The sequence below is a fragment of the Scyliorhinus canicula genome, chromosome 19, assembly GCF_902713615.1.
Source record: "Scyliorhinus canicula chromosome 19, sScyCan1.1, whole genome shotgun sequence".
NCBI lineage: Eukaryota > Metazoa > Chordata > Chondrichthyes > Carcharhiniformes > Scyliorhinidae > Scyliorhinus > Scyliorhinus canicula.
This window is the reverse complement of record NC_052164.1, coordinates 33,045,726-33,334,083: the sequence shown is the minus strand read 5'-3', so window position 1 is coordinate 33,334,083 and position 288,358 is coordinate 33,045,726. Positions and strand designations below refer to the sequence as shown.

The window sequence follows — 288,358 nt, the reverse complement described above, 5'->3', positions numbered from 1 at the left end:
TCCCATGCAGACTCGGGGAGAACATACAGACTCCGCACAGGCAAAGACCAAGCCAGGAATTGAAGCTGGGTCCCTGGCGCTGTGAAGCAACAGTTTGATTTGATTTGATATATTGTCACATGTACCAAAATACAGTAAAAAGTATTTTTCTGCGGCCGAGGGAACGTACACAGTACATACATAATAGACAAAAGAATAATCAACAGAGAACATTGAGAAATGGGACATCGACAAACAGTGATTGGTTACAGTGCGGAACATGGGGCTAAACAAGGCAAATACATGAGCAAGAGCAGCATAGGGCATCATGAATAGTGCTAACCCCTGTGCTACTGTGCCACCCAGGTCCATAAGACATAGCAGCAAAATTAGGCCACTCGGCCCATCGTGTCTGCATCACCATTCAATCATGGCTGATATTTTCTCATCCCCATTCTCCTGCCTTCTCCCCATAACCCCTGATCCCCTGATTAATCGAGAACCTATCTATCTCTGTCTTAAAGAGACTCAGTGAATTAGCCTCCACAGCCTTCTGCGGCAAAGGGTTCCACAGATTCACCACCCTCTGGCTGAAGAAATTCCTCCTCATTCCTGTTTTAAAGGATTGTCCCTTTAGTCTGAGATGGCGATCTCTAGTTCTAGCTTGTCCTACAAGTGGAAACATCCTCTCCACGTTCAATCTAGCCAGGCAAAATTCATAGTTTATTCATAGATAATAGTTTATTCAACCACTCCTCATAGCTAATACCAGGCAGCATCCTGGTAAATCTCTTCTGCACCCTCTCTAAAGCCTCCACATCCTTCTGGTAGTGTGGCGACCAGAACTGAACACTATACTCCAAGTGTGGCCTAACTAAGGTTCTATACAGCTGCAACATGACTTGCTGATTCTTAAACTCAATGCCCCGGTCAATGAAGGCAAGCATGCCCGTATGCCTTCTTGACTACCTTCTCCACCTGTGTTGCCTCTGTGTTGCCTCGCAGTATCTTGCAAGTTTCAATAAGATCCCCTCTCATCCTTCTAAATTCCAAAGAGTACAGACCCAGAGTCCTCAACCGTTCCTCAGACGAAAAGTTCTTCATTCCAGGGATCATTCTTGTGAACATCCTCTGGACCCTTTCCAAGGCCAGCACATCCTTCCTTAGATATGGGGCCCAAAACTCCTCACAATACTCCAAACTGGGTCTGACCAGAGCCTTATAGAGCATCAGAAGCACATCCCTGGTCTTGTCTTCTAACCCCCTTGACATGAATGCTACCATTGTATTTGCCTTCCTAACTGCCAACTGAACCTGCACATTAACCTTAAGAGAATCGTGAACAAGGACTCCCAAGTCCCTCTGTGCTTCTGCTTTCCAAAGCATTTCCCTATTTAGAAAATAGTCTATGCCTAAATTCCTCCTTCCAAAGTGCATAACCTCACACTTTTCCAAATTGTATTTCATTTGCCACTTCATTGCCCACTCTCCTGGGGTGAAATTCTCTGACGCCCAGCAGGGTCGGAGAATCGCCTGGGGGCGCCTAAAATCCCGCCCCTGCCGTGGCAGAGATTCTCCGCCACCCGGGAAGTGGCGGGGGCAAGAATCTCGCCACTCTAATCGGAGAGGCCCCTGCGGCGATTCTCCGGCCCGGATGGGCTGAAGTCCCGCCGCTGGGAGGCCTCTCCCGCCGCCGAGGTTTAAATGACCTCTGGAACGGCGGGCTCAGTGGCGCGAGCAGGCCCCCGGGGTCCTGGGGGGGCGGGGGGCGATCGAACCCTGGGGGGCGCCCCCACGGTGGCCTGGCCCGCGATCGGGGCCCCCCGCTCAGACTCCGGGCCAGTGCCCTGGCTGCTCTATTTTCTTCCGCGTCCGCCACGGCCTCCGCCATGCCGCCGACCGGAGAAAGCCTTTCGGCCAGCCCCGCTGCCGGGGGCGCCGGTTTTTTGCGCCGGTCTTCTGGTGGCAATCGCTCCGGCGCGGGGCTGGCCCCCAAAGGTGGGGAGAATTCCCCACCTTTGGGGAGACGCGACCCCTGAGTGGTTGGCGCCACTCCCCTACGCCGGGACCCTCCGTCATGCCAGGTAGGGGAGAATGCCACCCCTGGTTTGTCAAAATCCTTCTGCAGCCCCCTTGCTTCCTCAATAATACCTGACCCTCTACAGATCTTTGTAACATCTGCAAACTTAGCAACAGTGCCTAAAGTACCTTCTTCCAGATCATTAATGTATATTGTAAAAAGTTGTGGTCACAGCACAGACTCCTGAGGCACACCACTAGTCACCGGCTGCCATCCTGAAAAATACTTCTTTATCCCCACTCTCTGCCTTCTGCCAGTCAGCCAATCCTCTATCAATGCCAGGATCTTAGCCTGAACACAATGAACTCTTAACTTATTGAACAATTTCCTATGCGGCACCTTGTCAAAGGCTTTCTGGAAATCTAAATAAATCACGTCTACTGGTTCTCTTTTATCTAACCTCCTTCTTACCTCCTCAAAGAACCCTAACAGATTTTTCAGACTTGACCTCCCTTTGGCAAAACCATGCTGACTCAGCCCTACTTTACCATGCACTTCCAAGTGTTTTGAGATCACGGATGGGATTCTCCGACCCCCCCCCCCCCCCCCCCCCCCGCCGGACCAGAGAATCGCCGGGGGAGTGGCGTGAATCCCGCATCTACCGTCCGCCAAATTCTCCGGCACTGGAGATCCAGCGGGAATGGTAATCGGGCCATGCCTGTTGGAGGCCGCTCACAGCGCCCCCCCCCCCCCCTGCCGATTCTCCGGCCCGTGATGGGCCGAAGTCCCGCTGGTTCTTTGCCACTCCCGCCGGCGTAGATCAGACTAGGCCCCTTACCGGCGAGACCTGGCGGTGTGGTAGAGCTCCGGGGTCCTGTGGGGGTGCGGACGATCTGGCCCCGGGGAGGTGCCCCCACGGTGGTCTGGCCCGTGATAGGGGCCCACCGATCCACAGGCCTGCCTGTGCCGTGGGGGAACTCTTTTCCTACGCATCGGCCGTGTCAGCCTCCGCGATGGCTGACGCGTAGGTGAACCCCCCCCCCCGCGCATGCCCGGGGATAAAGTCAGCAGCCGCTGATGCTCCCGCGCATGCGCGGATTCTCGCCAGCCAGCGGAGTCCTTTCGGCCCTGGCTGGCGTGGCGCCAAAGGCCTTCCACGCCAGACAGCGGTGCACAAACCACTCCAGCGCTGGCCTAGCCCCTGAAGGTGCGGAATCCTCCACACCTTTGGGGCGGGCCGACGCCGGTGTGGTTCACACCACTCCGTCCCTCCAGGACCCCCCGCCCAGCCGGGTACGGGAGAATCCCGCCCTATATCTTTAATAATAGACTCTAAAATCTTACCAATGACCTAAGTCAGGCTAACTGGCCTATAATTTCCCATCTTCTGCCTCCGTCCCTTCTTAAACAGTGGTGTTACATTAGCCACTTTCCAGTCCTCTGGGACTTTCCTGCCTCCAGTGATTCCTGAAGAATCATCACTAATGCCTCCACAATTTCCTCAGCTATCTCTTTTAGGATCCTGGGGTGTAGTCCATCCGGTCCAGGTGACTTATCCACCTTCACACCGTTTAGTTCCCCCAGAACCTTCTCCTTAGTGATGCCCACTACACTCACCTCTGCCCCCTGGTTCTCCTGGAGCTCTGGCATCCCACTGGTGCCTTAAACCGTAATGACTGATGCAAAGTAACTATTCAGTTCATCTGCCATTTCTTTGTTTCCTATTATTACTTCTCCAGCCACATTTTCCAGTGGTCCAATGTCTATTTTTGCCTCTTTCTTACATTTTATATATTGAAAAAAATCTTTATCTTCCTTTATATTACTAGCTAGCTTGCACTCATACTTCATCTTCTCCCCCCTTATTGGTTTCTTAGTTGTCCTCTCGCTTTTAAAGGCTTCGCAATCCTCTGGTTTCCCACTAAACCTCACCACTTTGTATGCTTTTTCCTTAGCCCTTATGCTGTCCTTAACATCCCTTGTCAGCCATGGATGCCTTGACTTCCCCTTAGCATATATCCTCCTCCTTGCGATGAATTTCTGTTGTGCCTCCCTAATAACCCCCAAAAACACCTGACATTTCTGTTCCACTGTCTTCCCTGCTTAGCTCTTTTCCAATCAACTCTGGCCAGCTCCTCCCTCATGTCATTGTAGTTACCCTTATTTAATTGTAATACAGTTACATCTGATTGCAGCTTCTCCCTCTCAAATTGCAAGGTAAATTCTATCATATTGTGGTCACTGATCCCAAAGGGTTCTTTCACCTAAAGTTCCCTAATCAAGTCTCCCTCATTACACATCACCAAATACAGAATTGCCTGTTCCCTAATAGGCTCTGTAACAAGCTGCTTCAAAAAACCATCTCTTAGACATTCCACAAATTCCCTTTCTTGGGATCTACTACCAACCTGATTTTCCCAGTCCACCTGCATATTGAAGTCTCCCATGGTTATTGTAAAATTGTCTTTTTTACATGCCTCTTCTATCTCCTGATTTATTTTCTGCCCCACATCCTGACTACTGCTAGGGAACCTGTACACAACTCCCATCAGGGTCTTTTTACCTTTGCGATTGCTCAACTCTACCCACAGAGATTCTATGCCTTCTGATCCTATATCGCTGCTTACTATCAATTTAGCTTCATTCCTTACTAACAATGCAACTCCCCCCCCCCCCCCCCCCCTTGCCCGTCTGTCTGTCCTTTTGATCGGACATATATCCTTGGATATTTAGATCCCAGCCCTGATTCCCTTGCAGCCACGTCTCTGTGATGCCCACAGTATCGTACCAGCCAATTTCAATGTGCGCAACAAGGTCATTTACCTTGTTCCATATACTATGCGCATTTAGGTACAACACCCTCAATCCTGCATTGGCCACCTCCCTTTTCACATTCTCCTCAGTCACTGTACCCTGTACTGTGGCCCTTTTTGATTTTTAACTATGACTTCTCTGCCTTACACTTTCCCCCTTACTGCTTTTTGTTTCTGGCCCCATTTTACTTCCCTCCGACTTCCTGCGTCGGTTCCCACCCCCCTGACACATTAGTTTAAACCCTCCCCACCAGCACTAGCAAACACTAGGACATTGGTTCCAGTCCTGCCCAGGTGCAGAACGTCCAGTTCGTACTGGTCCCACCTCCCCCAGAACCAGTTCCAATGCCCCAAGAATTTGAATCCCTCCCTCTTGTACCATCTCTCAAGCCACGCATTCATCCTATCTATCCTGACATTCCTACTCTTACCAGCTCGTGGCACTGGTAGCAACCCTGCGATTACTAACTTTGAGGTCCTACTTTTTAGTTTAACTCCTAACTCAAGGTTTAAGGTCAATGGATAAATAATGGATAGAACAGCAGGTCAATGGATAAAACTACAGAGCTGTCGAGGAGTTTATTTTTTTTGTCTGGCTCCGCGGTCCGAGCCCGCCATGGTGCACGGCGCAGCCGCTGGCGGTCACCACCGTGCACATGCGTGGCCTCTGACCCAGATGTGCGAGGGTCTATATCTGCAGCAAAAGCTGCGAGATTCACTTCGGGTCCCTGCTACGTTTTTACGCCGGCATAGGGACATTGTCTCATTTTGGGAGAATCCAGCCCCTTATCTTTCTGATATCTGAAGATATCAAACCAAACAAAATTGTCTTGGATAGTCTTAAGGCAGTTCTTTAATAATTGCAAGCCTTCCGCATTATCCAGTTTATCACTGTTAATAGCCTGCAATCTATTTTTGAGAAAAACACTGAGGGAAATGGAAATTATATTCCGATGTAATATGGAGTGTTCTCCTGAACCTATAATTAAGATACACTCTTGAGTTGGTGTAGGTGGAGTTTTATTTGCTAACTAACCTGTGATCTGAACCAGGAATGCTATTTTTTCATTCTGTGGCTCTGATATCATCGACATGATAAATATTCAACTCACCACGAAGCAAACAAAGTGTTTCAGTTCATAGCCTAAAATGTAGAAAGGAATAATCTGCATTATACAGGAGCCTCAGAACATCACAAAACAGAATCTATGCAAATATTTTTGAAGTATTCGGCAAACATCCTCCACCTGAACAGGTTTAATTTCTGACGTGAATGGCAAAAAGCTTATGACAAGACTAACTGAGCCAAACCAAAGTGCTTCCACATGTCAGGTTTAGCACCATTGGTGGTCACACACATGCTTTAATCATCGATAAAAATAACATTAACATTTTTGATTTCATGCCAATGATAAGAAATAGGTATTCTATAAAGGCTGCACTGAATAGTCACAACAGCTTTTTAATCATGATCAGTTTGCTACAAAAGAAATGGTTTAATCAAAATTGTTTCAAGAGTTTTCTAAAAATATACACTTACTCATTGCTCTGGATTTTAACAACTTCAAAAGGACAACACGGCCATTTAAAAATGGTGATACCTAATGCAAATAAACATTGAGCCATTGACAAAGAGATCACAGAAATAACAGCTTCTTATACCACCATAAAGCTGTCAATTAATCAAAGTTTTCACTTCTCTGTAACTGTGTCAACAAAGTCAATCCTTTTATGGGCACCTTGGCTCTCATCCAAGCCTCAATATGCATGTTCAGCTGACAGCTCAAACTCTTATAGGATTATGTGGATGAGTCTGTTTACACAGATGCACAGAAATAGTGAGTATTCTTGATTGACATCTCTATGAGTAAAGGATGTTATTCTTTCAGTGATCTGTTTTGTCAATGGTTCACTGTTTATCTACACAAGATTAAGGTGTTAAGTTCATCAAGCTTCTGTTATTGATGTTTTAATGGACTGGTTGATTGGAACTTTAATAGGGTTCTATGACCGTCTTTTTTTTTTCAAATTAGTTATGAATGGGTGTTTTTTTTTAAAGAGTTTCACACATTTCTAGAGAGAAGATTTCTGAGGAGAAAAGAGCTAACGTTTCGAGTCCGATGACTCTTTGTCATTGCTTTGCCAAAGAGTCATCGGACTCAAAACGTTAGCTCTTTTCTCTCCCTACAAATGCTGCCAGACCTGCTGAGATTTTCCAGCATTTTCTCTTTGGTTTCAGATTCCAGCATCCGCAGTAATTTGCTTTTATCACACATTTCTATGTGGGTTAGAATTTATTTTGCTGGATCTTTCCGCCTCTTTCGTTGGCAAAATCTTCCAGTCGTGGTGAAGGTGACCCCCCCCCCCCCCCCCCCCACCCCACGGTGGGTGCCCAGCAACAGGATGAGCGGGCCATGAAAAATGCTGTAGACTTCAGCGGGACTGGAAGATCCTTCCAACGGCCAATGGCACGCCACCTATGTGGTGGTAAAATGAGCATGGGGGGGGGGGCAGTCATGGAAGGATCATGTGTTGTATGGAGGATGCAATGAGTGGCCATTGTGGTGGGTGGGGGCAAGAATTGACATTGAGTTGGCATGGGAGCATGGAGGGGGCATGGAAACTGGGTAGGGGGTGATGGGGTGTGAGGGAAGGGGGTCTAAAATGTAAGAAAACAAAGAACTGAAACGGGCCTTATAACCAGCCTGCCTCGTCACTCAGATACCCATGTGGCCAGTATCTATTCAGGGTCAGCACACCCAACCAGGCCCCCACGCTCCCCAGGGTAAAGGTGAGGTCGGATAGGATGCTTTCTACCAATCTGCATCTGCCGACGCAGGAAATCTAATCATCTGATCTGCGAAAATCTAGCCGAATATCTCCTTATCAGCGTGTATATATTACTTTGCAATGGTATTTGTGAAAGGACTGTCATTTTATTCCAGTAGTTAGCTTCTAAAGGAATCCTCCTCGGTTGCTGAGCCGGGAAGACATTCAATTTGACACTTTGCTATTTTTCACAACACATCAGCTTATGTTACAGAAAACCTGGGAAGAAATAACACCGGCAGCTTACATTTATATATAACTTTAAAATAGAGTTGGTCTTTAATCTATCCACTATCTACTTTGGATGACTTCTGACAGCTTGAAACAGCTCAATATCCCAAGCTACTTTCACAAGCAATGTGAGCAAAATTATGTCCCTCTTGAGCAATTGCACCCGATGGAGCAGGAAGACAAGCTGGTATGAACAAGTTGATCAATAGAGACAACTTTGCAATGTTAGAGGCTGACCAAATTTCTTACAATTTATATCATGGAGGAAGTAGCTTTATTGTGTCTTTGCTTTGTGACAATTGGCTGCTGTTTCCCACCTAACCTACGGTCGTGACTATACTTTAAAAGTGCTTCTTTGAATAAATTGCTTTGGGCCTCCATGAGGCTGTGAATGACAACACATCGAAGCCAGCTCTTTTCTTACTTCTTGCATATCAGAGAAGTCACATAAAGATGAAGACATAAACATTATGATGAACTGATCCCAGCTGGGTGGGGAACAGAGACATCGACAGCATAAATAGCCTGTCTTCCCCAAATAAAGACTTTTACTTCCAGAAACTGAGCTGTACATCATGACATTTAATTTGAATTTTAGGGGACTTTTTATAGAATGGGGGGGGGGGGGGATTTCCCATAGAATTGGGGGGGGGGGGGGGGATTTCCCACCCCATATTCAGCCGGCGTGGGGATGGAGAATAGAGGGGGCAGTCCCAAAACGGCTTTCACGCCAGTGGGATTTCCACGCTCGATTGTCCCTGTCCCCCGCCAGTGGCATAACGGGGTTATCGACACGGAATGATGGTAACCCCATTTCAACTCACTTAAATATAATTAGCGGGCCTCCTCACTGGAAAATGTCCCCTTGTATGAAAATCAGGCCACCGGGACTCCCGACCGCTAGACATAAATAGGGAAAGGGTGAAGACAACCCACTAGGGCGCACAGGTAAGTACAGCCCCGGGGAGGGAGGTCATGTCTGGACAGTGCGCTAGCAGTGCCAGGGGACACTGTTCGAGGGGTCTTCCGTTGGAGAGTTTCGGGATGGGGGTTCCCAGGAGAATGGGAATTCCACGTCTGTGGGTGCGGCAAGATTGTCCCCTGTGTTGTGATCATAGATTTGACTAGATGCAATACAACTGAGCAAACACTAGAGGGAGCACGGGAGAGCTATAAATACACCGGGACAGGAAGTGAGGACACACTTCACGGAAGGCAGAACTCGTAGCAGCACACAGACACAAGCAGGCAGCATTTGAGGTAGCCGTAAGTTAAGCTCTGAAGAGAGAACAAATTCACAATAAAGCATCTTCTCCACATTTGAGACTACGAAACAAGCAAGCACACCAGCATTCAAGGCGGATGAGATAATAAATCGATACCACAAGCACAGAAAAAAAGTCCATGTCAGTCAACATCAGTGGTTCGACCATGCAAACAGCTCGGGATGACGCATTGGTTACTCAAAATAACAAGGAACACCAACAACATTCACAACGGAGTTGCAATATCAATATCACCACGTCAACAACAACAAAAGAAAAAAAAAACTCTGAACAAATTCATCAAGTTTGGACTCATAAATGTTTTTATTAAGATTGGACTAATAAATATAAATTGGCTTTGTAAAATATGCAATAGCACCATCACTTGTATAGATACACATATCATAAGTAACTGTTTTGTACAATTTTCTTTAACGATGTACAGAAAATATGTAAAGAGAAAAGGGGGATGTGGTGATCGTAGATTTGACCAGATGCAATACAACTGAGCAAACACTAGAGGGAGCACGGGAGAGCTATAAATACACCGGGACAGGAAGTGAGGACACACTTCACGGAAGGCAGAACTCGTAGCAGCACACAGACACAAGCAGGCAGCATTTGAGGTAGCCGTAAGTTAAGCTCTGAAGAGAGAACGAATTCACAATAAAGCATCTTCTCCACATTTGAGACTACGAGCTTTATTAAGACACGAGGAACAACACACCCTGAAGGGGAGGGAGTTCCGTGTACGTGGAGGCGGGGGGGGGGGGATCTTTCTTTTCCTTTTCAAAAAAGGGCACCCCAATCTGTTAGGAGCCAAGGTTGCTGATGCCTTGGGTTCATTTAGAATCCGCCCGCCTGCGTGATATCATGGGACCTGCGCCCAGCATTTGTTTTGACTGAGTGTCAAAAGATATGGGGCGGGATTCTCCCCTACCCAACGTGACGGAGGGTCCCGGCGTAGGGGAGTGACGCCAACCACTCAGGGGTCGGGCCTCCACAAAGGTGGGGAATTCTCCCCACCTTTGGGAGCCAGCCCCGCGCCGAAGCGGTTGGCACCAGAAGACTGGCGCAAAAAACCGGTGCCCCCAGCAGCGGGGCTGGCCGAAAGGCTTTCGCCGGTCGGCGCATGCGCGATGTGGGTTTCTCTTCTGCCCGTGGCGGCCGTGGAAGAGAAATAGTGCACCCAAGGCACTGGCCCGGAGTCTGAGCGTGGGGGCACCCCCCGGGGTCCGATTGCCCCCCGCCCCCCCCAGGACCCCGGGGGCCCGCTCGCGCCGCTGATCCCGCCATTACAGAGGTGGTTGAAACCTCGGCGGCGGGAGAGGCCTCCCAGCGGCGGGTCTTTGGCCCATCGCGGGCCGGAGAATCGCCGCAGGGGCCTCGCTGATCGGAGTGGCGAGATTCCCGCCACCACCACTTCCCGGGTGGCGGAGAATCTCTGCCACGGCGGGGGCCGGATTTCCGGCGGCCCCAGGCGATTCTCCGACCCTTCTGGGGGTCGGAGAATTTCGCCCATGGTGGGAAAAGCCAGCAGTGGAGCTGGTGGGCCACACACCGCCTTTCTCACCTGAGTTGACACAAAGTCAAAAGATGAGAAAATTCATCCAGAGTCAATACAAAATAACTAGTTTCCAACATTTCGAATGTGATTACTCAGAATTCTATTGTTCAGGCCCTTTGAGAACTTTATGTGCAGATAGTGCTTTGAAGTATTGAAGTCTCCAAACAATTAGAAGTTTTATATTTTCAGGACCAATTATTATCTCAACTGCTCTTTTTAGAAAACCGTACGAAGTATTGCACTTCCAGTTAATACTGTCCAAAGCCCCGCAATCTAATTGGATTTTCTTGGTTGATGGCCATGGGCCAGATGTCCACGGAGTGCCAATCCGAGTCGGATTTCCATTCCACTCCTACTTTCTTACCTGGATATCTTCTTGATCCTGTCTCGCCCAAGTTTCTAATTTAGGCCGGGCCAGAGTTGTGCAGGGCAAGCACACTGCTGAGGTCCTTTGCTGATCCATGCAGAATGGGATAGGAAGAGTCCATGCCCCCTCTTTTACCGCTCTGCCTGCTGCAAATCTGGTTGTTTTAAAGTGGTTAGAATTTGGTGGGGGGGGGGGGGGGTGTGCAGGTGGGGGTTCAACAGTCGCGTGGGGTGCGGTGGGTCGGACAGTGTTGGGGGGGTCAGACCGTCAGACCGTCAGACCGTGTTGGGAGGATCAGACATTGTTGAGGGGGTTGGACAGTCGGGGGGGGGGGGAGCTGGACAGTTGGGGGCGTAGGACATTGAGGGATGGTCAAACAATGTTGGCAGGGTCAGACAGTACCAGAGGGGGTTGGACAGTCAGGGTGTGTGTCGGACAATCAGGGTAGGGGTCAAACAGTCAGTGGGGAAGGGGCTTGGACAGTTGGGTTATTTGGACAGTTGGGGAGGCTGAGCTGTTGGGGTGGAAGGGGTTGGGGGTGAGTCTCTTTGGGGATTAAGGGTTCTGTGGGGGTCCTGTGGGGAGGGAAGATACACTGAAGGTGGGTTGAGTCTCCTGTGTTTTCAAGGATGTTGATGGGGGATGAGGTCCCATGTTTGGTGGGGTGTCCTATGGATGGGGGTTTAGTCAGGGGTTGGGCAGCCCCTGAGGTTCTGGTGGGGGAGGAGCCCCATGTGGGAGTTTGTGTGGTTCTGTGCAATAGTTAGGAGTGGTTTTAATTCTTTTAATTTTTTCCTCAGTAATATTGATGTAACACAGTTGGTGCCATATGAAGTTTTGCAATTTTTATCGCATTTTTGGATGGTTTCCAGTGCAAGACAGAAGTTTGAACATCCCAGACAATTGCTTTGCAGTCCTTATATGGGAACCTTTGGGGGAAGGTGCGAGGTACCGAGAATAATTTTGGGATAACCCCTCTGCCCCCCCCCCCCCGCCATTAAACAGCCCCATAATCACAGTTCTGTTACAATCATCATTAGGTAAAATTCATACCTTCAGGCAGGGAAATATTCAAAGATGCAGTGCATTAAACCAAAATGAAATTTGTAAAGTACGCTTGGCAATATCCACGTGTAGGGAGCCATTTTTTGCAGTGTTAAATTGGAATTGCAGTTTGAATATAATTGACATAATCAACATACTATTTTCTAGCACAAAGATGCCAATATCACTCCTGGTGTCACATCTAATAGAACTTCCAGAAAAGTTTCACCGGAACTGTAGCTTAAAAAAAAATTGTTGCACCAGTTTCTTCAGGAGGAAGTGGCTGACACCATTTCTGTTCTGCAATATTGCTACGTGCAAAAATCTTTGGTAATTTATGTTGCTTATGAGAAAAAACTGCCGGAAACCTCTATTCATTTGCATCACTATACCCCCACACAAAAGACCAGCTCACAAAGGTTTGCTGTATTTGGGTGAATAATATGCTGGTGTAGACATGCACCTGAAAAAAGGGAGACACAGTATCGCCTGAAGTCAACATTTATGAGATGTAATGGAAGATAAACAATAGCACTTGAAGAATTTACATTTGGATTACATTTTTTAAAATAATTGTAATTGTAAAACTTGCCACCCCCAGATTGATTCTGTATACACCTCTCGCTGCCTCAGGAAGAAGATAAGAACTTAAGAACTAGGTGCAGGAGTAGGCCATCTGGCCCCTCGAGCCTGCTCCGCCATTCAATGAGATCATGGCTGATCTTTTGTGGACTCAGCTCCACTTTCTGGCCCGAACACCATAACCCTTAATCCCTTTATTCTTCAAAAAACTATCTATCTTTACCTTAAAAACATGTAATGAAGGAGCCTCAACTACTTCACTGGGCAAGGAATTCCATAGATTCACAACCCTTTGGGTGAAGAAGTTCCTCCTAAACTCAGTCCTAAATCTACTTCCCCTTATTTTGAGGCTATGCCCCCTAGTTCTGCTTTCACCCGCCAGTGGAAACAACCTGCCCGCATCTATCCTATCTATTCCCTTAATAATTTTAAATGTTTCTATAAGATCCCCCCTCATCCTTCTAAATTCCAATGAGTACAGTCCCAGTCTACTCAACCTCTCCTCATAATCCAACCCCTTCAGCTCTGGGATTAACCTAGTGAATCTCCTCTGCACACCCTCCAGTGCCAGTACGTCCTTTCTCAAGTAAGGAGACCAAAACTGAACACAATACTCCAGGTGTGGCCTCACTAACACCTTATACAATTGCAACATAACCTCCCTAGTCTTAAACTCCATCCCTCTAGCAATGAAGGTGAAAATTCCATTTGCCTTCTTAATCACCTGTTGCACCTGTAAACCAACCTTCTGTGACTCATGCACTAGCACACCCAAGTCTCTCTGAACAGCGGCATGCTTTAATATTTTATCGTTTAAATAATAATCCCGTTTGCTGTTATTCCTACCAAAATGGATAACCTCACATTTGTCAACATTGTATTCCATCTGCCAGACCCTAGCCCATTCACTTAACCTATCCAAATCCCTCTGCAGACTTCCAGTATCCTCTGCACTTTTCGCTTTACCACTCATCTTAGTGTCATCTGCAAACTTGGACACATTGCCCTTGGTCCCCAACTCCAAATCATCAATGTAAATTGTGAACAATTGTGGGCCCAACACGGATCCCTGAGGGACACCACTAGCTACTGATTGCCAACCAGAGAAACACCCATTAATCCCCACTCTTTGCTTTCTATTAATTAACCAATCCTCTATCCATGCTACTATTTTACCCTTAATGCCATGCATCTTTATCTTATGCAGCAACCTTTTGTGTGACACCTTGTCAAAGGCTTTCTGGAAATCCAGATATACCACATCCATCGGCTCCCCATTATCTACTGCACTGGTAATGTCCTCAAAAAATTCCACTAAATTAGTTAGGCATGACCTGCCCTTTATGAACCCATGCTGCGTCTGCCCAATGGGACAATTTCTATCCAGATACCTCGCTATTTCTTCCTTGATGAAAGATTCCAGCATCTTCCCTACTACCAAAGTTAAGCTCACTGGCCTATAATTTCCTGCTTTCTGCCTACCTCCTTTTTTAAACAGTGGTGTCACGTTTGCTAATTTCCAATCCACCGGGACCACCCCAGAGTCTAGTGAATTTCGGTAAATTATCACTAGTGCATCTGCAATTTCCCTAGCCATCTCTTTTAGCACTCTGGGATGCATTTCATCAGGGCCAGGAAACTTGTCTACCTTTAGCCCCATTAGCTTGCCCATCACTACCTCCTTAGTGATAACAATCCTCTCAAGGTCCTCACCTGTCATAGCCTCATTTCTATCAGTCGCTGGCATGTTATTTGTGTCTTCCACTGTGAAGACCGACCCAAAAAACCTGTTCAATTCCTCAGCCATTTCCTCATTTCCCATTATTAAAACTCCCTTCTCATCCTCTAAAAGACCAATATTTACCTTAGCCACTCTTTTTTGTTTTATATATTTGTAAAAACTTTTACTGTCTGTTTTTATATTCTGAGCAAGTTTACTCTCATACTCTATCTTACTCTTCTTTATAGCTTTTTTAGTAGCTTTCTGTTGCCCCCTAAAGATTTCCCAGTCCTCTAATCTCCCAGCAATCTTTGCCACTTTATATGCCTTTTCCTTCAATTTGATACTCTCCCTTATTTCCTTAGATATCCACGGTCGATTTTCCCTCTTTCTACCGTTCTTCCTTTTTGTTGGTATAAACCTTTGCTGAGCACTGTGAAAAATCGCTTGGAAGGTTCTCCACTGTTCCACCATAAAGTCTTAGCTCCCAGTCTACCTTAGCTAGTTCTTCTCTCATCCCCTTGTAATCTCCTTTGTTTAAACACAAAACACTAGTATTTGATTTTACTTTCTCACCCTCCATCTGTATTTTAAATTCCACCATATTGTGATCGCTCCTTCCGAGAGGATCCCTAACTATGAGACCATGAATCAATCCTGCCTCATTACACAGGACAAGATCTAGGACCGCTTGTTCCCTCGTAGGTTCCATTACATACTGTTCTAGGAAACTATCGCGGATACATTCTATAAACTCCTCCTCAAGGTTGCCTTGACCGACCTGGTTAAACCAATCGACATGTAGATTAAAATCCTCCATGATAACTGCTGTACCATTTCTACATGCATCAGTTATTTCTTTGTTTATTGCCTGCCCCACCATAACGTTACTATTTGGTGGCCGATAGACTACTCCTATCAGTGACTTTTCCGCCTTACTATTCCTGATTTCCACCCAAATGGATTCAACCTTATCCTCCATAGCACCGATGTCATCCCTTACTATTGCCCGGATGTCATCCTTAAATAACAGAGCAACACCACCTCCCTTACCATCCACTCTGTCCTTCCGAATAGTTTGATACCCTCGGATATTTAACTCCCAGTCGTGACCATCCTTTAACCATGTTTCAGTAATGGCCACTAAATCATAGTCATTTACGATGATTTGTGCCATCAACTCATTTACTTTATTCCGAATACTACGAGCATTCAGGTAAAGTACACTTATGTTGGTTTTTTTACCTCTGTTTTGAATCTTAACATCTCCAGTTTTATTCCTTTTGTTATTACTGGGCCTATTCACTGAGCTCCCCTCAGTCACTGTACCTTGTACTGTCGCCCTTTTAGATTTTTGACTATGTCTTCTCTGCCTTGCACTTTTCCCCTTACTTCCTTTTGCTTCTGTCCCTGTTTTACTACCTTCCAACTTCCTGCATCGGTTCCCATCACCCTGCCACATTAGTTTAAACCCTCCCCAACAGCTCTATAAAACACCCTCCCAGGACATCGGTTCCAGTCCTGCCCAGGTGCAGACCGTCCGGTTTGTACTGGTCCCACCTCCCCCAGAACCGGTCCCAATGCCCCAGGAATTTGAATCCCTCCCTCTTGCACCATCTCTCGAGCCACGCACTCATCCTATCTATCCTGACATTCCTACTCTGACTAGCTCGTGGCACTGGTAGCAATCCTGAGATTACTACCTTTGAGGTCCTACTTTTTAGTTTAACTCCTAACTCCCTGAATTCCGCTTGTAGGACCTCATCCCGTTTTTTTACCTATATCATTGGTGCCTATGTGCACCACGACAGCTGGCTGTTCACCCTCCCCCCCCCCCCCCCCCCCCCCAGAATGTCCTGCAGCCGCTCCGAGACATCCTTGACCCTTGCACCAGGGAGGCAACATACCATCCTGGAGTCTCGATTGCGTCCACAGAACCGCCTATCTATTCCCCTTACGATCGAGTCCCCTATCACTATAGCCCTGCCATTTTTCTTCCTGCCCTGCTGTGCAGCAGAGCCAGCCACGGTGCCATGAACCTGGCCTCTGCTGCCTTCCCCTGGTGAGCCATCTCCCTCAACAGTATCCAAAGCGGTATATCTGTTTTGCAGGGAGATGACCGCAGGGGACACCTGCACTGCCTTCCTACTCTTGCTCTTTCTTTTGGTCACCCATTTTCTATCTCCCTCATTAACTTTCACCTACGGTGTGACGAACTCGCTAAACGTGCTATCCATGACCTCCTCAGCATCGCGAATGCTCCAAAGTGAGTCCATCCGCAGCTCTAGAGCCGTCAAGCGGTCTCACAGGAGCTGCGACTGAACACACTTCTTGCACGTGAAAGAGCCAGGGACAGTGAACGTGTCCCTGAGCTCCCACATCGCACACAAGGAGCGTGACACGGGTCTGGGATCTCCTGCCATGTCTTAAACCTTAGGTAAACTTACACAACAACAATTTTTGAAGGTAGACAGCATTGTCAGAGACCCCTCTCACCCAGGCATTGCCTTCTTCCAGACCCTTCCATCAGGCAGAAGGTATAGAAGTCTGAAGACTCACACATTCAGACATAGGTTCAGCTTCTTCCCCACAGCTACAAGACTCCACAACGACTCCGCACTGTAACCAATCACTGTTTTGTCAATGTACAATTTGTCAATGTTCCCTGTTGATTATGCTTGTGTCTACTATGTACGTATTGTGTACGTTCATCCTCAGCCGCCTACAGAAAAATACTTTTCACTGTACTTCGGTACATGTGACAATAAATCAAATCAAATCAAATAATTCTCAATCATTGTTCTCTTTAACATATAGTGGTCGGGTGCGACCATTTTCCTTCATGTGGTGTTGGTATTTGTCACTGAACAAACCTGCGCCGTACTATGCAGACTATGCTGTTATGCGATTGAGTATCCATGCACCTTAGCAGGAACATTGTTCGCAATTAATATTTATTCCTTTATGGAATAAAACAAAACACAAAATAATGATCTAACTGTGGCTAACAAGAAAAGTTAAGGATAGCATTAAACTAAAGTGTCAGGGCTCATCCTGTTGATTCCCTTATTTCTTATTTATTTTACTTTGTCCTTATCATTTTTGGGTCCATAGGTCTTTAATGGAGACATACCTTTAAGTCGAGCAAGGGAAATGAGGAACTCGAAAGTTGCAAAATAGTACACTGTGCTATGAAGGTTTAGATTTTGAACAGAAGAACTCGGACTTTATGGCACCTGAGAGATGAGAGAGATTTGGTTCGATTGGTTGGCTGGTGGCCAATAGATTGGACAGGGACCATATTCTTCCCGGCAACAGACAGTGATTGGGTCCTGCCAGGTGAGGATTTTTCCAGAGGATCCAGCAGAAAGCACCTGGATGCCGAGAGGAGAGGCTGTGTGTTTCTCTGTCCTTCCCCCAAATGTTAACTGCCTGTCATTTCTGAGTCTGAAGCCAAGTCTGGAGACCCTGATGAGTCTGCAGAGAAATACATCACAGCCTGAAAGCGGCACGGTGGCACCGTGGTGAGCACGGCTGCCTCACAGTGCCAGGGACCCGGGTTCAATTCCGGCCTTGGGTGACTGTCTGTGTGGTGTTTGCATTTTCTCCCCGTGTCTGCGTGGGTTTCCTGGGGGCGTTCCAGTTTCGTCCCACAGTCCAAAGATGTGCGGGTTAAGTGGATTGGCCATGATAAATTGCCCTTAGTGTCCAAAATTGCCCTTAGTGTTGGGTGGGGTTACTGAGTTATGGGGATAGGGTGGAGGTGTTGACCTTGGGTAGGGGGTAGGGTGCTCTTTCCAAGAGTGGGTGCAGACTCAATGGGCCGAATGGCCTCCTTCTGCACTGTAAATTCTGTAAATCTGTAAATCTATCCCCGTAAGCCCAATCACCCCTCCTAACCTTTTTGGACACTAAGGGCAATTTATCACAGCCAAACCACCTAACCTGCACATCTTTGGACTGTGGGAGGAAACCGGAGCACCCGGAGGAAACCCACGCAGACACGGGGGGAATGTGCAGACTCCAAACAGACAGTGACCCAAGCCGGGAATCGAACCTGGGACCCTGGAACTGTGAAGCTACAGTGCAAACCACTGTACTACCATGCCACCCAGATGATAATATGTGTCAGGAAGTGGGTCATGCAACTGAAAGAATCTAACTGGAAGATGTCCATCTGAAAAAGAGACTTTTATCCTTTTACTTCTGGTATTATTTTTACACCCCTCTTTCCCCTCTGTGTTTGTTTGTCGTGCGTGTGTAGCAGGTGGGGGTGAGTTAAAGGGGGATTAGAAATTAGATAATAGTTAACCAATTGTATTTTCTGCCCATTTAATTATCGTTATTGTTATTAATAAAAGTTAATTGTGTTTAAATTATGGGCATCACGGTAGCACACTATTGCTTCACAACGCCAGGGTCCTGGATTTGTTTCCCACTTGGGTCACTGTGCAGAGTCTGCATGTTCTCCCTATTTCTGCGTGGGTTTCCTCCGGGTGCTCCGGTTTCCTCCCACGAGTCCTGAAAGACGTGCTTATTAGGTGAATTGGACATTCTGAATTCTCCCGTTGTGTACCAGAACAGGCGCATGAGTGTGGTGATTTGGGGATTTTCACAGTAATTCCATTGCAGTGTCAATGTAAGCCTACTTGTGACAATAATACAGACTATTATTATTAAATTTACAAACCTGGTGACTATTGTTTTTGAACAGCCAAAGACTTTGGGTATTTTTAAAATTAAGAGTTAATTTCAACTGTGTTGTGACTCTGGGTCATATGGGGCTGGAATTGACCGTACCCTAATCCACGGTGTGGTAACAAAAGGAGAAGCTTATAATGTTCTCAAAAAGAGTGGCGAGGCTGAGGACTGGGAAGATTTTAGAATTCAGCAAAGGATGACCAATAAATTGATAAAGAAATAGAAAATAGAAAATGTGAATAAACTAGCAAGCGGCATAAAACAGGTTGTAAAGTCTTTCAAAGATAGATAAAAGGGAAGAACTGAGCAAAAGTAAACATGTCTCCTCTCTGAGACACAAGAAATAATGGGCAATATGGAACTGGCAGTGACATTAAATAAATAATATCTATCTGTCTAGATAGAAGACACAAAATAAATCCATAAATAATGGGGAATCGAGGTCTGGTGAAAATGACAGACAAGAAATAATCCTGGAGAAGTTAACAGATGGATCTTAAAGACAACAAATCCCACAAAACTGATGAATCACATCTTGGTTTTTGAAAAGAGGTGACAACAGAGGAGAAAGTGTGTGTATGGGTTTTAATCTTCCAAACGTCCCTGGCTTCCAGAACAATTCCTGTGGATTGGAAGGTAACAAATTGCTATTCAAGAACGGAGGGAGAAGGAAATTGTAGGCAGTAACAGAAGCTTGCTTTCCCAGATGCAGCTTGGGCACAATGAGCTGGAGAAACACCGCTTGAGGTCTGTGTTCAGCTCAATGACAGGGAAATGTTTCTTGATTCTTTGTGACGTCTTATAATTAGCACTGGCCGATGTGAATAGAAAGTATGTCTCAACATCTCAAGAATGTGGTTGCACAAATTATACTAATTCTTACTATTAATTTATTGGCATCACTTCTATTTTGACCACACTCTGCATTATCTGGTCAAACATTGATTTTTAAGTGTTATTATAAGATTGCAGAAATGTTTTTCCCATGATGGAAACGTGCTTTAATTACAGCTTCCCCAGCATCTCTGGTTCCACTCCCCCTGCCCCAACCCCCCACCTCTTTACTCCTGGCTCCTCTCAACTCCAGCTCCTCAGTTCTTCATCAAGTGCTGTTTCCAACATTGGCGAGACTGAGGAGGCAGACTGGAGAGGATCTGAGGGTGCGGGAGGGGAGCTGGGCATATGTGCGGTGGAGAGGGATTGGGATTGAGCCAAGAAATGGAACGGAAGGGTGGGGCATCTGAGGACTACAGGTATGTTATCATGGAATTTGCAGTGCAGAAGGAGGCCACCCGACCCATCGAGTCTGCACCGGCTCCCGGACATGGCAAAGCATTTCACATTAAATGAGGTACCTTTGAAGTGTAGTTATTGTTGTGATGTAGGAGACAAAGTAAGCTGTGAGAAGGACACAGAGGGAATGCAATGGGATATAAACAGAGTAAATGAATGGGTAAGGATATGGCAGATAACCCACAATATGGAGAAGTATAAAGTTATACATATTAGTAGGAAAAAGCTCTTAAATGGTGAGAGACGAGAAAATGCTGGTACTCCAATGGCCCTCAGCATCCTTGTACACAAATCAAAGAATGATAACATGCATATTGAGAAAAAAATTAGGAAAACAACTAGATGATAACCTTTGCATTGGAAGAAGTAACGGTGTCTTGCTACAATTGTAAAGGACCTTAGTTTGGCAACACTTGGGGTATCGTGTACAGTCAGGTTTGCTCTCCTTACCCAAGGAAGGATAGGCTTGCCTCAGAGGGAACGCATCAACATTTTCATTAGACTGATTCCTGGGATGACGGATTGTCCTAAGAAGAGAGATTGAGTAGTAGAAGCTTAATTTCCTGAGAGTTTGGAAGAATGAGAGGTGATCTCAAAGGAACTTTAAAATTCTTCAGGGGTTTGACAGAGTACATGATGAGAGAATGTTTCCCCTGGCTGTAGAGTGGAGAATTAGGGATCACACTTGCAAGTAAGGGATCAGTAATGTACATACAAATATATGGGACAGGATTCTGTAATAATGGGGCTATGTCCCCACACCGGCCTGGAAACCAGCGCCAACCACTCCGGCATCAACGGCCCCCGAAAGTGAGGAATTCTCACTTTTCTAGGGGGCTAGGTTGGCTCCTGAGTTGTCCCCTCAGCTCCAGCTGGCGGGGAACGGCCCGCGCGAGTCCACGACCAACGTATTCCCGCGCATGCGTGGATCGGCCGCGTATTTCCGCGCATGAACGTGGGTTCCCTTCACAGAGTATAGTAGGCCCCCACTGAACCAGCCCGCATGCCGATCGGTAAGTCCCATTGCAGGCCAGGCCAATGTGGTGGCCCCACACGGGGTCGGATCCCCCGCCCTCCCCTTCCAGGAAGGCGCCCGCACGCTCACCTTCCAGATCTCGCTGTCTGGGATGTGAGTAATCCACGCCAGCGGGACTGGGCCAAACCCGTCGGCCACTCGGCCCATCGGGGCCCAGAGAATCCCCGGGGGGGGGGCACTGCTAATGGCCCTCGACTGGTGTGGCGGCGATCCCACCGACGTCCGAAAAATGGCGGGCGCCAAAGAATGGGGAAGCCGGCGTCAGGGCGGCAGGATGCGATTCTCGTCGCCCCCCCCCCCCCCCCCCCCCCCCGGTCGGAGAATTCTGGCTGTGAGACTGGTTTCTACGCACCTCGACATCAAAATCTGGGGCGGAAAATCCATTTCCCTGCACGGAATCGGGACCGTGGCCAGGCAGTGTTTGGGTGGGTGGTCAGGGTGCACGGCCGATCGCGGGTTCTATTTTTAGGGTCCTGCTCCGGGGTCTGAGTCCGCCATGGAGCATGGCGCTCCGCTGGAGGCCGCCACCGTGCGCATACACGGCCTCCAACCAGGAAGTGCAGGGGGCCGTATCTGCAGCAAAAGCTGCTAAATTTATGCCGGATCCCTGCTAGCCCCCTCAGGAATATATGGCCCTTTCACGCCAGTTTTTCTATCATGAAAGTCCACAGTTTTTACGATGGCTTGGGGACAGAGTCCCAATCACAGAGAATCCAGCCCATGAATTAGGAGAAGGAGTAGGCCATTTGGCCCCTCAAGCCCGTTCACCATTCAGTGAGATCTGGCTGATCTGATTGTGGTCTCAGTGTCACTTTCCCACCTACCCCCATTAACCTTTGCTCCCTTGTTGGCCACAAATCTACCCATCTCTGCCTTAGAAGTATTCAATGGGCCTGCTTCGGCCACTCTCTTGGGGACATGATTCCACAGAATCACAGCCCTCTGAGAGAACAATATTCTCCTCATATCCTGCTGAAATGGCAGACCCCTAATTGTTTAAATTGTGTTATTTCATTCTGGGGCTGGATTCTCCGGCCGTTAGAATTCCCTGTTCCCGTTGGCAGCACATCCCCGCCCGTGGGATTCCTAGTAGCGTGGGGTGGCTTGAGTGGGAAATCCTATTGACAAGCAGGAGCAAGATAGAATCCCACTGCCAGTGAACGGCATGATCGCAAGAAACACATGGCTGTGGGACTGGAGAATCCATCCCCTGGTCTCTTCCACAAAGGGAAATATCCATTCGGCATCCACTCTGTCAAGCCCCCTTGGAATCTTATGTGTTTCAAAAGGATCCCTCTTACTCTTCTGAACACTAATAGATACAGGCCCAACCTGTCCAACTTTTCCTCATAAGCCAACCCCCTCATTCCCTATAGGGCTGAGATGAGAAGATATTTCTTCACGCAAAAGGTTACAAACCCTTAAAAGTTTCTATCTCACGGCGTTGTGGATGCTCAGTCATTGAATAAGTTTAAGACAGATATTGTTAGATTTTGGAAACTGAGGGGCTAAACGGATTTCAGAAGACTGTGGGAGGATATAATTGAGCTATGTCAGCCATGACCATTTGAAGGGCTAAATGGCCTACTCCTGCTCTCATTTCTTATGCAATTTTATACTTGTAACCTCCACAACATTTCCCCATTCACCAACAGTCCCACACTCTTTACTATTCCTCTAACACTCACTGACTATGGTCATGTGAGAGTACCTTTAAAAAATTGGGTGTTTGTAAATGGGTGTATATATAAGTATCTGTAGTGAGAGTACCTTTAAAAAATGGATGTTTATTACTGTAGTGATGTCAGACAGTGGGTGGAACTGGGCTGTCTGTCAGCTTTTTACTTTAGTTTTAGGCTGTTTGCTGCAGGGTGTGTTTTAGTTTTGTTTTCAGTGTTGGAGCTGAAGCCAGACAAAGCAGGTGTACTGTTGTTCTCTTTGCCATGAAAAGACTATCTCTTGATCATTTGGTAAATTCAGAATTATAAATGTTTTCAGTAGTGAGTGTAAACCTGATGTGCTTTTGTTAAAAGGTGTTTCTTTTGTCTTCTGGATGTTGTTTGGGAAGTTATTAAGGATTACTTAGTGTTATATTCTTTGGGGGTTATATTTGAATTGATGGTTGCTAAGATGTTCACTATATGTTTTAAAAAGGTTAACTTGAGTTCATTGAATAAACCTTGTTTTGCTTTCAAAAATACATGTTCCATTTCTGCTCTACCACACCTGTAGAGTGGGTTGTGTGCTCCCCATACCACAATCTAGTAAAAGTTGTGGGTCAGGCGAACTCCATGATACACATTGGGGTTCTCTAAACCTTGGCCCATAACAAATTGGGGACTCGACCGGGATAAAATTCTATCTATTGGATTGGCTTTGTGAACTTAAAGACAGAGAGGGGTGAGCATATAATGGGTGCTGTTCAGGTGTGGTATTTCAGTTTAAGTAGGGAGTGTGTTGTGGACAATGGCTCTTTCAGAGGCTCTGAAGTTTTTAGGGGTGGAGACGGTCACACGCAGTACCTTATGGACAGAGACTAAAAGCAGAATGTTAGATTTTGCAAAAACATTGCAGATAACATTACCTGACATACAGTTTGACTAATTGTAAATGGCAAAAATTCAGTTACAAATTAAACAAATGGAACGCGAGAAAAAATTAAAGCAGCTTGAACACGAAAGAGAGAGAGAGAGGAAAAAGAAAGAGAAAGAGAAAGAGAGACCGAGGAAAAAGAGAGAGAAGAAAGGAAAACAGAAAGAATAGCCCTAGCAGAACAAAAATAAAGAAAAGGGAGATACAGATCAGGGAAAAAGATGAAGAGAGTTTGAACTTCAGAAAATGGCCATGGAACGTGACAGTCAGTTAAAGTTGGCAGACGGAAAGGGAAACATACAGTTGGATGATAGCGATGAGGATAGTGAGAAAGAGCGTCAAAGTCGAAAGCTTGGTGGAAATCTAATTAAATATGCCCAAGCATTGCCAAGGTTTGACAAGAAGGAGGTAGAAGCCTTTTTCATTTCATTTGAGAAGGTGGCTAAACAAATGAAATGGCCACAGGACATGTGGGTATTACTGATTCAAACAAAGCTGATAGGTCGGACGAGTGAAGTGTTTGCATCACTACTGGAGGAGGTATCTGGGTCATATGAGGAGGTGAAAAAATCCATCTTAGGTGCATATGAACTAGTGCCTGAGGTTTACAGACAAAGGTTTAGAAATTTAAGGAAAGAATTTGGTCAAACATGCATGCAGTTTGAAAGGACTAAACAGAGTAATTTTGATAGGTGGATAAGGACTTTGAAAACAGACCAAACATATGAAGCTCTCAGAGAAACTATACTTTTGGAGGAGTTTTAAAAATTAATTTGTGATGTAGTGAGAACTCATGTGAAAGAGCAGAGGGTTAAAACTGGAGATTAGCAGCAGAAATGGCAGATGATTATGAATTCGTTCATACATCAAAGCTTGGTTTCCGACATCAGTTTCAGCCTGTGAGGGGTAGAAACTGGGGACATGAGAAATACTCAAGTGGTAAAGGTAAAGGTTATCTGATGGGAGATAATAAAGATAGTGCACCTCAGATTTTTTTTTAAATCCAGAAGAGTGGAAAAGAAATGAAAAGTTTCAAATGTTTTCACTGTAATAAACTAGGCCATGTAAAGCCACAGCGTTGGGGGTTGAAAAAAAGCACTGGGAAGGCTAATGTAGTAAAACAGGATAAGGCAGTGGGGTTTGTTAAAGTGGGAAAGGAAAGCCCAAGTGAAGCGAAGGAGGTGCAATAGATTGCATAGCCTGATCAAGAGGTGATTGATAAGAAGGTGCCAGACCTCTTTAAAGAATTTACTTGCGTGGGTAAAGTTTACTCAAGTGTATCAGGAGGAGCGGGTAAAGAAGTCACAATTTTAAGAGATACGGGAGCTAGTCAATCTTTAATGGTAAGAGATGAAGGGCGCGATTCTCCGCCTTCCATGCCGCATGGGAGAATCGCGGGAGGGCCCCCCGAAAAATTTCACACCCCCCTCGATTTCCCCCCCCCCCCCCCCCCCCCCCCCCCCCGGCTCGGAAGAATCGGCGCTTGCCGTTTTTCACGGCGACCGGCGATTCTCCGACCCGGATGGGCCGAGCGGCCTGCCGTTCGCGACCGTTTCATGACAGCGGCGGCAACACACCTGGTTGCTGCTGTTGTGAAATGGGTGTGGAGATGCCCGTTTGGGGCTTATAGGGGGCCTGGTGGGGAATGAGCACTACGTCTGTGCTCGGGAGGGGACAGGCCTGCGATCGGTGCCCACCAATCGTCGGGCCGGCGTCTCAATCGCACTATTTCCCCTCCGCCGCCCCGCAAGATCAAGCCGCCACGTCTTGCGGGGCGGCGGAGGGGAAAGACGGCCACCGCGCATGCGCGGGTTCGAGTTGTCAGCGTTGTGACGTCAGCCGCGCAGCGCGGGTTGGAGCTGGCCAACCTGCACATGCGCGGCTGACGTCATTAGGCGCGCCGGCCGCGTCATTCTCGGCGCAACGCCCCCGCGGCCGAGAGTTATGGAGCGCCGCTCCTAGCCCCGCCGGGAGGGGAAAATAAGGGGCGAGGAGCGGCCTCCGAGGCCGTCGTGAAACTTGGCCGAGTTCACAACGGCCCTCACTATTTTTCCCGGGAGCGGAGAATTCCGCCCGAGGAGTTTTGTAGTTTGGGAAGAATGTTGCCAGGAAAGGTGGTAATATGTGGAATTCAGGGTGAGAGGAATAGTGTTCCATTATATAAGGTAAGGGTGGAAAGTCCAGTGAAGAGTGGTGAAGTGGTTGTAGGAGTAATAGAGAAACTATCTTGTCCAGGAATACAGTTTATCTTGGGTCTTGATATAGCTGGATCGCAGGTGGGAGTGATGCCTACTGTGGTTGATAAGCGAGTGGAAAATCAGCCAACTGAAGTGTTGAAGGACGAATATCCTGGAATTGTTCCGGATTGTGTAGTAACAAGGTCGCAAAGTCACAGGTTAAAACAAGAGAAGAAATTAAAGAGTGAAGGTGAAGTTGAAGTGCAATTATCAGAAACGATTTTTGATCAGATGGTTGAAAAAGAACAAGAACAGGTGGAGGATGAAGCGGATATTTTTAGTTCAAGAAAATTGGTGGCGTTACAACAAAAAGATCTAGAAATAAAACGGATATATCAAAAAGCATATACGGAAGAGGAATTTGAGTGTATACTAGAGTGTTATTACGGCAAATGTAATGACTTGATAAGAAAATGGAGACCTTTACATATGCAGGCGGATGAAAAGTGGGCAGAAGTTCATCAAATAGTATTGCCGGTAGGGTATAGAAAGGAGGTGTTGCGAGTTGCACATGAGGTACCAGTGGAAGGTCATTTGTGAATAAGGAAAACTCAAGCTAAAATCCAGAAACATTTTTATTGGCCTGGACTACATAAAGATGCAGTTAAATTTTGTCAATCATGTCACACATGTCAAGTGATAGGGAAACCTCAAGCAGTGATAAAACCTGTGCGTAAATACCCATTCCAGCATTTGAGGAACCTTTTACAAGGGTCCTAATTGATTGCGTAGGACCGCTTCCTAAAACAAAAAGTGGGAATCAATATCTTTTGACTATAATGGAAGTGTCTACTAGGTTTCCAGAGGCCATTCCTGTACGTAATATTACAGCTAAAAAGATTGTGGAGGAGTTACTTAAATTCTTTACTAGATATGGACTACCCACGGAAATACAATCGGATCAAGGATCTAATTTTACCTCAAGGTTATTCAAAGAAGTTATGGATAGCTTAGGAATAAAACAATTTAAATCAACTGCGTACCATCCAGAATCGCAGGGAGCGTTAGAAAAGTGGCATCAGACATTAAAGACAATGTTGAGGGCTTATTGTCAAGATTATCCAGAGGATTGGGATAACTAATTTTTGGTCAGGAGGTAAGAGAACCACTTAAATTGATTAAGCAATAATTGGTGAGTGAGAAATCGGAAATTCCATTATTGGGTTACGTGTCAGATTTTAGGGAACGATTAAATAGAGCAGGTGAATTGGCTGGACAACATTTCAAAGTTGCACAAAATGTGATGAAACGGGTAGCGGACAAGAAATCCAAAGTTCATAGTTTTGCCAGTGGAGATAAAGTTTTAATATTGTTACCAGTGGTAGGTGAACCTTTAAAAGGAAGGTTTTGTGGACCGTATCAGATTGAAAGGAAATTAAGTGAGGTGAATTATGTGGTACAAACACCAGATAGAAGGAAGACTCACCGAGTGTGTCATGTGAATATGCTTAAAAGGTACTCTGACAGGGAAGGAGGGGAAAAAGACCTTGGTTTGGCATTCCCCCAGCCACGTGTTTCTCGGCAGCGCACTGTTCTCTTGTGGTGAGATTCTCTCTTACCGCCGTGTGCCGACGGGATTTCCCATTGAAGCCACCTCACGCCGCTGGGAAACCCGCGAGCGGGGGTGCACTGCTAGCGGGAAAATAAATTCCCAACGGCTGGAGAATTCCGGCCACGATGTTTTTCATTAACAGGCGATAGTGATGCTCAGGTCTGTATGGGTACTATTCGTGCAGCAAGAAATCCAGCAGTTTTGAAAATTAAACCACAGCATAGTGACAATTTGGACTACACTTAATTGCAAGCACATCAGTTACTGACATAAAATAACCGTCTGAAACAACCTAGCCTGGGCATAATTGTTTCTGAAATTGGAAAAAGTAAAATAAATCAATATGAGTTGTAATTTGCTACTCACCTTCTCTGCTCAGAATAATTTCATATGCTAGCTTTTACACCAGACAGCAGGTCATGTGGTTGTGTTCTTGTACTGCACGCCATGCAGTACAGTGCCAATCGATCTCTTGACATCCTTCAAACTGGGCTTGGCCTCCCCCAGCCTTCCTTCCCGACCCCCCCCCCCCCCCACCCCCCACCCTTCCCCGAGGTAGGACCCACCCCCAAAAATCTCTAAGTGTGATTTTGGGCGGGTTTGGTGGGGGGTTTTCTCGATGGCCGGGTTGGCGAGATCGTGGCCTGGTTTTAGTGGCACTTAGTGTCGGAAATGAGCCCCCATGAGCTTCTGGCCATTACTGGCAGCGTTGTCGTCTGATTCGCCAGACTGACGCCTCAGCGACACACTGCTAACAAGAGGGAGCTACTTTTAAACGCTCCCTCACCACTCACTCAGTCAACACACAAGTTGGATTGGCACTAAAATGGCAGCACGCAGACCTGCTCCTCACTTTGGGGTGACATGGCCATGTTCCTCGACGCCATCGATGCGAGATGGGACATCCTGTTCTACCTAGGGGGTTGGAGGACCAGGAGCTGGGTCACCAGTGCCACCTGGGAGGCAGCGGAAGCTGCTGTCAGTGTGGGCAGCATCAGGCGGACTGCCGTGCAATGTCAGAACATAGAACATACTGTGCAGGAGGCCATTCGGCCCATCGAGTCTGCACCGACCCACTTAAGCCCTCACTTCCACCCTAGCCCCGTAAACCCAAAACCCCTCCTAACCTTTTTTTGGACACTAAGGGCAATTTAGCATGGCCAATCCACCTAACCTTCACGTCTTTGGACTGTGGGAGGAAACCGAAGCACTCGGAGGAAACCCACGCACACACTGGGAGAACGTGCAGACTCCGCACGGACAGTGACCCACAGGGAATCGAACCTGGGACACAGGCGCTGTGAAGCCACAGTGCTATCCACTTGTGCTACCGTACTACCCATACAAAGAAGACCAATGACCTCTACCAAGCTGCAAGGGGACATTATCACCTCTCTCCTGGCATCAGATCCATCTGCCACCCCTCAAAATGCCCCCCGCCCAACAAGCCACTGGCTGACACCTTGCCCCCTCCCCACATCCAATCTTCGTGCTTGCTCCTTAGAACCCACTGGCACCCACCAGCCAACCCTTTCATGTCCAGATGCTGTGCTCACGCATGCAATGGAGCTACCCTGACCCATCAATTGTGCGGCTCACAATGCCCTCTCTTTGTCCCCTCTGGAGAAGATAGCCCATAATAAACAGGAAGGAGCCAAGACTGGGGCAGTGTACCAGAGATTCGAGTCCTCACCCCCTATGAGGAATGGGTCCTGGAAATGGCGGACTGATGGAGGAGGAAGTAGTCACCTACAGCTAGGTTGGCCGGTGCCACAGAGGTGAGCAGCCACTGCCCCTTCACCCAGATAACCTGTCTCAAGTGAGTTGTTCATGTCAGACAAAATGGTCCTTCCCTCTGGGTTCCAGGGAGATGCTGAGCCTCTGGACAAGTTTCTCCCAGAGTTGGTGCAGGTGATATGACACTGCCGTAACATTCAGGATGGGATGTCAGCAACGTTCCAGCCCGTGCATAGCCAATTAGAGGAGCTCCAAAGGCTACGGGTGCAGGAGATGATGCCGACAATGCGTGGCACCGAAGCCAACACTGCTCGGGGAGTGACCGCAGTGGAAAGCCTGGAGGACGATGTGCACGTCTTGAGTGGTGGTTCCCAAGGTATGGCTCAGTCTGTGATGACCATGGCCCAAGGCCTTGACATCATGTCCCAGTCACTGAGGGACATGTCACAGATACAGGTGGTTTAGCTCACTCAGCTAAATCGCTGGCTTTTAAAGCAGACCAAGCAAGCCAGCAGCACGGTTCGATTCCCGTACCAGCCTCCCCGGACAGGCGCCGGAATGTGGCGACTAGGGGCTTTTCACAGTAACTTCATTGAAGCCTACTCGTGACAATAAGCGATTTTGATTTTTCATTCACATTGCCGAGGCACTGCAGAGCATGGCCCAGTCACTGAGGACCATCGCTAAGGGCATTGACACCATGGTGCAGACAATGGTGAGCCACCAGGACTGGCAGAGCAGATGACTCAGGGGCTTCTAGGGATCACTCCAGCTGCCCCATCATCCCATGGAGGGCCCCAAGACGGTATGGGCACCATGAGGGAGAAAGAAGCGCTGACTGCCAACCCGGGGCCTGCCAGCAAGGAGGCAACAACGGTCTCCAGTTCTCCTGAATGTCCTTCTTCCTCTCAGCAGCCTATCTCAAGTAGCAGACAGAATAGGGTGGCATGGCGATGGCAGTGAGACTGGTAAGTCACCACCTCCCTCCCTCATCACCCACCACCACCCTGGCTGCAGGCACTCAAGGCCATCGCCAAGGGCATCAAAGGTCACAGGGGTGTAAAGCAGCAGGCTGCCTCCACCTCTGAAGTGCATGCTGGGGACACATCTAGAAGTAGCACTGTGGCAGAAAAAATCAAGAATAGAGAGGATCACAGATGTAGCATTGGGGGGAGGGGGGGCACTCTCTCTAGCTGGGGGAATGGAAATGTCAAATGTTCAAAATTAAAACATATTACACCTGATACACGTGACGTTTCTGTCACGTTAATCTTCACAGAGGACTGCCTGCACTCCCACCCATTGTTGCGCTCCATTCCCCCCACACGCTGCCCTCCCCTCCCCCAACCCTGGCTACCTATCTGTGCCATTCTCCATCCAGGAGCTACAGCTGTGCAGGCCCAGCCACGTGGCCTAAACTCACTGGAACCAAATGCTGGCATCCACATAATCCACTGATGCAAAAGCAGTTGAAAATCCCTGACTTCCATCGTGTTTAACCCACGGGGACTTGCCAGTTACACGCAGCACTCACCACACCAGCAACAAAAGCATTAGCAAACTTCTAAAGTATTTCTTCAACGGCGTCATCAGGTGGGCCATTTGAATTTGTGTCATGCAGCAGGTCCCGCAGCATCTTCTTGCTTCAAACAGGATTGCCTTCTGGACTCAAACGCCCTCTGAGTCCAGTGTTCCCGGACACAGGTATCTTAGGGAAAAATGTCGTTCTGTCCGGCTACAGAAAAGAAAGGAAAAACAACAGTTGTCTCCAGGCATTGACAGCCACAAGCAGCAGTAAGTAACAAACACAACCTGAAGCTGTGAAGTGCTCTCACAACTAACAATGCCAATTACCCATTAGCAATAGCAGCCTATAGCTGTGAAGCTAGAGGCTGTTCACAGTCAAAGGGAGTTGAAGTGCCCTTCAGCATAGAACCAAGAGCAGGGCTCTGTCATAGAATAGAATGATATAATCATAGGTTTTATAGTGCAGAAAGAGGCCATTCGGCCCATCGCATCTGCACCGGCCCTTGGAAAGAGCACCCTACCCAAGCCCACACCTCCACCCTATTCCCCGCGGCCCCCCACCCCCCACCCCGTGCCTTTGAGCTGCAACCCGGAATAACAGAAATGGCTACTCACCTTCTCAGTTCCCCTCAGCAGCCTTTGTACCAGCTTCGCGTTTTTAAAAAGGAGTACTAAACGATGTCCACGTAATTTCTCGCTGGGGAGCCGGTTTATTCCCGGGAGATTATTGCATTCGACTTCAATCTCGCTAATGAGATGGAAATGAAAGCAAATGAGGGTTAATGACATTCTTGTGGTATTTGGACGTGATCTGGAACTCGACATCGGGAGCGGGCCGGTTAGATAGCAAACTGATTTACACATTGATGTTAGCCTTTCCTGCTATTTAATCGGCACTTCCAGATCTGCACCAGCCATGGTGGTTAAACAGCGCCCATAGTTTCTCCCACGGTACTGTGAAAATATTATTGCAATAATCTATTAACTGCATTTTATCTTATTTTTATTGTGATTTAGGGAGGATTCCTCATTTATCATCCAATATAAGATTAGTGTAAATTTAGCCCTAACCCGGATTTTTTAAACAAAAAAACGTAACCATTAGAGACTAGATAGGTAACACTCCAACGTAAGATTTTAACCCTCTCCTTAACAACTTAAGATTAATACTGCTGGCTTTCCTGATGTATCATGAAGAAAAGACTTGTCTCAAAAACACTGCATAAATTAAATGGAATTTTGCTGTAAATCTTACTTCGGCTGTTAATAACTGTCACAAGATCACACTTACTTCACAGCTTTTAGAATTCTGTACTGCTGGTATAAGATTCCATCATAGTCATCTTGCTGTTGTCATTGAGTCAACTGTTCAAAGATGAAAATATTGCTCAACAGGTTTATCAGCAGTGCATCTCATCAAGGCAGGTTATTTCAGATTGGAATACATCGGGAAAGCAGGAGATATCAACGTTGGGGTGGATTCTCCACTCATTGATCCCGCAGTGGGGATTCCGATCGGGTGGAGATTGGGATGGCGCCCAAACCCGTTGCGATGCTCCAATCCCCCATTAGCATGTACTTAAATCTGAATAACAGGCTGGAAACCCGATTCTCTGCACCTACAGTTATGCTCCATCCCTCACAGCCGGGAGCCACGTTGACATGGGGCTGGATCCTCCGTTTCAGGGACTATGTCCCCACGCCATCGTGAAAAATGTGGCATTTTACGCCAGAAAAACTGGCATCAAAAGACCACATATTCACAGCCCTGCAGGGGGCTGCCAGGGAGCCACACAGCTCCAGCTGCAGATATGGTCCCCCACACTTCCAGGTCAAAGGCCGCGCTTGCGCACGGCGGTGGCCTCCAGCGGCCGCACTGTGCTCCATGGCGGACTCAGACCACGGAGCTGGACAGCGCAAATAGTGCCCCAGATTGGCCGCGTGCCTGACCCGGACCGCCCGCTCAAAAATACCCTGGTCCCGTATGAGACCCCCCTACTCTCCAATCGGCCCACCCCCCGACCATGGGGGATGCGAGTATCCTGAACGGCAGGACCATGAGTGGTCCACGTCGTCGGGACTTCGACCGGTCGGGGCGGAGAATACTGGGGTGGGATTCTGGCAATGGCCGCAGGTAGCGGATCCGAGTACTCCACTTTTCAGGGGCTGGAATCGAGGAACCGGCGTTGGTCCCGCCATGCGTGGAACTGGATTCTCTACCCCGGTGCCCGATTTTGGAGTCAGGGTGCGGAGAATCCAGCCCATGATTTTGTACGAGTATTTACAAGCAGGGCCCAGGCACATGGTCGTTGAGGTGGAGCAAGGAGCAAGCAAACCATTGAAAAATTTCAGGCTTTTTGGGGGGTGTAAGCCTGGACATGAGGGAGTAGTGGCAAATAACTCGGCGGCAAGTGCATGGACTCGGCGTGTCCCCCTTGGGATCGGTGTTCCCTGGCTGAGACACCCATTGCTGCATAAATTAATTTAAACCCAGCCCCCTAGCTGCAACTTACAGCCTTTGAGACTGTTGACTACTCACAAAACCCTGCAAATGCTCTCAAGGCTACTGGTCACGTGGATGTGAGGAGTGAGTGACGGGAGTGATGTCAGGGACACAGGTTGTTTCTCACGCTGCTGGTCCTCTTGGTGAGGCTGGCAGCACTCTGCCACCTCATCCCAGGCCTTATTCAGGATCGCGGGCTTCAGTTTCGCCTCACCCTGGGGATCTGTCTGTCCCACCTCTCCTCAGCAGCAACCAGCATTCGGTCAATGTCAGCATCCAGGATCCTTGGTGCAGGTCTCGGTGCAGTCACCTTCTTGGCTGAAATGACAGTCTGTGCCAACTGGAGCTGCTCCAGCTTGTCAGGCTCTGAATACGAATCCTGACCCCAGCAAATCTGGGGCCTATGGGGCCGGGACACGGGCAGGCCGCACGTGGGCTGAGTCTTGGCCCATTTGTATGACCTGAATTGCTGCTCGCCAGCACACCCAATGGCAGCGCGCAGTTGCCATGATTCTCCACCGATGGCAGCACTGAGTCTCTGGATCGGAGAATCCAGGCCATTGAGTAAAAAGAAATCAGTTATTGCAATTCTCCGAGTTGGAAATCTCCTTTTTTCATGAGGATCATCATTGCGATTTGTTCATACTTGACTTTCCATATGTACGTTTTCATTTTGAAATGCTTTGGGCAGCACGGTAGCACAAGTGGATAGCGCTGTGACTTCACAGCACTAGGGTCCCAGTGACCCAGGTTGGGTCACTGTGCGGACTTTGCACGTTCTCCCCGTGTCTGTGTGGGTTTCCTCCGGGTGCTCCGGTTTCCTCCCACAGTCCAAAGACGTGCAGGTTAGGTGGATTGGCCATGATAAATTGCTCTTAGTGACCAAAAAGGTTTGGAGGGGTTATTGGGTTAGGGGGATAGGGTGGTAAGTGAGGGCTTAAGTGGGTCGGTGCAGACTCGATGGGCCGAATGGCCCCCTTCTGCACTCTATGTTCTATGCTTCCCGTTTGCTTCCTTTCACAGTGGAACGCCAAATAGCTGTGCAGAGTAACAGCTGGCAGGTGAATTAATAGGTTGTAAATGACTCACAGAGTTCAGATGACATCATAAAACTGCTGGAGTGAAGCTTCAATACTTTATGAACCCCCCACTAGAGTATACTGCCGCTGTAAAACCACTTCCAGGCATTTTCTAATTTGTACAGGTTTTACAGTTTTTGTAAGTGGAATTTCTCATTTGTGCTTGATCATTGGAATGCAGGTTAACAGCTCTTGCAGCAACCAGCTGCCATCATAAGCCATCACCATTGTTCCATTCAACTTCCAATCATGTTTCAGGCGTGAGGCTTATAAGATTATTATGGTAGTGCGGGTCGTAATACGAGCATTTGACGGGAAGAGAGTGCTTTGCCGAAATAGAATGCATTATCTTTTACTGGCTTATAACATTGCGACATTTCGATTAGAGTTTCAGTGATTCTGAGCAATGTAGGGGGAGATAGCTTTGGCAGCTTTTTTGGAGATGAATCAGTTTGGAGCAACCAGTTCAGTTTCCCCCACCTATTCACTACTTATTTCTTATCTACTCTAACAGCGCATTGATTAAAGCAGTAGTGAATCACGCACTTCGGAAGTGATATTGGAGGAGACTCTTGATGCGGCAAGATGGTTTGGGCATTTTACAAGAATGGAAACAGCTGGAAAATCTTTCATGGCCAGGCACACAGAATTGCCGGTGACTTGTGTTTACAGCAACATTGTACACAAAGCTACACAGGCTAACTGATAATGTGTACACGGAGAGTAGCAAACTTAGATTATCGCCAAGAGGTCAAAGGTCATGTCATTCAGGAAGCAGCAAGAATGGAAACAACTGCAAAATCTTTCATGGTCCAGACACACAGGCATGCCAAAAGGAGCCAAGGAAGAACAAAGACGAAGTGCGTGAACAATATCAATAGCAACCTGAATGGAAATGATTATAGATGACCGATATGGCCAGGCTGGATTGAGAACCTACAACAGTGGAATGAAATTTATTTGGCCCCGGTTGTGCTGCTGAGCTGATGGACAGCAGTTTAGCAATAGTAGTAGTAGTCACCATTTGACATAAGCGAAATCTAGAGCAATTCTGATTCATGCCAGTGTCAGGTTCGCTGGAATTAGCGCTGTGGAGCTTGACAAGCTGGAGCTGCTTATAAACACTCCACTCCCCTCACATTCGCATTCCAGCCAAGAAGATGGCCCAGTGAAGAGCAGCACCATGCTTCACCGGAGCTCAATGCCACATTAGGTATGGTAAAAGAGAGGCAGAAGACCCTCTTCCCCATGGTGGGCAGGAGGCTCTAGCCCACGGAGGTGTCTGAGCCACTCAGTGGTGTGAGCCTCACCAGGCGGACTGGCACACAGTGCCTGAAGAAGATGAATGATCTCCATGGGGAATCCCGGGTGTGTCATGATGTGCAAACATGCAACCAATGAACACTCAGAATAGGACACAACCAATGGGCAGTCAGGACACTCAGAGGTGGCATCACCACAAGGGGGCATGACATAAACACTATAAAAGGGATGAGGCACTCACATCCTGCCTCTTTCCACAGACAGACATCTAGAGAGTTAGACAGGGTTGATCAGCAGCATCAAACCCCAGCATGTGGCTTAGAGGAAGCTGGTACAGTTAGACTGAGTTACTACAGTTAGATTAGCAGAGAGTCAAACTCATTTGAGAACTGTGTTAATAGTTCAAAAAACCCGTTGAACTCATTTCAGAGTCTGGAGCATCCTTTAGTTAAGACTGCATCAAGTAGCAGCATGTGTTGTCTGAAGCAGCATAACACTACGTGATACCAGGAGTGACTGTTCAGTCTATTTAGTTCAACTCAGCAAGACCCGTGATAACCAACTACTGAATACAGGCACAATGGACAGGATTCAGGCTCCTCATCAGCTCAGGACCACCGGCAATCGTAGTGCCAACTGGCGATCATTCAAGCAGAATTCAACTATACGTGGAAGCATCCGACCTCAGTGACCATGCAATAGAGATCTTCAACTCCTTTCACTTTTCCGAAGGCCAGGACAAAACAAAGTACCAAACAGTAACTTAATTGAAGCCTACTTGTGACAATAAGTGATTTTTATTATTATTATTATTATCCTGGACAAATTCGACAGTCACTGCGAGGTGGACACCAACGAAATCTTCGAGCGCTACATCTTCAAGCAGAGGATGCAAGGTAAAGATGAATCCTTCAACTCCTATCTGACTAACCTTAGACTGCTAGCGCAATCCAGCAACTTCGGTGATATCACTGACTCCATGATCAGAGACCAAATCATTTTTGGAGTCCACTCTGATCCTCTGCGAGAGCAATTGTTGAAAATCGGGCACATGACCCTGCCAGTCGCGATTGGAACGTGTATTGTGCATGTGCACTCTAAAATTCGCGATTCACAGTACAAAACGGCAGAAAGTGAAAAACAAGCCTCCCACGAGGTGGAGAGTATTCATGACATCTCCCGGATGCAGTGCCTCCACATTACGAAAGCAGCCATTTCGCGCGCTGTTCCCAGGGCCCGACGTATGCGCAATGCGATCGGGAACACGAAGCGGCCGAAAACCGCACTGCGCAGGTGCAGACATCCGAGAACCACACCGCGCATGGGCATCGACCCACTGAGCATCACGTCATGACGTTTGCGAACTGTGGCACCGCCCACATTTTTAAAAACTGCCCTGCAAGAGGCAAACGCTGTTTAAACTGTGGCAAACCAAACCACTATGCAGCCCTGTGCAGATCTGCACCACCAATCAGGAGCCAGCGCTCCCAATTCCGAGAGCGGCGCATCAGAAGTGTGCAACACCGAATGCATGACTCTGATCCAGGCAGTGCGACGGATCCAGATAATGAATACCTGGACAACACTTACCAAGTGGGCATTATTAAGAAGTGCGAATATGCCACACCGGACACAACGCAAGTCCAATCAATCCTGGCCGTGGATTCAGAGGACGAATGGAATGCAGTAATGAAGGTTAACTACTGCCCCATCCAGTTCAAACTGGACACAGGTGCCTCCGCCAACCTGATTTCGCAGGTGGACTTCAAGAGAACCAAGAAGCCCCCACAATCCTTCCAGCTGCCTGCAAACCCCTGGACTACAATGGAAACGCAATCAAGTCACTGGAGTCCTGCCATCTGCAGGTGTCCAGCCGATACACACAAGCAAGCGCTTTGTGATTGTTAAACCAGACAGGGCGTCCCTGCTAGGTGAGCATGCCAGCAAGCAACTGAATCTCATTCAAAGGCTCTACACCACGATGCCGTCCCATTCGGATCTTCAGGCCAGCATCGACGACATCCTAACCCAGTACCCAGATGTATTTAGTGGGATGGGCACGCTGTCGTACGAGTACAAGATTCTACTGCGGCCTGATGCCAAGCCAGTGGTCTATGCACCACGACGAGTCCCTGCTCCACTGAGAGAGCGCCTGAAGGCAGAGCTCACAAGTCTACAACAAAAATGCATCATCTCCAAGGTCACTGAACCAACCGACTGGGTCAGCTCGATGGTGTGCGTAAAGAAGCCTTCGGGGGACCTACGCATCTGCATTTACCCCAAGGATCTAAACAAAAACATTATGCGGGAACATTACCCCATCCCGAAGAGAGAAGAAATCATGAGTGAGATGGCACACGCACGCTTCTTCACAAAATTGGACGCATCCCAAGGATTTTGGCAAATCCAACTTGAAGAATCCAGCAGAAGGCTCTGTACCTTCAACACGCCTTTTGGCAGATTCTGCTACAACCGAATGCCATTTGTCGTCATCTCGACATCAGAGATTTTCCATTGCATCGTGGAACAGATGATGGGGGGAATAGAAGGGGTTCGTGTCTACGTTGACGATATCATAATCTGGTCCACGATCCCAGAGGAATATGTGTCGCGACTTAAGAAAGTATTCTGACGCATGCATGAACATGGCCTGAAGCTAAACAGGTCCAAATGCTGTGTTATGACATCCACGCTGAAGTTCCTGGGCAATCAAACGACACGGTGTGCACCCGGACACAGACAAAATTAAAGCCATCGAGGCAATGAAAGTCCCTGAGGACAAGAAGGCAGTACTGTGCTTCCTGGGAATGGTCAATTTCCTTGGCAAGTTCATCCCGAATTTGGCCACACACGCCACAGCCCTACGCAACCTGGTGAAAAATATCAACCGTCTTTGAGTGGAAGGCGGAGCACCGAACAGAGTGGCTGGAGCTGAAAGCCAAGTTCACCACTAAACCCTTCCTTGCATTCTTTGACCCAGACCGAGTACCAAGATATCCACAGATGCGAGTCAGGATGGCATTGGGGCGGTGTTGCTTCAAAGAGACGACACGTCATCCTGGGTATCAGTAGCATATGCGTCGCGGGCAATGACACCCACTGAGACCAGATATGCGCAGATTGAGAAGGAGTGTTTGGGTCTTCTCACCGGCATCCTCAAATTTCATGATTATGTCTACGGCTTACCAACATTTACTGTTGAGACGGATCATAGGCCTCTGGTCCACATCATCCAAAAGGACCTGAATGACATGACGCCTCTTTTGCAGAGAATTCTGCTCAAACTCCGGAGGTATGATTTCAATTTGATGTACACACCTGACAAAGAGCCGGTGCATTGTACCACTCCGTCAACTCACCCAGTGAACAACTGGAGATCATTCAGCACATTGAATTGTGGGTACAATTGTGTGCAAGCACTCTCCCGGCAACAGATGAGAAGATCGTTCTCATCCGAGAAGAGACGGCAAAAGACACCCTGTTGCAGCGAGTCATCCACAACCTCAGCAATGGCTGGCAGAAAGGGCAATGCCCTCAATTCTACAACATCAAGGACGATCTGACATTGATCGACGGCATCCTGCTCAAGCTGGACAAGATAGTCATCCCGCTATGTCTCCAGAGAATGGTGCCGCGGCAGATTTAGGAGGGAATCCTGGGCGTAGAAAAGTACAGACACAGGGCCCGGCAAGCTGTCTACTGGCCCGGCATCAACCAGGACATCACGGATATGGTCCTGAACTGCGATACGTATTAGAGGTTCCAACCAGCGCAGAGCAAGTAAACGCTGCAACCACATGACCTAGAGACCTCTCCGTGGTCCAAGGTTAGCATTGACTTATTCCATGCGAATGGTCGCGACTATATCTTAATCATTGATTACTTTTCAAACTAGCCTGAAGTGCTGAAACTGCCAGACCTCATCTAATGGGCCATCATCAAAGCGTGTAAAGAGACATTCTCACGGCATGGCATCCTGAACACCATCATGAGCGACAATGGCCCGTGCTTCCACAGTCGAGAATGGTCCACGTTTGCAACGGGCTACAATTTCAGGCATGTCACCTCCAGTCCACACTATCCACAGTCCAATGGCAAAGTCGAAAAAGGTGTGCACATCGTGAAGCAGCTCATCCGCAAGGCCTCGGACTCCGCTTCCAGCATACACATTGCACTACTTGCATACCGGGCGACTCCCTTGTCCACGGGCATGTCACCAGCTCAACTGCTGATGAACAGGGACCTGCGGACAATGCTTCCAGCCATACACCTGCCCAACCTTGATCACCTCCCGGTGCTGCAGAAGATGCAGCAGCTTCGTGACAGCCAGAAGCAGGGCTATGACGCACATGCCACTGATCTGGACGTGCTATCCCCGGTAGACACGGTCAGGATCAAGATACCGGTTGGTGGTGGTCTGCTCTGGCTGTCGTTGTTCGACAGGCTGCACCCAGATCCTATGTCATACGTATGGCTGATGGCTCCATTGTGTGAAGGAATCGAAGGGCACTGCGAAAAGTTACTTGCCCATAACCACTTTCCCCTCCATTTCCACATATCGAATTGCCACCTCCAGACACCTCGAACCACGAGGCCACCAGTTGTGCCTCCCACTCGCCTGTCAAGACACGGTCACCCCCTCCACCACCTGTCCGGCAGTCGACAAGGATCAGACAGAAGCCTCAGAGACTGGACATATGAGCATTTGTTTTGTTTGTTCTGTTCTGTATTCCTCAGTCAGTCCATTAGACAGACACATTCACATGAAAAAAAAGGGGGAGATGTCATGATATGCAAACATGCAACCAATGAACACTCAGAATAGGACACAACCAATGAGCAGTCAGGACACTCAGAGGTGGCATCACCACAAGGGGGCATGATATAAACAATATAAAAGGGATGAGGCACTCACATCCTGCCTCTTTCCACAGACAGACATCTAGAGAGTTAGACAGGGTTGATCAGCAACATCACACCCCAGCACGTGGCTTAGAGCAAGCTGGCACAGTTAGATTGAGTTACTACAGTTAGAATAGCAGAGAGTCAGACTCATTTGAGAACTGTGTTAATAGTTCAATAAACACGTTGAACTCATTTCAGAGTCTGGAGCATCCTTTAGTTAAGACTGCATCAAGTAGCAGCCTGTGTTATCCGAAGCAGCATAACACAACAGGGTGAGCCTGGCATCACTCCTGTCCCTAACTCCTCAGATCACACACCCACTCCCATAGAGTCTAATCAAAACCCACCTGCCTGCATTTCCCTCACACTCTACACTGCTCCAAATCCCAATACCTGTATTGTCCTCTTCGTTCGGGTGCCTTCCACACACGTGCCATCATCTACAGACCTTCCTGTGTAATTCGCCTTCATGTTTCTCACGGTGTACTTTATGTGTTCCCTAGGAAAAAGCGGCCCGTAACAGAAGAGAGTGGGAGAAGACCGGAGAGGGCATCCCAGACCTCATCCCCCTCACCCCGGTCGAGAGAGGATGACGGATTTATAGAAGGATGTGCAGGAGAGGGTTATCACCGAGACGTGCGACAACCAAATGAGCCCCTAATGCAAACTGATGACCCTATAGCAAGTCAGTCACCCCCTCCTTCCCAGACCACTCCTTCCCAACATCTCACCATTTGTCTTGTCTTTAGTCTTGTAGGATCACCCTCAGACCAAGCTGGCTCATCTGGGCTACCTCACCCCCAGCCACAACGACAGCACACCCCAGAGGAAGTCAGGGGACGACACTGACATCGGCATTGCTGTCACCTCCACTCTCCACCATCGCACAGGGGCATTTTAGCGAGGAGGCTCCAGGGTCACCTTCTGGTGCCCACACCACACGTGTTATAGCACATCAAGTGGAGGCAGGGGCTCCCGAGGGAATGGACAGTTGAAGGGCAGCCTAATCCCAGGAAACAGCTGTAATCTGGACAGGTATCGCGCTTCTGGAGAACATGATCCCATTACTGGTGAAGATGCAGACGCAGTGCCAGTCCAACCACCTTCCTGTGAAGGAGATCGTGCTGACAATGCAAGGTACCCAGGCCAACACTGAACGGGTGGCATCCGCCTTTGGTCAAAAGGTCTCAGCCATCGGTCAAGACATTCAAGGCTTGGGGAACACAGTGCGACCAATGGCTGAGACTCAGGACAGCGGAGCCCAGTCACAAGCAGCCATGTACAGGGACCACATGGACATTGCTGCAACTCACCAGCGCTTGGTCCAATCACAAAGGGTCATAGCTGAGGGCATCGAGATCGTTCGCCGGGCGCTGAATGACCTGGGCCCATCACAGAGGGGCATGATCAAGACGTAGAGGGACATGACTCACGCGCTGACGGACGTGGCCCAGTCTCAATGCTCCATGGTTGAGGCCATCGAGACCCTGGTTGAGACAAGAGTGGGCCTCCAAGTCCAGCAGGGTCAGGTGATGGTGGAGCCTCCAACACTCACTCCACCCTCACCTCCGTGCCATGGAATAGCCAGGGGGCCAACGAGCACACTAAGCGAGGAGGAAGTGACGGGGCTCATGCCCATGTCTCCCGCAGGGGAGGTGCTGGAACACCTCCCACTCCTGGCACTGGTGCATCTGATGGGCAGCAGTCAGAACAGGGTGGCACCTCATCACCTATGGTACCCGAAAGTTGGATGGGCCCATCCAAGTCCATACCCTCCAGAGGACGGCCTTCAAAGGCTTCTCAAGTCAGAGGGTGAGATATGCAGAAGGACGCCTCCACATCTGATGTGTGTCTGCGGTCACAACTAGAAGGACCGGTAGGCCATGTAAAATAAGGAAGTTAGACACCAGTTAAGTTGGTACGAGTGAAGCACCAAGGTTAGAGGTAGGGGGTCATGGCACAACAATCGTATATAGTCATGATTAAACACCTTTTCACCAACATTCTGAATGGTCTCAATCCTGTCTGAAGGATGTGAGGGATGGGCTGGGAGTAGAGGGGATGCCCAGTGGAGAGTGTGGAAGGTTGATGGTGTGGGTGTTGCAGGATGGCACAGGGCAGGGCACCCAGGACAATTGAACGTTCCATCAGGGGTTACTCTCAGAGGCGACAGGGACCACGGGCAGAAATGTGAGGTCGCCATTTTGCGCGGCCGACCCAATCCTCCATTTTGTGTCCACGATGTGGCAAACGGCATATGCCACGGCAATTCCCTGCATACGGACAAACATGTGCCATTTGTGGTTGCAGGAATAATTTTGCAACCCAATACACAAGGAAAAGGCCTGAACAAACAAAGAGTGTCAGCTCCATTGATGAGGTGTGTCGAGAGAACATATCCTTTGTAGATGTGCGGCGGGATTCTCCGACCCCCCCGCCGTGTCGGAGAAACCCCGGGGGGCGGCGTGGGCCGAGCGGCCGTTGTTTTCTGGCCAGTCCCACCGGCGTGAAATGGATATGGTCCATCACGGCGGGACCTGGGTTGTAGGCCGGCTAGGTGAGTCCTCGGGTGGGCCGCGGGGGATCTGACCACTGGGGTGGGGGGGGCCCACAGTGGACTGGCCCGCGAACGGGGCCCACCGATCTGTGGGTGGGCCTGTGCCGTGGGGGCACTCTTCCCTTCCGCGCCGGCCTGTGTAGAGCTCCGCCATGGCCGGCGCGGAGAAGAAACCCCCTGCACATGTGCAGGAACACGCCGGCTGTTCTGCGCATGTGCGGAACCACGACGGCTGTTCTGTGCATGCGCCAACTCGTGGCGGCCCTTCGGTGCCGGTTGGCACAGTGCCAACCCCTCTGCCGCCGTCCTAGCCCCGGAAGTGCGGAGGATTCCGCACCTTCCAGTCGGCCCGATGCCGGAGTGGTTCGCACCGCTCTTGGCGTCGGCGTCGGGCCATCCGGCCAGTTGCGGGAGAATCCCGCCCATGATCTCCAGCGAAGACAAGGAGGCTCATGTTATATCAAACAGAAATGTATTTGTACATAGTGAATTGAAGGCAGATAATTATAAAGATAAATGGATGATGCCGTTAAAGATAAATGGCACACTGATAACAGTCAAACGCGACACTGGTGCGAGGGCCAACCTCATCAACCTGGCTGATGTAAAAAAGCTGCAAATTCAACCAAAAATAGATACTGAACGGTATTAATAAGGGGTTATAATGGTGATGAAATTTCATCGTTAGGCACATGCGAGCTTGATGTCGAAGTCAAAACCAAAAAGTACAAGTTGAAATTTTCTGTGGTGGTGGACCGCGAGTCTTTAATTGGAGTTGAGGCATGTGAGGAGCTATGGCTCAGCCGACAAGTCTATAGTGCAACAATGCTGCACAATCCTCATCCTCAGGAGACTCCACACTGAATGATTTCCCTGAAATTTTCCAAGGTTATGGCACATTACCTTACACGTAAAAGATTCAACTGAAGGAAGATGCGAAGCCTGTGATTCATGCGCCGAGACGTGTGCCGGAGTCATTAAGGGATAAACTAAAGGCAGAATTAGAGAGAATGACTGCCTTGGGTGTCATTAACGTATTCAAGCCGACACAGACTGGGTTAATTCCATGATCTGTGTGAAGAAGTGTAATGGGGACCTAATAATCTGTATGGATCAGAAGGATTTGAATCTCAATCTTAAAGGAAACACTATCCTCTACCAAAAAGGGCAGAGATAACGTGTGAAATGGCAGGGGCAACCTCTTTTAGCAAATTGGACGTGTCACAAGGCTTCCGGTCATTGAAGCTAGATAAAGAAAGAGCAAAAATGTGCACATTCAACACACCCTTCGGGCGGTATTGTTTTTTTTAACGAACGCCATTGGCATCATCTCGGCTTCAGAGATATTTCATCGTGCCACGGAACATATAGTTGAAGGAATCCCGGGGGTCTGTGCGTATGTGGATGACATTGTTATTTGGGAGTCGACTTGGGAAGAACATGATGAGCATCTGCTCAGGGTCCCAAAGAGTATCAGAAAAAACAGTCTGAAATTAAACAAGGTTAAATGTCGGGGTGCGTAGTATCACCTTCCTGGGAGACAAACTGTCCGCACAAGGGGTTCAGCCCGATCAAGACAAGATAAGGGCGATTCTGCAGATGCCACGCCCTGCGGATAGAAAAGGCGTTTTAAATGCTAGGCATGATAGATCTTGTGGGCAAATTCATCCCTAAGTTGGCAGCCAAAACAGCACATCTGAGGGACATGATAAAGAAGGATACACCATTCCAGTGATCCAGCAAGCATGAACCAGAGTTTCGCTTACCACAGTGCCAGTTCTCACATTCTTTGATCCAACCAAGAACACAAAAATCACAACTGATGCATCACTGGATGGTTTAGGGTCGGTCCTGCTCCAGCAGAATCTGGGAGGAGACTGACTGCCAGTGGCGTATGTGTCCAAGCTAATGTCCAACACACAAATCAAAAGAGAGTGTAATGGGCTCATTAATGGGCTAACGAAGTTCCATGACTATGTGTATGGGCTTCCTACCTTCATTGTAGAGACTGACCACAGGCCACTGGTCGCCATTATAAAAACAATCTTAGTGAGATGTCACTAAGACTGCAATGAATGTTTATGAAGTTGCAGTGGTATGATTTTCAGTTGGTGTATACGCCGGGTAAACATCTTATTATGGCTGACCCGCTTTCCAGAGCTACCGGCACTGAGGAACCACTCCAGTTGGATGAGGATGTACAGGTCCACGTAAACATGGTGACAGAATCTCTGCCAGTCAATTAGAGGAAAAACTAAGAAGGACCCAATGTTGCAGAAAATGATTAAGTACATCCATGAAGGACGGCCCAGAGATCATATTCGAGTTTCTACAATATTCAAGCAGAGTTAAGTAACGCTAATGGAGTTCTGTTGCAAAATCAGCAGATTGTGATTCCACAGGCGTTGCGGTCAATGATCCTCATCAAGTTGCATGAAGAGAATTTAGAGATGGAAAAGTGCAAGATGAGAGCCAGGGCGGCAGTCTATTGGCCTGGGATCAAGTTGGACATTGAGTTGATGGTGGAGAACTGTGAAACATGCCAAAGATTCCAGCGCAAGCAGATCAAGTAACCTATGCAGATGGGCGAAACAGTCACTACTCTGTGGTAAAAGGTTGGCATAGACCTTTTCCATTTCAATGGTTTGATTTGATTTGATTTATTGTCACATGTACCAGAGTACAGTGAAAAGTATTTTTCTGCGGCCGAGGGAACGTACACAGTACGTACATAGTAGACAAAGAGAATAATCAACAGAGAACATTGACAAATGGTACATCGACAAACAGTGATTGGTTACAGTGTGGAACAAGGGATCAAACAAAGCAAATACATGAGCAAGAGCAGCAGAGGGCATCGTGAATAGTGTTCTTACAGGGAACAGATCAGTCCGAGGGGAAGTCGTTGAGGAGTCTTGTAGCTGTGGGGAAGAAGCTGCTCCTATGTCTGAATGTGAGTCTTCAGACTTCTGTATCTTCCATGTGATGGAAGGGTCTGGAAGAAGGCAATGCCTGGATGGGAGGGGTCTCTGATAATGCTGTCTGCCTTCCTGAGGCAACGGGAGGTGTATACAGAATCAATGTGGGGGTGACGAGCTTGTGTGATGCGTTGGGCTGAGTTCACCACACTCTGCAGTTTCTTGAGATCTTGGGCTGAGCGGTTGCCATAGCAAGCTGTAATGCAGCCGGATAGGATGCACATCTGGAGAAGTTTGTGAAAGTTGATGCAGACATGCCAAATTTCTTTAGCTTCCGTAGGAAGTAGAAACTTTGGGCTTTCTTGACTGTTGCATCAATGTGAGTGGACCAGGACAGACTGTTGTTGATGGTGATACCCAGGAACTTAAAGCTATCGACCATCTCCACTTTGGAGCCATTGATGCAGACGGGAGTGTGTGTCGTGCTCGGCTTTCTGAAGTCAATGATCAGTTCCTTGGTCTTTCCGACATTTAGAGAGAGGTTGTTTTCGGTCCCTTCCTGCAACCAAGTGATTTATCTCCCTCCTGCAGTCTGGAAAGGAGTACCTTTTAGTCATAGTCTATTTTTAGAACTACCTGGAGATAGCGCAGTTGTCGAATTCAAAGACAAGATGTGTTATTAAAAATGTCAAAAAAATGTTTGTGCGACACAGCATTCCAGATGTGGTCATGAACGATAATGATACTTTTTTTGACTGCTATGAGTGGACAGAATTTGTGCGGCAGTGTGATTTCCAACATGTTACTTCCAGCCCACATTGCCCTCAGTCGAATGGCAAGATTGAAAAGGGAGTGCATATTGTCAAACAGCTCCTTAAAAAAGCACTTGACAGTCGTGAGGATACATTTCTTGTGCTCGTCAGCTATCGTTCGGCACCGCCAGTCAATGGCCTCTCACTTGCTCAAATGTTAATGAACAGGCAATTACGTACGACACTACCTCGTTTTCCCAAAGAGCTTGTGAACCACTCGTTAGCGAGACAATTGCCCTCTCAGAAAAGGAGGCAGAAGGGGTTCTATGATAGGTCTGCCAAAAGACTTCAAACTCTGCAGCCAGAGGATAGGGTGAGAGTAGAAGACTCCAGAGGAAATGGATGGTCTAAACAGGCAAAGGTACGGTGGCCAGCAGGTCCAAACTCATATCTTGTTATGACGGATGAAGGTGTTGTCTTGAGAAGGAATAGAAGAGCTTTGCTTAAAATATAGCAATAATTTGTGATGCAACCACCAGAAGAAGCATACAACAGTCCTAAAATATCTGAAGAACAAACGGAACCAACACAAGAAGAGGAGGCACCAACGTAATAAGAATATAACACGTCAGTACATGAAGAAAATCACAAGCAAATAACAAATATTAAAGAACATGAAGAACCTGTGCCAGTTCAGCAGACACTGAGAAGATCCACAATAATAAGGTGCAAGTCAGAAAGACTGAACTTGTAACAGACTGTAAAGTAAAACAAAAGATATCTGTACACGTATATAGTCATGCATATCATGATGAAATGTAAAAAGTAATGAAATGCTTGTAAATAATTCTCTTTTACAAAGGAAAGGGGATGTGATGATATGCGTACAGCAAGTTTGTACATAATATTATGCACGCCCTCCGACCACTAGGTGGCATTGTAACTACATCACATGACCCGGTGATCTGGAAGTTGGGTGTTGGTCATGCTAGGAGATAGACTTATTTGCAGGAGTTCCACAATAGTTGCTTAATGTTCACTGTTTATTATTATATTTATCCTTGTTATCGTATTACGCAGTTGTACAACAATAAATTATTTTAACCTACATATTCTGTATTTCATCATTCATTTTTTGAGGGCCATGAAGAATCCAGCACGAGTTGAAGGACAGAAAGAAATAACATTTATTTACAATAACATATATTTACACAACAACATAAGCAACTCCCTTGCTGTTCACTCCCCTCTAGCCGGTTCCAAACTGGCCAGCTTTATTTATGCAGGGAATCTGCTAATGATTTCTCCGACCCCCTCATTGGGGAAGCTCATACCCTCCAAAGGATTGTGGGATTGTCATTCGTCCCCAGCCAATGGTAAGCAGGCAGGTTATAACATGCCTCCCCCCAAAGCCCAAGGGATCCACCGAAGACCCTGGCGAAGGAGGGCGTCGGACTCATTTTCCTGCAGGCCGGACACCATTTGCACGAGGCGCTGGATCGGGCAGCGTGTAACAAGACGGCACCTCCGTGATGAACGCATAACGGTTGTACATCCACGGCCCGTGGGCCCGAGGATCCCCCTCTGAGGTGTCTGTGTCTCCATCTCGGAGTCCACTGCCTCCGTCATCTCGGCGTCTTTATCTCCACGCTGTTCTGCAATGACCTGCGCAGGTGAGTGCGGCACCAGAGGAAGATTGTGAGGAATACTTTCCACTGTGCCTGGTCTCTGTGGCTGTAGAAATGAGCTCCAGGGGCGGGGAATCTTTGGAAGGGATGGCGTTCTCGACCGAACGTGGTCTACATGCTTGTGCTGGAGATGACCCTGTGCTTGCACCTGGTAAGAGATAGGGCCCGTTTGGCGAAAGATTACGCCAGGGACACACTGGGCACCACCAGCAAAATTCCGAGCGAACACTGGGTCACCGGACGCAAACTGCCAAATCGGCAAATGCCGAGAAAAACCATGGGCGGGATTCTCCGACCCCCCGCCAGGAGATTTGGCGGGGACAGGATTTTCACCGCGCCGGTCGGCAGGCCTCCCCCCCCCCCACCCCGGCGATTCTCCGGCCCACGATGGGCCAAAGTCCCGCCTGTTCTATGCAGGTCCCGCTGGCGTAAATTGGAGTTGGTCTCTTACCGGCGGGACCTGGCGGCGCAGGCGGGCTCTGGGGGAGGGGGGGTGCGCGGGGCCATCTGGCCTCTGATCCGGTGGGTGCCTCTTCGGTGGCCTGGCCTGCGATCGGTTTCCACCGATCCGGGGGCGGGCCTGTGCCGTGGGGGCACTCCATTCCTCCGCGCCGGCCGTGTAAGCCTCCGCATGTGTGGACCCGCGCCAGCCAACGCAGTCCCTTCGCCCCCGGCTGGCGCGACGCAATCCACTCCGGCACCAGCCTAGGTGGATTCCGCACCTTTGGGGCGACCCACGCCGGAGTGGTTCCCACCACTCCACTGCACCGTTTCTGCCCGGCTTGCCGATTCCCAGAGAATCCCGCCCCATGTCCCTGCCGTTCTTGTGTGCGGCGTACTTTTGCGCCAATGTCTGGGAAAACCATGCTAAGGCAGGTGCGAATATTCCGGCCCATTAGGAGTTCCGCGGGAGCTACCCCAGTCACCGCATGGGGGGTGGTCCTATATGAAAACAAAATACGAGCCAGTCTTGTATCCAGCGACCCGGAAGACTGCTTCTTTAGGCCTCGTTTGAATGTCTGCACTGCCCGCTCCGCCAACCCATTTGAAGCCGGGTGGTATGGGGCGGTGCGGATATGGCGTATGCTGTTCATCTTCATGAACCTTGCAAACTCCTCACTTGTGAACAGGGTGCCGTTGTCCGTGACCAGCACTTCGGGGAGGTCCTGCGTACTGAAAGACAAACCCAGTTTCTCGATTGTTGCGCAGGACGTTGTGCCTACCAGTTTATGCTCCTCTAACCATTTAGACTGGTCATCGATTAATAAAAGGAACATACAGGACTATGTGCTGAACCTTTGACAGGACTGGCTCCGTCTGGGTCCACTCACGGATCTGTGATGCCGTGACAGGCAATGTGTCCATAAAATTTAGGATTGCAACCACCTCACCGGTCGTGGGGGTCGACATGGGGACGGTCGATAAAGGCAATCGGCTCAGTGCGTCGTCATTCGCTATCTGGATTCCTGGTTTGTGCTCTGGAGAATACGCGTAGGCAGCGAGCAACAAAGCCCAGCGCTGGATCCGTGCGGAAGCAATGGGCGGGATTGGCTTATCCTCTCGGAAAAGTCCCAGCAGAGGCTTATGATCAGTCACGATATTGAAGTGGTGGCCATACACGTACTGGTGGAAGCGTTTCACCGCAAAGACCACCGCCAGGCCCTCCTTCTCGATCTGCGTGTATTTCTTTTCCGCTGCAGTTAATGTGCGGGGCACGAAAGATATCGGCCGCTCAGCCCCGTTCTCCATCTTGTGGGACAGGACGGCCCCAATACCATACGGGGATGCATCACATGTGACGAGCAAAGGCTTTCCAGGATCATAGTGGGTTAGTAACCCAGACGACGACAAATGTTGTTTTACCCGCCGGAAAGCGGTTTCTTGCGGCTGACCCCAAACTCAGACGTGATTCTTCTTTAGCAGAAGGTGCAACAGGGCCAGCATAGTTGCCAGATTGGGGAGGAACTTCCCATAATAGTTTACGAGGCCGAGAAAAGAACGAAGATGTGAAGTGTCAGTCGGGGCGGGGGCCTGTTGAATTGCGCGCACCTCTGCTGCGATGGGGTGCAAACCTTCGCGGTCCACCCGATAACCCAGTAGACTACTTCCTTCGCCTGAAAGACGCACTTTGTGCCACGTAAACAGATTCCAGCCTCCGAAAAGCGTCTAAGGACAGCCTCCAAATTTTCCAAATGTTCCTGCCCTGACGTCCCTGTAATCAAAACATCGTCTAAATAGATAGCCACACACGGTAAACCTCTCAAAATTCCCTCCATGACGCGTTGAAAAATAGCGCAAGCAGAGGATACCCCAAAGAGCCGGAAAGCCGTATTCGCAGTACGTTTATAGTTGCCGCACAAACGGACTGTGGCATCTGGCTTCATTACAGGTACAATTGGTGCTGCCCAGTCAGCAAAACGGACTGGCTTGATTATACCCAAAGTCTCCAAAAGAGACTTCTGCCTTCTCGAGCAAGGCATAAGGCATCGGGCGCACCCAGAAGTAGCGCGGCATGGCTCCTGGTTCGACTTGGATATGGGCTACGGCCCCATTTATTTTTTCCCAAACCAGGCTGGAATACACCGGGGTACCATCCGAGCACCTCAGTCAACAGCAGCAGTAACTCCCTTGCTGTTCGCTCTCCTCTAGTCGGTTCCAAACTGGCCAGCTTTATTTATGCAGGGAATCTGCTAATGATTTCTCCGCCCCCCCCTCATTGGGGAAGCTCATACTCCCAAATTGCCATTAGTCCCCAGCCAATGGGAAGCAAGCAGCTTATAACAATTCACTTCGGCCAGTCTACAGAACATGACATCGACAGTCAGTAGGAGTTATTGGTGGTTGGTGGGGCAGGCAGGCTGGGCTAGGGGTTGCCCACGCGGTCCAGGGATTGGCATGGTGAGACACCCATCCCCCCCACCCACGCGAGGCCATGGGTGGCTCTACACCCATCTCTGCTCCGCAACTCCTGCCCCACTGGCACACCACCCCAAACGAGAGGCCCTCTGGTGGCTCCCCCACCCACCTCCGAGCACGGAGGCTCCCGGCCTCTTTGTCCGTAAGTGAAGATGGCTACTCACCTCCTTGAGTCCCCGTAGCAGCCCTTCCACCAGCATCATATTTTTAAAAAGGAGTACTAATCGGCACCCGCGTTACCACTTATTGGGGAGGCTGTTAGATCATGGCAGGCCGTTAGATGGGGGGGGGGGGGGTCGCTACCATTAATTGTATGGAGAATGGGCTTAAGTGGTGATTATTGGTTTCACGCCACGTTATGGTGGGATCCTGATTTTACCAACAGGGGTGGGCCAGTTATATCGCAAACAGATTGGCACCCATGCGGTTCTCATTTTTGGCCTCTCCTGTGATTTCACAGAATTTACAGTGCAGAAGGAGGCCATTCGGCCCATCGAGTCCCATTGGAAAGAGCACCCTAACCAAGGTCAACACCTCCCCCTATCCCAATAACCCAGTAACCCCACCCAACACTAAGGGCAATTTTGGACACTAAGGGCAATTTATCATGGCCAATCCATCTAACCTGCACAGCTTTGGACTATGGGAGGAAGCCGGAACACCCGGAGGAAACCCACGCACACACGGGGAGGATGTGCAGACTCCGCACAGACATTGACCCAAGCCGGAATCGAAACCACAAAAGGTTTTGCTTGGAATTATTCACAAGAGCATATTGGGAAGTACAATATTGCTCTTGTCTGGCAGAAAATTGATCAAATATATTGAGCATTTCATCACGCAAACATATGGCAGAGTCCATGGACTTGCATTTATAAATGGCCCTTGTTAGGATAAATAAACTCTCTTTGTTTATTGTAATTGATACAGATGCTGTCCAATTTACATTTGATATAAAATGGTGCCAAAGTGCCAAAGTGATGAAGGCAGAAAAAAAAATCATCAATGGGAACGTCACAGGAGCTCGTCTCTCTAGAACACCCAATCTCCCGTCCCAGCATCCAACCATCCCTTGAATAACTCCAATATTTTAAACTCCACTCGCCGCCCTGGCGAAACATATGCAACCTTCTTTAATCTGTGTTTTAGTTTGAAGCTGTGCTTCCCAAAATCAGTTTTACAACCACTATTCATTAATTTCCAAGCGTGATCTCTGGAGCTACCTTTCTGGCTTATTTCAAATTTCTGCAATTATATTCTTTATACAAGTAAAATAGACACTTAATTTCTTTCTTTTTAATGTAGAGCGTGAGTATCTCCAATATTTCTTTGTTACATGTTGTTCTCCTTTGCAATAATATCATACATTTAGAAGATATCTTTGTGCCCAAAATGACTCAGAACGCTCTACAGAATGAATTGTCCTTTTCCATTACAATTGCTGGAAATTAAAACTGCTACCCAGTTTTCTAGCTTGAGGGAAAAGTGTAGGGAAGCCAAAATAGAGAATCAAAATGAACTCAAAAATTAAATTGAAAAAAGGTTGATGAATTATGTCATGTGCGTATATAACTTTCTAATATTTCAAGGAAACTTAGAGGCTGCATAGGTCTTCGAAGTTCCTTCCCCACCGATTGTTCATTAGAGGGTACTCAGGCATGCAGTTTCTGACTGGTTTCTGTGGTTTCAATGGTGTTTAAAATAAACACCAATAATTTACAAGAAAATGTAAATTAGAGTATACCTCCAGTACATGCTTTCCAAATGCCAAGTGCTAAATATAATTAAACATTCAGCATGTGCATTCATAAACGGCAGGAGTAATTCAAATTTAATTAGCATGGAAATGTGTAAATACAGGTACATGGTACAGAGAACCGCAGGGTGCAGTGAACACAGCTGATGAAAATGATTTTGAGATGTGTTTAGACATCAGTGGTGCTATTTAAAGAACAGTAAATTAAAAAAGGTCAGGACATCTGCTCGGTGAGGACACTGTAGACTTACAGCATTAAGGTGCAAGAAGTATAAAGATTTTGCCAGCTGATCATTGGGGAAAACAAATGTGGCTGCTCCCATTCTCAGTGCACAATTTCTCACTCTACCATCTATCCCACCTCTGCCCCCCAATACTTTGGTTTAACATTTTGCTTACACATTTTCTCGGATTGCTGACTAGGGTTGAATTGGATAAGGTCTGAAAATAGGGATTGCAGTGCATGATTAACTCACACCCTTTTATTGAGCTACAGACAAGATGTTCAATTCAATGTTGCTGTTGTTTTCCCATGGTTACAGCCAGTGCTACACACGTGGCTCACTGACTTAATGAATCAACAATATCATGAGTGGCTAGCACAACTTAAAGGGTTGGTTCTTGCACTTCATTCTTTTCCCGTCCACTCAATACATCCTTACTCTTGTTCTTTTCCCATTTCAGATGCCCAAAAGATGGAATCTTTCCATTCAGAGGAGAAAGAGGAACAAGACGGTGAAGTTGAAGAGACATGGACGCTTGATCATACACTCACAACCATCAGCTTAGATATTGACTAGGACAGAAAGGGATCCGCATACAGTGAGATACTAGACACAGACGTGCAGAAGCCAGGGCACTGCTAAAGGATATCAAGATACCAGCTCCATGGAGGGTGAAGTCACACCTTAGTTCTGCTGCAGAAAAGTCAGATGAGAACTTAATTGGCCCAGACTGCAGAGGTAATGATAGAAATGCACAACCTGAAAGCCTGCGCACGTCAGGGAGCATGGAGATTTCCAGCTCAGGCTTGATTGGCACAGGGTTCTGTTCATCCTTTCCAACATGAGCAGGCAGTCACCACTATCAGCACAACTGCGGAAACTACCATGATGAACTGGGCAGCATGGTGGCATAGTCATTAGCACTGCTGCCTCACAGCTCCAGGGACGCCGGGTTCAATTCCCACCTCGGGTGACTGTGAAATTGGCACTTTCACCCCATGTCTGCGTGGGTTTCCTCTGGGTGCTCCGGTTTCCTCCCACAGTCCAAAGATGTGGAGGTTAGCTGGATTGGCCATGATCATTGCCTCTTAGTGTCCAAAAGGTTACAGGTTAGGTGGGGTTACTGGGTTAAGAGGATAGGGTGGGGGGCTGACCTTCAGTAGGGTGCCCTTTCAGAGGGGCGATGCAGACTCGATTAGCCGAATGGCCTCCTTCTGAACTATAGTGATTCTATTTGATTCTATTTGAAAAAATGAAATGAAATGAAAATGAAATGAAAATTAAAAAATGAAATGAAAAATGAAAATCACTTATTGTCACGAACAGGCTTCAATTAAGTTACTGTGAAAAGCCCCTAGTCGCCACATTCCGGCGCCTGTCCGGGGATCGAACCGTGCTGCTGGCCTGCTTGGTCTGCTGTAAAAGCCAGCAATTTAGCCGAGTGAGCTAAACCAGCCCCATTTGTCTGGTGATTGATATGCAAGCACAAACAACATTTATCAAGCTCACAAGTATTAGAATTAGTGCATGGTTAATGCTACAGCCTATCAAACTAAGAGTTGACCTGCTTAAAAAAAGCATGTTCAACATAGCCTACCTTGAAGATTTTAGATTTTAGCGATTTGTAACTTCAGAAATCTGGGTGTCAGAGCTTTCATATTACCAACTCTCAGCGTTCAAAATCCTATAAACAATTAAAGATTAGTGACAGCTCCTTTTGGGGCATGTGTTCTTTGATGTGGAGTTTTTTTTAAAAGTGAAAGTAGTCAGAGATGAACTCCAAATGTGTACCCTAATGTAAACTGTGAAACAATCGCTTCAAAAGTAAGATGAAAATCAAATTCAATCTAATGTGTTCCAACCAAATTGTAATATTTGTTCCGTAATGAGTTTTTGTATTGTATTATATATTGTATTGGTGTTCCGGTAGCTCTGTGCTCATGTGAAGTAAAGTGCCTGTCCCTGTCTTACCCAGATACTGAGTAAACAGACTCATGTTGAATATACTCTGAAAATGATAATCAGACAGTGTTTGGTTTTAGACACTGAAATCCTCTCATGCCATGTGTCAGATGACGTGAAACATGGGTGCCAACCCGAAAACTATCACGAAAATGACACAGCTCCAAAAATCAAACAGTTTACAGGAGCGAGTCAGTCTTTCTCATTCAACATGTTACAGTTGGATTCTTTTGCAGTTTAGCTGACTGCAGTGGTCCGATGGCATTACTTGCAGGACGTTCGCTCTCTGACATAACACTCTATAAAGCTGGTTTGAGCTCTGCTAAACATATCTTTCAGCAAGGACCCATCCACAAAGCATTGAGACACTTATTCAAATAAGCTGTGGTGGTAATCCAATAAGGAAGCTGTATTGGGTTCTCCTATCTGTGATTTTGCTCAGCCACAAGCCCTTGGTTTGAAAAGGCAACTCAGCATTGCTCCAATCAATAAAGACACCAAGGACCTTGTATACCTGTTGGTGTCCCTTTTGATTTAGCTTCAGGAAGAGCATTGAGTCAACTTGAGTCTGAAAGGTCCCTTTTGTTCCCACCCAAAGCAGGGGAGCATTTGAATCCTACGGTCTACGACAAAAATTGAGCTTGAATAATTTATAATATCTCCATGTCGGTATTCAGTGTGGCACATGGTCGCAAAAGTGGCATTTCCCAAATACTGAGTAACAATTTTGAAAATGCTGTTTGTAGGCCACTGGAAAGTAAAGAGTCTGACTGACTCCTGCCTGGTATCCTTATTTCTTCTTTCACTGAGGGGTGAATTTGCTCCTTTCGTTATTATTTGGGAAGTGAGGAAAAGACTGCTAACCTTGGCAGAATGATAGAATTTCTTCGAGCATTACTGAAGTACACCTCTGACTAAACTAATCAAGGAATACACTGGCAGCTTTTATATAAATGGCTCCGAACTAAAACTTGTCACTTGGCTGGGACATGTGCTGGTGAAGAAAAACACAAAATGGATCATCAAAGGGTAAGGCTGTCATATTCCGCTTATTTCCAATCAATTATTTGTCTCCAACATCCTTGGAGCAAAGTACAAAGCCGTTTTATTTTTCAGAATCATAAAGCTCAGGAACAACTTGTGAACTCTGATGTCCTGAATCATGCAACTTTGCTGATTTATACCTCTGTGAAAGCTGCGTTTATGACAATAGCAACGATTTATATGCATCCATTGGGTTTTGGCATTTGCATGCGAGCAATATTCCAAGGCAAGGCTGTAAGTTGTTGATTTCTGACGCCTGTCCACTGCCAACTCTGATTGTCAGTGTGAAATACTGATGGTTGGCAACTATGCGTGAAAGCAACAGCTACAAAAGGCTTTCAAATTTATTTTGCCAAAAATAGAAACATTAGAAGCTCTGCCATGATTTTGTACCCTATCCAATTTTGGCCTTGCCAAAAGCTGGCAAGCAAAGCAATAGCAAAAGTGACCAAACCATCTGGGCAGTGAAATCTGATCTTGTTAACATTTCATTCTGTCTTGCTTGGTACATTCCAATCAAATCATTTCACTGAAGTAACCATTGCTAAGGTAGCAACAACTTGCACTTTGGTAGTGTCTTCAATATCAAGATATATCCAAGGTGCTTTAAGCAGGTTTGAGGAAACCCGATGGGTGATGCACACCCATGCCAGTCTCCCCCATGGTCAGAGTTGATGTGGTTCCATAATAATGCACAGAAGAGAATCATAGAATTATTACAGTCAGAAGAAGACCATTTAGCCCATTGTGTCCCTGCTGGCTCTCCTCAGGAGCAATTCATGAACTGCCACCCACTGCACTCTCCCCACATCCCAGGACATTCCTCCTTTTGAAAGATTTAGGTAATGCAGCAAGATTTATGGCACAGCAGGAGGCCACTCTGTCCATCATATCTGTGCCGGCCAAAAAACATGCCCCAGAGCTTACTCAAATTTTCCAGCACATGACCCATAACCCTAGAGGTTTGCTGGACTTCAGATGTATATCCAGGCACCTTTTAAATAAGCTGAATGGTTTTGCCTCCACTTCCCTTTCAGGCAATGAGTTACAGACCCTACCACCCTCTGGGTGAAACACTGGGCTGGATTCTCCTGTTCCCCAGCCGCGAGTTTCTCAGTGGAGCACCATCTGCTGGCGGCGGGATTCTTTCTTCCCGCAGGTTGTCAATGGGATTTCCCATTGAAGCCACCCCCACACCGCCGAGGTACCCGTGGGCAGGTGCACGCTGCCAGCGGGAACAGAGAATCCCGATGGATGAAGACCTCCAGCCTTTTTCCTCATCTCTAATCCTTCTACCAATCATTTTAAATCTTTGCTCTCTAGTCACTGACCTCTCTGCTGAAGGAAATTGTTCCTTCGCATCCACTCTATCCAGCCCCTCACAAGTTTGTACATCTTAATCAAATTTCCCGTTAGCCTCCTCTCTTCCAAGGAGAACAACCCCAGCCTATCCAATTTTTCTTCATAGCTGGCATTTCCCAGTCCTGGCAACATCCTCATAATTCTCTTCTGTGCCCTCTCCAGTGGAATGACATCCTTTCTGTAATGAGTTGACCGGAACGGCACGCGGTACTCAATTTGTGGCCTAATTAATGTTTTATACAATTCCAGCATAACCTCCCTGCTCTTATATTCTATGCTTCTGCTAATAAAGGAAAGGATTTCATATGCGTTCTTAACCATCTTCTTAACCTGTCCTGCTACCTGCAGGGATCTGCGGGCATTCACTCCAAGTTCCTCACTTCTTGTACACCTCTCAGTATCCTCCCATTTATTGTGTATGGGGGTAGCACTGTTACTTCACAGCGCCAGGGAGCCGGGATCGATTCCCGGCTTGGGTCACTGTCTGTGCGGAGTCTGCCGTTCTCCCCATGTCTGCGTGGGTTTCCTCCGGGTGCTCTCATGACCTCCCAAAGTCTCGAAAGACATGCTTGTTAGGTAATTTGGACATTCTGAATTCTCCCTCAGTGTACCCGAACAGGCGCCAGAGTGTGGCAACTTGGGGCTTTTCACAGTAACCTCATTGCAGTGTTAATGTAAGCCTACTTGTGACACTAATAAAGATTATTACTACCGCTTGCCTTGTTTGACCTCCCGAAATGCATCACCGTACACTTCTCTGGGTTGATTCCATTTGCCAATTTTCTGCTACCTGACCAGTCCATTGATCTCTTCCTGCAGTCTACAGCCACTCCTCATTATCAAGCATATGGCCAGTTTTTGTGTCATCTGCAACTTCCCGATCATGCCCCCTACATTTAAGTCAAAATTGTTAATATATACCACAAAAAGCAGGGGACTTAATACTGAGGTCTGGGGAACCCCGCTAGAAATAGCCTTCAAGTTGCAAAAACACCAGTCAATAATCACCCTTTGTATCCTGTCACTCAGCCAACTTCATATCCAGCTTCATATCCAGCTTGCTACTTTCCTCTGGATCCCACGCCATGTGTGACATTGTCAAAAGCCTTGTAATATCCAGGAAGACCACATCAACTACACTACCCTCATCAATCCTTTTTACTGCCTCAGAAAATCTAATTAAATTAGTCAGACATGATCTTCCCTTAAACAATCCACACGGACTGTCCTTGATTACTTTGTGCCTTTGCAGTAACAGTTTATCGTATCTCTCAGAATTGATTCCAAACATTAGTCCAATAATTAAAGTCAGACTGACTGACCAGTGATTCTTTGGTTTAATCCTCGTTCCATCTTTAAACAAAGATATAACATGATCAGTCCACTAATCCTCCAGCACCATTCCTGCATCCAGGATTGGGCGGCCTTGTAGCACTGTGGTTAGAACTGTTGCTTCACAGCTCCAGGGACCCGGGTTCTATTCCCGGCTTGGGTCACTGTCTGTGCGGAGTCTGCACCTTCTCCCCATGTCTGCGTGGGTTTCCTCCGGGCGCTCCAGTTTCCTCCCACAACTCCTGAAACGCGTGCTTGTTAGTTGCATTGGACATCCTGAATTCTCCCTCTGTGAACCCGAACAGGCGCCAGAGTGTGGTGACTAGGGCCTTTTCACAGTCACATCATTGCAGTGTTAATGCAAGCCCACTAGTAACACTAATAAAGATTATTAAAATGATGGTCAGAGCATCTGTAATTTCTTCCCTGGCGTCTGGCTCCGGTTATTTATCCACTTTTAAGGATGCTAATCCCCGAATATTTCCTCTTTTCCTGGGCTGGATTCTCTGTTTTTGAGACTATGTCCCCACGAAAATGTAGTGTAAAACGGCCACCGATCCTCCGTTTGGCTGGGGGCTAGCAGACGAGCAGCGGAGAGCACCCAGCTGTAGCTGCTAATACGGCCCGGAGAATTGCCGAGTCCGTGGCCGCGTATGCGCACGGCGGGGATCTACAAGTTTCCATCAAAATCACATACTGTCCTGATTTGGAACTATATGGCAGTTTGTTCATTGTCGCTGGGTCAAAATCCTGGATGTTCCTCCCTAACAGCATTGTGGATGTACCACATGGGCTGCAGCGGTTCAAAAACACAGCTTAACCACTAGTAACCTCTCAAGGGCAATTATGGATGGGCAATAAAACACTTGCCAAGGCAGTGATACCCATATCCCATGATAAGCTTCTAAAAAGTTAATATCGGGGTAGTTAAAATTCCCTATCATTGATGCCCTATTGCTTTGCACTTCTCAAAAATTTGCCTACATATTTGCTCTTCTATCTCTTTCTGACTGTTTGGGGATCTATAGTACACTCGTATTACTGTCCCTTTTTTGTTTCTTAGCTCAATCCATATCACCTCATTTGATGATCATTCTAACATATCATCCCTCCTTACAGCTGTAAGGGCTGGATTCTTCCGCCCCGACCGCCACAAGAATGCCACGGACGAGACGCGGACAATGGAGAAGTCCATTGACCTGGGGCGGGATTCTCCGGTTTTCGGGCGGGTCCAACCAGAGAATCCCGCCCTATTTGATTCTTTGACCAAAATTGCCACCACCCCTTCTTTTTCTATCCCCTTCTCTACTTTGCCTAAAGATTCTATAACCATGCAGGAGCATTGAGTTACCAGTCTTGTCCCTCTTTAAGCCATGTTTCTGATATCATACTGCTAAGTTTCTAACTCGTCGGAATTATTTGTTATATTCCTTGCTTTGAAGTATATACCCTTGAGTACGGCCAAACTCCTTCATTTATTTTAGAACCTTTGTTTCCTCTGTCTTCCAGACTCATTCACTGAATTTCTGCTTTACCATTTCCGTTCCTGATTTTGATCCACCTGAATTCATCCTCAGCTTCCCATCCTCTGTCAAACTAGTTTAATCCCTGCCCAAAACCTCCACACGATGACATTTGTCTCAGCCCTACTGAGGTTCAAACCGTCTGAAGTCCCACCTTCCCCAGAACTGTCCTCAGTGCTCCAGGAATCTAAAGCTCTAACCTCCTGCACTATCTCTCCAGCCGCATTCTCGTAACACAACCTCCAATTTCTGTGCTCACCAGCAAGAAGCACTGGGAGCAATCTGGAGATTGGGTCCTACTTTTTAATGTCTTTCCTAACTCCTTAAACTCTGCCCTCAGGACATCATCCCTTTTTCTATCCATGCCATTGGTACAGATATGGAGCACAACCTCTGGCTGTTCGCTGTCTTCCAGAATGCAGCCGCTCAGTGACATCCATGACCCTGGCACCAGGTAGGCAACATACCAGTCTGGATTGATGTCTACAGCTGCAAAAATGCTTTTCTGTTCCTCTAAATATAGAATCCCTTGACACTATTGCTCTTCCAGTCTTCCTTACACCCACTTAGATAGGCAAATTTCTCTGCGTTGAAATATCTATGGCCTATTCTCCCATCTGTGGATTTTTAGTGGGGGGGGGGTGGTGTACGCAGAGAGAAATTGCACGGACGGGATTCCCGATTCCCTCCAGGTTCCTGCATCCCCAACCACACAACAATTTAATGTTGGTGCAGGCAAAACCATGAATGGGAAGCCCATCCTTACCCCAAGTAAAGCCCTTAAGTGGCCAATTAATGAAGGGCTGGGGGGAGGGGGGGGGGGGGGAGGTGTGGATGGCGAAATAGTACTGAGAAATACTTTTTCCTTTCTGCAGAATTTAATTTTAAAAAGGTGCTTTATCTATAGCCCGGCTCTGACATGCAGCAATGCTTGTTACTTCTGGTTGCAAAAAAGAAACGGGAGCTCTACAATGATGCTGATGTCTTTGTTCCCCTTGGAGCACACTTGCTGTGAAGCGAGATGAATGATGAATGGAAATGCCAACTGTTCTGTGAGGTGGGAAGTTCTGCTTCTGTGTGGTATAGTGCTTTCCCATTTAGTGCAATAATTCATTTGCCCATGATTGTGTTCATGAGGTGACAATATGTACAAACTAAATACAATCGCATACAAAGAGAGGATTGCAAAAAAGCGGCTTTTCATTGAAATCATTTATTTGCACAGAGGACGTTTGAGATACTTTATATTCCGATTTACTGACAAATCTAGGTCTGAATAATCAGAGCTATCCAACCATTATTTGTGAAACTGCCCCATTTATTGATGCATTTCAAAGGGAAATAATCTATTATTTCGAGGGTGCAGCAATGGACATTACTCCTCGTAGCATGGAACACTGCCCGGTCACACGGATCACAAATGCCGATGCATTGAACATCTCCACAAGACCGCCGGTTCCGACCTCGGCAACAGGAGTAGTAGCGGCCCCTCCACATCATGAATTCCTTGCCGGTCATGGCGCCTCGCCTACAGGAATGAACCCAGACGGACTCGCAACTATCGAGGGTCCGACATGTGGTTCAGTATGAGGGCCAGCATGGAGCTTTGCCTGATGAGCTGCTGGCCTATACGTCAAAGCTGCTGGAGCTGAGCATCGAGGACAGAGTCTTATTGTGGCGGACATGGGTGGTCATCCGGGAACGCGGTCGGGCGCTCTTGTTACAAGACCTCCACAATGGTCACTCACCTGGGGCTATCCAAGATGAAGATACTTGTCCACAGCTATGTCTGGTGGCCAGGGATAGATTTGGCCATCAAGAAGGTGGCCCAGTGCTGCGGCCCCCATGCCAGGTAAACCAGGAGGCCCCACCAGATGATCCTTGTGGTCCCGCATCCGCATAGACTTTGCTGGCCCATTTTAAAGTGGGGGGGGGGGGGGGGCATTCCTCGTGATGGTGATGCCCACTCAAAGTAGCTCGAAGTCCTCAAGATGCAATCCGTGACCACAAAGACTGCAGTAGATTTGGTGCAGCAGTTCCAGCACCCTTGGCATACCCAAAGTGTTGGTGTTGGATAATGGCGCCGTGTTCATCAACAAGGAGTTCGAGGGTGGCGCAGTGGATAGCACTGCTGTCTCACAGCACCAAGGTCCCAGGTTCGATCCCGGCTCTGGGTCACAGTCCGTGTGGAGTTTGCACATTCTCCCCTTGTTTGCGTGGGTTTCGCCCCCACAACCCAAAAAATGTGCAGGGTAGGTGGATTGGCCGCACTAAATTGCCCCTTAACTGAAAAAACTGAATTGGGTACTCTAAATTTATTTTAAAAAAACAAAAAAAAACAAGGAGTTTGAAGCATTCATGACTTCGAATGGAATTCCGTATGTACGGACCACCACTTATCATCCAGCCTCCAGCTGTTTGGCCAAGAAGGCGGTCCAATCTTTCAAAAAGGCAATGAAAAAACTGATAACAGGGTCTTGGGAGACGCAACAGGCCCGTTTTCTATTCAGTTTCCTGACGACCCCTCCAGGCCACCAAGGGGTGTTGCACCAGTAGAGTTTCTGATGAGATGTTGGCTTCGGACGCACCTCAGCCTGGTCATACCAGACATAGGTACTCGGATCTGCCAGTCAGGACCACTCCGAGAAGGACACAGGTCAACGCTTGCAGCGGTGTGAGTTCATACTGGGGGACGCTGTATACATGTGCAATTTTGGCACCAGCGCCACATGGGTCCCAGGTGTGGTACTCCGGCCACTTGTCCGGTTTCCTATTCCTATTCCTATTTGGTCTGGATAAAGGGACAGATAGAGCCGCCACCTGGACCACATCCGCCAGAACAGATACCGGAAATGCCAGTTCAGGTCCGCCTACGATTCCTGTTACTGCCTAGGTCTTTGTCGCCTCCGCCCGTCGAAGCCCAAGAAGCTGAGATGCCTGCACCTCATCAGAAGGCTCCAACACCGACCTCGGACATGGACATTGGCCCACTCGCCATGGTTGTCCAACCGTTTTCAATACCGGTGTTGTTGCCGGCCACACCACCTCCTCCTCGACTCTCTGCCCAAAAACACCGAACGTGCCAGTCCTGTCAACGCTGGACCGCCGCCCACGCCCCAAACCAATAAGAGGGACTCAGCCTGAAGACATGGACGTTTCTATGGACTTTGTAGCTATCTGGGATGGCCACTTCCAGAATACAAAATGGATGTTTGCAAAGACTATAGGGAAACATGAACAATGCTAAGAAATCAGGCAGGCACAGAGCCTGGATGCGTATTATCATAGAATCATAGAATTTACAGTGCAGAAGGAGGCCATTCAGCCCATCGAGTCTGAACCAGCACTTGGAAAGAGCACCCTACCCAAGGTCAACAACTCCACCCTATCCCCATAACCCAGTAACCCCACCCAACACTAAGGGCAAATTTGGACACTAAGGGCAATTTAGCATGGCCAATCCACCTAACCTGCACATCTTTGGACTGTGGGAGGAAACCGGAGCACCCGGAGGAAACCCACGCAGTCACGGGGGGGATGTGCAGACTCCGCACAGACAGTGACTCAAGCCGGAATCGAACCTGGGACCCTGGAGCTGTGGAGCGATTGTGCTATCCACAATGCTACCGTGCTGAGAAGGCAACTCCCAGATGAGACTGAAACTGTAAGGCAATTAGCATATTGATGGCCCATCTCCGGGAACGAAGGGATAACATTCAAGTAACCGATACTATTGCAGACACCCCGGCGCCAGAAAGACACAAACAAAGCAAGGCCAACGGCCACTAGGACACGCCCAGCCATCGGGGCACCCACCCTTTTATTGGTCAAGATCAATACGAGTGATCAGGACACAGCCCAATTAATTGGGGCCAAGTTCAAGGCCTGCCCAAAAGCGCACGAAGCCCCTTTGGGTATAAGAAGAAGCCCCCGAGAGAGAATCGCTCTCTTGGACTCAGCTCTCGAAGCGGAGAGACCCGTCCACCAGCTGCACCAGAAGCAAGTAAGTTCAAGCTCGCCATCAGACAGACAACATTAGCTGTCCTCCTGTTACACCTTCGTACCCAACAGCCTCAGATCCGAACAACGGCCATTGTTCCTCTGACTGAGTGGGCACCCAAAGTTAAGTATAGGCGTTAGCATTAGAGATAGTTTAGTTTCTGGTATTTTGTGCATAAGTAGATATTACTGTATGTGTAAATAAATAGTATTGACTTTGAACTAACTAACTGGTGCATTGGTTCTTTGATCAGTATTCCGGTTTGAACCTTGTGGCGGCATCGAAAGATACCTGGCGACTCTAGAGCAAACATAATCAGGATTAAGGAAGGCGACCATATTTAGAACCAGATAAACATAGCAACAACTTGAGGGGGCGAGGGGTAGAGGAGTTATGACCCCCTTGGGGGCCAAGGACTGCGCTCCATTCGATTTCTCCCTTACACAGCTGAGTCTGAACTCCCCCAGTAATTCCCCTTCACAAGGGGAAACTACTCTGTATAAAAACTCTGACCTCGGTGCAGGTCAAGGAGGGTGGCCGTTCAGGAGAGGAGTAGTAGTTTTGTGATCTTGGATATTCCATAATAAATCAGTCGTTCATTTCTACCCTACTGTGTGTTCCCGCCGACTCTCCCGTTCGGGTTCTACAGGAAAGATGGCAGATTTCCTCCCCTATAAAGGACATTAAGTGATAGTGATAGCTGGTATGGTCACTGTTATTGAGATCAGCTTTCACATTCCAGATTTATGAATTCAAATTAAATTGCACCAGTGACTGGAACCTGTGTCACCAGAGAATTAGCCTGGGCCTCTGGATTACTAGTTATTTGACGTTACCACTACACCAGCGTCACCACCACACCACTCTGCAATTTATCGCGAGTTTCAGTGTGGTTTGGGAACTGGAAAAGCCGCAGTTGCAATTATCTTCCCAGTCCAGTAGCTACAAGAGGACTGCCGTGAACAAAAGGAGGTCACATTGACTTCATCAATCTCATCAAGACATTCAACCATGGGAGCAGAGGCAGCCTACTTAAGCAGCTGAAGAAAATTGGCTGCCGGCCGAAGCTGCTCAATATCATGTCTCCATGACAATGTGAGGGGTAAGGTCAGCTATGACGGGCAACATTGGAACCTTCTGAGATCTGCAGTGGGGTTGTGTTCTGGCATCAATACTCTTTGGCTTATTGTTATCTTTGTTGCTGTTGTTTGCCTACCAATTTGTCCACAAGTGGCGTGTACTTGCATACCAGAACTGAAGGAGATCCTTGCCTACCTGAGATCCAAGATGAAGATGTGTCAGGTTCTGATCAGAGAGTTGCTCTACGCTGATGTTGCTGCACTAACTTCCAGACCGAGGAACGCCCACTGCAGCAAATGGACAGATTCTCTCAGGCCTGCAAAATGTTTGGACTGATCACCAATCAGGAAGACAAACGTCACGGTCCAGAATGCTGTCATACTGCCATCTAGCGGCATTGACAATGTGACGCTGGAGGTGTTTGAGAGCTTCATGTCACGTGGGCTCACTAACCAGCAATCTTGTCTCTTGATGCTGAGATCAACACGTGCATTGCAAAAGGTGCAGCTGTTCTGTCCAAGCTGAGTTAGAGAGTGCGGAACAACAGCAACCTGATGGAGAACACCAAACTGCGAGTTGATCAAGCCAATGTTTCAGGGCATTTCGTCCATGGTAGTGAGACCTGGACAACAAAGGCTGAACAGTTTGCACCTTCACTATCTCAGACTGATCCTCAGCATCCCCTGGCAGGACCACGGTCACCAACTCAGAGACTCAGGGGTCTGCTAATGCTAGCAGCATACACTCATTAAAAAAAAGGATCTGCACGAGCTCAGCCATGTTCATCAGATGGATAACAGCTCAAGGACCTTCTGATCGGTGAACTAGGCGCTGGCTTATGACCTGTTGGACAACCATGCTTTTGCTACAAGCTGCAAGCAAGATATGATGATGGCAGAAATTGACACAGACCAAACAGTAGCTGGCAAACGTGACCTCTGGAAGCTAATTGTTTGGTGGGACATTGGAAGAGACCAGGAGAAACGAAAAGCTCAGTTGGCCAGGAAGAGCGTGAATTCTGCAGCTTCTCAGCCCACTGGCTTCATCTGAAGCAAGTGCGGCAGAGATTGCCATGCCAGAGAGGAACCCCTGTGTCACACCACGCAGTGCTTAACACAGAGTCAATCAGCAAAGCACAAATCATCGTCTCACAAGATGAAAGACTGCCAAAGAAAAAGAGAGCCCGATGGAGAGACTTTAAATCCATCAGCCTGAGCTGGATTATAGCCGAAATCCCACAAGTGAATGGACAGTATTCCAACACTGAGCTTCCCAATCTCCATCAACCAGTACATTTTCAGTTGCTCGGATGGAGAATGTAATCAACTATTGTACAACAACTGCCAAGTGTTGCAATCAATCAGACACATAATCCCAGGAGCTGAAAAGATGCTCGTTTTGTCTGGGATGCAGCTGTAATACTGAATTACTTTAATGTACTGTTGTGTATTTGGTTTGAATTTTGCTGGCAATTTCAACATATAGCAAAGTCTCTACTGATTGCAGAGGCTAAACGTGGAGGATTGGGATGAATCACTGGAAAGAACCCTGATGAAAACAACCCAAATGAAAGAGCTGAAGGCAGCTGCTCCTTTGTACCCAGTGCACCAGCCTTTGCTGTTTGACTTGAAGCCTCCTGTGACTTTCAGTGGAAATCAAAGTGTCTGACAGATCCAATGTCGTTTTATCTCGAACACCATCTTTGTCAGGTTGGCTACAAGTAGTTTAACAAGAAGAATTTGTCAATTACTGGGGGACATAGGTTTAAGGTGCGAGGGGCAACGTTTGGAGGGGATGTGTGAGGGAAGCTTTTTACACAGAGGGTAGTGGGTGCCTGGAACCCGTTGCTGGAGGAGGTGGTGGAAGCAGGTATGATAGTGACATTTAAGAGGCGTCTTGACAAATACATGAATAGGATGGGAATAGAGGGTTACGGACCCCGGAAGTGTCGAAGATTTTAGGTTACACTGGCAGCATGGGTTGCGCAGGCTTGGGAGGCCGAAGGGCCTGTTCCTGTTCTGTACATTTCTTTGTTGTTCTTTGTTTGAGGGGGCTTCAGGAAATGGAACCTAGATGCTGAATTTTTCACCACAAAATAATCACCGGCACTGCTTTTGACCCCTAAATGAGGTTGAAGACGAGTTTTATGGAGTATTTTTCCTTTTGGGTCCTGTTTATATTTCCTCCTCCAGGAATTAACTGAATGGGATAGAAGGTGATGAAGAAGGAAGTGTTTAGGTGCAATGCTCTGGCCAGGACATGCCTCTTGGGAGAGGAGGTGCTGGCCTTCGCAAACTGCCTGCTGCTGTCACAGCACTGTGGTTGACACTTAAAATGCCACTCAGTTCGAAGGCAATTAGGGATAGGCAACAAATGCTGGCCTTGCCTGCGATGCCCATACCCCATGAAAGAATAAAGAAAGCAAAAGCATGATTTCAGATTATAAGCACCACTGGACACCACGAGAGACTATGGATCAATGCTGCAAAAAGTTCAGTCACCTTTCGCGTTTTGATAAGGTGAGTAGTTTGGCCTATGGGGGCGGGGTGGGGGGGGGGGGGTGGGGGTTGGTTTCAGAGAGGGCTGGGGGATTGGTGGGGGGTGGTTGGGCCTTGCGGGTCGTGTCCGCGCGCGGCCACCGCCATGTTGTAGAGCACGACCGCTACAGGTCTCCGCCATGCGCAGTCACGGATCCGGCAATTCTCCAGCCGTTTATTTCGTGAAGGCCGTGTGTTTTACATGGAGTGGCTGCTCGCCCCTCATGGGTCGGAGGGTCGGTGCTGGGGCCTTGCCAAATTTTTCATCGTAAAACTAGACGCTTCCTCCAGACATAGCCTCAAAATTAGAGAATCCAGGCCATTATCTCTGAATACATTATATATGAGGGCAACATAAATTAATGTTCTGGTTGCAGAACCAAAGAATGAAGAACACTAAAGAGGTAGCCCAGGCTGGGATGAATCAACATACATGAGGCCAATGGGCCCAATGGAGCATGGAAAGCACCCGGGCTGCTGAAGCTAATAAGCTGTTGGTAATGGTGAATCTCCTGTAGCAGGTGTTAAAGGTGTTGAGATCGCCTTGGGGAGGTTATACTGTCACTCTACTGAGCACAATGAGACATAGGCTTGAGAGAGAACTCACAGCTGGACCTGATTCACGAGGGCAGTGCAAGCATGGTTAAGGCAATGGCCTGTTACTGAGTGTGCTCTCACTTTGAGAAGGGCTATACCTAAATATGTGATTTTATGTCTCGCACAGGTCCCAGTTCTGCTCACTCTCCACCCGCTGCCCCTAGTCTGAATCACCCCTCTGGAATCAAGAGGAGGAAGACATGTCGGAGGGCATAGCATCACTTAATATTAACTTCCATACTGCCAACTCAGATACAAGCACTTCATGAGTCTGAGACACATGGTGAAGCGTACCAGAGTACAGGAGGAGATGTCAGAGACATCTGTGTACAATTCCCCTCTGTGGGGGGAATAAAGTCACAATGATGATCCAGTGAGGAGGAATGTGCAGCCTCGGGAATGTCCTTCTGCAGCACAGTATTTGTCCAAACAGGACCAGATGTGTGGACACCTGATGGAGTTCCCTGAGGCAGTGGGAGCTCCTGGACTATGAATGGAAGAATCCATCAGCACCATGAGCTCCACAATGTCCCAAAGGCTTAACTGCATGAGCTCTGACCATGAAGATATTGGCCTGTCTCATGAAGAGATACATGCAGCAGCACTTGGAGTGGATGCAGGAGTATCACCTTGGCCAGGAAGGTCTGCCTCAGTAACCTGTATCAGTCTGATATCCATGGAATATATGAGGAGCTATGAACCCTGAACAGAATGGTCGCACTGCCGACCCTACGGTTGCTGGATTGGACGGCAGCTGCCCACCAGCAGCCAATCACAATAACCCCACCTGAAAGGGCTATGGAAGTCTCCGAGAAACGTGAAGGTGCTAGAGCAATAATTATGGGAGATTTTAATCGATATATATAAACTGGAAAAATCAGATGGACAAGATGAGGGGCTGGATTCTCCGTCCCGCCATGCCACCTTTCTGTTTCAGCATGCAGGCGGGATGCCCCGTTATGCCGGCTGGTCAATGAGGTTTCCCATTGTGGGTCAGCCCCATGCCATCGGGAAACACCGGGGCTGCCGGCAAAACGGAGCCATCCCGCCAGCGGAGAATCCAGCCCGAGGAGTTCAGGGGCTGGATTCTCCCCTACCCGGCGGGGCGGGGGGTCCCGGCGGGATGGAGTGGTGTGAATCACTCCGGAGTCGGGCCACCCCAAAGGTATGGATTTCTCCGCACCTATAGGGGCCAAGCCCTCACCTTGAGGGGCTAGGCCCGCGCCGGAGTGGTTCCCGTCCCACCGGCTGGCGTAGAAGGCCTTAGGCGCCACGTCAGCCGGGGCCGAAGGGACTTCGCCGGCCGGCGGAAGTCCGCGCATGCGCTGGAGCGTCAGGGGCTGCTGACGTCATCCCGCGCATGCACAGGGAGGGGGTCATGTCCGCGTCAGCAATCGCGGAAGCTATGGCCAACGCGTAAGGAAAAGAGTGCCCCCATGGCACAGGCCCGCCCGCGGATCGGTGGGCCCCGATTGCGGGCCAGGCCACTGTGGGGGCACCCCCCGGGGTCAGATCGCCCTGCACCCCCCCCCCCCCAGGAACCTGGAGCCCGCCCGCGCTGCCAGTCCCGCCGGTAAGGGAGGTGGTTTGATTCACGCCGGCGGGAGAGGCATTACAGCAGCGGGACTCCGGTGCCAGAGAATTTGGCGGCCGGCAGGGGCGGGATTCACGCTGCCCCCCGGCGATTCTCCGACCCGGCGGGGGGTCGGAGAATCCAGCCCCAGATGAGGAGTTCATAAAATACCTTTGGGATAGTTTCTTTGAATGACACATTCTGGAGACACACAGACAGCAAGCTACACCAGACCTATTGTTGTGCAACGACATAGAATTAATTAATAACCTCATAACGAAGGCACTCTTGTGGAGCAGTAATCATAACATTATTTGATTTTCCATTCAGTTTGAGGGAGAGAAGAGTGGGTCCAAGACTCGGGATATTTTAAACTAATATTAGGGCAATTATAAGGGCAATTATAAGGGAATGAACGCAGAGCTGGCTAAAGTGAGCTAGCAAATGCGGTTAAGGAGTAGATCTATAGTGGTGCAGTGGCAGACATTTAAAGGGATATTTCAGAATACGAAGAATAAATACACTTCAATTAGAAAGAGAAATTCCAAGGGGAGGACCCACTATCCTTGGTTAGCTAACAATGTGACAGACTGTATCAAAATTAAAGAAAAGGCATATACTTGCGCAAAGACAAGTGACAAGTCAGAAGATTGGACAGAATATCAAGAACAACAAAAAATGACAAAAAGACTAATTGGGAAGGAAAAATTAAAATATGAGAGAAAGCTAGCTAGAAATATGAAGACAGATAATAAGAGCTTCGATAAGTATTTAAATAATAATAATCTTTATTGTCACAAGTAGGCTTACATTAACACTGCAATGAAGTTACTGTGAAAAGTCCTTAGTCGCCACATTCCGGCGCCTGTTCGGGTACACAGAGGGAGAATTTAGAATGTCCAATTCACCTAACAGCACGTCTTTCAGGACTTGTGGGAGGAAACTGGAGCACCCGGAGGACACCCACACAGACACGGGGAGAGCATGCAGACTCCACACAGACAGTGACCCAAGCCGGGAATTGAACCAGGTACCTGGAGCTGTGAAGCAACAGTGCTACCCACTGTGGTACCGTGCTGCCCCACTAAATAAGGAGAGTTAGCAAAGTAAGAATAGGTCTGACAGAAAATGAGGCAGGGAAATTAATGATCGAAAATAGAGCGATGGCAGATGAATTGAACATGTATTTTGCATCGGTCTTCACTAGAGCGGATACAAGTAACATCCCAGAAATAGCTGTGAATCAGGAATTGGAAGGAAGTGAGGAAAGTGGTACTTAGCAAATTGTTGGAGCTGTGGGATGACAAACTCCTGGGTCCTGATGGACTTCATCCTAAAGTCTTAAAATAATTAGCTGATGTGATAACTGACATCGCTTTTAATTTTCCCAAATTCCCGGTATTCGTGGAAGTTGCCATTAGATGAGAAAATAGCGAATGTAACTCCTTCGTTAAAAAAGGGAGGGAGACAGAAAGCAGGAAATTACAGGGCCGGAATTCTCCGGCCATTGCGATTCACTTTTCTCACTGGCAGCGCACCCCTGCACCCGGGTTTCCCTGCGGTGTGGGGTGGGTTCAATGGAAAATCCCATTGACAAGTGTGGAAAGAAAGAATCACACTGACAGTGAACAGCGGCCACTGAGAAACACGGGGCCAGGGAACACAGAATCCAGCCCCAGGTCAGTTAGCTTACCATCTGTCATAGAGAAAATTATGAAAGCTATTATTAAACATGTTATAGCAGGGCACTAAGAAAAATTCAAGGCAATCAGGCAGCATCTTTGTTAAACTATATTTCATATTTCAGATCTTTGCCCACTCACTTAACCTCTCGATGCCACGTTGTAGCCTCCCTATGTTCTCTTCACAAATTACTGCCTATCTTTGTATCGTCAGCAAATTTAATCATCGCTTATTGTCACAAGTAGTCTTCAATGAAGTTACTGTGAAAAGCCCTTAGTCGCCACGTTTCGGTGCCTGTTCGGGAAGGCCAGTACGGGAATTGAACCCACGCTACGGGCCTTGTTCTGCATTACAAGCCACTGTTTAGCCCACTCTGCGAAACCAGCCCCTTTCACAGCTTTTCACAGTAACCATACCTCTGCCCCTTCACTCAAATAATTTATACTCGTTACATCCTGCCAACCAGATAAATATCCAGTTATGGCTACCTTCTGTTTCCTGTTAGTCTATCTTCTATCCATGCCAATATCCATCCCCATACACCATGAGGTTTTATTTTCCAAAATAACCTTTGAATAACTTTATCAAATGCCTTCTGGAAATCCAAGTACAGTACATCCACCGGTTCCCCTTTATCCATAGTACATGTGGCCCTTTCCAAAATGTATTAAGACCACTAATACATTTTGGAAATTGTGAAATTGTCCATTAACAGGGAGAATAAGAAAGAAGCATTTTATCTAAATGGTGAGAAATTGCAGAGGTCTGAGAATCTGGGTCTCTCAGTGTATTAATCACAGCTAGTATGCAAGTACAGCAATCAATAGGAAAGGTAATAGAATGTTATTGTTTATTGATAGGGGAATTGAATACAAGAAGTAGGGAGGTTATGTTTCAGTTGTAGAGGAGACTGATAAGTCCACATCTAGAACACCATGTACAGTTGGTCTCCTTATTTACGGAAAGATGGAAATGCTTGAGAAGCAGTTCAGAGAAGGTTGACTAAACTAATATCAGGAATGAGCAGGTTGTCTTCTGAGGAAAGGTTAGACAGGCCAGGCTGGTATCTGCTGGAGTTTAGAAGAGTAAGAGGCGACTTGATTGAAACCTAAGATGCTGAGGACTGACTATTGACAAGGTAGATGTGAGATGATGTTTCTTCTTGTGGGAGAATCTAAAACAAGGGGTCATTGTTTAAAAATAAGGGGTTGTCCATTTAGAACCGAGATGAGAAGAATTTTTATGCTCTCAGAGAGTAGTGAGTCTATGGAACTTCCTTCCTCAATAGGCAGTGGAAGCAGATTCTTTGAATGCTTTCAAGGCAGATGTGATAGGTTCTTGATGAACAAGGGGGCGAAGGGATATGTGGGTAGGTGGGAGGTTACAGTCAGATCAGCCATGATCCTATTGAATGGTGCAGCAGGTTGAAAGGGCCACGTGGCCTATTCCTGCTCCTAATTTGTATGTTTGCATATCTCCGAGGAGTGATCTCTGAATCCGTGTTGATGGTTGAAATAGAAGGGGAAGCTGCAAATCTTTAGTATAAAGGAGCCATGGCAGTTGCCTTGGAATCATGCGCAAACCTGAACATAGACTTGATTCTGGTCACAAGCCACAAGGATATGGTTCACAGTTGTCCCAACATGCTGAGTTGGGGCCTTCATTGTGGCATGAGTGCTGTCAATGATGCCCTACACATGGGGGAAGCCTGCAATTTGGTCTAGGACTGTAACTCTCTGAGGCTGACGTGCAAAATGAAGCTAACATACGTGGCCACATGAGCAAACAGGGCATTAGTCACTTCCTTAATGCATCTGTGTACTGCTGACTGGGATATAGCAGCCAGGTCACCTGGAAAGAGCCTGAGGCAGAGAAGTTCAATAGTTTGGTTACATTCACAGTCATGGCAGGACATGGGGACCGAGGGATTGTGGCTCCAGTTGCTGCTGCAGCATGCGACAAACTGAGTCTTCTCCTGCATTAGATTTCCATCATGTCCTTGGTCTGTATAACCTCCACACACGATAGAAACTGGAGGTCCCTCCTCTCTCCTTCCTTCCTGCTGCTTGTGCCACAGCCTCTTTGCCCTGAACCTCGGCCTTCCCTCTGGTCTCTGGCTGCTGACCTGGACTGGCACCTATCACCTCCATATGAGAGGGTACCATGTCCTTCCTCTCTGCTCCCCCTGGCAAAGTGCCATGTGCACTAATGAAGCACTAATTTCTTTCACCTGGGTACAACAGGTAATGGGGGCAACAGAAAACCGCCCTGGCAAACCAGACGTGCAGCCCCACTCCCTTGGGTTATGAGAACACAGTATGAGTTAAATTCTCCACACTTTTCAGCCTTTTAATACAAACAGAAATATAACTCGACAGTGGTGCCTCACCTCTCCAAAGGGATATCCTGGTGTCTAATACAAGTGCACAAAAAAACTGTCTCCATAGACCTTGGGGTGAAATTCTCCGCTTCGCGACGCCGCAAACACGATGGTGGAGAATCAAGCGTCCGGCCAAAATCGAGGTCCGCGCCTGGTGCCAATTCAGGAGCCGTGCTCCAATATCTCGCTGGTGCCGATAATGAGGTTTGCCCCCGCGCCGGCATGCAAAACTAGCATTTGCATTCAGTTAAATGTGATTTGCGCATTTGACCCACGGTTCTCTGGGCCTCCACGATGCTCTGGCAGAAGTCACGCGGGCACGATTTACTACAGGTATTTACAAATGGGGACTGGGCGCCATGGCGGGAGAGAAGGTCAGCAAAGTTTACTTGCTGGGGGGTGGCTGCCAGGGTGGAGGGAGTGGCGGGGATCGACTTTCTGACAGCTCCGTGGATTCGGGGTTCCCCCCTCGGGATCGACCTGCTGACAGCTCCGTGGATTCGGGGTACCCCCCTCGAGATCGACCTGCTGACAGCTCCGTGGATTCGGGGTACCCCCCTCGAGATCGACCTGCTGACAGCTCCGTGGATTCGGGGTTCCCCCCTCAGGATCGGGGTGGTCTGGCCCAGGCTGCCATTGCTGCAGTATTTGCTTTAAATGTACCCATTTGGTACAAGTTCCAGGCCTCTGGCTGCTCACTCTGCTGACTGCTCACGGTATCCTTTAAATGTTCACAGAGCATCTGGTCGTTGAGGAGCCCACCCAGGCCACCCCTCTGAAAACGTTCAAACCCCAGTTGACTGGTCAATGGGATGGGCGTGGCCAAGCTCAATCGGGTGCCAACCAGGTGCTGGCACTCCTCAATGTCGTCATCAGGAGCGCAGCCCCACTGCAAGGGAAGCAGGAGACTAGCAAAGCTCACCCAAAACAAAGGATGCATACCGTGGCCTTTGGCACACTACCTGGCACAGTGCCCCTCCCAGGGCAGAGGCCTCACCTGTGACACTATCAGCTAGCTGACTCCATAGGACCACCAGCTATCTCCAAGCCCTGGCTGCCCACCAAGGCCCTGCTCCCATTCATCCTGACCCCGGACAGGTTGTCACAATCTGTGTCACACCCAGGACCCATATCTTTCTGCAGCTACATTCCCAGCACACTCACACATACCTGCCTCATGCTCATCTGCCCACATACAAGCCTCTAAGCATGGAGGGAATTGGTGACACAAGGTGACCCTCTTCACCGCATAACCAGGTGCCACCCTGCAGGTGGGTTAACACTAGGCCCACTCAATACGGATACCCACCGTAGACCCCACTGGGAAGACAGGGCCCGCAGAGCCTATCACTGGCATGGGCTGCGGCAGCCCTGATACCCCTGTTGACAGTGGTAAGGATAGAGGATCTCCGGTGCCACTCACTGATGGGGTCAGGTGTGTAGTGTGGAAGCTACATATAGGGGGGAAACGGCTGAGGAGTGGGGGTGGGTTTGGGGGGGGAATATGGAGGGCGGATCTGAAGTTCACCTCAGGATCACCATGTTGGATCTGAATGGGCAAGGGCATACTCATCTAGCGAACATGTCTTCTCTTTTCTCCTCCTGCAGAGAATAAATTTCAGAATACAGTCAGCAATGATGGTTACCTACCTGGCTGCAGCTGCCATTGTGGATGCACGAAGGCTCGAGGCACAGGGCCTAGTCAGGGAGGGAGCGGCACAAGAGGTGCCTGCCCCACAAGAGCAGAGGCCAGCCGGTGAGGTTTGAATGCCGGTCGTCTAACAGGCCGAGGAGAAGGTGCGAAGGAGGCCCCGTGTATACCGTCAGCTCGTGTCCTTCTAGATGTCGGACCGCCTGTGCTGTCAAGGACCTCAGCAAACTAAGGAGACCGTGCGCCACCTGCATCAGATGATGGGGCACGTGGCCCCGCAAAGGTTTGGAGAAGGCTACCAGCTCCCGTTGGCCATCAACGTGACGGTCGCCCTGAACCTTTATGCCTCTGGGCTTTCGAGAGGCCGAGCAGGGTCCTGTCTGGAATCTCTCAGATATCCGTATAAAAGTGCATCCGCACTGTGAGGGATGCCCTATGCACCTGGGCTATATAAACTTCCAACTATAAACAGCCGACTATATAAACTTCAGTCTGGAACAGGCACAATCCAGGGCAGCAGGTTTTGCTGCCATCTTTGGCATGCTCCCGATCCAGGAGGTGATCGATAGAACATAGAACATTACAGCGCAGTACGGGCCCTTCGGCCCTCGACGTTGCGCCGACCTGTGAAACCATCTGAAGCCTATCTGACCTACACTATTCCATTTTCATCCATATGTCTATCCAGTGACCACTTAAATGCCCTTAAAGTTGGCGAGTCTACTACTGTTGCAGGCAGGGCGTTCCACACCCCTACTACTCTCTGAGTAAAGAAACTGCCTCTGACGTCTGTCCTATATCTATCACCCCTCAATTTAAAGCTATGTCCCCTCGTGTTGGTCATCACCATCCGAGGAAAAAGACTCTCACTGTCCACCCTATCTAACCCTCTGACTATCTTATATGTCTCTATTAAGTCACCTCTCAGCCTTCTCCTCTCTAACGAAAACAACCTCAAGTCCCTGAGCCTTTCCTCGTTAGACCTTCCCTCCATACCAGGCAACATCCTAGTAAATCTCCTCTGAACCCTTTCCAAAGCTTCCACATCCTTCCTATAATGTGGTGACCAGAACTGCACGCAGTACTCCAGGTGCGGCCGCACCAGAGTTATGTACAGCTGCAGCATGACCTTGTGGCTCCGAAACTCAATCCCCCTGCTTATAAAGGCTAGCACACCATATGCCTTCTGAACAGCCCTATTAACCTGGATGGTACACATGTCTACGAGTACTGGCCCATCAGGGGTGCCCTTCATCAATAGGAAGGGCTTCCACTCCCTGACTGTGCAGTTGGTGTGCGACCACCAGCAGCACATCATGCACGTCTAGGCAAGGTGCACGAACATACATCCTGGCGCACTAGTCCATTCCCAGCACCTTCGAGGAGCTCCCTCAGGTGAGGGGTTGGCTCTTGGGTGACAAGGGTTACCCGCTGAGGTTTTGACTCCTGTCCGTTGGCCACAGAGCAACGCAGAGAACAGCTTTAATGATGCCCATGCAGCAACCGGGGGCCCAATCAAGCGGTGCATCGGCATTCTTAAGATGTGCTTCCAATGTTTGGACCACTCCGGTGGGGCGCTTAAATATAAGCGCTTGAGGGTCTCTAACATCGTGCTGGCCTGCGTCGTGCACAACATCGCGCAATAGAGAGGGACATGCTGGAGGAGGAGGAAGAACGCCATATCCCATCTGACAAGGAGGATGGCCAGGACGAACCAGGCATGGAGCCTGGGCTGGCATGGCAGGCTGCCCAATGTGTGCTCCAGGGATGCCACACACTATACACATCAGGACCATCATATCACCTCTAGATTTGCTAACTATGAGGTCTGGCTCCACCACCCTGTCCCACATCTCCATACTACACCCCTCCACCCCCCCCCCCCCCCCCCCCCAACCCCTTCCAAGTGAGGTCCTTCCCCATAGCCGCTTACATCCTCCCCTGTCTTTCCTCCTTTGACTCAATCCCATCACCCTAGCTCCCCCTCCCCCCTCCAAGGGTCCTACCAACATCACTGCAGGATATTGGCCCTGGACAGGCTGGATTTCCAGGTCTTGTCCACCGGACAGTGGATGATGATGACACGCTGTGAGATGACCTCTGCTGCTCCTTATCATTTGACAATGTCTGACTCCTGCCTTCAGGATCACATTCCTCTGTCCAGCCAGATGATCCCTGCATGTGTTCTGGCTGTTCCAGCTCACCATTCCATATATTGACAGCACGGTAGCGCAGTGGTTAGCATAGCTGCTTCACAGCACCAGGGTCCCAGGTTCGATTCCCGGCTGGGTCACAATCTATGCGGAGTCTCCCCATGTCTGCGTGGGTTTCCTCTGGGTGCTCCGGTTCCCTCCCGCAGTCCAAAGATATGCAGGTTAGGCAGATTGGCCATGATAAATTGCCCCTGAGTGTCCAAAAGGTTAGGTGGGTTTACTGAATTATGGGGATAGGGTGGAGGTGTGGAGCTTAAGTGAGGTACTCTTTTCAAGGGCTGGTGCAGACTCGATAGGCCAAATGGCCTCCTTCTTCACCGCAAATTCTACATTCTTTGGGATGGGGGGGTGGGGGAGACGTGAGCGGTGATGGGTCACTCATTGGGTAAGCCGACCTATGAAGCGGTCTCACATGTCTGCCCCCATTCCCTGCCACCTGTGAGGATGACCGCAGGAGGAACATTCAATTATCCTGGGAGCCCTGCCCCATGCCTTCCTCTGACACCCATGCCCCACACCCCTTCCTCCAACACCCTCTATGCCCAGCCGAGCCAATCCCTCACCCCCTTTAGACAGAAGATCGAAGCAGGTCGGAATGTTGGTAAAAAAGTGTTTAATCATAATTATATACACTTGTGCCCTGACCTCTACCTCTAACCTATGTGCTGCACCCGTGCCAACTTAACTACTGTCTAACTTCATTATTTTCTGTGGCTTACTGCTCCTTCTAGGTGTGACCCCAGACAGCATGTCAGACGTGGAGGCGACCAGCTGCGTAACTTGCCCTCTTGCCTTTGGCAGCCTGGATCTCCAAGTGACATATCAGGTGGATGTAGGCAGCCCTGAGAGAGCGGACAGTCGCAGGGCTGCCCGATCCAGGAAACAGCTGTAGTCCGCTCATTTTCTTGTGTGCCAGTCTGCCTGGTGAAGCTCACAATGCTGACTGCCTCGACCATCTGCGTCCAGGCCTGGTTGATGATCAGGGGTTGTGTCCTCCTGCCCAGCCTGGGGAAGACGCTCTCTCGCCTCTCCTCCACCACTTCCAACATTCCATCGAGCTCCATATCCGCAAAGCATGATGCTGCTCTTCTCTGGGCAATATTCTTGGCTGGAATGAGAGTGTGTGGGGAGTGGAGTGCTTATACGTAGCTCCTATTGTCAAGGCCGCCGGCACCAATTCCGTCTCCAGCCAATCCGGTGGGAATGAGAATTGCTCTAGATTCATTTGGGCAAAGTGCTGGTCCATTAGCATGTCCTGAACTGCTCCAGAAATAGCACCCCCACCGGGAACACAAACCGCACACAGTTCAGTCCCGGTGGCAACACTTTGGCTGCGATTTAACTGAATGGAAACAAAATCCCATAGCGAGCGCATTTAGCCACATTTTTCCTGGCACTCGCAGTGCTGAGAAACACAAGGCTATAATGGCACTCGCATTAAATAAGGGGCCTTAGCAGAGAACGCGTGACCGAGGCCACACATAGTCCCATTTTCTACACTGAGGAGCTCCGTTCGCCAGAACCCCTCAGTATAGCGAAAGATCGGGACACCATTTCAGAATGACGTCCTGAAATCCGAGGCCCCCAACTAGACCATTGACCCCCACCCCAACCCCAAAGCCCCAACAGACTATTGGAGCGTCCTCAGCATCCCCCCGCGCCCCCTCTATCCCGTGCAGGGCACCCCCGGCCCCATCAGCAGCACACAAGAAATGCCCAAAAAACATCTTTTGAGGGTCATCTCAAGCAGCTCTGGAACTGCATGAGGCTGGACTCCAGGGCCAGGATTCACCGAGCCAGCGCCGGGTCAGAGAATCGCCGAGGGGCGTGGAAAATTCCTGCCACGCTGTTCTGATGCCGGGCTACCGATTCTCTGGTGACTGGAAGATCAGCGTCAATCGGGCCCGTGCGGTCGCCGCGGCGCCGATCGGGGGCCACTGAAATAGGCTCCCGCTGCGATTCTCCGCGGGAGACTGGCCCAACTCCCTCCAGCGTGGTTTACATCTGGTACCACCCGGCGGGAAGTCGGACCCGCGGCCGCAGTGGTGGTGGCGGTCCTGGTGGGGGCGGGAAGAATCTGACTCCGGGGGGTCTCAGCGGTGGCCAGGCCCGCAATCGGGGGCACCAATCGGCGGGCCATCGCACTCTAGGGGGGCCCTACCTTACTCTGTGCGGGACCGACCTTACTCTGTGCGGGACCGACCTTACTCTGTGCGGGACTGACCTTACTCTGGGGGGGCCCTACCTTACTCTGTGCGGGACCGACCTTACTCTGTGCGGGACCGACCTTACTCTGTGCGGGACTGACCTTACTCTGTGCGGGACCGACCTTACTCTGTGCGGGACCGACCTTACTCTGTGCGGGACCGACCTTACTCTGTGCGGGACCGACCTTACTCTGTGCGGGACCGACCTTACTCTGGGGGGGACCTACCTTACTCTCTGCGGGACTGACCTTACTCTGTGCGGGACTGACCTTACTCTGTGCGGGACCGACCTTACTCTGTGCGGGACCGACCTTACTCTGTGCGGGACCGACCTTACTCTGTGCGGGACCGACCTTACTCTGTGCGGGACCGACCTTACTCTGTGCGGGACTGACCTTACTCTGTGCGGGACCGACCTTACTCTGTGCGGGACTGACCTTACTCTGTGCGGGACCGACCTTACTCTGTGCGGGACCGACCTTACTCTGTGCGGGACCGACCTTACTCTGTGCGGGACCGACCTTACTCTGTGCGGGACTGACCTTACTCTGTGCGGGAACGACCTTACTCTGGGGGGGACCGACCTTACTCTGTGCGGGCCCTACCTTACTCTGTGCGGGATCGACCTTACTCTGTGCGGGACCGACCTTACTCTGTGCGGGACCGACCTTACTCTGTGCGGGACTGACCTTACTCTGGGGGGGACTGACCTTACTCTGGGGGGGACTGACCTTACTCTGTGCGGGACCGACCTTACTCTGTGCGGGACCGACCTTACTCTGGGGGGGCCCTACCTTACTCTCTGCGGGACTGACCTTACTCTGTGCGGGACCGACCTTACTCTGTGCGGGACCGACCTTACTCTGTGCGGGACCGACCTTACTCTGTGCGGGACCGACCTTACTCTGGGGGGGACTGACCTTACTCTGGGGGGGACTGACCTTACTCTGTGCGGGACCGACCTTACTCTGTGCGGGACCGACCTTACTCTGTGCGGGACTGACCTTACTCTGGGGGGCCCTACCTTACTCTGTGCGGGACCGACCTTACTCTGTGCGGGACCGACCTTACTCTGTGCGGGACTGACCTTACTCTGGGGGGCCCTACCTTACTCTCTGCGGGACTGACCTTACTCTGTGCGGGACCGACCTTACTCTGTGCGGGACCGACCTTACTCTGTGCGGGACTGACCTTACTCTGTGCGGGACCGACCTTACTCTGTGCGAGACTGACCTTACTCTGGGGGGGCTGACCTTACTCTGTGCGGGTCTGACCTTACTCTGTGCGGGACTGACCTTACTCTGGGGGGGACTGACCTTACTCTGTGCGGGACCGACCTTACTCTGTGCGGGACCGACCTTACTCTGTGCGGGACTGACCTTACTCTGTGCGGGACCGACCTTACTCTGTGCGGGACCGACCTTACTCTGCTGTGTGGGACCGACCTTACTCTGCTGTGTGGCCCCGCCATGTCGGCCGTGCCCGCGCCGAAGTGGGCCACCGTGCATATGCGCAGACCCGCTTGCGGCCGCCATGCGCATGCGCGGCCGTGCGGTCTGGAAACCAGGGCCCCGCCGGTGCGGGACGCATGCCTGGGCCCTGCTAGCCGCCTGGAACACGGAGAATCACCCTCCGTAAAACTTAGTCCTTTAAAGGGAGAATCCCAGCCCAGGAGTCTGGGCTGGCTGTCTAATGAAAGGGTGCTGGTGGAGTGGCAATGCTGTCTTCCTTAAAGAGGGCAACAGCTGCATGCTCCATGGAGCTAATGATGCTCTCCAGGGCAGTATCTGAGAAATCCTGATAATCTGTGGAGAACAGTTTGATGGAGAGCTGTGACACCCTGGAAGCCCCTTTGAACAACGGTATCCAGGCCCACAGTCTGAGCTTGCACATCAGCAATCAGACCATTGATGGTGCTGAAGTCTATTCAAATCATTCTAAACTAGGATTGACAAGAGGATGAGACAAGTTGTCTTACTGTACAGCACGATAGCATGGTGGTTAGCATAAATGCTTCATAAATGCCCAGGTTCACTGTCTGTACGGAGTCTGCACGTCCTCCCCGTGTGTGCGAGGGTTTCCTCCGGGTGCTCCGGTTTCCTCCCACAGTCCAAAGATGTGCGGGTTAGGTGGATTGGCCATGCTAAAATTGCCCGTAGTGTCCTAAAAAGTAAGGTTAAGAGGGGGTTGTTGGGTTACGGGTATAGGGTGGATACGTGGGTTTGAGTAGGGTGATCATTGCTCGACACAACATCGAGGGCCGAAGGGCCTGTTCTGTGCTGTACTGTTCTATGTTCTAAGTGCCTCATGGGTAATGGCTAGCATCACAGATGTTCATTGTTCAAAACAACTGAGTTCAATAAAGCTGGCAATTTCAGGGTTAACAAGGGATAACTATAACACTTCAACAGCATCTTCGGTAAAGGGAGTCTGCCTCATTTAACTTGTCGGCAAACAAGCTCCCCGGCTGTGAACAATCACAATTAGTCATTTAGGAGTGCAGACATTGAGTGTTGCCGAAAAAATATATTTTATCGAAGTTTTTTTTGTCTTGTACTCATCAGTACAATGGCAAGAATGTCAATGTCAGGGGAAACAAGAACTTTAAACGGTATGAATAGAGAGTGCTGATTGGTTGCTAAGTGGACTCTGATTAGTAAAAGAATTGCCAAGGAAAATGCACCAGTTCCTGGTGACTGACAGTTAACTGCCAAGCATTGTTTGAAAATTTTAAACAGTCAGTTTCACTCTGATTGGTCAAGGTAATTCTTTAGTGTTGGTTCGAAGAACAGCGCCACAAATTAGTTCAGAAACAGCCTGACATAGCTGTATTCTCAATTATACCCATCAACCAACATTTTTTTTTAATTTGTTCATGGGACGTGAGCTTCGCTAACTGGGCCAGCATTTCTTGCCAATTGCCATTGAACTGAGTGGCTTGCTATGCCACTTCAGAGGGCATGTTATTAAGATTCAACCACATTGCTGTGGGGCAGGAGTCACATGTAGGCCAGAACGGCAGTTTTTCTTCCCTCAAGGACATTAGCAAACCAGGCACGTTTTTACAACAATGGTTTGATTGCCACCATTAGATGATAAAACTAAATCTTTTTTCAGTTTTTTATTGAATTCACATTTCAACATCTGCCATGGTGGGATTCAAACCCAGGACTCCAGAGCAATGCCCTGGGTCTCTGAATTACTTGCCCAGTGACAATACCACTACCCTACCACCTCCCTAGTCCAGTCACAAACTTTCCTGACTTGATCATTGTCATTCTTTTGTTGTGGCAGGGTTAGTTTGATGAAATAGCCTATCTAATACCATTGCGGATTGCAGCAGTTCAAGAAGGCCGTCCACTTTATTTTTAGGACTACATTGAGTTGGGAAGGGTGTGGTGGTGATGGTAATGCTGATTAGAACTGTTGGCTAGACGGCGAGCATATGGCTCAGATTAACACCAACAAACACAGGCTTCAATTCCCATTCCTACCTCCTCATCCAAACCTGGTAAAACAAATCATGACACTTTGTCATGGTTAAGTGAATAATCGTCAAGGATCTTCCTTCAGGCAGAGAACTCAAGAAGAAGTAGTGTCAGATGATAAATGCAGCTTGCCACTGTCTTCAAAACATTAAACACCAATAAAAGAAAAGCTGCATGCAGGAGAAAATGTAAGAAATAAAGTATTTTGTTAACATGCTCGATATCTGTTCCTTTAAGGTTTGGCAGCAACTTGCTTCCACAACTACCATTTTGAATGAGTTTTCACAGCAGATGTTTCCCTTAATGAATTCTTGGGATAATCAATTTTCTTGGCAGCTTCGACAACTCAACATATTGTAACCTATGCAACAAGCTTCAAATGCTGAAACTTATTACATTTTTATTGACAGACATTAACTAGACTGAGTGTATAAAAATAACTAGTGCTATGCAGAAATATCAAGGAGTTTAGAGTTATAATGGTACTTATAAAATCAAACAATAGTGACATACTGGATCAATGATAGGAAACCTAGGTTAGTGAGTCCTTCATCTGTGGCCTGCAAGATTGAAGGTGGGCTTGTTGATGGGCCATGACCCTATGAATAAGGCCCTATGAAAATACACAAATACTTTGCAAAAAATTATAGGAAACCCTTTATCATTTATATATTAATAGAACCATCATCAATTCAAATAGTAAAAACAAAATAAATATTTACACATTGGACACGGAGGGAGCACACGGCTCTCGCAATCAATGTTGTGAGCAATCAGCCCGCACTTCACTTCACTTGCCCTTGCCCTACGTGCATACAATTATGCGGATGGAAATCAGCGGAATGTGGTGACCCGAAACATGGGCAACAGTCAACAAAATGTCTCGTGGGCAACACTCAGAATCCAAATGGGTTGCCAAATGTCACCCCTGGGCCGTAGGTTGCCCCCCACCATACTAGATGGTAACTGCCACTAATGTCGAGGGGGTGGGGATTCAAGTAGACAACGGAATCTTACTAATCATTGTCAAAGAAATTAAGCTATTTTGGTGGGCCCTTGCTCCATTTTGAGCAATACCATAAGCCAAAATTCATAGGGACCCCATTGATAACAGAAGACGCATTCTAAAGTCTTCCAGATGAGTGAGCCACTTTGTCGCAAAGGGGAATACACCGCCAGGTGTTGCGCTATGTTAAACTAATTTAAGATGTGGATAGATGGATGGCGGATGCAGTTCAATGCAGAGAAATGTGAAGGGTAAAGTACAGTGAAAGAAAGTGCATCAGAACTCTTTGAAGATGCGGCCGTGATCGAACAGCCACACTGCGCCCAAAAAGCAGCACACCGTGGAGCAGCATGGCCGTTGAGAGCCAGGAGAGCCCGCTCCTGGGATCTACCCTGCTTGCGTCGCCATGCGGGATTACGTTGTGATGTGAATCTAATCCATTTTGGACGGGATCACTTTTTAGCAAATCAGCATATTAAAGTGAGACAGCTAGTCTCACTCTAATAGGCAGTATCCCGAGGCACCCGAGGTTTGAGATCAATCTCCTTTGCCTCAGAGACCTTGGATGAGCATGAGTCAGATCTGGGTCGGAATTCTCCGACCCCCCGCAGGATCGCGCAGCATCGGTCGGCGGGCTCTCCACTGCAATTCTCCGGTCCGCGATGGGCCGAAGTCCCGCCGCTGACAGGCCTCTCCCGCCGGTGTGGATTAAACCACCTCTGTGCCAGCAGGAGCAGGCGGCGCGAGCAGTCCGATCACCCCGCGCTCCCCCCAGGACCCCGGGGGGGTGCCCCCACGGTGGCCTGGCCCGCAATCGGGGCCCACCGATCGGCGGGCGGGCCTGTGCCGTGGGGGCACTCTTTTTCTTCCGCCTCCGCCACGGCCTCCACCATGGCGGAGGAGGAAGAGACCCCCTCCACCGCGCATGCGCCGGTGGTGACATCAGCGGCCACTGACGCTCCGGCACATGCGCGGGCTCATGCCGACCGGCGAAGGCCTTTCGGCCAGCCGTTCGCGCGTGGCTGGCGTAGCGCCAACCACTCCGGCACGGGCCTAGCCCCTAAAGGTGTGGAGAGTGGTTGGTGCCACTCCATTATGGCTGGTCTCTAGAAATGGGGACCAGACGGAATGGCACTCATATGGGTCTCCCAGGGGATCGAAGGCCCCAAGCAGCATGTCCTTTGGGCAGGGTGGTACCTTGGCACTACCGGTGCTACCTGAGCATGTCAGCACTGACACCCTTGCAGGTACCCAGGTGGCACTGTCAACTGACAGAGCACTGCCAGGGTGCTAGGTTGGCACTGCCCAGATGGCATTCTTTGTCAGGGTGCAAGGGATGGGGGTGCCGTGTGTGGGTTTGGACCCTCCCATAAGGCGCTGGGGGTGGGGACCTTCTCATAGTGTGTTGGTACCTGGGGGCCGGGGCCGCTTTGGGGGCTCGGAGATCTCTCGCTGCACTGCGTTCCGGCAAGCAGAGCTCCTCAGTACTCAAAACAGCGCTAAGTGTGGCTTCGGCTGCGCCTTCCCTGTCGTGTTTCATACCCTTGTGGTTCTCGGCGCGGGAAACAAACAGTTAATCACACTCACTATGAAACTTTGTTCCCATTTAGTTAAATTGTGCCCGCAGCGTGGGTAAAATGAAGTGAGAATTGGGGAATGCTCCTTTAAAAATAAGCCAAAACATTAAGAAATTCTAAAGTTGTTATTCAACTACACCTATTATTTGGTTCTTAGTATATAGTCATTGCCTGGCTGATTACTGAATGATGTCAGTGATTAAGCCACATGTTTTTTTATTAAAAGTGATCTGCAATGGCTATTGGTAAGTTCCACCACACTGTGTGGAACTGAGACGGACACAGCAGAATCTGTACTGACGCAGGAGCCCTTGGCTGCAAAGTCACATGGAGATAAAACAATGAACCAAGGTAATCGTTTTTGATCATTGTTGAACCCTGTTGGTGCACGTTTGAACCTGAAATCAGGATCAGGCTTGATGTTTAAAAAGGCTGCTGACACTAATCGTTCACACATGAAGAGCAGCCACTTGGTTGAGTTTGAGAGACTTTCTGGCACCTGTAAGGCTGGCCCCAGTGGGAGATTGAATCTACAAAAGACGGGAAATGAAACAGAAAATGCTGCTCAGCATCCATACACTGGATGTAAATCACTGAGCTTTAGTATAAAGTACTTCGATAGTATTGAATTGAAAATAGTGTCAGGTTGCGGGGGAGGGAGGGGGGAAAATTAAACAAAAGAGGGCGTGAGATGTACTGGATAAGGGAATTTTATTGGGATTATAGCCACATGTGCGGTTTATGGGCATTGGAGATTTTTAAATTAATTTGAGTTGATTAATGTATTCTAAACTATTCATACAAGTGTTATCTATTTTCCAGCACAGACTAATCCCCTGCACTCGAAATTTAAATAGTGCTAATTATATTCAAATTAATGCCACAGTCCTACTGAATTTTGTCATAAAAATGAACTGGAATTTCAATAAGATTGCTGAGGACTTCAAGACCATTGATGTTTTCATTTGCTAGGCTTTTTAATTTATACTTTTCAAAATGTGTCGCTAAATGAGAAGAGCTGTAAATGTACTGATTACACAGTTTGCTTTTAAGTACTTCTGCTTGCTTATCACATTAAATACTCCCAGGGGCCTAAGCTTACAAATTAAATGACTTTAGGGCTTTCTTAAATATATTAGAGGCAAATTTTGTAGTCGAAATAAGCAAAGCTTAAATCAGGCAGCAACCTACAGGGGATGCACATACACAGTGGGAATCTGGAGGGTGTTGTCAGGGTTGCCCCATTCCTTCAGAAACTTCACTAACAGTATCTCACTGGGATACGTAACGGCGTAAAGTTGCTTCACTTACAGCTTGGTAAAAGTATCCATTGAATCATGTAAATATGTCTGCGCTGTATTCTCCCGGGGCCCGGGAACGGATCACCTCCCCACTAAGGTCTTGACTGGGCACCGTTTAATACTCGTCCATACAAATTTGGACCAGTCATAACGGCACTTGGGCGGTCCCCCAGGCCATTGGAGACACACGGGTGGTCAGGCTCTGGGCAGGGTGGTACCCTGGCACTCCTGCTGGCACCCGGGTACCTTGGCACTGCCACCCTGGTACCTTGGCAGCTGCCGAGAAACACCCTATGAGGGCGGGGTCCAGATCACGACGTCATGCGAGGTTCGGTTGAATCTCGAGAGGCTTCTCACAGGATTCAATGGCATTGTCGTGTCACTAAGTTGGGCGCAACAAGGCTGGTAAATCCTGCCCGCTGTTTACATGAAGTACTGAATGGCTACAGCACAAATGGAGGCCATTCAGTCCATCACATCTATGCCGTCTCTCTGCAAAAGCAGCTCACCATGTCCCACTCCCTGGCCTATTCCCGGCGTAGCTGCAGTTTCTTTCTCCAGTTAATTATCCAATTTTCTTTTGAAAGCTGTAATTGAATCTGCCTCCACTACACTCAGGCAGTGTATTTCAGAGCCTGACCACTCGCTGTGTAAAACTGTTTTTGCCTCATGTCGCCTCTTCTTCTTTTGCCAATTACATCGATGCTCCCTGGTTCTCCTTCCTTCCAGCAAAACCATGCCTCTCCCTGGGCGAGATTCTCCGGACTCACGACGGGTCGGAGAATAGCGGGCGTCGGAAATTTTTACGGCGACGCTGTTCCGATGCCCTCCCGCTATTCTCCGAACCCCGCAAAATCTCCGAGTCGCCATTCCCGACAAACGCCTCCTTCCCGCCCCTGACACGACCAGAATCGCCACTGATAGCCCCCCCGCTATTCACCGGCCCGGATGGGCCGAAGTCCCGACGTCATGACGCCCTGTTTGCACGTCGTGAAACACACCTGCTTTTTAAATTCATCAACCATTCGGCCTGGCTGACGACAGCTTGGAGGAGGTCAGGGCACCACTCAGCGCACCGCTCAGCGCACCGCTCAGCGCACCGCTCGAGTCTGGCCACAACGGGGAAGGCATCCCTGAGAACGGGAGGGGGTCCAGAGCGGGGAGTGTGGGGCGACGGGGGAGGCAGTGTGGGGCGACGGGGGAGGCAGTGGGGGGCGACGGGGGAGGCAGTGGGGGAGACGGGAGAGGCAGTGGGGGAGACGGGGAGGCAGTGGGGGGCGACGGAGGGGGGGGGGGGTTAGGTAGAGAGTGAGCCGTCCAACCCCGTAACAAAATGTCTGCCAGCATGCCATGGTGTGCCGGTGACGAGGACACGGCCGCTGGTTCCCCTGTGGCTTCCGGACACAGGCCACTGACGCACCCGTGAGGAGGCCATAGTTTACTGTCCGTTGGATGCAGAAAGTGACCAGGGGTTAGGCTGACCGCGTGTCAGCAGCGCGACCAGGCCACCGGGACACACTGGTATCCCATGGCTGGCGGGTGCCGAGGTGTCGACTAACCTCCGTCTAACATGTCCCGTTTCTCTGCCCCCACCACCCTTCTGTAGGTTAGCACAATGTCTGCGAACAGAACGGCTATGTTCTGCGCAGTGGTTGGGGCCGCTGCACTGCATTTGGCGATGCAGCAGCATCCACACCCACAACCCGCAGTGGATGCAGGGCCAGCTGCAGCAGCAGAGGGAAGGGCCGAGGAGTTGCCAGTCGTCGAGCAGCATGGGGGGGAGGAGGAGGAGGAAGAGGAAGAGGAGAGAGTGAGGGTGCAGCCACGGCGCCAGAGGCGACGACCAAAGCCGAGGGTGTACCGTGTCCGGGTCTCTTTCCTAACAATGCCGGACATCACCTGCAGGAGAAGACTCCGGCTGAGTAGGCAGACGGTGATACATATCTGCCAACTCCTGTCGCACCTCGCCCCACGTGGAACGGGGGGAGGACACGCGATCCCGGTTGCCATCAAGGTGACGGTCGCTCTGAACTTCTATGCTACCGGCTCCTTCCAGTCTCCGAGCGGGGACGTCTCCAGGATCTCCCAGTCATCGGTGCACAGGTGCATCCGGGATGTGACCGACGCCCTCTATGCCATCGCGGACCGCTACATCACCTTTCCCGAGGACCAAGCAAGTCAAGACTCACGAGCCCGTGGATTTGCCAGTGTGGCCGGGATACCGAGGGTTCAGGGGTCAATCGACTGTGTTCACGTCCCCATGCGCCCGCCTGCTGTGGACAAGGAAGTGTTCACAAACAGGAGGGGGACATACTCCATTAATGTCCAGGTGGTATGCGACCCCCACATGAGGTTCATGAACGTCTGTGCAAGGTTCCCAGGGAGTGTGCATGACTCCTACATACTAGCGCAGTCGTTCATCCCTGCGATGTTTGAGGGGCGTCCCCCCCCGGCTGAGGGGCTGGTTGCTAGGTGACAGGGGTTATCCGCTGAGGTCTTGGCTGATGACGCCTATACGGAGGCCTCAGACCAATGCGGAAACCCGATACAACGAGGCCCATGCAGCAACCAGGGGTGTGGTGGAGCGCTGCCTTGGCCTCCTGAAGATGAGATTCAGGTGCCTGGACTGCTCCGGAGGGGCCCTGCAGTACCAGGCCGACAGGGTCGCTCGCATTGTAGTGGTCTGCTGTGCGCTGCACAACATCGCGATGCAGAGGGGAGATGACCTGTTGCAGGAGGCGGAGGGAGAAGCTAGTGGCAGTGGTGCCAGCATAGAGGAGGAGGAGGAGGAGGAGGAGGAGGCTGGCGGAGTGGCGGGCGCAGAACGCAGACACGACCCAGGTGCTGGTGATGTCCAGGAGGCGGCACGACGGACCCGGCAAGGACGGCGGGCACGCGACGCCCTGGTGGCAGCACGGTTCAAGCATCGCATGTGACGTCCCCGATGAACACCAAACCACCACCTGCATCGCTAGTCATGCAGAGGGTCACCACACAACTGCCACCACCACAAGCCCCCCCCCCCCCCCCTCAGTGTACACTGCTCCACTTCGACATGACGCTTATCACTGGGTACAGACGGAATGGCACAACATCGATGGCTGTGTCAGCGGGTGTGGTCAGTGCCATGTGGAATGATGACAGCCCGCTCTGCGAAGAGCTGTGAGCTCAGAATCGTTAGAGAGAGTCTGACCCATGGCAATAGCTGAACCATCCACCTTGGTGGCCGCTGAGTTCGTCACGGACACTCCATCACGTGCCCACGTGGGCTAGCTGTGGGAGGGGGTAGGGGCAGGGACTGCACACCCGGCACCGAGGTTTCACCACCCGTCACCCCCAGCGACACTCGGTCACCATCACGATTCCTGTGGCTGTGGAACAATCACACGGTATTACAAGTAAGGTGGAACAGTGCGTTTAATATTAACAATTATTTACAGGTGCCCTAGCCCCTACAACTAAACTGTGCCCTTCACCCATGCCAACTTACTCAGTGTCTCTCTTTGTTGCCTTACGGGCCCTACCACTACGTCTAAGTGATTCCCCAGATGATACAGCAGGAGTGGAGGAGGATTGCTGCGAATCGCCCTTCTCGACTCGTTTCTCCTTGGCTAAGCGTTTCCTGGGGCGACCAGGCCTTGATGGGCCAGGCTGCTCTGCGGGCGTCTCGGGTGACGTTGTGCCACCCTGCTCTGCCTGCTGCCCACCCGATGCACCAGGGATGGGACGGGGGGAGGCCGAGAATTCCGGGACGTCCCGTGATGGAGTTAATGGGACGGGCCCCGAAACCGCCTCCTCCCTCGGGGAGCCCGATGGCCCCCGGGCCTCAATTTGGGACAGAGGTGCGAGCGGGGAGGTGCCCCGTCGCACCACCGACACCTGGCGCTGCCAGTCTTGGAGGCCTGCAACGGTATCCACCAGGATCCGAAGGTTTGCAGAGACGGAGTCCAGGGAGTTAGACATTCCTGCCAGGGACTGTGCGATCTCAACCTGTGTGTGCACGACGCCATCCAGCACATGTGTCAGGCGGTTGATGGTCTCCGCGATCGACTGCTGCGACTGGGCCATGACCTGGTGAGACTCGGCCATGGCCCGCAGGGCGCCGGCAATGTCGGTTTGGCTCTGGCACATTGCTGCCTGTGAGAGGGCAACCCTGTCCATGGCCGAGGATGACGCGTGCACATTAACCCCAACGTCTTGCATAACCTGACCCATTGCCTCCACCGCGGATGCCACCCGTGCAGTGTCGGACTGGGTCTCTGCCATGAGCGGCACCACTCCCTGCTCTTGGACGCGGTTCGACTCCTCTAACAGCGTCTGCAGAGCCAGGAAGGCTGCCCTCCTCCCGCCATTGTTTCCCTGGGTTTCCTGAGGCATCGGCTGTGCGGGTGGGTTGATAAACTCCAGGAACTCAGAAAACGTCTGGGAGCCAGCTGCATCCTGGGCCTGGCCTGGCCTCCGCGAGTCCGGGCCCTCTGTTGCTCCGACCTCCACCTGCTGTACCTGCTCAGCTGTGATGTGCCAACCAGACTGTGCCCCAGGAGACTCATCACTAAATAGGCCAGCCGGGGTGTGTGTCTCTGGGATGATGGATGTGGTGGGAGAAAGCAGTGCCGCAAGCCCGACGCTCTCAATGTTTAGGGCCTCCTCCAGGGTGTGGGGCTGCTCAGCGACAGGAGGGTTGTCCCTGGCCATTTCTGGTGGTGGTGGTGGACTTCGAACCCTCTGTGCGTCCTGGTCCGCAGATTGGGTTGGGGCGGATAGGGCTGCCCGCTGATCGGGCACCCTCTGTTGTGAGGCCCCGGGTGAGGTGGCGGCAGATTCCTGTCTCCGTCTGGAGGCAGACGGCCCTGGTCGTTCGGCATCACGTCCTAGGGAAGAGAATGAGACGGGTTATTTAGATTTGCTCGGCAGGCCGCTGGACGGTCCCAGTGGGCAGGGTTTGTGAAGGGACAGAGGATGGGGGAGGTGTCCCAGTGGGCAGGGTTTGTGAAGGGACAGAGGATGGGGGAGGTGTCCCAGTGGGCAGGGTTTGTGAAGGGACAGAGGATGGGGGAGGGGTGAGTGTTTGTCAGGGAGGGTTGTCTCACTTGCTGCAGTTCCGCCAACCTCGCATTGCGCGATATCGCGGGTGGCAGACCCCCCAACAAGGTCCAGGGCCCTCTGTTCAAAGGTGCTGAGGGGGTGCAGGTTGGGCGAACCCCCTCCAGTCTTGTGCCGCTCACGGTGGTTATGAGCGGCCTTGGCCTGTTGGGGGAGGGAACATAGGTAGATCATTACAAAACGGTAGGTATCAGCAGTCCGTTCAGATACTGGCACAGTTTGGGGGGGGCAAGTTGTCATAAGTCGATTGCATCTCTCCTCGGGGCCAGAGCGCTGGGTCTGTGACAACTTTGTGAACCACCCTCAAATAACTCTGCCCCAATCCCTCTCCCCCCCCCCCCCCGGGGGGGGGGGGGGGCTTAAGTTAAGGGGGAGGGATGGTTGTGACTAGGGGGCACCCTCATGGCACTTACCCTGGCAGACCTGGTGAGGTCGTGTAGCTTCTTTCTACATTGCTCTGCTGAGCGAAGGATCTGCCCCACAGCACTGACGGCAGCAGCCACGTCACGCCAGGCCTGGCGTACCGCGCTGGCAGGTTGGCGATGCCCTCTCCGCGGGCGGATGATGCCCCTCCTCTGCTCCACGGCATCGAGCAGCGCCTCGACGTCAGCATCTACAAAGCGAGGAGCAGCTCTCCTCGGCTCCGACATCCTGCCCGACAGATTCTGTGGTCGCCCGCGCCTTTTTACGGCGTCGGGCGGCGTCACGTGGGCGTGATCGTGTCGTCGTCGCGTTCCGTCGTCATCACGCACGTAATTGACGCGGCCGCGCTACTAGCCCATTTCCAGGAAGTGAATCCGTCGGGAAATGAAGCCTTCGCGACCGTCGTAAAACGCTCCCGATTTTTACGACGGTTTTACGACTTTCCGCGGGTGCGGAGAATTTCGCCCCCTATCTTTGCAATCATCTCCAGCCCCTTGACCCGCAGAGATATCTGTGCACCGCTAATTTTAACCTCCTGAGAATTTGTGATTGGAATCTTTCCACCGTGTGTGATGTGCCTTCAGATGCCGTGTCCTCAAGTCGAAAGTTCTCTCCCTAAAGGTACGTCTTTGTCCAAGCTTTTGGTCATTTCCCCTAATATTTCCTTATGTAACTTGTAGTTTTATAATGCTCCTGTGAAGATTCTTAGGACACTTCATTTTGCTGATGGTGCTATACAAGTACAAGTTGTTGTTGAAACGCTTCCTATAATGCACTAAGGTCATGGGATAATGTTGCCAATCCTTGATCCTCTGAACCGCTTCTGTTCTGGCCTGCTAGGCAATTGCCCCGGATATACAAATGTTGGTGTTAGGACACTTTAAGGAGGCCTGGGGCTGCCCAGCAGAAATGTAGCCACAAAAATGAATATGCAACCCGTTCCTTACTTGAGTGTGTGGCCCATCAATCTCACCAAAACAAGTCTCAGGCAATTTTAACGCTGATGATTTGATGGAGGATTGCTGCTCACTCCCCCTACCTGGAGTTAACAAGAGGTTTGGAGTCTGAAATGCTAAGTAATACAAAACAATGCCAGCAACGAGGGTTCAATTCCGGTACCGGCCTCCCCGAACAGGCACCAGAATGTGGCAACTAGGGGCATTTCACAGTAACTTCATTGAAGCCTACTTGTGACAATAAGCGATTATTATTATTATTATTATTATTAATGAGCATAATTGAATGGCCTATATAAAGAGGAGCAATTTCGAGATTGAAGGAAATACTATGGGCGAAATTCTCCGCCCCCCACGACGGGTGGGAGAATAGCGGGAGGGCCTTCCCGACATTTTTGCCGCCCTCCCGCTATTCTCCCCCACCCCCCGCCGAAGTCCCGACCCGAATCGCTGCCGCCATTTTTTTACGGCGGGCAGCGATTCTCAGCTGTTAGATGGGCCGAAGTCCCAGCCCTTTACGCCGTTTTTACGAACGGCAAACACACCTGGTCTTGCCGTTCGTAAAAACGGCGTGACTAACTCGCTATTAATAACCATGGCACCGATTGGCACAGCCGTGCCAAGGGTGCCATGGGCCCGCGATCGGTGGGCACCGATCGTGGGCAGCGGGCCCGATGCCCACGCACTACTTGTCCTTCCGCCGCCCCGCAGTATCCATTCGACGGGCGGCTGAGGGGCAACCCGGCCCGCGCATGCGCGGGTTTCGCGCAAAAACGCGATGACGTCACCCGCGCATGCGCGGGTTGGAGTCTTCCAAACTGCGCATGCGCGGCTGACGTCATATGACGCGTCAGCCGGCGCTAACTCCGGCAAGCGGGCTTAACGATTTTCGTTAAGTCCGTCTTGCCGGAGCCTACGGCGTCGGGCTGCTAGCCCCGACCGGGGACCAAAATCGGTCCCCGGTCGGGAAGGGGCGCGCTGCCGTAAAACCCGCCCGGGTTTTACGGCAGCTTTACGATTTCTCCCGTTTTGGGAGAATCGCGCCCTATATTTTCTTGGTGATGGATGCTGAGGAATGAACCCAAGCACCCAGCATCAGCACTCACAAGCTAAATATAGCACACCTGGATGCAAAGCAAAGCAGTCTCATCTGGCCTACCTTCAGACCGGTAACCTTCAGGTCAGTTGTTTTCCATGTATGATACCAACTATTCTGTGACAGGTGAATGCGCAATTGGAAAGCAGACTCCTTGAAGTACTTGACTTTAGACCAGATAATCGGTCTTAAGAGAGCAAAATAATGACAAATTTATACAAGGTCTTTTGCGGCCACAGGACATCCCAAAGTGTGATAAAGCCAAAGCACTTTCAAAGTACCATCACTGTTGTAATGCAGGAAATGGGGCAGACAATTTTTACATGACCAGCAATGTGAACTGATCAAATCATCTGTTTCTGAGGTGCAGATTGATGGATAAATATTGGCCAGGGCATCAGGGTTATCTTTCCTGCTCCTCTTCGGAATAATGTCAGGGATCTTTTATGATCACATGATAGGGAAGGCAGGGTCCCAAATTAACATGTCATCCAAAATATGGCACCTTTGGCAGTGCAGCAGTCCCTCGGTATTGCACCGCTGCGTCAGTCTTGATCTTTTGAGCTCAAGTCCTGGACTGAGACTTGAACTCACAACATTTCCATTCAGTTAGATGAGGGAGAATGTGAGAAAGGGAAAGAGAGCGGGGGAGGGTAAGTCATGAAGAGAAGGGAGAAATTGTTGGGGCCTTGCATTTTCTTTTCCTTCCCTCTTCCACAGCTTTGAGAATATCCACCTTCTTCAGATACTATCCTATGTGCTGCAGATCCACATGCTAGTGTCTAGCTTGACATTGCGCTGGAGATACAGTACTATACATGGGTAGGAATTTATTACATCAAAAGTGCTATTTCCATGGTTATTTCTTCATGGTTCTATCTGCCCTGACCAGATTTGCTTTGAGCATACTTTTAGTAGAAAGAAGATTCTTGTAGAAACAGGTTGGCATATAGATTATGTATCATACAAGTGAACAAAGGTATCCTGTGTGTTAACTAGATTTTGTAACCTGAGCTTTATGAATCGTCATTTGCTATTCATGGCCAGAAATAATTAATAGCAATGTGACACCGCAGAGAAAAGCTCAGGTATATTTTTGTATTCCGAAATGGAGTGCTGTAACTTTTATCTTAATGGAAGAATGGGAGGCAGTAATGTTATTGGCTCCTTGTAATCTGTGAATGGAGCTTGCTGCATACAAAGGCAGCTCAACAGTACAGACCAAGGTATCACTTTGCAGCACAGGGCAAAGCAAAGTAGAGACTTTTTTTTTCTTCTCATTCTCCATTCGACAAAGTCTCATGTTAGGTTCACAATAAGATAGACAAATTACGAGCACAAATTGACCAAAATGGTTTTAAAATGTCATTGGAGAAACACATGGTTACAAGGTGACCAAGTTTTGGAAAGAACTATATCAGGTATGCATAATTTCAAGACGACAGGCAAAATGGAAAGGGAGAAGTGAGACTGATAGTAAAGGACGATATGAGGGCAGCAGTAAGAAAGGATCTCAGGTCAGTAGATCAGGAATAGAGTCGTCTGGGTATAGTTAAAAATAATAAGGGTCAGAAAACACTGGTGGCAGTAGTTTATAGACCTCTCAACTGTAGTTCTATCATTGATTGAAGCATTAAGAAATAATATAATAGTGTGAAATAATGAAGTAGTGTATTGAGACAGGATTAATTAGTAATCTCAGTAAAAGATCATCTGGGAAAATGTTAATACATTTTAGAGCAGCCAATTATTTTTTTCCAATTAAGGGGCAATTTAGTGTGGCCAATCCACCTAACCTGCACATCTTTGGGTTGTGGGGGTGAAACCCACGCAGACACGGGGAGAATGTTCAAACTCCACACAGACATTGATCGAGGGCCGGGATCGAACCCGGGTCCTAAATGCCCTAGGCAGCAGTGCTAACCACTGCGCCACCATGCTGCCCCATCTGAGAAAAAGTGATCATAATACAACTGAATGTATATTAAATCTAAGAGCAATACACAGTTTCAATACTTAATAGGCACTTAAACAAAGCCAAATACATGCATTTGAGGGGACAGCTGGAAAAGGTTGATAGGGTAAACAGACTAAAAGGCATGACCGTAAATAAATATTGGGAAACATATAAAGACATGATTCAAAACGTTCAACAAAAACATGCTCCAGTAAATAACCAAAGCTCAGCATAAAAGATCCATCTATGGTTAGTAGGGAAGTTAAGGATAGCACTACATTAAAAATAGGAGCTTATATTATTGCCAAGTATTTATTTTTATTCTATTACGGGACAAGGGTGTGGCTGTTTGGGCCAGCATTTATTGTCTAACGTAACTGCCCTTGAGAAGGGTCTGGTGTGCTGTCTTCTTGAATTGCTGCAATCCATCTGGTGTAGGTACACTCATTGTTCTGTTAGATAGGAAATTCCAGCATTTTGATTCAGTGAACAAATGACGATATAGTTCCAAGTCAGGATGGTGTGTGGCTCAGAGGGGAACTTGCAGCCCCAGTGATTCCACGCATCTGCTACACTTCACTTTCTAGGTGGTAGAGGTCATGGGTTTGGAAGATGTTGACGCAGGAGCCTTCATAAATTGCTGCAGTGCATCTTGTAGATGGTCCACACGGCTTCCACTGTGCATTGCTGGTGGAGGGAATGGATGTTGAAGGTGATGGATGGGGTGCTAATCAAATGGGTTGCTTTTTCCTGGATGGAATGTGTCAGGCCATGAGGTTGGACTGTGGTTACATCCAGTTTTGCTGCTGTTGATGGCCCACAGTGCCTCATGGATGTCCAGTCTTGAGTTGCTACATGTGTTCAAAATCTAAACCATTTAGCACGGTGGGAGTGCCACACAATACATGGGGGGTATCCTCAATATGAAGAGAGGACTTTGTCTCCACTCCTACCAATATTGTCATGGACAGATGCATCTGCGACAGGTAAATTGGTGAGGCCAAGGTCAACTAGGTTTTTCCCTCTTGTTGAATCCCTCACCACCTCCTGCAGACCCAGGTCGCTGCTATGTCCTTTAGGACTCTGCCTGCTTGGTCAGTAATAATAATAATCTTTATTATTGTCACAAGTAGGCTTACATTAACACTGCAATTAAGTTACTAGTCGCGGGCAGCATGGTGGCACAGTGGTTAGCACTGCTGCCTCACGGCGCCAAGGTCCCAGGTTCGATCCCGGCTCTGGGTCACTGTGTGTGGAGTTTGCAAATTCTCCCCGTGTTTGCGTGGGTTTCGCCCCCACAACCCAAAGATGTGCAGGGTAGGTGGATTGACCATGCTAAATTGCCCCTTAATTGGAAAAATGAATTGGCTAATCTAAATTTATAAAAAAAAAAGTTACTAGTCGCCACACTCCGGCGCCTGTTCGGGTACACAGAGGGAGAATTTAGAATTTCCAATTCACCTAACAAGCACATCTTTCAGGACTCATGGGAGGAAACCCACTCAGACACGGGGAGAACGTGCAGACTTTGCACAGACAGTGGCCCAAGCTGAGAATCAAACCCTGGTCCCTGGTGCTGTGCAGCAACAGTGCTAACCACTATGCTACCATGCCACCCATAGTGGAGCTTCTGAGCCACTCTTGGAGATGGACATTGAAGTCCCCCACCCAGAGTACATTCTGTAATCCTGTCACCCTCAGCACTGCCTCCACGTGGTTGGTGTTCAACATGGAGGAATATTGACTATAGTTTATAGTAAGCCTGGAATTAGGAGAGTTTTAAAGGGTGACCAAAAAGTTAATAAAAAGGCAAAAACCATATTGAAAAATTAGCCAGGAATATAAAAACAGATTGTAAGAACTTTTACAAATATATGAAGCGAAAAGCTAAAGTAAGCACTTTATCCAGTAATTTCTGTTTTTATTTTACTTAAAGTAAATATTGGTTCCTCAGAGATAACAGAAATTATCCTGGAGAAATGAGGAAATGGTAATGATGCTGTCCAAATATTTTGTGTCTGTCTTCACAGTGGAAGACACAAATTACATACCAAAAAGGAGGATAGCCAAGGGGCTAACAAGTGATGAACTTAAAGTAATAAAGGTCAGCAGAGAAAAAGTATTAAAGAAACCATGGACTAAAATAGCTGACAAATCCCCAGGGCCTGATGGCCTACATCCAAGAGCTCTAAAAAATGTAGCTGCGGAGATAGTTCATACCCTGGTTATGATTATACACATTTCCCTAGATTGTAGAACAGTCCCAGTTGATTGTAAGTTAGCAAGAAAGGGGGAGTGAAAACAGGGAAATACAGGTCAGTCATCCGGAAAATGCAAAAATTGCTTCTTAAGGAAGTCAGCAAAACACTTTAAAAATCACGTCATGATCAAGAGAGTCCACATTGTTTACCAGAGGAAAATTATGTTTGACAAGTTTATTCAGAGATTTTTGAAGATGTAACTAGTAGATAAAGGGAATCAGTAGATGCTGTATACTGAGTTCTTCAAAAGACATTCAAGTAAGTTGCCACATCTTATGAATAATAATATTCATTAGTGTCACAAGTAGGCTTACATTAACACTGCAATGAAGTTACTGTGAAAGTCCGCTATTCGCCACACTCCAGCGCCTGTTTGGGTACACTGAGGGAGAATTCAGAATGTCTAATTCACTTAACAAGCACATTTTTCAGGACTTGTGGGAGGAAACCGGAGCACCCAGAGGAAACCCACGCAAACACGAGGAGAATATGCGAGATAAAGGCTCTTTTGTCATTTAACTTATCCCATCTCATCCCATCTTCTGCCCTGTCACCGACATTCCTTTTTATTTTTCACCTGTTTAAAACCTATTACATTTTAAAATTCCCAGTTCTGATGAAAGGTCATCGACCTGAAACGTTAACTCTGCTGTTCTCTCCACAGACGCTGTCTGATGTGCTGACCATTTCCAGCAATTTCTATTTTGATTTCACATTTTCAGCATCCATAGTATTTTGCTTTTGCAAAAGGGATAAGAAGATTATTAATCTGTCTGGAGGATTTGTTAACCGACAGGAAGCAAAGAGTAGGGCATTTTCAAGTTATCAGAGAGTAACTAGTCGAGTGTTGGAAGGATCCTGCCGACGGAGAATCCAGCCCAGTGACTTTTTAAGCGGTTACTTATGTTTCAACCATTTCTATTATTCATTTATTTCCAATTAAGGGGCAATTTAGTGTGGCCAATCCACCTGCCCTTCATTTCTATGGGTTATGGGGGTGTGACCCATGCAGACACGGGGAGAATGTGCAAACTCCACACGGACAGTGACCGGGGGCCGGGATCGAATCTGGGTCCTTGGCGCCGTGAGGTAGCAGTGCTAACCACTGCATCACCGTGCTACCCTTTTGTTTCAACTAATTCTGTAAGCCTCTCTCTTATGGAGTCAAAGGACTTTTCCTCAGGCACTCAGTGTAGTGGCAGAGACTGCTCAGAGTATTTAAGAGAGGAACAACCAGACTTCAAGGCACAATACTGAGATGCACTGAAAATAACCACTGAGTTTGCAGCTTCCCGTCATCTTTTGCCAGCTAAAATTAGTTGATGAGTGCATTATTTAAATTACTTTTGGCAACAAAATGTGCGACCGTTATTCACCAATGTTACTCAAATATTGTTTGAACTGTCCGTGAAATACACAAGACATTAATTATTAGGCAGCCTTTCTCATTTGACCTGAAAATGATCAAGATAGTAAGATGAGACAAGAATCTAGGTGGACATTGCATATCCTGTGAAGCTCATACTTACCCGCAGTCAAAAGGATTTGTTCTCATCAAGTTGATAATTAAAAATAACTTTGGTGAGAATATTAGCTGAAGATGCATTAGATTAAACAACGATAAGGACACAGAAGGATGGGCAAACGTCTGATTGGCTGATAAGGAGTGTAAAATTCACAGTTCGCACTTGGCCTGGTGATCAGAGCTGTTGTAGTGAAATAAGAGATTCACAGATAGGAACAGAAAATCAAAAAGTATTAAAAATTCATAGCTATACAGTAATAGCAGACATGGATAGGGTAAATGTGCATTTATCCCAAACCACAGCATTCTCATGTGCTGAATCTCCTCGCTCATTGAAACAGTCGACTCGATTAGCATCATGTTGAAATCTGACCCTGACTGGCAAGTCATGACCTTGCCCCAGCTGGTAAACTGCCAAGACTTCTTGTGTTATCGATGGCAGCACTTAATGAAGTTAGGCATATGAGTAGATGGGCATAAAGGAAACTTGACTTCCAGTCATAGTTGTTCTGTTATCATGATCTGGCCTTGAGTGACTGTGTGGAGTTTGCACATGCTCCCAGTGTCTACATGGGTTTGCTCTGGTTGTGCGGGTTGGGTGGATTGGCCATGATCAAAGCGCGTATGGGGATAGGGCAGGGAAGTGGGCTTAGGTAGAGTGTTCTTTCGAAGAGTCGGTGCAGACTTGATGGTCCAAATGGCCTCCTTCTGCACTGTAGGGATTCTGTGGATTCTATGGATTCAAAGGCGAGCATTTCTGTAAACTGGCAGGAAGACACCAGGGCGGTACAGTGGCACAGTGTCAGGGACTTTGGTTCAATTCCAGCCTTAGGTGACTGTAGGTAGTTTGCACTTTCTCTCTGTGTCTGTGAAGATTTCCTCTGGGTGCTCTGCTTTCCTCCCATAATCCAGAATTGTGCAGATTAGGTGAATTGGCCATGATAAAATTTCCCCTTAAGTGTCCAAAAATGTGCAGGTTGGGTGGGGTTATGGGGTTACGGGGGCAGAGCGGGGGACTGGGCCTAGGGAAGGTGCTCTTTCAGAGGGTGGGTGCAGACTCGATGGGCCAAATCGCCTCCTTCTGCACTGTAGGAATTCTATGATTCATGTTTCCACTATGACAGGGAGTGGGATAGTTTGATCTTGGTTTCGGACAATGCTCAGCACAACATCGAGGGCCGAAGGGCCTGTTCTGTGCTGTACTGTTCTATGCAAGAGTCTAGACTATGGAAATTGTGAGGCTACAATAGAAAGGTAATTTTAGGATACCTCTGGTTAGTGGCATGGCCTTTGATATTCTTTTGACTACTAATTTATTTATGGCTCCCAAACTATTTTCCAAGACATTTTTCTAATAATACTGAACATCAAATTCAAAGTTTGCAGTCACCTCTGAGCCATCTCCAAAATATTAATATCTTTAGAAAGCCAGAAGGCTCAAAGCACCAGGGTAAATATTTCTGCCTTAATGCATGATTTTCTGTAAGTTTATTTTAAGGAATGTACAATCAAAGGCCTCATGAGGTTTGGACAGCAAACCTTGGCCTATAGACCAAGTTTCTTTATGCACATCAAATATTTTAAAGAATGATTTCACATTGCCTTGAAACTTTCAGTGGATCATCAATAATCACACCTAGAGCTTTATCCTTCTTTCAGCTTTTCAAATAGATCCTCTTGGTCAAGTAAATTTCTTACCTGGAGTACCTCAAAGTTCTATTGTGGATTACAAGGAACAGAGAAGCAATTGTTACCTGCATTTGATGTCCTCATGTACTTTCATTCAGTAGTAACTTGGATAGTGATCAGAAATGGTAACCATGGTTGGCTCTTCCCCTGCTTTCTTCAGGGACCTAAATCTGGTTGCACTGTCCTTACCACAACTTCAGCTGATATCAGGTAACTCAAAGCAGACCAGAGTCTATACTTAAATTTACTTGGTCCATGAGGCCCATAGCTCATCATTCCCTTTCCAAGGCACTCGGGCAGGCAAATGGTTTCCCTTGAGGTTAATGGCAGGCATCCAATTGCCATTCCAACATGCTCAATAACTGGCATGCCTTGTTCCTCTTGTTCATTCACAAGCATTTATACATCACTAGCCCTTCCAATCTTCATAAATGGGCTCTCTCAAGTCTTTCAAACATCTAGACGGTTTCTTCCTGAAGCTTCCCTAGGTACTTCCTAACCTCAAATGGTTCAGCAATATTTCCTGACCAAGTCTAGTTCATGTAACATAATATTATGGATTACATCTTGTATGGCAGAAGCACAAGTTCATAAAACCTACTCCGTAATATCAGTATTATATTGCAGTATCCTTCAGATACAGTTGCATACTTCATGGGCTGCAATTTAGTTTCTGGGAATAAATTCAGAAGTATACAAGTCATTCCCTTCAAAGCACATTTTCCAAAGGTGCGAAGAATTTGCTCTCAATCACAAGTGTTCCCGATCTGAGACATTTCATCTATGAGTGAGGCTTCATCTGCCCCCTACATATGCGATCCATATTCACAGTAAAGATACCATTTCCATTGGCAAAAAAATGCCAGAAATCATAGAATTTACAGTGCAGGAGGAGGCCATTCGGCCCATTGAGTCTGCACCGGCAATTGGAAAGAGCACCCAACCCAAGCCCACACCTCCACCTGATCACTGTAATCCCATCTAACCTTGTTTTTTTTTTGGACACTAAGGGCAATTTAACATGGCCAATCCATCTAACCTGCACATCTTTGGACTATGGGAGGAAACTGGAGCACCCGGAGAAAACCCATGCAGACATGGGGAGAACATGCAGACTCTGCACAGACAGTGACCCAAGCCGGGAATCGAACCTGGCATCCTGGACCTGTGAAGCACCAGTGTCACCCGTAATCTTTGCAGGAATTCTCCCAATTTACTGTTATAACTTCAGATCAATAGAAACCTCAGAGAATTGACAAGCAGCTGCTTACACTAATCTTGTATCATTACAACCACCAGGAAAAAGTTGCCACGGACACCAAGAAAACTCCATTGATCTTCTTTGACTGGTACAATGGAATTGTTTAGGTATTTTTCTTTTATTCATTCATGGGATGTGAGCATTTTCGGCCACATCTATCCCCAATTGCCCTTGAGAAGGTGACAGTGAGCTTCCTTGTAGAGCTGCAGTTCATGTGGTGTTGTCAGTGCATCCACATTGCTGTCATGGAAAGAGTTCCAGGCTTTTGACCCAGTGACAGTGAAGGAATGGCAACATAATTCCAAGACAGGATGATATGCGCCTTGGAGACGACTTGCCGATTGTCAGGTTCTCACGTGTCTGCTGCTGCCCATATCTTCTGAATGGTTGAGGTTGCAGGTTTGCAAGATGCTATCGAAGGAACATAACGGTCAGACACATAAAGGGCTAATGTGGGACTGAATAAAATATGCCCCACAGAGTGATGCAAGAGAACACATGACCAACACCTATCACTCAGTGTAATGTTCGACAGTCGTATGTAGAGGCACGGAGACGGTTCCTACGTTGGACCTTCACTGTACATTTGGATGTAATTTCTAATAGTTAATAAGTACTTACTGTTGAAATACCCAAGGCTACAAATACCTTACTAACACCTACTGAGCTATGCCCAACATTTTACAACATGGTGGCAGTGAATGGAACAACTCACAGCCTCACAGAGACTACCGGAGAAAATTAAAATCCCAGAAAACGGACAGAAAAATCAAAAAAGGTGCGACCTGAAGAATAGCTCAGAAAGTGTTGGTGCAGAAGGAAATTCCTGGGGAAAAGCACAAAAAGGAGCTTTGAAAGCCAATAGCAGAAACAAAATTCCTCACTGCAGGAGACTCTATTGAATGCCATGGAAGCCCTGCCTCAGTATAAGTTTGCAGAGGCAGCAAATCTAGCAGGGGTGAGTTAAAAATGTTAAATTCCTGGACAAGTTCTGAAAAAAATAATTAAATATTGCAGTGATCAGAAATTGCTGTTTAAATTGCAGTCCGAGAAACACGAGTCCCTAGTCGGCACCTGAACACAAGGCAGCCAAGGTCGCGCCAAAGAAAGCAAAAATAATTAATTAAAAATTAATCATGGCCGAGTAGGCAGCTTTAAAAAAAATTCAACAAAGTCTGGGATTCAATGCATCCAAGACCCAAGAACATTGCACTAAAGCGGGGAAGGCCCTAACCACTCGGTCCAGGCAGCCATTGGTGACAAAGTTTAAATGTTAAGGTCACGAATGCCATTCCTGCCGGAGGGTGGCAAAATTGGAAAGTGTGGGAAAATCTTTGTGAAGAAGCGTGTGGAAGCGCCATCTTGGATTTTTGGAAACCTCTTACATCTGAACCTAAATGTTTTCACCATGGATCAGAAATGATCTCTGCCAGATCAATTTGGAATAATCCAAGGCTGAGATCAATCAGAAAATTGGGTACTTTGGAAAAAGAGAATCCCAAGATACAGAATTGCTTCAGGTCTGGATACAAAGAGAGGGTGAACAAGTTAACACATCGCTTTATTCAATAGGCCCAATAGCTAATGATATAATACCTAGACAAGGAATCATGAAATCATTTGACGTATTTGATGACGTTTTGAAATCATTCAACACTTATTTTAACTTCAGAAGTAACAAAATCTTTGAAAGGGCTAAATTTAAGAAGCTTGTCCAGAAGCCAGGAGAACATGTCAACGTCTTCATTAATCAGCTGTACAGAATGGCTGATGGTTGCGATTACAATGACCGAAAATCTGATCTAGGAATGGCGCTCAACACACCCTCAGATAAGAGCTTGAAGTGAAGGAAGATTTAACCTTCGAGAAAGCCAATTAGACTGTCAAGCAATCTGAAATCTGTTTACAGAAGATTCATATTAAGGGGAGAAAGCAAACTCAGAAACAAAGTAACTCCCCAGTGTCCAGTTACTGAAGCATAGAAACAGGGACACTCCAAATCAAGGCAGCATTACCCTAAACTGATGAGTAGAGCAATCATGCCTGCATTGTGGAGCAAAGCATCACCATAGGTGTGATCAGTGTCGGCAACTTCAGCCCAGTGCTTTCAATATAACTGAATACTGTAGGACACTTCAGGAAGCTGTACAAAGTTAAAACATTAAACGCAAAGAAGATCCAAAGAGAATTCATGAGGTTGAGACAGCACATCAAGAGGATACACAGCTGAGGTCAAAGATCCTGGATTTTTGTTCTAGAATGTGAAGTTTTTTTTAAATGACCATCTCATGAACTTTAATGAGCTAACTATTGCGGATGCCGGAATCTGAAACAAGAACAGAGGATGCTGCAGCATCTATCAGGAGAAAAACAGGGTTGAACAGAGATGCCATGAAGCTCTGAATCGCCTCAAACGGCAGATGTCAAGACAACCACTGTCATAAATAATCAGAACTGCAAGTTCCTAACAGCTCCAACAAGAATGATTCTCTCGCCTGGAACTTCTGAATTGCCTTTTCTCTAGTTTTGTCCAGGTTCCAGAAGTCCCGCATTGGTCCATAGAACCCCTACAGTGTAGAAGGAGGCCATTTGGCCCATCAAGTCTGCACCAACCCTCCGAAGGAACACCCCACCTAGGCCAACGCCCTTGCCCTATCTCAACAACCCCACTTAACCTGCACATCTTTGAACTGTGGGAGGAAACCGGACGAAACCGGGGGCAAGTGCAAACTCCACGGTCATCCATTCTGCAACACGCAACTCATCCCGACTCCCCAGTCATCCAAGGCCGGAATTGAATCCGGGTCCCTGCTACTGTGATGCAACAGTGCTAACTACTGTTGCCGCCCAGGCCAGTCAACCATGCATTGCCGCCCAGGCCAGTCAACCATGCATATGATTATCATAAAACCTTGAGTGGATAACAATCAAGAGAGCAACCAGCAACAAGAGAGCCCTAACTTCCAGCTCCAATTGGGACGAATCTCTGAGACCACAGATCAGACGCTGCCATCCCCAGCCAGCATGACAGTACCAGAAACAATGCTGGAGCCAAGTAGCAGCCATCCATTGATGACAGCACATCACAGAGCCAAACACCAAGGTGAACTTACTACCAAGCCAAACTCCAGATTAGGAAGAGCATGCGAGATTGCAAGCCACATGAAGGAAATGAAAAGCTTGTCCGCACCGTAAAGAGGGGGATAGACCAACCACCACTTACCACTACAATTGGTCAACCTACAAAGCGATTTAGTGTCAAAGAATGGAAAAAAGATGAAAAGACACCTATACATCAGAATAACCTCCGATTTAGCAGTGGTAAAGCCCATCATTCCTCCAACAGCCGTACAAACAATATATAGAAGGGTTATATAGACAATATATAGACTGCCTGAACCTATGAACCCAGGCACTTGTGGGGGGTAGAAGAGACAGGATAGTAGCAATGATGTAAATGTATATTCTAAACTGGGATAACTTGTAAATATGTTGGATAAAGATGGGGGGGGGGGGGAGTAGTATAAGAATCTGGCACATAATGAGTTAATGTGGGACTGAGTAAGTCACATGACCTGCACCTTGGAGTCGATATAGTGCTAGACAGAGTTCCAAGTGAAAGCAAGCATGGAGTCAGCTCCTAGCTTAGATCTCTTGTATCCAGTTTCCGGTAGCTAATAACTACTTAGCATTGAACAATCTAAGACTATGAACACCTTAAGACCTACAAAGTGCAACCAACACTTAAAATAAGTTGTCTGCAGTGAATCTTGTAGATAGTACAAACTACTGTCACTGTGCATAAGTGGTGGAGGAAGTGAATGCTTAAAAGTGGTGGGTCAGGTGCAAACATAAGTGGCTATTTTCTCCTGGATTGAGCTTCTTGCATGCATTTGGAGCTGCACTCACCAAAATCAATGGAGAATATTCCATCACACTCGACTTGTCTTGTAGAAAGTGGAAATTCTTTGGGGAATCATGGGATGAGTTACGTGTTGCAGAATTCCCAGCCTCTGACCTGACCTTGTAGGCAGAGTACTGATATGGTTGGTCCAGTTAAGTTTCTGATCAACAGTAACCCTCAGAATGTTGATGGTGGGAGATTCAGTAATGGTAATGAGTTAAAGTGTCAATCTGGCCCATAATGAGATAGGGTCATATTGCCTCTTGTTTTAGATGGTTATAGCCTGCAAATGTTACTTTCCACTTATCAGATCAAGCTTGACAGTTGTCCAGGTCCTACTGCATGTTGATAGACCGCTTCAGTATCTGAGGACCACTTCAGTGCCTTCAGCTATTTCTTGATATCACATGCAGTGCATCAAATTGGATGAAGACTGGCAGCTGTGATACTGAGGACCTTAGGAGGCACCCTGAGGCCCATTTAATGAGTCACATGAATGATAGCAATTTAGCATGTATCCACTACTGCACTCCAATATCAGCCTGGAACTTGAACCCACTCTTTCTGCCTTGGAAACAGAAAGGCTTAAGCTGAACAGTAACTGACATTTCTAATAGTTATAACATGTAGAGGTCATAGGAAGTTAAGACCTGAAAGGTGACCTTAGAGGAGCACAAGATAATAGATGGTAGCCATGATGTGGAGATGCCGGCGGTGGAGTGGGGTTGGCACAGTAAGAGGTCTTACAACACCATGTTAAAGTCCAAGAGGTTTGTTTGGAGTCACTAGCTTTCAGAGCACAGCTCTGATGATGCAGGATCAGTGCTCCGAAAGCTAGTGACTCCAAACAAACCTCTTGGAATTTAACCTGGTGCTGTAAGACTTCTTACTAAGATAATAGATGACACAGAAATACAAAACAATAAATGATATTCAATTGAAAGAGTATGCCATAGAATAATTTGAAATCGAGGGTAGACAAAGCATTAGATTTAAAAACAGCTGAAAATGTAGATTAATACACTAAGTTGAGACCCTCATGACCTCCCAACACTAAAGAATTACAAAAATCAGGGATTTGACTCTGAAAATTTACTTTATCCCTACAGATTCATGCCAAAATGTGTGTTTCTGTTGGTATATTGCCAACTTACTAGAAAGTTAAATTGGCAGCTCAACCTGTTCACAAAATTATGTGGGCAAATTGATTGTCCTGCTTCTTTCGATTGCAGTTTCAGGATTCGTATATTCAAAAGAAATTGAGAAATTCCTTTGTCTGGTATTCCAATTCTTCTTGGTTCCCAATGCTATCTATCAACTGAATCAACTGCTTTTGAACAAAGTGGATAACTAAGCAAATATGTGCTTATTTAAGCTATCACTCATTTCTGGACCAAGTAGTGTATTGCTGGAGGTGTGACAAGGTCATGATTTCAAATGGTGGACTGCAAGTATGGAAGCAAAATACATATGTTTTAATGAAAGATAGTAATAGTTCTTAAAAAGAAATTGGGGAGGAATCGGGAGAGCTAAAGTATTGGTACAGTTGTTACCTAGTAATAATGCATCAACTTTAACTAGGCATATCTATTGAGCAAGTTTGCACAATTCAATACTGGTAAGTTAATTTTTCGAGACAAGCATCTTCCACATCAAATACAAATTCTCAAATAACATAAAAATACCGTTGCAACTAATTTTTTTGAAAAAATCTGAATGGTGACACTTAAGTCTTTGAAACTTAATTAAGAAATTGTCAAGGAAGTAGACACAAATGTATTAATCACGTGTCACCCAAACACCACAGTGCACCATGAAGACACAGACTTCAGCCATTTTTACAGCATGGATTTCTGCTTGACATTTAAGCTGTGGGATAAAGTTTAAATCTGCTTTTTTTAAAGCAGACCATGTGCTGTACTTGTATTTGCACTTTTATTCCTTTGAAAGTATCTCAATAGGTTTACCTTTTGCAGGCTCTGGGTTCAACGCTATCCTAAAGTTATATGCAGAATCATATTTACCTGTGACTGAATTTTAGTGTCCACTTAGGCCATCTGGAACCGCAAACACATCACCATCCTGTGCCTTTTGATGCCCATTATTTAACATTAAAGTAAGTCCTAATGTTAACAATATTTATGAGTAAAATATGCAATATTAAATCTGGTATATAAGGTACAATCGCATACTTTGTTACAACTTAACTATTGTTTGCAATTATTTTTAATTAATTTACGTGATGTGTGTGGCACTGGCGCTTCCAGCATTTATTGCCCATCTCTAGTTGCCCTGGAGGTGGTAATGAACTGCCTTCTTGAACCACTGCAGTCCCTCTAGTATAGGTACACCCTCAGTGCTGCTAGGGAGAGTTCCAGGATTTTGCCCCAGCGACAGTGAAGGAACAGCAATATAGTTCCAAGTCAGGATGATGAGTAGCTTGGAGAATATCCAGGTGGTGATGTTCCCATGTCTGCTGCCCTTGTCCTTGTTGGTAACGGTTTGTGGCTTGGAAGGTGCTGTCAGGAGCCTTGGCAAGTTCCTGCAGTGCATCGTGTAGATGGTACACACAATTGCCACTGTGCGTTGATGTTGGAGGGAGTGAATGTTTGTAGAAGAGGTACCAATCAAGCGGCAGCTTTGTTCTGCATGATGTTAAGCTTCTTGAGTGTTGTTGGAGCTGCACTCATCATTCCTGACTCATTACCTTGTAGATGATGTACAAACTTTGGGGAGTCAAGAGGCGAGTTACCCACCACAGGATTCCTAACCTCTGACTTGTCCCTGGAGCACAGTATTTATATGGCTAGTCCAGTTCACTTTCTGGTCAATGCTAACCCCCAGATTCAGTGATGGTAATGTCATTGATTGTGAAGGGGCAGTGGTTAAATTCTCTCTCGTTAGAGATGGTCATTGTCTGGCACTTGTGTATAAAAGGTACTTGGCACTAGTCAGTCCAAGTTTGGGTATTGTCCAGGTGTTGTTGCATTTGGACATGCACTGCTTCAGTATTTGAGGAGTTGCAAATGATACTGAATATTATGCAATCATCAGCATACATCCCCACTTCTGACCTTATGCTGGAAGATCATTGATGAAGCGGAGGTCAAGTATGTCTTTCCTTGTTGGTGTTCTCACCATCTGCAGCAGACCCAGTTTAGCAGTTATGTCCTTTGGGACTCAGCTAGCTCGGTCTGTAGCATGATGATCCTGAGCTACTCATGGTGATGGACATTGAAGCTCCCCACCAGAGTATATTTTTGCACCCATGCCACCCTCAGTGCTTCCTCTAAGTGGTATTTAACATGGAGTTGCACAATTTATCAGCCCATATTTGACCTGATGCCATGAGGTCCAGCATAGATATTGAGGACCCCCAGGTCAACTCCCTCCCAACTGTATGCCACTGTGCTGCCAACGCTGTTGTGTCTGTTCCTCCCCATGAAACATGCAATACCCAGGGATGTTGTTGTATCTGGGACATTATCTGAATGATTCCATAAGTATGACTATGTCAGGCTATTACTCAAGTCTGTGGCTCTCAACTTTGGCACAAGCCGAGGTGTTAACAAGGAAGATTTTACAGGGTCAACAGGGCTGAGTTGACAATTGCCGGTTCTGGTGCCTAGGTCAACGCCGGGTTGTCCATCTGGTTTTATAGTCTTGCAGGATGCCATTCGGAAAATAAAACAGCAAAATTATGACTAATATGAGTAGGTCAAAAAAATATGAGTCAGTAAATTACTGAATAGTAGTACAAATGAAGTGTCAAGGAGTGCCTTCCTAGCCCAAAGTCACTAAACTATATTCAATTTTCTTCCTCACATTACCATAGTGTACAAAAAAAATATTGGAAACCTATAGTCAACTGAGAACTACAATAGAGCAACGCAGATGTCGCAAATTTTCAGCTGCCCAAAGATTTAGAAATTAACAGTTTGTGCTTTCTTCAATAGCTGGCAATTGAATACAAATTTACAAAAGAAACAGAACCTTTTCCTCCACATCTGCACCAATTCCCTTTGTTATGCTTAGTTTTAAGATTTTGATTTGACTAATAAAAAGTTATGTCTCAACTTTGTCTTTTTGTGTTCTTGTATTATGTTTCAAGTGGGCACTAAAAGGATTTTCAGTTTCATCATAACTCTTAACCTCCTTCGAAAAAGTCCATGTTGGAAGAGACCAATTTTCCCCAGCACTTTCCTGGATAAAATCTTTTGTTTACCAAAATATTGCATGGAATGCAGCACATGTCTAAAGAGCTCAAATTAGTATTGCATTGCACAAATGAAAATGTTCAAAAGCAAATTTGTGAAGCTCCATCAAGTAACAGAGCATCAGAGATGGAAGAGTTTGAATAAGCAGTGTAGTATGATGGAATGGAGAATAAGCTGGTAGATAAAAGGACAAAATACATAGGTGACATACTTTAATATATCAGCCTATCCACATATCATTTTGCTATGTTCACATGAGCAATGAAAGCAGACCATACAGTTTATAGTTTCAGGAATGTAAAGCTATGCTGCCATCGGCTGTGGTGTACAGAGTATAGCTTTGATTTAAAACAAAATCATAAAGTGCCACAATGCAAACTCAACCACCATAAGTTTCCAGTCCGATTTTTTTGTTGTTACTCTGCACCATCTTCGTACTTTGGAGGGGGAACAAAAGGGGGCAAAGAGCAGCACTGGGAGAAGACGGTGTGCTCAAACTCGTTTTTTTAAAAAAAGAGGACTAAGTAAATGAAGAATTTTTAAGCTTTTGATAGCACAGCCAGACTTCACGGAAACTACACCCAAGTTTCAGAACTAAATTTACAGGATGCAAGGATTGTTTGTGGCATCCATTCTCATTTCAAAATGTTTGCAAAATTGAGATCCCAACATTGGTAACAGGGCAATACAAGAGCCATTTTAATCACCATCTCAAAAGGAGATCAGTTTTTTCATAAGTTTGAGATGCCCTAAAAGCATAACATTACAAACACTATTGAATCAAATCAAAATAACAGAGTTTGCTCCAATAAATAAAACAGTTTGGAAAAAAAGATCAATACAAATTCCGTGTAAGTGACTAAGTCTTTTAAAAATAATTTCTGCACAAAATTTATTCACGAAAACAAAAGCTGAATTTGCTGTCAAAACCATACAATTAATCAATATTTCACAATATTATTTTTGGGGAAAAAGGATTTCCTCTGAAGAGGAAATACACAAAAGGCATTTCAATACAAAATAGTATTTTATTTATATTTTTCTAAGAAAGATTTGGGTGTTAACTATTTTAAATTTTGTTTCCCCACTTCTGAAAAGCAACGAACCAAAGGAGGCAATGCAACCTGGCAACAGGTTGTTACAAATTAACCTTTTCCTTCTTGGGCAGAAACGGTTGAGAGTGTTTGACAATAGCTTGAATTGAAGAGCTGAAGTAGGACTGTTTTTTCTTCATTGAACAAGAAAATGTGTTCATCAACTTTTGTTCCATTTGCTAATCCATCCGAGAAAAATGCTAATACATTTTTCACACATTCTACACATGAAACCGCAGTACTCATTTGAAACACATTTGCACAGTCATAGCTCGTGTATCTAAACATAGTTTAGCTTGGACTGCTAAGAGCACGTGGACAAAGTCTAAACTGAATGGATTCTTCCCATGTTTTTAAAATTTGACCCAAATTCCTGTGGTTTCATTTTTCCTTGTAAAAATGTTTTTTATTGTAATGATAATTCAAGTGCTACTTAGACAGTTTTCTTTTGACTGTTGTTGCAAACATGCACACTTTGGGTCAGATGTGGCCAAGGACACCAACATATCCGCATTTTCACTGGAAGGACAAAAGAAGCCCATTGACATCTATGGCATCAACAGCCTGGGCACTTCTCTCCTCCATTCAAGAGGTCTTCCATTTGGCTCTAGATGCCCTTATCCATTTTCTTGTGCTGACAGAAGCTGGCTTTAAGTTCACAAAATGAAGTAGATGAAGTAGTGCAAGTTAAACGGCTACCCTTTTCTTTCCCCCCCACCCCCCATAATGAAAGCTTCTGAGCCAACATCTAAAAAATCTGTTAAAAAAAACAGCGGGAATCCGTTCAGCCAGGTCTAAGGGGGGGGGGCACAAGACAATGCAGCAAAAGTTTGTGGTTTGTTTTTCTCCCCAAAGTGCTTAGTGCAGAAAGGTCATTAGCACACCAAGCACGGTCCTTCCCACGGGCGGGAAGCGCGTCAGAAAGCTTCATACATTGCATTGTGCAACATTGTGATCGGGTCAGTGCTGTTAAAAGGATGAGCTCCATTTTCTAAATGTCACTTTAGGATTGCTTGAGTCGTTTGCGGGGAGGACCAAGAAAAGGGCATTGAGCTGATGCTAGTGACCGGTAAGCTTCAGCCACCAGATGAGGGTGGGACAAAACCATAGATTTCCAGCCAGATGTTTCCATTACGTCAGATGCATGGCTATAAAGATGAAAGAAAAATAAGTAAATTATATACACACGTATTCATAATTGGTCAATGTATTAATGGACATTTTCAAGATAAAACATCCTTTTCCCAATATTTCACTGAAATTTGACTTTGCCATTATTTCTTCCCCCCACCACCGCCATATATCCACAAGAATTATACCAAGCAAATAAATTGCATAAAGAAATGTAATCATTACACACCATTGCTGAAAATCACTAATTTGCCAATATCCAATTATGCCCCAAAGTGGGAAAGAGAGGAGAAACATGCACACATACACACCAATGCATGAAGAACAAAATCCCACTCTCTTCATTTCATATGACCAGGTTACCAAGTTTAAAAGATTACTGTAATCAGCTAATGGGCTAAAAACAGGATTTCAAGTACATTTCTGATCCCTAAGCGGATTGCTTTCATTCAGGAGGGGGAGAAATAGGGGTCTGTTAATGGGAGCTGGGGTCTGTTAATGGGAGCTGGTAAGCACTTGTTACACGTGCAAGAATAGCAATTCTTACACGTGCGGCAATAAATATTCATTCACAGCATTTTGGAGCAGATGAGAATGCCCCTTTCAATACAACTACATTTTAAACCGAAATAAACAGTACCATTTATAGTACAAGAGCAGGAATTCTAGAGATTAGTGATTAACCTTTGCACTTCTCTGAATAGTTACAGTATAGGTAGGGGCCATTGGGCCTGTTGTGCTCATATTCATACCTGGATCCCTGCAAGAGCACTTATGCGAGTCCCACTTCCTCCCGCTTTTACATAACCCTGCAAATTTCATAGATTACATAGAATTTACAGTGCAGTAGGAGGCCATTCGGCCCATCGAGTCTGCACCAGCTCCTGGAAAGAGCACCCTACCCAAGGTTAACACCTCCACCCTATCCCCATAACCCAGTAACCTCACTAAGGGCAATTTTGGACACTAAGGGCAATTTATCATGGCCAATCCACCTAACCTGCACATCTTTGGACTGTGGGAGGAAACCGGAGCACCCGGAGGAAACTCACACACACGGGGAGGATGTGCAGACTCCGCACAGACAGTGACCCAAGCCGGAATCGAACCTGGGACCCTGGAGCTGTGAAGCGATTGTGCTATCCACAATGCTACCATGCTGCCCCTCTTCAGACTTCTCTTCAGATAAATATCCACCTTCCTTTTGAAAGCCACAAATGAATCTGCCTCCACTTCACACTCCGGCAAGTTCATTCCAGATCATAACCAGATGCTGCACAAAAAACGTTTCCCCTTCCACATTTGGTTCATTTACCAACCCCCTTAAACTTTTGACCTCGGTTTGTGGAAACAATTTCTATCCACACAGTCCAGATCCCTCATGATTTTGAGCACACCTGTGTCAATTCGCCTCTCATACCTTCTATTTTCTAAGATAAAAGGGTAGCACAGCTGCTCCAATCTATCCACATAACTGAAGTCTCTCATCCCTGGAACGTCTTTCCAAATGTGTGCTGCCCAAATTTGGACATAATGCTTTGGTTGAGGGGGTAACAGTGTCTTGTAAAGGACCACCATAATTTATTTGCTACTGTACCCATGTCTTGATTTATTAAAGCTCAGGAACCCAAAAAGCTCTGCAACACAGGTACCTCTGGTCAGGCCGCCCCCTCCGCCTTTAGAATTGTATCCATTATTTGATTTGTTTTATTATCACATATACCAAAGTACAGTGAAAAGTATTTTTCTGCGGCCGAGGGAACGTACACAGTACGTACATAGTAGACAAAGAGAATAATCAACAGAGAACATTGAAAAATGGTACATCGACAAACAGTGATTGGTTACAGTGTGCAACAAGGGGCCAAACAAAGCAAATACATGGGCAAGAGCTCAGTGTCCTTGCAGGGAATAGTGTTCTTACAGGGAACAGATCAGTCCGAGGGGGGAGTCATTGAAGAATCTTGTAGCTGTGGGGAAGAAGCTGTTCCTATGTCTGGATGTGCGGGTCTTCAGACCTTCTGCCTGATGGAAGGGTCTGGAAGAAGGCAATGCCTGGGTGGGAGGGGTCTCTGACAATGCTGTCTACCTTCAAGAGGCAGCGGGAGGTGTAAACAGAATCAATGTGGGGGTGACAAGCTTGTGTGATGCGCTGGGCTGAGTTCACCACACTGCAGTTTCTTGCGATCTTGGACCGAGCAGTTGCCATACCAGTCTGTGATGCAGCTGGATAGGATGCTCTCTAGCGCACATCTGTAGAAGTTTGAGAGAGTCGATACAGACATGCCAAATTTCTTTAGCTTCCATAGGCAGTAGAGACATTGTTGGTCTTTCTTGACTGTTCCATCAACGTGAGTGGACCAGGACAGACTATTGATGATGGTGACCCCCAGGAACTTAAAGCTATCGACCATCTCCATTTCGGAGCCACTGATGCAGACTGGAGTGTGTGTCGTGCTACGCTTCCTGAAGCCGATGATCAGTTCCTTGGTCTTTCTGACATTTAGAGAGCTTGTTTTCAGTACACCATGCAACCAAGAGATTTATCTCCCTCCTGTAATCTGATCCGTCGTTGCTTGAGATACGGCCCACCACAGTCAATTGAGCTGGAGTTCAATCTTGCCACACAGTCATGTGTGTATACAGAGTACAGTAGAGGACTGAGCACACATCCTTGCGGGGCCCTGGTGTTGAGGACTAATGTGGAGAAGGTGCTGTTGCCTATCTTGACAGATTGCCATCTGTTGGTGAGAAAGGCAAGGAGCCAGCTGCACAGGGAGGGGTTAAGTCCAAAATTGAAGAGTTTGGTTATTAGTCTTGTCAAGATAATGGTGTTGAAGGCGGAGCTGTAGTCAATGAACAGAGCAGTCTTACATAGGTGGCCTTGTTGTCGAGTGTTGATTGTAGAGCCAGGGAGATAGCATCTGCTGTGGACTGGTTGCTGTGATAGGCAAACTGCAGCGGATCGAGACTGTCTGGGAGGCTGGCTGTGAGCCTAGCCGCTCGAAACATTTTATGATAACAGGCGTCAGGGCCACCGGTCGGTAGTAGTTGAGGCAGGCTACCTTCTTTGGGATTTGTAATATGGTGGTCTTCATGAAGTGGGGACCTGAGCGGAGGAATGAGGTATTGAAGATATCTACGAATACACTCGCCAGCTGGTGTGTGCAGGCTCGGAATGTTCGCCCAGGGACTCCTTCGGGGCCCGTCACTTTCCGCGGATTCACTTTTAAGAGGAGAATATTTTATATTGCCCCTCCTAGTTCTTCCTACCAAAACATAACACTTCATACTTCTCTAAATTAAATTTCATCTGCTGTACATGGCTTCCTATTCCACCAGCCTCTGACCTCACCACAGGTCACAATGAAGCTTTGTATTTGCAAATTTTGCCCTGCACACTCAAATCAAATGTCTTTTGGAAGTCCATTCATCAACTACCCTCATCCACCCTCCCTGGCATCTCAAATAATTAAATCTACCCTCCCTGGCGTCTCAAATAATTCAATCAAATTAAACATATCCATGCTGACTTTTCTGAATTAATCCACACTTGCACAAGTGACTGCTAATTGTGTCCTGGAGTATCGTGTCTAAATGTTTTCCTACCACCGATGTCAAACTGACTGCCCTACAGTTTCTTGGCTTACTCTTGCATGTTTCTTTTGCATGTTTCTTTTGCATGTTTCTTTGAACAAGGTTGTAAACATTTATAATTCTCCAGTCCTTTCACACCACCTCTGTATTCAAGGAGGACTGGAAGAATATGGACAGTATCCCTGCAACTTTCACCATTATTTCCCTCAGTATCGATCTGGTGATTCATCAACACTTAAGCACAGCCAGCCTCATATCCACTCTGTCAATTTTTAGCCCATCCATTGTCTCAACTACCTCCCTTTTCACTATGACTTTGGTAGCAACTTCTGCCTTGGCAAAGATTGATTTAAGTACTCATTCAGTATCTCAGCAATGCCTTTCAGCTCCATGTATAAATCTCTTCTTGGGTCCCTAATTGGCCCAACTGCTCTTTTTACCATCTATATGCCTGAAGAGTTTTGGATTCCCTATTATTCAAGTCAACTGCCAGTCTTTTCTCTCACACAAATGTTTACACTTCCCCAATATTTTATATTCAGCCTGGTTCCTACTTCTATTATCAACCTGATATCTGCTGTACACGCACTTTCTCTACTCCTCTTACTCTCCAACTCTTTAGTTATCCAGGGAGCTCTGATCATGTCTGTTACTTTTTTCCATCCTGAGAATATACCTCAACATGCCTGAACTTTGTCTTTAAAGGCAGCCCCTTGTTCCATTGCAGTTTTGCCTGTCAATCTTGGATTCCAATTTAGCTGGGCACGAGCCATTCACACCCCATTTAAATTGGCTCTTCCCTAATTGATATACACTTTGGATTGCTCCTCATCCTTTTCCACAGCTAATCTAAATCTTATGATACAATGATCACCGTCCCTAAATATTCTCCACTGACTTCCACACCTAGTTCCCCAGAACTAGACTCAGCAAAGCCTTCTTCCACTGAGCCAGAAACATACCGATCTATACACTGAACACACTACCCCCAGTTCAGAAACATCTGCTCTCCAACTATATAGTTCCTCATCTCTATTGCTTCCACAATCTTCCTCATACTGTCATGCAGGAGAGCCAGTCATTTGCTCTGGCTCCACTCTCCAGAGGAACCATCACTCTCGCCAGTATTCAGAACCAAATGCCTAATGGAAAGCAAGATGTCCTACCATGCCTCTATTTAAATCTGGTGCTTATTTCAGTTAAGTAAGCTAATAGTCAAATAAATTAAGACTCACCGACCAGCAGGTTCCAATATGCTGATGTCACTTCATTTTATAGAGGTAAAGATAAGTGTTTTACTTAACGCTTATATAAAAATCTAATTTTAATTCACTGAAAAACCATTAAAATATATGTATGGCACCTTGGTATTTAATTTCAACTTCAGCTCTTAGATCTGATTAATTGAACACCGATTGTAATCATTTGATAAAATATATTAATTAATTAATCTGGTCTCAATTTATGGTCGCTTAACTTAAATTAATCTAGAAGCTAACTAGCATACTCACCCCAAGTAACTACTAGACCTGTGGGCATTTTTTTCCTCTGTTTGGTTCAGACTTTCCGCCTGATGAGAGATCTCCTCCCACACCCCTCCTTTTATGTTGCTCCGCTCCCAGATCTCCTTTTATTATACCACTCTTCCCCATTTCAGGGTCTCTCCTTGTATGATGCTCCACCGTGTTAGAACATAGAACATACAGTGCAGAAGGAGGCCATTTGACCCATCGAGTCTGCACTGATCCACTTTAAGCCTTCACTTTCACGCTACCCAGTTTTTAGCATGTCCAATCCACCTAATCTACACTTCTTTGCACTGTGGGAGAAAACCGGAGCACCAAGAGGAAATCCATGCAGACACGGGGAGAACGTGCAGGCTTCACACATAGTGACGCAGCGGGGAATCAAACCTGGGCCCTGGCGCTGTGAAGCCACAGTGCTAACCACTATGCTACCATGTGTCCGGGTCTCTCCTTTGAAATCTTTTAAATCCCTCTATCGTGGAGTCCATGCTCTATTTACATGTTTTTCATCATGTCGTTTCATTGCCACAATGTCAATCAGAGAGAGACTCTTAATAATGCCTTTATCTTCTCTCTCGTTAAATGCAGGATTGGGTCATGAATAAACACCAACGCCTAGAAACACAAAGACTCAGAAAATAAATCCTTTCTAACCTTAAAACTAATAAAATGCTAAGATGAGAGTCCTCAATCTTTTAAACATACATCATGATTAAAAAATTTATGGAAGGATGTCACCGTTAATTGTTCTTTCATTGGAGTTCTGGGGAACCTCCATTCGGCAGAATCAGCATTTGAAATGAAAAAAAAATGAAAATTGCGTGTCACGAGTAGGCTTCAATGAAGTTACTGTGAAAAGCCCCTAGTCGCCACATTCCGGCGCCTGTTCGGGGAGGCTGTTACGGGAATTGAACCGTGCTGCTGGCCTGCCTGGGTCTGCTTTCAAAGCCAGCGATTTAGCCCAGTGTGCTAACATGGTTTTTAACATGGATGCAAGTGAGATTACTGGTGGCAGAGGGGGCAAAAATGACAATAATCCTGCAAACATCTACTTTAAATATTCAACCAGATTAAATTGAAAATTTTGAGGGAAATTAACAGGATCATCTTTTGTGAAATCATTAAATTCAGTTAGAGGTAACAATTTGAGTCTGGCTTTCAATTGAGCCGAGTCTAGGGTGCCATCTGTTAAAATGTGGCACCAAACACAGTTTCAACTTTCTTTAAGTGATTCAGGTTTACACTAAAGGCTCTATGGCACCATTGGTGGTTCTTCCATCCAGTGTCCTTCCCTCGACCAAAATCAACAAACAGGTTAACTGGTTATTCATTTTGTTGCTGTCTATGGTATCCTGCACTGTGCCAAATGACTGCCACACTTTTCTTCACACATTTAATTTATTCATTGTGAAGGTGTTTTGGCACATTTCTAGGAGACATGATTAGATGGTATCTATGTGCAAATCTTCTTTCTTTTCACTGGAAATGTGTTGTGGCTTGACCTGCTTTTTACAGGTTCAGGAACTTGCTTCATATTTTTACATTTGCAAGTCTATGTCTCAATGCCAAATATGAGGCTAGCAGTAATTACTCCAACGTTCACAGAAGTTGCCTGCTATAATACTAATGAATATTTGAAATGTAATTGAAACACAAAAAAAGCTTCCTCCTAGATACAAAATCCTTTGTTTGAGGCTGCAAGTTGCAAATGCACAACAGCCAGCTTAAGATAATACATAACACATTCCAGCCAAGTTCAGAGAATCTTATATCTCACCCCAAAGAAATATTGGTGGGAGCATGGAAGAGGTATTTTGACCAGAAGAGCAGCTTCCTGTACATATTTTAGTCATGTTCTGAATAGCAATCTATGAGACTGCGAGTAGTGTGTGTTTCCAGAAGATCCAGTTGTGCGCATTGCACCAATCTATTAATAAAGGTGTTTCCACCAAAAACTGGGTAAATACAATGGAGTCTGGACATTCTTATGGGCTCACTCAACATAAACTGCCTCTCCAGCACAGCACAATACAGCAAAACACCCTACTCATCAGGAGGGGCAATGATTTCAACCAACAGAATCATGAGCAATTGGGGCCTTCTCAGCTGCCCGCAAGTATAACAAATTCCCAAAAGCCACGACCAAAGATTTGCCTGTTCCCAGCTGAGTCACACCAAGAAACCTGGATAAATTGATGCACTCCTCCCACAGTCACATGTGAACCGCTCCAAATTGTGATGGTACTTTTAAGAATTCAAAGCAAGATAAAATCAGTGGCATAGCTATTGCAGCTGACCTTTGTCAGTGTTTCATAATGCAGTATATACTGCCATGCAAATCATTTATTATTTTTATCTGCCAAAAAAAAATCATACCAATGAGATCCTGTCTACTCAACAAGTCTTTCATTTTGCATAGAGTCGGATTGATTTCAGGCAAACTGTTAGGTGGGTCAGTGCTGAATAGGAAGAAAGCTTTGGCACAGTAGTACAGTGGTTAGCACTGTTGCTTCACAGCTCCAGGGTCTCAGGTTCTATTCCAGGCTTGAGTCACTGTCTGTGCAGAGTATGCACGTTCTCCCATGTCTGTGTGGGTTTCCTCCGGTTTCCTCCCACAATCAAAAGATGTTCAGGTTAGGTGGCTTGTCCATGCTAACTTGCCGTTAGTATCTAAAAAGGTTAGGTGGGGTTACTGGAATAGGGTGTAGGTATGGACTTAAGTAGGGTGCTCTTTCCAAGGGCAGGTGCAGACTTGATGGGTCGAATGGCCTCCTTCTGCACTGTAAATATTATGATTCTTCTAAGTCAAAGGAAAGATTAACAGACCGGTTTTCTTGCGAAGGAGCCAACAGAAAGCCAAACAACATTACTTTTAATGGCACCCTCCCCATCCCTTCCTAAGGCTGTCAACCGTTGCTACGATAGAGTTCACAAAGGCACTGGTTGCCTCTAACACCTTGCCTGGATCACTGTTTTTGCTATGAATCTTAGCAGTGAGCAGCCAATGATTCAATCATCTTTGCACTCGGCACCTGCAGTTTCAAGCAGGAGTTGGTGAACAGTGACCAGGGAGTGGGAATTCAGGCTGATTTATTTTCCTGTCTTGCACACAGCAGGTGAGGGAAAGTGTAGCCCCAGTTGGTGTCCTGGTTGAGATCAGCAGAGTAGAATGCAAACTCAGCCTGTGCAGCTTTCAATTACGCTAGGCTCTTTCGTGAACCACCAGTCTCTTGGGCAGCAAGGTTAACTAAAGACAATTTAAAAATATTTTGAATAAATCAAAAATATGTTGAAAATGTCAACAATAACCTAGAAAATGCACTCTAGAAATAATTAAGCACAAAATATTGGGTACCTATCAAGGTATATGGGAGAAAAATGCAAATAATATGTTTAACATTAAGGATATTTAACTCTCATCATGAAAGCCAACAGAGCAGCAGGCGCCAGCCCCGACCAACTGGTGCAGAGAAGTTGCTACATCAGAGAGGGGATACCAGTAAAGCGAGAAAATGTTAATACGATCGTGTAAAAAAAAGTCGAACAGTGGTGTTATAGATTTAAAATTAAAGTGGCTCAAAAATCTGAAATTTTCATTTCTCATACCCACGCCATATTACATTTCCCTGGAGATCTACGATGATCATTTTTTAAAAATTGACATATCTTGTTAGCACTTGGATTGAATAAACTAGGATGTCTTTCCAATGGGAAAGGCCTTACAGATACACCAAACTCAACAAACAGAAGGTTTAAAAAAATATTCTTTAACACAATGTACTCCGGAGTTTTCTTTGGATCCGTGAGTTCCCTTTTGAAAACCAAAATGCTCCCATCTGCAAACTGCTGCTGGGAACTACAGACAACCACATAGGTTTCAGTCTCGGGCTGGAGCTACATCTGTGGTAAACTTGGTCTGCATTAAAGCAACACACTGCAAACAGTCTCAGCGTTCAGGGCTCTTCCCACCTTTCAGGTAAATGACTCATTTGTTCATCAGCAATTTAGTGCAGAAATTTGACAGTCAAATTCCAAATCATCAAAACGCACTTGCAGATTAATGCAAGGTCAACCTTGACTGGTGTTAATCTTCAAACTTTAATTTCAGTTAGGTAATTTGTAGGTGAGCAAAACTGTTAATCCTCAGTCTCTCCCGATAAACAAAATCACTTCCCTCAGGAATGGCAATGAGTGTTTCAGCAGAGGAAAATTGTAGGATAAATTTAATTGTTTTCTTGACCGAGAAGGATAGATCTTTGGGGATCGGCGAAGAGAAAGAACATAGGGGAAAAATATAACTGCCATGAGTACAAACTTTTCAACAAAATTACAACTGCTAGAATTGTTGCTCCCAGCAACAGTCAATTTAAAATGATTTTAGTTAATCCTCAGGAGGAAAAACCTGTTACACTTCTTATAGCCAGTTGACAAGTAAACCACCAGAAATCAAAAATCTTTATTCAGTTTTAGATTATTCACGAAATGAGACATTACAAATGTTAACTCCCAATCCTACAACAACCCACCACCAGCGTCAGTAGGTGCTTCTTTATACTTTCTCTTTAAAACTCAACCTAGGGCTAGGTATTGTATTGTATTGTAGCCATCCTCCATTGAAATCAAGTTAACAGAGCAGAGACCAAGATGTTCTGCTCCCTGTAGTTCAGCATGTTAAAATTTTAGAGGCTTAAACAGTTTCCAGTGTTGAATGACACAAGGAAGACAAACGCCGGTGCTTACGTCCGTTTCCATAGCTAGCCTTTCCTGGAACAGGTCCCCATCCTGTCGCCAGAGGCTTTAGCTTGACGAGGACATCTTTTTTAAAAACGTATTATTATTGAAGTTCTCAAATCATTACAACAGTCGCATCAAAACAAAAGGAGAAAAAAAGCCATAAACATCAATGCATAACAGTACAGCACATAACAGAAGTCATTGCCAACATAGGAACAGGTAAGACCGGATGAGTCAGGGGCAAAATCCCCAATGTGTTCCTCCCACAGATACAAATTCACCTGCACCAAGCAGGATACAGTCAACAACAGATTTACATCAGACCCATAGCTTCAAAAATAACAGAGGAATAAAATAACTCCAAGAACTCCAGAGCTAAGGGGGAATTATACCAATACCCACAACTCAATTAAACTCCCTTCCAGGCCCAGGACAGAGCAGACAACTATCATATAACCACACAAGACAAAAAGGAGAGGATTGGGTTCCACAAGTCTGAAGCTGAGAGTTTCTCGGACCTCAAATCTGAAACCCAGGGTCTCCCGTTGAAAATTTGAAAAAGAGTAAGGAACAAACAAGCAAGATCCTAGCTACCAAACCCCATCCACCAGGTCTCAGATCCAAGGAGTGAACAGGCCACCAGACCAATAAATAACAACCCCTCGGGAAGCACGAGAATAGCCAGGACAATCGAGGCCAAGAAGGGCATAGTCAGATCTCAGCCAGAAAGGGGGAACCCTGCTGTAGAGAAAGGGGCAACGGGTCGAGGGCTGTCCCAAAATCTGTTCATCTTCCTACTAGGCGAGACAGGAGGGGGGGGAGGAGAGACAACAAAGGCGCCCCTTTCCTCCACGTCAAGGATTGTCAGACCATGCAAAGCCCAAATACATTTAGATAAAGAATAATCACAGCGCACAAATCCTGTATTCAACATTCAGCTTAACATGATAGGAACTTGTTAAATCAGGATAATCAATGGTACATCCTAGGTCATCATATCCACTTTATTCACTACCATGTAAAAATGTGGGTCACTGTCTGCGCGGAGTCTGCACGTTCTCCCAGTGTGTGCGTGGGTTTCCTCCGGGTGCTCCAGTTTCCTCCCACAGTCCAAAGATGTGCAGGTTAGGGGTTACTGAGTTATGGGGATAGGGTGGAGGTGTGGGCTTGGGTAGGATGCTCTTTCCAAGAGCCGGTGCAGACTCAAGGGGCCGAATGGCCTCCTTCTGCACTGTAAATTCTATGATTCTATGTAAATGGGGGGAAAAGACTGACAAATCAGTCAGACAACACGATCAAGAGGGAGTAATGTCTGAAAATCGCTTATTGTCACGAATAGGCTTCAATGAAGTTACTGTGAAAAGCCCTATGTCGCCACATTCCGGCGCCTATTTGGAGAGGCCTGTATGGGAATTGAACCCGCTGCTGGCCTTGTTCTGCATTCTAAGCCAGCTGTTTAGCCCACTGTGCTAAACCAGCCCCTAGCAGATAACAACCAAGATGCAGAAATGCAAGGTAGTCGACAGGATAAAGACAGGACAGTAGTTGGAACGTCACACCAACCCCATGCTGAGAAGACAGGATTAAATGTTCTCCATCAAATTTAATTTGCCCAGCCTCCGGATCAAGATTCCCAAAACAAGGCACCTAATTCTTGAACTCAACTGGGAAGCTCTCCAACATCTTTCCTCGGAATCTGAACTCCGAAGCCCCCCCCCCCCCCCCCCCCCCCCCCCTTTCCTGTTCTCCTTATATCTCTCGCAACTCGGTCAGGATGCACGGTAGGCCATGCAGCAGGAACTCAACTGTGGACATGGGCTTCTACCAGGGAGAGTACTCTCTCTATTGCAAGAATCCTCGTACACACCACTGCCTGCATAAAAACATCTCACAACTCATGAATTGGCTTTGACAACCTATATCTCAAAGCCAAAAATTTCAGGCAGAACAGCACGGAAGCATTGTGGATAGCACAATCGCTTCACAGCTCCAGGGTCCCAGGTTCGATTCCGGCTTGGGTCACTGTCTGTGCGGAGTCTGCACATCCTCTCCGTGTGTGCGTGGGTCCTCCCACAGTCCAAAGATGTGCAAGTTAGGTGGATTGGACATGATAAATTGCCCTTAGTGTCCAAAATTGCCCTTAGTGTTGGGTGGGGTTACTGGGATAGGGTGGAGGTGTTAACCTTGGGTAGGGTGCTCTTTTCAGGAGCCGGTGCAGACTCGATGGGCCGAATGGCCTCCTTCTGCACTGTAAATTCTATGATCTATAAATTCTATGAACAGCAGCTTCGCAGACAACCATCACCCGTCAATGCACACCACACCATCAGGGTGGGAGCCTGCTCAAAAGCAACTGCGCCAAAGGCAGGGCTTCACCCCAACTCCTTCCAGCTTCTATAAATAAACAAGGATTTAAACACTAGAACTCGACTCTATCATACAGAAGCATTGACCAATAATCTCGGGACATAGTATAAACTATGTAAACCAAGAAAAGACCAAAAGAATGTGCACATGCACATGGATGAAAAGACTGATTAAAAGATGAGCAGAGCCAGAGTTTGTGAAATCGCAGCTCTAATCACACGACCTATCCGGGAACATCTCTCTAATGTACACAATGAATTATCCAATGAGTGCCCTCCCCACCTATCAACATTGAATTAACAACATTCACATCTAGTAGTTCTGCCCCAAGCTCAGTTCCTTTCTGTAAAAGCAAGCGTGACCCTCTCCCTCTTCAGAGGTTCCTTGGGACTGAGGATGACTTGCTACCACTCAGTTCCATGGGTTCTAAAATAGCTGATAAGACTAATGCATGATCTTCAGTCTCAACCATATATTGGCCAGGCGGTGCTTGAAGAAGTGTCAGGTAGATGAGTTGTTTGGAGGTTTGTGTACCCTCTTTGACTCCTTAACTTCACCTCTGCATGTTCCGAAGTCTCGTACATTCGGTGCCTCCCCTAGAGAACCTTTGCTATTTTGATCTGTCGCAGACCAGGGATTCATTTACACGAGTTGGTGGAATGTCCAACCTATAGATGTTTCAAGGACATCCCTGAAGCATTTACGCTGTCCCAAGAGGCTCCTGCTATGACCAGAGATCAGAGTAGAGCAGTTGCATTGAGAGTCTGGTGACTCAATTAACCAGCAAAGATGGTTCCGAGCAATTAGCACCTCACTCTAGGCATATTGGCTTGGGAGAGGACACAGCTGTTCTTCTTGACAGTGGATTTGGAAGATCTTGCGATGGCAGCGCTGGTGGCATTTCTCTAGTGCTTGATGTAGGTTGTCAGGTGCATGCAGCAGCATATGGTAGACTCATTGCTCCCCTCCTGCTAAACCAGAACCGTAGTCTCAATTTGTAATCCTGGCTCTCAAACATCCTTTTTCTCAGTTGACTTACCACTGGTAGGCATATTATCATTTTCTTTACTGATCATGTTAAAGAGCTGGATATAATGTGATCTTGAAGCTCTGCCACCTTGTTTTGTAAGGGCATTAAGAACACCTTGTTCTAATTATCCCTCTCCATTAACTTAAATGTCAAATTTCCTTTAGAAAAGATTTACAAGAAATCTAACTAATGGTTTTACTTTATGCTCTCTGAGCAGTTATCATTCCACATTAAATGTCATTACAAGATCAAATCTCCAGCAAAACAAGCATCATCAAGTTTACTTGCATGCAGAACCCCCAACACCAGAATTTCAGTTTGTGATCTTGGATTGCTGTTTTACTTTAAAACGGGATTCATACATTTTTAATTAATTCTCCAAGAATCCTTCATTAATACCAAACAGGCAACCTTTAGCTACAGAATACTAGAATTCATAACTCAAATTGATTTTTTTTTTAACGCCCCATTAGGTTTGATGTAGAGTATGAAGGCAAAATGGCTAATAATAGTTGATTTCTAACTAGATAGACCAATCCTTTACCCGGAGAACAGGGAAACTAGAATGCACATCGGCTTAAAATTGAAATTGAGAACATGGCCTTTCAATCATGTAGAGCAGAGCAGGCTCCACAAGTTTTGGATTGTATTTAATGCCAACCTTGTGGAGCCTGCTTTAATGCGGAAAGTTTGACACACCTTCAAAAAACTGCAAGCCCAGACTTTCCATTATGTACAATATTCTTGGCTCGATTTTAATCATATACAGGAAAAATGCAATGTGAAAACAGGTTTGTATTGACATTATTTTAAATAAATTTATCTACACTAGTCATTTTTAGAATTTAGATTACTTGAATTTTTCTGGTTCTCATTTGATACATTATCACCCTCGTGTGCCTCAGCAGATTGCATTCAGCCTCTGATAGTGCTGGACCTGTTCACTCTTTACCACCCCAAAAACGCTGGGATCAAATCAACAAGCCTATAGAAATTGTGATGCAGATCACATAATATGAGACCTAAACATTTTTAAAACCTTAAAAGTCCCTAATCTTCCATTATGGCATAATTTAATACTGCAAAAAAATATGATGGCATTGATTATTTTATAGTATTTGTTAACGTGCGATTTTTACATGAAACGTCATCAGATCATTGCTGACTATGATGCTGTTTTATAACAAGAATCCTGTGAAAACATTCAGCAAAACTCAGGGGTCAGTACCCCACATAAGTGAATGCAAAATAATATTATAAATAAAAATGGGTAAGCAACAAAAAGTGCATATTTTTCATAAGATCACTAGCCGCAGTTCCTAACATCTAAATGGATTTAATGCAAATTTCTGCTGGAACAAGAAAATATTTGGGTTCAAGCAAATTATGCACAAATTGCTAATGCTGTCCGTTCCAAATAAACGCACACCTAATATCATCAGTTTGATCCAAACAGGGAATTCTAATTCATCCAAGTTCCAAATTTCCCACTGAAAGATCCTTTAATGCAGAGTAGAATACTATGGCAAACTATTCCAAAAGACAGGTTACTGACCCTCATCACTCACTGAAACACACTATGAAGTTTATATGTGCTGCTTTATTCATGGAAAATATTTGTATTTACACAATTCAAATCCTGCTCCACGTCTTTTCTTTTAAACTGTGATTCAACTGTACAAAAACATTGGTTCAGTACTCCAATCTGTCCCAAGTACTTTAGTTATTTAGGTTACTGAAATCTGCTTTACGGAGGTTTTGATCTTATCTGACTTATTGCATAATCCTAGACTGTACTGTTTTTCACTGCCATCGAACCTAGCATGGTGACTGGAATTCTGCAAAAAAACATTAATAACTATTTAACTCTCATCTCCGATGGGTATAGAGGGGAAAAAGTCAATTTGTTCTTCAGATTCATTCTGCATCTCTCCTGAAAGGAAAAATCTTGATCCTTGAAGCATTATAAGTCAATCATCGAGGACAGCATTGAGCCATAAACAATATCTTCTGTTCCCACAATGCTGTTTTATAGTTTCATCCTGTGTTACCCCAGTCAATATATATTAAAAAGGTCATAAGTTCTACCTCCATGAGCATTGCTTTTAAAAAATGGCTTCCGGTGTTTATTATTTTATTTATTTCTCACCTACTGAGAGGTTTAAATGTATTAAGAGGATGATAACCAGAACGGAAATCTTTGTCGAATTGTCAGAAGATCATAAGCCATTTGGCTCATTGGGTCTGCTCTGTCACCATAAAATACAACAATGGCTGGTCTAACTGTGGCTTCAACTCCACCTTCCTGCCTCTTCCCACACCCTCAAACCTCACCTATAACCCTCAAGTCCCTTGTAGATCTAAATCTATCTAACTCAACGTTGAATACATTCAATGACCCAACCTCTACTGCTCCTTGCCCAATGTTCAAATTTCAACCATTTAATTTTTTTTAAAGTGTATGACATTTGATATCTGATCCAAATTGTAACTCTTCAAGCAAATCAGAATATTGGTTATTTGATGTTTGCTTCCAGAACAACCATTTAATGGATTTCCTGTGTAAAACATGGAATCATCAGCAACACGTGAAAATCTTTTAAACAGTATTTACTGCAAATTAACAATTTCATTTACACCGCATTAATTTTTTGTGATCAAATTGCTGCTCTATGTTTACACTTTTATGACTAATTACCATGGTAGAAAAGTAGGTCAAGTAAATAGCAAACAAATCAAAGCCATACCACTTATCTATCATTTTTGTTTTGTAATATGGATATTCATAACTCCACTTGCCTGCCAAATATTGCCTTGAAATACTTTTTACTACCTCCTGATATCAGTTCTAACCATTTTAAGACATTGCAGCTTTTCATATTGCTGTTATGTATCTGCAAATCAGCCCAACCAAAAACACCATCCAGGAATTAGGATGCAGAGAGGTGCAACCAGCCACTTTAAATCCAAGTTTGTGGAGGAAAAAAATAGCTTAGTTCAGAGGATAGCAATTTGAAACTTCAAGGGATTTGAAGTCAAACTCTGTATGAGACAGTAACGATCAACTTTTAGTCCAAAGTTTGAAATAAGAAAACTGAAAAAAATGAAGCTAAAAAGCAGACAAAGAAAGTTAAAAGCAGAATCAAAAACAGGTAAATGTTTTGTAATGGGAGTCACAATTAATGTTTTTTTGGCTCCTGAAAGCAGAGCGGACAATGGCGAGCATGACTTTTCCATTTTGAGAATTCAATGTTAAACATCAAGCAAAGCTTGCTTAGCCTTGACCTCAGCAAATTACTGCCAGATGTAATGTTGAGATTTGAATTCCCACACAGCACATCATGCTGAACTGTGGGGAGTCTGCTGCTTGGTGCATCCAGGATTGATTTCATCCAAGACTTGAGAGAAGCTGCTCAAACTCAAACGGAGTTACAGAGATGAAAGGGGATGGGACTGACTTTGTGACAGTCAGCCTGTAAGCATAATTACAAAACATTCCAGTCTATTACAGTGCTGAATTTTGGTACTCACTAGTTTATGAAGTCTACTGCTTGAGTTTTGAGTTGATCTGCACTGTGTAGATCTGCCAGAATTAAAATTTCTGCTGCATTTTCTACAGACAAATTGCTGCAAAGAGCATCCTCACACATCACCTTCAAGCGCTCCAGAGCATACTGAAACAATAAAGTGTTTGGATCATTTAGAAACGGAGGACCAGGCAAATATTGAATTACCGCGATTCAGTGACTACCATTGAAACTGGTCAAAAACATTTTTTTGGGATAAAAGAATCATGCAACTGAAAAGAAAATTGTAGCACATCCAACCATCTCCAGGGTTGGTGCAAGCGTATTAGGCAAACCTTCAGCCTTGCTTCCTCCCCACCCTCACAATTAATTTTCAAAAATGATTATACACAAGCATAAATAAAAATTCTGAACTTTTCACAGGATGTGCACTGGAAGAAATAAACATTACTTTTAACATGGCTCCACAATGTAATAAATTTTGTGTCCTTGCAACAGGTGACTTGATGTGTAATTTACACAATCAATAATCATTACGAAAGAATGGGCTAGATTAAATTACATTCTTTGAAATTATTTACTGGTTTGCCGTTTTGAAATAGTCATGATGTACAAATTTGTAAAACTGTTACATAAACAGAATGAGGAATATAATATAAAATTTTAGGAAATACTGTAATGGAAATCTATATGTGTCAGTCTGTGGTTACATATCAGTAGATCTAGAGCTTCCATTCCCACTGCTGAAATTTCCCAAATTTTGACCCGCTAGGCAATTGCCTTGTTTGTCTGGTGGTTGCACTGGCCCTGACCATATCCATTTCTAACTCAGATCGACGATATATACTCACTCTAAACAGAGTTTCTGAATTTGGTTTCTGCAATTCTAAAATGTGTGCGTGCTACCACAGTCAAATGTTAGCATCATTGTAGCCACATAGGAATTAAAAGCAAACGTAGGCAATTCAGCCCTTCGAGCCTGCTCCACCATTCAATCAGATCCTGGCTGATCACTTCCTGGTCTAAAATCACCACCCTACCTTTTCCCCACATCCCTTTAACCTGCTTTATCATCAGAAATATATCTATCTCCTTCTTGAAACCACTTAATGACTCAGATTCCACCGCACTGGGGCAGCAAGTTCCACAAATTCAAAACCCTCTGTTGTAACGTAGTTTCTGCTCATTTCAGTTCTAAATCTATCGCCTCTCAACCTACACCTGCGAGCTCTCGTTCTAGATTGCCCTACAATGGAGGACATTTAGTCTACGTTTACTTATCAATCCCTTTTACTATTTTATATAGTTCGATTTTATCCCGTCTCATCCTTCTAAACTCCAGCAAGTAAAAGCCTAAACTGTTTAATTTCTCCTTATATGCCGACCCTTTCATCCCCGGAATCAATCTGGTGAATGTCCTCTGAACTGCCTCCAATGCCACCACTATTTTCTCAAATAAGGAGGCCAAAACTGGACACAATACTCTAGATGTGGTCTCACCAACGTATATATATAATATCAAAACTTCTTTACTCCATACCTGGCCTGATTAAACTTTAAGCGCAATTTCCAGGTTAATTTTTATTTAGCTATTTGTATGGTTGCTGTATTCGACTTCAGAATAAAAAGCATACACTTCCATAACCATAGTCTATAGATGGGCCAAACCAAGAAGAAATAATGAAACTAGAGAACATTGATGAGTTCATGTCATATTTTTATAAACTAATCTGATCATGTAGGCAGCACGGTGGCACAGTGGTTAGCACTGTTGCCTCACAGCACCAGGTATCCGGGTTCAATTCCAACCTTGGGTGACTGTGTGGAGTTTGCACATTCTCCGTGTTTGTGTGGGTTTCCTCTGGGTGCTCCAGTTTCCTCCCATTGTCCAACGGTTAGGTGGATTGGCAGGTTAGATGGATTGGCCAGGGATGGGGCAGGGGAGTGAGCTGATGTAGATGGCTCTTCCAGGGGGTCGGTGCAGACCTGTTGTGCCTAATGGCTTCCTTCCGCACTGTAGCGGTTCTATTATTCTTTGTGGCACTAATTAAGTTTTGAAAAGTAACAATCTCAAATGGGTAAACAATTTAGAAATTTATAAAAACCAGGTGTGACGTTCAGGTCATAGTGCAGACTATTACCCGTCAATTTATTTATGCAGTGCTGTTTGCCACGTGAAGCATTAAACTGTTTATAACTACAAAGCAATCTCAAGCTTTACTGCTGGACATTTCTGGTCCTTTCAATGAACTGGTGATCCTCAAGTTAAATCACCACCAGTCAGCTCTCCCCCTCAAAAGAGGAAGGCAGCCGATGGTCATCTGGACTCTACCTTATGTTAGTGCACATGCCGAGTGAGTGACCTACTCTATGTCGCTGCTTCAGGTGGGAACACTTCATCGTTCACATTTAAAAGCCGGTCGAGGCCAACATTCTTAAATGCCAGTCACAGCCGTTAGGACCTACTCTCGACATCAGGAACGCCACGACCAATCGCTCTGCGACTTTCTTCTCAGAGAATCTACAAGTATAGGTCACTATATAAAAATAAGGGGTCGCTCATTAAGACAGAGTTGAGGAGAAATTGTTTCTCAGAGGGTCTAGGCTGGAAATCTCGTCCTTTCTCTTCCTCAAAAGGCAGTGGAAGCAGAGTCTTTGAATATTTTTACGGCAGAACTAGATAATTTCTTGACTACCATAGGGATGAAAAATTACCAGGGTAGACAGGAATGGGAAATTGCAGTCACAATCAAATCAGCTGAGATCTTCTTGAATGGCAGAGCAGGCCTAAGGGGCTGGGTGGTCTCCTCCTACTCCTAATTTGTATGTTTGTAAGTGTGATAAGCACAAAAATAACCAGATGGTTCAAAACACTGCTGTTCACCCATTTATCTCAGTGTTAAAAATAGTTAATATCTTAATTGTTTGCATTTAAAAGATCTAACAAAATAAGGCAGCAGTACTTAAGATCTCAAGTTCTTCCTTCACACTACTTATTCTGCATGAGGTGGCTAAGAAGGATTTTTTGAAGTCATCACCTGTGTATCATTTAATCAAGAAAATTAGTCAGAAGCACAGCTAAGATTCCTGAATTATGTTGATGTGGAACAGTTATTCATAAAGTAAGTATTGTACAGGTTGAGCATTTCTTATCTGAAATTCTTGGAGCCCAACTGGGTGTCAGTTTCCGAATTTTCGGAATATACTGCGTGTGGGCAGCGCGTTGGGAACTGTGCGTGGGCGGCGTGTTTGGAACTGCGCATGTACAGCACGTGGGATGTGGTACGTTGGTAACTGCGCATCACCTGGGAACCTTCCCAGAGTCTTGTGGGATTTTCTACTAATGACATCACGTCGGCGCTCGAAAAAAAGTGCGGATTTCGGATAAATGTATGCTCAACACTTGCAAGTTTCTAAGTCCTATATTCTACCTTTTGTAATTATTTTCCTTGTAAATAAATGTAACCATCAGTTTTAGTTTGAATACACCCTATACTTAATGGTACACAAGTTTAAATTCCTTGGATGGGTTTGGGGAAGTGGGGATTAGGCTGCTTACAGACGTTGCCTTTTTCTGCGAAAGCAAATTAAAAGTATCAGTAGTAAGTTCACATTTTAACAGAAGATACAGACCACTTATGATGCAACAAATCAATGGTTTTTGTGATGGTTTAGCATCATATATTAAGCATTTAATTTGTTGATATAACACCAACTAGATTATAAAACCGAGTAGGTGACAAGTCATAGACACGTCTATGAACAAATGATTTAACTGGTATCAATTACAACAGGAATACAGGCATAATATGAACTGACATGAAATGTTAATCTTAAGAAATCTGGATTGCTTCAGATATTGCTGTGCATGTTAATAAATTAAACCAAGGCACAGATTTTCCCAGGATTAAAAAAACGTTGGAGCCCAATATGCAAAAACAAAAATCAGAGGATGACTCATCAGATGAGCTGCCCAACAACTCAAAATCAATCTCCAATGATAAAGCTGGAATTAAAACCTTGTTTTTGTTTTTGGGGTAGATACAGATATCCAAAGTAAAAAGTTTCCAGTGCTCTTATTTCAATGGCATTTAAACCCATTTTGTTCCCTTGTTAAATGCTGGCTAACTACACAGTCTCTTTCTAACGTTCCCACTCACCTTATCAGCAGCTGCAAGTAAGTCATCTGCCATTTTGTCAAGATTGGGCGCCTTCCCCGTATAAATAAAACACATCATCTCCTTAAATACTTCCGGCTCCACATCATTAATTTCCACTCGATTCTGTACAAAATTGTGGGGGGGTTGGGGAAAGAGAGAGATAGAGAGAGGGAGAGAGAAAGAGAGACACTTTTAAATTAAATTGCGATTATTATATTAGCATAAATAGCTCGTTACCTTTTTCTTTTCTGACAAACCTAAGGAACAAATTGGAATTTGGTATTCAATTCTTAGTGTTTTAATTACACAGTTACAGCTTTTATGTGAAGAACACTGTTGCAGAACTATCTGTGGCTCCATAATTTCTCCTAATTATACTTTATCACCTCAACAGTAGAAAAAGTTCTGCTGGATAAAATTAGTAACGTTCTGTGCACCTTGATTGTTAGAAGCTGCAAAGGACACAAGTAAAACTTAGAGGCATGAGAGGTGAAATACTTTGAATATCACACGTGGATTCATTGTATATGTTAGGAGTATACAGCTAATAGTCCATTGCATATTTCCCCAGAGAAAAGCAGGTTGAGATCCGCACAAAGGCTATGCTGAAGTCAAGGACCAGCTAAAACATAAGTGACTGTTCCAGGATTTAACCATACCCCGGTAATTGATTACACCAGAGCAGCCTGCCGAGATGATCACTCAGCATGATAAATCATGAAATGAATGCAATAACTGGCCTTTTCACACGCATCTTATTTAAGGAAAATGGATACTCAGCAAGTGTTTTAAATAACTCTAACCTAATTTTTTATGCAACTTTGTACTATAACGAAGGTATAGTGTCTATCATTTCTGTTTAAATACATACATACCTTCTTGCTTTCTTCCATTTCATGCTCAAACATAGCACTGAAGACTGGGGAACGAGCTAAATGTAAAGAAATTTTTAACAATTTAATGATTCTAATTCAAACAATTAGGTACCAATTAACTATCAGTAATTGATTGCATTAAATGTATTGGTTTATACATTTACAAAGACGGTAGCAAACATAAACACAATACTCATCAAAATCAGCTAATGCATATGCATTTTGGACAGTTTTGAAACACGAAACCTGAAAGGAGACTCAAACTGCCGCCTTGTATTGAAATTGTTCATATTTTGTTATGATCATCAATTCCCAAGTATCCTAGTAACGAATAAACTACACAAAAGCACACATGGGTCAAAGTTTCAACAGTTTTAAGCATAAAGGAACATTTGCAACAGATGTACTGGAATCAAGCTGATGGGTTTGACGCTTTAATGCTCAATTTGGGTGCCACAATCGGTCTAAAGTTCAAACTAAATTAATCTGTTGGCACTCTGCAAGAACACATTTGCTGTAATATTGCATAGCACTGATCCACCGTGTACACATTTCTTCAATGTTTATTTTACAATGCGCCACAGGTGTACGAGGATAAAGCTGGCAAGTGCACTTTTATTTGGTATTCTCATCTACACCATTTATTAAGGAGCAGGATCACTGATGTAACTTGGCCTCCAAAACCACTTCAGCTCATGTTCTTATTGTAATGTCTATATGTTTTAGACAGATTTCCATCTCAGGCCCTTCCATACATAAAATTCCTGAGTTAGTTTAGAAGGGAATTACCAATACTACTACCAAGTTGGGGGGAAATTACCCATCATACTTCAAATATTATAACCAGAAAGTTAAAAAAAATTATGGAAATGTAAATCAATTCCATCAAAAAGCTGAGGTGGCTCATTAAAACCATCCAGAAAATGATGAACAACCTTTCACTTAAAAGCAGAGGATTTAATTTTCTTTAACTAATACAAATTATTATCCTAAAAATATTACTGCACACAATTCTTGCAATAAACAGAATTCTTGATGAAAAATATAGAATATGACATCTATTTCATGCAGTGAACCCACACATCATATTCATAACTTTAGCGATTCCCATCTTTGAGTTCAATTCTGGACACCATCTCATTATTATGCAGCAAACCCAAATAAAGGGTGCTATACCCCAAAACTAATTCTAACCAACTGCCACACCCAAAATATCAATTCATCTTTCTTTCTCAAATGCCAATCAATCTTGCAAGAAATATGACTTTCTCTGTTCTGACCTCAGATTTTACAGAATCCCTGGTATGCTTTTGATTTCTTTCAAATGGTGGAAAGTCAGAAATAAAAACACACTAGCACATACATAGAACATACAGTGCAGGAGGAGGCCATTTGGCCCATCGAGTCTGCACCGACTCACTTAAGCCCTCATTTCCACCCTATTCCCGTAACCCAATAACCCCATATAACCTTTTTGGTCACTAAGGGAAATTTATCATGGTCAATCCACCTAACCTGCACATCTTTGGACCGTGGGAAGAAACCGGAGCACCCGGAGGAAACCCACACAGACACGGGAGAACGTGCAAACTCCGCACAGACAGTGACCCAGCAGGGAATCGAACCTGGGACCCTGGTGCTGTGAAGCCACAGTGCTAGCCACTTGTGCTACCGTGCTGCTCCTAGGTTAAAACAATAGAGTACTTTGATGCATGGTATTAAAAGACATTCATCAATGCTGAAATATAATTTGATTCAATCCTTAATAAATATGCCTAGTAAGAAGCTATATGGGTGCAAGAATGTTCCAAACCTGCGAGAATTGCTTTATGTGCTTGAAACTCTTGGCCAGCTACACAAAGGCAACAATCTGTAAATCTAGAATTCTCCCACAATCCTCCAAGTTCATCTGCTAACCGACATTCAGGAACTTTTACCATATTCATGGTGTTCTGGCCTGATATATTCACTGAATCCTGGACCACGCTAACCTAGGGTGTAAAAGAAGACACACACATAGTAATGCTACACCAAGACACATAGTTACTGTTTTCCAATTGGCCTTATTTAAAATAAATGCACCACCATCAGTATTAAAATAATGCCAATTGGAAAGTATTTTGTGCAGTTTGTACAAAACCATTGTAGCCAGGGTGCGTAAACATAATGCAGGTTAAAAGGGCAGAGGAAAATCATTACAATGCATTTCCTACTTTGATAATCTATTGATTTGTTGAAATACCACTTTTCTTATAAATTCAAATGTCAATACAAGAATATGCCCCAAAGCTTGCCTCTCATGGCCTGCAAAATTTATTCAACTTTGAAAGCAACTGGAACAGCAATTTGTGCATTAAGAGAGCAGTACAATTTGTCAAAGTCAATTCCAATCAAAATCACTGTAAACGTTTTTCCTGTCTTTCCAAAAAAGATGTATTCTTTCATAATTGCCTGCAGCTTAATTTCCAGAAAGTTTGCTAATGCACAAACGAGTTCAAACAACCTGTTAAGTAAACGTGTTCAAAACGGTGCGGATTTTAAAAAGCACACAAGATATATAAAATTATTTTTGAATAGAGCAACATATAATGTTATGCTGACATTATTTACCGACTAATAAAAGACATGCATTAGACCCAAGCATGGAAACAGCACCTAGCTTGTACCTTTTATTATACATTAGTTAATAAAGACTTGGTTAGCCTACTTTTGAAAAAGACATCATTCAAACCTACTGTAGTGTAACACCTCACAACAGACATTAGAAGTGTTTTAAGCTAACACGTTAGTTGGTGGATATCCCCAACAGTTGGTGAGGGAAAAAAGCTAATAATTAACTTAATGAAGTCAAATGAACTCAAGAATTGGTGCAAAACCTTAGCCAAGATGTGGATTTTTTGACAAATATGGTCATGTAAGTGAAACACTGAAGCTTTTTTCACTTCAATACAATATTGGACTTCAGCTCTTTATACTGTTAAGAACTCCGCTAACGTTAAATGCGAGGATATCCCAAAACCCAGAAGGGTAACTTGGAACCTAGGTTCTTGGTGATGTACATTTTCAATCTGAGAGAAAAATGTGAGAACCAAGGAGGAATAGTCCAGCCGTTGTGCGAATATCTATCTATATTCACAAGAGGACTATAATACACAAGAGGACATGCAAGTACACTGATGGCGATACACAGTATTACAGCAAATTACACCCCTTGGTTCCAACTACCTACGGTCCCCGAACTCCAACACCCCTTTGTTCGCAAACATCCAATATTATATAACTCTACCAACTAAAGCCAGCAAAGAATTACTACACAGATTATGTGGTCACGTTAGGGAAAATAGTACTTATGTTTCAGCAAAGAAAAAAAAAACCCACTCAGTTCAAGTTTTGATCTAAGCCGGCTGCTGATTTAGCAATAACTTGCTTTGGGGAGACCATTTCTGCAGCTTGCTGTGGCTGATTTAGTTTTGTCGCCATATCCCCTTTTCTCCAGTCATTGTGCCATGTTTTCCTCTTTGATGTTATCTACCCTGTAAAATCAGTTTTTTGCATATGTGTCATTTTCCTTCTCGCTCCATTTTGAAGTTACCTTTTCTACACTCCCATTGTTTTCCTCTTGTAACCATTGATTTTCTCTGATATTCTAATTTCCATCTCAACATCTTTTCAGACATCTATTTTGTTTTCTTATGTCCCAATTTCATTGTTTATTCTTAGTTTTCCCTAATTCTTAACAATCCACTTAACCCCAGAAATTTTAAAATCTCTTTCCTGTTGTAGGTTTGGAAAATTCCAAATGGCTTTTATTTTCACATCTCGTGGAATCATTTGACCATATCCTCCAATGTGTCTTAAATGTGAAATTTGTGGTTGAGCAAATTTGCTTTTTACCAAATTCCTGACTGGATTAGCTTCTTTAAAGCGTTCCAACAGATACTCTTCCCACCTTCAACTAAAAGCCACTAAATCGGCAATTTACATTGCACAGTGACTCAGTCCTTAAATAACTTTATTCGTTCGACTCTGAAATGTTGCAAATGCGTTCTTCATCCTGAATGGCATAACTTTAAATTGATGATGTCCATTTGGTATGAATGCAGAAATTTCCTTTGGCCTATGGGACAAAGGTACTTGCCAATATCCCTTTAGCAAGCCTATTTTGGTGATGAATTTAGACTGTCCAACTGTTTCAATGCAATTCTCTTAGCCGTGGTATAGGAAACAAACCCATCTTGGTAATGGAATTCACTTTTCTATAGTCCACACAAAGATTCTGTTCCATCAGGCATCGACACCATTACGATCGGTGAACTCCAATCACTAGAACTCAATTCAATAGTGCCATTTTGGAGCATATATTCAATTTCTTTCTGCATTTGTGATACCTTTGCTGGATTTAACGTTGCTTTATGGGAACAGTTTCCCCTACATCTACATCATGCATCACTATCTCTGTTCTACCCAATTTATTCCCACAAATACATTTATAAGACTGCAGCAACTCTTCCAATTCATCTTGGGTCTTATCTGGAGGATATTTTTTGTAATAATAATCTTGTTTGTCACAAGTAGGCTTACATTGACACTGCAATGAAGTTACTGTGAAAAGCCCTATAACCATTTTCCAATATTTCCTTGCTACCCAAATGAATTAGAGGGAAGCCACTCTCAGAATTGAACCCTTCCTCTTTCCTTGTTTCTTTACTACCAAGACCTCACGCTTGTCCTCATCTCCTCTATCCCAAAATCTCTTAAGCATGTTAAGATGACGTACTCAGAGATGCAAGTCTATCTGGTGTGCCTACCAGGTTATTTACTTTGCTCAGCATTCTTTCAATTGGATACGGTCCACTATCTAGATTGACGGTTTGCCAGACAGAGGTTATAACAAAATTATTACAAAACCAGCAGTCTGTGCTCTCCTGTCAGCCATTGCTGTCATTCCCTGCTGCACTACCTTTAAATGCTTCTTTGCCACCTCACATGCCTCATTCAGTCTTTCTCTGAAATTCGATATGTAGTCCAAAAGGATAGTCTCTAGTTTCTTCCTAACAATTTTTCTTGGATTAAATTTCAGTGGTCCTCTAACCTCATATCCATAAACCAATTCAAAAGGACTAAATCTTGTGGAATAATGTTGTGCATCCCCAATAGCAAATAATAAAAAAAAATCTCTTTATCGCAATCATGAGGGCAATAATCTTGGCAATACATTCTCATCAAATTTAGTGCCACCTCTCTAATGCTCCCTGTGACTCTGGATGATATGACAATGATCTATACGGTTTTATTTCCAGTCTCCAAATAATCCTGACATGAAATTTGCCCCAAGATCTGATTGTATCTCTTTCGCTAAGCCATATCTAATACAGAACTTGGTTAATTCCTCTATCACTCTCTTGGCTGCAATGTTTAATGGTAGGACTTTAGGAAATCTAGTGAATATATCCATAATAGTTAACAAGTATTGATTTCCATTTTGTGTTCTTGAGTGGTCCAACGCAATAGACTAGAACTCTTGCAAAAGGATCTTCAAAAGCTGGAATAGGGATCAAAGCTGCTCGCTTTATTGCAGCTTGTGGTTTCCCAATTACTTTTTAATTATTTATTTACATTCCCAATTAAGGGGCAATTTAGGTGTCCAATCCATCTACCCTGCACATCTTTGGGTTGTGGGGGTGAGACCCACGCAGACACGTGCAAACTCCAGTGACCTGGGGCTGGGATCGAACCCGGATCCTCGGTGCCCTGAGGCAGTTGTGCTAACCAATGTGCCATCATGCCAAAAGGTTTCCCAATTACTTAACATGTGTGACATGTTCGACATATTTTAACTACATTTTTATTCAGTTCTGGCCAGTAAATCTGGTTCTCTATCTTCGCATGTGTTCTCTTTATTCTTGGATGTTCTCCGAGTAGAATGTCATGAGGTATACTTAGAATCTCTTTTCTATACTCAAGAGGTAATACAATTCGATGTATTTCTACCCATTTGACATCTGCACCAAGATGCATTGGATGCCATTTTCTCATTAATATGTGGTCCTTTATATAACATTCAGGAATACAGAGCCTCCAACTTAGAATAAACCGTTTGATAGATTTGTTTTAATTTGAAAACATCCTGCTGCAATTCTACCAATGTTTTTGAGCCAAACACATAGGTTTCTTTCCCTTCATTTTTTCCATCTTCATTCAGCTTACTAAAGATTGTATCAGATACCATATCTTACTTTTCTGATCCTGTTAACTCGTTCTCGTCTCATCTTATCTGCCTGTGATCACGTTACCACACAATCTGGAAACACCCCAGGGTGGTCTGTTTACAAGTTTTCTGTAGCTTAATTATCTACCAGCTGTTCAACCACAGTAGGCATCATGCACATTTGTGTTCCAGCCATTTCATTCCCTCAGATTAATTAAATCCCTGCAATAGTTTCTAACACTGCTACAACCACTTCTCCCTTCCCCCAGCTACTCCAAGGTTATTTTCGCAAAATAATTTTTTGTTTTCCCGTGAATACTGCTAATCAGAATCTCTCCCTTCAATATCCTTTCTGGACAACGAAAACGTTTGTCTCACAACATTAGAGATTGACTTGCTCCTGTATCTCTTAAAATTTATGATGTGGAGATGCCCGTGTTGGACTGGGGTGAGCCCAGTAAGTAGTAAGTCCAACAGGCTTATTTGGAATCACTAGCTTTCGGAGAGGAGCTCCATCAGGTTTAACTATCTTTCCCCATTCTAGTAAGTCAACGTGAAAAAACTTAACCCTCACATACAAAAACCTGAAACACATCAGCCACCTGCAGTTCACTCTACTTCTGTGCATACATTTTCACTCCTTCACTCACTCCTATTGCTTGTTCTGCTCAGTGTACAAATCCAACCAGCTTCAATTGTTCACCAGTCTCTGATTTATTATTTCCTTCTTCAAGGCTTATTACTCCACCCAGCTTTCCATGTAATGCCCAGCATAATGATTTGGTGTGGCCTAATTTATTACAATGGAAGAGTCTAAACTTTCCTCATATCTCTTATTCCCTCAACACCATCTTTTTTACTTTGAGGTGAAGTCTCCTTGGAATTATCAACCACTCCCTCAATGCCTTTTCTCACACCTTCTCATGTTCTATCTTTTGCAGATTTAAAAGTGTGTCGAAAAAAAGCTTTGACCTATGAACCAGTTCATTATCATCCACAAGCTCCATGGCTTGCCTTGCAGTTTTAACTCTTTGTTCCTCCATACGAGTTCTTAAACTAATTTGAGTTTAAACTAATTTGGCAGGAAGGTAGGAATCAGAACAGTATGCCAGCAAGTGTAGAGACTGGGGATGAGCATGGTACCAGGGTCAGGCTTGCTAAGAGGAAGGGTAGGCTGGGGAGGTCGAACTCAGTGGGACTGGAGGTCTGGAGTGTATCTGCTTCAATGCACAGAGTCTAACAGGTAAGACAGATGAACTTAAAGCCTTGGTTCACGTGTCGAACTTGGATGTGGTTGCTGTAACGGAGACTTGGTAAAAAAAAGGGACAGGACTGGCAGCTAAATATTCTAGGATCTAGGTATTTTAGGCGAGACAGGGAGGAAGGAAAAGAAGTGGGGGAGTTGCAATACTGGTTAAGGAACATATTACAGCTGTACAGAGGGCAGACACCATGGAAGAATCAAGTAATGAGGCACTGTGGGTAGAGCTCAGAAACAGGTAGGGGGCAGTCACTATGGTGTACGACAGGCCTCCCAACAGCCCACGGGAAGTTAAGAAACATATGTAAGCAGATTTTGGATAGATGTGGAAATAATAGGGTTGCTGTAGTGGGAGACTTTAATTTTTCTCAGACTGGAAATCCCTTAGGGCTAGGGGTCTGGATGGTGAGAAATTTTTTAAGTGTGTCCAGGAAGGGGCAGCACGGTGGTGCAGTGGTAGCACTGCAGTCTCACGGCACCGAGGTCCCAGGTTCAATCCCGGCTCTGGGTCAGTGTCTGTGTGGAGATTGCACATTCTCCCAGTGTTTGCGTGGGTTTCGCCCCCACAACCCAAAGATGTGCAAGGTAGGTGGACTGAACAAGCTAAATTGTCCCTTAATTGGAAAAAAAATTAATTGGGTACTCTAAATTTATATTTAAAAAGTGTCCAGGAAGGTTTTTTGGAACAATATGTGGATAGTCTGACTAGAAGGGGCTATGTTGGACCTGGGACGAGAGAACAAGCCCGGCCAGGTCATCAACGCTGTAGTGGGAGAGCACGTGGTGAACAGTGACCACAATTACGTAAGCTTTCGGATATTCATGGAAAAGGACGAGTGTTGTCCTAGGGTTAAGGTGTTAAATTGGGGGGCGGTTAATTACAACCAGATTAGGCAGGATTTCGAGGCTGTTGTTGAGGAGAGGGTGTTTTGAGGGTAAATCCATATTTGGCATGTGGGTGTCTTTAAAGGAGCAGTTGATGAGAGTGTAGGATAGGCATGTGCCGGTAAAAAGGAAGGACACGAAAAGCAGAATTCGGGAAGCATGGATGACCAGGGAAATTGAGAACCTTGTCAAAAAGAAAAAAGATGCATATGTGGGATACAGACAACAAAAAACAGAAAAAGCACTTGAGGAATACAAGAAAAGGAGAATAGAGCTCAAGCAAGGAGTTAGGAGGGCAAAAACGGGTCACGGAATGTCCTTGGCAGACAGGATTAAGGAGAATCCCAAGGCATTTTATACATATATTGGGAACAAGAGGGTAGCTAGAGAAAGAGTTGGCCCACTCAAGGATAAATAAGGGAAATTATGTATAGAACCAGAGGAAGTCGATGAGGTCCTTCATGAGTATTTTGCATCGGTATTCACAAAGGAGAGGGACATGCTGATTGGTGGCGAGGGATGTGTAAACACTTTAGAACAAGTCGTTGTTACAAGGGAGGAAGCGTTAGGTGTGTTAAAAAGCATTATGCTAGACAAATTCCCAGGGCCAGATAGCATCGATCCCAGATTAATGAGGGAGGCAATAGATGAAATCACTGGGTCTCTGACAGAAATCGGTGTGTCCTCATTGGCCACAGGTGAGATCCCAGAGGATTGGAGGATAGCCAATGTTGTACCATTATTTAAGGGTTGCAAGGATAATCAAGTAATTATAGGCCAGTGAACTTGACGTCAGTGATAACGAAATTGTTGGAAAAGAGTATCAGAGATACGATGTATGCACATTTGGAAGTGAATGGTCTTGTTAGCGACAGACAGCATGGTTTTGTACGAGGGAGGTCATGTCTCACTGATTTGATTGAATTTTTTGAGGTGACGACAAAAATGATTGATGAGGGAAAGGCTGTGGATGTTGTCTATATGGACTGTAGTAAACATTTGATAAGGTCCTTCATGGCAGGCTGATGCGAAAGATTAGATCACATGGGGTCAGGTACGAACTAGCTGGATGGATCAAGAACTGGCTTGGCCATAGAAGGTAGCAGTGGAAGGGTGTTTTCCCGAATGGAGGTCTACAACTAGTGGTGTTCCGCAGGAATCAGTTCTGGTACCTCTGCTCTTTGTAATATATATAAATGACGTGGAAGAAAACATAGTGGGTCTGATTAGCAAGTTTGCGGATGATACTAAGATTCCAGGAGTTGCGGATAGTGATGGAGATTGTCAGAGAATACAATAGGATATAGATAGGCTGCAAAATTGGGCAGAGAAATGGCAGGCGAAATTTAACCCAGACAAATGAGAGGTGATGCATTTTTGTAGATCCAATTCAGGTGGGAGCTATAAAATAAATGGCAGAACCATCATGAGCATAGAGACACAGAGATCTGGGTGTGCACGTTCACAGATCCTTAAATGTGGCAGCACAGGTAGAAATGGTGGTAAAGGTGGCATATGGCATACTTGCCTTCATTGGATGAGGTATTGAGTATAAAATCTCGAAAATTGTTATAATTATATAGAATGTTGGTTCGGCCACATTTGGAATACTGTGTCCAATTCTGGTCACTGCACTACCAGAAGAAGGTGGAGGCTTTGGAGAGTACAGAAAAGGTTTACCAGGATATTCCCTGGTTTGGAGGGTATTAGCTATGAGGAGAGATTGAATAAACAGGGATTGTTCTCCCCAGAGAGACGGAGGCTGAGGGGCGACCTGATAGAAGTTTATAAAATGATTAGGGCATATATGTCAAACTCAAGGCCCGCGGGCCAAATCCGCCCGCGGTGGAATTATCTTTGGCCCGCGAGATAATATCCAATTACTTTTTTTTAAAATTTAGATTAGCCAATTATTTTTTCCAATTAAGGGGCAATTTAGCGTGGCCAATCCACCTACTCTGCACATTTTTGGGTTAGAACATAGAACATAGAACAGTACAGCACAGAACAGGCCCTTCGGCCCTCAATGTTGTGACGAGCCATGATCACCCTACTCAAACCCACGTATCCACCCTATACCCGTAACCCAACAACCCCCCCTTAACCTTACTTTTATTAGGACACTACGGGCAATTTAGCATGGCCAATCCACCTAACCCGCACATCTTTGGACTGTGGGAGGAAACCGGAGCACCCGGAAGAAACCCACGCACACAGGGGGAGGACGTGCAGACTCCACACAGACAGTGACCCAGCCGGGAATCGAACCTGGGACCCTGGAGCTGTGAAGCATTTATGCTAACCACCATGCTACCCTGCTGCCCCAGGGCAAAAGCCACGCAGACACGGGGAGAACGTGCAAACTCCACACGGACAGTGATCCAGAGCCGGGATCGAACCTGGGACCTCAGCGCCGTGAGGCGGTTGGGCTAACCACTAGGCCACCGTGCTGCCCTAATAATATCCAATTACTATTAAAGCTGGCCCCAGCAATTGAAGCGCCTATGGCGTATGATATGGCTGATGCCGAGTTTATTCAGGTATAGTGTGAATCACAAAGTGTTGGCCTGTGGAAAAATGTTTTCATTAGAAATTACTCTGGAAAAGCTCCAGATAAAGCAATAAGAAATAAATGCAACTAATTTTTTTATTTATTTAATATTTAATGTTGTTTTTATAGGCAATAACCTAAGCTTTATTAGTTCCAGGTTCAATAAGTTCATTTTTTTATAAGTTTTGCAAAAAAACATTGAACCAGTCCGGCCCTCGTCTTGTCCCGATTTTTAAATTTTGGCCCACGGTGTATTTGAGTTTGACACCCCTGGATCAGGGGTATAGATAGGGAGAACAGTTGGACGTTTTTTTTCCAGGGCAGAAGTGACAATTACAAGGGGGCACAAGTTCAAGGTGAGGGGGGCAAAGGTTCAGTGGAGATGTGTGGAGGAAGTTGTTTTTCTTTTTACGAGGTGGTGGTGGTGGAGGCAGATATGTTAACGACCTTTAAGACTTATCTGGATAGACACATGAACAGACGGGGTATAGAAGGATACAGACGGGGTATAGAAGGATACAGGCGGTTGGTCTAGATAGGACACGTGATCGGCGCAGGCTTGGAGGACTAATGGGCCTGCTCCTGTGCTGTATTGTTCTTTGTTCTTATCACTGCAGGTAATGAATCTTTGAATTCTTCCAACAGAATTACTTCTCTAAGCATTTCATAGGTTTCTTCTACTTTTAATGCTCTCTCCCATATATCAAAATTACTTTGCTTAACCCTTTCAAATTCAATACAAGTCCATCCAGGCTATTTTCTTAAATTTCAAAATGTTTGCCTGCAAGCCTCCGGGACTAACTCATAAGCACGCAATAGTCACTTCCTAGACTTTTCCTCTGACAAAGACACATGGACTCCCTTAGTCCTACCTACAAGTTTGCTCTAGGGTTGCATCCAAATATCCTGTGACCATTTAATTTGTCTCACTACTTTCTCAAATTTTTAAAATGCCTGGACATCCTTTGTCAAATTTTACAAGTGCCTGTACAAATTTCAACATCTCCTCACTAGCTTCATGACAAGAACTACTTCCTTCCTCACCTGCTCTAATTTTTCTGCTTTATCTTCCCCATTTTATATTGAAATTCTGTCTTCTTTTCTCTTTGTCATTGCTAACGGTTCCATTTCCAATTCCCTTTTAAAAGCTCTTTTCCCCCTTTCTTTTTCACGAATTTCAAGCTTCCTTATTTTTCTCTTTTTCCTGCATTTCAAATTTCTTCACTTCTATTTCTCTCTGCAACTGAATTTTAGCCAATTCAATTGCCTCACTTTTTGGAGAACTTGGTTTATCAGGCAACCCTTTCAATTTTAAATGTTTTGCTCTACTTTCAATAATCTCAGTTTTCCTTAGCCTGTGGGTAACCCTAATTCCTATTGTATCAGCCAATTCAGTTACTTTCTGTCAACCAGACAGAGTTACATCTTTCATCTTTAGGAAGCCTTAGCCATGGCGAGATTAATTGCAGTCACCTTATTTTAAAATCACACATCTCCTCACTTAGTTCAATACATCCCTCACTCAGGTTAAACTTAACAAATTACACACAACCACGCCTTTCAAAATCCTGGACAAGTCCCCAATTTTTGTACAAACCGCACTGATGTTAAATGCAAGAGTATCCCAAAACCCAGAAGGGCAACTTGGAATCAAGGTTCTTAGCGCTGTAGATTTCCAATTTGGTATACTGAGAAAAGTACGTGAATCAGAGTGGAATAGTCCAGTTGTTGCGAACAATTAATAAAGAATATTTATGAATGTAAAAGGAAAAATACACAAGTAGGATTATAATACACTACAACATGCAAGTACACTGCAGGCTACACACTCAGTATTACAGGAAATTACCTCTTGGTTCCAACTACCTATAAACCCTGAATTCTGAGACGCTTCTTTGTTTGCAAACAACATCCAATATTATACAACTCTACGAACAAAATCCAGCAATAATCATGCACAGGTTATCTGGTCGTGTTTTAGAAAACGGTCTTCAGTTTCAGCAAAGATTAAATCTGCTCAACTGCAGTTTTAATCTTAACTGACTGCCTGTTTAGCAATAACTTGGGTTTTAGGAGACTGCTTCTGCAGGAAGGTGTGGCTGATGGTAGATGTGTCCATCTCAGTCTTTCTTTTTACTGCAGTTATTGTGCGATGGATATACCATTTTTCCCTTTGATGCTATCCACCCTGTGAAGTCAGCTTTTTGCATATACCTGTCAACTTCCTTATCTTTCCACTTTGAAATTATCTTTCTCTCCATACATCCATTGTTTTTCTATAGTCACCGAGGTAAAGCTTTTCACACTGATGTGCTGATTCGCATTTCAACATCTCTTCAGAAATCTCACTGTTTTCTTTTCTTTTATCCCGATTTCATTAAAATGTGATTTTCCCAATACTTTAAGAGCATTGTAGAATATGGCATCAGATATCTTCCTACAGACAGCTTAGAAAGCACTCCTCTGATTAAGCAATGGTCACAGGAGATCGGAATCATAGAATCTACACTGAAGGAGGTCATTCAGCCCATCGAGTCTGCACCGGCCCCTGGAAAGAGAACCCAACCTAAGCCGACACCTCCACCCTGTCCGCGTAACCCCACCTATTTTTGGACACCAAGGGCAATTAAGCATGGCCAATCAACTGCAGTACCCGGAGGAAACACATGCAGACATGGGGAGAATGTGCAGACTCCACACAGACAGTGACCCAAGCCAGGAATCAAACCTGGGACCCTGGAGCTGTGAAGCAACTGTGCTAACCACTGAGCTACCCTGCTGCTATGCCAGCGATCTCATCTTTGCCGACAAGTCTATTATGTGCCACTTTATCAAATGCCTTCAACTCTTTCCGTTACTTCAACAAAAAACTCAGTTGCACATGTTCATCAGGATTAGTTAGTGCATCGGGAAACAGTTGGTGCAGCTGATGCACTGGTAATGCAGTTTATATGGTAACGATCTGTAATTTTATGGCAGTTTGTCCTGGATTTTTTTGTTAGATACATTTTAATAATGAATTATTCCATTTTTGGACCTAAAAGATTGTCCTGATTCTGCTGCTCTGTCTGACTTTGATTGCTGTCTGATTGCTGTCTGCACATCCTCCCACGCACATACGGGGAGGATGTGCAGACGCCGCACAGACAGTGACCCAAGCCGGAATCGAACCTGGGACCCTGGAGCTGTGAAGCCATTGTGCTATCCACAATGCTACCGTGCTGCCATGTTGTGTACCTCGTTGTAGGTGGCTTCACGAGGACAGGTTCTCTATTACAGCAAGTTTGCATTTATACAATTTTACAAACAGTTGCATTTTCTAGTCAACAGTCACCAGCTTTCTTGAATTCTAATGCTTTGCAAGATGTCTTTATCAACAGCGGCCTGGATTTTACAATCAAGGAAAAGTGATCCCCACCAACAGCGCAAAAAAAAAAAACACTGCAGCAAGACGGTGTTCAAAATACACAAGGGGGAGGGGGGAGGAGGGGTTCAGCAGGTTCACCGTAGAAAGTTCACAAATAGCCTCCAGAAAATTCTAGATAGGTTTTCCCCCCCCCCCTTGGATTTTCATTAAGCAGTTGTTGGTGTTACTCTGTTAACTTGTTGTGCTAACTTGTTTCTCTGCTAACCGGAGGCCTTGTTCATAGTGGTCGGGGACTTCAGCAAGGCCAACCTCAAGACTGTCCTGCCAAATTTCCACCAGCACATCTCCTGTCCCATCAGGTGCGACATCACTCTTGACCACTCAAAAATGATGGTCAAAAGTCAAGGGCGCCTACTGTTCCATCTCCCGACCCAACTTTGGAAAATCAGACGGTTCTCCATTTCCCGGTAGACAAGCAGAAACTCAAGCCGGAGAATCCAGCTAAAAAGGTTGTGCAGTGCTGGTCCGAGGAAACAGAAGAGCACCTACACAACTGCTTGGAGACAGTGGACTGGCCCATACTCAAGAACTCAGCGACCAACTTAAATGAGTATGCCACCTTAAATGAGTACGCCACCACCATCACAGACTTCATCAGCAAATGTGTGGACAACTGCCTGCCAAATAAAGCAGTAAGTGCGTTCCCCAACCAGAAACCATGGCTCAATCGCGAGATTGACTCCGTACTGAAGGACAGGTCTGAGGTGTTCAAGTCGGGCGATCCTGACCTATACAAGAAATACAGGTATGAACTCCGAAAAGCCATCCGGGTTGCCAAGAGAGAATATCAGGGGCAGCACGGTACCACAGTGGTTAGCACAGTTGCTTCACAGCTTCGATTCCTGGCTTGGGTCACTGTCTGTGCAGTGTCTGCACGTTCGCCCAGTGTCTGCACAGATTTCCTCCCGGTGCTCCGGTTTCCACCCACAGTCCAAAGATGTGCAGGTTAGGTGGATTGGCCATGATAAATTTCTCTTAGTGTCCAAAAAAGGTTAGGTGGGGTTACTGGGTTATGGGGACGGGGTGGAGGCGTGATCTTAAGTAGAGTGCTCTTTCCAAGGGGCGGTGCAGACTCGATGGGCCGAATGGCCTCCTTCTGCACTGTAAATTCCATGATTGATCCAACCAAGCTAGAGTCACAGACTAACGTAGAGACTCTCGCCGTTTGTGGCAAGGCCTAAACAACGTAACGGGCTACAAAGCGAAGCCGAGCAGTATTTCCGGCAGCAGCGCACTGCTCCCTGATGCACTCAATGCATTCTATGCTCGGTTCAAGCAGGAAACCAATAATCCGCTGTCGAGTGCCCCAGCAGTCCATAACACACCCATACCCACCGTCTCAGCTTCCGAAGTCAGATCGGCCTTCCTGAAAGTGAACCCTCGGAAGACGACGGGTCTGGACGGGATCCCTGGTCATGCGCTCAGAGCCCGCATGGACCAGTTGGGAGATGTGTTCGCGAACATCTTTAACCTGTCCCTTCTCCGCTCTGAGATCCCCATCTGCTTCAAGAAGACCACCGTCATACTGATGCCAAAGGAGTAACCCATGCTGGAAATCGAACCAGGTGCCTGGAGCTGTGAAGCAACTGTGCTAACCACTGTGCTACCATGCCAAGGCTAATTTTATTTTGGAATAATAGGCTTCAAAATAAGAAAAATATAAATTCACAAGACATCTGTACAAGGCTATCTACAAAAATAATATAACGGAGCATTACTGTGAGAAAGACATTATGTTAACAAACGTATGATACAATTAAAGTTACGTAGGATTGAAGATGCGGGATAGAGATGGAAATAATCAGACAAGAATGCGATCTAAAATCGCATGTCATAAAATCTGTGTGTCGAGCATCAAGATCAGACTTGGCTGTGACCCCTCTCCTCCCCCTCCACACTCAAACAGCCTGTCAGCCCTGCATACTCTCAGGCTCCCAGCTAAGTGTCCTGAGGCAATAAACCCTACTCCTACATATTTCAAGAAACCTCAATTAAATGTTGTAATTCATTTGTCCAAATCAAAAAGCTACACAACCTCATAGGAAAAAGGAATATTGAAGCAAATAATTTCAAACAAAATCAAAGTTGTAAAGAAAAGTGTAGTTCTTCACAATTTTATAGAATCCATACAATAGAGCTGGAGCACATCCAGCTCATCGAGTCTGCACCGACCCTCCAAGAGCACCGTACCCAGGCCACCCCCCCCCCCTTCCCCCTCCTACCTCCGTAATCCCACCTAACCTGCATATCTTTGGACACTAAGGAGCAATTTAGCATGGCCTATCCATCTAACCTGCACTGAGGGGGGAAACTGGAGCAACCGCAGGAAACCCACGCAACACATTGGATTTTGTTCATTGTCATGTGTACCGAGGTACGGTGAAAAGTATTTTTCGGCGAGCAGCTCAACAGATCATTAAGTACATGAAAATAAAATTTAAAAAAAGAAAATACATAATAGGGCAACACAAGGTACACAATGTAACTACATAAACATCGGCATCGGGTGAAGCTTACAAGGGTGTAGTGTTAAGGAGGTCAGTCCATAAGAGGATCGTTTAGAAGTCAGGTAACAGTGGGGAAGAAGCTGTTTTTGAGTCTTCGTGCGTGTTCTCAGACTTTTGTATCTCCTGCCCAATGGAAGAAATTGGGAGTGAGTAAGCTGGATGGGAGGGGCCTTTGATTATGTTGCCCACTTTCCCCAGGCAGCGGGAGGTGTAGATGGAATCAATGAATGTGAGGCAGGCTTCTGTGATGGACTGGGCTGTGTTCATGATTCTCTGAAGTTTGTGGTGGTCTTGGGCCAAGCTGTTGCCATACCAGGTGGGATGCAGCCAGATAGGGTGCTTTCTATGTTGCAGCATCAGTAATCTGAGTTTTTCATGCAAACTCCACACAGACATTCACCCAAGGCTGGAATCAAGCTCATGTCCTGTCGCTGCGAAGCATCAGTGCTAACCACCCAAATAATGATGAAAAACAATCTACCATTCACCCCACAATTTAGTCACAAACTATACTTAAACATTTGCAGGAACAGCCTTAATCACGTCTGCCTCATTGTTATTTCTCAAACTTTGCTTGTTTGCACTATTACAGGGAGGGACTTGCATCTATCTGATAAAACCTTTTCTTTTGGAGTTCCCACGGGACTCCTCCAAGCTCCCACATATTCTACACAATTAACTTGATGCATGATCAAAGTGTTTGAATTTTTTTTTAAAATCCAGTTTACAGTATATAATAAGACCGTTATCCTTTGGAGGACAGTACTTGGGACATTTGATACATTTTAAGCCATTGAATAATCTTTGCTCTGAAAAATCATAGGATTGATCAGGCAAACCTTAATGTCTTTGCATGGAGGAGGCAGAGAGACTTCAGGAATCATTAAAGACACTAAAGTATTTCATTAAAATTGGCACCAAAAAGATATTCATGGTATGTAATGGTAGGCAGGACCAGAGCAAACAATGAGGGAGAGGACAGGAAGTAGCTTCCAATGCAAAAGGTCAAATTATTTTTGAATGATGAAGAAAGAATGTCAGTAAACCACCTACCTCATTTAGTCTCCAAACTAGAGTAAAACAATACAAAAGCTGGTGCTAAGGTCACGGACCCACACCTTCAAATTTGGAGAACATAATTGCCTTAAGCACAAGTGCATTAAGATAATAATTTTCAATGAAAATTTGGTCCAAGACATTTATCTTGCCCATGTCCTCACAAACATCCCTGTGAAAGTTAGCTTGAGGAATGAATAACAGGCAGTCAAATAGTTGTGTATGTGCCGTGCCAACTATTGCGCAAGATACAGCATACTACCCAATTTGTCAACTGCCACCAAGAGTTTCCAAAAGTCCCATGTTCCAAAATAAATTGTCCTTTCTATCTGCGCATAACAACCAAGTGCAGGAACAAATCTTCAGAATGGAAGAAACGGTAGGTGCTCGTTAAAGTTATTCAGGCAAACTAAAGTCAAACAAATTCAGGCAGATACAATAGGTTGGAGAAATTGTCCTGTCCACATGCTGAAAATGATCAAACAATTAGCATGTAACAGATACCAATGAAATCAAACTGAACACAAAGTTAAGTTCCCCCATCAGTTACTGCCTGAGGCTGGAAACAAAAACTATTGTTTGAGTCACTCATCCATCAGTATTTGTGGTTACAATAGGTTCTTTGATACCTCACGTCCCTGTAGGTTAAAATGACGGTCATGATATTTATAACTACTTGTTTTAAGTTTTCACAATACAGGCTTTCCTAAAGACCAGTACTGTCATTACTGACAATTCCTGTAGTCCCAGTTGTTTTATATCAGCCCTTTTGAAAGCATTAAAGCAAATTGGGATCGACAGAGCATCCATTTGTACTTCCCCAACAGAAGAATATAACCACCTGACAGCCGCTTACTCAAGAGTGTAGTAATGTCATAGTCAAGAAGTTACACTTGCAGTAGTTGGCACCCACTGTCTCCAAGTGATAATTGGCTGGACATTGTTCGCGAATAATCTGTACTGCTTTTTCAATGCTGTAAGAGTTCAAAGTGGCTGCTCAATTGAGTTAGTTTTGCACCAGCATTATATGATATTCATGGTGTTTTGAGACATTGGGTGATTAAATTCCAGATTATATACCACACATCTGCAACACTGTCAAGCTTTGCTCCCCCCATTGTGCCACCACACTTTATCCCGGAGTAATTCTGCACCTGCTAAAATTACTTTCAGGCACATTTGTTACATACTAATCATTAGAAAGAATTTTTCTATAGTTGTGGCAAGCTTTTGCCTAGGTGGGCTCTACATCTGCAGTACAAGAGTGAAGAAAGAATTCCTCTTCCTAATCTGCATTTAATACCCATGGTCATTAAAACAAGACCAGACAAGCTGCAATAACCCCATTGTCAATTAACCTGCAAACATTGTCATCACCTTCATACTTGAATGAAGGAACAGTGGGTTGTAGCCATGGAGCCTTGGCCTAGTAATGAATTCACTTGGAGGGAGAAACTAGAAATTAAAACTGGATAAAAGCTTTCCAAGTACACATACATACATTTGACAAATTTCCAAATTAAATGAAGAAAACATTTTATTTTTGAAAATTGACAAATTAAATTTCAGAATATATTCTGGAAAGCTGAACTGCCATTTGTAGGAATGATCAAGTGTTTCTCCTGGCATTTTGTGGGTTAACACAAAATGACTAGCAAAAACAGGTAGACCAAAAAACAATACTCCTAATTTAAGTAAAACCAGTACCAACACAAGACCTTATTTTGCTACACAATTGCATTTCCAGATTGGTCATGTAGCTAACTGGTAGCATGCTATGAGTTAGGGTGAAATGTAGCAATTTAAGCTGCTACCGAGTTACCTTCAGAGGATTGAGTTTCTTGCTTTGCACCAATGCCAAACCCGTGCACGGTACATTAGGCATAAAGGCTCAAACTGAGTCTAAAGTAAAGTAATGAGGCACACTTCACCAGAATAATCGCACTCCACTTCAAATGTCAAGCCTCTAGATTCAGATCTGCGGCATTACCAGCATAAAGTGAAAATGTTTTGCACCTATGGTAAAATTGAAAGATAAATGCACCCTTGTAAATACAGTTCCACTTTGGGTTAACATGAGTATTTTCAAACTTCTTCCTCCACAAGATACTTAAAAAGAAAAACCACCCACATTTTGAAAATTATTCTTAATCATCTTAATCATTGAGGGGCAGCAGGGTAGCATGGTGGTTAGCATAAATGCTTCACAGCTCCAGGGTCCCAGGTTCGATTCCCGGCTGGGTCACTGTCTGTGTGGAGTCTGCACGTCCTCCCCCTGTGTGCGTGGGTTTCCTCCGGGTGCTCCGGTTTCCTCCCACAGTCCAAAGATGTGCGGGTTAGGTGGATTGGCCATGCTAAATTGCCCGTAGTGTCCTAATAAAAGTAAGGTTAAGGGGGGGGTTGATGGGTTACGGGTATAGGGTGGATACGTGGGTTTGAGTAGGGTGATCATGGCTCGGCACAACATTGAGGGCCGAAGAGCCTGTTCTGTGCTGTACTGTTCTATGTTCTATGTACTCCAAACCGAACACTGAACGGTTTCACCATCAAGCAGTTCAGGATTTTGACACAGGAAAAGAAAAATCTCCAATTGTTTTGGCAAAATGTTTCTGCAGAATTTGTTTTAAGGAAGGTATCGTGTTTCATACTCCTGCCGGTGATCTTAGTTCATCAATCTTACCAACTGAACTTGCAATACAATTAATTGCTACAAAATAGTTCTGAAAATGCTTATGGAAAAATATTGCTAATTTTTAAAATATTTACTACATTCCCTGAAAATATTTGCGCCAAATCAAAAAGCACCACAGGAAACATTACCTTTGAGGTGCATGTGTGTACAGGAGTCCAGAAAATACCATGCAGACCTGTTTAAAATTGCATTGTAGCCACACATAAAAGGTACCATGCACTAAAATGAAATCAAAGGAGCCTTTGAAACTGGTCTTCAATCTGGTACACAATCAGGTACATACCATAATTAAAACGCACTGATAAATATCATCAGAACCGATTCTGATGGTAGCATTCATGCCTGGAAATCAGGTTGAGAGTTCAAGTCCACTTTCAGGACTTGAGTACAAAAATCAAGGGAATGAGGAAGGATTGCACTATTGGAGATACCATCTTTCGGATGAAACATTAGCCCTCTCAGGTGGACCTCAAGATTCTACGGCATGATGTGCAAAAGCAGCAAGGGTGTTATCCCAGTGTACTGGTTAATATTTATTTACCACTCATTCAATATCACACAGCTGGCTATCTGGTCATTATGACACAGTTGTGTGCAAATTGGCTGCCTGCTTTCCTGTATTGCAAAACTTCAACTTACTAATTCACTATCACAAAAAGTAGTTGAGGCCAAAACGTTGTGTAATTTCAAGGAGGAATTAGATATAGCTCTTGGGGTTAGAAGGATCAGGGAATATAGGGGGTGGAAAGCGGGATCAGGATATCAAACCTGATGATCAGACATGATCATAATGAATGGTGGAGCAGGCTCAAAGAACAGAATGGCCTCGTCCTGCTTCTATTTTCTATGTATGTTTCATTGTAAAGTGCTTGAGATGTCCTAAGCATATGAAAGTCTATAAAATGCAAGTCTTTCTTTTATCAAAATTGTTCTCAGATTTAGCACTCTGGTACAAATATATTGTAACATGACGCTCTATATAGGTGATAATGTTTGAATATAAATAGGGAAAGATTTAAACAGATGGCAGCTGGTTGCTCCAATCATTACCGAGGAGGCTACTAGATGCCCACTTGATCTCTGAAATTATTAGATATAGAATAAAGGCATCTTGAGGGATCTCTTTACAGGCCACGTTCATTGGAATTACACCAGAAGCTGTTACCGCACCTGCGTCTATTCATGGGGGGTGGCAAACAGCACATGGTTGCAAGTGTAAATGATGGCGAATCTCAACAGTAAGTCATTAAAAATTCTACAAAATATTTATAAGAACAAAACTTATTCTCACAGCTTCCTTTGCAGATAGCTTTGTCATAGCAGTTGTCATTTCAATTATGGTTGATAAAGCAGCACAATTATGACCGGACCATTTAATACAATAACAAACACTGATCCCTAGATTTCTGAATCGGTTATTTATACACGGATGCCCTGTTATCTAGTATTTAAACAATCTTTTTTTGTGCTCAGACTAAGTAATTTGAAAGCTAAAATATTTTCCATTCTGTGATATTCAGAGGTTTCACACAATATTCCAGACATCCATCCCTGATATTGCGTTCCATGGAATAGTTAGGGAAGAGAGTTTGGAGTGGAGACTGAAAACAATGGCTTCAGTCTTCCCAATGTTTAATTGGAGGCAATTTCTGCTCTTGTAGTCTAGATGTCAAAAAGGGGCTGGTTTAGCACACTGGGCTAAATCGCTGGCTTTTAAAGCAGACCAAGGCAGGCCAGCAGCACGGTTCAATTCCCGTACCAGCCTCCCCGAACAGGCGGCGGAATGTGGCGACTAGGGGCTTTTCACAGTAACTTCATTGAAGCCTACTCGTGACAATAAGCGATTTTCATTTCATTTCAAAATGCAGTCTGATAATGTAGTAATGAGAGAAGTGGTGGTGAGATGGAGTTAGGCGCCGTCAGCGTACATGTGAAATCAGAGGGCCAAAGATTGGTCCTTGGAGAATACCAGAGGTAACAGTGCAGTAACAGGACAAGAGGCCATTGCAAGTGATTCTGTGGCTATGTTTAGATAGACAGTAATGGAACCATGCGAGAGCAGTCCCACACAGCTGGATGACAGTGTTGGAGGAGAATGGTGTGGTCAACCACAGCAAAGGCTGCAGATAGGAAGAGAAGAATAAGGGGGGGGGGGGGGCATTTTTCAGTACTGTGGCAGGGGAGGATACTTGATTGGAGGGATTCGAAAATGGAGTTCCGGGAAAGATGGAAACGGATTTGGGAGGCTGTAGTGCACTTAAAGGCTTTGGGAGGAAAGGCCAATTAGTAATGGGGTGGTAGTTTGCAAGGACAGAGGGATAAAGTGCTGTTTTCTGAGGAAGTGATGAAAGCATATTTAGAGGACAAGGCCAACATTTGGAGAAAGAACCATTTACAATACCTGCTATCACTTGCACCAGTTGGGGATGCTGGGTTATCAGCAGTTTAGTGGGAATAAGATCGAGGGACTAGGAGGTGGATCTCATGGACAGGATGAGCTCAGAAAAAGCAGGAGAGGGAGGAGAGAAACTGAAGATACAAATTCAGGGCTAGGGCAAGATCAAGTGGGCTACTGGAAGGGAGGAATGTGGCAGAAGCAGCTGATTGGATTGCCTCAATTCTAATGGTAGAGAAGCCGATGAGCTCCTCACACTTGTTGTTGGTGAAGGTGGAAGGGTTGCAGAAAGGGGTTTAAGATAACAGCCTGGCAAACAAAAAAAAAAATTGCCGGGTGGGGCGGTTATCTTTCCATTCCAGGATGAGCAGTTTAGCAGATGAGAGTAGGATCCAGTAGCTTTCTTTTTCAAATGTTCCAGCCAAATTTTGCAGTGGATGGCTAAACCAGTTTTGCACCATATTCAAGTCTGCGTCCCTTGGACTTAAGTGAGCCGAGATAAGGGCCGTGCCACAGGAATAGCTTTACACTTTAGTGATGACTTAAGATGAGGATCACTTCAATTGTTTGAACCCACCTTCAGACCTTCCCATTCATAGAAATTTGTCTCAAAAGGCAAATTGGATACCTCCCCATCCAACTTCACAAAAACAGAAACTAAAATGGAAGTATATTAAGTCACGAGCACCCGTAAGATTAGGATTAGAAATTACAGACACCAGTATTACTAGACACAATTAGACATCTACCTCATCCAGTAAACCTGAATCAACATTGAGTCACAATGTTGCCACAAAGGCAAATATTAACTGAATACTCTCATACTGTTCAATAAAATCACAGCAAATAAACCAATGCCATTGTGACTATGTCGGAGAACCTGCTGACTTTACACAACAGAGCAACCTCGAAGGAACACTTGAATAATAATACTTCCTATATTTAAAGAACAATATTTCAGAAACTGGCCATGAACAACAATGACATTCAGCCATGTCTGGACTGCTTAAAAATATCTAGTTCTTGGATAGGCTTGCATGAATGCAATATCTGGCAATGGGAGACGGAATATCTCCAAGTTTGATGCTACCAAACTTTGGAATATAGCCAAGAGCTGAACTATTACAAACTTAAGGGCGGACTGTGCTCTATCACCGACTGCTCCATCAGTTGTAAAATTTAATGCCGGTTCAAAGACAAGGGTTAATTGCAAGCTATGCATATACACGTTAGCTAGCAGAAAAAGCACTGCTAGTGCATAAAGCATTAAAAAAAAACTTCAATTTAATTCTTTAAATCAATAAGCGAATAGTGGGTTATCTAGCATGTAATTGGGGTTGGCAGCTTTGATTTATAATGTACACCAGGCTCTTAATTTCCTTCTCAATTTGTGCCACAACTGCAAATTAGTTTCTTTAATATACCATTCTGTGAAAATCAAGACATTATTCTGTGGCAATAAAGTCAGAATACTTTCTGAAATGTTGATAATATAGCCCAAATATAGCTTGCACTATTTAAACTAGTGAGTTTAATTTACTTTCCAAAAAAAATTAAACAGAAATACAGTATTGTAACTTAATTTCAGCCACAGATGACATCTATAAACTGACTGATACATAAAGATTTATCGCATCTAATATACATGGGTTTATTGATGCCAATGTTGCTCAATTGTTCAATATTCTATTTTGTGCATTATCATTTAGATTTATCGAAGACATATGTGCACACATTTCAGTACAAAGTAGAATATTAGGGAATATAAACTAATGTTGACAATTTTCCAATAATTGTAATTTTAGATTCCGAATACAACAAATAGACCGTAGCACAATCCTTCTAGTCTCAGGAAATAGATGTACACTCCACAAAGAATCAGAGTGTTCAACAGCAACAGCTTGTATTTATATAGTGCCATTAATGTAGCAAAGCATCCCAAGGTGATTCACAGGAATATTTTCAAACAAAATCTGACACCAAGACACAGAAGGAGAAATTAGGGTAAATGACCAAAAGCTTGGTTAGAGTAAGCAGTATGGAGTATCTTAGAGGGGTTTAAGAGAGCAAAAGAGGTGGAGGGGTTTAGGGAGGAAATTCCAGAGCTTAGGGTGTTGGCAGCTGAAGGCCCAGGCACCAGTACTGGAGTGATTAAATTCAGGAATGTTCAAAACAGCCAGAACTGGAGAAGCACAGAGATATCAGATAGTTGTTGGGCTGGAGGAGATTGGATGCAAGGGGAGGCAAGACAGGTTTAAAATTAAAATTGAGGCATACTGGGAGTCAATGTAGGTAGATCGTGGGCACAGAGGTTATAGGACTTGTTACGAGTTATGAGACAGAGTTTTAGATGGCTTCAAGTTTACTCAAGCAATTTACGCAAGGCATGACCTTCAACATATCAGAGTGTCTCACAGTACAGATCTATCATAAACTGATGAGCCAGAAGAAAGCAAAAAGTGCAACTATTAAGTCATTTTTTATAGCGAGTGACCAGACAGTAATTGAGTTCTCTAAAACGATAAATCACCATATTGACCAAGATTGTGTAATTTACAGAATTATGTACTGAACTTTGCGAAGTACTTCAATTTGAGGCAAATTTGACATTGATTGCCCGACAAAGTACATTGTTGCCAGCCTGTTAGTCATGGAACCAATTCTGCTTGGTGTTTCTATTATGTAGTAAACATCTTAGACAGTTAAGTCATAATCACACTTGTTAAGAACTTACTTCACAGAATAATGTAAGTTTGTCATCAGGAAGGAGCCCATTGGCTTCATCTAGTAGGAAATCTCTTCTAATAAATTTCTTGAAACCCCAGTCCTTTCCTTGTACAAACCGATAAGCTCGTTGGCTCTCTGCAAAACAAAATTAGATCCGTTCGACTTAGCTCAAGCTGCAACTCTGCAAAGTAGATCAATCCTAGAAAGAGACAGCTTCTCCTATTTACATCTATCAGCTTGGATTTTAGTAGAACAGTTCGAGTCACCTGAATATCAGCCTGTACCTGGCCATGGTCACATGATACAAGGTATTATATACATGGATTGTACAGGATGGAAAATATGTTGACAAAACTATTTCAGCTGATGGCACTCAAGACTAATAAAATGCATATAGCTTTTAGCAGTAAGTATTTTCAAATTAGAATTTCTGGTGCACAAGTAAAGCTACCTCTACAAAAACCATCAGTGAAAGTTTACTTTGTACCTAATAAGTTATCATAAACATACTCTTATCTGAACAGGACAGTATTGCAAATGTGATTTTTTTTTTTGTCTAGCATATTAAAATTCTACCACATGAATTCTCAGCAACTTAAATACTATAACCTCATTTTCTAATTCAGGGTTTAACAAAGTCTGTATTGGAGCTGACCAACAAAATTTGCAAATTAAATATGAAAGTAATCCTGCAAATTGAATAATTACTTCCTTTATGGTAATCAAAATAACCATTTCACAGATCAGAGTTCAGACTGCTGTACTAACTCCAGCTGGTGATTATTCATGATAAACTGGGAGGTTGGCTTCTTATGACAAATTATTATGAGTTTTGTAAAGAATCAAGAACAGAAACACACCATGAATTAACACAAAGGCTTTTCATTTCTGGAACAGAGTTTCAATTCCAGCCCAAATTGATGGAATGAAAATCACTTTTGCTACTGGATATAAAAGATCCTATATGAAATTAACTGAAGCAGTCTTAATCCAGTACCTAGTGAGCATGACTCAGTGTCATAGTTTTGCACCAGGTGATACCAACAGATACAACAACATGGCTAATCTAGAAAGTGAAGCAGGAGGTCCTCTTAAAACAGAAGCACATTGCTAAACAAGAGTAAAAAAGTTAATTCTACTTCTAAAAAGAGCAATGCCAATGGTGGGAGTGCTTGATACCACTAGTAGGTGCCACAAATCAAATTCTATTTCCCAGATCTAACAACTCTCACCTTATTAATGGCAAACCTAACTACTTTGCCTATGTAATGCAAAAATACTTGTAAAGAGGGAAAAACAGAACTAAAGTTTTAGTTTTGCTAAAGAAATATTGACCACGGTGCACTGCACAAGGCAGTATTTTTTTTTTAAAGTGAGGCCCAAACCACAGAATCTCAGTAGAGAATTTCAAGCTATTTGATAGTAAACCAACAAAGTTAATGCAAATCTTGTGAAGTTCAAAATAGAGGCTACTTTATTCAGGATGAATATCTAGAGTGATTAAGCTGCAGTTACAGCATGTTAAACAGAACTCGTTGCTGAATGCATTAGCAATGCACGAAAGCATATAACTAAATTATGATACTGGTGATGAGTAACTTTCATACAACATTGAATTACTCTTAAAATGATTGCCTGATAGTTCAATTAAATAAAGTGATGAAATCAAAAAGCAAACGTGAACATTTACAATAGGTCCTTAAACTTCCAAGGGAAAAGGCAAATGAATACTTTGCATGAAGAATTATTAATTTTCTACCCAAAATACGAGTCTTCTTTCCCCCCCCCCCGCCAAATGTGTCAGACCTACTGTACATTTCCTAGCATTTCCAAAAGGTTAGAGCTGTTTGACTCTTAGATTTTCAATCACTTGGACTGTTCAATTGTGCATTTTTTGCCAGGCGCTAACGGAGTAAAGGTTAATGGCATCCTGTGAAAACAAAATGTTGCATAGTGCAACTTGTCCACGCTTACCTACTTGGCTGGGAGCCGACTATGAAATTTACACTGAGGTCCATGGTTTAGCCCTTCCAATCTCCCTGTAGGAGATAGCCTGGCAAGAGAATCAAATTGAAAGCTTCCTCTGGCTATCAAACAAGGGCAATTATGTTTAGTTATCTTTTTAAGTTACTGAGATGCATGTTTTCTCCTCCAATTTCAAAATAAACAATACCCAGGATTTCTATCCCTTTGGTGTTAACGGGTAGTTTGAAAACAATTATTTTAATGTAGTTCAAACAGGATGAGGGGTACATGCAGACATGCTGTAAAGAACAAAAATACTACATTTCTTTTATACTTGGCTTCCATCTCTAAGGAAGGATAAGTGCACCTTTCTCTAACCTTCCTCCCAATCTTAGAGACAGAACCAAAAAGCAGTTTGCATCATTCTGTAGCTTTAGTTTTGCCTTCATGCAGTAGCAGACTTGCCATTGGCCAGATTATTTGTTCCATTGCAGACAATACAGAAACATGACGAGGTTACAAGGAGCATCAAACATGAAGCTACGATCCCAACGAAGCCGCCAAAATGGGAAGGTTAGTCAAACAGTGGTGGCTCTTCCCTACAATTCTTAAAACAGTGCTGTATAAACAGTGCTGTCAGCAGCAGAATCATTATGCAACCAGTGGATTCTTCCAACGACTGAATCTAGGCAGGATTCCTCATTAATTTAAACTTCAGCTCGAGCCACATTTCTTAGCTCAGCATTTTTAAAGCTATTAAAGGGGAGGCTAATGAAATGCTGTGGCTTCTTTGCCTTTTTATTGCAGTTGTGAGCATCGTGTATTTTCTGAAACTTCTACACCTTAAGTGACAAAACTTAAGGGCAGCACGGAAGCACAAGTGGATAGCACTGTGGCTTCACAGCGTCAGGGTCCCAGGTTCGATTCCCCGCTGGGACACTGTCTGTGCTGAGTTTGCACGTTCTCCCCGTGTCTGCGTGGGTTTCCTCTGGGTGCTCCAGTTTCCTCCCACAGTCCAAAGACGTGCTGGTTAGGTAGATTGGCCATTATAACTTGCCTTTAGTGACCAAAAAGGTGAAGAGAGGTTATTGGGTTACGGGGATAGGGTGGAAGTGAGGGCTTGAGTGGGTCGGTGCAGACTCGATGGGCCGAATGGCTCCCTTCTGCATTTTCAAAAAGAAAGCAAATCAGATGACAAGTCATTTCTTACTTTTGGTGGTGGTGCTTGGGGGGGGGGGGGTTGAGACGGAAGGGAAGCATATTTTTCTGTTGATAGCAGGTGCATATACTGATTTGAAAACAATTCTTACTCAAGAATCAAGTCGGAGCAGGGTGTGGTGAATTCCAAATTTAATATATAAATGGCACTTTCTGAAACGTAATCAATTAGTCTGCATCGAATTATAAAACTGAAAAGGGGCATTAAAACTGTTTTGGCAAACCTGCTTTTGCAAGGACTCCAGCCTCAATAAGACAATCCCAAATTTCCAGCTGATCAAGGGGAAAAGAAGTCGAAAAAGGGGAAACATTGGTCATAAATAATTGTTCCTTTACACCAGTTTGCACAACTGAATAGAACTGCATTTAAACGCTGAGCCTGTATCTGAAGCATACTGTCACTTCACTTACCCATTGCCTTAGTTTCTTCACCTTTTGCGTTCAGAATGGAGAATTTAAATTTTGCTCTGACTTCACTTTTTGGACAGCTGACTAGCAGCAGGTAGAGTGATAGGTAATCTTTACTTTCCTCATCTAAACCCTTAGGGTTCACTCGGAGGCACCTTAAATATACATAAAAAATGAAATATGTTAAAAAGAAAATGAATGAATCACATACAGGCTAAAAAATAAAAATAAAAGCATTTTGATGCAGGGTTGGTCTGTCTTTGTCTTCACAATGGCTTTACCATAACTGCATCTAGTTACTGTATATGAAGTCCAGCTCATTTTTAAAAAGGACGATCTATCTATCAGACACACACTCAGTAACCCTGTTCAACAATTGCCATGCTGTATTCGGGCCATGATTTATCTACAACATTTTAACTACACTTCCCATCCATTTGAATGCACCAACTATCTAGAGTACTACTACAAAAACAAGCCAATACAAGTCAACAAACAGTGCTAATGTTTAAAGTTGTACTTAAATACATTTTGAATGTCTCCGGTTCCCTCCTCCTCTTAACTTATAATTTATTCCATTTTACAATGAATTTGTCGTACTTACCATTTTCTCTATAATTATCATGCAACACTTGGAGATATGGGAATATTTAATCAATTTAGGCATGACGTTGCTTTTTAACTCTGATGAACTGAAAAGCATAGCAACTCGTTCCTCATGAGCATTGTTATCCAATTTACCCCTGTGCACTTTAATGGCAATTATCTTTCTGCCTCTTCACCCTATTCCAATTCACCATCTATTACAAGTAGATTATATTGTCTTTAAGCATTCATATGCTATTATTAAAGTTACCAGCCAGTGAAAAGCTTAATGGGTGAAGTAAAAAAAAAACCTGGTCTGCCAAATGTAAACTTAAAATTTTTTAAATTGCAAAGTACTTGAATGCCATGAAAACAGAACTGCTCACAATCCTCTTATATGTATGTGCCTTCGCTTGTCCTTTATAGTCACTCAAATTGGCAAGAAGCATGAGCAATACTAAAATTTATATTAAACAAAGTGGTGGATACCAATTAAAATAATATAAAAGCAGGTTCAGAAAACAAGTACAATTCTCAACTATATACCCATCTACAGTTAAGAGAAGCATTAAGACTTGATATTTTATAGCTTTCCTGAAGAGTGCTAAAATGTTGATATGCTGAACAGAACAGTTGGGAATACTTGAATGTTGATTCTTCGTACATTTGCATCAAATTACAATTGCACTTGTATTGGCTTTTGAAGATAATTACATGATGGATGATTTGTTACAATATAATTTCTCCAGTTTCTTCCAATTGCTTAAAGGTCCACTTGGTAAATCTTGCAGCATTATCATAACCTTTGACTGTTTGAAATTAAATGTTGCATTAATAAATGTTTTAACATCACTGAAGGTGAAAGATCATGTCCACAAGCAGTACAATAACAAAAAGACAATCTCGATCAACGTACCACGGTCAAGCCAAACAAATGCAAACACTTTTCCCACCAAGATTTTGGAGATAGTTTACAGTTTTTCAACCCGGATAGACTCTCACCAATAATGAACCTGCCCTTCCAACCTATCAATTTCTCCCTTTAATGATGCAATAAATACCACTAACCTACCAAGCCTGCCATTTGACGCTCACCAGACATTTGCGTGGGATGAGATTGTTTTGAATATGACAGCAAGTGTAGCCCGGAGTACTGTCAAGGCAACATCAAATGGTTTGGGGATGCACTTCATCAATTCTTGTAATTTATAGTTTGGAGGGATGAGGGTCCTTCCTGCTCCCAAAAAAAGAACCTACCCCACCTTATTTTGAGGAAATGACAGACTTCAATTGCCGGAAATCTAAAATAAGATTAAACACTGTAAATGGTGGTTAGCACTGCTGCCTCATGGCACTGAGGACCCTGGTTCAATCGCGGCCCCGGGTAATTGTCTATGTGGAGTTTGCACATTCTCCCCATTTTTGCACAGGTCTCATCCCCACAACTCAAAAGATGTGCAGGGTAGGTGGATTGGGCATGCCAAATTGCCCCTTAATGGGATGATTTATGTTTTTTTTAAAAGACAGTGGAAATGCACTGCATGCTTTTCGGCATTTGGAAGGAGAAAGATTTCAAATTTCAGTTCTGACAAAGGAGTCGACACTCAAATCATTAATCAATTTTACTAACTTGTGCATTTTGGGAGGGCAAACAAAGAAAAGGAATATATAAGCAGGAGGATTTTGAGAGAAATAAAAGAAGTGAGACACCTTGGCTTGGGATGCATGCCCACCGGTCCCCGAAGGTGGCAGGGCAGGTAGACAAGGTGATATAAACGGCATATGGAATGCTTTCTCTAATTGGACGAGGCATAGAATACAAAAGCAGGGATGTAATGATGGAATTGTATAAAACATGGATTGTGCCACAGCTGGAATTTTGTGCGCAGTTCTGATCACCGCATTACAGGAAGGACATAACTGCCTAATAGATACAGTACAGAAGAGATCTGCAAGAATGTTGCCAGGGCTGAAAATTGCAGCTATGAGGAAACATTGGATAGGCTAGGGTCGTTTTCCTTAGCTATGAGGGGCCTAAATAGACAGGAAAGATTTGTTTCAATTACCAGGGAGTACAGATTTGAGGTGACTGGTTGAAGGATTAGAGGGGCTATTAGGAAAAAACCTTTTCACTCTGAGTGGTAGGTATCTGGAATTCACTGCCTAGATGGGTGGATGAGGTGGAAACCCTCAACTCATTTAAACGGTACCTTGATCTGCACCTGAAGTGCTGTAACCTGCAAGGCTACAGACAGAAGGAGGAAATAGAATGGGCTGCTGCATTTTTTCAGCCGGCACAGACATGATGGGCTGTATGGCCTTTTTCTGTGCCAATAAGACAATCACCTGGAAGGATTAAAGCTACAAGATATAGGATTCTTTTCATCACTATGTTTCAGTTGAGGTGAACAAGGGAACAAATTCCACTGCTCCTTTAAAAAAGTATTTTTATTATATCAGTGATTACAGTTGATATTTGTCAGTCACCACACCTCCAGGAAACTGAATTAACAACTGCACTACTGTCTATGTTATTTAGGTGCATTACATTATTAGCCCCTCAAGCTCATTCCTCAGATATGGGCAGCACGGTAGCAGTGGTTAGCACTGTTGCTTTACAGCGCCAGAGACTCGGGTTCGATTCCCGGCTTGGGTCACTGTCTCTGCGGAGACTGCATGTTCTCCACGTATCTGTGTGGGTTTCCTCCGAGTGCTTCGGTTTCCTCCCACAAGTCCCGATAGACACGCTTGTTAGGCGAATTGGACATTCTGAATTCTCCCTCAGTGTCCCCAAACAAGTGCCATAGTGTGGCGACTAGGGGCTTTTCACAGTAACTTCATTGCAGTGTTACTGTAAGCCTACTTGTGACACTAAAGATTATTATATTACATTTTCTGAAAATGTATTTTAAATATTGACAGAAACAAAAAGAGGTTAAAAATGGTATGTTAGATTTGCAAAGTGAGCTCAATAATACATTCACATCTCAAGGATCTTTCAATATTAGAATTATGTTTTTCCTTTTAAACTCCAAGATGAATGAATTAAACAGATATCCTTTCTAATTTTAACTTTAAAGCGGAGCACTGATGATACAATTGATGGTACAATTATAAAGGCAAGATGTAACCAATATAGTTGATGTTCATTCTGTGTTCTCAGCTTGCTAATATATTCAATTAAGTGATCAACATAGTTTAACTTTGTTAAGTAGAACCAAGCCAGTCAGAAAAAAATTAATTCTCTTTAAGCATTTTTCATTCCTGATTTAAATCCAGTACAAATCTGCTCAAAGGCAAATTATACGAAAAATATATATTCTGCTAGGGCAACATAAAATGGTTGCAAAAATCAAAACGTTTTCATTTTGTATATGTAAAATAACTATTTGACATAATCCATCATATTCCTGCATAAACACAGCACCTATTTCCTTTAGATTAGAGAAAGTGAAAATAAACTTTTCATAATTGTACATCCAGTAATTAAGACTCATGCAGAATATACCCTCTAAATTCACCAAATGTTCACTCTACACAGTTTGAGGTACAAGAACATGACAACATGGAAGCACTTTTAATACAAGGACTGCTGTCTCATAACACCAAAAATAAAAATTCAGGAGGAAAACAATTATGGTAGAGGATGCACCTTATATAAAAAGCAAGCTCCCCAATTGCTTCTCTTGCAGTCAGGACTTGGATCTGTAGGACCCAATATTGACTTTGCGTCACGAAGAGTCGGGTGAAAGTTTCGGAAGGAAAATCCAAAAGTATGACTTTACCACAGATTAGGTGCAAGAGCCATTTTAGATTTCTTTACCAGGTTTCCTCCCCAACAGCCAGCCAGATTACAAGCATTGAAACCAGCCAGGGTGCAGATGACAGTTAAGTCCAACATCGCAGTTGTTTGAAAGGTTGTTTGAAAGGTAAAATCAGTGGGTTGGAGGTCGCCAACTGTCCTGTGGATAGTACAATAAAGTAACTTACTTCATGAATCCAGCCCTTCACAGGATTCCAGAGTTGGGTTTCCTTTTTAATTTCAACTCCCCCATCAAAAAACAAAGCCTCGTGCCCGGTGAGGTTAAAACTAACCTCAAAATGCCTATGAAATTAGCAGGTTAAGTTGCACTGACCGTCTGCAATTGGTCTATGCACACAGATTATTTAGGAAATGGAAAATCAGCTCAGTCTTCCCCACTTAATTATTCTCTATAGCGGCACAGTGCTTAGCGCTGCTGCCTCACAGCGCCAGAGAACCCGGGTTGAATTCTGGCCTTGGGTGACTGTGTGGACTTTGGCCTTTCTCCCAGTGTCTGTGTGGGCTTCCTCCAGGTGCTCCGGTTTTCTCCTACAGTCCAGAGATGTGCAGGTTAGGTGGATTGGTCATGATAAATTGCCCCTTATTGTCCAAAGATGTGTAGTTAGGTGATCGGGTCCAGCTAGGGTGCTCTTTCGGAGGGCCAGTGCAGGCTTAATGGGTGAAATGGCACCCTACTGTACTGTAGGAATTCTATGTTTCTAATCCTGCTGGAATGTGTGTGGACATGGGTGTAAACTGGATTTTGGAACATTTGTTATACCTGCGCAGCAAAATCAAAATTCACCATCTTCAGTCGCATCCAGATGGGCTACTATCCAGTTGGAGGACATACTGGATAGCACCCCAGCATCCATAGAACTACTCTGTCAAAGTGCCGACCCCTTCAGGTAGGAGAAAAAATATTCAAAAATGCATTTTTCTTTTAAAGCAGGATTCATTTCCCCATCCACATGCAAGTCATCAGGTTCCTGGGACTGCTTCAGGAATATTTAGAAAGTTTTGCCATACTTCAGCCCTTTTGCCAAAATATAAATTATTTTACCTATGACCTCATAAGGGATGCCCACAAAGCAATTTCTAGCTATGCACCATGTACCAAATTTCAAGTCTCCATTCTTGGAGGGTGGGAAAAGATGAAATATGCATCACAAGGTAATCTATTTTGTGCACTCCATTTCTTGTCTGGGATAAGGGGAGAGGAAAAAGATATAATTTGAAAGTACAATGTCTTCCTGTCCTGCCAATTTACAGAAATGCTCCCCTTTGAATCTATAGAATCCCTACAATGCAGGAGGCGGCAATTCAGACTGTCGAGTCTGCACTGACCCTCCGAAACAGCACTCTACCTGGGCCCACTCTTCCACCCTATCCCCATACGTGTATTGATCATGGACAATCCATCTAACCTGCACATTTTTGGGCTGTGGGAGGAAGCCAGAGCACCTGGGATAAACCCACACAGACACTGTAAGAACTTGCAAACACTGCACAATCAACCAAGGCCGGAATTGAACCCGGGTCCCTGGGGCTGTGAGGCAGCAGGGTTAACCACTATATCAACTTGAGCTATTTTGATGTTTTTAAAGTAGAATAAATAGGATTATTAATTTTCCGTGCAAATGGTAGTTACACTTTCCAACATGTTCCAAAAGTTGGACAGGTTACTTTTGTGTTAGCTACGTGTTAAATTAGGATGGATTACCACACAAAAATTATTTTATAAACTGACAACTTAGGTCACTGTGTGAAGAAACTATGTGGAAATGAATTTGATTGGGAAGAACACGGAAGGAGAGAGGAAAGAACTTTCAATGCAAACTCACAATTAGCAGGTTTTTCTTCTACGAATGCAACCTAGTGTTTGGAGGATAAGACACCAGCCTTCATGATGTATTATATCACATCAAATATGTGACAGCCGAACTAATCTTCCAGAAACTTGCACAACATAAATGAAAATAATGTAACCTTTGCACCCTATCTTTATTTCCAGGCTTCACTGAAAAAGTACAAACATATAATACTTCCTGTCTCACGTGGACCTATCCAACTTAAACCCCAGTCTCAATCTATGGCACATTGGTACCTTGTAGCAGTATGCTTTGCTGACACACATTGTTGAAGCACAGAATTTAGTTTACTGTATACTTAACAGTACTTTCATCTGACCTGTTTTGGTGCCAATACCGGGAACCCAATAATGGAAAATGTAATAACAAAATCCCTCAACTTGCTGTTTACAAAATAAGCAAAGCAAAAAAAAGTGTTCCCATGCACAAAATCCATCACTTTTAGAACCAAAAGTAAAAACTGCCAACTTCACGAATAAGGTCAATATCATTTGTTATCGTACATCCAGTTTATTAATGCTAATAAATAATAACGATCATTATTATTGTCACAAGTAAGCTTAGATTAACATCGCAATGAAGTTACTGTGCAAATCACTTAGTCGCCACACTCCGGCCGGCACCTGTTCGGGTACACTGAGGGAGAATTCAGAATGACCAATTACCTAACAGCACCTCTTTCAGGACTTGTCCGGAGCACCCGGAGGAAACCCATGCAGGCACGGGGAGAGCGTGCAGACTCCGCACAGACAGTGACCCAAGCCGGGAATCGATCCTGGCGCTGTGATGCAACAGTACTAACCACTGTGCTACCATGCCACCCTTACCTAAAGGTTTGGAATTTGTGCATTCTGGAATCCATATACTGCAAAGGTATGGTGTAGCCTAGCCCTCCAGCACACACTGGACTTCCAATTGGTTTTTATAAAAGCTACAAATTGTTCCCTTATTAGTAACGAGGATGAACCATAACATTCAGTAACACTGCAAAAGCATAATCCTGCATGCAACTTTGAACAAAATATACGCAAGACTGCAGTAACTGAAACAAAAATTTTCAAAATTGTGGTAACAATCGTTCTGGAAAAGGCAACCATAAGTACTACACTGTACCAAACATTTCTGCATTACTCACTACATAAGTGAAATACTCACTTCTTCTATTCCTCAACTAATCCCACTTCTTTTACCTTGCAATTAAATTATATCCAATACATTGACCAGGTATGAAATGTTAGAAATATCATGGCAAGTGCAACAACCTCAGCAAGTGACTCGTCAAAGAAAACTATCAAAATATTTAATGCTTAATTTAATGTTTAAGTCCTTCAGCAATTTATTAATCTTTTGATGGGCTGTGCAACTCAGGCGAAAAGTTATTGCAACAAATAATTCCTCTTACTTTCCCTCATTGTAGAGCAGAAGAAGAGAAAGCATGAATAACTAAATCTCACACCAAAGAACTTTGAGCAGGAAGAAGGGCATTAAAAATCAAGTACTAATATTTGCAAGGAACAGCAAGAGTAATATTAACAGAAAACTAAATAAGTGTCAGGTATCCCCAGATTTTAGTCCTTTGGTCATAATTAAGAGGTTGTATCCCCATTTCATGGTATCTTTCTGTGAGGCTACTTAATTAATTTCAATTAATATTCGGTTCACAGCCTGAGAAGCATTGAAGTACAAATTGACACGAGAAAAGAATGGTGCTTTAACTCTCAGAACATATAATTATTCAGCATCTATTGTACAAAAGATTGATGCTGAATATAAACCAATGAAGTGCTACAGAAATGCTGTCCAACTAGTGTAAAGAATTAAAATAGCTAGCTTAAAAGTGAAAGATAGCAAAATACTTGCTCATAGGTATGGAGCAAAACTGGCTAATATTAAGCCTTGAGCCAATTTGCTGGGTTTTAACTTTGCAACATCTGGCGCCTGATCTCATAATCCTGCCTACAGTACAAATGTGTTCTTTTGATTTAAATGTTTGCAGGATACCACAAGGTTGTCATGGAGGATTACACGCAAGGGTTCAAGGAGAATTCTGAAATTTGAATTACACACTGTACCTGATCCATTGCAAGGAAATTTTCAAATTAGGTGCCATGGCTTCCATGGCCTTGGAAAGGGACTTCTGGTTCAACGGCAATGTAGTGATGAGGTCAAATGCATTAAACCATAATATAATTTCATTTTGCTATGTGCTTCACTAAGCCTTTCAATCATTTTGCCTTTCCCAGAACTACTCATAAGCAAATCCCCACTTAGAAATGCAAACATTATCACACTGAGTTCCACACTCACCACTTTAATTTATCATTTGCTCCGGATGAGAAAGTTGAGCTCTTGATAACTTCTCCCATTTCTTCTCGGCAGAAACTGAAGTTGTTAATAGTCCACATATAGGAGAACTTCACTACTTTTATCTAGCAAAAAGAATAAAGGGAAAGATAATAAATACTTGAATATTGAAACAAACTGCAAAATGATACAAACTACAAATAACTTTATAATTAACTAAGGGCAGGGAGAGGCCATTGAGTCCATCAAAAGAAATTCTACAGTGGCAGTTCACCTTTGAGTAAATTATATTGGTATTTAGATTAGTGCAGCATTTATAGATTCCAATTTCACGGCAGACAATAATGAACTTCCAACTTCATTAAATAACCAATCAATTGGCAACAAATGCAGATAAAGCATTTCTAAATACCACTGAACTGCTTTGAAAAATTCAAGTGCTCGCAACCTGAACTGTGCTGTTATTAATTATCTTGTGCAGTCTATTACAGGTGACCCAAGAGGATTATCTATTCCATGGAGTTTTGAATTAGAGATAATCAAATTGAAACATGTAAAATTCTTAAGGGACTTGGTAGGACTGATGCTGAGAAAACATTTTACCTGGTTGAGGAATCTAGAATATGGGGTCAGCCTTAGTATATGGGGGTTGACCATTTTAGGACATCAGGTTGGCCATTTTAGGACTGATGTCCTAAAATGGACTGTTGCATTTGTCATATAGGCTGGTGAGGAGGGAGGTCAAGGGGTTTTTCTTTCTTGGTTCCCTCATCACCTGTTGCATAAATCTGTTAATGTACTTGTACCATTGCAGTTTGTTTCACTATTCTGACAGATACATCCTTCAGAATTCAACCAACTCAATCAGTAGGGAGGGACAGTGTTGTTCCCTACCCAGAGTGCATTCTTGTGCCTTGTTATCCTTAGCGTTTCAACTAATGGAGTTCAACATGGCCAATTAATGATTGATAAGCTGGGAGAGCAGTAGTTGACAATCAACAGTGGTTTCCTCGTCCATGCTTGATCTGTTGCCATGAGACCTTCATGGGATCCAGAGTCAATGTTAAACTTTCAGGGCAAATCCTTGCTGATTGTATACAACTGTGCGACTACCGGTGGTGGGTCTAACCTGCTGGTGGGACAGGATAAATCCACAGATAGTGATGGAGGGTCTCAGATATTGGATGCAAGATACGAGATGATGAACTTGACTACTTCAGGATTTTTCTGGGCTAGACTGTGGGAGCTTTCCCAACTTTTGTCACAAAACGTTGGGAAAGAGGACTGCAGGGCCGAGCGAGCCATTATAATTTCCGGTGCTTCGGCAGATGCTGGGTGTCCATCAAATTTTAATCTCATTTTGACTTTTCTGTAGCAGTCTGGTAGAACTGACTGGCTTCCTATTTCAGAGGACAGTTAAATGTTGGCCATGTTGTGTGGATCCAAAGTCACATACAAGCCAGATCAAGGACAATACTGAACCAGACAGATTGGCAAAACAAATATTCAGATAGTTTCATGGACACAGTTAGAGTTTTTAATTCCAAATGCTATTAATTAGTTCAATTTAAATTCCACCAACTGTCGTGGTGAGCTCTACACCTCAAAGCATTAAGCTTGGGGCTTTGGATTACTAGTACAGTGACTTTACTATTACCACGCCACTGTCCCCACTTTCTTAAAATACAGCACCTAGTATGCCCAGGCGATCTCGCACTCAAGTACTAACCGGGCTGAAGTCCCCTTAGCTTCCAACACCAGTTTACAGACCAGTGCGGCTGTAGGTATTAGTGCGCCATTGAAGAAAGAGGTCTTCTTAATGCCCATTCCAACTTCTATTCCTAATGATCCCTTACGCGATAGCTCACTTGCAGCAGTAACTACTGGTTCAGAGGTGACAAGTCTGAGCTCATACTTTTGGTTAGAATTCTACAGCAATGATTAGAAATTGTTACAAAGATATTAAGCTTTGGAATAGACACTAAAGAGAATTCCTTTCAGCCTGTTCCATTGATTCAGATAGACTTTGAAGATCCCACGGCATTATTGAATGAGAAATATGGACAATTTTTTTTATTCCTTTATAATCCTGACTAGTATTCATTCCTCAGCTAACATCACTAAAAGTAATTAACTGGTCAATTAGCATCTTGCTGTTTGGGCAACATCGTTGGTGCAATGGCCATGTCGATGTAATAGTCATTGAACTTAAAAAGAAATTCAATTTGCAAAGTGTACTGAAATATCCTGATGTGTTATAGCGTTATAAAAGCATGCTGCTCTTAGATTTGACTGTTCTTCATAGAAGTTCATAGAATTCCTACAATGCAGAATCCCTACAGTGCAGGAGGAGGCCATTTGGCCCATCAAGTCTGCACCGACCCTCTGAAAGAGTAACTTACCTAGGCGCACTCCCCCACCTTATCCCTACAACCCCACCTAACCTGCACATCTGGATTGAGGGAGGAAACCAGAGCACCCGGAGCAAACCAAGCAGACGCTGGGAGCATGTACAAACTCCACATAGATAGTCATCCAAAGCTGGACCTGTACCCCGGTCCCAGGCGCTGTGAGGCAGCAGTGCTAAGCACTATGCCGTCCTTCTGTAATGAGAGTTATTTAGAATTCATACGCAAGACTTGGCATTTGGTATTAGGGTGACATGATAGCAGTGGTTAGCATTGTTGCTTCACAGCACGAGGGTCGCAGGTTTGATTCCCGCTTGGGTCACTGTGCGGAGTCTACACATTCTCCCCGTGTTTGCGTGGGTTTCCTCCGGGTTTCACCGACAAGTCCCTAAAGACGTGCTTGTTAGGTGAATTGGATATTCTGAAATCTCACTCAGTGTACCTGAACAGGTGCCATAGGGTGGCAACTAGGGGATTTTCACAGTAACTTCATTGCAGTGTTACGTAAGCCTACTTGTGACAATAAAAATAAAATTTCTCTCAGCAGGGCACTAAAATACTTGTTATTGGTTGCCTCACATGTGAACTTGCTGCTCTGACAATTCATCATGAAACCTACCATACCTTTTTTTTATCAAGTCATAAGATACAGTTCTTTAGAAATTCTACTGGCTAAAAGTTGACTGAAGAAATTTAGTTGAAATTAACGTTTCAGGAACAGAAAGGGTTATATAATTTAGACTCCTCTGCAAAAAATTCTTCAGAGCTGTTTGAGGGAGAGTAACATTTGCATTTTGCTTTATTCTGGCATCAGTGTTGATTGTACACACAATCTTGGTGTGAGATGACATTCGCACAAAATAAATGAGACTGTTGCCTAGTCACCAATTGGCAGCTTTAACTATTGGGTCAGAACTCGTAGCTTAGGCTGGAATTCCAATGCAATGGTTCTGTGTCCTATACAAGACAATAGATTGTTTAAATCATTCATTAGGGAAAAATTGAGGATCAAATCCACATAGTGGTTAGCACCGTTGCTTCACAGCACCAAGGTCCCAGATTCGATTCCCGGCTTGGGTCATTATCTGTGCGGAGTCTGCACATTCTCCATGGGTTTCCTCCGGGTGCTCGTTTCTTCCCACAAGTCCCAAAAGACATGCTGTTAGGTAATTTGGACATTCTGAATTCTCCCTCCGTGTACCCGAACAGGTGCTGGAGTGTGGCGACTAGGGGCTTTTCACAGTAACTTCATTGCAGTGTTAATGTAAGCCTACTTGTGACAATAAAGATTATTATAAACATTGTACTAACAAAATGGCCACAGTTCCGGCACAATGTATAAAACAGCACAATACCAGGGACTTTTTTTTAAAAATCGGCAATTGGGTAAACAAAAGAAAAGAATGAGCTATCCAGCTACAAAAAGGGTAAAGGCGTCCAAACTGAGCCGTTAGCTCCTGACCCTTGATAATCCAGCCAAGGATGCGGAGGCAATCTAACCCTTTCTAGCCCTATTGGCACTTATTGATTTTCTGTCCCTTGAACTTTGAAGCATTGAAGGTTTCAAAACGGCTGTCCTAGATCTGCTTGGCTCACTGACAGATCGATCCTAAATCAAAACACCAAGACTGATCAGCATCAGCAACTGAAGACGCTCAAATTACCAAGAGCATGGATTTAAATGTCATACTCATGAGGCCATGAAGAACACACAAGTACTTCTGTGGTCCACAAATACAATACGTCTCGGCACCCTGCACTAGGGTTTCTAATTTGAATCCTTTATAGCTTTAGCAGCTGGTGTGGGAAAACTTCCAATCTTCAGTGCATTTTACATAACATGGTCCAGCATTTGACAGAACCAGAATTTGGAAGGTTAGAACTAAGACTCTGTTACAAATAAAAATCAGATTACTGAAAAAAAAACTCAGCAGGTCGGTCAGCATCTGTGGAGACAGAAACCGGGTTACCTTTTTGAGTCCAATATGACTTCTTCGACACTATAGTACAATTTTGAAACATCAGGTTGCCCATAGTAATGTGAAGATTTGCCACATGGCAAGGCAGCAATTGAGTCTCGCAGACCTGGAAGATCCAGGTACTATTCCTAACCAGCAGTAAGTAATCTGTATTGATCCCCTTGATTACTATCTAAGTTACCCAAGATTGTTTGGCAGCAATGCCCTCCCATGGGCAAAGAACCTGCAGACAAAAATTAGTTGCCCCACACAAAAATAATAGGAAGCTACTGGAGGTTGCCCATCAAATCAAACTTCAGCCAAATCAACACCTCTTGGAAATGAGAACTTGAAAACAAAGATACAACCAAAATAAAACTTCCTAAAAATGGACATAAGCAGCTGATGGTGCCAACACATATTTCTTCATCCATCTCACACAGACAAGGAATAGGACTGTTTAAAACAACCAGCCTACCTGTGTATAGCACCAGCTCTCTGCCACAGGCCCACTTGACATTTCAGCCGGGGGTGGTGGACTCGGTACCCTGGACATCGCCAGCTTGACTACTCTGCAGGTTTTCTCAAGACAGATGAAAGAAAATTCTGTAGAAATGTTATCCTTTACTGTAAAGAAAATGAATGCATTTATTAAAGGGACCAGTTTGCATTTTCTTGGCTCTTTTACATTCAAAACATCAATATGGTTCCCTTTAAACTCTAAGAGAATGGAGAAATTTAATCGGCCAAAAGAAACTTACAATAGTGTTTAATCATGTAACACTAACTATTGCATTTTGCAAAAATTAAGATACCAAACGTAATTAGATCCCTTTCATCAGCCTAGCTTTAACATTCAATAATCTGACAACAAATTGATGGCATCAAAGGTTATGCAAACCTGCTGGAAGTTAATTTGAACCAGAGTTTCCATTGTTGGATGCTCGAGTCTGCTACATAACTACCATCTGCAAGGAGGGTAAACTCTACCATCAGAAATTGGGGTAGAAATGTCAGGAAAAATATATTAATAGTGGGTGTATTGTTAAAGTGGGGTTACACCTACATCCTGCTTGCCATATCCAAACAGTTCAAAATTCATGTCATTATAACACATCCAATGTATTGCTCATGATGTAATTGGCTACTGGCACTCAAAATTGCAGTCCTACGAAGGGTTGGGCGTTGGCCACTGGGAGGTTTCTAAGGGAAAGCAGGCGAGATAGAGAGAAAAATGGGATTGTAGAGAGATAGCGAGGGCCGGATGGGGACATTTCTTTGTTATGGTCAAGATCTATCAACAACCAATGCCACCAGGTGCTAGATCAAGGCCATTGCACTAGCCAATCATGTTGGTGCCCAGAGTACATAGAAGGAATCAAGCCTATTTACCTAATGATACAGGTAAACAGATGCCCAGATATCCAGTGTTACAGATCATCATTCACTTATTTCTCATTACAAGTCCAAACAATTTAATCTTAAGACCAAAATCAGACCCTACAACAGTAAAGTCAATCCTGCTGTACATAATTAGTTGCCTACGCAAGATCCACAATAACTACTGGCCAAATAAAATTTCCAACATGAACCTGTACAAGGCTGGTTGCCACAGCATTGTCCAAGGGATCAAGAAGCGGCAGATAAGATGGCTTAGACACGTGCTAAAGATGACCCAAGAGAGAATACCGAAGGTTTCGTGAAGATGGACACCAGCTGGGACACGTAAACTGGGTGAAAAACAACATGGTATAGGTGACTGATCTAGAAAGGATGGGACTTGCATTGGCCAAGACACAAACCACATCACAAGACATGGCCCAGTGGAGGAACATCATTGTGGCCTTTTGTCCCACTGGAACAAGGATTTTCATCCTAACCAGGGGTCCCTGCGGAGTCTGGAATGACAGCTCTTCAGACACTTAATTGTCATGCCTGCAGATTACAGTGTCCAACACTGTAGAATGAGGGTATCCAAGCAAGTACAAATGAAGCAATATTACATAGGAATATAGGAATTAGGAGGAGGAGTAATTCAGCCCTTCGAGCCTGCTCCGCCGTTCAATTAGATCATGGCTGATCTCTTCCTGGTCTCAAATCCACCTCCCTACCTTTTCCCCGTTTTTTAAAATTAGAAATATATCTATCTCCTTCTTGAAACCATTTAATGACACAGATTCCATGACATTACCTAATGTGAGTTTGTATAACTTTAAAAGCATTCAACACAAGGTTTAGCACAGGGCTAAATCGCTGGCTTTGAAAACAGACCAAGGCAGGCCAGCAGCACGGTTCAATTCCAGTACCAGCCTCCCCGAACAGGCACCGGAATGTGGCAACTAGGGGCTTTTCACAGTAACTTCATTTGAAGCCTACTTGTGACAATAAGCGATTTTTATTTCATTGTAATTTCACAAATAATTGTATAATTATGGGTCAGGATTGCTATTCTAATGAAAATAAAATATCAACACCTCACCAAAATGTTTCTTTCTCTTTCTCCTATCCTGTTTACCAATGACAACAATGCCTCCTGGGACTATGGAGGCTTTCTGAAGGCCTCACCCCATTATTTATGCAAATACTTCAACAGTACAGAGTGGCTGAAGAACTTCATAGCCTACCGATTCAATCACCTGATGTTCAGACAAACAAAGACTTGAGCCAAATTTCACCCTCGAACTCAGGAGCACAATGGCCAATTATCATATCCCCACTACTTACCCACCAAAATCAATGTAGATCAGGAATTGAACTTTGGACATCTGATTTTCATGGTTTGGATATTTGAACGGATACACTTAGGTGGGCAGGGATCAGGAGAAACGTTCCCGAGCAAAGTCAAAGTCTGTCTTGAAGACTACATTGTAATGACCCGGTGAACAACTCGAGGCGGTTAAGTAAACTCAACAATGAAAACAGAACTGTGAAAACTGCACGCACAACATAAAATGAGCACCTTTGGCTGTTTTGCCTTCTTACAGTTGTCTACACCAGTTGCAGAGCAAAAATATGCCATGTGGTTTTTGCATCATTGAAGCCACAGAGGAAATTATATCCTTTAATATACCCCCAATTATTAACTCAACAAACTGCTTTGAAAGGATGTTTGCCAGACACCAATGCCTTCGAAAATAGTGTTTCTGGTGGCGAGAAAGAGTTCTATTTCTTTCTGGTATATACACGAAAAAGAAAATTAATCTCTGAACAGACTCTGCAGGATGGCATACAAGTTATCAGAAAGTGCATGAACACTTTAAGTTTGTCAAGCCGGCATACTACATTATCAATTTCTGAACTACAGGTTGATATTTTGAACAGCTTTTCCCATATTCTGGTGAATTGTGTTTATTAATTTCTTGCAAATGTCAAGAAATGGCAAAAAAAATACACCAATTCTGTTGCAGACTGTGACTGTAGGCTGCAGATTTCTCTCATCTCACCCATGCAGTTTCAGGTACCATAACACCTATTAAACTAAAATGAGGTCACAAAACCAAACTACAGAATTCATTCTTCATAACCCTGTATCAAACTAGCTTTACGTTTGAAAAGGCTGCTACGTCAAGATGAGTACATTGTTGCAGTAATTCCTCATTTCAACATATGACAAAAGCTGCCCGCAAACTACTAGTAGCAAATATATAGCAAGGGAATTTTCCACCTCACATACAAACATTAGAGCAACAAACATGCACGTGCACATTATTAAAGGAAACAAATGCACTTTGAGGTACTTTTAATGTAGCTCCAGGGTCCTGTGGCCAACACAGCTGTTATGATCATACAAGCCTGCTCATAACAATGTTTGCAGCTTAGATCAAGACTGGAGGTGAATGGATTCTCTTCAAAGTAAGGTTTTAATTTACTGAAGAATGGCACCACACCAACTGCAAGACCAAGAAACCTTTTGTTAAATTTTATCCTCTCAAAATAATTCCTCGAGAAATAAAAAGGTCAGAGAAATCAAGACAGAAAACGAATGATACTGGGCTGTGTTCACAACTCTCTGAAGTTTCTAGCGGTCTTGGGCCGAGCAGTTGCCATACCAGGCTGTGATGCAACCAGATAGGATACTTTCTATGGTGCATCTTTAAACGTTTGTAAGAGTTAATGTGGACATGCCGAATTTCCTGAGTTTCCCGAGGAAGTATAGGCGTTGTTGTGCTTTCTTGGTGGTAGCATCGATGTGGGTGGACCAGGACAGATTTTTGGTGATGTGCACCCAGAGGAATTTGAAGCGGTCAACCATCCCCACCTCAGCCCCGTTGATGCTGACGTTGATACAGTACGTTGCTTCCTGAAGTGAATGACCAGCTCTTTAGTTTTGCTGGCATTGAGGGAGAGAGTGTTGTCACTGCACCACTCCACTCGGTTCACTATCTCCCTCCTGTATTCTGACTCGTCGTTATTTGAGATCCGGCCCACTATGGTTGTGTCGTCAGCAAACTTGTAGATGAGTTGGAGCCAAATTTTGCCACGCAGTAGTGTGTGTACAGGGAGTAAAGAAGGGGGCCAAGTACGCAGCCTTGTGAGACTCCGGTATAGAGGATTATTGTGGAGGAGGTGTTATTTGTTTATTCTTACTGATTGTGGCCTGTTGGTCAGAAAGTCGAGGATCCAGTTGCAGACTGAGGAGCCAAGTCCTAGGTTTTGGAGCTTTGATGTGAGCTTGGCTGGGATAATCGTGTTGAAGGCGGAGCTGTAGTCAATACATAGGAGTCTAATGTAGGAGTCCTTGTTGTCGACATGCTCTAGGGATGAGCATAGGGCCAGGGAAATGGCGTCTGCTCCGGTTGCAGCAGCGAAGGAAACTGCCCATTTCTAATAGGTAAAAGGCCATTCTAATGTAAATATTAAAGCCCAGTCTTTAATACCCATTTTAAAATAAGGATTTCAGTATTCATAACCTTAGGTCATGACAAAACACATAACTTAAACAGAGGTACACAGCTTGACACATCCACAAACGAATTAAACATAAAAACAACATTTTTACTGACAATATGAACGGATTATTGTTCAAAGTTTCATATCAAGAAATGAGCTGTACCAGTAATCAAGAACAACGTCGAAATAAGCACCATAGCAATATGAAGCCACCATTATTCAGAATATGGATAAAGTGAAAGCCAGCAGAAAACCAGTAAAAACCAGACTTGATTACAGCACAAAATTCCATTCCATAGCACACACAAATATTCAAACATGAAACATTTAAAACTTATGTTTCACATTGAGGATTGACAGTTAACCATCAAATCAAATGAATTTGAAACTCACCCAAACCAATTAGGATAACAGAGGTATGGACAGATGGCCTCAGACTGATAACATTTTCCTTTAATAGGGGAGTTCAGACAGCCATTTTCTATTCAGGATCACTCTATACTTTGATCTAACTACTTGCTATCCTTATTTTCATATTTTCACTTTTCCACTCTAACTCTTGAAGTTCGCGCAAGCTGTTTTGCTTTAAGCAAGAAACCATTTCTGTATTATATTTGAAAGTTAAAATTGTTTCATAAATTACTTCTCTAAGTCTTTTGCTGGCAAGGCTTTACTGAGAATAGATTTAAGTTTCTCTCAATTGTAATCAGAAGAGGCAATAAAAGATTCTTACTTGCATCCGAGAAGTGTAACTCAAATTTCTACCGAGTTCTATAGTGTTTGCGAGACTGCACTTGAACCGCATGGCAGATCTCTACAAGTGGTATGTGAATTGCAGTGGATCAAGGCGTTCTGGGAGTATGGAGTTGATGCGCTTCATGGCCAACCTCTCGAAGCACTTCATTAAGACTGAAGTCAGGGCCACCTGATGGTAGTTATTGAGGCATGTTGCCTGGTTCTTCTTTGGCACCGGGATGATGGTGGTCTTCTTGAAACAGGTGGGGATTTCGGAGCAGAGAAGGGACAGGTTAAAGATGTTCGCGAACATATCTGCCAGCTGGCCGTGCAGGCTCTGAGTGCACGACCAGGGATCTTGTCCAGACCCGTCGCCTGCCGAGGGTTCACTTTCAGGAAGGCCGATCTGACTTCGGAAGTTGTGACGGTGGGTGTGTTATGGGATGCTGGGGCACTCGACAGCGGATCGTTCGGTTTCCTGCTCGAACCAAGCATAGAATGCATTGAGTTCATCGTGGAGGGGTGCGCTGCTGCCAGAGATACTGCTCAGCTTCGCTTTGTAGCCTGTTATGTTGTTCAGCCTTGCCACAACCGCCAAGAGTCTGTGACTGTAGCTTGGTCTGACGTTCTCTCTTGGCATCCCCAATCGCTTTTCGGAGGTTGTACCTGTAATTCTTATATAGGTCAGGATCGCCCGACTTGAACGCCTCAGGCCTGTCCTTCAGTTGGGAGTCATTCCCGCGACTGAGCCATGGTTTCCGGTTGGGGGAACGTACATACTGTTTTCTTTCGCACGTATTCATCCACAGATTTGCTGATGAAGTCTGTGACGGTGGTGGCATGCTCATTTAAGGTGGCATATTCATTTAAGTTGGTCACTGAGTTCTTAAATATGTACCAGTCCACTGTCTCCAAGCAGTCACGTAGGGGCTCTTCTGTTTCCTCAGACCAGCACTGCACGACCTTCTTAGCTGGATTCTTCCGCTTGCATGTCAGGAGGAGGAGCACCGTCTTATGGTCTGATTTTCCAAAGTGCAGTCGGGGGTTGGAATGGTAGACGCTCTTGATTTTTGAGTAGCAGTGGTCAAGAGTGTTTTCGCCCCTGGTGGGACAGGAGATGTGCTGGTGGAATTTTGGCAGTACAGTCTTGAGGTTGGCCTTGCTGAAGTCCCCGGCCATGATGAACACGGCCTCCGGTTAGCAGAGTAACAAGTTAGCAGAGCAACACCAACAACTGCTTAATGATACAAGAGTATAAATCCATGGAGGGGAAACTGTCTTGAATTTTTCGGAGTCTATTTGTGAAATTTCTAGGGTAAACCTGCCCCCCGCCAAATGTATTTTGAACAGTCTTGCTGCAGGGGTTTTTTGCGCTGTTGGTGGGGATCACTTTTCCTTGACTGTAAAATCCAGGCCAATGTTGATAAAGGCATCTTGCAAAGCATTAGAATTCAAGAAAGCTGGTGACTGTTGACTAGAAAATGCAACTGTTCGTAAAATTGTATAAATGCAAACTTGCTGTAATAGAGAACCTGTCCTCGTGAAGCCACCTACAACGAGGTACACAACACGGCAGCACGGTAGCATTGTGGATAGCACAATGGCTTCACAGCTCCAGGGTCCCAGGTTCGATTCCGGCTTGGGTCACTGTCTGTGCGGAGTCTGCACATCCTCCCCGTGTGTGCGTGGGAGGATGTGCAGACAGCAATCAGACAGCAATCAAAGTCAAACAGAGCAGCATAATCAGGACAATCTTTCAAGTCCAAAAATGGAGTAATTCATTATTAAAATGTAGCACACAAAAAAATCCAGGACAAACTGCCGTGAAATTACAGATCATTACCATATAAACTGCATTGTCAGTGTATCAGCTGCACCAACTGTTTCCCGATGCACTAACTAATCCTGATGAACGTGTGTGACTTGATTGAGTTTTTTGATGAAGTAACAGAAGGAGTTGAAGGCGTTTGATAAATGGCACATAATAGACTTGTCAGCAAAGTTGAGATCACTGGCATAAGGCAACACGGTAGCACAGTGGTTAGCACAGTTGCTTCACAGCTCCAGGGTCCTAGGTTCAATTCCCAGCTTGGGTCACTGTCTGTGCTGAGTCTATAGGTTCTCCCAGTGTCTGCGTGGGTTTCCTCCGGGTGCTCCGGTTTCTTCCCACAGTCCAAAGATGTGCAGGTTAGGTGGATTGGCAATGTTAAATTTCTCTTGGTGTCCAAAAAGATTAAATGGGGTTACAGAGATAGGGTGGAGGTGTGGGCTTAAGTAGGGTGCTCTTTCCAAGGGCCGGTGCAGACTCAATGGGCCAAATGTCCTCCTTCTGCACTGTAAATGCTATGATTCCAGGAATCTTCTCCAGCACTCTCCATTCAGTAGTGCAGCAGGTCATGAAATTTATCTTTGAACAACCTGGGTATTTTTCTCCAAAGATTACAGACCACTGAGGTGAACACATGCTACAAGTGTCATGATGGAATGGCATTGGTGGCAATAGAAGAGATTGAGATGTTATCAATTGTAGGCGTGCAATCTCAAGACACTCCAATCCCGTTTAGCACGTATGGTTACTTAATTACGATATTCATAGCCTTGAACTGATCATATGAAGCTATACCACGGGCAGAAAGCTAGAGCAGGGCTTCTCAAACTGTGAGTTGTGACTCCCAGTGGGGTCACTGGACAAGCAATCGGGGTCAGGGTCACGAGCTCAGAGGCAGAAATGACAGCTGTGGAGTAGAGACTAAAACCTGACATTACTGTGATTGGCTGCAAATGACCACAATTTTGTTTGTTGTTGGTGAGAATGTGACCTGATGAAGCTGAGGCCATCTCTGCTGCCAACAGAATCTACAAAATGGTAGGTATCTTTTGGTTCTTCTGTGCCTGTAGTCTTACGTTTTTTTAAACTCTAAAATTTAGGCAATGCAACACTAGTAAAAGTATTCCAGGCATATGTTTGGTGCTTTAAAATTGATAAGACTACAAAAACATCCAAAATACAAATATGAAAGTCAGAGGGTAGCTAGCTTAGACACAGGAAAAAAAATCCTGTGTCCTTTTTATTTATTAAGCTCAACTCAACACAATCTATAAAACAGTGGACTAGATCAGGAAGGTCTGTTTAACACGTTATGAAATTTAAGAAAGACATTTCCAGGCTGTTCATTTTCTATAAGAACTCAGCTAATGCAGCAAAGCAATCAGGGACACTAAATATACAAACATACAAATTAGAAGCAGGAGCAGGCCATTCAGCCCGGAGCCTGCTCCACCATCTGATAAGATCATGGCTGATCGGATTGTGGCCTCAACTCCACTTTTCTATCTACCCTCGATAAGCTTTTCAAGGGAGTAAAAGTGTATCTAATTTAGCCTTTAAAAAAAAAAATTTAGAGCACCCAATTCTTTTCCCAATTAGGGCAATTTAGTATGGCCAATTCACCGACCAGGCACATCTTAGGGCTGTGGGGCGAGACCCACGCAGACACGGGGAGAATGTGAAAACTCCACATGGACGGTGAGCTAGGGTCGGGATCGCACCTGGGTCCTCGGTGCCGTAAGGCAGCAGTGCTAACCACTGCGCCACCGTGCCACCTTAATTCAGCCTTAAAAATATTCAACGACCTACCTCCACAGCTTTGAGGAGGAGAATTCCATAGACTCACTGGACTCAAAAAAAAATCATCTCCGTCTTAAAAGGAAGACCCCTTATTTTAAACTGTGTCCCCTCGTTCTCGTCTCTCAAGGAGAAATATCCTCTCGGCATCTAGCCAAGTTTTCTCAGGATCTTATATGTTTCAACAGAATCATCTCAATTTCTAAACTGTAAGTAAGTAAAGTCACGATAGTCCCAGATGACCCATAGGCTACTCGCCCCTTCGAGGAGAGCCGACTGGTGGTGATTCAACCCGAGGATCACCACACCTCAGGCGACGGGCAAAGTTGAGAAGGCAGGCCTTCATGAATAACCTGTTGGTAAACGACAGGCCCAACCTTTCCTCATAAAATAACCCCTTCATTCCAGGTTCTGCAATCTCTCTCCATTTAAATAATATGCTTATTTTCTAATCTTCTTGCCGAAGTATACAAGTTCATATTTTCCACATTATACTCCATCTACCAATTTTTGTCCATATGCTTAACCTATTTCTTCTGCAGGGTTACAATTGAGAGTCTGCATAAATAATAATTATATTTTTTTAAATATAAATTGAGTACCGGTACACCCAATTTTTTTTTCTAATTAGGGGGCAATTTAGTATGGCCAATCCACTCTACTTGCACATTTTTAGGTTGTGGGAGCGAGACCCATGCAGAAACAGGGAGAACGTGCAAACTCCACACAGACAGTGACCTAGGCCGGGATCGAACCTAGGTCCTCAGCGCTGTAGGCAGCAGTGAATAATAATTATAATATAATCGTAAATAAGAAATGCCTTCCTCACAATTTACTTTCCAACCTACATTTGTGTCATCAGCAAATGATGCAACCAGACACCTGCTGCGTTCATCCCAAGTAGTTGATATGTTATAAATACTTGAGGCTCCAGTATCGGTGCCTGTGGCAACCCAATATGAAAATGACCCATTTATTCATGCTTCCTCTTAACCAACCTCTATCCTTACGAATATGATTTCTCCTATTTCACGGGCCCTTATTTTGTGTAGTAACTTTTGATGTGATACGTTAGGAAATCCAAGTGCACCACATATACAGATTTTCCTTTATCCACAATCCGTGCTACATCCTCAAAAAAATACTATAATAAATTAGTCAAACATGAATTCCCTTTCACAAAACCATGTTAGCTCTGCCTGATTGCTTTGAGGTTTTCTAAGTGTTCTGCTGTAACCTTCTTAATAACAGATTCTAGCATTTTCCCTGACAGATGTTTGGTTAACTGGCCTGTAGTCCTGCTTTCTGTCTCCCTCCTATCTTGAATTGGGGAGTTAAATTTGCTATCTTCCAAACCGATGGGATCTTTCCAGCATCTAGGAAATTCTGAAAAATTACAACCAATGCATCTATTATCTCTGCAGCCATTAGTTTTAAAACCCTAAGATGAAGTCTATCAGGTTCTGGGGACTTGTCAGCTTTTAGTTCTAATGATTTACTCAGTACCTTTTCCCTGGTGATTGTAATTGTTTTAAAGTTCCTCCTTCCCTTTCACTTCTTGAGTTACAAGTATATGTAAAGAAACATTTTTTGTGCCAACAGCAGAAGCGTTATAGGTGCCTTCAACATTTAATAGAAATCTTAAAAAGCCTGTGAGATGCAAATGAAATGAGTGGAATGAAATGGATTTCTGACCCTTTATGCTCACGTTCGAAATGTATCATTGCCGATCAAACCTATATCAATTTAACTGGAAAGCCACAAGAACAGGACACAAGCGATGGGCAGCATGGTAGCATAGTGGTTAGCTTCACAGCTAACCACAGCTTCACAGTGCTTCATAGCTCCAGGGCCCCAGGTTCGATTCCCGGCTTGGGCCATTGTCTGTGCGGAGTCTGCACATTCTCCCCATGTGTGTGTGTGTGTGTGTGTGTGAGTGAGTTTCCAAGGAAATCATGACTATTTTCAGTGGCTTCGGGAGACCATGTCAAAGATTCTAAGCAGTACAGATAAGCAAACCCTAATGAAGTTTCTTGGTATAACCACATCCTAACAAGTGAAGCTCAGAAAATAAAAATATGAACAAATTACCTCAGATGAAAAGTTGGAGTTTAGTGTCAGTGAAGCCAACAGCAAGTTAAATGTTGCCATTTTGCATTTCTTATTTTTCTGTTTCTTTTGGTAAAGTGTGTATTTCTGAAACAGCCAGAATGTCATTCTTACAAAAACCTACATTTCAAGTCTGTTTTAATCATAGAATTTACCAGTGGAGTAGACTATCCAGGCTGTTAAGTATGCTCCACCATTTAAATAGACCAGGTCTAATCTGAACCTCAATTTATCCACCTCAGCTATACCCAACAAAAATCTTCAGTTTTGTCAGCTCAAATTTTCCAAACATCCAGCCTTTTGAAAGAGAATTCCTGATTTCTACTATCTTGTGTGAAAAAATGCTTCCTGATTTCACTCCAAATTGGCCCAGCTGTGATATCAAGAATATTTCCTCCTTCCTGATTTTCCTATCAGAGGGAATAATATATCTGTACTTCATGTGACCAAATCATTTAACCATTTAAACACCTTGAACAGGTCACCCTTCAGCCTTCTACATTCAAGCTGGGTTTATGTCTGCCCTCACTACTTAATCCGCTAAACCCCCAGTATAATGCCAGTGAATCTACAATGCAGTCCATCCAAGGTCAATTTACCATTCCTGAAGTGCAATACCCAAACTGAATTTCAGTAGTCCAGATGGACTCAGACCAAGGCTCTGAACAACTGACACACTTCTTCCCCATTGTATACAGTCCCCTTTGGACAAGGTATCATACCATTAGTCTTTTTGATTCATTTTAGTACCTGCCTGCAGGTTTTAAATAATTTGTTTATTTAAATCCCCAAATGTTTTTGCCCCCCTTCAGGAAGTATTTCCTCATTTGGAAGATACACACATTTAACTTCCTTAGCTCCAAAGCAGGTGACCTCACACTTGCCCACGTTAAACTACATCCCGGTCATGGATCTGACCACTCAAGATTATGTTTCTTTGCAACTTCCTGCTTTCATCTGCATTATATATGCTCTCCCAATTTAATACCAAATGCAAATTTAGATACACCAGTGTTTCTTCATGCAAATTATTCACAAAATATCAAGCCCCACATTTCTGCACTGGACTACATCCGAAAAATATGTAAGACTCTGCTTTTATCTATACAATTTTTTTCCCAAATGTGCAACCTGTGGAAAAGACCTGGAAAAATCTTTATCTACATCTGGTCATGAAATCCAATGATCCATGCATCCCTGGATATTAAATTAGAAGTATGGGAGACGGCAACATTTAAGTTACAGGATGTTCCAATTTAAGTCCCCAGATCAGTTCAAGAGTCAATCTCAGGAAGTCGTCCAACAGGTGACACAGAGACAGGGATTGGAATAGATCCCAGTTAAGTTAAACGGTTAAGAGACTTTAAATAAAGAGGGCCATTGGGCAAATATACCCCCTTTAGTGGTGTTCTGCTTGCCACAATGGAAGATTTCATGCTTGTACGCTAGTGTGTGAGAATACTTGGGAAACCAGGGAGAAGGAATCTAGGAAGTTGAAGTGAGCTATTGTTAAAACTGCCCAAGTGGGAGCGACTTTCAGAGAATTCCAAGGAGAGATCCTCGAAGGTGAAGCTGGAAATACCTCATAAGACATAGAATAGAATTCCTACAGTGCAGAAGGCCATTAGACCCATCATGTCTGCATCAATCCTCTGAAAGAGCACCCTCCCTAGGCCCACTCCCCTTCCCCATCCCCGTAAGCCCACCCAACCTTTGGACACAAAGGGGCAATTTAGCATGCCAAGCCATCTAACCTGCATATCTGCGGACTGTGGGAGGAAACTGGGGCACCTGCAGGAAACCCACACAGACACGGGGAGAAAGTGCAAACTCCACACAGACAATCACCCAAGATCGGAATTGAACACATGTCCCTGGTGTCGTGAGGGAGTAGTGCTAACCACTGTGCCACCGTGTAGAATTGCAACAAGATTTTTTTAATGACTGGGTGGTTCTTGAGAATTCCAAGGACTTTTGGTTGCACTTACTCTTCAACGTTTTGTGTTCCACCACAGTTCTTCTGTTAATTCAACTGTAACTTATACTTACCTTGGATGCTGAGAGTGCAAGACAGATTTGCAATCGTTCTATCTTTCTGAAGTTGTACAGCAAAATTTGTTTCTGTTTGTTCAAAACCAATGAAACCTTATGGGTTTATTCCAAAAGCAGGTAGCTTGAATCTCAACCTCTATTGACTTTCTGGATCTCCATATCTGGCCAGAGTACATAGTCTTCTTCCAAGCTTGGCTTCAAATTCATGGACTCTTCACAATATCAAGATGGCCTTTCAGCTCTGGACTACACTGGTTATACCACAAGACCCAATTTCTGTCTCTAATTGCTGTTCCGTTTCAATATTTTAAATTATCTTGAATCAGTCCACTGCCACCGCTGCTATGATCAAGAGATTTCAGTCTCATCTTAAGCCTCTGTCTTGCACCTGGTTTTGCAGCTTCTGTTTGTAAGAATTAACCGCAGCGGCTTTTGTATTTTGTGGTGTCCTCAAACTTGCCATCATATTTCTGTTCTACAACTTTTGTTCTGTATACTTGCTAGATATCAGTCTGCCCTCCAATGCTACCCTCAAATATCTTCTGCATTTTATTCCCTTCAAATTCAGACAGCAGTTTGTTGATGCTTTATGCTAATTCCACACTTCCTATATCATTATTCCACCATGGAACCTCCAAATTTAACTCTATGCTATTTCCTCTCATCACCATCCATTCCTTGAATGTTTTTATATATCCTCATTTTTATGCAATTAGACTAATGTAACTTGCATTCTCCTTGCATCCATTCATGTATGCACTTTGACTGCTCCTCCAGACCCAAGCCCATCAATCCATTTCCACTTTTACTCTTTAACTTCCTTTTTCTGTACCCCTCCTAGACACTCTACTATTGTTATCAGAGAATCCCTACAGTGCAGGAGGCCATTCGGCCCGTCGGGTCTGCACCGACCCTTGCTCCGATAGAGCACCGAGGCCCAACCCTACTCCTATCCCCGTAACCACACCTAACGTTTGGGCAATATCAGCATGGCCAATTTACCTAACCTGCACATCTTTGGACTTTAAAATAAATATGACTTGAGCACAAAACTCTCAGATAAGACTCCAGTGCAGCACTGAGGGAATGCGGCACTGTCAAAGGGTCAGTACTGATGGAGTGCGGCACTGTCAGAGGGTCAGTAATGAGGGTGTGCTGCACTGTCAGAGGGTCATACCTCCTTTCACTTTGCCATCCTCTACTACTCTTCCTTCCCAATTCCCACTCCCACCCCTTCAGTACTTCTCGACTTTCCTGCTCTCCTGGCATCGTGCCAAGCTTGACTTTGTAAGAAAATCTTACAACTTTTGGCTGTATCGTCACAAAGGAAGACACAAACAACATACAAGAAGTGCTGGGGAGCACAGGGTCTAGTGAGAGGGAGGAACTGAAGGAAATCGCTATTAGTAGGAAAATGGTGTTGGACGAATTGATGAGATTGAAGGATCGTAAAGCTGCAGGGCCTGATAATCTACATCCCAGAGTACTTAAGGAAGTGACTCTAGGATTAGAGGATGCAATGGTGGTCACCTTCGAAGATTCTATAGACTTTGGAACAGTTCCTACAGATTGGAGGGTAGCTACTGTAACCCCACAAGTTCGAAAGGGAGGTAGAGAGAAAACAGGGACTTGTAGACCAGTAAGCCCGATGTCTGCAGTGAGGAAAACTCTAGAATCCAATATCAAAGATTTTATAGCAGAGCACTTGGGAGTTGCAACATGGATTTAAAAAAAGGGAAATCATGCTGGACAAATCTACTGGAATTCTTTGCGATGTAACTAGTAAAGGTGATGAGGGGGAGACAGTGGATGTGGTTTATTTGGGCTTTCAGAAGGCTTTTGATGATGAAGTCCCACATAAGAGATTAGCATGTAAAATTAAAGATTTGAGGGTAGTGTATTCAGATGGACAGAAAACTGGTTGGCAGTCAGGGAATAAACAGTAGTAATAAATGGGTCTTTTCCAAACAGCAGTGTGGTACCACAGAGATCGGTACTGGGACCTCAGCCATTCACAAGATTTAGACGAGGGAACAGAATGTAATATTTCCAAATTTGCCGATGACACAAAGCTGGATGGGAGGGTGAGCTGTAAGGAGGATGCAGAGACCCTGCAGTGTGATTTGGACAAGTTGAGCGAGTGAGCAAATGCAGTATAATTTTGATAAATGGAAGTTTACCAAACAGAAAGACAGATTACCTGAACAGTCATAAATTAGGAGAGGGGAATATGCAACGAGATCTGGGTGTCCTCGTACACCAATCGCTGAAGGTAAGCACGTAGGTGCAGCAGGTTGTAGAGACAGAAAATGGTCTATTGGTTTTCATGGGCGGCATTCTCCCCTACCCGGCGTGAGTGGCGCCAACCACTCAGGGGTCCCGTCTCCCCAAAGGTGGGGAATTCTCCCCACCTTTGGGGGCCAGCCCCGCGCCGGAGCGGTTGCCACCAGAAGACCAGCGCAAAAAAAACGGCGCCCCCGGCAGCGGGGCTGGCCGAAAGGCTTTCGCCGGTAGTGACGTCAGCGGCAGCTGGCCGCTGACGTCACTGCCGGCGCACGCGCAATGTGGGGTTCTCTTCCGCTTCCGCCATGGCAGAGGCCGTGGCGGACGCGGAAGAAACTAGTGCAGCCAGGGCATTGGCCCGGATTCTAAGGGGGGTTCCCGATCGTGGGCCAGGCCACCGTGAGGGCACCCCCCGGGGTTCAATCCCCCCCCCCCCGCCCCACCAGGACCCTGCTCGCGCCGCTGAGCCCGCCGTTCCAGAGGTGGTTTAAACCTCGGTGGTGGGAGAGGCCTCCCAGCGGCGGGACTTCGGCCCATTCGGGCCGGAGAATCGCCGCAGGGGCCTCTCCGATCGGAGTGGCGAGATTCCTGCCCCCGCCACTTCCCGGGTGGCGGAGAATCTCTGCCACGGCGGGGGCGGGATTTTAGGCGCCCCCAGGCGATTCTCCGACCCTGCTGGGGGTCGGAGAATTTCGCCCCATATCTAGAGGATTAGAGTACAGATGCAGGAATATCTTGCTGAAATTACACACAGCCTTTGTGAGGCCACACCTGATAGTTTTGATCTCCTTATCTGAGGAAGGATGTTCCTGCTATTCAGGTTTACCAAACTGATCCCTGCAATGGTAGGACTGACATACAAGGACAGATTGAGTCGGTAGGGATTCTATTTGCCGGAGTTCAGAAGAATAAGGGGAGATCTCATGGAAACCTATAAAATTCCAACAGGACTAGACAAAGTAGATGCAAGAAGGATGTTCCTGATGGTGGGGGTGTCCAGAACGAGGGGTCACAGTCTGAGGATATGAGGTAGACCATTCAGAACTAAGATGGAGAAATGTCTTCACCCAGAGAGTGATGGGCTGCTGAAATCCCGACCACAGAAAGTAACTGAGGCCAAAACATTGCGTTTTCAAGAAGCAGTTAGGTATAGCTGGGGCGAAAGGGTTCAAAGGATAAAGGGAAGGGGAGGCAGGATCAGGCTATTGAGATGGATGATCAGCCAGGATCATAAAACTGTGAGAGCAGGTTCAAAAGGCCAAATGGCTTCATCCTACTCCTATTTTCTATATTTCTTGTGATATCTTCTAGACAGGCTCATTGAGGCACTCAGTGCTTGCTCATTAAGAGCAGCATCGCTAATTACCCCACCCCACTCGCGCCAACCTCCCCACCTATTGCATCCAGTTGGCACTAACCATGCCAATCTTACCTAACACCTCTCCTCCCATTGCTAATTCTGTGGACGTGCCAGTGTATCAGTTATTATCCCTCGGCAGTATCCTCTAGAATGTCCATTCACTTGTGAACAAGGCCCTTGCCACCCATGAATTTGAATTATTGCATTGACATCATGGCCTCAACAAATACTAGGTGAGAAGTGATGATACTTTCCCCATTTATGAAGTCTCCTCGCCCAGTTACATCTCCCAGCTGCTCGGTGATGACCAAAGCGGTGGCGGCATGACGCTCACCACAACTTAGCACCTTGGCCCGACTACCTACTCCATCGGCACTTCCGACTCCCTCGAGTATGTTATCTTGTTCTATCCTTCTCACACCCTCAAATGATTTTGTATTGCCATCTCAATTGTGTTATGACCAAGATTTCTTCATTGTTTGCTTGATCAGCTCTGTAAACTACTTCTCATTCTCATGATTTCAACTTCCACCTCAGCTCATCAATTTCTCTTTCCTCTTAAGTTCACTGCCCTCTTATGTTCCATTCATCTCTCCTCAATGTAAATTCCCCAACCCAAATTCATAGCCACCCCCTTCATCTTGCCATCTCACATCATCTTAGTACTCTCAGTTTAAAATCACACAAGAGCATCTCATCTTGTATAACTCACAGCCAATGCCCATAACCCTACTTCCTTTTGTATCCGTCCCTGGAAAAAACTACCCCCAACCGAGTTGCAACTGCACTTTATAAATTCCAACTACCTAGCCAATGGCCCTCTATTTGCCACAACATTTCTGCAGCTATTGATTTACTCAACTGCACCCTCACTTCCACCTTTGATATCCTAGCCTCCAAGAAAAGCATTTTTTTCTCACTCCTGGCCCCAGATATAGTTCTCACCTCCGCTCATGTAATTTAAGGGTCTGACTTGAAAGGATATAGTGGACAATCAGTTGGGAAATCCACCACCAGGTCTGGCTGGACAGCTTTATCAGGTCCTGCTCTCATCTGCTAAAACTGTTCAGTATTCCAGGATAATTCTGGAACAAAGATAACCCTTGCTTCTTTTCTCGACGACAAACCATCTTCCTAAATCCTTCTCTGTTACCCTCCATACTCACCTCCAACAAGTGCAACAATGGCATGGACTTCTCAGTCGCTAAAATTGAGACAATCCAATCAGTTGGCTCTGCCATGTCGCTCCCTTCCGCTAGCCTACCTGGCCAAAGTTCCTTTAATCCTTCTCTTGCCCTTAGTCCTGAATTTGGATTTCTCTTTTTCTCTGCTATCTCCCCTCATACCCTCAGAGCTCATCTTGCCCTTGAGAATCATCTCCTATTCCCTTGATCCGATTCCAACTCAACTGCTGATCACACAACTTCGCCTCCTGGCCCTCATTTTAGCCAATATTGTAAATGGTTCTCTCTTTTCAGGTGTTGTCTCTCTCTTGCCTTTAAGTCCGTCATCACTCCCTCCTCAAAAAAGCAACATTTGGCCCGACTGTCCTTGCAAACTCTCATCCCATCTCCAATCTTCCTTCCTTCTTCTCCACTGAAGTCCTTAAACATTCTGTCACTCCTAAATCGATTCCCATCTTTCTGGAACTCGTGTTTGAATCCCTCCAATCAGATTTCCACCCCTGCCACCTCTCCAATTATAACTGTTCCACCGCTGGTGGCCGTGCCTTCAGTTGCCCAGGCCACAATAGGAATTCCCTCCTGACCACTGCCTCACTTTCCTCCTTTAAGACACCCCATAAAACCAATCTCTGACTAACCTTTTGAACCCAATATCCCCATATCATTATAATGTTCTTGTGAAGCACCTTGGGGAATCACTTTGCATTATATAAATATAAATTGTTGCTGTAGTGATCATAAAAAAAAGACCCAATAAATACCTGGGGAACACCATTCATCTTGTTCTGCCAAACTGAGTATCCCCTTTTACAGCCATTCTCTGCCTCCTTTCCCCCAACTAATTTCTAACCCAAGTCAAAAGACTATCTCCAATTCAGGGCACTTTTATTTGCCTACAACTTTGTGTGAAATCTTTTAAATGCTTTTTCTAAGTCCATGTACATAACAGTCCTTTGCCTACCCAACTTCAAAAAATCAACTGGATTAGTCAAACCTAATTTACCACTGACTCATTCTGATCAGCTCATATTTACTCCAGTGCTCAAGTCACTCTGTCCTTCAGGACAGATTCTAGTACTTCCCCACAACTGACAAACTACAGGCCTATATTTATCCGATTTCTTCCTCCCACCCTCCCTAAGTAATGGAGTGACACTAGCAATTTTCCAGTCTAACAGCACAATTCTCAAAACAAAAGGAGGGGATTGAAAGATCATCAACGTTTCCACAATTTCTTCAGCTACTTCAGTTAATAACCTGGAGAGAAAATCAGCAGACCTTGGAGATTTATCTATCTATCCCAAGACCAATTATTTTCATCATTACTTTTTATAAACTAATATTGACTGCAGAAAGTTTCTTCCCTAGATTCATTCTATCTCCAGTATTGTATCCTCTTTCACCACTGTGAAAACTGATACCAAGTATTTAATAAATCTGTCATTATTTTGTTATTTAATACCACGGGATTGTGCATTAACGAACATAATACACAAAATGAACGGTGGCGCAGTGAGTAGCACTGCTGCCTCACGGCGCCGAGGTCCCAGGTTCGATCCCGGCTCTGGGTCACTGTTCATGTGGAGTTTGCACATTCTCCCCGTGTTTGCGTGGGTTTCGCCCCCACAACCCAAAGATGTGCAGGCTAGGTGGATTGACCACGCGAAATTGCCCCTTTATTGGAAAAAATGAATTGGGTAATCTAAATTTATTTTAAAAATAATAATAATACACAAAATGAAAAGTGGAATTTGAAAGAAATAAATCAGTGATAGCTGCAAGGTTTTGAATCTAAATTTATATTAATTTGTGCCTCACAAAGTGAGACTATGAAATCTAATTTTACAAAGTTATTCGATGCAAGTGTTTACAGCTCTTTGAATAGGTGGAAGAATCAGATTTTTTTTTTCACAAAATGAGAGTAGTTTTCACTGCGAGATCAGTTGCCGTTAAAACATAATATGATTTATTTTAAGTGTATCTTCAAGAATCCCATATTTTGCAATAATCATAAACTATTGTCACCACATGCTTAGAAAACAATGGCAGGATCGGAGAGAGTCAACGTGTATTTACGATGGGGAATCACGCTGGGCAAATCTACAAGGATGTAATGAGTGGAGTTGACGAGGGGGGGCCAGTGGATGTGGCATATTTGTACTTTCAGAAGGCTTTTGACAAAGCTGCATGACATTAGCATGTAAAATTAAAGTGCCATGCAGTTAGGAGTAGTGTTCAGAGATGGATAGAAAACGGGTTGGCAGACAGGAAACAGAGTAGGCATTAACAGGTCTTTTTCAAATTGGCAAGAGGTGACTAATGGGGTACTGCAGGGATCGGTGCTAGGACCCCAGCTACTCACAATATATATTCATGATTTAGATGAGAGAACAAAATGTAATATCTCCAAATTTGCAGATGACACAAGTGGGTGGGTGGGTGAGCTGAAAGGAGGTCCTTCAGTGTGATTTGGACAAGTTGGGTGAGTGGGCAAATGAATGGCAGATGCAGTATAATTTGGATAAATGCGGGATCATCCACTTTAGTAGCAAAAATGAGACGGCAGATTATCTGAATGGCCATAAATTAGGAGGGGGAAATGTAAAAAGAGACCTGGGTGTTCTCATACGCCAGTCACTGAAGGCAAGCATGCAGGTACAGCAGACGGCAAAGGCGGCAAATGGTATGCTGGCCTTCATTGAGAGAGGATTAGAGTACAGGAGCAAGGATGTCTTGCTGCAATTATACAGGGCCTTGGTAAAATCACACCAAATTGACAAATGCATGCGAGGCTGCAGGTCTCAGAACAATCTCTCCAGAACTCTGATGCAGTCAAGATAGAACCTGCATGGCACAGTTTGGATCTAATCCGTCTAACTTTCAGTAAATTACCATTCAGTCCAATGGCATGTATTACAGGCTGCAGATATCGGTCTGCTTCACAATTTTTTTAAAAATTGTATTGGATTATCTGATGGGAATTGTGAAGCTATGTGGTCACAAAAATTAAAGTATTTACTTCTACCAGCAAAGGGAGTCAAAAATATTGAGATCCATAGGTTTTCAAATCTCCCAAATCCACCACACAAGTCATGAAGCATTTTCCAGCACCTTAAGTGCGAAACAAATGAAAAGCTATTGTAATTAGTTTAGAACCATTTTGTGACCAGAGAGCAAAATTATATTAAACATCCTTTTGTCTAGGTCTTGGTCTGACTGGGGAAACTGTATATAATAGATGACTTTATAATAAATCTTTAGCAATATATTTTGATTCTGATTTAACTATCAATAAAATAATTGATATTTAAGCAGGTTGTATTAATTTTGTCAAGTGAATTCCTCTAAAAAGGGACAGCAACAAATAACTGCAATTTTACCATAAAGAACCATGGCTTTTCCACTGAGAACACATTATCTTGGGTACCTGTAGTATAGTGGTCATGTTCGCTTCAAAAATGAAAGATCACTCCTTCAAACACAAAATTCATTCTACATAAAATGTTTCTTCAATATTTATAACAAAATTAGAATGCAATGTTTTGTAAGAATGAGAGCATTTATTTTTGTTATTCATTATCCACTACTGAAATAAACAGATTGGACAAAGCGCAAATATAAAATAAAACCATATTTGGCACTACCTTCAAAGGAAGTTTTAATTAGTCAAAAAGTAAAATTATCCATTTCTTTGTTGGGATCTGCAATGGATTTCAATATGGTCTGCAAAAATCAATCTGGTTCAGAGGTCAAGTACTAACCAAACCAAATTAGTATTCCAAACTAGCAATAAAGTAATCTAACAGAAAATAAATGTGACTTAAGTAGAATTTGATTCATATCATTTTTGTGGTAGCCCAGATGTCTCTCAAAATACCTTCACCAGTATGATGACAATTCAGAGTACTTCAGTAAACTAATCCCTCATGCAGCACATCCCGTCAGTGAACTCATATTCCCTATAAATCTGCAGTCTTTCAGTTTTTCTCCTCTGTAGTGACAATTTAAAACTATTAGCACCACTGCATTTAATTTTCTACCATTACACCACATTATGGGACACTGATTCAGAAATTAACCCAAGAGTATCATAGAATCATAGAATTTACAGTGCAGGAGGCCATTCGGCCCATCGAGTCTGCACCGGCTCTTGGAAAGAGCACCCTACCCAAGCCCACACCGCCACCCTATCCCCATAACCCAGTTACCCCACCCAACACTAAGAGCAATTTTGGACACTAAAGACAATTTAGCATGGCCAATCCACCTAACCTGCACATCTTTGGACTGTGGGAGGAAACCGGATCACCCGGAGGAAACCCACGCACACAGGGGGAGAATGTGCAGACGCCGCACAGACAGTGACCCAAGCCGCGTATCGAACCTGGGACCCTGGAACTGTGAAGCAATTGTGCTAACCACTATGCTTCCGTGCTGCGTATGAAGTATCCCTGAGTATCCCTAGCCTGAGTATGAAGAACACACTATGTATATTGAAGCGACTAGCATTTTTTTTAAATCTATCATCCGCTCTGGCAGTACTTGGTCGTTTACCAAAAGGTTAATGCATGGCATAGCACTCTCTCTCAGGGCCACTCGATAATAAAATTCTCTGAGGCAAAGGCTTCACTGCTCCTTCCCTTTTATAATGACTGAAGTAAATTTTAGGTAGACATAAAATCATGCATATTGCTTATAGATTTAAGTGTGTGTGTGTGACAACATTGCCAACAATGTACCAGATTTACATTATAAACCCAACATTTAAACAAAATAATAATGTTTCTTACTGTCTCTCTCTCGGTCAGGAAGATCATATTTTAAATGGTCAAATTTGTACCTTCTAAACACTCGTGGCAATGATATCAAAAGTACTTGTTTAAATGCACACTCCACAAGCTTTTAATTGCAGCTTTGTGTTCATCTAACCCTCTTCTTTCACATCTTTTGATTTTCCTCCTGGCAGCGTACAGATCAGTGTAGACACACTTAAAACTGAAGTGTGACATAAACAAATAGAAACAGGAGTATGCCATTTAACTCCTTGAAACTTGCTCCATCATTTAATTCCATCAAACAAAAGATCTACAAGAGGCTCGAAATATGCAGTATTCCAATATACATGGGATCAGGGGGGGTTCCCAAATTTACAAAACCTGTTGAAGCAACATTTCCTAAATTTACTCCTAAATGGCCAGGCTTCAATATTAAGCTGGTGTCCCATGTGTTAGATCCCCCAGAGAAAACAAGTTGTTTGCAGCAGCCCCCCACCCCAACAAATAATTTTGACTACCTCTTCAAAGTTTAGAGGAATACAAGCCAATTCTATGTCCTCAATTATATTTAGGCCTTGTTCAAATTCTGGTGAATCTGCACTGATCCCCATTTAAGGCTAATATATTTTCCCTGAGGTTTGGTGCCCCAAACTGAACTCAAGATGAAGTTTGCCAAAGCCTCCACACAACTGACTTCCCCATGTGTTACAAACCCTCGAGATAAACAGCACCATTCAGTTAATGCAGCACAAATCACCCAGCAATTTGTGGCAAATCGCAATTCATATCACCTCTCGATCACTACAAATTGCTGGGTTATGAACTAATATCGGTGGAGGACAAGATTTTTCCAAAGCATTTTTGGCTGAATTAAGTACAATAGGATATATGACCATCTTCTGTGTCCTTTCATTCAAGCAGAGTACAGTAGTTGGCAGCTTAAGTAAGAAGTGGGCTCTGGGCCTGCGAGATAGCAGCCTTTAAAAAAAACAAAATAATAGGAGAGAAAGCTAGTCTATTCTAAATTTTCAACATTGATTTTTCACATCTTTGCAGCTGCGGGCAATGTCAAATAAAGGAACACCCACCTGTATACTTTATCGTACAAATTGGGGTGAACTTATGAAAAACAAATTCCACAAATGGTTGACAGCTTCAATAATTAAATCACATCTAACAAAGGTATGAACATCACTTTCTCCGGCTTCAGCAATATATTATATATATTCAGTAGAATAAAACTCACCTTTCCTGATTTATCACCGTATTTGCGTGCTTCAACGCAATGGCTTGCTGTGGGAAACGTCACTGCAATATTCAGATAGAACCATGCCTGTGTAAAAAAAAAAAAAGTTGCTCAACTGGCTTAATTTTATTTTTTTTAACAAGCAACTTGTCCATGGGTATTAGTCATGCCAGATAGTAGCTTGGCAACCCATGGTAAGAGCATCTGAAATCATTCCAGCATGTATGAATTTAGGCAATAAAGCACGAAGTTCCTTTGAGTGAGAGCTTCCCTATTTTAAACACAGTTTCTTCCCCTCATTTGTTACCAAGCCATCTGCAACCATGAGCCAGCAAGCATTCAGCTCCAAAGCCACCCGTTACCCTGAAACCAGCTACTGAGATCCCAGAAGCAGCCGGAGGATGGCTCTTTCATCAGAACTTCCTCCCCTTCTAGGTGATGAGACAATAGCAGAAACACTGACGATCCCAATGATCGCTGAGATCCATTCCAGAAAATCCCAACTCTATATTTAAGGTAAGCATCTGCTGCAATTACAAATTATGCCCTATTTGAATAAAATTCCAACGAAACAATTATGTTCCAACAATTAATAGCTACTATTTTACATGTCATCTTAAAAAGGTCAAACGAATATTGCAGAATTCAATGCTCCTAACTCCTAAGGCCTGCAATTTAAGCTGAGCTGCCAGTTGGAGAAATATAATTCACCAAGTCTACCTAGTGCATTCCAAAAATATCTTAAGAGCACAGAGAAGCATCTTCTATTTTTATTGAAAGTCACTACACAAGCTGGTTACAAAAAATGTAACAACCCTCACACCTCTCTTCCTGAAGATTCATGAAAAATCTCAGGAATAAACAGCTAGTTTCAAAATTGGTCATGAATCTGGATGAGGTAGCAAACTTTTAACAGTTCCAAAACAGGTTTAATACATTGTTCATGTGATAACACCCTATTGGTCTTGACTAGTCCCTTCAGTTTTTGCATTCTCCTTGGAGATATTCTACGTGGTTAATCTTGCAAATGTTCCACTTTCTCTGAGGTTTCATTATTGTGGGCATCACATTCCTTGTTACAAACAACCCACAACGTGCTTCTTGTATTTTGTCAGGTCCACCATTCTACTTGGTATTCTATTTGTACAATAACTCAATGTCAATTGATGATAAATGCAGGAACAAGGAGGACCTTACTTAGGTTTGTTATTGGTGTCAAAGTAGCACAGTTGCATGTAGCAATTCAGCTGCCAGCAGAGCAGTTCAGGTTGATGTCTCTTGGTCTATACATGTTTCAAGGGCCTGACATTGTGTAACTTCTCAGGAGGTAACTTCCAGCACTAACCCCTTCATGGATGACATATGCTACCCTAGCTGAAGCAGTAATCTTTTAGGATCTTGTCAAAATAGTTATTCTTCACGGATATGCCTCTGAATCGTGGAAGCAACAACAAATCCAAGAGAAAGGATTTTACAGCCGAGCCTTATCCCATCCCAGATACCTGCACATAAGCAGGTCAACCTAGGATTACTGGATAGCAATTGTATCGCAAAGGTTGAAGAATCCCTTCACTACCTTAACAGCCCTGTTTTAACTCAGTTCACGTTAACAAATTCAAGAACTTAGCAGCTTCCCTTGTTTGTATGGCACAATAAGATACCTATACCAAATAACAACGAAAATTGGATATATTTTTCAGTTGGATTCTCCTATACGATTCTATTTGGTCCATTATGGTTGTATCAGATTTTTCAAAGAACTATGCAATTACTTTGACCCCACCACCCTCTTTTCTCAGAGCCCTGCAAATTCTCCTTTTAGCTAGATAGCCAATTCTGTTTTGATAGGTACGATGGAGTCTGCTTCCAGCACTCTCTGCATAACCTCATATCCCCCAGGATAATGTCAGTTATCTTAAATCTACGTCCCTGTGGCTACCACAGCTCTTTCCAGTGCAAAACTGTTTCTCTCCTTGTTTCCTCTCAACCTTCTCTGATCTAAGAACATTCCCTCATCTCCTTAATCTCTGGTACCTCCAGTAAATCACCTCTGCACCCCTCTCCTTGGCATCTATTTAGACAGAATACTCAGAGTATATTGTGTTTCTATGTAAGCACAAATAATCTGTTTTTATACTTTACACCTCTATTTTACAGCCATAGATCCCACATATTATTTTCTTCCTTAAAACTGAAATATAACTTGAGTGAAATCTGGTTACATGCTGCAGTCTTCATAACAAAAAAAATCCCTTCATAAGATTATCTAGTGTTAGGTACACGAGCTGCAACTGGATGCAGCTTAGATCAAAAAGATATTCCAGACCTTGAAGTTAGTTCAATCAGGTTTATTGAACTAATAACGCAGTTAGCACAGTTCTCGGTGAGTTCGACTGTGCTAACTTAAGTGTAATCACGCTGTCTGGCTGAACCAGACTAGCTCTTCGCCGCGTGGTAGAGGTGTGAGAGATTGTAACAACACCCTTGACGGACTCGCCAGTTGTTGATCAGTGGAAAGAGGTGGAGTGTCAGTGCCTCTTGTCTTTTATAGTCAGATCCCACCCCTGAGTGCCCTGCCTGCTTATTGGTCATGTCCTGTTCTCTGCGTCCATTAGCTGCTCGTCTGTGCCTGCCTGTATATCATTGTGTGTGTGTGTCTGCATATCATGACAATAAAATTATGGGTGCTCTGAAGAACATGCATCATTGAACCAATTAATGGCAGGCAGTGCAACTATTAATCAGGTGAAACATATCAGCTGATGGATAGTATTTCCAACAATGCATAAGTGCTTTCTGTTGCATTAAAGTGCCAACTTAGATGATTCACATTCCTGGAGTAGCGCTTGAACTCTATGGACAATCTGCTGAGAGGTGCAATGTTAGATCCCTGTGCTTATGCCCGACCAGCTGGAGAAATTGCACTATACCAAGGCTTGCAAGATATTTCAATGATTTAAAGAGACCAAGACACTGAATTTCAAATGTTGTGCTTTGAACACTAAAAACAATATAAAACAGGCTCTTAATCTGCAGTTTACATATTAATTTTTTTGGTTGCTTTAAGTGTACACTTTCTACTAAGATGTGATGGACCAAGGTGATTTACAACATTGAGCACTTTTTTTTTAAACCTAATCATGATTTTCCTTCCTACAGCACCACAACTCTATCTACTTTGCCCTCAGAAAGCAAAAAACTTTGCAACTTCATTGAATCCACTTTGCAGAAAGCATAAAAGACCGAAGTAACTGGTAATTCATCAAAACGGTCAAGGAAAAGCAATCCTGCCAAATTCTGCATTTCCCCCGTGTGTCAAAAATGTTATTCAGCTGTACATCAGTCTCAAAGTCAAATGGTTTACTGATAAAAAGCTGCATCTTTCTGAACAAAAATATATCTAGTTTTTAGACCAACCCCTATACAAGCAGGCCTTCAGAGGGAACCATGCACACACTCACCACCCAAACGTACAATGCTCCCATATCAATGTGACATGGCAATTTAAGTAATTTAGAAAGTAGTTTCAAACATCATAGAAACTGCAAATGTTGCACTAATTAGAAAAAAATTTGAATATAAATAATTCAATAACTAATCATCTGCATAACATAACCAAAACATGTAACATATACAAATTTATACTTGAAGCAGATATTAAATAGTTCAGCAAAAATTATATAGAGTACTTTGACTTTACTAAGCAGGCAATCTGGTGTTTACAGAACGGAATAATGAATTTTCACTGCTGCTCCTAAATAGACCCTTTCTCAAAGCATTAGTCTGATTTATTACAACAGCTTACAGCTAGACAAGGCAGCATTCAGATGGCTGGTTCCCATTGTAGTCAATTCCAAAGATTTTTATCAGACTCTGCATACGTAATACAAGCTGAATTCTACTATTATAGCAATTTAAACAAGTAAAAACTTGTGATAAACCAAACTAATTACTGCCATTTTTAAAATGTCTAATTTCTAAAATAATGGTACTTGGTTAATTAATTATATTAAGTCACCCTGAAATCTAATGTATATTCTTTTTCAATTTGGCTGCCATTAAAATAGCTGCCACACCCTAACACACTCAAGTATATAACTTAGGAAAGTATAAAATTGTCCGTTCTGGCAGGAAAATAAAAAGCACATTATCTAATTGGTGAGCGATTTCTGAGCTTGGAGATGAAGAGGTGTCATGGGGTCAATGCATGAATCGCAAAAGGTTAGTCTGCAGGTCCAGCAAGTAATGAGGAAAGCTCATAGAATGTTATCAATTACTGAGAGGGGAATTAAATATAAAAGTAGGGAGGTTACGATTCAGTCATACATTGCATTGGTGAGACCAAATCTGGAGTAGTGGGCTTTATTGGTCTCCTTATTTAACAAAGAATGTAAATGTGTCAGAAGCAGTTCAGAAAAGGTTTACTAAACTAATACGCAAATGGACAGGTTGTCTTATGAGAAAGATCAGACAGGCTAGGCTTGTAGCTGCTGGAGTAATAGATGGCTTGATTGAAACATACAAGATCCTGAGGGGTCTTGACAGGGTGAACGTGGAGAGGATGTTTCTTCTTGTGGCAGTATCATGTACTAGAGAGCTCTGTTTAAAAATAAGGCATCTCCCATTTAGGTCGGAGGTTAAGTGAATTTTTTCCTCAAAGTGGGGTCTCTTTGGAACTTTCTTCCTCAAAAAGCAGTGCATGGAGTGTATTTAAATATTTTTAAGGTAGAGGTAGATATATTCTTGATAAGCAAGGGAGTGAAAGGTTATTGGGCGAGGCAGGTATGTGGAGATGAAGTTACAATCAGATCAGGCATGATCTTACTTAATGATGGGGAAAGCCCAAAGGACTGAGGGAGGCACAGTGGTTAGCACTGCTACCTCAAAGCGCCAGGGATCAGGGTTCGATGCTTGCCTTGGATAATTGTCTGTAAGGAGTTTCTCCCAGTGTCTGTGTGAGTTTCCTGTGTCTGGTTTCCTTCCACAGTCCAAAGTTGTGGAGGATATGTAGGTTATGAGGATAGGGCAGGAGAAAATGCCGAGGCAGGGAGCTCTTTCAGAAGGTCGGAGCAGACTCGATGGGCCCAATGGCCTCCTTCTGCACTGTCAGGATTCAATGGGCCTACTCATGCTCCTAATTCATTTGATTGTAAATTAATACCCTTTGTGAAAGTCCAATAAATAGTACTTTACAATCTTTATCTTTATTATTGTCACAAGTAGATTTACATTAACACTACAATGAAGTTACTGTGAAAATTCCTTAGTGGCCTCACTATGGCGCCTGTTCGGATACACGGAGGGAGAATTCAGAATGTCAAATTCACCTAACAAGCACGTCTTTCGGGACTTGTGGGAGGAAACCGGAGCAACAGGGACAACCCACGCAGGAACGGGAAGAACGTGTAGACAGTGACCCAACCAGGAATCAAACTTGGACTGTGCCACTGTGAAGCAACAATGCTAACCACTGCTACTGTGCCAATCCCAACAAGTGTTGTAATTACTACCATTTGGAATGCCACTGCTGCAAAGGGAAGGAAATTCAGGTCACGGCTTGCTTTTGCAATAGGACCTCAAAGAAGCAAATATGTCCACAATTAAATGAAGCCATGTCACTTATATCATTTTCAGTAATCACAGACAATCAGTTTTTGGGGAATATAAATTATTCATTCATCGTTTGTTCATTTAACATTGGCCGCACTGTGGCAGAGTGGCTTGCACTGTTGCTCCACAGCTCCAAGGTCCTAGGTTCGATTCCCGGCCTGGGTCACTGTCTGTGCGGGGTCTGCCATGTTCTCCCATGTCTGCGTGGGTTTCCTCCAGGTGCTCCGGTTTCCTCCAACAGTCCAAAGGTGTGCCGGTTAGGTGGATTGGTCATGCTAAATTGCCCTTAGTGTCAAAAAAGGTTAGGTGAGTTACTGGGGATAGGGTGGAGGTGCAGGCTTGGATGGGGCGAATGGCCTCCTTCTGTACCGTGACTATATTTGAAACTTCATTGCTCACTCCAATTCTCCTGGTTTCCACTTGTATGGGTGAGGACAGTGAATCTTGGGATATTAAACAATGTCCTTTTCTATTATGCATCTTCAGCCTCATGGGCTCCGCAGCACAGACAGATAGATGCAAAAGTAAAGCTTTCTCTTCCCCAACTTCAAATGCATTCCACAACTATAGTACAGAAATTTTCATTTCCCAGGTCAGTCATGACCGAACTGAAATGCTGAATTTGATACCAATTTCTATTTTGTGTTATAGCTACTCAAATGCATCAGAAATAGAAACTTATAACCTGATTAACAAATTCAAAGCGAATTACCAAAAGGTGGTCAGTGTCTAGCAGTCATCACATTTTCACTGTACGTTGAACTTGGAATTTGGTTGCACCTTTGAACAAAGAAAAGTACAGCACAGGAACAGGCCCTTCGGCCCTCCAAGCCTGTGCTGACTATGCTGCCCAGCTAAACTAAAATCTTATATAATTCCTCGGTCCGTATCTCTCTATTCCCATCCTATTCATGTATTTGTCAAGATGCCCCTTAAATGTCACTATCGTCCCTGCATCCACCACCTCCTCCGGCAGCAAGTTCTAGGCACCCACTACCCTGTGTGTAAAAAAAGTTGCCTTGTACATCTCCTCTATACCTTGCCCCTTGAACCTTAAACCTATGACCCTAGTAATTGACCACTCTACCCTGGGAAAAAGCCTCTGACTATCTACTCTGTCTATGCCCCTCATAATTTTATAGACCTCTATCAGGTCGCCCCTCAACCTCAGTCGTTCCAATGAGAACAGTTTATTCAACCGCTCCTCATAGCTAATGCCCTCCATACCAGGCAACATTCTGGTAAATCTCTTCTGCACCCTCTCTAAAGCCTCCACAGCCTTCTGGTAGTGCGGTGACCAGAATTGAACACCATACTCCAAGTGTGGCCTAAGTTCTATACAGCTGCAACATAACTTGCCAATTCTTATACTCAATGCCCCGACCATGCCATATGCATTCCTGACTACCTTCTGCACATGTGGTGCCCCTTTCAGTGACCTGTGGACCTGTATACCTAGATCTCTGACTGTCAATGCTCTGGAGGGTTCAACCATTCACTGTACATTCCCTACCTGCATTAGACCTTCCAAAATGCATTACCTCCAATTTGTCTGGATTAAACTCCACCTGCCATCTCTCCGCCCAAGTCTCCAAACGAACTAAATCCTGCTGTATCCTCTGACAGTCCTCAACGCTATCTGCAATTCCACCAACCTTTGTGTCGTCTGCAAACTTACTAATCAGACCAGTTACATTTTCCTCCAAATCATTTATATATACACTCTACAAACAGCAAAGCTCCCAGCCCTGATCCCTGCGGAACACCACTAGTCAGAGCCCTCCAATTAGAAAAGCACCCTTCCATTGCTACTCTCTGCCTTCTCTCACCTAGCCAGTTCTGTATCCATCTTGCCAGCTCACCCCTGATCCCGTGTGATTTCACCTTTTGTAACAGTCTGCCATGAGGGACCTTGTCAAAGGCCTTACTGAAGTCCATATAAACAACATCCACTGCCTTACCTGCATCAATCATCTTTGTGACCTCTTCGAAAAACTCTATCAAGTTAGTGAGACACGACCTCCCCTTCACAAAACCATGCTGCCTCTCGTTAATACGTCCATTTGCTTCCAAATGGGAGTAGATCCTGTCTCGAAGAATTCTCTCCAGTAATTTCCCTACCATTGACGTAAGGCTCACCGGCCTGTAGTTCCCTGGATTATCTTTGCCACCCTTCTTAAACAAAGGATTAACATTGGTTATTCACCAGTCCTCCGGGACATCACCTGAAGACAGTGAAAATCTAAAGATTTCTGTCAAGGCCTCAGCAATTTCCTCTCCAGCAATTTCCTCTCTAGCCTCCTTCAGTATTCTGGGGTAGATCCCATCAGGCCCTGGGTACTTATCTACCTTAATATTTTTCAAGACGCCCAACACCTTGTCTTTTTGGATCTCAATGTGACCCAGGCTATCTACACACCCTTCTCCAGACTCAACATCCACCAATTCCTTCTCTATGGTGAATACTGATGCAAAGTATTCATTTAGTACCTCGCCCATTTCCTCTGGCTCCACACAGATTCCCTTGCATGTCCTTCAGTGGGCCAACCCTTTCCCTGGCTACCCTCTTGCTTTTTATGTACATGCAAAAAGTCTTGGTATTTTCCTTAACCCATTTTGCCAATGACTTTTCATGACCCCTTTTAGCCATTCTGACTCCTTGCGTCAGTTCTTTCCTACTTTCCATATATTCCACACAGGCTTTGTCTGTTCCCAGCCTTCTAGCCCTGACAAATGCCTCCTTTTTCTTTTTCACGAGGCCTATAATATCTCTCGTTATCCAAGGTTCCCGAAATTTGCCGTATTTATCCTTCTTCGGCACAGGAATATGCCGGTCCTGAATTCCTTTCAACTGACATTTGAAAGCCTCCCACATGTCAGATGTTGATTTACCCTCAAACATCCACCCTCAATCTAAGTTCTTCAGTTCCCACCTAATATTGTTATAATTAGCCTTCCCCCAATTTAGCACATTGATCCTAGGACCACTCTTATCCTTGTAACTTACTAAATTGTGGTCACTTTTCCCGAAATGCTCCCCTACTTAAACTTCTACCACCTGGCCAGGCACATTCCTCAATACCAGGTCCAGTACAGCCCCTTCCCTAGTTGGACTATCTACATATTGTTTTGAGAAGCCCTCCTGTACGCTCCTTACAAACTCTGTCCCGTCCAAGGCCCTAGCACTAAGTAAGTCCCAGTCAATATTGGGGAAGTTAAAGTCTCCCATCACAACAACCCTGTTGCTTTACTCCTTTCCAAAATCTGTCTACCTATCTGCTCCTCTATCTCCCACTGGCTGTTGGGAGGCCTGTAGTAAACGCCCAACATTGTGACTGCACCCTTCTTATTCCTGATCTCTACCTATATAGCCTCACGGTGTCCTCCCGTAGTACAGCTGTGATATTCTCCCTAACCAGTAGGGCAACTCCGCCACCCCTTTTACATCCCCCTCTATCCCGCCTGAAACATCTAAATCCTGGAACGTTTCGCTGCCAATCCCGTCCTTCCCTCAACCAGGTCTCTGTAATGGCAACAACATCACCGTTCTAGGTACTAATCCAAGCTCTAAGTTCATATGCCTTCCCCGTTATTTTGTTCAGTTCAAAAATCAGATCATCAGCTTCTTACTGAAAATTTCAGAAGATTCTCAGATTGAAATTTACTTTGCTCCAAGTATTGTACAAGAATGTAGGAACAACACTGTTATTCATAATGCAGTGCTTAGAGGCTTAGAGCCCTTTTACCCTTAAAGAAACAATTACTGAATTTATATATACATCAGTATGATTTTCTTAAGCTTGCAGCTAAAATTTCACAGTAAGGTGCATCACTCATCTGTATTTAATAAAGATGTCTCACAATCCTTTTGATCCATCAGGTCCATTTGGATTTCTTTTTGAAGAGTGTTTAAGATGACAAATGTTTCATTAGTGTAGAACATTCATAGCATCTTACAATACCATTAGAGTGAGAATTACTCGAGATGAAATTCTTGATCTAAAACACCATTTATTGAATATCTCCATTACAATAATGAACAGTAATTATACTCTTCACCTATTTATTTAATGTCACCAAGAAATCAATTAGGGAATTTAGAAAAAACTCTCACCTAAAAAGAACTCTCAACCACAGGGAGTGGTTGAAGCAAACAGCATAGAATCATTTAAGGTGGAGCTAGACAAAACATTTAAGGGTGAAAGCAGTAGATGGTTCCAATGGTATATTTAAATGAGAAAAGATGGAAGAAGGCTTGAGTGTAATATAAACCATAAGACAATTTGTACCGAATGGCCAGTTTCTGCATTGCATAGCCTATGTAAAGATGTCCATTTGGCATAAATCTGAGGTTCAAAGATCACACTTGCTAAATAATGAAAAGTTGTTCATGTCCATTTCGCTATCATTAAAAAGGAACTAATTCCAGCCCCAGGTCATTTTCAGCAACCGGGTTGGTCCTTCGTCCACTATATAAAAAAAGTCTCTGGAAGTAAAATTTATATATGATATATATAAAATAATTCATTTTCACCAAGGGTAAAAAGTCAACTTGTCATATATTACAATGAGAACTCCCGTGTCTTGGGCATTCCTTCTGCTTCGCAAGCCAGGATTATTCCATTGGGTTCACAGCAAAGTTTCTGACATCATTACTGCCCTCAAGTGTTGCTGTTGCCGTTCTGAACTGCATACATATGCAATCATTACCGCTCAATCACACTGACAACTCTGCCCTCGCTTACGCAGAAAACAAAGCAGGACAGTAACCCAGTACAAAACTGAAACAATTCCTAACCTTGGCCTTGAGAACTAAATCAAACTGTAACATTAGAACATAATTTGACTCACATCTTGGCACTCTATGTTGCTCCCTAAATAAGCAGCTTAATCTCTTAATTCACAAAGGCTTAATTTATTTGATTGAAATTTATTTAACAAAATTTCATTAATTTGTTAAATTAGACTTCAATTATATTTATTTAATATTAATTTATTTATTCACTTAAAAATCAAGATATGGCATAAATGTAATCAATGGGTTTACTGCTACAATTAAAATTGTGTTAGAAAACCAGGTTTGTTCTTATAAACTAATCCATGGGAAATACTGCACTGGAAGGTTAGCCTAGATAGTGCTCAAACGTGATTTTGTGCTCAAGCTTTTGGGCAAGACTTGAAACTTCGGACTCCGATGCAATGGCACAACAAACAAACACGGCTGGCACATTAGGCACAGCTTCATACAAGTATAGGGGCAGTTAGCTCAGTTGGGTGGATGGCTAGTTCGTGATGCAGAGCGAAGCAACAGCACGGGTTAAATTCCCATGCCACCTGAGGCTATCCATGAAGGTCCTGGCTTCTCAACCCGGTCACCACACCTCGGGTGAGGGGCAATTAGGTTAAATCACTACCGTCAGCTCTCTCTCTCTCAAAAAGGGGAGAGCAGCCTATGGTCCTCGGGGACTATGGCGGATTTTATTCAGTGCCTCAAAACCAGCAACATTGGTACCAAGCCCCTGCAGGAGCTTGTAATGTTTCAGAGAAAAACCTTAATTCAATTAATAGGATGCATGAAACCAAGTTGATAAGTTTATTTATTGAAAAACAATTTAAAAATAACATTTGAAAAGAAGTTAAATAATAAGCTAAGTACGGGTGACACACAGGCTGTGCTGAATTCAGGACAAATCGGGTCAGGTGAGGTTAAGTGTATCTCAGGCTTCAAAGTGAAGGAATGGCGCACATGGCCAATAACTAGTCTAGTGCACAACAGCACCAATGCAGCACCCTGATAAGTTATTTATTTATTTATTAACAATTAAATTGATGCATTTGTCCAGTTTCCACACAACCAACAGGTTTTTGGATAGCCGGAATTGAGACACTATATGCATACTTGCTTATAGAATTTAGTGCAGAAGGAGGCCCTTCGGCCCATCGAGTCTGCACCGGCTCTTGGAAAGAGCACCCTACCCAAGCCCACACCCCCACCCGATCCCCATAACCTAGTAACCCCACCCAACACTAAGGGCAATTTTGGACACTAAGGGCAATTTAACATGGCCAATCCACCTAACCTGCACATCTTCGGACTGAGGGGGGAAACCGGAGCACCTGGAGGAAACCCACGCACACACGGGGAGAACATTCATACGCCGCACTGACAGTGACCCAAGCCGGGAATCGAACCTGGGACCCTGGAGCTGTGAAGCAATTGTGCGAACCACTATGCTACCGTGCTGCCCAAAAAACAAAATTCGGGAGTTTCATTTCAACCTTGTCATGTTTAAAATGAAACTCAAAATCCTACCATGTTGTATTACAAAACAGGATTTCCCTGCACTAGAAACTGACATTGACATAACCCAAGATCCTGTGAGTCCTAACAGCATTGCCAGTTTGTTTTCATAGTTGTATTACTTTCCTATTTTAACCACTGTGGAAACATGCTGGACAAGTCGAAAACCACGATAGAATATATTTTTTTAAATTTAGAGTACCCTATTCCTATTTGCCTATTGAGTGGCAATTTAGCATGGCCAATCCACCTACCCTGCACATCGTTGGGTTGTGGAGGCGAAACCCACGCAAAAACGGGGAGACGGTGCAAATTCCACAAGGACAGTGGCCCCGAGCCAGGATCAAACCTGGGACTTCAGCGCCGTGAGGCAGCAGTGCTATCATAATAGAGTAATTGAGCGATGGATATTTAACCTACTAAATTTAATATTAAGGTTTAATGTCGTTTTTTTCATAAAATTCCCAAACCCACAAATGTTTGTATTTTAATCAACTATATAAGGCACAGAAGATGATTATTCAGCCATTGTATCCATATTAGCTCTTGGAAAGGACTATCCAGTTGGTCACATTCCCTTGTGCAAATGCAAAATACTGCAGGTGCTGTAAAACAGAATTAAAAGCAGGAAAATGCTGAAAATATTCAGCTAGGTTGACAGTATCGTCTGTGGTGGAGAAACAGTAAATGTTTCAGGTCAGTAACCTTTCATCAGAACATTAACTCAGTTTCTTTCCCCACAGATGCCACCAGACGTCTGCTGAGTACATAACAGCATTTTCTGCTTTCAATTCCATTTACCTAGCTTTTCCCCAGAACCCTGTTTTTTTCTTTGCTTCAAATATTTAGCAAATACCCTGCTGAAAGTTATTTTTGATTCTGCTTTCATCACCCCTTCAGGCAGTGCATTGCAGACATAAGATGCAGCACAAGAAAAACAGATAAAGGTAAGCATTGATAAGAAAGCGGTATCCCCGTACTACTTAAGAGTCTGTTGAACATTGCAAAATGCGGTCTTGAAACCTGCCTAACACTTGTAATTACAGAGCAGAACGCCACTCCAGTCAGGTGCACAGCACAGATATATACTGGTTTAGCACAGTGGGCTAAACAGCTGGCTTGCAATGCAGACAAGGCCAGCAGCACCTTGTTCAATTCCCATACCAACCTCCCCGAACAGGTGCCGGAATGTGGCAACTAGGGGCTTTTCACAGTAACTTCATTGAAGCCTACTTGTGACAATAAGCTAATATTATGCATGTCAATATAAAGCTTGCCTTACACAAAACCAGAGTCAAGAGCATCAGCAGGGATAAAGATTGCTGCTTTGCATAACAAAATGAGATTCACTTAAGAATTTGAATAATACTTTCCAAGAAAGGGTATCATTTTCTACAAAAGGACAGTTATATCACTTTCTCAAAAGTTACTCAAATTGTAAAGTTTACAAGTGACCTGTTGAGACACTTCTGCCTTTTCATAGTCAGAAAACAAGTAACCTGGAGGATAAAGTACTTTGTCCTTCCGAAGACAAAAATAGCATCTCTCCACCATTTCTCTCTTTTCATAACATGAAGGAATCAGACAAAATACTTTCAACATTCCTTGGCATAGTGCCGAACCAACATGGCAGACTACATTTTTCAAAATATTTAGGTGACAGAAACAAGTTATCAGTTTCAGAGACATGCTAGTGGAATTTATTTTTCCCGTAATGCAAATAGAGACTTAAATACTAACCCAACAGGTCAAGATTACAATTCGGCACAGGCTACTAAGGCAGGCATGTCCAAAGGGTGGTGTATATCCAAATTGATTAAGTTGCAGTCAATTGTAAAGAGAAACAGGTAAGGGCATAGCTTAAAACTAGCATACAAAATAAAGGTAGATACAGTTTTAATGTTACCCGTTGAAGTAGTTCTCTTGGATTGTCATCCTTAAATTCAAAGTGGGAAAACACAGGGATGGTGGGAAGAAGTTCTAGATTATCAAAAAATTTAGATCTCCAAAAGTGATTAATGCCAATTTGCAATACGGTGACCAGACATCCTGATTTACTACTTTACCGATGTCCTGACTATGTGCTCAAAATAACTCAATTTCCAGGTTTGCAGATTTTCCCTCTCCTTTTCATACAACATCAGCTTCTCTTCACTTCCTCTCCCCTTTATCTCACGCTTCATTTCGTAAAACCCCTCCCAAAAAAACCCTCTTGTGCGGCACTGCAGCCTATCATTAAGTGGCTGGGCTGGGACACTTCCGCATGCAGAGAAACTCTTCTCAATGGCAGATTTTCTACCCAAAATGGTCCTCAATGAGACAGCTCTAATTGTGAAACTTTTGTGTTCATCTGTCTATTTTCCAGCAGTGTCTTCAGCTGCATTAACTTTATTTACACCTACCTTTCAGGCATGGGTGGATGCGAGGGTGATTGTCAGCGGTTTGGGCCAATCTCAAAGGACAACCAATGAGATCAGAGTATCCATGGTTCATTGATCAGGGTATCATTGGTTCAACCAATGACTTCATAGCGTTGACAACTCTGGCTGGACATATTCAAGGAGATGTCATCATTTGACCTCAAATCTTAAACCAACCCCTCCCAAAGACAAGAGGGCAACACGGCAGCACAGTGGTTAGCACTGCTGCCTCACAGCACCAGAGACCCAGATTCAAATCCGGTCTTGGGTCACTGTCCGTGTGGAGTTGCACGTTGTCGAGTGTCTTTCTGGGTTTCCTCCGGGTGCTCCAGTTTCCTCCCACAGTCCCGCGATGTGCAGGTTAGGTGGATTGGCCCTGCTAAATTTCCCCTTAGCATCATGGGATGTGCAGGTTAGGTTATGGACTTACAGGTGTAGGGCAGAGTGGATCGGTTCAGATTTGATCGACCAAATGGCCCCCATGATTCTATGACTTTTGAATGTCTGGTTATCCCAGTTTTCCGGTCAAAACAAAATCAAAAAAAATGCAAACAGTACAAGAGAGCTCCTCACAGCACATAACAGAAAGGAAGCAATACAGACTACATTTGAAAAGTTATTTGCTCCAAGTTTACCCAACTGCTGGAAAAATGTATGAGGTTTCAGTAACAATCTAGCAGCACTAGAAACATTGGGATGACAGAACTCAAAAAAAGGGCATGTGTAAATGGGTATATTCACCAGAGATGAGGTGTCTGAAGGTTTATATAATTGCGACATTTCAAATAATAAAGAATATTGACAGATGAGGAATTAAATGGCTCTTCCCTTATGTAGACCAAGAGAGGATATCATAAAATTCCAGTTAAGCTAGTTAAAAGTAAATCCAAAAATAAATATGTCCCTGCAAATGGCTAAGAGAATGAAGAAACCGCTCCAAAAGACCACAGATGCGAATTTAATTAAGACAGCTAAAAAGGAGATAAATACTTAATTGGAAAATAAGTGCATTAAGGGATTATGGAGAAAAGGCAGGGAATTACAATTAAAAAGATACAAGCTCCATGGTGAAAACATGCAGCAAGTTCAATGGACTTAATGGCCTCCTGTACCTTGTGCTTATCTTCCCCACTGACTAATTCACTTCTTAACAAGCTTTAAAAGCGGTGTTGCTTAAGTAGAAACATTGGTTGTGTTCCACTGACAACTCCAGCCAGTCATGAATCAGGTCAAGATCTTCAAATCAGCAACAAGCTCAGCAAATTCAGCATTTGAGGGTGCCAAACAGGTCCAGTGAAAAACAGCACGAAGGTTAGTAAATAAAATTTTTAGTACCTTTAATAGCTACTGAATTAACTGAAAATAACAAGAGGACAACAAAAGGAACATGTTTACGACATGTTTAGTCTGACAAAATCTACTTCAAACTTGAATAATATGACACTAATTAAAACCCAGACCCAACTCATGAGGACTAAGCAATCCAAAGGTAAATTTCATCACCTGCCAGATCTATAAGGTTCAGCACATAGATTGAGATTTCAGTTGCTTTAATGTTTCTTCTAGTATTTATTGCAAAAAGACTGGAGTATAATGGTAGAGACACGTTATTGCAATTATATAGGGTGTTGGTGAGACCACATCTGGAGTATTGTGTCCAGTTTTGGTCTCCTTATTTGAGGAAGGATGTGATGGCATTGGAGGCAGTTCAGGAGCTTCAGCAGATTGATTTTGAGGATGAAAAAGTTGATGTACGAGGAGAAATTAAACCGTTTGGGCTTATACTTGCTGGAGTTTAAAAGAATGAGAGGGGATCTGATCGAAGTACATAAAATACTAATAGGGATTGCTAAAGTAAACGTAGACCAAATGTTTCCCATTAGGAGGGAATCTAGAATGAGATGTCATATAGGTGGAGAGGCCATAGATTTAAAACCGAGATGAGGAGGAACTACTTCTTGCAGAGGGTGGTGAATTTGTGGAACTCGCTGCCCCCTAGTGCGGAGGAATCTGAATCATTAAATAGTTTCAAGGAGGAGATGATTTTTTTAATGGGTTAAAGGGATATGGGGAACAGGTAGGGTGGTTGAGACCAGGAAGAGATCAGCCATGATTTGATTAAATGGTGGAGCAGGCCCGAAGTGCTGAATTGCCTACTTCTGTTCCTTTGTTCTTTTACTTCATTGTGAATTTAACTGTAAATTGAATTAAATAACTCTTACCCATAGCCCATCTGCTTAGCTATTCACTAAACAGAATCTAGATTCATGTTCCCACCAAATAGTTAATCGAGTAATTGTAATGTGACTATATCAGACAATGCTAACCTCAGAATTGACAATTACTTAATGTATGTGCAAATAAAAATCAAAAAGTCATGATATATTTATATCACTTCACTCTTTCAGTACACTAACCCTCACAAAGACATTGCATTTCCTGCAGAAAATAAATATACTGCTGCTGAGTTTTTCTAGCATTGTTTTTATTTCACATATCCAGCATTCAGGACTGAGTTTAGGAGGAACTTCTTCACCCAAAGGGTTGTAAATCTATGGAATTCCTTGCCCAGTGAAGCAGCTGAGGCTCCTTCATTACATGTTTTTAAGGTAAAGATAGATAGTTTTTTCAAGAATAAAGGGATTAAGGGTTATGGTGTTCGGGCCGGAAAGTGGAGCTGAGTCCACAAAAGATCAGCCATGATCTAATTGAATGGCAGAGCAGGCTCGAGGGGCCAGATGGCCTACTCCTGCTCCTAATTCTTATGTTCTTATCCACAGTATTTTATTATTAATATATGATATTATCCTAACTATGATGATCAGTTGTGGTTATGTTGCTCCAAGTGCAATATTTAATGCATCCTGACATAATTTGAAGCTCAACAGTTCAGCAGGCTTTTAGATCAGGTTTTAGTCAGTCATAATTTTACAGCACAGAAAAAGAGGCCCTTCGGCCCATCACATCTGCGCAGACCATCAAGCATTTATTTTAATCCCATTTTCCAGCACTCAGTCCGGACTCTGCAATACTACTAGATCAAATGATCTGATATGATGTACCTCACCATAACATGTTCTGTGCATGTTATTAAGCTACTCTTGCTCAAATTTACAATAGAGGGAGAAAGGCCTCCAACTCAACTTAGCCATTGGTGCACATCAGGACCCTGAGGAAGTCCCAACAACACAGATCCACGATACCTACCCAAGAAGCTTAAAGTTCCGATTGTTGGTTTAACAATGTGCGGACTGCTCCATGATTCCATTAATTATGGTTCTTGATTCCTGATTCCACCGAGACGTTGAGCTGTTTTGCACACCCCCTCCCGCATCCCCATTTCCCCCCCCCCCCCCCCCCCCCCCCCCCCCCCTCCCCCCTGACTCACATTCTGGAATCTCGGACTCCTTTGTGACGACCACAGAAGAGTCCACATCAGCATTTTTGAGAATGCAAGGAGATTGATCATTTTCAAGGGGATTGATCATTTTCATGGGGCGAGGAAGCGGAATGCAGGTGACTAAATATTGCAGGTGTGAGGGAGGGGCTTGAACAGTCAGTCAGTGAGAGAGAAAAACAGTGTTGGATGTGGTGGGAGGCGAAGGATGGTTACAACTGTCAGTGGGGTGAGGCTTTGCATTTTTAGAGAATGACAGCTCCATGTAAAACAATGAGTTAAGACACATGCCTTCAGTTCATGACGAGAGAAGGGGATCTGCCTGTGATGGAATTGTCCCTGCTGGAGCCAGCATTGGAAGGCGCAACGGCTCCAGCATAAAAAGCCAAGTAGGGAGATTAAATTGCAGTATTTGAAGTAGTCCTAGACACAAAAATTAGCAGTTAAATGCACCCAACTCATTTACTGTATTTAACAGCTGTGCTAATACATTGGCAGATTAACGATTTACAGCTGTGCGGTGCATGGTTATTGTTTTTCTTGGAACAACGACCAGAATAAAAATGGTACAAACACCCACTGAAATGATGACATTCTCCCTTGCTTTATCTATCTGTGGGTCAGCAGGACCACAAACAACCAACAGACTGATGTACTGCAACACCAACAAAATCTAAATGTTGTTTCTTGCACTAAGTGGAAGTGGTATACTTTAAAAATTTCCACTGTAGGCTACCAACTCAAAAGAACTTATTTGAATTAATGTCTAACTTTGCAACTTAAGCATGTGTTTTCTGAGTAAAGCTCCCCCTCCCCCCACTCGCCCCAATTTTGATAGTAGATTTATTTACAAGTCCATACCTGATTATGTGAAGGTTTGCTTAGTGTGTTTTATATACCTATTGTTGGCAATAAGATTTTCAGTACCCAGTTTAGTTAATTCACAGATCTACCCTTCATCGGCACTGTTTAAGCTACTTTTTCTTTGCATGAGATACCATCCACCCATAACAATAATTTTGCGGATTAAGTTTTTTTTATTTCACAAGTAAATGCAGGCCCAGTACGGTTTGCACATTCTATAACTATCTCCTTACACAACAATGCCACCAGTAGGATTTTTTTTTTTTTTTAAACTTAAAAAGAACATTCTGGACAGTGCAATTTTTTAAATATCGCATTAAGATATATTAATAAGCTATAAATTAAGTCAATCTGTCTCTTTCTCTTCGAGCCCAGGAAGGACTTTCTAATAAATCTTGTTTCCTGAATGAACACCAATCACGTTGCAAATCTGTTATAATTTCCAATAATTTGCAGCAAAGGAATGACTTAAAAACTGCAGGTGAAGCAAGAGAGATGAAGCTTTAGGGCAGCACGGTAGCGCAGTGGGTAGAACTGCAGCCTCACAGCGCCGAGGACCCAGGTTCAATCCCGCTCTGGGTCAACGTCCGTATGGAGTTTGCACATTCTCCCCGTGTCTGCGTGGGTTTCGCCCCCACAACCCAAAGATGTGCGGGGTAGGTGGATTGGCCACGCTAAATTGCCCCTTAATTGGAAAAAATGAATTGGGTACTCTAAATTTAAAATTTTTTTTTTTAAAAGAGATGAAGCTTTGGAGCTCATAGGTCATTTCTAATAACAATAAGGGTAAAACAGTAGTGGCTACAACTAGGAATAATAACATCTAAATCACAATATATGTCAGAAGATATATTTAGTATTGAAAGAAAATTTAACAAAATAAAAAAAAAAATATTAGTTCCAAATTAGCTTCAAAAGGTTAATGAAAATAATTCACCAAACTACGGCTTTACAATGCCCTAGTAAATTATTTATTTATAGTAGATTGGAAGTACAGAACTGGAGTATCCTTAAAAAATACATTTTCTCAAAGCTTTCTGTCTTGCACTCAAGACAATCACAAGAATACCAACGCTTATATTGCCCAAGAAAGAGTGCTGATTGGTTGGCATGTGGACCGATTGGTACATTTTCCATATCAACACCTCTACCAAAGTGATGGTGCTTTATGCCCCATCTTGACCATGACCAGTTCTACACAGAATGAATTGACCAAATGGTTGGATAAATAGGTATAATCAATTTTCAACAAATTTTCCAGATACATGGTGAAGGATTCCTTCACATTTGCAAGGACCATACAGACCTTGGCAACAATGTTGCATCCATGTGATCATTTGATATTGTTAGCCGATTCATCAATGTTGCACTTAAGAAAGCCATACATATTTGTACTGTAGCACTAAACCCTGACAATCTAGACCAGCTACCATTGCATAAATCAGTATTCATTGAGCTTATGAACTCAGCAATGCGCACACCTGAGTTCAGCTTTAACGCACTACGTTTGCCCAAATCCTTTCCTTGGATTGCCATGAGGTTTGAACATTCCATTGATCCCAAGAGAAATGGCATTGGCAGTCTGGAATCCTGGCAAGGTCATCCATGACACTAAGGCGGGAGGAGAGGTACCAGACAAGGCCCAATCCAAAACAAGTCCTCAAGGGCAGATCAGATGGAAGATACTTGTATGGTATCAATGGGTGCGATGACAGATGAAGGCTGAAGCAGTAGGGAGCTCTACCCTCTTTAAAGGACCATGTACCAACTGATGCGCAATGGCATACCCACGTTAAAGATATCCCATACCTGGCGTCTACCTAGAGGAAACCAACACACCCTACTCATAGACGAGCCCCGTGGCGATCGGCGAGACGTGACAGGACACGACATTAAGATCTGGAAGACCTGAGCTTTGAACCCGCACATATGTCGAGCTTGATTCGGTCATCTTGCTCTTAGAATAGGAAGAGGAAAGCGTTTCAGCAGCTTTCTTCACACCCAAGTAGTCTTCTTCAGGATCCACTCTGCTCACCCAACATGGGGAAAGGGCTAGCAAGGATACCCTAAAAATAGTCTGCTCTGTCCCCTACCTGGCTGGAAAACTGCATCCAGCCAGCTCAGCTACATGTCAGCAAATTAAATGTAAAACCTTAACCAACCCGGAGCAAGATCCAGTCTCTCCCGCCATCAAGATCAACGGGGGAACCCGATCAACAGGGGAACATTTCCTCTACCTGGGGAGTCACCATTTATCCAAGACTGACATTGATGCAGAGATTCAACATCGTATTCAATCAGCGAGCACCTCCTTCGGACGCCTAAGACCCAAGAGTCATTGACGATCACGACATTCATGCTGACACCAATACCCTAGTGTACATGGCACTGTCCTCCCAACTCTTCTAAATGGCTCAGAAACCTATATACAGATGCCACCTCAAGGCCGTGGAGAGGTTCCATCAATGCTGTCTGAGACTGATTCTCCATATCAGTTGGGAGGACAGGGGTACTATCATCAGTGTCCTTGAAGGAGCCAACAGCACCAACATCAAGGCCATGATCGTTCAAAACAATCTCTGCTGGGCCTACCATGTGCTTCAGATATCAGAGTCCTGACTGCCAAAGGAAATCTTCTTTGCAGCTCAAGGAAGGCTCCTGAACAAGACGAGGACAAAGGAAGTGCTTTAAAGTCACCTCAAAAGGTTTAAACCAATAAAGGTAACACAGATGTCAATGCCTGGGAGACCCTTGCTCTATTATGATCCCTGGTTAGGATAATGGACCGAAACACCAATATTTTAGTTTATTTGTACGACTATGCAGAAAGAATGATTTGCTCCAGAAGTAATTGCGTGAAGAAATAGGGCTTTTTAAACTTTATTAAGAATACAATATCAAAACTTAACTTCATACCCAAAAAGAACAGCTTACAATTATGCTATTAAACAACAAGAAATATACAGCTCTTAAATCTATCTTAAAATCAGCATGGCATGCAGTAATACTTTGATGTAACTCCTGCTAGTACCCCTTCAGACTCTGGCTGCATGTCTTTAAAGAAAACTGGTTCTCCTGGTGTGTTTCAGATTCTCTCTTGTCCCCAGACAAGACTGCTCTAGTTTAAATATTATTTCTCTTTTATAACTACTGCAAGAGAATTGTTGACTCATGTCAGACAGACAGACAGACAGACGTCACCTCTTCCCTCTCCAAAGCCTTCTACAAAACCTTCACCACAAGTCTCTCTAAACCCTTCTCAAAATGTCTCTCTACATCCCTTGGCTCCCCCCAGCAATTACCTCATCTTCCCAAGGTAAAACAAAAATTGCCTCTGCAGCCTGAAGTACATTAACTCCCCAGGGACTTGACCCAGTCAAACCACAGTACATTAGCACAAGACTGAAAAAGCACAATCCTTTGGTCAATTTCACCTTTTGGCTCCTAGAAGCTCCCAGGCATTCCCAAAAACCATGACCACTGCAGTCAAACATACTATAACCCCAGGTTTTTAATCCTTACATTAAACCAATATTTAGACACCAATAGTCCTAAAATCCTCCATTCATCATACTCAGAAGAGACCTACTTGGAGGAACCCCCTGATTAAAGGAACACAATTCTTTGAGGACACCCAACAGCAAGAGCAGGCCCGTAAAATGAGCCTGAGAGAGGAACATCAGCAATCTAGAGTCCAAGAACTGATCCCGCCTCCCAGAAAAGAAACGTCAATTGTGCAGTCGAAGAGCGGCTCTAGGATTTGGCTCAAAGCAATGGCCGACAGAACCCATGAACAACCAGAGAGTTTCTTAGGTGGCAATCATACTGGTTAGCGAATGATCGTTGAAGAAGTATGCCCAAATGAGATCCCCCCCCCCAGGCTCAGTTCTCGGAAACATCTTTGTTGAGTCCCATGAGAAACAGGTCTTTGATGGAAGGAAACCTAATATCCTACTACCCTTGCAAGTTTGCCATATTTAAATCCATAGCAATATGTAATGATTTCTTTGCATGTCTTAATGGGCTTCACCCGGTGCTTAAATTCACCGTTGAAATGGAGCAGTCAAATAAATTTCCTTTCCTTGATGCGCTAGTTAATGAATCTGCCAGTGTTTGTCTACTACAAGCTTACATTCACTGGTCAATACAAGCTTTGGGGTTCTTGAAGTTCCACACAAAATAAGATTGCCCTCATCGACAACTTCATAGGACCCAAGTTACTTGCTCACCATGCAAGCTTGATACTCAAAAGACATTCTATGGGATAATAACTACTCTGGTCAGAGCCTTGCGCACAAACACTTAAGTACAAACTCATGAAAAGCCCACAGTTGTCACTTTAAACTGAGATGTGCCAGTCTACCGCAGATTACCCTGGAAGGGCACGGTGTCTTGAAAATTTGAACAAGTGGAGCGAGCTGTTTCACACTGCTATGCAGTAGCAAAACTAGTGGTATCCATCAATAACAAGATATTTCGCATCAGACAAATGAGTAATGTATGTGCATGTCACGGTCAGTGAGATGCTAAATATACGTCCGAAAGACTGGCGGACTGTATCAAACCACATGTCCCAGCCGCTGTTCACAACAGGAAAGGTACGGACCATATCCAACCAGCCTGTGCTTGCAAAACTCAAAAGCAATGTCCAACATTAGAAGTGATTCTGCAGAGTGCCAAGGTGGCACGGTGGTTAGCACTGCCTCATGGTGCCGAGGACCTGGGTTTGATCCCGGTCCTAGGTCACTGTCAATGTGAAGTTTGCTCATTCTCCCCGTGTCTACATGGGTCTCACCCCCACAACCCAAGATGTGCAGGGTAGGTGGATTGGCCACGCTAAATTGCCCCTTTAAAAAAATGTGGTTCTGTGATTGGACCCATTTTCTAAATAATTCTTAGTGTACTACAACTTACACTAACAGCCAATTTAAGACAGTCAGTCGGGTGGTGAATGTGTGCGCACTGGAGGCTACATACATTAATACACCAGGCCCTGTTCGTTACAAACAAAGCACGTGTACACATTTTGTTTAACTTAGAACATAGAACAGTACAGCACAGAACAGGCCCTTCGGCCCTCAATGTTGTGCCGAGCCATGATCACCCCACTCAAACCCACGTATCCACACTATACCCGTAACCCAACAACCCCCCCCCCCCCCCCTTAACCTTACTTTTTATTAGGACACTACGGGCAATTTAGCATGGCCAATCCACCTAACCCGCACATCTTTGGACTGTGGGAGGAAACCGGAGCACCCGGAGGAAACCCACGCACACAGGGGGAGGACGTGCAGACTCCACACAGACAGTGACCCAGCTGGGAATCGAACCTGAGACCCTGGAGCTGTGAAGCATTTATGCTAACCACCATGCTACCCTGCTAAACAGGCACAGTAAGCAATAGCTATTCGCTAGTTCATCCCTCAGGGCAATGGCTTGACCAGAGTCAAGCTACTTGGTTTAAACTTAAAAACAATGCTTGGCAGTTAACTGACAGTCATTATAACTGGTGCATTGTCCATGGAAACGCCTCTGCCAATCACAGTCCACTTGCCCACTAATTAGCACTCTCTCATACTGTATAAAGTTGTTGTTTCTCCTGACATTGGTATTCCTGCGAATGTCCTGGTGAGTGCAAGACAAAAAGCTTCAACAAAATTTCATTTTTTCAGCAATACTCAAATTATTTATGGGGAAAAAAATCAAATCTAACTTATAGCTATATTGTATTTAATACATGTACCATAGTATAGCATCATGCCACAGTACCAACACTGGAAAGCACCAAAAGCACAGTTGTGAAATTCATCAGCGCAGGCGTGAAAGATGCTGCAAATCATCCAATAGAATTGAGCACATCTTCAATCATCTTGACTTGACAAGCCAGTGGAAACAGATGTGCAAAACTGAGAATGGGGTTAACCAAGCACAAGCCATCTCCACTGTAATAAATGCATGCGCACGTGTTTTTTTGTGTGCACTCCTTACCAACTCCCTCACACATAACCCATTCTATCTCAAAAATACACTCCTTTAGTATTTACCCACAAACTACAATATATTGTAGGTGACACAAACAAAACAAAGAAGAATACAACCTCCCACTTATCGTGGAAAGACATGCAGATTTGTAATCCAGCTCCACAGCCACGCTGAAATGTACAAAAGATTATATTGCACATACACAGAGAAGGCCATCTTCGATAGAGAAGGCGATGTTCGATATAGAAGGGAAGCGGTCGACAACCACGTGTCTTCATTATTGTAATCTCCTATGTGGTGTCTTATCAAAGGTCTTTGAGTATGCATGTGTGCATCATCCATCTCTGCACTCTTGATCTGCAGTGAAGAATAAATTAGTCAAATAGGAGGTGCCCTTTTGATCCAGGGCATGGCTACAGTTGGGGGAATAAGGACCAAGAAGCTGCTCAGTAGTTCAGTACAGAAACATAACATTATGTAGAATGGTACTATCAGATCAAAGACATCTTTTGATTCTATCCTGACCTGTGGCATGAGGTACTTAGCAGTTTTCAATTATTTTCATTTGCATTCAGATTTGGCAACATGTTCATGAGCCAAGTTCAAGCATTCATACAACTAGATCCAACTGTTTTATACCAAGTCAGCTCATGGACTCAGGATTATAAACCTGCCGTCAGTATACAGAAACTGCATTTCATATTATAAACACTGGAGACATCAGTATCCCATAACCCAAATTCAAACAAGGCCTTAATGGATCCAGATAGGATAACAACAGGAAGTGTCTTGGGCAGGAATGGACAGCCAGAATTCTTCTTCCCAATAATTCCTGAGGAACCGCTTACGGATTTGAAATTATGCTTTGTTCAGATAACTATTTCAATTGTCAAAGATTACATTTTTTAATTCACAGAATGTGGATATCATTCAAAGATAGCATTTACTACCCATCCCTAATTGCCCTCGGGAAGGTGGCGATGTATCACTTTCTTGAGCTGCTCCAGTCCATGTGGTGTAGGCACATCCACAGTGCTGGTTTCAGTGTTCTGTCAAAGCATTAGCGTGAATCAGCAATTGGGAGCAGAACTCTCAGGTGGTGGTGTTCCCACGTGCTGCTGCCTTTCTTTTTATAGGTGACAGTTCATAGCTTTAGAAGGTGTTTACCGAAGAAACTTTGGCCAGTTGCTGCAGTCCATGCTGTAGAGTGTGTTACAGATTGTAACGACAGTGTACCCGTGGTGGAGGAGTGAATGCTTAATCTGGTGGGGATGATAACCACTTTCTCATGAATGGTGTCACGCTTCCAGTGTTGTTGGGATTACATTCATCTAGACAAGTGGACAGTATTTCATAGCACTCCTGACTTTTGCCTTATGGGGGACAGATTTTGGGGAGACAGAAGGTGAGATGCTTGCTACAGAATTCCCAGCCTCTGAACAGTTCTTGCAGATACAGTGGATATGTGGCTGGTCCAGTCAGGTTTCTGGTCAAAAGTGACCCCAGAATGTTGCTGCTGGGGGTTCTGTGATGGTAACGCCATTGACTCATGGGATTTGATTACATTGCTACTTCTCAGTCCAAGTCTTGGTCCATGCAGACACAGACCTCCTCAGCATCTGAGAAGTTGTGAATAGAACTGAACACTTTGCAATCATCAGTAAATATCTCCATTTCTAACATTACGATGGAGGGAAGATCACTGTGGAAGTGGATAACACTGTTGAGTTTAGGACATTGCTGAGTGCTGAGACGATTAGCCTCCAACAACCACAACCAACTTCCTTGGCCCTAGATCAAAATCAGCCAGTGGAGAATTTTCTCTCTATGCTTCCAATTGACATTAATTACTGGGGCTCCTTAATGCCACATTCAGACAAAATGCTGCTTTGATGTCAAGGGCAGTTACATACTTCACACACCATTTAAACAGTAGTGCACAGAGCATGTCAATTTTTCATGGCTAGCACTGCCACAACAATCAACAAATTGTAGAAAAATACATTTGCACTGAAGCACGAATAAATCATGTTCATACAACATATATTTTGGCAAATTTTGCAACCAGGTTATGACCAGACAACCAATGTCAAATTAGTGCATTCCTTAACAGATACACACTACTTATTAGTCAAGTTTACCTGCTGTTTATTCAAATCAACAGAAAGTTGCTTCCTTTGAACTTGGATCGCATGATAAAACAATGCATTTAGCAGTGAACATCAGGATAAAATTTACAGTAGGAAAAATCATTTGTATGTTGTCAGAAAATGCAACTATTTCTCATCAATTCTGTTCCCCTATTCTCAGATCAAGAATCAGAGAAGTATTCTATGTATTCCCTCCTGAATACATTGTAGCAAAAATCTTTCCTTCCGATTCATACCCTGGACTTGGGCACACAGGGCATAATTTCAAAGTTTGCAAAGATATAAATCTCATCAATGTATTAATCAATGAGAACACGCACAGACTCAAAAACAGCTTCCTCCCTGCTGTCACCAGACTTCTAAGCTACCCACTTATGGACTGACCTAATTAACACTACACCCCTGTATGCTTCACCCGATGTCGGTGTTATGTAGTTACGTTGTGTACTATGTGTTGCCCTATCATATATTTTCTTTTTGTGTACTTAATGATCTGTTGAGCTGTTCGCAGAAAAATACTTTTCACTGCACCTTGGTACACATGACAATAAACAAAATCCAAACCCATTATATTCCAATATTTAGGCATGTACCAAATATCTGGGAGACAGCATGCTCATCATAGAGTCAGAGAAGAGGCCTTTCAGCCCATTGAGTCTGCACCAACAAAACTACACGAATCCCATTTAGGCTAAATCGCTGGCTTTTAAAGCATACCAAGCAGGCCAGCAGCACGGTTCGATTCCCATACCAGCCTCCCCGGACAGGCGCCGGAATGGGGCAACTAGGGGCTTTTCACAGTAACTTCATTGAAGCCTACTCGTGACAATAAGCGATTTATATTTCATTTTCCAACAATTGCCCATCGCCTTGAAAGTTATGACACATTTCCGCCTCTAACACAGTCCTAAGCAGTGAATTCTAGACTCTGACCACCCTCGAAGTGGATAAACTTTTCCTCAAATCCTCTCACCATAAAATTATTCCCCCTCGTTATTGACCCTTTAACGAAGGGGAAAACTGCTTCCTATCCACCCTGTCCATAGCCTTCATAATCTTATAGACCACAATCAGGACCCCGCTGAGCCTTCTCTGCTCCAAAGAAAACAACCCGAGTCCATCCAGCCTCTCTTCATTGCTCAAATGCTCCATCCCAGGCAACATCCAGGTGAATCTCATTTGCAACCTTTTCAGAGCAATCACATCCTTCCTGTAGTGAGGCGACCAGAACTCCACAGAGTACTCCAGCTGTGGCAGAACCAATATTTTGTACAGCTCCAACATAACCTCCCTGCTCTTATAATCTATGCCACAACTGCGAAAAGCACATGCATGTGATAATTGCAGTCCTCGGTCCAAATCAAGACTGGTTCATCACATATCAGATGACACCAACAGCAAACAACTGGACCCCTTGCTGAACATTCATCCGTCAAAGAAATAATCCATCATCATCTGACAGGTAAATGGTGCAGTTACAAGTGAACACCTGGCACTACAACATTATGCATGAAACAAAACAAGTGACATTCTCGAGAAACTAAAATGGTCATCAGGAATAGGGGCGTATTTTTCAAAAACTTTGATATGTCAGAGAAAATACCACAGTCAGTCTTGACATCAATTAGGTGTTCCTCAATAACTATACGTACAGTTCTCCAGTCTCAAGTTGTTGAATTGCTCATTGAGACTCAAGATCATGGCAGTAACTAATTGCTAAGAACAAGTATTCAACAATTTTCATGCCTACCTTAGCACCTTTTAATCTTAATATATTAAATCTTAAGTGAGGTGCGGTGGCAGTTGGGGCGGGGGGGGGGGGGGGGGAAGAGGGGAGAGAGAGAGAGAAGGACCAACAGCACAGTGTTTGACCTTTGTTCTGGATGGGATGGATTCAGGATCACCCTTCCTTAGTCTACCCATGGTGCAGGTCAGGGCGCTGTGCGCTGGACTAGGCTTTGGGCACAGAACTCAAGAATGCAATGACTAGAGTAGCCAAACAGCTACCACAGGATTTAGATTTTTTATTTCCTCCCTCTCACCCATACCAATTTTAATAATTGACAGATCGTACACAAGTTTCGTAACCTGGGCATTGGGTCTCCAAGATGGTTGTTCCCTTTCCAAGTTGCGATTAGAATTGGTTTTTTTTTTAAAAGATCTGGTTATGCAGAATGGTTCCCTGTCCTCACTCATACATTTTGGCACTCAACAATAGCCTACGTTCTCAGTATAGAAAAATCTACAGGAATGAAACATTAAAGTATAACCTGGAATAGGATCATAGCAGGAGAAGGCCATTTGCTCTTTAAACCTTCTCAGCCCTTCAATAAGATCATGGCTGATCTGTTGTTGTCTCAGCTCCACAATGCTGGATAAATTCAAAGGCCCAGCCTTCCACCCAATCAAGTTTCCTCAGGATCCTGTATGTTTTAATATCATCTCTCATTCTTCTAAACTCAAATGAGCGTGGGACTACCCTGTTCAACCTTTACTCATAAGGCAACTTCATCCCAGGAATGAATTGAGTGAGCCTTACATATGAGGTATATGTAGACCTCAGTTTTGCTTGTAAAGTTGATTCCATGTCAACTGGTGAATCAGCATCACTGAAATCATATTTTTTCCGATGTCACTGGGCCTGCATAATTGTCAGAAATTAATCTCATGGCAAAGACAGGTACACGCTTACCGAGGGTCAGCAAGAGCAGCAGGGCCCTTATAGAGGGTCAGCCTGGGCAACACACCTCCTGGACATCAAAACAGAGGATCAACTTCCAAAGTCCCTACCACGAGCAGATTGGGCTCTGTTTAGGAACAGATAAATGCAGGAACCGGAGATCAGCTGTAGACAGAATAGCATAGAGTTAAGCTACAAATTCCCGTCTGTCGTACTCTATGCACAGTTCCTGACGAGGAATAAAATGAGCATCACTGGTGGTTTCAGTTGAAAGTTCAGCCAGATTACAAAAAGGAAAAACTCAACGCCTTATAGTGATCCATAAAAATGCTTGCACTTTTTGCATCTAATAAAGGCTCAAACCAATGTCCATCAAGTCATCCGACTTTACTACAACTGTATCTGAATAAAGTTTCTCTTGGTGATAGTTTAAAAGAATTTGAAGGGTAAGTCTATATTCAAGATTCAACCTGATCATGCAGCGAAGTGGATTGGTTCATCTCCTGTTATACCATCTAGTGCCATTTTCATCAATTAAGTTGTGCCTCAATTTTGATTTACACTGGGTGGAAGGTAAACAACCTCAGACCAATGATACAGATGCAGGGTAGATAGAGCAGAAACGCTGGATTAAAATTGTTACAGCAGCCATACTTCCATTCCCAAGTGGAAGCAACACCAAGGCATTGCTCATACTTGATAACATACAATTGCCATAAACCTCCTCAAAGCTTGGTTGCCTCAAAAAGATGGATCTGAATATGGATACCGACAAGCTTGATCCAAATTGTGGCAAACTTCAAGGAATTACATCAGTGCTAATTGCCATTTTCTCTCCCACTCAATATGCTTCCGGAATGCTAAAGATTATGTTTGTACACTTCCAAAAAGGACACAAAGCAATTGTTCATAAATCAATTATCCTGTTTCTCCTTAATCACACTAACGTGAAGCAGGCATCTCGGCAAATTCTGTCATCAAGAGAATTAATCCACAATAATCAGTTTACTTTGGCCACTTAAAAATGGTCAGAACTGTATCTAGCTTTCTTTCCCTTTCTCGGAGAAATGAAAACCCCAATTCCATGCATAGCCCACAAGTTAATCAAATCCTATGCTCTCACTACTTCAATCTACCCAGAATACAAAACTAAAGTATAACCAAACTACATCATGATTACATTTAAATCACTATCTTCCAGTGATTCAAAGATTTTTTTCTGCAAAAAGCAAACCAGCAACAGCTGAGTGTCATGCAAGAGGTAGGCACAAAGCATCAGCTAAAAAGCTATATACTTGCAGCACTCACGATACTGTTACTGCCGAGAGGTTTGCATGCAGAAATTCAGACAAAAGTTTATTTAACTTTCAGAACCTGGGTCCAGATGAGAAAAATAGCTCTAGATTTATCCATGTCCTTCCATGCACTCAACAACCACCAGAGTCAAGTTCACAACACCTGGTTAGAGATGCTCCAGCTACACGATGACTCGATTATTCACAAGTGACTACTGCAATCGGGTTAAAAAAGAAACATTTTGAAGTGCATTTGTGCTACAATTGCTGGGGATGCAAGCCAAACAGAACATAGTTTACCCTTGCTGGATCCTGCCTGGCAGAAAAATGCAAAACATTCTTTTTAGGGGAGAGCTATGTACATGCCTGGATATAATCACACGCAGAGATCTTTTCCATAGGATAATCCCTGCTTTCTTCACATATAAATATACAGAAGCATGCCTAAGTAAAGCCAAGACGGTTTAACAAACTTTCAGCATTGCTAACTGAACTGGACTTGCCGTACATCATGACGTGTGACATCCCGGCATAAAAGACGAGCCCATTTTATCAACCCCCAAAATTATGCTTTCACATATACTTGGCATACAAATTGAACTCCCTTTTTAGCCACAAAACAGTCAGCCTCAATTTTTTACCCCATAAAAATGAATGTTTCCCTGACCAGTACCTTATAACTGGGTGTAAAGAACAAGCAAGCAATATGGACTGTGTTGCGAAGATGTTCAGGAGTTTAAGGCACACCACAAAGCGCAGACTCCACCTGGAAAACAACAAAAGATGGCATCCACCCATACCAGAAGTTCACTTTTATATTTGGCATACAAGTCGACTCCCATCTTTGGAGGAATTTCCCCAGAAGTTGACTTGTTGGCAGACATCTACAGTACAGGACATGTAGCGTTAAGCAAAGTGATGGAAGACTACTGCTTCCAAGGAGTCGTAGTCTCTTTATTAGTAAGTCAGGTCAGGCCCCACCCAGCTCTGAACTCTGACTGAAGATTTGTTGGTACTAAATTGGAAATCATTGTACCAATGCTTAAGTTGTAGTGTAAATTTTCACTTAGTCTTGTTTAATCGCTGAATAAAAGGTATCAAGACATATTACCAAATTGCAAACAAAATATATTTTGTAAAATAGATGTGTTTTTTACATGCATATTCGTTATGAAGAACATTGTTCAGTACTGCAGATAACCTAATTCAGAAAGAGTGACTTTAAAGACACAAGTTGACAAATGAATTCTCATCTCTTATCAACCACACATTAAAATGAGATTAAACTGTAATTTACAATAGAAAGATAAGTACTTAGTGATCACACGGAGATCACTCCAAACCCACTTGAAAGTCCAACAGAGCCTATAATTTCAATTTTCAGACTACACCTTACATCTTTTCACTTATGGGAGAAAGGCAAAATTCAGAATCGAGTGGAAGGATAGGCATTTTCACCTCAGAATTCTAAGCATCGAACTTAATTTTACCCTATTGCAAATTCTTTACAATTCAGGACACGAGTAACTTCTAAAACTCAAAACCCAATATTCCTAAAAAATCATTAAACTACAATATAGTTTTTTCTGCAGTGCAGATCTATCTTAAGGACTCCCTTTGTTTAGCTGAAAATGTGCTAATCTTAAAATCTAATCTGAATTAATTTGCTCATTAAACATTCTCTGTCTATTTCTTTAATTTATTTTCAACATTCGCCTAATTCGGCCAAATGCTCACACACGGTGCATACATTTCTCAAATTTACAAGAAGGTTCCCCCTATTAGCTTGGATTGAATAATCAAAACAGTTAATGGCAACATATTTATGTCTGTAAACTTGAAGATAGTGCAGGTAAATATTGTCCAGTAATACAGAATGACTAATCATTTTGTGAACCTGCCCACATCACATAGCACCAATCCATTTTCTGATTTAGTTCAACTGCCACACGAAGGACAATAATTCATTTTTAGAGCTTTGCACACTACAATAAGGTTGATAGTGCATTTAGAAAGAAAGCTGTCACATTTGATTCTGCTACATCTTATGCACTTGCCCTCCAGCAGTAGTTGCCACTGCTGTAACAATACAGTAGGTGTGCACTTGAAACAGATGGCTGGGAGTGTATTCCAGAGCCTTATACAATTATGGGGTTCAGAAGCATCATAAACCACAGGGATGAAACTGGAGAAGTTTATTAATTTTATTTGAACCCAGACAATTGGATCACATTTTCTAATGCACGCTGAACCATCTGTTCTATATATAAACCTTTGCTTTTAAAAAAATTATTTTCCTCCCTTGTGTATAAAACCACAATTCATAAAGCTGATCACCATGCAGTAGAAAAGGTCATATGACCCATGTATCATGACAGTATCACAATGTGCACTGTATACAAGGAACATTATTTCCAGCATTTTAAATCCTTCAAATCACACACTAACCCAGCTTGGACATACCACAGATTGTTCTTTGTTGCTGGATAGAGGGCCTGGAACTATCTACTATTGTGCAAGTCTCTTCATCACATGGGAATGCAGCAGCTCAAGAAGTGACCCACCACAAAATTCTCAAAAGCAACCAAGGATAGGGAATAAATGTTGGCTTCAACAGGCAAAGCAACATTGCGAGAATGAATTTAATTTGAACACAACTGAGCAGTGCACCAACAAATCTATAAATTAATTCTTCCAAAATTTTTTATAATTTAAGCTTTTGTTCCTACTGTTGCATTGGGTGGCATTTTAAATAAAAATATACCAGACATGCATTTGAAACAAAATTGTCCTCAAGAGAAATTCCTAGCCTCAGCCACTGCTCCTTTCTGTCAAGCTACCATAACCATTTTCTTTCTCTTCAAGTCCGAGAGCACATTGTTCATAACTGCTACCAATACTGCCATATCAAACTCTTCAATAAAAGCACGCCAGCTTTCCAATGGCATGGAGTTCGCAATTATCTTGTATTACTCTCATTCCTCAGCAACTCACTCCACAGACATTCACATCAACCACTATTCCTTTCCTCTGAACTATAGCTCCTCTGCTGTCTCCTGGTTTGATTCACAATAAAAACAGCATGCCCTCTACCAGTTTATGTTTCCCATCTCCAGTCAACACTATCCTCATCCTTAATTGCTGCATATTAGGTTGGCATTTTGCACCAGGGATTTCTGAAAGTATCAGATCATATTGTACCTACACCAATCCACTTTACTTCTCCATTTGCCCCCAGGACTATTGCTACACTCTCAAGCTTCCTGTCAGATATTAAGGTTAAGTCAAGATTTCATCTAGTTTAAATGTCCACAAAATCAAAGTCACTGCCCTCCTCTCCCACCTGCACTGCTGTAGCTCTGCCAGCAAGGTATTCAGCTTCCACCTCAGACCAAGTCCAAAGCGGACACTTCAACATGGTTCAACATAGAGAGCTTACTTCCCCCATATAAGGTCACTTACTTGCACATCTGAAATATCACAAGCTTCAACTCGAAGTTGCCAGTGCTGCCCGTTACCTATCCCATGGAATCCCTACAGTTCAAGAGGTGGCCATTCGACCCATCGAGGCTACACAATCTTCAAACGAGCACTCTACCCACGCCCACTCTCCGGTACTCATTCCCCCCATCCCATCCCCGTAATCCCATAACCTAACCTGCACATCCCTGGGCAATTTATTATGGCCAATCCACCTAACACGCACATCTTTGTACTGTGGAAGGAAACTGAATCACCCGCAAGAAGCCCACAGACACGGGGAGAACGAACAAACTCCAGACAGACAGTGACCCAAGACTGGAATTGAACCCGAGGCCCTGGAGCTGTGAGGCAGCAGTATTAACCACTGTGTCACCGTGCCGCCCTATGTTTTCTACGACACCAATATCCACATTTTCCAACAGGCCGAGTCAATCTCCAGATGAAAACCTATTCAGAATGCTCCAATTTGCATTTACACCAAGACCCAAACCAGGTTCCATTGCTTTGCCATGCCCCAGGGCAGATCCTCATCTTCACTTTTTAAATCCCTCCATGTCTTCTCATGCCCTACCTCGTGATGGGACATCACATCACACCTCCATCCAAACTTTTTTCCATTCTTCCTCAGTCTGTAAAGAATAAAGAACTACATTTATATAGTCAGGATCTCACAAATCGCTAGTGAACTACCTTTGGAATGTAGTCATCATTGCTTTTAAGGCAAAGCAGTAGTAATTTTGCATACAGCAAGGTCATACAAACAGTCACAAGATAAACAACGGATTAATCAGGTTTTTGGTTGTGTTACTTGAGAGATAAATAGAACTGCCCTGTTCCTCTTCCAATAATGCCACATACCTGCTACAGCAATTCAAATAAGCAAACTGCATTTAGCAACTCATCTGCAAAATTCTGACAATGGAGCACCCCCTCAATGCCACATCAACTAAGGTTGTGTCCCAACCAAGCAACAGACCTTGAACCACAACATTCTGACTCAGAGGCCATTGTGCCAACACTGAAGCAAGTTGGGATTGAGGTATCCTTCCATTCTGCTGCACATGGGACATCATTTAGCCTTGCATGTTTCAGGTGCAAAATAATTATAATCACAGTGGCTGAACGCTCAGTATTTTAAGTGCTCAAAAAAGTTATTTCCAATACAGTAATTTAACAAAAAAGTCTTAAGGTGCTTCATCTGACAGAACCACTTCCTGAAGTTCTTGCTCCTGTAGAAACCACTCAGTTTATACTGTTATATTCAATTTGACTCCATACTCCCTCCTCTTGTCCACCTGTTCCCACCAACATTAGTGATTCCTCCGATGCTCTACATCATATCAACAACTTCCAGTTCCCAGGCCCCAACCACCTTCTCTTGACCATGGATGTCCAATCTTTTTCATCTCCATTCCCCACCAGGTTGGTGAGGGTCCTATGTTTCTTCCTCGAACAGAGGCCTGAACACTCCCCATCCACCACCATCTCTTCCGTCTGGCTGAACTTGTCCTCTCACTCAACAATTTATCCTTTAACATGGGATGGGTTACACCTGAACTGGAGGGGCACCAATATCCTGTCAGGGAGATTTGCTAGTGTGGTTCGGGTGGGTTTAAACTAATGTGGCAGGGGGGTGGGAATCAAAACAGTAAGCCAGCAAATGTAGAGACTGGGGATGAGCATGGTACCAGGGCCAGGCTGGCTAAGAGGAAGGGCAGGCTGGGAGAGGTCGAACTCAGTGGGCTTGGAGGTCTGGAGTGCATCTGCTTCAATGCACGGAGTATAACAGGTAAGACAGATGAACTCGATTCATGCGCGGAACTTGGTTGCAGTTGCGGAAATCGAGCTTGGTTAAAGAAAGGGACAGGACTGGCAGCTAAATATTCCTGGATATATGCTTTTTAGGTGAGACAAGAGGGGAAGGTAAAAGAGGTGGGGGAGTTGAAATACTGGTTAGAGAACATGTTACAGCTGTTCAGAGGGAGGACACCTTGGACGAATCAAGTAAAGAGACACTGTGGGTAAAACCCAGAAACAGGAAGGGGGCAGTCACAATGATAGAGGTGTACAGGCCTCCGAACAGCCAATGTGAAGTTGAAGAACAGATATGTAAGCAGATTCTGGATAGATGTAGAAATAATCAGGTTGTTGTAGTGGGAGACTTCAATTTTCCTCATATTGACTGCAAATCCCCAAGGTTTAAGGGTCCGGATCATGAGGAATTTGTTTGAAGAACAAAGAAAAGTACAGCACAGGAACAGGCCCTTCGGCCCTCCAAGCCTGTGCCGACCATGCTGTCTGTCTAAACTAAAATCTTCTACACTTCCTGGGTCTGTATCCCTCAATTCCCATCCTTTCATGTATTTGTCAAGATGCCCCTTAAATGTCACTATCGTCCCTGCTTCCACCACCTCCTCCGGCAGCGAGTTCCAGGCACCCACTACCCTCTGTGTAAAAAGACTTGCCTCGTACATCTCCTCTAAATCTTGCCGCTCGCACTATGCCCCCTAGTAATTGACCCCTCTACCCTGGGAAAAAGCCTCAGACTATCCACTCTGTCTATGCCCCTCATAATTTTGTAGACCTCTATCAGGTCACCCCCTCAACCTCCGTTGTTCCAGTGAGAACGAAACAAGTTTATTCAACCTCTCCTGATAGTTAATGCCCTCCATACCAGGCAACATCCTGGTAAATTTCTTCTGCACCCTCTAAAGCCTCCACATCCTTCTGGTAGTGTGGCGACCAGAATTGAACACCATACTCCAAGTGTGGCCTAACTAAGGTTCTATACAGCTGCAACATGACTTGCCAATTTTTATACTCAATGCCCCGGCCAATGAAGGCAAGCATGCCGTATGCCTTCTTGACTGCCTTCTCCACCTGTGTTGTCCCTTTCAGTGACCTGTGGACCTGTACACCTAGATCTCTCTGACTGTCAATACTCTTGAGGGTTCTACCATTCACTGTATATTCCCTACCTGTATTAGACCTTCCAAAATGCATTACCTGACATTCGTCCGGATTAAACTCCATCTGCCATCTCTCCACCCAAGTCTCCAAATGACCTAAATCCTTTACTGTGTCCAGGAAGGTTTTTTGGGACAATATGTGGATAGTCCGACTAGAGACGGGGCTTGGTACTAGGGAACTAGCCTGGTCAGATCAAAGTTGCAATGGGGGAACATGTGGCGAACAATGACCACAATTTCATAAGCTTTTGGATACTCATGGAAAAGGGCGAGTGTTGTCCTAGGGTTAAGGTGCTAAATTGGGGGAAGGCTAACTACAGCCAGATTAGGCAGGATTTGGAGGCTGTTGTTTGGGAGAGGCTGTTTGAGGGTAAATCCACATTTAGCATGTGGGAGTCTTTTAAGGAGTAGTTGATGGGAATGCAGGACAGGCATGTGCCGATGAAAAGGAAAGACAGGAAAGGCAACAGGAATCGTGGATGACCAGGAAAATTGCAAGTCCAGTCAAAAAGAAAGAAATTGCATACATAACGTATAGGCAACTAAAATCAGATGAAGCATTTGAAGAATACAGGGAGAAGTAGATAAGAACTCAAACCGGTCGAGGGGGCAAAAAGGAGTCACACAAAATGTCCTTGGAAGACAGGATTTTAAGGAGAATCCCAAGGCATTTTATACGTATATTAGGAACAAGAGGGTAGCTAGAGAAAGAATTGGTCCACTCAAGGACAATGGGGGGGAAGTTATGCGAAGAACCAAATGAAGTAGGTGAGATCCTTAATGAGTACTTTGAATCGGTATTCATAAAGGAGAGGGACACGTTGATTGGTGGTGTCTCAGAGGGATATATATATATATATATATAAACACTTTAGAACACGTCATTATTACGAGGGAGGAATAGTTAGGAGTGTTAAAAAGCATTAAGGTAGACGAATCACCAGGGCCAGATGGCATCTATCCCAGATTACTGAGGGAGACAAGAGACAAAATCGCTGGGCCTCTAACTTTGTTGGCCACAGGTGAGGTCCCAGAGGATTGGAGGATAGCCAATGTTGTCCCGTTATTTAAGAAGGGTAGCAAGGGGACCTGTTTGTGGAGGGGAGGTTCGCGAGCTTGGGGGAGTTAGAGGGGAAGTTTGGGCTCCCCCCGGGGAGCATGTTTAGGTACATCCAGGTGAGGGTGTTTGCCAGGCAGCAGGTGGAGGGGTTCCCCTTGCTGCCCCCACGGGGGTGCAGGATAGGGTGCTCTCGGGGGTGTGGGTTGGAGGAGGGAGGATTTCGGACATATACCAGGTAATACGAGGCCTCGGTGGAGGAACTGAAGGGTAAATGGGAAGAGGAGCTGGGTGAGGAGATTGAGGAGGGGACATGGGCGGATGCCCTGGAGAGAGTGAATTCCTCCTCCTCCTGTGCGAGGCTTAGCCTCATACAGTTCAAGGTGCTGCATAGGGCCCACATGACGGGGACAAGGATGAGTAGGTTCTTCGGCGGCGAGGACAGGTGTGCTAGGTGCTCGGAAGCCCAGCAAACCACGCCCATATGTTTTGGGCGTGCCCAGCGTTGGGGGAGTTTTGGAAGGGGGTAGCAAAGACGGTGTCGAGGGTGGTGGGATCCAGGGTCGAGCCAGGCTGGGGACTCGCAATTTTTGGGGTGGCAGTGGAGCCGGGAGTGCAGGAGGCGATAGAGGCCGGGGTCCTGGCCTTTGCGTCCCTAGTAGCCCGGAGGAGGATCTTGCTTCAATGGAAGGATGCGAGGCCCCCAAGCGTGGAGGCCTGGATCTCGGATATGGCGGGGTTCATTAAATTGGAGAGGGTGAAATTTGCCCTAAGGGGATCAGTACAAGGGTTTTTCAGGCGGTGGCAGCCGTTTCTGGACTTCCTGGCGGAACGGTAGGGAAATAGGCCGACAGCAGCAGCCGGGGGGGGGGGGGGGTGTAAGGATTGGGGGGAGGGAGAACTGTGCACATGGGTTTGTGGAGGGTGCTATCTCCCTCTTGTTTTTTTTTCTTCCTTTTCTTTTTCTTTCTTTGTTGTTGTTTTTCTTTTTGTTTGAAGTTGCTATTGAAGCTGGGGGGGTATTGTTCATGAGGTGTTACCGCGGTTGTATGTTAATGGAGCTAAGATGTTTATATTTTGTATTCTATTTTGCAAAAATTTCAATAAAAATTATTTTATTTTTTTTAAAAAGGGTAGCAAGGATAACCCGGGTAATTATAGGCCAGCGAGCTTGACGTTCAACAATGGTGAAATTGTTGGAAAGATTCTCAGGGATAAGATCCATGTACATTTGGAAGTGAATGGTCTTATTAGCGACAGACAGCATGGTTTTTTCAGTCTGAATGTTGTTGAACTCAATGTTACTCTTGGAATGCTGTAACATGACTAATTGGAAGATGAGATGCTGTTCCTCCAGTTTCCGTTAGGCTTCACTGGAACATTGCAGCAGGCCAGGGACTGACATGTGGATGTAAGTGCAAAACGGTGAGTTGAAATGGCAAACAACAAGGAGGTCTGGGTCCTGATTGTGGATGGACCAAAGGTGTTCTGCAAAGCGGTCACCCAGTCTCTTCAATTTAAAGGAGTCCTTACAGGGAGGTCATGTCTCACTAATTTAACTGAGTTTTTTTGAGGAGGCGAGAAAAATGATTAATGAGGGAAGGGCTGTGAACGTTGTCTACATGAACTTTAATAAAGCATTTGACAAGGTTCCTCATCGCAGGCTAGTGCGAAAGATTAAAGCACACAGGGTCAGAGGTGAACGCGCTAGATGGATTCAGAACTGGCTTGGCCATAGAAGACAGAAGGTAGCAGTGGAAGGGTGTTTTTTCCGATGGAGGTCTGTAACTAGTGGTGTTCCACAGGGCTCAGTAGGACCTCTGCTGTTTATAATACATACGAAGGACTTGGAAGAAAACGTAGCTGGTCTGATTAGCAAGTTTACGGATGATACTAAGATTGCAGGAGTTGCGGAGAATGATGAAGATTGCCAGAGAATACTGCAGATATAGATGGGCTGCAAAAATGGGCGGAGAAATGGCAGACGGAATTTAGCCCAGACAAATGTGAGGTGATGCATTTTTGCTAGATCCAATTCAGATGAGAGCTATAAAATAAATGGCAGAACTATCAGGAGCATAGGCACAGACAGACTTTCCACAAGTATCAATTACAAACCCACTGACTCCCACAACTACCTCAACTACAGCTCTTCCCTCCCCACATCCTGTAAGGACTGTGAACTCTCGTCTCCACCTCCATCTCATTTTTTTTCTAGCAATTTATCATTTCTTCACTGATCTGTTTTTCCCTTGTTATTGTCTTTCGCCCCCCCCCCCCCCCCCCGCCACCCCCACCCCCACCCCCACCCCCACATTCACTTGGGCCATCTATTCCCTGTTCCTTGTTTCCCTTTGACACACTGCTCACCTTTGTCCTGCCATTCAAGCATTCTAATCTCTTAGCCTTAATCATCTCCATTTACATTTCTTTTGTCTTTCTGTCCACATCTTTATCAATCTCCACTTATCGCTGGTCCCTATCCAGTCCCACCGCCCCAACCCCCCTCCCCCCACCGCCCCAACCCCCCACCGCCCCAACCCCCCTCCCCCCACCGCCCCAACCCCCCACCGCCCCACCCCCACCACACAACAGTATTCCTATGACCCTACTTCCAGTTCTCTCCTGCTTTGACAAAGTCATCCATCCTCGAAACTTCAGCTCCCTTCTCTCTCCATAGATGCTGCCAGGCCTGCTGAAATTGTCCAGCATTTTCTGATTTTGTTTCAGATTCCAGCATCCGCAGTAATGTGCTCTTTTTATATCAAAAAAAATTTAGAATGCCCAATTCATTTTTTCCAAATTAAAGGGCCAGTCCAACTACCCTGCACATCTTCGGATTGTGAGAATGAAGCCCACGCAAACACGGGGAGAATGTGCAAACTCCACATGGACAGTGACCCAGAGGCGGGATCGAACCTGGGACCTTGGCGCAGTGATGCAGCAGTGCTAACCTAGTAATTTTCTCACATCAATTTACACTGTGGGTTCCCTAGCAGCCAATCAACTGTAAAAGTACACAAGTTTGCACATGTGCACTGATTTTAAAGATGAAAACAGTAAATAAGTCACTGAAGCCACTACAGCATCTTGTTCTGGACCTCCATGCAGGTCCTCAACAAACTGATTTACAGGGGACATGTAAGAGTGCTCCAGCTAGTTTGGACAGCAAATTTAACTTTCTTCAACAGTTCATTGAGGCGAGACTGGAAAGCAACTAGAACAGGCATGTCATTAGTGTTAATGTCATGGACAAATTTGAGGGTGGTGCCAACAAATGTGTACTGAAATCATCATGCACTGTGGGAAACACCAGGTTCCAAGTTTCTCCCCCTATGAACTTGAAGTTTACCAGTCTATTAGCTTTCCGCAATAGAAGTAAGTGACCATTATTACTCAAAGTATGGCAAGTGGCATTTAGCAGAGGCAGGCTTCTACTTTAATGGGAAGTTTTCACAGTAACTTCATTATTATTATTACTTGGTTCACAGCAAACAACGAGACATAAAACCCTAATGCAGAAAGGATAAAACATCTCAGATCTAACTGGGTGACTAGGAGAAAGGTTCAAACAACATAAACTGGCCTTCTAGCTTGCAATCATGTGAATGTTTGATAATGTAACTATAAGAAGTAATTCCAGTGCTTTCAGTGGAAGTACTCCCATTTGGCTCCTACAAAAGCACAAGTGTTCCTGTATCTGTGCACACAGAACAAGTACGCTGTGGGAGTCTAGTGTGAAAATAATCATTTTGAACATCACAGGCTGCGGAGCACAGAATTGGCTGTGCTGATGGTAATTAAATGCTACACACTCAAGACCTTCTTTCAAATTCAAGATGATGGCAGTGAAATTCCTGGAGTTCCCATTATGTAGCAACAATGAATATTGAAAATTTGAAAACAAGTGCAAGGAAAAGAATCAGTTGTTAATGCAAGTAAGCATAAGTGAGTAAATTACACACTGAATGAGTGAAGTAGCCATTATTTAGTCTGGTGCTCCTTTAGGATAACATTTGCATTCATTTCTGCTGTTCCTTCTGTATCTGAACCAACATTTCAGTTTGGAGTCTAAATGCTTCTGCTGCTCAGCTGCCTGCTCAGGTTGGTGCAGTACAACAGTTCACAATTATAAACTTACTGATCCACTGACAATAATAAACTGTAACAAACCCCATCATCTGATTAAATGTAGAATGTCTTCAGGTATGTCATTAAAATGACTCACATCTTTTGACCTTTCTCACACCCACTATACTGAAAAGCTCCATAAAGCTCCACTGCATCACAGTCAGAAAGAAAAGACACGATTTGAAGATATGGGGACTGAAGGAAACTGAATGCATTGATCCAATTGTGAGATTCAGATGGTACTTTTGTGGTTTAGGATGTTATTTGAACCCCTCAATTAGATTATCTCATACAAAAGGCAATGTCACTTCCCGATAATCCACCACAGATAAAATTATAAACGCCCCAAATGTAATCCACCGGTAACTGCTATCACAGAGCTGATTTTGTCATCAGAACCCCCTGAATGGATTTTGACCGCTCTCTCTTCCCCCCCCCCTCTCTTCTCTCTCCCCCACACACACACACACACACACACACACACACACACACACACACACACACACACACACACACACACACACACACACACACACACACACACACCTCAGTCTGTGCACTACACAATTTGCCCAGAGAATCCATTATCAAGCAGCTGCCAATAAGTACAGATTACTGTTGGTACTGGCTACTGAACCACACAATTCCAGTCATCATCTGTAACACAGGAAAATGTATACAGTGCAGTGGAAATTCCTTTAATGATGTGAAATATTTTTAAGATTGCTCCTAGCAAATCCACCAACAAGAAAAAAAGAACTTTACTTTCCATCACCAAGTACCGTGTCATCAATGACATGCCTGCCTTTGTTGTAGCCTTCTTCTTTGAAAACCAAAATTCGACTTCCTATTCAGAGCACTTAAAAGCTTCCCAAATATCTGGCTCGCTTTCCATCTCAACCCAGACAATGCTCTGCCTGCTCAACTCCAAGGTTCTCAGAGAAACAGTATGCATTAAGTGTAATTACCAGCACACACCAGAAGAATACATCTGCCATTTATATTAAAACAGTACAGACCTGCACATGGAAAATAGATGCCAAATTGATCTGCTAAAAGACAGCTAGGATAAGATGAATTTGATAAGATTTATGAAAACCAGTAGGTAGCAGCTCTGAAAACACAAAACTAGAAGAGAGCTTCCATAGATCTGATTCTACCGTTGAACAACCAACAGCTAATTGGTCAAGAACTTCAACCCAACAATGACAACTAGCTTAAACATCAAAGGTGACAGGATAGCAAATATGTATACATTAGCCAGCTACATCAATCTCAACTACTTAGAGTTTTTCAAAATGAATTAATTTTTAAACAAAAATGAAATTGAAACTCGTTTCTTGTTCTACATTTTCAATAAAACAATTAACATGATTTTGGGACCTAACTTGAAGCAGATGCCATGCCTGTTTATTAAAATGATCCAATGCATTGGCACCCAATGTTAAACAGTTATCTCTGGTGATATCATTCCAGCTTGCACTGCCAAATCTGGTAACCCAACAAGCAATCTGCCATCAATGGTGCAAAGAGTCATATGGACTCAAAACATTAACTCTAATTTCTCACTTCATAGATGCTGCCTATCTACCATATCAAGATACAGATCCTCACATTGTTATACTAAGAAATCAAAACCATTAGAGACAGATAAATTCTTGACTAATAAGGGAATCACAGGTTATGGGGAGAAGGCAGGTAAATGGGGATGAGAAACATATCCGCCACGATTGAATGGTGGAGCAGACTCCATTTGCCGAATGGCCTAATTCTGCTCCTATGTCGTACGGTCTTACTACGTTTAATAACATTACTGAAATACAGACGCTGCCGATGGCTTCGCTACCGAAAAGGAAACGCAAGTAGAATCCTTCGTATCGAGAACCTGAAGAAGTTTCAAGGCCATTAATCTGACAGACTCAGGTTATGAATAATTGTAATTGGAATGCTAGAAAAACATGGCTAACAGCTGGTTTGTGATGCAGAGCAATGCCAACAATGCGGGTTCAATCCCCATACTGCCCGAGGTTATTCATGAAGACCTCGCCTTCACAACCTTGCCCCTCGCCTGAGATGTGGCCATCCTCGGGTTAAATCACCATCAGTCAGCTCTCCCCCTCAAAAGGAATAGCACCAATGGGCATCTGGCGACTTTACATTTACTAGAGGGCTGTGCAGTAATGAGAGCCAAAGAGTGATGACTAAGAGGCAAAAGATAAAATAGCAAAGAGGAGAGTACATCAGGCTTCACGAATTAATAATCTGCAAGCTTCATCATAATCATAGAATTTACAGTGCAGGAGGCCATTCAGCCCATCGAGTCTGCACTGGCCCTTGGAAAGAGCACCCTACCTAAGCCCACACCCCCACCCTATCCCGCAACCCCACCAAATCCCTTTGGACACCAACGGGCAATTTAGCATGGCCAATCCACCTAACCTGCACATTTCTGGAATGTGGGAGGTAACAGAGCACCCGGAAAAAACCCACGCAGACACGGGTAGAACGTGCAGACGTCATACAGACAGTGACCCAAGCCGGGAATCGAACCTGGGACCTGTGGCTTACACTTGCACCATCTTTGAAAAGTTGCACCATCTTTGAAAAGTACTGACACTCAACAATTGAACACTTCAGAAACTCAAGATGTTGCAGCATGGCAATTAAATCATCATCTTTCATGATGGATGTTTGCCACATCCTTTACAGACTGATTCCTACGCTGACAATGCCACTGGACATCACCAAAATAACTTTCTTCAAATGTGACCCTAGACGGTGATTGGGATTGACAGGTTATTCCACCATTGGGAGCATCACAGCCAGTCCAATCCGGTTTCCAATCACCAAGCAGAAAAAGGCTTTTTCAGTCAAGGAACAAAAAGCTCAGGGATCATCTAGCTTAGCACAAACTAGGAACTAAATCTAGAATTATCTTTTTCTCTTTGTATGAAGGTCACACGGGGTGGTGCATTTACCATAGAGTCACAAGGGAAGCAAGTCTCCTATTTTAAATAATTACCATACGTGGACATCAAGTACAATCCTGAGTCAATACTTTAATGTTTGTCTTGAGATGATTTCAAGCCATGGCCCTCGAATACAAGTAGCTCTGTTTTCCTACCATTATTTCCAGTAAATGTCATTAAATGTTTTGGCAGCAACAGTGCTCATAATCTCTGCATTACATCTAACATTTTAAATGAGTACAGAGTCATGGACATTAAAAATATTCAAAATGCAGTTGGATACTCAGCTGAACTTCAAAACAAATGATCATTTCTCATTCACTGTTCTTAAGTTTATCTATATATATTTTGCTCCTGGTGAGGAGAAAAAAAGATGCAAATAATCCATGCTGCAATGGTTGTTGATTAACAACTTCCACAATAAAGTGCCATTTTCTTTTCTCAACGTTGGCTTCAAGTAGCTTTCAAATTTTATTTATTGGTTGATGCTCTGGAGATTTCAGTCAATGCCATGAAATGGTGCTTCAGAAACAGTTTAAAGTAACCAATACAAATATCATAGAAAAGCTGGTTACGCCTATCAGGTTCACATTTTGAACAGAAAAATTATGCTTTCAGGAACAATGAATATTATGATCATTCCCTAAAAATGGCTGGCCAGGACTCAACCAGTGAACTTCAGCATATCCACCCACCATTCATTCCAACACCCAGCTAACAATCTCAAAGTATAAAGTACTACAGCAGCTGCAGATTAAATCACTTCATTTTACATAAATAGGCACATCAGGATTACTATTGCTCCAGTTCAGGATAGCAGTATGAAAAATGTAGCTGCATGAAACCACCACAGCTGAACAAATGTATTTTTTTTAAACCTGAAATACAGCGGAATTTAAAAAATGAATTAGATTTGCTATGAGCCAGCAGTTTTTAGAGGAGTAAGAACAGGAATGGGCAAACCGAGAAGATAAATCTATATTGATTTTTTAAAAATTGAATGATCTGTTAAAAGAAACACTTCACACAATGAAGCATTGTTGCATATGTAATAATAGCATAGGAGGGGTGATTTAGCTTGGACTAATTCAATCCTTCACTGCAATAAAGATGCTTACAAATTGTAAAAATCCCAATTCTGACACCTAACAAGAGGACATAATATGTATATTTTCACAAATCAGAATGACTCAACAAAGTCAACCGAAATAAATAGTCAGGATTATTTGTTGGATGTAAAAATGTATTTATGAATAGAAATACTGGCCTATTTCACTCAATATTGCACACAGGACTGAATCTGGGTTGCACACACACACTCCACACCCTTGCCCAATGTTTGCCACAATGTCAACCCTCACTCTCCTCTTTTCTGTTGTTACCTCAATTGTTTTTTTGCCCTTCCTGCTCAACAAACCAAACATTTGATGGTAGTTATAAAATTCTGGCAACACCACTGCGCAAGTGACCCACAGATGCTACACAATGACAGGGCAGTCGCTGTTTGCACAAGAACAACATCAATACTACTGCACAAGCTGAGGACTGTCAAATGCTCGGCCTGACTTAAATCCATCTTTACCACCACTGGTCCAGGGTCTGGTAAATTGAAGAGGGTGCACCATGCAGCTACATGGTCGCTACTGACCAATGAAAGCGACAGAAAGTGACACTTCTGACAGTGACGATGATCTAATGAGACTGATGGAAAGTAGCAGCCACTGCTGATGAATGGATAGGCTCAGGAGTGAAACTCCACCAGGGGTTTCTTGTATTTTAGTTTGCCCGACTGAAGGTCAAAAGAGCCACTCTGTATTCCAACAGTTAAAACCGACTGGAATTGTGATGCTCTGAGGGCAGTTAAGACTATCCTGGCCTGATCTCAAGGGGAGCTGCTGTGACATCACAGGAGTTGGTGACCTCAGGAGTCAACAGGACTGATCCACCATCCCCAATTCGAGTCCAAAAAAAAATCTGCGTCAAACGCAGTCCAAATGGCCGGATAAACAGGGCAACTTCAAAGCAAAACTTTGCACCAATACTTTGTCAAGAGTCAGGAAAAGGCCCATACATCCCCCACCCCACCCCCAGCCCATGCATTTAATGCGATCAGGCAGATTCCGAGATGCTGCCTTTCGCTTTATGTAAGAATACAAAGGTAAATAGGCCGACAAGTCACTTTTAAAAGGAGAGAGCAGCTCCAGATGCTTCCAGAACATTAACTGAGGCCGGGGGGAGGGGGCAGATGCAAGCACTGGATCTCGCCTTGGCCTCCAGCCCCCACCCTCCCCGGAGTGGGTGGGTGGCTGGATGTTGGGGTAGTGGGTAGGGGGAGGTTGTAGGATGGGGCGAGCGGAAAGTTTATGAAGCGCTGAAGGGGCTGGCGGCGCGGCCTGCGGGACTGCAGCAGCCTGCGGAGGGAAGGCGGAAGCCTCCCCCACCTCCTGACCGCCCCCCGCTCGCCCCATTTTAAAACAAAATCTGCCCGTGTTTTTTTTTCTCCTCCTCCTCCTCCTCCTCCCCCTCCCCAGGCCGACATACTCACAGACTCTCGCGGCTTTGCTGCGGGCCTTGCCACCATCCCCCACCCCCCAGCGACCTCTCGCCGCCGCCTCTGAGCCGGGACCTCACGAGTTAAACAAGCGTCTCGCATCCCATCCGGGACCCACAAGTGCCCAGCCGGAAATGGCGTCGTCGTCACGCCTGCGCACAGACAGTCCTCCCACTGCCGCCTTGTTGTCAGGCGCATGCGTGTTTCCCTTGTTGTGTCTATTTGAAGGGTCGCCATCATTGATAAAGGCACGAAGCAAAGAAGTAACTCAATGCAATGTAGCAAAACTCATTAATTGTCACAATGTTATATGCAAAATACATATGTTTACACAAAAGCATAGTTAGTAACAGGAGTGATGCAGAAAAGGCATTTTCGAGTTTATAGTATCTGATGAAAGGTCATAGACTGAAATGTTGTTTCTCTCTCCACAGATGAGTCATATAGCTGTTTGTATTATCATTTTTCATACGTGCATGGCCCTAAAAAGGTTCGATTTTGACGTTAGCTTCGATGTACTTATTTGGCATTCTGAAGCCTATTGTAATTCTGAACGTGAATCTGATTTTTTTTTAAAGTAAAATCCTCATCTACTCACTTATTTCTAACCCTTGTACATTTTATTCTTTCTTGAACACAAACTAATATTATTAGTTCCAGTCTTCCCACTGCAGCGGTTCAAGAAGGCAGCACGTCATCATCTTCTCAGGGGGCAATTAGGAATGGGCAATAAATGCTGGCCTAACCAGTGAAACCCACGGGCCTTGAATTAGTTTTTTAAAATGGATATTATAACATTGAATGCTAATATTAAAGCTCCAAGTGCTCGTAATATAAGGGCAGAAATGAATGGCTGAACATTAATCTGGCAGGAACAATGTGATGTGGAAGATCCCAGTCTGAAATTCAATTTACATAAACTATTACCTGTAAGTAAAAGCAAAATAATGTGGAAAGAGAAACAGAGTTAATGTTTCAAATCCAATGTGACTTCTTCAGACCCTCTCCTCAGACACAGCCAGACCTCCCAAGTCTTTCCAGCATTTTGTGTTTTTATTACTTACTGGCCGGAATTCTCAGACTGTTGGGATTCTCTTTTCCCAATCGGAGCGCACCCCGACCCAAGTTTCCCGGCCACATGGAGTAGTTTAAATGGGAAATCCTACTGACAAGCGGTGGGAAGAGAGAATCCTGCCACCAGCAAAAGGCATGCTGCCAAGAAACACGCAGCTAGGGGGACAGCTATTTAAAACAAATTGATGTGAAATTAGCAAAAGGAACAAGCTTTTCACTCTATCCAATGGAAGGATCATGACATTACAAAGAGCACATTCATGGCTGGCACCCTCGAGGTGCTGCTGGCTGCATTGCAGGGCTTTCTCCCCAGACAAGAGTTTCAAATATATACAGCAAAATCATTCACCTAAGACAAGATATCTGAGTAATGACACCTTCCCATAAGAACATAGAACAGTACAGCACAGAACAGGCCCTTCAGCCCTCGATGTTGTGCCGAGCCATGATCACCCTACTCAAACCCACGTATCCACCCTATACCCGTAACCCAACAACCCCCCCCCCCCCCAACCATACTTTTCAGGACACTATGGGCAATTTAGCATGGCCAATCCACCTAACCCGCACATCTTTGGACTGTGGGAGGAAACCGGAGCACCCGGAGGAAACCCACGCACACACGGGGAGGACGTGCAGACTCCGCACAGACAGTGACCCAGCCGGGAATCGAACCTGGGACCCTGGAGCTGTGAAGCATTTATGCTAACCACCATGCTACCGTGCTGCCTGCTTGCAAAGATGTTCTCTGAAACAGTTACTCTTATTACTTGACACCTCCAAAAAGTTTTTGCATGACCTTACAGCCCATCAAATGTTCAATGTAGAGGGCCAAGCAGCAGCAGTATGACATACAGCCAATCTAGCAACAACATGGGAAATGATCACATTGAAAGATTTTCAACTATTCAACTGGGAAAATGTACATTATGTACATTAAGGTGTTTCTATTAAATAAGGACATTAAGAATCAGACCCACCAAACTCACAAGGCCCCTGAGAAAGCATTTTCACACAACAGCCAGGAACAGACTTCTGTCACAGAGGTGTTTCCAACATACCGTATTAGTTCGAGACAATGTGAATTTATTAATTCACACGTATTATGATGAATTGACTTTATTCAGGAGAGTCCAAGGGCAGCTGCAATTAATTCACACCAGGGAGAGTGATTGTAGATATAAGTGGTATCTCAAAACGGCCAATCCCCAGACTTGGAAAGCTAGGGAGCAGTCAGAGGTCTCAATCCATTGAAAACAGTCACTGATTCACCTTTCCAAAGATGGGAGACAGTACATAATTATCATTATCTTTATCAGTATCACAAGTAGGCTTACATTAACACTGCAATGAAGTTACTGTGAAAAGGCCCCAGTCACCATACTCCGGTCCTATTCGGGTACACTGAGGGAGAATTCAGAATTTAAAAAAACAAACAAGCACGTCTTTGGGAAGAAACCGGAGCACCCGGAGGAAAACCACGCAGACACGGGGAGAACGTGCAGACTCCGTACAGACAATGACTCAAGCCGGGAATCAAACCTAGGTCCCTGGCGCTGTGAAACAGCAGTACTAATCACTGTGCTACCCGCTATGAGGGCACATGAAAGATCACACACAATGCGAGAGTTCATTATTGCTAATGGTGGTATTTTATGATAAGATATAATGTAATGAGACCTGATGCTAAACCCAAGAAGCTATCTAATGCAGAAATTAAATTTATAATAATAATAATCTTTTATTGTCACAAGTATGAAGTTACTGTGAAAAGCCCCTAGACACCACATACCAGGAATTGAACCTGCACTGCTGGTCTTGTTCTGCATTACAAAACCAGCTGTCTAGCCCATTGAGCTAAACCAGCCCAACAAACTTCAGATAGCAAATATTTCCAACAAACCCTGGTTGTGCGATACCACTACAATTACAGTTACTGATAGACTGGCAGCAGGTTAGTCAAATATTTGTCACTATACATGCTCCTCAAAAATGCAACTTCTGAAGGCTACTTATCTGCATCCAGAACACGATGGAATATAATAAAAGGAAACACACTTAAACTGGAGGCCTATGAAATGAAATGAAATGAAATGAAATGAAAATCGCTTATTGTCACGAGTAGGCTTCAATGAAGTTACTGTGAAAAGCCCCTAGTCGCCACATTCCGGCGCCTGTTCGGGGAGGCTGGTACAGGAATCGAACCGTGCTGCTGGCAATAACCTGTTCTTCACTATCCTTGTGAATGCAAGCTTCTATGGCATAGGGAAGGTAAGGCCAGAGGTCTTGCCAAACCTCAGGACATAAAAACATAAGAATATAAGAACTAGGAGCAGGAGTAGGCCATCTGGCCCCTCGAGCCTGCTCCGCCATTCAATGAGATCATGGCTGATCTTTTGTGGACTCAGCTCCACTTTCCGGCCCGAACACCATAACCCTTAATCCCTTTATTCTTCAAAAAACTATCTATCTTTACCTTAAAAACATTTAATGAATGAGCCTCAACTGCTTCACTGGGCAAGGAATCTCATAGATTCACAACCCTTTGGGTGAAGAAGTTCCTCCTAAACTCAGTCCCTAAATCTACTTCCCCTTATTTTGAGGCCATGCCCCCTACTTCTGCTTTCACCCGCCAGTGGAAACAACCTGCCCGCATCTATCCTATCTATTCCCTTCATAATTTTATATGTTTCTATAAGATCCCCCCTCATCCTTCTAAATTGCAATGAGTACAGTCCCAGTCTACTCAACCTCTCCTCATAATCCAACCCCTTCAGGTCTGGGATTAACCTAGTGAATCTCCTCTGCACACCCTCCAGTGCCAATACGTCCTTTCTCAAGTAAGGAGACCAAAACTAAAAACAATACTCCAGGTGTGGCCTCACTAACACCTTATACAATTGCAGCATAACCTCCCTAGTCTTAAACTCCATCCCTCTAGCAATGAAGGACAAAATTCCATTCGCCTTCTTAATCACCTTTTGCACCTGTAAAACAACTTTCTGTGACTCATGCACTAGCACACCCAGGTCTCTCTGCACAGCAACATGCTTTAATATTTTATCATTTAAATAATAATCCCGTTTGCTGTTATTCCTACCAAAATGGATAACCTCACATTTGTCAACATTGTATTCCATCTGCCAGACCTTAGCTCATTCACTTAACCTATCTAAATCCCTCTGCAGACTTCCAGTATCCTCTGCACTTTTCGCTTTACCACTCATCTTAGTGTCATCTGCAAACTTGGACACATTGCCCTTGGTCCCCCACTCCAAATCACCTATGTAAATTGTGAACAATTGTGGGCCCAGCACGGATCCCTGAGGGACACCACTAGCTACTGATTGCCAACCAGAGAAACACCCATTAATCCCCACTCTTTGCTTTCTATTAATTTTTTAAAAAATAATTTTTATTAAAATTTTCACATTTTCACAAAAAGGAAAACAATAACAGAAAATTCTAAGAACAAAAAAAAAACAGAACCCCCCCCCCTCCCCCCCCCCCCCCCCCCCCCCCCCCCCTCCCCCGGGTTGCTGCTGCTGCTGACCTTTTGTTTTTACCGTTCTGCCAGGAGATCTAGGAATGGTTGCCATCTCCTGAAAAACCCCAGCACGGCCCCACTTAGGGCAAATTTCACCCTCTCCAATTTAATAAACCCCACCATATCGTTCACCCAGGCCTCCACGCTTGGGGGCCTCGCATCCTTCCACTGAAGAAGAATCCTCCGCCGGGCTACTAGGGACGCAAAGGCCAGAACATCGGCCTCTTTCGCCTCCTGCACTCCCAGCTCCACTGCAACCCGAAATATTGCGAGTCCCCAGCCTGGATTGACCCTGGATCCTACCACCCTCGATACCGTCCTTGCTACACCCTTCCAAATTTCCCCCATGCTGGGCATGCCCCAGAACATGTGGACATGGTTTGCTGGGCTCCTGAGCACCTAATGCACCTGTCCTCGGTCCCAAAAAACCGGCTCATCCTTGTCACATGAGCCCTATGCAGTACCTTAAACTGTATGAGGCTAAGCCTCGCACACGAAGAGGAGGAGTTCACCCTTTCTAGGGCATCCGCCCACGTCCCCTCCTCAATCTCCTCACCAAGCTCCTCCTCCCATTTATCTTTCAGCTCCTCCACCGAGGCCTCGTGTACCACCTGCATCACCTGGTACACTTCCGAGATCCTCCCCTCTCCAACCCATACCCCCGAGGGCACTCTGTCCTGAACTCCACGCGTTGGCAGCAGGGGGAACCCCGCCACCTGCCGCCTGACAAACGCCCTTACTTGCATGTACCTAAAGGTGTTCCCCGGAGGGAGCCTGAACTTCCCTTCCAGCTCACCCAGGCTCGCAAACTTCCCATCTATGAACAGGCCCCCCAGCCTCCTGACACCTGCCCTGTGCCAACTCAGGAACCCGCCATCAATTCTCCCCAGAACAAACCGGTTGTATCGGGGAACCCATTGAGGCCCCCACCTCCCCCCTGTTCCGCCTCCATTGCCCCCAAATCTTGAGGGTAGCTGCCACTACCGGGCTCGTGGTATACCTCGTCGGAGGGAGTGGCAGCGGCGCCGTTGCAAGCGCTTCCAGGCTCGTACCCACACAGGATGCCATCTCCAGCCTCTTCCATGCCACCCCTCCCCGTCTATTACCCACTTATGCAACATCGCTGCGTTGGCAGCCCAATAATACCCACAGAGGTTGTGCTTTCTATTAATTAACCAATCCTCTATCCATGCTACTACTTTACCCTTAATGCCATGCATCTTTATCTGATGCAGCAACCTTTTGTGTGGCACCTTGTCAAACGCTTTCTGGAAATCCAGATATACCACATCCATTGGCTCCCGGTTATCTACTGCACTAGTAATGTCCTCAAAAAATTCCACTAAATTAGTTAGGCACGACCTGCCCTTTATGAATCCATGCTGCGCCTGCCCAATGGGATAATTTCTATCCTGATGCCTCGCTATTTCTTCCTTGATGATAGATTCCAGCATCTTCCCTACTACCGAAGTTAAGCTCACTGGCCTATAATTACCCGTTCTCTGCCTACCTCCTTTTTTAAACAGTGGTGTCACGTTTGCAAATTTCCAATCCACCGGGACCACCCCAGAGTCTAGTGAATTTTGGTAAATTATCACTAGTGCATTTGCAATTTCTCTAGCTATCTCTTTTAGCACTCTGGGATGCATTCCATCAGGGCCAGGAGACTTGTCTACCTTCTTAGTGATAACAATCCTCTCAAGGTCCTCACCTGTCATAGCCTCATTTCTATCAGTCACTGGCATGTTATTTGTGTCTTCCAATTTGAAGACCGACCCAAAAAATCTGTTCAGTTCCTCAGCTATTTCCTCATCTCCCATTATTAAAACTCCCTTCTCAGCCTCTAACGGACCAACATTTACCTTAGCCACTCTTTTTTGTGTTATATATTTGTAGAAACTTTTACTGTCTGTTTTTATACTCTGAGCAAGTTTACTCTCAAAATCTATCTTACTCTTCTTTATAGCTTTTTTAGTAGCTTTCTGTTGCCCCCTAAAGATTTCCCAGTCCTCTAGTCTCCCACCAATCTTTGCCCCTTTGTATGCTTTTTCCTTCAATTTTGTTGGTATAAACCTTTGCTGAGCACTGTGAAAAATCGCTTGGAAGGTTCTCCACTGTTCCTCAACTGTTCCACCATCAAGTCTTTGCTCCCAGTCTACCTTAGCTAGTTCTTCTCTCATCCCATTGTAATCTCCTTTGTTTAAGCACAAAACACTAGTATTTGATTTTACCTTCTCACCCTCCATCTGTATTTTAAATTCCACCATATTGTGATCGCTCCTTCCGAGAGGATCCCTAACTATGAGATCATGAATCAATCCTGTCTCATTACACAGGACAAAATCTAGGACCCCTTGTTCCTTGTAGGTTCCATTACATACTGTTCTAGGAAACTATCGCGGATACATTCTATAAACTCCTCCTCAAGGCTGCCTTGACCGACCTGGTTAAACCAATCGACATGTAGATTAAAATCCCCAATGATAACTGCTGTACCATTTCTACATGCATCAGTTATTTCTTTGTTTATGGCCTGCCCCACCATAACGTTACTATTTGGTGGCCTACAGACTACTCCTATCAGTGACTTTTTCACCTTAATATTCCTGATTTCCACCCAAATGGATTCAACCTTATCCTCCATAGCACCGATGTCATCCCTTACTATTGCCCGGATGTCATCCTTAAATAACAGAGCTACACCACCTCCCTTATCATCCACTGTGTCCTTCCGAATAGTTTGATACCCTTGGATATTTAACTCCCAGTCGTGACCATCCTTTAACCATGTTTCAGTAATGGCCACTAAATCATAGTCATTCACGATGATTTGTGCCATCAACTCATTTATTTTATTCCGAATACTACGAGCATTCAGGTAAAGTACACTTATGTTGGGTTTTTTAACCTCTGTTTTTAATCTTAACATCTCCAGTTTTATTCCTTTTAGTATTACTGGGCCTATTCACTGAGCTCCCCTCAGTCACTGTACCTTGTACTGTCACCCTTTTTGATTTTTGACTATGGCTTCTCTGCCTTACACTTTCCCCCTTACTTCCTTTTGCTTCTGTTCCTGTTTTCAGTTACATAGAATTCACAGTGCCGAAGGAGGCCATTCGGCCTATCGAGTCTGCACCGGCTCCTGGAAAGAGCACCCTACCCAAGGTTAACACCTCCACCCTATCCCCATAACCCAGTAACCCCACCCAACACTAAGGGCAATTTTGGACACTAAGGGCAATTTATCATGGCCAATCCACCTAACCTGCACATCTTTGGACTGTGGGAGGAAACCGGAGCACCCGGAGGAAACCCACACACACACGGGGAGGATGTGCAGACTCCACACAGACAGTGACCCAAGCCAGAATCGAACCTGGGACCCTGGAGCTGTGAAGCGATTGTGCTATCCACAATGCTACCGTGCTGCCACCAACTACCTTCCAACTTCCTGCATCGGTTCCCATCACCCTGCCACATTAGTTTAAACCCTCCCCAACAGCTCTAGCAAACACCCTCCCTAGGACATCGGTTCCAGTCCTGCCCAGGTGCAGACCGCCCGCTTTATACTGGTCCCACCTCCCCCAGAACCGGTTCCAATGCCCCAGGAATTTGAATCTATCCCTCTTGCACCATCTCTCGAGCCACGCATTCATCCTATCTATCCTGACATTCCTACTCTGACTAGCTTGTGGCACTGGTAGCAAACCTGAGATTACTACCTTTGAGGTCCTACTTTTTAGTTTAACTCCTAACTCCCTGAATTCAGCTTGTAGGACCTCATCCCATTTTTTACCTATATCATTGGTACCTATATGCACCATGACAGCTGGCTGTTCACCCTCCCCTCCCCCCCCCCCAAGAATGTCCTGCAGCCGCTCTGAGACATCCTTGACTCTTGCACCAGGGAGGCAACATACCATCCTGGAGTCTCGATTGCATCCACAGAACCGCCTGTCTATTCCCCTTATGATTGAGTCCCCTATCACTATAGTCCTGCCATTTTTCTTCCTGCCCTGCTGCGCAGCAAAGCCAGCCACGGTGCCATGAACCTTGATGCTGCTGCCTTCCCCTGGTGACCCATCTCCCTCAACAGTATCCAAAGCGGTATATCTGTTTTGCAGGGAGATGACCGCAGGGGACACCTGCACTGCCTTCCTACTCTTGCTCTGTCTTTTGGTCACCCATTTTCTATCTCCCTCAGTAATTTTTACCTGCGGTATGACCAACTCGCTAAACGTGCTATCCACGACCTCCTCAGCATCGCGGATGCTCCAAAGTGAGTCCATCCACAGCTCCAGAGCCGTCAAATGGTCTAACAGGAGCTGCAACTGAACACACTTCTTGCACGTGAAGGAGCCAGGGACAGTGGACGTGTCCCTGAGCTCCCACATCGCACACGAGGAGCATGACACGGGTCTGGGATCTGCTTCCATGTCTTAAACCTTAGGTAAACTTATACAACTACAATTTCAAAAAACGAAAGAAAAATAAATAAATTAGACAATGAAAAGAAAAACTACTTACCAGTCACTTACCAGGGTTAAAAGCACCTCCTCCCCACCAAGCTTCAAATTCCCAACCTCACTCTTGGTTGTGCCTCACTCTGGCTGTGTCTTCTCTGGCTCACTGGGAGAACTCACCCAGGGTCTCAGATGGTCCCTGGTTCTCTCCCTGCAGATTAAAAGTTACAGGCCAGAAGAAAGAGAGAGAACAAAACAGTAGAGAAAAAGCACCTTCTCCCAATCTGCACCGAATTACCTCACTGCACCAAATTACCACGTTCCAACTTCCCACTCTGGATGTGCCTCACTCCGACTTGCTACTCGAGAAGTGTCTACTCGACTTGCGCAAAGCTTACTGAGTGCGCTTTCTGTCTATCCTTTACACAGACCTTAGCTAACCAGGATGACCCTACACTTATTACACTTTCCTCCCAATTTGCTCCCTAAAACGCGGGGACAAAAGCATTGCATGCGCATATTGCAATGCAAGCTCTGCAGCAATTTGGCGTCAGCAATATAATAGATTTGAGGGCAGTCTCACAATTCCTTCAGCTGAATGAAAACAAGGTATCCAATGAAGCTCTTGCACAATCTCTGCTGAAGAAAGTAGAAGGGGTGGACTACCAGGTCCATCATTTTGTACATTATGTAAAGCAGGCAGGAATGCTAGGGCTGTAAATGTACAACTTTCAGGCACCCTCTTGCCCTGTTCCCATCAGTGAAAGCAATTTAATCAGTAGCATTGTCCACACCATAGTAACGGGAAGAGTTCATTTTTAACATTCTTCCTAATAACTGAATTTTTCAGTAATTACGTTAGAAAGCATCTGATTCTTTTGTCTCATTTGAATCCCCCATCCATAAACAATTTTCATGGAAAATTCACAGCATATGATTTGCAAATAGAACATAGAACATAGGACATAGAACAGTACAGCACAGAACAGGCCCTTCGGCCCTCGATGTTGTGCCGAGCAATAATCACCCTACTCAAACCCACGTATCCACCCTATACCCGTAACCCAACGACCCCCCCCTTAACCTTACTTTTAAGGACACTACGGGCAATTTAGCATGGCCAATCTACCTAACCCGCACATCTTTGGACTGTGGGAGGAAATACTTGCAAATATCTTGGAACCCAATGTAATAAAAAAATAATTTTATCAGTTCAGTCACTGTAAACTAATGTCCCTACTCATAATATGCCAGAAACTTCAAAATGACACTACATTTGAGCAATTATTCAACTTTGTTGATTAGAAGGAACATTAAAAAGATAACCTGAACATAGTGGAACAAAATTAGTGGTTTTGCTGGAAAATACTCTTTCCACTCCATTACAGAAAAAGGGGGAAAAAAACATTAGAGTTTCCAGCACTGGAAACATTAGACCCCAATATGTTTTTCTTTGGTGGGTGTCATCAGCACCTATCAGCTATATGTTGGAGCTGCACTTCAGGCCATCTCAAAGGCAGGAACGGAGATTGATTGGCCTCAGGAATACAGGCAAGGGCAGCATGCCAGTCGCAAGATGCCATTCCCATGCAGGACATTTGGAAAGAGAATGTTGGGGGCCAGTGTGGCCTCCCACCCTCACGAGGCAGGCGGGCAGGCAATTTGGCTCATCAGAGCCTTGATGAAGGTGTGTTTGGAAGGCCTATTGTGATTTTCCCAATGTTTCCTGCCATAATATACATCCAGGTATATGATGGAGTGCAGACAGGCAGTGATTGACACGCAGGATGACCAGTAAGCACACAGAACACAGCAACCAATCACCAGACAGGACACGGCCACTATGAAGCCAGAGGGCACCAGTTTGCCCGCTCTCTCGGGATCCAGCCTCTGAGACAGACAGAGCTCGTGAGCAGCAGCTAGAACAAACACCATGTGGTAGACAGTTAGTTTGGTCAGGCTAGCCTCAGGTCTCCAGTCAAGTCAGCACAGTTAAGCATGTATTATAGTTAGTTGTTCAATAAAATCGTGTTGCATCTCTTCAAGTGTTGGAAGCCTGTCTCTCTCTACACTGCATCAAACGCAGTCCACATAGACCCAGGTTACCCAACACATCATTTCCCAATACCTAACATGATGATAGGCAGCTCAGCTGCACCAATAAGGTTGTTGAATGATGCGTGTAGTTCAGTAGATCTCATGAAGAGGTTGAGTCTTGTATAGTTTAAAAGTAAATGTTTATTAACTACTTGTAACTATGTACAGTAAACGGTCTAAGCTAGGAGCTGTCACCATGCTTGTCTCAGATTCGACTCTGTGTAGTACAAGACTGCCCTCCAATCTCAGGTCATGTGTTCCTTTACATAATACTGTGGGCAGTACTGAACCCAGTTCAATACGAACCCGATCTACACCATACTCTTATACGACAACTCCAACAAGTCTTTATCCAATGTATTTAATAATAATAATCTTTTATTGTCAAAAGTATGAAGTTACTGTGAAAAGCCCCTAGTCACCACATTCCGGCACCTGTTTGGGTAAGCTGGTATGGGAATTAAACCCGCACTGCTGGCCTTGTTCTACATTACAAACCAGCTGTCCGGCCCACTGAGCTAAACCAGCATCCTGTTTACCTAATGCATTTACATGACTTCTACTATCCCCTCTCCTCAGGTTCAGGAAGTCTGGAAGCTTTATAAGTAATGGAGGAACGGTAAACTCTGTTGTACTGGGTAAAACTTGATGAAAAGGAGCTTGTTTTGAATATGATTATTCTGGTATTTGGTGAGTTGATCTTAATTCTTTTTTTGTTCTTTGGAGTCGAACCGCTCTTTCTCAATTCTACATTTGATGTTATCAATGGTCATTAGTTTATCCATTCCTCAGGAGAGAGAACAAACTTGCAGCCTGTCTATAGTCCTCATTCTGTTTTTCTTTCTATGTGTGGTTCTCCATCATGCACATTTGGGTGGAAGATGTATTATTCTTGTTGTTTGACTGTGTCCTATCAATGGGGTCACCTTAGAGTTTAGCTTTCTGTGCAATGAAGTTCACACTGCTTTGCTTCATTACCTCACTGGGTTGTGCTGTGGTTAGCTTATGGCTGCTTTTCTGTTCCAGCATTGTATGCCTAACAGTTAGAATCTCTACAGTGCAGAAGGAAGCCATTCGGCCCATTGAGTCTGCACCGGCCAGTTGTACTAGTCAGAGGTTGCATCATCTATGTTGTGGTGTCATGAGGTATCTGACCAACAGATTTAGAGCCGGAGGTTGAGGCTCCTCTTGCTGTTGGCTCATCTCCTGGGTTTCCTTTACTCGAGGTGTCATGGTAACCATCTGAATAGTTGCCTGGTCTGACCAATGAGAAGCATATGGCACCTGAAAAGAAAATGGACAAACCAGCTCTGCAAAGAATGAAGACATTCAGAGCTGAAATTCCAGTCTTTTCTGTTAGGGCTCTCGAGGACTTGAAGTGTAAGGAACTTGCTAAAAAGTCCTTGACTGTTTCACATTTCTGTTTTAATGCAAGTTCTGCTGGCTGCCCACCTTCCCCCTGCCCCCCACCCTCAAGCTGCTATGTGGACTGATCCGGCAAATTCCCTCTGATTCAGTATGCTCTGTGGCATAGCCCGTGATGTCATGCTGACAGACGTGGCAAGCAGCCAATCAGCTGATTTGAAATTCGGGCCTTGGACTGATTCTCATTTGGTATTGGTGGAGTTTTTGAGAAACTTCTGGAACAGGAGAAACAAGCCCCATTTTGTCAGTTCTGTGAAAGATCCAAGAATGAAGCCGATTTAAGGCACTCTCTCTCAGCTTTCTCTCTGCCAGGTGACTTAAGAGGCTCCCAGTCAGACTTGTGGAAGTCACTCCAATTTAAAAGATTGCAGGCAGTAGCCAGACCTGTGAAGGGAACTACTGATTTGAAAGGCTGCGATCAGGTTCTCCCACCAGGCCTGTAACAGATTACCCCTCTGTCTCAATGGCTGGAAAAAGCACAGTCTGAGAACATGATACAGCCAGAATGTCTGCACAGAGATCAAACAAGCAGTTGAAAGACGGAGTGGATGAAAAATCTGCAGTAAAAACTCTCAGGCAGAAAACTCCAGCAGTATCTCAGGGAGACTGACAATCCATCTGGTGGTCATATGATAGAATTGCACAGACCTGAATCTACTGCATGAAGGCAATGCCCAGAGGGAAACCCGAGCAGCAGCTGGGCCAATCCAGGCCCAGTCACCCCAGCGCTTGGTCCACAGCACTGGCAAGGTCGCCCAGCCGCTCGTGGTTGGTTAGGGTATTGCTTCCCTTGGCCTTAAGTGTCCTTGCTCTGCTGTTTTACTAGCCAGACAATGGATATTGCTGTGTCCCATGGCTCGCTTTCACCTCTTTAGATGGGTCTGTGTTATAAACGGATTTTGGATTGCCTGACATTCTGAATAATCTTTCCAAGGTTCAAATTTTCCTTTGCTTGAAGTATGTCTGGGAGTGTGTCATTCGCCATGCCAACAACAATTCTGTTCCAGATTAACTCTGATTTCAGATCACCCGAGTCACAGTCGTCAGCCATTCTGTACAGCTCATTATGAAGGAGCAAACAGGGTTCCTGGCTGTTGGACAGATTTGCTAAGCTTTGATCTTTCAAGGTCCTTGTTAGTGCTCAAATTAAACTATGTGTCAAATAATTTCAAAACTTTGTGTCAAAATTTGCTAAGGATGCATTGATTCCTTGTCTCGCGATTATATTGTTATCTATTGGACCTGCCGAACAAAGCAATGTGTTACCTTCTCAGCTTCTGTCTCTTTGTCGAGATCTGAAGCAATCGAGGATCTAAGAAATCTCTTTCTTCAATGCCCCAGTGTTGTGCCTGGGATCAGTCCAAACTGGTCTGGTAAGATAGAGCAGTAATGGTGGTTACAATTTCTATGTTTTAAATTAGTAGCAACTCGCCAAATGGACCTTCTTTGAGTCTTCCCTGTAAGTTCGGCTTGTGAAACCATTGATTCCTGGCTTTTACTGGGTCTTTAAACATTTTTTGTTTAAATGTCCGATATAAGCTCAGCGATGTATGGTCAGACATAAACTTAGGACTCGGGCTGTTAAAATGGTAATTTTGATGGCTGCTGACTTAAAAGCATTTTTAAAACCTGTTCCAGCCAAGAACTTAACATTTTTTTTTCAGCTCACACCTGCTAGGTTTTCTCATTCTGCTTGGATATTGAGGCTGGACTTGCATGGGATTCAATGAAGTCTTCTTCAAGAGTGTAAAGTTTAACTTCTGTCTTCTGCTTCCAACCTTGCTTTGGAGCTCATTTCTAGTAATCTCCTTCTGCGCTTTCACTTCTGATGATTTTTGTTAGGTCAGAATGCTGCTTTATCAATCTGTCAGGTTTAAGACTTCTTCTCCAGTTTCTGGAGGTTCTCAATTGTTCCAATTGCTGCCACCATGTTGAAGATGTGTGTCGTTCACTAGATCTCATGAAGAGGCTCAAAGTCCTGTGTAGTTTCAGAATTACTGTTTATTAACTACTCATAACTAAGTACATAAGTACAGACTAAGGTCTAAGCTAGGAGCTGTCTCCATGCTTGCCTCTACACATATCTCTGTCTAGTATAAGTCTGTCCTCTCGACTTGGGTCATATGTTACTTTACATCACACTACGGATAGTACTGTTCACCCTCACTATGCAAGATCCTTATACTACAGATGGCACTCTTTGGCAGACAGTGATATGACCATTCCTGGCAGGCCCTGCTTGTCTGGGTGGATACCGCTAAAGGCCACCTATAGACGGACTCTCCACTATCTCCCCTACTCTGGTGGCCTGGGTGCTCTTTGTGCTTTTTAAGTGAAGTTTCAAAAAGTGGCTGAGACCGCTCCTTCTTGTTAAGGCACCCTCACAATTACCTATTCTATATTGCAGATGAATGCCTCTCTGAAGTTGGAAGGCCTCTGGTTGGTCCTCCAGATTAAAGATCCTACCCCACTTCCTATTTGGTTTAATTGGTTAGGGAAATGTCTCCATGCCAATGGAGACACCAACTTGAAAATCTTAAACTTAATCATTTTCCCATGCGAGGCAGGTTTTAGAGCAGATTTTTAAAATCCCTGGTTCATGTTTCCTGCCTCTCTGGTAAAAAGAATCATCTGCATCTGATAAACTCATATCTTTGCGTGACTTCGAACCCATCAGTAGCTATACTGATTTTAGCATTCATTTTTATTTCCCTAAAATAGCGTCATAATGTATATCTGTTCTAATCTAACATGCATTTCTCTGTAATGATGCTTATAATGTCAGATTAAACCATTATTAAGAGCTAAACTATATGAACATTTGGGAGTGTATTCCAGTACCAGCAGACACATAAGGGCTGACAGAATGGCAAAAGGGTTTGGAATCAATCCTCAGAAAAAAGGTTTTGCTCGTTGCATCTCATGCTCTTGTAAATTTATTCATCAATGGATTGATTTTCTTCATATCTCAATATGCTGAGGCTGGTAAGATGTGCCAGATACCACAATCTGTTCTGGATACTTTATACTGTATTAAAACTTAAGCTATGCAAATTTGGCTATTCAAATAATCTTTAGAAACTGGGGCGATGCTAGTGTTTTCTAGCAAGGTCCTTTGTCAAAAGTCATATCCAACTTGTCGAATCATAAAATAGATACAGCGCAGTGAGGCCATTTAGCCTGCTCTGTCCCTGTCAGCTCGCTGTGAGAAGAACTCAGCTAGACACAGTAGCCAGTCTGTCCCAGTGGCCCTGTAAATTTTGCTCATTGACCCAATTATCCAATCCCACTTGAAAATTGTTTTGTCAAATTATATTTTCTGAGGAAAATTATATTTTCAAAGGACTCTGGTCCTTTTCCTCTCCAGAATTTACTTTGCCATCTTAATAGGTAGGTTTCCTTGTTCCATGGAAGACTGTCTCATCGATTTCCCCTTAAAGTTATTCCACACTTAATAGTACTTTCAAGTATATCAAGTACCAAATGACGTTCCAAGCAGGCTACTTTGAGCCTGCTACCAGGAAACAATCAGCTGGCGTGCAGAAACAACTCCTACTTTGATTTTCTCAGAGAACAGTTAAGTGTTCTCTTATTCTCTTATAACATTTTGGTCTGTAACTATATTGTTAAAACTGGAACTTTTAATCAATGAAATCATTACATTGTTGGGTTTAATTCATTATTATTTAACTCCCAGGTCCATCTTTTCTCTGCATGACGCCAGCAGCTAGGTTCTTATCTCGGCAATAATGATTTAAGAGCATAGAAAATAGAGTAGGCAATTCAGCGCCTTTGGCTTCTTCCTCATTCAATCAGACCATGATGGATCTGTACCACATTTTCCTGCCTTGCCAATATCCCTTGACACCTCTAATTATTGAAAACCTGGGGAAGCAAAAGCAAAAAATACTGCAGATGTTGGAAATCTGAAATAAAAATACAAAAGGTTTGAAATACTCAGCAGGTCAGGTAGCAAACTGCAAAGAAAGAAACCAGAGTTCAGGATACTGATCTTTCTTCAGAAAATGTGGGTGCAATTTGTAAGGCCCTGGAGTTTGGGGATTGTGTGAAACTCAGGGACCTCTCACGTTTGAATTTTAATATCCATGGGGAAGGTGATGAAAGCATGGATTGATAATACTATTGCTATTCCCTGACATGGTAGCCTGGAAGGAAGGAATCAGAGAGACAAAAAGTTCAAAGCTGCAATAACTTTCACTGCAGGAAATAATGCTTTGCTTGTCCTGGTGATTGGTAGGTCACTTAGCTGAAAGTAATGCAAGTATACTACTCCCTTGCTGGAGAAGTGTTGTGTCCTCATGCATTCCTTTTTTGTCACATGACTCGTACATGGGAGGATGAGAAGGGCTGTTCAGTGTACTTCTTCCACATCTTGGCCCTGGAACAACATTCCTGTTTCCTCCATCTTCTTTCAGTTTCTCTAAGGAATCCAAATACATAATAATAATCGCTTATTATCACAAGGAGGCTTCAATGAAGTTACTGTGAAAAGCCCCTAGTCGCCACATTTCGGTGCCTGTTCGGGGAGGCCAGTACAGGAATTGAACCCGCGCTGCTGCCTTGTTCTGCATTACAAGCCAGCTGTTTAGCCCACTGAGCTAAACCAGCCCCTATTGGGATTTCCAGAGGGAGTTTCATAAAGCATAGAACATAAGAACATAAGAACTAGGAGCAGGAGTAGGCCATCTGGCCCCTCGAGCCTGCTCCGCCATTCAGTGAGATCATGGCTGATCTTTTGTGGACTCAGCTCCACTTTCTGGCCTGAACACCATAACCCTTAATCCCTTTATTCTTCAAAAAACTATCTATCTTTATCGTAAAAATATTTAATGAAGGAGCCTCTGCTGCTTCACTGGGCAAGGAATTCCATAGATTCACAACCAAAACTGAACACAATACTCCAGGTTTGGTCTCACTAACACCTTATACAATTGCAGCATAACCTCCCTAGTCTTAAACTCCATCCCTCTAGCAATGAAGGACAAAATTCCATTTGCCTTCTTAATCACCTGTTGCACCTGTAAATCAACTTTTTGCTACTTATGCACTAGCACACCCAGAGCTCAGCTACTTGCAATAATGGGCATACTGAAATCCATTCATTGGTCACATTTTCAGTATAATTAATGTTCAAATTGCATAGAGATTAGATACATCTGTTTTTTGCCTTATTTTCCCATTTCATTTTGTCAAAAACTGAAGTTTCTACTGATGCACGGAGTTCTGAATATACCACATAAATCTCCCTTTCTCAACTCCTGGCAGTTTACCGATAATTGAAGGTAAGGTTAACAGTCTACACTTGTCTTAATCCTGTCTCCTACTTTGAAAAGGAGACTCACATTTAGCACTTTGGAATACTCTCATTATGAATGATTGTTGTTTCCATTTCACATTTATCTGATTTTGCGTTACGCTTCCCAATGCACTTTGATCAGTTTCACGTCACTACGTTAGCCTGTGATTCATCTGATAGCACTTTCATGGCAAATCCAAAAAGATCCCACTCTCGGATTTTAGAACAAAAATCAAATTGGAGATTCCAGTGCAGCCTCAAGAGATTGTTACACCGTTGGAGCTGCCATCTTCAGGATGAGAGATTAAAATCAGCCCTCTCTTGTCCTCAGGTGGATGTGGAAAGATCCCAAGGCACTATTTTGCAGAAAGGCAAGAGAGTTTTCACTGGTGCCCTGGTCCATATCTATCCCTTATCCGACAACATACCTAATGGATAAACTGATCATGATTACATCGCCATTTGTTGGAGGTTGCTGTGTGCAAATTGGCCATTGTGTTTCCTGCATTAGCCCAGTGGCAACATTTCAGATGTATTGTATTGGCTGTAAAATGCTTTGGAATGTCTCTCCTTTCCACAAGCCCTCTGGCCAGACCTACTTTAATGTTCCTCCCTTTCCCTGTACCCTGAGCTCGCATCATTCTCCAGTTTCTCTCCCATCTCCCCTCATGCCCTTCCTGAACTCCTCTTATCCATGAGAACCACCTTTGGTTCTCTTGATCCTATCCTCACAAAACCTCCTGATCATCCCAACTTCCCCTCCTGGTGTCCATGTTAGTTGATGTCACAAACAGTTCTCTGTCATAAGGGGCAGCACGGTAGCATTGTGGATAGCACAATCGCTTCACAGCTCCAGGGTCCCAGGTTCGATTCCCGGCTTGGGTCACTGTCTGTGCGGAGTCTGCACATCCTCCCCGTGTGTGCGTGGGTTTCCTCCGGGTGCTCCGGTTTCCTCCCACAGTCCAAAGATGTGCAGGTTAGGTGGATTGGCCACAATAAAATTGCCCTTAGTGTCCAAAATTTGCCCTTAGTGTTGGGTGGGGTTACTGGGTTATGGGGTTACTGGGTTATGGGGACAGGGTGGAGGTGTTAACCTTGGGTAGGGTGCTCTTTCCAGGAGCCGGTGCAGACTCGATGGGCCGAATGGCTTCCTTCAGCACTGTAAATTCTATGTCTATGTCTATGTAAGGTATTGGGCGCGATTCTCCCATGCCGCGGCGTATGGGAGAATCGCCATTCGCGCCATTTTTTCCTGCGGCGCCAGTCTGACGCCGTTCCGCCATTCTCCCAAACGTCGAGAATGGCTTCATCGAGATCGGCACCGCGCCTGCTGGAGAATCGCCCGAGGTACTAACTACGGCGATTCTCCGGGCCCCCCGCTATTCAGCGGCCCGGATGGGCCCAAGTCCTGACGACGTGAACCCAGGTCACGCCGTCGCCGTTCACACCTGGTAAATAAATTCATCAGCCAGTCGCGCTGATGATGTGGAGGAAGGAGGTGAGTGGCCTGCCTCACCGTCGGCAGCAGGAGGTGGCGTCCACGGCCGGTGCTGGGGATGGGGTGGGAGGAGGTTGGAGCAGGGGGTGGAGGAAGCAGGAGAAGGTGGGGGAAGGAGGAGGGGGTGGAGGAAGAAGGAGGTGTGGAGGAAATGATGCCGCCGTGCTGTTGGGGGGTTGAGGGCGGGCACGGTTACCCGCAGGAGCGACATGCCAACCGGCCTTCCATGGCAGGACGGTGGCGAAGACACGCTTCCAAGTGCAGGTCACGCTGATGGGCCGAGGCAAGTGGTGCCGCAATGAGGAGGGATGGGGTTAAGTGGGCGGTGGAGGGATACTGTGTCCAGGGCGAAGGTTGCATGTGTGTCTGCAGCAGTACAGGGCAGCCGGGGCAGCCATGTATCCCATGGGCCCTGGCTGTCGATGTGTCCAAGTGCCATCATTAAACATGTTGTTGTCTCTCCTTCCCAACCCCCCCCCCCCCCCCACCCCCCCACCCAATCCGTGTAGTTCGTCATGTTTGCGCACCATCCAGCAATGTTTGCCGCCGTGGCGGGAGTGGCTGTCCTGCAGGTAGCCATTCAGCGGTGCCGATGCAGGCGGCTCTGAGCAGCTGCTGGAGCGGTAGCTCCAGCTGAGGGACTGGTTGCAGAGGGCCCCATGCCAGCCGCTCATGCTGCAGGCCCTCCCGCCCGACAGGTGCATGAGGAGGCGGAGGGTGACAATGACCACCACATCGTCGGGCATGTGGAGGACGATGATTCGGGTCCTGATGGGGCGCAGGAGGTGGAGCAAGAGCAGGCGGTGGTGCCAAGGCACTGGAGGCGCCCCGTTCGACCTCGAGTGTACCGGGACCGCATGTCGCTCCAGGAGCTTCTGGATACGGCATGCAGGAGGAGACTCCGATTGAGTCGGGAGACTGTGGCACATATATGCCACCTCGTGGCACACCTGGCACCACGTGGAACCAGGGGCAGACATACTATCCTGGTGGCCGTCAAGGTCATGGTTGCCCTCAATTTCTTCGCAACGGGGTCCTTCCAGACGCCGAATGGGGACCTCTCTGGAATCTCGCAGGCATCGGTGCACCGGTGCATCCGGGCCGTCACCGACGCCCTGGAGGAAATCGTGGACAGATACATGATTTTCCAGAGGACCGCGCAGACCAGGTTGACCAGGCAGCGGGATTCGCCTCCATGGCCAGGATAGTGATTGATGGAGTGCACGCCAGCATGCGTCCACCCTCGGACAACGGGGACGTTTTTTTGAACAGGAAGGGCAACTACTCGATGAACATTCAGGTGGTCTGCGACCATCGCATGAAGATTATGCATGTGTGCGCCCAGTACCCGAGCAGCGGGCATGATGCTTTCATACTAGCTCATTCGTCCACCCTGCTATTTTTAAGGCCCCCCCAACTTGGCTGTGGGGCTGGTTGCTGGGTGACAGGGGTTACCCATTGCGGTCATGGCTGATGACGCCTATCCGGAGGCCACAGACCGACACGGAGACCCGCTATAATGAGGCCCATGCAGAGACCAGGGGTGTTGTGGAGAGGTGCTTTGGCCTCCTGAAGACAAGGTTCCGATGCCAGGACTGTTCTGGAGGGGCCCTGCAGTACCACCCCGACAGGGGCGGGCACATAGTTGTGGTCTGCTGCGTCTTGCACAACATTGCCCAACAGAGGTCCTGGAGGAGGATGTACAGGGGGAGCCCGATGAGGGCGACACCTCTGCACATGAGGAGGAGGAGGAGGAGGATGGGGTGGGCACAGACACGACCTAGTGGCGGGATATGGCCGGGAGGCTGCACGACAACACTGGCTAGGAATGCGCGCATGCGAGGTGTTGATCGCCGCACGTTTCACTAACTAAGGGGAGGGCATTGCTGAGCAAGGCACTTGCACCACGAATCACGCACAACCGCACCACCCAGCATCCCCCACTTCCCGCACCCTCGCACAACCCTACTGCCCACAGCAACACTTTCACACCACCTTACACCTGCGGCACATCGTGACTGTTTTAACACTGTTGCTAGTGTCAGCGGGTGTGATCAGTGCCATTTTGAATGATGACAACCCGCTCTGCAATGACATGTGAGCTCCGGTTTGCTAGACAATGTCTGACTCATGGTCATAGCTAAACCCTCCACCTCAGTGGTCCCTGTATGTGTCACGGACAAACCAACACATGGCCATGTGAGGCATTTGGCGTTGGTGTGCAGAGGACGATGGGTTTTTGGCGGGGGTGAGAAACACACACCCGGCCTCACCGTTGTGCGGAACTTCGACCCCCAGCGTCACTCGGTCCCCCTCACGGCTCCTCAGGCACCGCACATAGCACAGAGGCATCTAGGTTTGGTGTAACAGTGAATTTAATCGTGACGTTCACATACAAGTGCCGTAGCCCCTACAACTAGGCTGTGCCCTGCACCCATGCCAATTTACTACGTGTCTAACTTCTTGGCCTTACGGCCCTACCACTACGTCTTGGTGTTTCCCAGATGGTACAGCAGGAGTGGAGGCGGATTGCTGAGACTCCTGCCCTGCGGCGTTGGTCCCCTTTGGCGCGTGTTTCCTGGGGCGCACTGGCTTGGATGGGCCAGGCTGCATGGCGGGCGGGCTGGATAGCGTGGTGCCACCTTGTTCTGCCCGCTGCCCACCAGATGCACCAGGGACGGAACGGGGGGAGTTTGAGTGTTCCGGGACCTCCCATGCTGGAGTCACCGGGATGGCCACCAGAACCTCCTCCTCTCTCGGGTAGCCCAGTGGCCCCCGGGCCTCACTATGGGACAGTGGTGCCCGCGGAGACATGCGCTGGGGGACCACTGACAACTGGCGCTGCCGGTCCTGGAGGCCCGCTGTGGAATCGACCAGGGTCTGAACGTTCCCAGCGATGGAGCTCAGGGAGTGTGCAATCCCTGTCAGGCACTGTGCAACCTCCCGCTGGGATTCTGCGACGCCATCCAGCACGTGGCCAAGGCCGCCGATGCTCTCAGCGATGGCCTGCTGGGACAGGGCCATGGCCTGCTGGGACAGGGCCATGGCCTGCTGAGGCTGGGCCAGACCCTGGAGTGCGGTAGTAATGTCCTGTTGGCTCTGGCGCATGCCTGTCTGTGAGAGGGCAGCCCTGTCCTGGGCCACGGATGACGTGTGCACATCAAGCCCCACGACCTGCAGAACCTGACCCATGGCCGCAACCATTGCCCCCATTGCCTCCACTGTGGACGCCACTTGTGCGGTGCTGGCCTGGGTGGCAGCCATGAACGGCACCACTCCCTGCTCCTGGACACGGATGGATTCCTCCAACTGCGTCTGCAGATGCTGGAAGGCGGCCGTCAACCCGTTGTTCACTCCCAGGGTTTACAAATGCATCTGGTCTGTGGGTGGGTATGGTAAGTCCAGGAACCGGGAACTGTCTGGGCGGCAGCTGGGTGCTGGGCCTGGGCTGCCCTCCGACCGTCCAGCCCCTCGGCTGCTCCTACCTCTAACTGCTGTACCGGTTCGGCTGTGTGGAGAGCACCAGTCAGTGACCCCGAAGCCTCATCACTAATGTGCCCAACTGAGGGGAGTGTATCTGCGATGGTGGATGTTGTGGGTGACAGCAGTGCCGCAAACTCAAGCTCCTCATCTGTCCCCAAGTCTGGGGTCTCGTGGGTCGATCCTTGGACCGATGCTACTAGTCCGCGGCCCACGTTAGGTGCCGTGTCCGGTATGTGCGTCGACTGTCTGGCCGTCCTCTTTGCGTCACTGTCCAGAGTCCCCGTCCTCTCTCCGTTACTGTCCTGGCTCGCAGCCCTTCCTCGTCCGACTCACGGTCATCAGTGTCCTCAATGTCCGTCGTGTCTTCGTCCCTGTCGTCCCTGTCCGTCCTCCGTGCGTCCCCCTCCAGTGCCACGTGTGGTGAATTATATGCATCGTAATTCACACTGTATTGCCTTGCATGTATTGTGTCCTTGTGGGCTCTGTATGTGAACCGTTGCGCAGCTCTGCCCATAGGGAGAGATAAGGAGTTTGTACTGGGCTCCACCCTTGGCTCCGCCCATGGCTCCTCCCACTAACCGGAAGTATAAAGCACAGCAGCCGTAAGCCTGCTCTCAGTTCTTCTGGCCGCAGGCTGGCTTAGTTGTAAGACTATTAAAACCACAGTTACTTCCAATCACGTGTCTAGTGAATTGATGGTCACATCACCACAGCCTCAGGGGAGGGCCCTCCTGTCAGTCTGCCTTGCCCCCTCTGCCGTGCATCTGTGGGGGGGCGGATGTGCTTGCAGCTGGACGTCAGGGGCTTCTCCGCGACATCCATGGACGATCAGCTCCGGGCCCTACTGAGGACAATGAGGCATGTATCATTAAACACTCGGAGTCGGGTGTGAGGGGGTGGAGGAGGCATTGTGAGGGGGTGCAGTGTCGGGGGGGGTTCGGGGGAGGAGGGGACACTGTGAGGGGGTGCAGTGTCGGGGGGGTTAGAGGGGGCACTGGGAGGGGGTGCTGTGTCAGGGGGGACATTAGGGGGTGGAGTGTCAGGGGGTTAGGGGCTGGGGGGGGGGATGTGTCACGGGGTGGGCAGAAAGGGTGGGGCAGTGGTATGGGGTGCAGTGTGAGAGGGGTTGGGGAGGTGACGGGCTGAGGGGGTGTAGCCAGGCAGGGGAGACTCACTTGTTCCTGTGCCTCCGACCTGGCATGGTGCTACCTCCCGGGTGGCGGCTCCCCCAGCGAGGTCCAGAGCTCTCTGCTCATGGACGGTGAGGGGGTGCAGCTCAGGTGATCCCCCTCCGGCTCTTGAATGCTCACGAACGTTGTGAGCAGTCTTGTCCTCCGGGCGGGGGAGGGGGGGGTGGCATCAGAGTTAGGCAGTGGTGTCCCTGCGTGGGGAGGGGGGGAGGCCGCGATACGTGATGGAGGGTTTGGGGGGGAGGGGGGGGGGCCTGGGGGAACCTTCGGGCTACGTACCCTGGCAGCCCTTGTGAGGTCGTGGAGCTTCTTGCGGCACTGGTCTTCAGGCCGGGGGGGGGGGGGGGGGGGTGTGCCCCACAGTGCTTACTGGTTGCCGGTGCCCACGTCTTGGGCACAAGATGGCCCTGCGCTCTCCTACAACGTCCGGCATCGTGTCCGGATCACTGTCCCTGAACCTGAGAGTGGCATGGTGGGGCTCAGCCATCTTGACCACGCCCACCGCGGCCCCACTCCTGGCACCTTTTCGGAGCCTGAATCAATCGTGCCCGCGACCGTTTCGCGCCATCGTGAAACGCGACGGCTTTCACGACGCCGTGGACACTCTGCCTCATTATCGGAGAATTGCGCCCATTGTCTCTCCCACTCTCTCCTGTAAATCTGACATCTTTGCCCGGCAACTCCCCACTCCATCTCAGTTGCCTAGTTTGCCAATGTGTGGTTCATAAATAACATCAACAATGCAGGTCTCCTTCTGCACTGTGGAGATTCTATGCAATCTTGAGACCCCTCACTAATTTTGTTTTAATAAATTTAGAGTACCCAATTATTTTTTTTCCAATTAAGGGGAGATTTAAGGTAGTCAATCCACCTAATCTGCACATTTTTGGGTTGTGGGGGTGAAACTTACGCAGACATGGGGCGAATGTGCAAACTCCACACAGACAGTGACCCAGGGGCGGGATTTGAACCCGGGTCCTCAGCACCGCAGTCCCAGTGCTAACCACTGCATTACATGCCGCCCCGACCCCTCACTAATTTTAATGTTTAATACGAAGGATAAAAATAAAGAAAAGTATGAACATTTTGCTTGCTGGCAATCTCAAGTGAAAAAATACAAAAAAAATAGGATCGCCCTAATCTGGCCAACAATTGTCTCTTCGGCTTTATTTCTTTGTACACAGATAAAAAAAATTTAATTTATAGTTAATCTTTACTTACAGATAAAAAGCAGAGAATTGTTTTTGAACTCAACAGAAAATTGTTTGTAGGATACATCTGAACATTGTCCTTGCATCTCTGAGAGGCGGTCCAGTGCAGGCAGATGGGATGAAGTTATTCTCGCTCCACCAGCTGCTACAAGTCCTTTTGGAGCTCAGGTTGGGCAGTTTTCATCCAGTTCCCAAGAGACAAAATTATGCAGCAGAAGAAAAACAACCTGAAATTTGGCACAAATTTGGAATTTAGCATAAGCATTTTGGCAAATGCATGCATCAATCTGGCCAACTGTAATTCTGTACACCAGCCAGGGAACAGCACATGATTAGCAAACTGAAAAGTAAGGCATGTGGATACAGTATAAGCACCCACTTCACAAATACAGATGCTTACCCTTTATGTGTCACTAGTTTTTGACACCGTCACTCAGCTTTAAGAGTAGTGGTGAATAATGTGTCACACAGGACTAATCAAAGATAGGATGGAACACTCATTTCAGAATGAAGTTGAAGTATATTGTCAGGTTGTCAGTGTGTACAAGTTGCAATGTGCCTGATAGTGGCATATCCTGCCTGGGAGATCCTGATACTGTCAGGAGACGGGAGTGAAAAGCTCTTTCCCCAGTAATAGTACCTGTCCCTCTGTGAAAAAACTGGGCAAAATATAAATTACTGGGTTGAACCACATATCAGTTAGTAAACATTGCGTTCTATATTGATGGACTTGAAACATATCAGGACTGGGAGAACGCATTACGGCATTTGGGAAGGGCTTTGAAGCAACAGTACTAATCACTGTGCTACCATGCCGCCCATTGTGCCCACATGGAGAGGTCAGGCGTCTCTGAACTCTCTACTGTAGCTACCCCAAAATTCCATTGGTAGGGCTAGTTGTGGAGGTTATGGGATTGACTCCTTACTCCCCACGGCTCCATTGTGAAAGGCTATGGACCTCCAATCCACACACTGTTCCCAGCTGTACTGTGCCTTTTCTGTTATGAGCTGTATTTTATTATTTCTTTGTGCACAGTATTAATTGTACACCCACTTTGTGGAATGTGTTCAATGCAGTAACAATGGCAGCCACCATGCTTAAAAAGCACAAATCATCCCAAAATATAAAACATTAAGGAGGGACAGAGCATAAAATTCCAGGGCCAATCTCATGCTTCACTGATGAGTATGGAAAATGTTAATCTGTGAATTGTGTCCCTTGTTCTGTATTTTCCTTGATAGTTCTTCTATTAGCATGCATTTTACTATGTTTTTACGGTTAAAGAAAGATCTTTCACTTTCTATTCTCGGAAATCTCCAGGGTTTGAATTTTCCCTTGAAATAAAGATTTGCACATCCACAACCTCAGAATGTTCCAAAGTGTTTTACAGCCAATGAAGTGCTTTTGAAATGTAGTCACTTCTGTAATATAGGAACAGTCAATTTATACACAGGAAGGTCTTACAAGCAGCATGTAATCATGACTAACTAATCTGCTTTTTAGTAATGTTGGTTCAGGGGTAAATATTGGTCAGGTCAGGTCATGTCAGGACCCTTTTTCAAAATAGTGCCATGAAATCTTTTACATTCATCAAAGGGGACAGTTAGGCACTTGTTTTAATATTAAGGCATCTCCAAAAGTGCGGAACTCCCTCAGTACTGCAGTGGAATGCCGAGCTTGATTATGTTTGAAAGTCAATGGTCTGGGAGTTTAGCCCACATTGAGCAAAAGCCAATGTAGGACTTTCCAGAGTAAGCGAAATAGAAACATCTGAGGAGACGAACTCTTTCATCACTTTGGCTGGTAATGCCAATTAACAAACGGGGGAAGATTTTAGCAGAAACGCCAGCGAGAGATTCATTTATTTCCAATATCACCACATATCACAACTGATGGGTGCAGTATAAGGATCTAGCACCTAAAGAGTTAATGTGCGACTGAGTGAAGTACCGCCCACACAGTGACGTAAGGGAACACATGTCCTGAGCCCAGTAGTCAGTATAGTGTTTAACAGAGCCATGTGTAGAAGCAAGCATGGAGACAGCTCCTGGCTTGGACTTCACTGTATCTCTATATATAGTTTCTAATAGTTATTAAGTACTTACTGTTGAACTATTTAAGGCCATGAATACCTTAATAAGATCTACCAAACGACACGTAACACTTTAAAACATGGTGGCAGTGAATGGAGCAACTCACAACCTCACAGAGACTGCAGAAGAAAATTTAAATCCAGGAAAACTGACAGAAAAAGTGCGACCTGAAGAAAAGCTCAAGAGGTGAAGGTGCAGAAGGAAACTGCCAGAGAAAAACGCCCAAAAAAAAGGCTTGGAAGTTGATGGTAGAAATTAAATTCCTCACTGCAGCAGAAGACTCTATTGAATCCCATGGGAGCCCAGCTTAAATACACAGAGCCTGCAGAATCTGTAGATTTAGCAGGGGTGAGCTAAAAAATTTAAATTCCTGGACAACACAAGTCCTGAAAAAAAACAAAATATTGCAATGGTCAGAAATTGCCATTTAAATCATAGTCCCAGAAACCCAATTGACATGTTGACACCTTCAAAAACGCAGCAGAACCTGGGTTTGATGCTCCAAAGACTCAAGAACATTGCAATAAAGGAGGGAAGACTGACCAGTTGGTCCAGGGAGCCAATGGTGAAAATAAATGAAACTCAAGATTCCAATTCCTGCTGGAGCCTGGCAAGACTGGAAAGGGCGGGAAACCCCTTTGTGAAGAAGCGTACAGCAGCGCCATCTTGGATTTTCAGACACCTCCTAAAGATGAATCTGAAATTTAAAAGTTTTTACCATGGATCAGAAATCCACTCTTTCAGATCAATTCGAACTTATCCAAGGCCCAGATCAATCACATAATTGGGAACTCTGGAGAAAGAGAATCGCGGGATACATGAACCGGGATTTTCCAAAATCCCAGGCAAGTGTTGATGCCGACGTGGTGTACGCCGGCGTAAACGGCCTCCTAGCCCAACAATTCACCGGTGTTCAGGGGGGTAGCACGGTGCCGGAGTGCTTTGCGCTGCTCCGGTGCCGAAAGGCGGCCCTACACGGCCGGTGTGGGCCCGCACATGCGTGCGATAGTTGCCTCCATGCCGACGTACGCACGTGGTTGTCCTCTCCGTGCCGGAGCATGCGCGTGGTTGCCTTCCCTGTGCCGGCACAGAGCAATATATCGGGGCCTAACAGCGGGCCACGTGGAAAGAGGTAGGCCCCTCCAGATCACGGCTGCCCGCCGATTGGAAGCCCCCGATCGCGGGCCTGGACCCCGTGGAGGCCCCCTCCGGAATTAGATCACCCTGCCCTCCCCCCAACCAGGACATCGACCACGGTCGCGGGTCCGACCTCCTCCCGGGTAGTACCAGGTTGGAACCATACCGGCGGGACTTTACGGAACTCAGCGGGAGTTCGGCCGGTCGCCTGCGGAGAATCGCCGCGGGGTCCTATTTCAGCGGCCCCCGACCCCGCTGGCGCGATTGATGCCGATTCACCGGTTGCGGGAGAATCGGCGACCCAGCGTCGGAGTGGCGTGGCGGGAATTTCCCGCGCCCCCAGGAATTCTCCAACCCGGCGCGGGCTCGGAGAATCCCGCCCATGATTTTTCAGGTCTGGGTAAAAAGACAGAAGTTGAACCATTGAATTCCTACAGTGCAGAAGGAGGCCATTTGGGCAATCAAGACTACACCGACCCTCTGAAAGAGCACCCTACCTCGGCCCACTTCCCAGCCCTATCCCCCCATCTAACTTCTGAACAAGTGGCGATTCAGCAGGGCCAATCCACCTAACATGCATATTTTTGGATTGTGGGAGGAAACCAGAGCACCTGGAGGAAACCCACGCAGACACGGGAGAACGTGCAAACTCCACACAGTCAACCAAGGCTGGAATTGAACCCATGTCCCTGGCTACCACTGTGTCACCCACAAGCTAACACACCGCTTTATTCAGTAGGCCTGATAGCTGATGATATAATACAAATCATCTGAAAAATTTGAGGAAGTTTAAAAGAGTTGTAGGAGTGGCGGACGACACACTCTCAGACACGATCCAAGCAAAGGAAGATCTAACCGTCAAAAAATCCATCCAGATTGTCAGGCAATCTGAAATCCACTTGCAGCCTAGATTCATATTAAGGGGAGAAAACAGACCCTGGAACAAAGTAAATCACCACTGTTCGGTTAGTGAAACCGCACAGAAACTCCATGCCAATGAAAGCAATACCTGAACTGACCTGTAGAGCGACCATGCCATCATTGTGGAGACAGACACAGGCATGATCAATGACCAAAACTTTGAGCCGAAAGCATTCAATTTAACTGTATTTAGGGAAGCTGTGCCACGCCAAAACACCAAAATGCACAGGAAGATCCCAAGAGGATTCACCAGGTCAAGACAGTGCACTAAGAGGACACAGCCATGATTCTTGGCTGATGTCAAAGATCCTGGATTTTCATTGTGGAATGCAAACATCTTGGTTAACGTCCATCTCACAAACGTTAAATTGGACAAGGAAGCCAGTGTTACAGTTCTCACAGACAAAAAAAGAACCATGGCTGAGAGACCTTTGGCTACAAACAACATACACGCCACTCTATGGACCAGGGAAATCTGAACTCTGGACACATGCAAGAATCCAGAAGCAGGAAGGTATGGCGGCAAACAAATATTCAAGTTGTTTCAAGTCATCCAGTCTATTTCTCTCTTGAACAGAGATGCCTGTGTAACCTTGAATCTCCTCAAAATAGAAGAGGTCAAGACAGCCACTATTGTATATGATACAGAATTACAGGTTCCTGAGAGCTCCAGCAGGAACAATTCTCTCGACTGGAACTTCAGCTCTGAATTGTCTTTTCTCGTTGCACGCACTTCCAATACAGGTGCCAGAAGCCCCTCATTGGTCAGAGCAGCCAAGCACTCAGATGGTTACCACAACACTTCAAATATGTTGCAGTCAAGAGAGGGACCAGCAATATGAAGAGACTCAACCTCCAACTCAAAAGCCAGTTGGAAAGATAAACCCCGAGACCAGAGAGCAGCCAGCGATCCCCAGCCAGCAGGACAGTGTCACAAACAATGTTGGAACCAAGTAGCAGCCAGCCATTGATGGTAGCACACTACACAGCCCAGTTCCAAGGTCAGACCCTCACAACAGGAAGAGCCATCTTCCATCCCAGCATGCATCATGGCGAGCCACATGAAGTAAGAGAGATAAAAAAAATCTATAGAGGTGAGCACAGAGTTCATCCACCCTGTAAAGAGCAAGGTAAAACAACCACCATGTAGCAGTGCAATTATAGAATCAGCAAAGAGTGATTTAATGCCAAAGAATGGAAAAGAAAGTGGATGAAAAGAGACTCAGACCCCAGAACAAACTTTGATTCAACAAAACTTACCTGCAGGCACAGAGTTTACCACTCCTCCAACAGTGAGAACAAGATATGGAAGGATTATAAGGCTTCCAGACACATTGAAATTCTAACTCAGAGACTTAAGGGAGCGGAGATGGAGGAGTAGTTGTCTTGGAAATACATGTGGTAAATGGAGTTAATTGTAACTACTTAGGATGAAGGCTTGGTGGAGGTATAGTATAAGGGCACGCAAAGGGAAAATGTGAGACTGAGTACTGTACCGCCCATTCAGTGATGTAACAGAACACATGACCCGGACCTGGGGCGCAGTGTAGTGTTGGACTGAGCTGTGTGTAGCGGCAAGCAAGGAGACCGCTCCTAGCTTGAACCGTTACCATTTATATGTTACTAGTATTTGATAAATACTTCCCAAGACTACAAATATCTCAGAAAGACCTTAATAAGAACTTTGCCCAATAACATACATACAACAGTGGAAATCTGCTCCACCAAATATACCACTATGTATATGAGCTTCACCTGAGCTCTGTGGAAACTTGACCAATTAAATAAACATATAGAGCATAAGTCAGGGAAAGCTATAAACTTAGAGAAACCTGCTGGGAAGCAGCGTGACAACTACAGGGATAAAATGCTCATTTTCAAGACATAATTAATCTATATTAAGTGTGGAAGTTTACACAAAGGCTTACCACCGGCTGGTTCTAGAACCTGCCAGTCACTGGAACTGTTGATTATATTTTCTAAACGGTCATGTTGCGAGGTCAAGTGAACATTGCATGTCATTCTTGAACCCAGCACAGCAAAAAATATCTGCACAGCTTGAACAGAAAGTACTGCTCACATATGGAGAACATCAAGAGTAACATGATAAACAAACCAGCCAGTGACAGCTGATAGTTCAGCACGAAAACCACTTTTGCAAATCAAATCAAAACTCAATATACTCGGTGAGCCATGAAAAATAATTAAAAGCATCAGCAAACACATTAAAAAAAATGGTCCAGCACAAACAGAAACATGGATTTTTTTCATCGCACACTTGAAATGCAGGAGACAGTCTGCAAAACTGCCATTCCAAAGCAAGGAGAAGGAATCACTTAAAGAAGCATTGTCATCATTCTCAAAGAGAGAATGCGATGAAGCCAGACATGAAAGATACCAAAAATGTTTGCTAATATTATAGCTCTGTGACATAAATGACATCATGATTCTGAGCGATCATCAGCAAATAAAAATATTCAAACTTAAATCCATTTCATTAGCATGAAAGCAACTACTGTAGATTTTTCTTTGTTCAAGAAATGTGGATAGCACTGACCATGTCAGCATTTATTGCCTACTCCTAATTGTCCTTGAGAAGTTAGTGGTGAGCTGCCTTCTTGAACCGCTGCAGTCTGTGTGGTGTAAGTGCAGCCACACTACCATTATGTTGGAGTAGTTGGGGCTTGGACCCAGTGGAGATGAAAGACTGTCATTTGTTCTCAAGTCAGGATGGTTTGTGTTATAACCCCCATGGAGGCTGGGGGCTGTTGACCATTCAGTTCCCCGTGACCCTCACAGAATATGAACTCCCCCAATAACGGGATGGGGCGTCCCCTTTAACGAGGAGAGCCTCTTAGAATGAAAACTCTGACCTGGGTCCAGGTCAAGGAGGGAGACCGTTCGGGGAGTTATATAATAAAGTATTGTTTGCCTCCTACTTGCCATCTCATGCCTATTCTCTTGGTATGGATACTACCATTTGTAACTTGAAGGGAAACTTATGTATGGTTGTGTTTCCATTTATCTGTTGCACTTGTCCTTATAGTTAATAGTGGCGGTGAGCTTGGGAGATGCTGTTGAAGATGCATTGAATCTCGGAGTTGGTTCACAATGTAGCCATGGTGCACTGGGTAGTGGGGGGAGTGAATGTTTAACAAAAACAGAAAATACTGGACAATCTCAGCAAGTCTGTAGCATCTTGGAAAGACAAAGGAGCCAATGTTTCGAGTCTGGATAATTATTTGCTACCCAGTGATGGAACCATCAATTCAGCGAACACGTGTAGTTGGATCTGAACAGAGGCTTTAATACACTTACAATAGAGCCAGCCTATTCGTCGTTGAACTTCAGGTGAAATGGCAGGCTGGCTCTAAGGCACTGATCTTTATACATCGGTCCCAAGGGGAGGAGTCCTGGGCGGAGCCAAGGGAGGAGCCCAGTACAAACTCTCGCGTACTCCCAGAGCGACTCCCCCTGGTGGTCGGATAGTGCAACTGCACTTACAATGGGTAGATAACGAACATATATACATGGAGTAATATTAGCAACTATATATAGTGTGAATCACATTCACTACATCCAGAATGTTTAAGTTAGTTGACTGGATGCCAATCAAGTGAGTTGCTTTGTCCTGGATGGTGTTGAGCTTCTTGAGTGTTGTTGGATCTGCATTCATCCAGGCAAGTGCAGAGTATTCCAGAACACTCCTGACTTGTGACTTGGAGATGGTTGACAGACGTTGGGGAGTCAGGAGGTGAGGTGCTCACTGTAGAATTCTCAGCCTCCGACTGGTTCATGTAGACACCATTTATACTATTTATATTTGAAGGGGGGATGGTGGCATATTGGCAATGTCACAGGACTAGTCATCCGGAGGCTAATGTTCTGGGGACACATTTCAGATCCCACCACAGTAAATGGTAGAATTTAAATCAATTAATGAAATCTGGAATTGAAAGTGTTAGAGGTGAAAATATTCACACGCAGGACTTTTTGAATGAGTAAAGAAGCAGTTTATTATATCAGAGCTCTGGGAGAAAGATCTGAAAGCTCCGCAGCCTCGCAGTATTCTTTCTCACTTGAGCTAAGGCTCACACGGTTAATATACAGATTCAAGGGGCGGAATTGGTTGTAATCTCATTTACATACAATCAACGAACAGAAAGCTAATCTCACGACTGATTGTCATAAAAACCCATCGAGGTCACTCACGGAAGGAAATCTGATGTCTTTCCATGCTTTGGCCTCCATGGACTCCAGATCCACAGCAATGTGGTTGATTCTTAACGGCCCTCTGCAACATCAGAAGTTGAGGTTGAAAACCTGGAGGTGGATTCTTGTTGCAGGTGTCTGAATAGAAGCAATATCTCGGAAAGAATTCCAAGGCGGTTTCTTTGAGTGTGAAGATCTGAAACCCACATGAGAACACAGAGTTTCAGTAAGACTGGTTGGCTCACAGTGTAACAAACCAACACTTGTCAGTTTATGAGAAATCTATGGAAACAGCTTTGGTGGCATCTGTCTCTCAATTTGGGATGTGGCATGTCCAACCACTTTTACGACGGCGTGAACAGGCCGACCCCACAACTAATTCTGGCCCCTACAGGGGACCAGCACGGCCTGGAGCAGTTAACGCCACTCTAGCTGCTGATCCCAGTGCGAACTGGGCACCGTGGGATCCGCACATGTGCAGTGGCTTCCTTCAACGCGTCGGCCCCGACGCAACATGGCGCAGGACTACAGGGGCCGGGATGTAGGAAAGGAGGCCCTCAGCCAGAGAGGCCAGCCTGCCGATTGGTGGGCTCCGATCGCAGGCTAGGCCACATCGGAGGCCCCCCCCGGGTCGGACACCCCTCACCCCGCCAACAGGCCGCTCCCCGACCCTTCCACGCTGAGGTCCCGCCAGCTGAGAGCAAGTGTGGACGGCGCCGGAGGGACTCGCCGTTTTCACAACGGGCGCTCGGCCCATTATGGGCCGAGAATTGGCGGGCCAACCACGCCAACCACGCCAGTGCCAACGGCGCCAATTATCCGTTCTGCAGAGAATCGCGTGCTGGCGTCGGGGCGGTGTGGCTCGATTCGCGCCAGTTGTGGGAATTCTCCGGCCCGACCCTGGCTGAGAGAAACCCGCCCCACATTCTGAACAGTATCAATCACAATTCAAAGCCAGTTGTTCTAATTATTCCCTTATTTCCACTTTTATTTATGTAAGCAGGGATGTTTGAGGGAGAGAGCTGACTGGTGGTGATTTAACCTGAGGATCGTCACACCTCAGGGGCGGGATTCTCCGACCCCACGCAGGGTTTTTAAATCTCTGACCGGCCAAAAACCGGCGCTGTGCAAATCCCGCCGGCAGCCTCTGAAAACAGCTGGCGCCGGCGGGATTTCATTATATTTTTAGATTCCACAAATCTCCGGCCCGGATGGGCCGAAGTCCCGCCGACGTGGCCACGGGTCACGTCGGAGAAAATCACAGTTGCTTTAAAACGGCGTCAACCATTGATGATGGTTGACGCCGTTCAGTGTCGGGGGGTGGGTTGCAGCATCGGGGGGGGGGGGGGGGGGGGGGGGGGTGGGTGGCGGCATCGGGGGGGGGGGTGGGTTGCGGCATCGGTGGGGGTGGGCTGCGGCATCGGGGGGGGGTGGGTTGCGGCAATCGGGGGGGGTGGGTTGCGGCATCAGGGGGTGGGTTGCGGCATGGGGGGGGTTTGCGGCATCGGGGGGGGTGGGTTGCGGCATCGGGGGGTGGGTTGCAGCATGGGGGGGGGTTGCGGCATCGGGGGGGGTGGGTTGCGGCATCGGGGGGGTGGGTTGCGGCATCCGGGGGGTTGCGGCATCCGGGGGGGGTTGCAGCATCGGGGGGTGAGTTGCGGCATCCGGGGGGTTGCGGCATCGGGGGGGGGGGGGGTTGCGGCATCGGGGACGTTGCGGCATCCGGGGGGGGTTGCGGCATCGGGGGGCATCGGTGGGGGGGGTTTGGGGGCAGTGGCGTGCAGAGAGGGGGGGCTACGGATGCCCTGGGCCAACGCACCGTCGCCCCCCCCTCTGTACGCCGCTGCCCCCTACCCCAACCCCAACCACCCCCCCCTCATCACCCCTACCTCCCTCCAACGCCCATACCCCCCTCCCCACCACCCCTACCCCCCTCCCCACCACCCCTACCCCCCTCCAACGCCGCCCCCCATCTCTCACAACGCCGCAACCCCCCCTCAACGCCAGGTCCCCCCCCTCTCAACGCTGGGTCCCCCCCCCTCAACGCCGGGTCCCCCCCCTCAACGCCGGGTCCCCCCCCTCAACGCCGGGTCCCCCCCCTCTCAACGCCGGGTCCCCCCCCTCTCAACGCTGGGTCCCCCCCCTCAACGCCGGGTCCCCCCCGGTCAACGCCGGTACCCACACCCCGTCCCCCTCCCTCTGAAGGCCGGTACCCACACACCCCCCCCCTCTCTCCTCCTCCCCCCCTTCCTTCCTCCCCCCCCCTCCTTCCTCCTCCCCCCTTCCTTCCTCCTCCCCCCCTTCCTTCCTCCGTTAGTGGGGGGGTGCGGCGTTAGTGGGGGGTGGGGGGTGGGGGGGTGCGGCGTTGGAGGGGGGTAGGGGTGGCGAAGGGGGTAGGGGTGGTGAGGGGAGGGGGTTGGGGTTGGGGCAGCTGCGTGCAGAGGGGGGGGGGGGCGACGGTGCGTTGGCCCCGGGCATCAGTCGCCCCCCTCCTCTGCACGCCGCTGCCCCTACCCCAACCCCCCCTCACCACCCCTACCCCCTTCACCACCCCTACCCCCCTCCAACGCCGCACCCCCCCACCCCCCACTAATGCCGCACCCCCCCCCCATGCCGCAAACCCCCCCCCAAATGCCGGAACACCCCCCCCCCAAATGCCGGAACCCCCCCCCCCCCAAATGCCGGAACCCACCCCCCCCCAAATGCCGGAACACCCTCCCCCAAATGCCGGAACCCACCCCCCCCCAAATGCCGGAACACCCCCCCCCCCCAAAATGCCAGAACACACCCCCCCCCCCCCAATGCCGGGTCTGTCTCTCTCCTCCTCCTCCTCCAAAAAACGCCGGGTCTCACCACTTCCGCAGCTGGTGAAACTGACGCGTATCGCGTCAGTCAGCTGCTGGCCCCTCCGGGAACGGAGAATAGCGGCCTTAAAGAAGGCCCCGACGCCGGAGTCATGTACACCGGTTTTTCTCGCTGGAAATCGGCGTTACGACGGTCTGCGGAGAATCCCGCCCCAGATGAGGGGCAAGATTTATTTTTATAATAATCTTTATTGTCACATGAAGGCTTACACTAACATTGAGATGAATTACTGTGAAACGGCCCCAGTCGCCACATTCCAGCGCCTGTTCAGGTACACAGAGGGAGAATTCAGAATGTCCAAATTACCTAACAGCACATCTTTGAGGACATGTGGGAAGAAACCGGAGCACCTGGAGAAAACCCATGGAGACATAGGGGCCGGGATTCTCCGGTATTCGGTGGGCGGGCTGTACTGGCGCCAAAGAGTGGCGTGAACCACTCCGCCCGGAAGCTGCGGAATCCTCCGCACCGTCGGGGCTAGGCCGGCGCTGGAGTGATTGGCGCCGCGCCAACTGGCGCCGAAGGGCCTTTGCTGGCCGGCGCGAGTTGGTGCATGCGCAGGAGCGCCAGCGTGTTCCCTGAACCGCTGCCGTGATTCCTGCGCATGTGCAGGGGGTTTCTTCTCCGTGCCGGCCATGGCGGAGCTTTACACAGGCCAGCGCGGAGGGAACAAGTGCCCCAATGGCATAGGCCTGCCCACTGATCGGTGGGCCCTGATCACGGGCCAGGCCACCGCAGGCCAGGCCACCGCAGGCCACCGTGCCCCCCCCCCCCCGGGGCCAGATCCCCCCGGGACCCCCCAAGGACTCCGCAGGCTGCCCTCAGAGCCAGATTCCGCTGGAACAGACCTTGTGTAATTCACGCCGGCGGGTC

The 288,358-nt window shown here is 45.1% G+C and overlaps 1 protein-coding gene across 1 annotated transcript; it reads right to left on the bottom strand.

The window, feature by feature from the left end:
* Positions 1-112,758: 112,758 nt before the first annotated feature.
* LOC119953941 (speckle-type POZ protein) lies at positions 112,759-251,098 on the bottom strand. The gene is made up of 11 exons (XM_038778645.1): positions 250,946-251,098; positions 203,090-203,176; positions 179,309-179,457; positions 174,468-174,589; positions 165,906-166,057; positions 162,319-162,446; positions 138,416-138,593; positions 136,603-136,658; positions 135,728-135,850; positions 131,572-131,714; positions 112,759-114,803 (listed from the first exon to the last, which is right to left on the bottom strand). The coding sequence occupies exons 3-11, from the start codon at positions 179,384-179,386 to the stop codon at positions 114,659-114,661; spliced, it is 1,125 nt and encodes a 374-aa protein (XP_038634573.1). The 5' UTR covers positions 179,387-179,457; positions 203,090-203,176; positions 250,946-251,098; the 3' UTR covers positions 112,759-114,658.
* Positions 251,099-288,358: the final 37,260 nt, after the last annotated feature.

Coding starts and splice junctions, on each gene's coding strand:
- LOC119953941 (XM_038778645.1), bottom strand. CDS start 179,386: ATGTCCAGGGTACCGAGTCCACCACCCCCGGCTGAAATGTCAAGTGGG. Junction 162,447..165,905: donor TGAAGAAACTAAGGCAATGG/GTAAGTGAAGTG, acceptor TTTGTTTTGCAG/AGAGCCAACGAGCTTATCGG. Junction 114,804..131,571: donor GCAGTAGACTTCATAAACTA/GTGAGTACCAAA, acceptor TCATCTTTATAG/CCATGCATCTGACGTAATGG.